Source organism: Spermophilus citellus, assembly GCF_964194105.1.
Source record: "Spermophilus citellus genome assembly, chromosome: 2".
In the NCBI taxonomy this organism is placed as follows: Eukaryota; Metazoa; Chordata; class Mammalia; order Rodentia; family Sciuridae; genus Spermophilus; species Spermophilus citellus.
Window position 1 is genome coordinate 68707228 of NC_138183.1, and position 288358 is coordinate 68995585.

Sequence of the window (288358 nt, forward strand, 5' to 3'; positions counted from 1 at the left end):
GAAAAGAAAAAAGAAAAAAAATGCCAGTAATGTATTTCAGCAAATAGAGGTGACAGGACCCCCAATCTCAAGTCCATCTGTGGTGGAGCTTTTCAAACCCTGCACTAATGGAGAGATGACAGAGGCCAGCTGGTTAGAGTTGGAGCCAGAGAGGGAGGTGGGAGAGGCCTCAGCTCTGCTGATGGCAGTAAGACCAACGTGTTTATTTCTTAATGATGAGCACTTCAACATGAGCAGCCTGTTTTGACACTCGGAGTCTCCCTGAAGTTCAGCTCCATTAAATTGGATAAGATGGCCAGACCTACATAATATGGAACAGGAAGACGGTGGTGGGTGTACGCAGTTGTTTAATGTTTTTTATGTTCTTGAGAGAATTCAGCCAGTCACACAAAATTCCAGGAACGTGTGCTGACACAGCAGTTTCACTGAGCTCAAAGCCTCTTCAAACTGGTCCAAGCATCCTCTCCATTTTATTTCTTAGACATCCCAGTTGCATTGGGCACTATTCTAAAAAAGGACAGCCACTTCCTGTCGTGGTTTAATCAGTATCACATTTTTATAACGTAGATAAATCTGGTATAATCTGCACTGCACTTAAGGTTGGCTCTTGAAACTGGAACACTCTAATAACCAACAACCTCCTGGTAAGGTTGCTAGTACTCATAACAGGTTATCAGCAATGATAACTGTCACTTAAGCCCCAGCCTACTCTTACACAAAGTGTAACCTGTTCTAACTTCCTTCTGAGTTCTCAGAATTGCTCTTCCACCCCTTCTCCTGTTGAGGATGAGGAACTTCTCATACCACTTGCCCAGCTCCTATCCCCTACCTCAAATCCCAACAGATCACAGACTGGAATATTAGCACCTCAGTTTCAAACTGTTTGTACCCTCTACTCGGAAGGCGATTTTTCTGAATTGTTACTGAAATATAAACTTTACCCTCAATCATTATATGTTGGAATGTATGGCAGCTACCTGGCTAATCATGATATATTACTTATTCTGACATGTACAATGTGGGTTCACAGGAACTAAAGGGCCTCTCTGAACACTGTATTAACAGACTGGAGCCTTTTGGGTAGAGTTTAACTCCAGGGCAGTTTCCCAACCTGCATTCTGTACTGTCAGAAAATGTTAACATGACTTCATTATGTAAAGGACACATGGTCTAATAGGTTCGGAAACCACTAAATACCAAAGGTCCCTTTTGGAAATTCTCAATGAAAATTATCATGGTTAAAACCTTAAGAAATCCCAAGTACAGAAAATTTCCTTTTACCCAGAATTTTCTAAACTCATTTGAACCTAGAATAGCTTTTGCTCGGGTACCCCCAGAAAGCACAACTGTGGAGATATAGGAATAAGATATCTCTAATTAAGAAGATGTTGCTAAATTAGGAAGGATGTAAGTACATCCTGTTAAACGAAGTTCAGATGTGGAAAGAGCTAAAGCATCCTGGCCCTGACATTGCTAGTATTTATTGAGCTTGTATGTGTCAGGCACCATGCTAAATCCTTTATCTATGCATAAGTCCTTTATGTTAACCATTATAACAACTCCATAAGGTAGGTCTGACACACACCCAATTTTATATCCAAGGAACAGAGAGATTAAATAACCTGCATAGGATCACACAGTGCTTAATGAGTGCCTTGTCGCTGCTCTGTATCCTTAACCAACAATACTTCTGCTTACTTGTGAAGACTTTGTATCCTCAGCATTGCCTCCAAAGAGACTTAAATGATGACTAGTATGGATCAGAAAGATGGGCAGCTCTAGAATATAGAAGGCAGAGTGTTTTACTACTTCTGCCCTGCCTACTGCACTTATTATGACCTACTTAAGATGAATAACTATTGAAGTGATGGATATGCCTTGGCCAGTATCTCCAAAGACAGGGCCCGAGTGGTCCTTCTTGTGTTCTGTCATGGAGTTTACTACCCTTCCTACTCTACAGAAGCAGAAACTCTACCCTGAGCCTTAGAATGAAGATATTTTTAATTGCTCAGAGCCCTACCCTATGCCAAGGAACTGAACCATCCTCTAGTTCAATGTGACTCCAAGTGTGGTCCCCAGATCACCAGCATCAGCCTCTCTGAGTACTTGACAGAAGGCCAAATTCTTGGGCCCCACCCAGATCTGCTAAATGAGCATCTGTGAGGTGGGAGTCCAAGAAACTATTTTTATTAAGCCCTTCAAAGGATTCTTAGACACTCTAAAATTTGAAAATCCCTGAACTGATTAGCTTAAAGCTCTCATTTTATGGATGAGAAAACTATATCTTAGGTCAAGTGATTTACTCCTGGTCCTAGAGTGAGTACTAGTAAAAACAGATGGAATGACTCACTGTTGGTTTTACCTACCCAGTGTCTATAGCCTTTTCTTTTGATAGCAATATCCAGATTTTTCTTGGAGAATTTCCCTCCTCTCTGTGTTCATGTGGTTTGGATGGGGCTAACGCAGTTTCCAGATTCAAGGGTGGGGACATGAGCCAATCTGGCTATACAGGGTTATAATCCCACTCCAACACCAACCTAGCCTCCATCAGGAATGGACACATAACTAAGGCAAGCCAGTGAGAGTGGTTGTAGGAACTATATTAAAATCCTGGGAAACAGGAACTTGTTTTCCATGGAGATTGATAGCTAATAGGGATTTAAATAGCTGTGTGTCCTGAAGCCCACCCAAATAGAAGTCCCTAATTCCCTACTCTGAACTCCAAAACCTTGGTTTATAGCCCCAGAAGTTCAGGCATCTATTTAAGGGACACCTGAGGAGACACAACTTGTTATTTCATGATGGCACAGCTCTTGATAATGTGGCCTGTCACTCTGGTTTGAGAATCTCATCGAGTTTACTAAACAGGGTGATAATCTTCAAGCACTAAAAGCCCAGTGTGGCTGTGATGGGAATAATTAAATCTTTCTTAAGTCGTGATAATCCTTAACCAATATGGTCAAGATTGTTCTGATCTGGACTCTCTCTCAACAGAAGTATGGATGCAAGATACAGTGGAATTGCCTTAGACACACTATAGAAAGGAAGCAGTAGTTCAAGACCTCTGTGTTCAATATAATGTGATTTATTGAAATACTTCTAAACAACAAAATATCTTCACTTTAAAATACAAATTTTTGATTCTGTTTCCTCCCTGATCAGTTAATAGTCTGAACTTGAGAAAACCATCTCCAAACCTTGCTATAAAACTGTAAGAACACATTCATTGAGCAAAATGTGCTAAGCACCATGGTAAAAATTTGGTAGATATCATCTCATCATCCTAGAAGCATCATTTTGAGGAACCAGTCACAGTAGCATCCTATGAGCTCTCTCTATATACCAGGCATTGTTTTGAGTATTCAATAATGTGCATAAACATATCAACTCATTTTATTCTCCCATCCTACTACAAGTGTGCATAATTAGTAAACAACAGGGAAGCATTTCAAGTACTAGACATCTAACACAGATTATTCTTTTAACCATTGTATGTTAGTACTTATGAGGCGCTGGTACAGGGAAATGGAAATGGCTGGAGAAAAGGCTTGTTATCTTTTATTGTTTTGTTTTTGTTTTATCAATTATTGTAGCAGGTATGAATTACATTTCATTGTGGGTTTGATTTAACTTTTTTTGATTTTGATTAGTGATATTGAGCTTTTTTTTTTCATATGCCTGTTAGCCATTTGGATGTCATCTTTTAAGAAATGTCTTTTCAGGTTCTTAGTTGGATATTTGTTTCTTAGTTGGATTATTGGGATATTAACCTTTTATCACATATATGGTTCATAAATGTTTTCTTCCAATCCATAGGTTGTCTCTTTACACTTTTGATTTTTTCGATTGATGTGCATAAGCTTCTTAGTTGGATGCAATCCCCTTGAGCTCATCTTTGAAACTGTGAACTTTCCCAGACACAGGAGGACAATGGAAGAACTGAGAGAGAAATGCAGCCATCACTGAGATCAATAAAATTTGCAGAGTTCAGCGAAGATAATTTTGTCTTGAGTGGTCATGACACCAGGTTTCACTAGGGCTTTTTACTTTCCTATGTTCCTGTAAAATGGGAAGCTTGACTTGTCCTGTGTCTTGTAGAGAGATGTTAAGATGGACCAGTTATAATATTTTGAACATTCGAGCTATTAATATGTCTTTCAGGGTACTATGAAAAGGCTATATCATCATCTACTTCTGCATAGCCCTTTGAGTTCTTTTAATATGTTTACACATAACAGAGTCTCCCTAGAAAGTTCAGGTTGCAAGGACTCACCCAAAGGGAAGATGGAGTCTTGCTAGTAATCTACAAGGGAACATCCTATGGCTGCACGCCCTAAAAACTGTGACTAGCAACAGTATATTCTAGATCCAGGACTATTAGCACTAAGGTCTTAGTGCATAGGAGTCTACAGGTCTTCATGCTAGTATTCTAACATCAGTATAACCAGCTCTTATCTCATTATCTGCTTCTCTTACCCTGACTTCTCAATTCTCTTGCCTTCATTGTTTTCTTAACTTTCTCTACTTCCATTAGAACTTCTAGTAATTAATGTTTCTCATTCTTCAGAACATCAGGTTATTCAAAACTTTAGTTTATCCATGACCCCACACACACCTTTTTTTTTTTTTTGGGGGGGGGTACTAGGGATCAAACTCAGGGCCTTGCATATGCTAGACAAATGTTCTACCCTTGAGCCACATCCCAGCCCCCCATCCTCTTTCATTTGATGTTGTAGCTTAGACCTTTGCTTCTTCCTTCTTTCCATATTTTAAAATTCAAGTTCATTGTAGAGAATAATTGTCTACCTGGTTCCTGTGTGGGCAGAACTTTTTAACTAGGGTCACCTCATAGCCATTGTCTAGGCTGCACACGCCTTGACTTGGCTCAGTTGACAGCTTCAGGTGCAAACAAATTACTTCAGGTGAGGCATGGGACAGGAGAGAGCTGGCTTCAGAGGGAACAGAATGTATTTTCCAGGCCTTTCTAGAGGCATGAATATAGAGAAGACTTCAGGCCAAGTTGTCTAGTTCCTGTCTGGGTTAGGAAGAATACATATAGAAAATGTAGGGATTGTCCCAGTAGCAGGGGCTTTCCTTGTCATCAGATGTGTGCTGGGAATAAGACTAATAAGATTTGATTTTGCTGTCATTAATTCATAATTCATATAGTTACAGTGGAAGAAGATGACATCTAAAGATGGTGATTCTTTTCTAAAAGTTTGATTATAAAGGGAAGAGTAACTCAAGGTGATGACAGTGTTGGGGAAAAGATTAATTCTGGTGTGTGTGTGAGGATAAGTAGGTCTGACCATATTGACTGATGATAAAGCCATACTGAGGATGAGGGAAATCTAATGACGTCCTTCAGTTGCTTCTCATTGCTGGTTTATCCCATGCTGCTTACCATGCACTAGGCTTGGTGCTAGGCTCTGGAACAAAATAATGCCCTCCCTGAAAGCAAAAACAAACTGAAATCCGTTCTCTACTCTTCTGTTTCATTTTGGATCTAGAACGTCACCCAAAGCCTCAGGTGCTAAAGGCTTGGTTCCCAATGCTGCAATGTTCAGAGGTGGGACTTTGAATCAGGAGGGCTCTGACCTCACCAGCGAACTCATCCATTTATGGATTAAGAATTTGATGGCATTATTGGAAGGTGGTAGATACTGCAGAAGGGGAGGCTGTAGTTGGAGAAAGTAGGTCTTGGGACCATGGCCTGCAAGGATATATTGTGTCCCCACCCTCTTTCTCTGTCCACTTCCTGACTGCATCAGTGGAGTCGCAATCTTCTGCCACACCCTTTGGCCATGGTGTTGAACCTCATCTCAGGCCCAAAGCAACGGAGCCAGCTGACAATGAAACCTCTCAAACCATGGGCCAAAATAAATCTTTTCTTCTTTAAGTTGTTTATGTCAGGTATTTTGGTCATAGCAACCATCAGCTGACTGACACTTCTCCCTTCTTCCCTGAACTCCTTATTCCTAATCACTTTCATATGTGCGGCTCATGCTTACTTTCACTCAGCCCAAGTCTTTCCAACTCCCATCAATTTTTTTGTTGTAAGAAGGATCAGAGAAGCAACACAGTTGTTGCTGCCTTGGGAAAAGTCCACAGGAGCCTGGTGATTTGGCGCCCCCCAGGGGCACCCAGTATGCCCCATTCCTACTCTATGATGGATAAGGAGAACTGAAGGGCAGAGAAAAGCTGGCAATTACTCTGGCCCTCCTGAATGACACTTTATTGATGTGCCCCAGACTTTTCTTAAAAATCAAGGTTCAGGGAAAGGGGAGGTGTAGCCCCTGAAAATTTTCCTTGGTGTAACTGAGAACATGAGACTTAGAGAGTCCTAAGGCACAAATTGGAGCTTAATTCTGCTCTGCCCTACTCCTGTGATGTTGCATATGAGAATTTTCTTAATTTGTAATTTGGGGGTCAAGAATTTATAATTTGAATGCTTCTGTTAAAATGAAGTGAGACAATGATTTAGAGATTAGCTTCAAAATGGACCAAAGAGTATCATAATAACTACATCCTTGACCCTAAGAGTCTAGAGGGGTCCCTGGTATTTCAGAGAGCGAAGAGAGCGAGAAGTGACCAAGCCATTCCCACTACTAGAGAGTCATTTCTCATCCTGAGAACTGGAGTAGCCCCAGAAACATTGAAATGGCTCAGAACAAGGGAACCTTGGGGTGCCAGGTGCCAAGTGGCCTAGGAACGAACTCAGGGATCCCAATGGGTACTGATTGGCTGACTTATCCTCCAGACAGTCAGCCAGTTCCTGTGGATCTCGACCATGCATGATCCAGTCAGGTGAGGTTGTGAAGCTCTCCTTGGCTTGCTTTTCTCTTAGTCTTTAGTCATCAGGTGGGAGTCAGAAACTCATTGCCTTGGCAAGAAATCCCGGGCCTTGTAATTGGTCTGTCCCTGAAAAATCAGGTCATGGTGTTTCAAAAGACAGTTCTTTAAAGAAAGAGATTTTTTAAAAGAAAACACCTAAACTTTCTGGCATTTTCACAGAGATATTATTGATCAACTCTCCTTAAACTCTGTTTGTCGACCTTCTACTATTGTTATTTGCAGTATGTCTTATTGAAGTAGAGGGTCAGGTAAGACTGACCTGTGTAATGAAGAAACCAAACAGAGTTTTAGAAGTGGTAAGATTCCCTTGGTGGAATTAAGTCACCACTGGGACTTAGGCCATCTGTAGAAAGATGAACTGTGTGTTCTTAGGGATTGGTGCCTTCCATAAAAAAAAAAAAAAAAAGAAAGAAAGAAAGAAATTACAGACTACCAGAGCTAAAAGGAGCCCGAGAACTTTTGTCAGTCCAGCCTCTTCGCTTGATAAATGTCGAAACTCAGACTCAGACAGATGAGTGTTTTTCCCAGAGTCACCCAGAAAATGAAAGCATTAGTATTTGACCCCTAAGCACAAAGCCTTTTGTCTCATTAGCTAATTCTGCTAGATGTGTTTAGTTGTGTAGGAAGAAAGGAGATGGATAACCTCTGCCATGTTTATACACCCAGAGACATTCATACAGAGGGGCTGAACCAGCAGAATTCATGAGAAAGTATTGGGGACTTGAATAGTTAGATGTGTCAGTCAGCAGGGAGGAGCTCTCTGAGGTATGGGGCATCTCTGAAGGAAGGAGAAAAACTGTGGCATTGGCACATAAATTCTCAGAGACTTCATGACAAACTTTCAATCAATCACACTCTACAAAACAGAAAAGCATGGCAGTGAGCATAGCCATCCACCTCTGTGGCCTTGGTGTCTGGAATACCCATTCAGTAATTCCCACATTAATGGAGGGTACACAGTGGACCTACCAAGCCTGTGCCAGGTGGTGGGAAGAAAATGTGAAGCAGATATTGCCAATGGCCTGGAGATTATACTTAGTGACAAAGACAGAAAATCAAATACTCACATGATCAAATGTAAAATTACAACATGAAGAAAAAATAGAAATTTCACATGTACAATATCTATGTGTGCTTACATGTAATGAAAAAGGATGAGGCAACCTGCCACATTCACTGTGGGAGGCTTTAGAAACAAAAAATGCACTTATGTGTCAGAAATCAACATGGTGGCCTTTGCTCCTGTGGGTGTGGTCACTGAAAAGGGCTGCTTTTAAGAGGCTGGCATTATCTATTTCTTGATCTGAGTGCTGGTTACATGGTGCACTTTTGTGAAAATTCATGGAGCTAAATTTTCATGTATGAAGTTTCTGTATGTGTTACATTTCCACAAAGAGTTTGCCCAAATTGTATTCATGTAATATTTTGGTATTAATAAATGAAAGTTTGAAAATGTCAACAGCATAGAATTCTCCAAAACAGATACACAGAAATAGCATGTGTCATGGGCTGGCAGTGGAGTCTTACCTTGTCAGGGGAATTGAGGCAAAGCTTTCTGAGAGTGTGAGCTTTGAACCGAGATCTCAAGAATTGGGGAGCTTTTTTGTGGAGAAGGAGCAGCATGTGTGTCAGGTGGTAGGAGGAGACGTGGCACAAGTGAGCAATTGAAACAATGTGTGTCAGACAGGAAAGCAGACACTAAGAGAGAAGATAGAGGAGAAAAGACCTTAGAAGCAGGTGAGGCCAGGTAATTCAGGATCTTGTTGTCCAGTTTAAGAATTTGGGTGTCAGTCCTAAGAACTGTGGTTAGCCATGGCAGTGCTTTTAATGGGGACTGTCATGATGGGGCCTGCTTTTCAAAATGATGGTTTTTGCTTCTGTCTGGAAGATGGATCCAAGGGGGTAGGTGTGAATGGGAGAGAACCATTAAGAGGCTAACACATAGTAGACCAGGCTGTTGGTGGTAGGTGAGGAGGTGAATTGATTTCAAGGGTAGAAATTCAAGAGGTATTACATAGTAATATTAGGACTTAGCAAAGGAGCACAAGTGAGAGGTAGCAGTGATAACCCAATGTAACCATCCCATCCCACCTAAGATGATTGGCACCAAGAAGCACTGGTGAAATTCAGTCCAAAGGCAAAGGATCCTTAGTAGCCTGAGAGCCCATCATAGGACTATCCAGTGCCACAGACACCCTCCACACCACCTCCACCTCCACATCTCACCACCTTGTCACTTGGCAAGCTACTTGCCAGGACTCTTTTATCTATTACATCATATCCAGATGCCCAGGTGAAAACTAAAAGGCGTAATAAAAGGCAAAAGACAGTTTTAAGAGACAGAAGGCATCAGAACTAGCATCAGATTGGCAAGGATGTTGGTGTCAGATCGATGGCAGTGACTTAGGAACAAAGCACTAAACAGCCTGCGATGCGCAAAAGAAACATCAATCAGGCACCTGAGGGAACCTCCTGTCAATCCTCAGGGTCTCCTGGCCAATCCTGGATCTCAGCCCGTTTTCCAGCCCGTTGTCCATTGGGACAAGGGGCCCTTTTTCTGTCCCAAGCCCTTCCCTTCCTACCATAGGCCCCATAAAATTCCAGTCCGGTAGAGCCCCCACTCGGTTGCTCCTCAGACCCGATTCCTGTCCACTCTGTCTGATAGAGTTCTGCCCAGGAGTGAGTCTCAGCAGCCTTTTAAACCTGCCTCCTTATGGTCACTGCTGCTGCCTGACCTTACAATTGGCATTATCAGATTTGGAATTTAAAACAATGGTCACTCTTTTTTTTTTTTTTTGTGATGCTGGGAATTGAACCCAGGGCCTTGTACATGTGAGACAAACACTCTATGGGTTCGATCCTCAGCACCACGTAAAAACAAATAAACAAAATAAAGGTATTGTGTCCATCTACAATTAAAACAAATTTTTTTAAAAAAAAAATGGTCATTAATATGTAAATCTTTCTAATGGGTAAAAGTAGACACATGCAAGAACAGATGGACAATGTAAGCAGAGAAGTGGAAATGCTAAGACTAAAAAAAGAAATACTAGAGATAAGAAATGATAATAGAAATGAAAAATGGGGACCAGACATGGCTGAAGTTCTCTTAACTTGAGGATATCTTAGTAGAAACCTCCAAAACTTAAAGAGAAACAAAGACTGAGGGTGAGGGAGCAAAAAACCCTGAATAGCGAAGAACTGTGAAACAATTCTAAGAGGTATAAGAGAACACCAAGCAGGGTAAGTGGCAAAAAGCCAAAACACATACCACAACAAAACTTCCCCTGGGTATGTTATATTCAAATTGCAGAAAATTAAAGAAAAGCAAATCTTGAAAAAAGCCAGAGGGGAAAGAGTTCATATAGAGGAAAAAGAATTGAATCCAAGTTCTCCTCAGAAACGTTGTAAGCCAAAAAGAGAGTCGAGTGAAATCTTTATTTTAAAAAAGCACTGAGAGGGGGAGAGGGGGGCATCAGTCTAGAATTGTGTGCCCTGTTGCTATGGTTTGGCTGTGGCTTGAGTGTGTCCTCTAAGGGTTTGTGTGTTGGAGACTTGGTCCTCAGTGATGATGTTAAGAGGTGGTAGGACCTTGAACAGGCGGGGACGAGTGGGAAGTTCTAAGGTCATTGGGAATGCTGCCCTCAGACAGAATTAAGATACTGCTGGTGTCTCTTGAGCTGTTTCTCAGGAGACATTGTTATAAAAGAGCAAGCCTGGGCATCCCCAGCCTCCTCGACTTCCTGTCTCACCATGTAATCTCTCCCTCCAACAGGGAAGCCATTCACTGTGAGGTTCTTACCAGAGCCAAGCCAATGCCAGTAGGATGTCCCTCAGGCTCCAGGCTGTGAGATAAACCCTTTTCTATATAAAGTAGCCAGCCTCAGGGATTTCATTATATTAATAGAGAGTAGTCTAATACACCTGGGAAATATCCCTTGCAAAGTAATGAAGAAATAAAGACTTCGTCAAACAAACCAAAATTGAAAGTTTTGTTGTCAGTAGACCTGCCTTACAAGGAATGTTAAAATAAGTTCTTTAGAGAACAGGAAAATTATATAGGCCCAGAAACTCAGGTCTGTATAAAAAAAGGAAACACTGAAGAAGAAATGACTGTAAGTAAAATTAAAACTTCTTATTTTTCTTATTTGATCTGATATAAAACACTTTGTGAAAATCAAAACAGTAATTATTTTATTATGTATGCTAATATATTTTTACATATATGAATTCATATATACATGCTTTGGTATGTTCATGTATAAATGATAGCAATGAAAAGGTAAAAATTAGGATAATTTTGTTATTATAAGATGCTTACATTACCCATGAAGTGCTAGAATGTTATTTGAATGTGACATCAGATTATATGGAGATGTATATTTCAAACTCTATCATTTAGACCTTAAATGATAATGGTCTAAATTCACCAATTAAAAGACAGAGATTGTTGGAATGGATCAAAACACAAGATCCAACTATATGCTGTGTATAAGAATCCACTTTAAATATAAAAATACATAGAAATTAAAACTAAATGGATGGAGATAGATATGCCAAGGTAACACTAATTAACAAATACTGGAATTATCTATATTATTTCAGACAAAGAAGTCTAAAAGACAAGAAAATTTATGAGGGACAAAAATAGACATTACATAATGACAAAAGAATTTATTTTCTAAGAAGACAATAATCTTTAATGTGTATGTACCCAACAAGAAACTGTCAAATTATATGGGGCAAAAACTGATAGAACTACACGAAGAAATAGATGAATCCACTATTATAGTTGAAAATTTCACCATCCCCCTATCAGAAACATACAGATCCAGCAGACAGAAAATCAGTAAGAACCTTATTGAACTTAAAAGTATCATCAATCAAATGGATATAATTGACATCTATTGGCCACTGTATCAAACATCAAAAGAATATACATTCACTTCAAGTTCATATGGAATAGTCATGAGGATAGACCATAATCTGGGTCACAAAACACATCTTAACAATTTTAAAGGAACAGAAATCATACACTGTTTCATCTTAGATCACAGTTAAATTGAACCTGAAAATAACAGAAAGACAACTGAAAATTTTCATAATATTTGGAGATTAAACAACACACTTCTTAGTAACATCTGGGTCAAAGAATAAATTTAAGGGAAGTTTAAAAATGTTTAGAACTAAAAGAAAATGAAAATACAACTTCTCAAAATTGGGAGGATGCAATGAAAGCAATGTTTAGGGGGAATTTGTAGTGTTGAATGCATTTATTAGAAAAGAAAGATAAAAAGTCAATATCAAAGTTTCCACCTTAGATCACTAGAAAGAGAATAAATTTTAAATCCAGAATAAGCAAAAGAAAAGAAATAATAATAATTTGAGTGGAATCAAAGAAATTAAAAATAGGAAGTCTATAGAGAAAATGAACAGAACCAAAAGCTGGTTGTTTGAAAAGATCAATAAAATCATTAAGCCTGTAGCCAAGCTAAGAAGTCAATAGAGAAAATTCAACAAAACTAAAAGCTGGTTGTTTGAAAAGATTAATAAAATCAATAAGACTCTAGCCAAGCTAACTTAGAAGGTGATAAAAATGATTAGTATCAGAAATGAAAGAGAGGACAGGACTCCAGATGCTATTACCAGTAAAAGGCTGCTCCAGGAATGCTACGTACAAATGTAATAAACTAGAGGAGGCTGAACAAGTCCTTAAAAGGCCCAATTTGCCAAAACACACACAGGAAGACAGACAATTCGGACAGTTCTATCTCTATTAAAGAAATTATATGAATAATTAACCTTCCAAAACAAAGAAATATTAGTCCCATCATGGTTCACTGGTGAACTCTATCAAACATTCAAGGAAGAAATTATGCCAATTCTTTATAATCTCTTTCAGAAGATAGAAGCAAAGGAAATACTTCCTAAGTTGAGCTAATACTTTCTTATGAGCTGGCATAACACTGATACCAAAATCAGACATAGATAAGTTCAGGTTGAGTATCCCTAATTCAAAATGTTCTGAAATCAGAAGCTTTTTGAGTGCTGACATGACACTCAAAAAAGTGTTGGATTTTGGGGGGTGGGGTTGTGGCTCAGAGGTATGTGTGAGGCACTGGGTTCAATCCTCAGCACTAGATAAGGGTAAAATTCAGATATTGTATCCACCTATAATTGAAAGATAAATGTCTAAAAAAGTGTTGGATTTTGGAGCATATTGGATTTGTAATTTTCAGATTAAGCAGTGTTTAACTGGTAAAGTCCATACAAGTATTCCAAAACATGTAACACTCTCAAATCTGAAATTTTGATCTCAAAATATTTCAGATAAGGAGTACTCAACTTACATTTTAAAAGGAAGCTATAGGCCAAGATGTCTCAGGATTACAGATGCAAAGCCCTCAACAAAATATTAGCAAATTGAATCCAGCAATGTTAAAAAAAAAAAAAAAAAAAGAATTGTACACCATGATCAAGTGGGATTTATTCCAGGTACAGTAAGGGTTCAATATTAAAAACTCAGTTAAATAACTCATCAAATCCTATGCTAAAGAAGAAAAATCACATGATTATATCAATATATGTAGGAAAAACTGATAAGACACCTATTTATCACACACACACACACACACACACACACACACACACACACAAAATAAGCTCTCAGTAAACTAGGAATAGAAGAGGAACTTTCTCAACTTGAAAAAGTATGCCTGAAAAAAAAAGTTATACCAACATCACACTAATGGTAAAAAAAGCTCAAAGCTTTCTCACTAGGAACATGAAAAAGGCAAAGATGTCTCCTGTCACTGCTGCTTTTCAAATTGTAATGGAAGACCTAAATAATACAGTAAGAACAAAAAAAGAAATAGAAAGGAAAGAAGAAAAAAATGTCTTTTTTCACAGATAACATGATAATCTATGTAGGAAATCTGAAAGAATCAACAAAATTATTCCTGGCTCTAGTTATTCTAGCAAGTTTGTAGGACATAAGATTAATATGTGAAAAGCAATCACTTTCATATATTATGAAAATTAAAATGTGAAATTTAAATTTTGGAGCAGAATACATTTACATTGGTACTCCTGAAAGTAAATATTTAGAAGTAAATCTAACAAAATATGTATGAGATCTATATGAGGAAAGCTATAGAATTCTCATAAAATAAATCAAAGAATAAAGAGAATTCCATGTTTATGAATATGACTCAATATTGTGAAGATATCAGTTCTCCCCAACTTGATCTATACATTCAATGTGTCTCAATCAAAATCCAGGCAAGTTATTTCATAGATACCAACAAATGAATTCTAAAGTTTATAAGGTGGGGGAAAAGGTCCAGAATAGCCAACACAATGTTGACACAGAACAGAGTTAGAAAACTGATACTACCTGATTTCAAGACTTACAATAGAGTTATGGTGATTATGCAGTGTGATGTGAACAAAAGTATAGACAAATGGATCATCGGAATAGAACAGAAAGTTTGAAAATGATCCTGCATAAATATTGACATCTGATCTTTGACACAGAAGCAAAAGCAGTACATTGGAGAAGAGTCTTTTCAACAAATGATGCTGGAACAACTGGGCAACCACATGCAAAAAAGAAAAAGAATCTAGAATTATACTTTAGGCCTTTCACAAAAATCAAGCCAGAATAGATTATGGGCCAAAATGTAAAACCCAATAATATAAATCTCTTAGAAGATAACATAGAAGAAAATCGACACAACCTTAAGTTTAGAGATAACTTTTTAGATATGACATCAAAGGTATAATCCATAAAAGAAATAATTGATGACGTGGACTTTGTTAAAATTAAAAACTTTGGTTGTGACAGACACTGTCAAGAGAATAAGATGACAAGCCACTCAGTGGGAGAAAATATTTGCAAAAGACTGATAAAGAACTTCTCTAAAATATACCAAAAAAAAAAAAAAAAACCTTAAAGCTCAACAATAAGGAAACAGCCCAGTTAAAAATGAGTCAGAGACCTTAACAGAGACTTTATCAAAGAAGGTATACAGATGGCAAATAAAAAGATGCTCTACATCCTGTGTCATCAAGGAAGTATAAATTAAAACATCAGTGAGATCCCACTGCACACCTATTAGAATGCCCAAAACCCAGAACACTAACACCACCAAATGCTGGTGAGAATGTGGAGGAACAGGACCTGTCATCCATCACTTATGGAAATGTAAAGTGGTGCAGCAAATATGGAAGACAGGTTGCAGTTTCTTATACAACTACACATACTTTTACACACTCCAGCAGTCAGGCTCCTTGGTATTTACCCAAAGGAAGTGAAAACTTGTCTATCCCCACCCCCCCAAAAAAAAACCTGCACATGGATGTTTGCAGCAGTTTGTTTATAATTGCCCAAAGTTGGAAGCAACCAAGATGTCCTTCAGTAGGTAAATGGATAAATAAACTCTGGTTTATCCAGATAGTGGAATATTACTCATTGCCAAAAGGGAATCAGCTATTAAGCTAAGAAGAAACATGAAGGAGTCTTAACACATTATTACTAAGTGAAAGAATCTAGTCTGAGAAGGCTACGTACTATCTGATTCCAACTAGTTGATATTCTGGAAAAGGCAAAAGGAGGAAGTAGTAGTGGTTGCCTGGAGTTAGAGGGGAAAGAAAGCCTAACAGTTGATGCATGGAGTACTTCTAGGACAGCAAAATTACTCTGTATGTTACTCTAATGATAGATACATGTCATTATATATTTATCAAAACTCATATCATATATAACATCAAGAAAAACCCCTAATGTAAACTGTAGATTTGGATTGATAATGTCATGCTGATGTAGGTTCATTTATGTAATAAATATGCCACGGGACGGGGGGGACTGTTGTAATGAGGGAGGTGATCATGTGTGGGGGCAGCAGATCATGCAGTATCTCTGTCCCTTCCTCTCAACTTTACAATGAACATAAAACTGCTCTAAAAATAAGTCTATTAAGCAAAAAAGTACAGTAAAGGAAGCATATTTCAGAGTTGCAGTTCCGCCCACAGGCAGGGTTTTCCACTGTGATGCGGAGAGAACAGTTACTCCCTCCCAGTCTCACACAGTACCATGAGAAGGGTTTTTGCTTTTTGAAACTGAAAAGCCCAAAACATCTGCCCCGCCCTTTCTGGTCCCGACCAAAGTCACCTCAGACTCCTCCAGAGAACTCCAAACTCACCTTCTCAAGAGAGAACCTACTTAAAAATTTGAAAATGGTCATTTCTCACCTTTTTCTATCCTACAGACTATGAAATTATGGTTTGTTGACTTCGCTAAAATATCCCTTATTCCAGGGTTTGAGTCCTGAGAATGAAAGGAACCCCAGAAGCTTCTTTTTTTTTTTTTTTGTACTGGGGATTGAACCCAAGGTTGCTTAACCACTGAGCCACGTCCCCAGCACTTTTTTATATTTTATTAGAGACAGGGTCTCACTGAGTTGCCTAGGGCCTTGTAAGTTGCTAAGGCTGGCTTTGAACTCTCAAGATCCCCCTGCCTCAGCTTCCAGAGCTGCTGGTATTACAGTCATGCACCACCATGCCCAGCTCCCAGAAGTTTCTTGCTTTAAGAATTCTTTCTGAAGAAAGAAAGGCTATCAAGATGGTTTCTCATGCCTTATCTTTCTCAGGAGCCTCAGTGCAGATCATTTCATGGAGTAAAACAAGAATCAGAGGGAACATCTTTTAGCTCAGAAGTTTCATAGTCAGTGCTAAACTTTCAAGCACTGCGGCTTTCCATATTTTGATCATTTCTGTAACTCATGATGTCGGATTCTTCTAATCTAGAACGGTGAGGAGGGACGGATTGAATGGCCCATTGCTTAGCATAGTAAATCTAGAAGGATTCAAAGAGCTCAATTAGCACAACAGAGATAGTGATGCATCCAAGATTACTCATATATGTAGAGGTTTATTCTAGAACTCCAAGCCCCTGAATTCTGCCTAGCAGTTTAACTACCCATAGCTTACTGCAATTGAATTGCTTTTCAATTCCTAGACACTTGAGGAATGAATAAGTGAATTAAAATACTGTAATATAATTGATTTCCAAAAGATGTTGCAGAAGACTCCAATTTTAGCATTTTTTTTATCTTTGCCACAACTTTAATTCCTATAAATTGGAATGTTAGCACTTGTTATTCATTTATTAAGTCAACAAACTCATCATTGTGCCGTCAGTTCCAAACACTGGATCAGACAGACCTTGGGACTGAATGATGAGCAACAACATAAAATCTACTAAGCTTAGAGTCTAGTGAATGTAATGCCCTAAAATCTAACATGGAAGGGGAAACTGGGGCGTTTCTTTGGCGAAGGGAACCTTGACATAGAATTTAGTTGGTATTTCTCCCAGGGTCACATGAAGGTAGACTAGCTGAAACCCAGTCATGGAATAGAATAGAGAGAACAACCATGAGTTAGAAGAGATAAATGATCAATTGTTTCTCCTCCTCACTGATAATTCCCAGCCTACCTCCTGAATGTCATCATTCTATAATATTCAAAGTCTATCCCTTGATTCAATAGTTGGATTAACATGCTTTAATAACATGGCAATGTTAAATGACAATGGGAATTCTGATGGCAAGAGTAATGTGATAAAGTATAAAATATTGATGCTTAAGCTTTGCCCTTTTTTAGTCAGTTCCATTTTTCAGCATAGGAAAATAAATATTTTTTTTCACTGACTTTGATCCCTCTTGCCATTTTTTATAGCAAATGTTAAGAGACTTTACATATTGCATATCTACTCATCTCTGTCCAGTCTTGCTTGGTCGTTAATTCTTTGTTTGGGAGATGGATGGCTGTGTAGCAATCCTAATTCATGATACAGGACTGTCACTAGCCTATAAATAATTGATGAAAGGGGACTTTTCTAGTGAAGGAATCTGTCAAGGCCATTAGATTTAAGTCCTATTTCAGTTCCCTTCCTGTAACTTTTTATTGAAATTTTTACAGTATAAAATCAACTTTTGGTAATGCAATAAAATGACACTAATTCAGACAGTGGGGACTGAGAGTGGGAAGGCCAGTTAGAATGAATGAAAAATATGTTTTCTGAAGTGAAGATTGATTCCTTTAAAAGAGAAACATCCATGAATTAAAATTCTGTTATCCAAGGCTTTTCTAGTAGAACTGTTCTATTAAGAGACTATTTGGTTACCAACAGAGACTCACTCTAGCTTAAATGTGAAGGGTCGTAAATGGATGGAGGTCACAGCAGAGGCTTCCAGTGGTTGCCCCATCTCCCCTGTGTTCTCTGATTCGTATCTGCTGAGGACTTCTTCATGAAAATCTACCTGTTTTTCTGTTTCTGTCTCTGGCTCACTGGACAGAACAGAAGTGTTGGAAGTTAACCATCCTGAGAGGAGCCTCAGATGATGGAAGACAGGAGTTAGTGGATAAATACCACTCCCAGTAAGACAACTCTAGTCATGTTCTACAAAGTCTCCTACAGATGCCCCCGTGAAATTGTAATCCAGCGACCTGCAGCAGCAACCTTCTCTCACACACACATTACACTGGCTTCCTTCCTTCCTGGTTTCAATTTCCCATGTCTCTGCCAATGACTCTTGGGATCACCTCCCAAAATCCTTGCACTCAAGTTCTTGTTTCAGATCTACTTCAGGGGAACTCTGCTGAGTCTGTAAGGAAATTAATGAATAACTTCAAGACATAATCTCAAAAAAATATCTAGGGACCACTACCTGGGTATAGCCAGGTAGATAAAGAAATCAACCTATCCATAATAAAATGGCACTCGATGTTAGTAGTTAGTGAAAAAAGGTTTCCAATTTAATGATAGATCTATAATTTTTAATAACAAACATTGCAATATTTTCTAAATAACACATTTAAAGGTGTGATGTATGACTTTAGGCCTGCCTTCCCTATCTCAGTAGAGAAATATAGTTCTCCTGACTTCTACCTGAATGTCTCCAGGATCTCTGTCCCACTGATCATATGGTGGTCTAAGACTAATTCTCTGTTTGGCTAATGCACGTTATATCCATGACATAGTGTTGTTTTTAAATTATGAGTATGAGTTCTTTGTTTCCTCAAACAAGTCACATAGGAACTTAAGCTATGAAGTCAGGAATTCTTGAGTCTGTCCTGAATCTGTTCCTTTCTCTTACTTTTGATTCTCTGCTTTTTTCTTATTATTTTATTGGGTTCTGATGTTGGCCCAAGTCCAGTAATTCCTGTGGTTTCAGTGATTGCAAATATTCAAGGAAAGGAGAATTTGATTGTCTCAACTAAGCCTGTGTTGATGCAATTGGCTAGAGCCACCCATGCTGACCCCACCAGTGAGGGTTGTTAGGTAAAATGTCAGTTCCAAGTGAAGAGGGATGGGCCAGTAAGGTACATGCTATGGAAATTGCAATATTAACATCAAAATATCTATTAACCTGAATGTATATTGCTATGAGTAAATGATACTTCTAAAGTGCTTGATGTTATTTGAAAGTTCTTTTTTTTTTTTTGAGAGAGAGAGAGAGAGAGAGAATTTTAATATTTATTTTTTAGTTTTCGGCGGACACAACATCTTTGTTTGTATGTGGTGCTGAGGATCGAACCCGGGCCGCACGCATGCCAGGCGAGCGCGCTACCGCTTGAGCCACATCCCCAGCCCTTGAAGGTTATTTTCTTAAATAGAATAATCTTCCCCTTCAATCTCTGCATTGGTAAATTTATGCTAAACCTAAATAATTAGTGATATTTATTTTTACTTCAAATGTAACATTAGCTGTAATAATTTTCAAGTGTTTCCTTTTTTCCTGCCATATTTCCTACTTGTTTTCATTCTCTACATGTTGTTAAAAGAATAACTCTAGATACAATATATTTAATAGTTTATTTGAGCAAAGAATGATTCATAAATTGGCACTCACACAAGTTGCAATGAAGTTAGTAATATTATCATTTAGTAAAAAGTAAATGAAAAGCCTAAAAAAAAACTATCAAGTAAATATAGACTGTCCTTTTCATGAGCTTGCATACTGTCAAGAAAGATCATTTTTATACCTTATAGTAAAAACAAAAACCAGAAGGTGTTCAGAGAACTCTGCCCAGCAGTGTGAGCAGCAGGCTTTCAAAGACCACACCAAAAAGCAAAGTAGAGTGTGGGAGACCAACCTTGCATGTGACTGAGTCACACTCCCCAGTTGGGTGCTGAGGCACTCAGTCACAGAAATATGGCAGAGCTTTCCCCACCCTTCTTGGGTTCAAGGGTCCATGTCTCCTGCATGGGCGTGTCTTGCTACAGCCCCATGGGTGAAGCTGTGCTCACCTGTTCCTTTGTAATATAACCCCTTGCCCTGTTTAGGGTCGTAACTTCCATGTGTGTGTCCCCTTCTCTTACTGTGCCCTTGGGTGTGGCCTACCCAGGTGTCAGTCAACCTGCTGACAGTGGACATCATGAAGATAGACTCAGCTCCTTGAAACCTGACCCCTTCCCTCATTTGAATAGCTTCTCCTCAATAAAAGGGGTCAGCGTATGCTCTTGCTCTCTCTCTTTCTGCAGACCCTTAAGGTCAGAGGAGCCATCAGAGTAACCCCGAAAAAAGTATTTGTGTCTCTTGTGTGGTTATTTTGCGCAGCCCAATTAGCCCAGTTCAACTGGAGTGACCCCTGAGCCTTTTAGTTGAGAACAGAAACCTGGCAGTAGAGGAATCACCAGATTGGCTACAGCTAGGACCCTGCCTACCTAGACACATGTGATGAGGCCTTCCCCTATTGTCCATGGTGTGATGAGTTGGTTGCCTGTGATTGGATGAAGTTCAGCTGTTTGCATTTGGCTGCCATCAGGATATTACAAAAACTACACTGTTAAATTAGGTTCTGATTTGTTTGTGTACTAAGTTAGGTTGCAGTTTGTTACATAGGAACTCAAAAGTACAGAAATAGCCTCAGGCAATGGTCTACTGTTTATTTAACATTGTGTCAGCATACTTTAAACAATGCTCTTTTCTCATTAGAACTAAATAATTTTTGTGGGAAAAAATAATAATGATAATATATGACAATATGTGAGTCTGTAAATTGTGGCTTCTTATGAGGATCCATTGTGGAAATTTAAGCATATGTCAGGAAGGGGGAGATGCTAATAGCTACAGGCCAATTAATTAATTGCATTGATAAGGATTTGCAATCACTTTGGTGTGATTCTGTGCCAGGGTTAAGGTTTATCTCTAAGGTTGATAATAAATTAGCTTAAGTTTTGTGCATTGGGGCTGGGGTTGTAGCTCAGTGGTAGAGCACTTGCCTTGCATGTGTGAGGCACTGGGTTCAATTCTCAGCACTGCATATAAATAAATGAATAAAATAAAGGTCCATCAATAACTAAAAAAATTTTTTTAAAAAGCTGTGTGTGTGTGTGTGTGTGTGTGTGTGTGTGTGTGTGTGTTGATGTTAGCCTGGGAGGCAGCCTTGCAGAGGGATTAAAAACAAGGATGGGCTTTGGCACCACACTGTCTGCTTGAATCTTGGCACTGCTACTTATGGGCGACCTTGGACAAGTTGTCTAAATAAACTTGCATGCCTGTCATCCTCATGCAGGAAATAAGAATCAAAATGCTCTGCCTCATAGGCTCATTTTTAAGATGATTTCTGGAATGATACTTGAACTTATATTTAGTACATAGTAAGTCACACTAAAGCTAACAAGAATAATCATTTAGTAAAAAAAGTAGATTAAAAAGCCTAAAAATTGACATATAACTATTTAGTGTTGTAGAAAAGTGTTTACATATTATTAGAAAGATAATTCTTAAACTTTGTGAAAAAATGGAAAATATTTATCAGAAAGGTTTAGCATTAGACAGTGGGGATGGGGATTTGAAAAAAAGAAAATTAACATTCATTGAGCATCAGCTGGATGCCAGAGACTTTATGTACTTGACCTTGTTTACTCACAGTTTATTAGGATTCAATCCAGACCTGTTTGGTTCCAAAATACAATAAAATGCCTGTTCATCCCTCCAAAATAAAATACCTGCTCATCTTATTCAGTGAGCTATGTGATAAGGCAGGACCATGGGTTTGAGTGTACCTTCAGTCATTGTGATGTTAGGTGACCTCTCTGATCCTCTATCTCCTTCTTTTTCCAAACTATCATTCTTTTCTTTCCATGTGAACAAACTCATCCAAGATCATTTCCAGTCCACTCAAGTCCCTCAATGTTCTGATCCTGTTTTCCCACATACATCTCTGGGTCCTGCTTGCTGTTGGGGCTCTACTTGCTGTTGTAGCTCTACTGTCATAGCTGCAGCTGTTTAACCTGCAAACCCAATGTAAAGCAGGTGAAGCAGTGCCTGAGCTTAGATGTACAGGAGCTGAGCTCTTGGGTGTTCCCTGAACTTTTTACTTCCTCTTGCCTTTCCAGGAATCAGAAAGAAGACTGTATTTTTGCCGAAGCCCCAAAGGAAGGACACTGAGGTGTCAGGGCTGCTTTGGGCGCCCTGCTGTCTGGAAATCCTTCCTCTGTTCTCAAATTTCAATGAAGCAACTGACCTTTTTTAAAAAAATCAGATTAATTGGAGGTTTCTTATGTTTTACAGGCTTGTTCTGTGGGAAGTTGTCTGGATGTAAGTCCAGGGAGTGATTCGATCTTTGTCCATGAAGGTCACTGTACATTACCTAGCATAATAGCTAGGTTAAGCAAATATCACTAAGTGCATAGGGCATTCTCATAGGTTTGTACAACTTACCTGCTCCTGACTATTTAATGTCATTTATTTGTGCATAGTTTACAAGCAAATATTCTCACTACTAATGAGTAGTTACAAAGTAAACAAGAAAGTATGCAAATTCTGGTGATGCTCATTAGCAAAGGCTTTTCTTACAATATATTAAATGCCACTCCTCAGGATCTAATAAACTGGAAAACATATATTAGAATATTCTCCTCCTTCATCCCCTGCCCTTTACCTAGTCAGGACTAATGAAATGCCATTTATTTAATGACATATGCATTGCCTATTTCCATTGTATCTGGGAACCTAGTCATGCAGTCTTCTTTCTTTAATTATCTGACTCCAAAGAACATTTCAATAGTCTTTTCAAGACCTTCTGAAGTTATTATTTCACTTTTAAATAAGATTTACTCTTCCCCTTGAGACACATAATCTCTAATCATTTTTCTCAGAATAAAGTTGACAATTCATTTGTCTCCTAAGCAATAAGACATGACTACCTCTGTGCATAATGAAGGATTCCAAAGCCTGAATTTATTGTGAAGCACCTAGCAAAACTAATTGCATTTAGCCACAAAAGTCTAATCAGTGTAAAAAATTAGAATATATACACTAATTTGAATAGTGTATTCAATAGTGTCAGAAAGGAATTTAGAGATCATTTATTATCAGCTCAGTTTACAGATGACAAAACTCAGGTCCAGGAAGATTAAGAAACTTCTGAAGGTCACAAACTAGCATCAGGCAAAGCTGGTTCTAAAAATCCTGCTTTCCAGGGTCTTCAAACAGTGCTCATTTTTCTTAAACTAACTTACTTTCTCATACATAACACTTTATTTAAAAAGAGATTAAAAAGATTTTTAAACATACTTAGAAATTTAACTTCTTGAAGGACATACATATTTTAAATCTTATACCAAGACCAGGTCAAATGCCATCTACACCATCTGGGAGAGCTTTTTCCTCTCTGAGTTCCCATATGACATCCTTACCAGTCACTCGCCTCTTCCTTTCTTATATCACACTTTCATGTATCTAGGTCTTATCTTTTCTATTATCCATTGAGCTCCCTAAGAGCAGATTTTCTATCTTTTACAGCTTCTTGATTCCCTAAGTGCCTAGAACACTGGCTGTGTCAGTGTGGACATGGAATCTTAATTTTTTCCTCTCCTCCCTATCTACCCATCTCCCTTCCACCTGTAAACTTCAAGTGCCAAACTCCAGGAGTCTCTAAACTAGTATGGACTCTTCCATTCTGAGGAAATTTTTGTTTGTTTTAAACCAGTAAAATGATGGTACAATGTGGATGACACATGAGAGTCTGTAACGTGATAATGTAATGGTATTAAACTTCATGTCTTTGTTTCTGGCTTTCAGTAAATGCAAGCAGGGTGCAATAAAGCTCAAGTTAGTGGGACATTTTAAATAATTAAAGAGTTTAAATTTATTTTTGTTTTCACACAGCATTTTTAATGGAAATTAAGGTTTACCACTGGACTTTTTTTTTTTTGTCATTGCTTCTAAAATTAGAAATAAGATTAAGATTGCACTGCCACTTAGAAAAAAAAGTCAAAGATCAGGCAATATAATTTAAATACCATTTTGTCTTCTAGATATTTTGTCTCTTCATCCATTGATTTGGTCAAAAATTCCTTATTGAACACCTGCCATGTGCCAGTCTGATACAGCAGAGCGTAAGAAAGAAATGGTTACATTCCTTTAGATAACTCATAATGCTGGGCAAGACAGGTGAACTAGGGAGACAACAGAGAAGTATGCACATTTTGATGGGTGAAGCACTTGCAGTCATTCATGGGGACAGTAGAGCAGGCTTTCCAGAGACAGTGGCATCTCAGCTGAAGCCAGAGGGGTGAGTGAGAGTTAGCTAGGTTGGAGAGCCAATAATGGTAAGAATGTTCCAGATAGAAAACCACATATACAAAGTCCCAGAGCCAAGAGAAAGCATGATGTATTTCGGTGCTGAGAGGAGTCCAGAAGGTTTGCAATGGCAACTCAATTCCAACAGAAGCCTCTATATTGTAAATAAATGGAGATGGGCCTTTGTAACCTTTCAAGAAGCAGCACCTGTGATTGCATGTGCATGTTATTGCCATGCAGAAATACAGTTCTATATTATTATATTAACAAATTTTCCAACAGAAGTTTGAAGTCTAGATTTTTATGAGAAATCTGCCTATTTTTAAATGTTGGTAATTAATGCAAAAAAAATTAAAACACTGGTCCAATAAAAATAGTCTGCCAGCTGAATCTAACCAACAGTAATCAGTTCATAATCTTTCATGTAGAATAGTTACTCTCAAAGTATGGCTCAGAGGCTGGCCTTAGCATCACTGCTGAGTATATGCACAATGGGAACTCTCAGATGTCACCCCAGAAGTAATGAATGACAAGCTCTGGGGGCTGGAGCCCAGTCATCTGTGATTTCAAAAGTACTTCTAGCAAGTCTGATGCAGCTGATGTTTAAGTGCTCTGGTTTGGACATTTTTTTTGTGAATTGCTTGAAATCTGAACTTTCTAAGGTCGTCCATACAATGAATTTTGGTGAGGGATTTCTTATGTCCTGACCAGATTAAAATTCTACAGTTTGATCTGTCTCATGTCTCCCCTTTCCCCCAGGTCTCAAAACCAACCTCACACCCTCTATAAAACCTTCTAGTACCTCCTTCCCAAATCTATAGATAATCTGTCCCATCTATTTGTCCCCAGGGCATTTGACAATCACCCTACTAATAGCATTTATCATTTTTAGTAATGTTAATAAAACACAGTCTAGAAATAACCAGAATATTCCATCAATATGGAACTCTATATGTTATGATAATGCACTGAAAGACAGGGATTAGAAAGACTGAGCCTAGTCTTTCTTCACTGATCTGAATGGTCTCCAAGATATATTAAGTGAAAAAAGTCAGGTGTAAGAGAATGTGCATTCTATGCTACATAGAGTGGGCATTAAGAAAAAAAACAATATTTTATTGACTCTAAGGTACCCTCTATTGAAACTGTTATTATTTAATCACTACCAAAGAACAAACACTGTTGCCTATTAAAATTATGACATCATTAATTGAAAGACATTAATGTCTTTCAAAGATGTAAAAAAATATGTGGATTTAGTACATTTGCATTTGCTTGTGTGTGCATGTAATATCTCCTATTATCATCATATTTGATATGACAGAGCTGCTCTGACCCAGTAGGCTCCTCACTCTGGGAGGGCAGTGTCGGCTACAGAACTTTGGGTTCACCTCTGAAAGCTGCTGAGAGAAGCCAGAGTGGTATGATCACATACTGATGTATAATCTCTGCGTGGTGTGTTGGTATACTAGCGCCCTTCTCTTGTGGTCAGTTTTTGCACCTCCTGCTTGCTGGTTTGGAGGTCAATAGAAGTGAAACAATTCTGAACCAAATCCAAGCTGTGATTCTCATCCATTCTGGAACAAGAACCAGATGCTGCAATTTGTATCTGCCTTGCCTTTGAAAGCAGGCAAGACAATTTGGCACTCCTTGGGTAATGAGACACCACCACATCAGTCTTAAACTGAGTAGTTACCAGTTCAGATTGTTCTCTTAGAAGAGTCTTTGGCCTTGGAGAAGGCAAGGTGTAATGGAATGCACAGGGAGGTGTTCCTAACATGGGAAATGCTAACAGTTTCTGGAGTTGATTCCCTTTGGTATTTCCCCCAGCAATGAACATAGGTTGCTTTTTAAAGGAAGATCATCAAAGGCGAGAAACAGGCTGAAAACTGGGATCAGACTTTAAAGCATGGAAACTGGAATTTGACTTGAGGGAAACTCTCCCTTTTTAGGCTGTTTATTAAGGATTTGGATTCCCAGGACATACTCCCAGGGAGTGTGTAGAAACTCTGTAAGGTCACATGGGCTGATTTAAGCCACACTGATGGAAAGCATGCTGGGAATTAGACACTGCAATTATGATGCCATCTTAACACTGTAATAAGGCATCGATTGTCCCTGTAGGGTACTCTACTTGGGTAGAATGTTCTAGAAGTTTTCATTTATTTATACATGGTACCCATATTTGAATCTGTATAATATTGAATAATCTTTAAAAAAAATATTTATACAAATTGACCAGCCTAAAGAATGCTGTAATGAGTATGAATTCTCTGGAAATATTTAAATGTGAATGACCACCATTGGGCTGTTTCTCCTTAAGTGAACTGGATCCTTGAGGTCACATTCACTCCAAATATTCCACATGCTGAAACTTCCCAAAAGAGAAATCATGGTGTCTTTATTAAACTTTAGCAAACAACAATCTCATAATTTCAACAGATAATTCAAGCTAGTATCACCTTTATGAGTCAGCTCCCCCAAGAGCTACCAGTCTGTGGAAGGCCAGGGGTGTGGGATAAGCTTGTGCTAAGAGTCCCACCAGCTTGGGGAATGCCAAAAGAGACTTCAAGCTCCTGCTTTTCCCAAATTTTGCCTTTCTGGGACCCTCAGAGCAGCCCTAACCCTATTACAAATTTTGACAGCAGGGAAAATATAGGCACTTTGCTTTCTGAGGAATCCACTTCTACATGCAAGTAAAGTGTGGAACATAAGCTACTGGCAGGCTGAAAACAGGTGTAATTTAGAATCTCTCTAAAACGTAGGGGCTTTGAGGGTAAAAATACAAGGAAAGTAATTTTGCAGAGCCTCATTAATATAAGAGAAAATTGCAGTGTTAAGCAAATAAGACGTGTCTAGAAGCTTTAACTGACCAAAAATAAACATGACTGAAAGAAAAAGCAATTAACTTAAGGTATTTTATTTAAACCCATTGGAAGGAAAATATTTCTTGTAATGACCTAAAGGTAACTTAGCTTATTGTTTTTAAAAATAGTTCAAAAATGTAGTCAAAATTGGTTTAATTTATTGGATAGAATTACAGTAGGGGGAAAAGTTTCAAATAGTATCAAATAAAATATGTGTTAGAAGAGCAAGTATTATCTAAATTATGACATACCTATGCACTGGAATATCATATAGCTACTGAAAAGAATTACTTTCCAAGTACTTAAACCATTTTGTGTTCCTAGAATCACTGCAGGAATTCTAGTTGCCCATGTCTTGTTGTCTGTCCATCTTCTTTACTTTGGTCAATGCAGTGGGTGTGTAGTGGTATTTTGTTGTGGCTTTATTTTGCCTCTAATGATGAGGAATGTTGAGCATCTTTTCATGTGTTTATTCATTCATCTTTTGTGAAGTGTCTATTCACATCTTTTGCCCACTTTGTTATTGGATAGTTTGCCTATTTATTTTAACACCACACACACACACACATACACACACACACACACACACACACACACACACATACACACACGTGCACATCACGTTCTGGGTACAAGTGTTTTGGTAGATGTATGACTGAAAATATTTTCCCCTAGTCTGTGATTTGCCTTGTTTACATAGCTGTGTCTTTCAAAGAGCAAAGGTTTTTAATTTTGAAGAAGTCCATTTTGTCAATATTTTTTTGGTTTCTTGATTTTTGTGAACTATTTACAAAATTTCTTTATAATACAACATCACAAATATATTCTGTTTTCTCCTATAAATGTACCATTTTATCCATTAAATTTAAGATCCATTTTGACTCATGTTAAGTTCATTTTATGTATGGTATGAGGTAATGAATTATGTTCACTTTTTTCCATACAAATATATAATTGCTATTATTTTATATAGTTAAACCCTTATCATACAAAAAAAAACCTCTTATTACATAACCTAGCAATCCCATTCCTCAATATTCAGCTATAAGGATTGAAAATTTCCACACAAAGACCTGCATGTCAGTGTTTAGAGGAGCCATATAGGTAATAACCAAAAACTGTAAATAACCCAGACATCCATCCCCATTGTCCATAAAGGTGAGTTGATAATCAAATTGTGGAATATTAAAACTATGGAATGAATGCTACTCAGCAAGAAAAAGGTACAAAAATAATGTACTCTGAATGAATCTCGAAAACATTGTTAATTGAAAAAAAAATAGATACAGAAGATTATATGAGGTATGATTCTACTTATATGAGATTTTAGAAAAGGCAAAACTATGGTGACAGGAAGCTGACTGAAACTGGGGTCAGGGGAAGAGGCTGACGGCAAAGGCATGTAAGAAAATATTTTAGGATAATAAATTTTTTTTTTTCTTAATGAGGTGTTAGGAACTGAATCCAGGAGCTCTTTACCACTGAGCTATATCCCAGCCTTTTTATTTTTTAAAATTTGAGACAGGGTTTCACTAAGTTACTGAGGCTGGCTTTGAACTTGTGATCCTTCTGCCTCGGCCTCAGGAGTTGCTTCTCACTAAGTTGCTGATGCTGGCCTTGAACTTGTGATCCTCTTGCTTCAGCCTCTTGAGTCATTGGAATTACTGGTTGGTGCGACCACACAGGGCTACCTATCCTTACATGTGTTTCTGCTTTATCCATTAGCATTCTTAGCATATGAATCTTAACTGTTTTAAACTCTGAGTGTGGTAGGTATAATTCTAGTATCTCTGCCATGTGTAAGTCTGACTCTGATGCTTCTTAGTGTACCTTGTCATTTCTTGCTCCAAGCAGGGCACAATATATTGAGCAAAAAGAACTGAGGTAACGAGGTCTTGGCGCGTGGCTGTTGTATATTTATATGGCTGGGGTTAGGCTATGCAAACTAACTACTTGCTATAGGTATCAGACCACACTTTCCTCTGGTATCCTTGTTTTTATCCCCTTGTTGTCTTGTATTTCCCTAAAGCGTTGTAAAATACCACCTTACATGCCCAGCTCTTTTCACTGTACTGCCCTGTTATTATCCAGGGACCCACTACTGGTGGGGTTTCAGGGAGAAGATTCCTAGAGTTCTGATTAGTCTCAGTCTAGTCTTGAGCCTGTGCCCCTGGGCTATGACCTTTACAAGTGCTTCTCAGTTTCATTTTGTCCCTGGCACTAGGAGAAACAGGAAGGCTAGAGGTTACTACAGCTGGGCATTTCTCTTCTGCCAGCTTGGTCAGGTTCTGGAAAAGCCCCTGTAGCTTAGGCTCTGATTGAAGACTTTCTCTTGAGGGCAGGCCACGTGAAGAAGAACAAAATACCTTGAGTGTATTTAAAATGTCTACTTTGCCCCTTCCCCTTAGGAAAGCACAAGATGATGTGTTCCAGATCTTCACTGTGAGAACCCGAAGAGGCTCCTGAAGGTACAGTTCACTCCCTGGAGCTTTTAGCTCTCAAACTGTCTAGCGGAGCCTTTAGCAATTCCTTAATGTTAGAGTAGTTTTCCTATCCTGGTACTGCTTACTGTGAGTTTTCTGCCCCTGGGTGGCTGCTCAGGTAGATTAGGACTCCACATCTGCCTGTTTACTTTCCCGGGCTGTCTTCTGCCCTGTGATCACCCTTCTAGGATAAAGCTAAGAAGAATTGTTAACTTTCAGTTTGTTCTATTTTTCTCTTGTCGTGTGAATGGGAAAGAGATCTTCAAGTCCTTACATGCTGCAAGGAGGCTGCAAGTCTCCCAAACATCTCTACGAGTGATAATATTACACGTGAATTTTTTTCAAAAAAATTTTCCTACTAGATTAGACAGCTTTGTGTTGTTATAGTGAAATACCTGGGGCAGGCTACTTCTGAAGAAAAGAGGCTTATTTAACTCTCATATCTAGAGGTTCATGGTCCCAGGTCAATGGGCCTCATTGGTCTGGCCTCTAATGAGGAAAGTGGATAGCAATGGCAGGAGGTGGTGCCACCCTTTCTCAGGAGATAGTGTTATGTTAAGCCAGAAAAACAGACAGCCACCCGGGGTCCCACAGTTCTCTTTGGAGGTGCACCCTCAATGACCTAAGGACTTCCCAAAGGTTCTATTACTTTCCAGAAGCTGCTTTTCCCTGAGAACCAACCCTTACACATAGCCTTTGAAGGACCCTCAGATCACACACAAGTGTGTGCTTGCACTTCTACCGTCTCTACAATGTGCATGTACTCCTTTTATAATGGAAAAGAGCATAACTAATATTCTTTATAATAAAGAATAAGATTAGTCTCTGTTTCTTGACTTGAAAGAAAATGTTCAATGTATTGTTAAGTGGGAAAGACAAGTTGCAGACAACAGCACGGTATTAAAAAAAAAAAAAAAATAACAAACCCTAAAATATCCTTAAAATACAGCTGAGAACTAACACGATTTATTCTCACAGAGCTTTCAGGCTATGATTCCTTTGTCTTCCTTAGCACAAAGAATCCAGGAGATTCTTGCCCAGGCAAGGAGCTACTGCTTGTACAGGGGCTTCCTGAAAGACACACAAACTCTTTAGTAGGCAGCATCGCCTGAGAGTCATGTCCTAAGATTATTTGACCCATCTTCAAAATTCTCACCGTGCTGTTTCCACCAATCATCAATTATGTCATGACCTATACTGAATCCTAATCATATCCAATATGGAAAGACACACTTGCAATCAAATTTTAATAAAATCTGATCTTGATCTCCCTCAAAGAAACTGTCAAGATGGCAGGCTCCTTACTGAATTCAGCTTCCTCTTGTAAGACAGGTTGCATTGGTGATGGTGGAGGAGCTGAAATTTTACAGCATACCTGCTTGTATGTGATTATATGACCAAGAAGAAAGGTGACCACATCAGGCCTTTAAAGCCGATTGCCTTGTGGGAGGCGAATTCTAAATTAATGTTCTTTCTTTGTACTATTTCACTGGTTGTGGTGGACACATGTCCAATTTTTAATCCTAGAGAAGGGATTTAATTAAAACTTTTACAAGAGAATTAAAAAATACATATTATTTGCTTGAGAGACTATGAGTCTGTTCTCTTTGAGGTTTATAATCCCACAGTGAGCCTTGCTTCACAGTTGCTCCTCGTTTGCAGACGATGAGGCCTCTTTCTTATACATAACAAAAAGCAGTGTTTATAAACAGGAAACTGGCTTCTCTCTAGTCTCCAGACTTGGTGGCCTTGCTTGATTCAACTAGAAAAACTTGAAAAATCCTTACAGAATCTGATGCAGAACACAAACACCTCTTGCATAAAGGGACTCAGTCATCTGGAACATGTCACTTCTGCCCTCCATTAAGACCAGAGTCCTAAACAACACCAGGGACATACACAGCTCACCTGGATCACAGTCAAGCCATTCTACCCAGTCAGTCATGGTTGCTCCCCTAGGGCCTCATCATTTGTCATTACCCCCACCCTCAGGCAAAACAGATTCAGATCCTCAGATTCACAGCTATAAAAACAAGGATAGAAATGGCATTTCATCTAGTTCAGTGCAGAATGCTAAATGGTTAGACTTGCCCATTCCTTCCAGATATCCATGTAGTGAGATTGATTGTTAACATAAAATTCCTGTGGGAATGACATTTATTCCTAAGGGGAGGATGACTTTACCTTTCTGCTAAGCAAGCCAAAGATATTTCCCCCAACTGTTAATCAATCTGAATGAGGTCTAAGTCAAGCGTAAATGAAGATTGCTGCCTTGTAACATGCAAGACAGAAGAGCTGTTTCAGAAAAAAAGACATTCAGCCTTATCAGTTATTCCTGTTTATGTTGATTTATTTTTTTGGGGGAAAGGCAATTGTATGCTTGGTGTTCATACCTGTTCTAGTGATCTCATTCAAGACCAATGTGGCTAGGCATGGTGGCGCACATCTGTAATCCCATCAGATCAGGAGGATGAGGCAGAAGGATCTCTGAGTTCAAAGCCAGTCTCAGCAAAAGTGAGGTACTAAGCACCTCAGTGAGACCCTGTCTCTAAATAAAATACAAAATAGAGCTGGGGGTGTGGTTCAGTGGTTGAGTGTCCCTGAGTTCAATCCCCAGTACCCCATTTCTCTGCCTCCCCCAAAAGACCAAAGTGGCCTCATATTATTTCCAGGAATGAAATAGTAGAGATTAAGAATCAGATGGATTTAGAGCAGCAGTTCTCAAACCTGAGCATGCATCAGAATCGCCTGGAGGCTTGTTAGACTGCTATGCCCCATCCTCAGTTTCTAATTCAGAGGGTTTCACATGAGCAATGAGAATTTGTACTTACAATGTTTCCAAGCGACACTTGTGCTGCAAGTCCAGGGACCACACTTTGAGAAACACTGATTTCCAAACCATCAATGCTTGAAGGGCCCTTAAATAACCTCCAGGCTATTTCTTAATCTTGTGAATCTTTCTGGATGTTTTATGAAATTTACAAGTAACTTTTTTCTAACATAATGGAAACCTTTGGCAATGTAAAGGAGTATGTCCACTGAAAGGCTTACAATTATTGAACAACTCACTTTCCACACTTTGTAGAGGAAACTAAAATTCAAACAAGCCTGGAAAAGCCCAGAATAACACACATATTTGATTTCTAGGTCAGGGCCACACTGTATCTCTCACCTGAAAAATTATAATAAGCTGCTTAAGAAAGGAGGTTGTTGAAAAACTTTACATACCTGCTACACTCCAAGTTCATGCTCCCATGTTTCTGACTACACATATGGTGATTGTTCCCCAATATTATATGGTGACACTTGTAGCCATCTTAGTTTATGTAAGTAATGACACAATGTTTACACAACCTGACAACATACTTGTTAGGATATATCCCATTGTTAAGTGACAATGTGACAATATCCAGTTCCTGTACATTTGGGCTATATAACCTTTTTAATTAGAAATCAAGAGGTTTATTTAAAATATCCCATTCTAGGGCTGAGGGACTTATTTAGCCAAGAGGCCAGGCTGGGCAAGGGGGCAGTCAGGGCTGTTCTGAAGGTGGCTCTGGAGTTGATTCCAGAATTTCCACATGAAAAAGTGAAAAGTGTGTAGGAACTTGAGTCTTCCTGGATGTGGAACTGCAGACATGGCTAATAGATGTACAATACAACCAGAGGTGGTGGCAAATGCCTGAAATCCCAGCAGTTCGGGAGGCTAAGGCAGGAGGATCACAAATTCAAAGCCAGACTCAGCAATGGCGAGGTGCTAAGCAGCTCAGTGAGACCCTGTCTCTAAATAAAATACAAAATAGGGCTGGGGATGTGGCTCAGTGCTCCTGTGGCCCTGAGTTCAATCCCTGGTACCCCTCCAAAAAAAAAAAAAAGATGTACAGTGCTACACCTGAGGATCCCTGTGGATACCTGAAACTACAGACAGTACTGAACCCTATCTTTACTGCTTTTCCCTATATACATATAACTGATAAATTATAACTTACACATTAGGCACACTAACAGTTCAATAATAATAATAATAAAATAGAACAATTATCAAATATATGTGCTTAGCGTGAATCTTAGATGTGACCTAAAAGTCCATGTGTTAAAGGCAAATTATCTCAGGTGGTACTGTTGGGAGTGACTGAGCCTTCAGGAGGTGGAACCTCTTAGGACGACTTTGGAGCACAGGGAACATGCCCCTAATGGTAATTGTGAAAACTCGGGCCCGCTCTCTTCTTCTCTTGCTTTATGGCCAAGAGGTAAGTAAATGGTTTTACTCTGTCCCACACTCCTGCCATGCCATGCTGCTTCACCCAAAGCAACAAGGCAAAGAGATCATGAACTGGAACCTCTAAAACTGTGATCCAAAACAACCCTTTTCTCTAAAAATATTTTTAGTTGTTGATGGAACTTCATTTTATTCATCTATTTATATGCAGTGATGAGAATCGAACCTAGTATCTCACACATGCAAGGCAAGCGCTTTACCACTGAACCACAACCCCAGTCCTACTCTTTTCTCTTTATGAGTTTATTACCTCAGGTACTTGCTATAGCAATGGAAAGTTAACACAATACTGCAATAAATTATGTGAATATGGAGTCTCTTTCTCAAAAAGTACCTTATTGTACTGTGTTCACCCTTGTGATAGTGTGAGATGACACAATGCCTATGTGATAAAAGGAGTAGCAATTGTAGTGTGTAGCTAGCCTAACATCCACCTTCTTCCTTCAACAAGAGCTCTGCAATACTGCACAGTTGATCTGGTAACAAAGACAGCTACTCAACCACTGAGGGGTGAGTAGTGTACACAGAACGAGGATGCAGGACAAAGGAACGATTCATGTGCTGAGTAGGACAGAGTAGGGTGGTGTGAGATCTTGTCACATCACAGCACACCATTTAAAACTTATTTCTGGAATTTTCCATTTAATATTTTCAGATTATACTTGACTCTGGGCAACTGAAACCACGGAGAATAGAAGAGCAGACCTGTCAGGGCCTCTGTAGACCATGAGGCCTAAAGACCTTGGTGCTGTCACTGGGTGGGTCAAATGTGAACTTGGTTTCTATATTCATAGCTGGCCTCCAGTAGCATTTTAAGATCTGCCTATAGCTTGGGCCTCAGGGAATGTCTTGTGGAGAAAGAGCCACAGTAATGGTGCTCAGCCAACAAAATTGTGTTTCAGTGGTAAACTCCATTCTCAGCCAAAAGAGCCAGAAGACTAAAGCAGGACTTGTCTTTATAGCGAGCCCAGCTGTGTCACTGTGTCAGGCATATGGGTACCTGGGGCTTATCAACAAGACCAGTTCTAGGACTCATCACTAGAGAGGCAGGGCAGCAAGGAATATGTGCTCTGAAGTCAGATCAGTTCACCTTCCAAAGGTAGCCTTGGTGCACAGGCCACAGCTATTCAATCTGGTTTGCATTGTCCTCATTTGTAAAATGTGAACAAGAACTATACATTCTTTACAAGGTTCATGCAGCTAAATATAAGAATAGAATTCAAGGACCTGGTGCATGGCCTGATCCTTTTAGCTTCCTCCTTTGTTCCTAGAAAACCTCAGAGCCTGCAAATAACTAGGCCCTCTGAGCCTCAGTAACTGCTCAACAAAATGGCTGCCAAGATGTGGTACACAGATGGACGTACATGCTCAGGGTGATCCACCACTCTGCTGTCGCCTCACCACTGTGGCATCTGAGATCACAGATGCCATGACCCACTTACCAGGTGGGGGTTAGCCATAAATACCAGGTAGTCACCACATTCACATTTGCCCCATCCACTGACAGCTCCCAGAGTTTGCTGAAAAAGTCTTTAGTCCCCATGGTTTGCTCAAGCAGCAGACAGAGTATGCTTACTGTATACTTTTTTTTCCTTGTCATGATATAATGCCTACATGATAAGATGAATGACACAGACACTGTGATGAAGAGTTGAGACAGCTATTTGTGATGACAGGTGTGTAGTGTATATATAGCATGCACATGCCAGGCAAAGGGAGGATTCATGGGCTGGGTAGGAAGGAGCAGGGTGGCGCTCACTTCTATTATGGAGCAACACAGCATCGACAGCTCACTTCTATTATGGAGCAACACAGCATCGACAGGAATAGAAAACACTTCGCACAAGAGATCTTGAACCATAAAGACATTGATAGCTTTAGAACAGCAATACTTCTGAAGTCAAGAGATCACAAAAAGCACATACAATTTAGAAAATGCAGAAATGGAAGTAGGGAAAAGCTGTTATCTTTGAATTGAAACTAAATCATCTCATTAAGAAAACCTCATATGGCTTCTTCTTTCATGGACATCTCCAGACCTCTTCTAGTTGGCAAATCCCACACCTGGAATTCATACATGAGAGATGATGTTTAGGGAGAGGAGTTTCTCAGGGGGGCTCGGCATGGGTCAAATTTTCTTTGAGACTCAAAGTAGGACACAACATTGGCAGTTCCACCTGATTTCTCCTTTGACAATTCTAAAGGAAGTTCCCAGCCACCCACTAGTGAGGAAGGAGAATGTTTTGATCCCATCATCAGTTTTGGGGAAGGACGCACCCATCTTTGGGCTGGGTTTTTGAGAACTTTAAAATAAAAGAGATAAACATGACCCATCAAATGCAAAGTATGTGCCTTGATAAGACTGTAGTCAAAAACATGTACATACTAGGCAATTTTAGGACAAATGTGAATATGTGACTATGACTTATACCTTAGAAATTAGGGAGCTATGGCTACTTCCTTTTGGTATCATCATGTGACTGTGGCTGACCTAATCTCAGGAGATTCATGCTAAAGAATTGGGGTAAAGTGTGATGACTAAATCAACTTTTCAATTGTTTGCTGAAAAGCAGGGAGGGAGAATAAAACGGTAATGATTGTCAGACCTTAGTAGAAAGGTATACAGGTGTGTTCTGAGCCAGTCTTTCAATATATAAATAGCTTTAGAGACTTTCTGGTTAATACATAGAAGCTAAGCCATGAGACAAGGCTGAATGGGACTTAGGGTGGCTTGGTCTGTGGCACCATCTCTGCTATCTAGAGTCAGGGAAGCAATAGTCTCCTGTCCCTTGGAACCCACCTAGATCATTCCAGGAGACGGGCCCTACTGATCTCCCTCCTCCTCCCCCCCCCAAGCCCTGCCCAGTTCTCTGCAGGAAACTGCCACCTCAGGTACAAGGATCTCAATCCCCTAGGACTAAAAAACAAGAGGCAACATTTGTTGAGCTAAATTATTTCTTTATTAGGAAAGCACCAACACCACATTCTTCGAAATTACTGGAATTTTATTTGCCTCAGGCTTATGACTTGCAACCAAAGACATTGTGCAAAGAAAGCAAAGATTAAGTACACTTTAGGGAGAAGGAGACAATACACATTGGTAACAGAGGAGATCAGGTGGACAAAAGAAGCCATCCAGTACACTATATAGATTGCAATATTCAATAGCGTTTTCAAAACTTTTTTAAACCAAGAGAAAAAAAAATTAAGCAATGTTTACAGTAGACATAAATCTTATACAATTCAAAAAGCATTTTTTTCAGATCATAGAGCATAAAATGGAAAAATGTATATGCAGGTGAAATCTAACTACTGTACATTTATCACCTATTAAAGTTGCTTATATGTACCACAGTGTAAAAAAAACAATACCGAATAAATAAAAATCTTGAAAATTGCCTGATGAAAAATAAAATAACCAGTGGCTTTTAATGGCTTCTCCTGGTTATCAGTGCTACAAAAGACAAAAATCTCATCTGAACAGGTGATAAAACCAGGCACAATCAAACCGTTACCAAATTAGACCCACCCATAGAAATATACTATCCACCCACATATTTTCCATCAAAAGCTTGTTTTAATCTTTGAATCTTTGAGGCCCATTTGGTCACAATATGTTACAAATATTTGTGTGAGTTTTTTTACACCATGATATCATATGTTTGTCGGGCACTATCCTAAAGCTAGTTTATAGATGATGAAGAAGACATAGAAACAACCCAGCACCCAAATGACAATGAACTCACTGGGCAGAAATGAGAGAGAGGGGAAAGGAAAGTGTTCAGTTCTACCATGAGAAAAAGGTCCATCGGATGAATCACTCGTCATCGGTCCCACTTGCTTCTGACTGCTCCTATAAGTAAAAAAGATGAGATGAAACAAAACCCCATGTTTAAGGGGTGGGGGAGAGGCAAAGGAGAAACGGAGAAACGAGATGACTTTTAATGCCCCAGATCTCTTTTCTATACCTACATAGCAAGGACAGACTCTAGGTCAAGCAGGGCAGTTCCTCACTGAAAAAGCCAAACAACATCTACAGCCATGCTGCTCCCTGCTGCCTTTCACTACAGCTTCAAAAGTTTATGGCTAATAATTTGTTTTTAGTTCTGTTTCAGAAAACTCACGGGAGAAGAGGAATACCAGGCATTTGAGGCCTGCCCACTGGTAGGTCATCTAAAGACAACAAAATTCTAACTATACTTGAAAACACTTGGGTCAAGGGGTTAGGATAGGGGTCGGGTGGTAGTTCTGAAACTTGCCAGCCAGACCAGAGTGGAAAATCATACTAACAGAGACACTGAGACAGAAATGTATCTTCCCAGAAAGAAAAATACAGAGGGGGTGGACAGCAGGGAACCTGAGTTTCTCACGCAAGTGAACAAGGTGGAAAGCAATTTAGAAGTGTCTGCCATTGTTCTACTAAACAGGTGAGCTTTGTGCACTAGACTGGATCACACCACCCAGGATTGAATCCAACCCCATGACCTGGAGCAAAACACATATGACCTAAGAATTGGCTTATTATAGCATGCAATATCTTGACAGTGACATCTTCCACATGATGCTAATGCAAGCATTAAATATGCACCTATTTCAGGGCTTAGCTCAATAAATGCTGCCTGAATTTTCCAAATATTAAAAATAACAGGTCTGAGTATTTGATTGTATGGCACCTTAGGTAGCAACACAAAATTGACACCAAACTTTTGCTCTTTCTTTAATCATTAGTTCATCTAATCTGCTATACACTAAGCACCATGCTGGGTGTGATGGATATAAAATATTAATCAGCCATGAAGAGAACTGTAAGTGCATACACCGGCAGACACAAGTAAGGGGGGAGGAGGGAAACTGATTCAGAAGCATTTCATTTTTTAATACTATAAGAATATAGAGTTTGGGGCTAACATATCCCTTGTTTTAATCCTGCAGCTCTGTTCAGATCCTTCCTCGAGGAGCCTTTCAGGTGAGAAGGGGTGAGCATGACACTTACATTTTCATCCTGCTCTTCGTCGCTGTCAAAATCGCTCACTACAGGTTTGGCTTTTCCTCGATTTGGCCTTTTCTTGCCCTTTCCTTTGTCTCGGCCTTTCTCCTCTTTTTTATTGAGCTTGATTTTCACCTTAACAGACTTGGCTACAACGAAAAACAAAACAGACGCCCATGAAGATTTTCGAAGAAGTCTTTTTATGAAGAGTAAAATGATCTCACCTGGAGAACAAACCGAATGCCCCAGAGTGCCCAGAACCTCCCAACGCCCTGTTCTCCTTTCAAGTTGCTGCCTGCTTTCACAGGAACGTGCCTCTGTGTGGGGAAATTAGTCACACAAAACAGTGACAGAGAAGCAGATGTCTCAGAGGTGACTGGATCCTCTCCCTTTCTCCTAGTGGCTAAGCAGGGACAATGAGGTGTATGTGCAGTTATTTAATAGAAATTTTGTATTAAAAACTATGTGTAAAAGATAATAAATGAAGCCGATACTTTTACAGTATAGATAACTCTAGTTGATTTAAAAATAGTCAACTAGAGTTGAATAGTATTTTGAATGACACAGGCATAAGATGGAAAGTAAAAATCAAGACATGCCCTTAAAAATTTCTTTCCCCCTTCTCTCTCTCTCCCTACAGTTAGTTCTCTTTCTGGTAATTATTTCAGTGATGGGGAAAGTATAGTCCTATATCCACTTCTCTCTCTGTGTGTAATACTTTATACACTTGAATCCTCATAGTCCATACCTTGCTTTTTACTTACATGTGGGGCATTTTTTATCTAGCACTTAAAAAGTTTCCATCTTATGGTACATGTTATTTAACCAGTCCCACAGTGTTGGGTGCTAAAGCTTCCAGCTTTACTTCGAGGACAAACGAAGTAAATCTGGTTATTAGCTTAGTAGAATTTGCGGGGGGCAAGGCAGACATATCCACATGGTACATTTCTATCAGTGCCCGGTCAAATTAGCCATCAGAATGACTGCACTCGTTTCCATTCTCACTTTGTGAGAATTCAAAGTGCTGTGGTACAGACATAGGTGTGTATCCTGACCCACGAAAGAATCTGTTCCCTGGCTTCCTGGGACAGCCATCCATTGATAACACATTCAGTAAATGTGATGGTGAGGTCACTGGGAACATGGGGCTCTCACTTAAACCAGTTTTCAGCTTTGCTAGAATATCGTGTTTGGTAGATTTTAAGGCACCTGGATATAGATATTGTACAGGGGGGAAATCAAAGCTGTGGAAGGAATCTGAGAATGAGAAATCTTCAAATTTCTTTTGTGAGGTGAATGGACCCATGAAACATTTACACAAAATCTCCTGGGGAAATGTAAGCTATCAAAAGAGGTGAGAGTAGGGTTATTTTGAACTAATGTCATGGCTGCATGGGCCCTTCTTCCATCTCAAACGAGACAAAAGCTACAAATCCTAGTTCACAAAATGGAATTCCTACTCAAGCTTCTATTCCTTATATATCCAGATGACTGCTGTTTAATTTGCTATGAGATGGTGAGCCTTGGGGGTAGCAATTTAGTACAAGATGAGACAAAAAAAAATAGATTAATGGAAATGTATAAAGATATGGGGAGCCCTTAAAAAATTAATGCCATCAGCCAGTCATATAGGGCATTTCCTTTTTTATGGGGGAGGCTCGGGGGTTGAACTCACTCAACCACTAAGTGACATCCCCAGCCCAATTTTGTATTTTATTTAGAGACAGGGTCTCACTAAGTTGCTTAGTGCCTCGCTTTTGCTGAGGCTGATTTTGAACTCGAAATCCTCCTGTCAAGCCTCCCAAGCCACCGGGATTCTAGGCGGATGCACCACTGCATCTGGCCATACAGGGCATTTCTGAGTAATTTGGAAAGGAAACAAACATGAAGTGTCTTCATCTATACGTGGTACATCTTCTGAACCTGAGTGTACCGAAATCCATGCGAGATATAAAAGAACAGAAGATTGGCAGTAAAAGCAAGAAAACACATCTTCAAGAGCATAATCCAGATGAACCATGGGACACTAAAGTTATCATGCCTGTGTGCTAGTGAATTTGTACCTCTGAAAAACCCACCTGACAAGCTGCTGTGGACAAGCAGGCTAATAGAGCAAACCATCAGGTTAGTCCTACCAATAGCTGCCTATGTACATATGTCAACATATGTACACCTGAAACGTTCTCAGTACCAAATTGAGAAAGGTTAAATTTATGACAAAAGGCAAAATCAATAAAAATAATAAGAGCAGGTAAGGGTGTGGAGAGAGGCACTTAGGTACCAAGCAGAGTATTCACCTCTCTTCTCCCCAAAAGATTTCCATGTCCCAATCCCAGAACCTGTTCCCTGATATGGCAAAATGGAGTAAACTGATCCCAAGGTGTAGGGATTATTCTGGATTACCAGGTGGGTCACTGTAACCACCTGATTTTTTTTTAAGGACTTCTACTTTAAAAGAGAGTCTCAAAGTGATGCAACCCAGGAAGGGCTTCACTTGTCACTGCTATGTTTAAAGATGGAGCACTAACCAACAAGAAAATAAACCCTGCTCCTACTACCACAGGGAGCTGAATTCTGCCAACAACCAAGATGAGCAAGAAAAATCTAGGATGCTGCCATCTTGATTTTTAGTCCAGAGAGACCCTAGCTGAACCTGTGACCTACAATATCATGAGATGATACATGTTTGTGGTACTTGGCTATGGCATCAATAGAAAATTAACACCCCAAGTCTCAAGAGATCAGAAACCTAAATTGATATATGGGCAGCTATTTGAAAACAGATTAGAAATGTGGCTCTAAAACAATGAAATAAGAGAGCTTATGTAGATTTACTCATCAAATACTGGGAAAAAAAACATGGGAAACTGAGAAAGATTAAATTCATGACAAAAGGCAAAATCAATAAAAGTAATAAGAGCAGAAAAGGGTGTGGAGAGAGGTACTTAGGTGTGTGGGTGAGAAGGTAAACAACTCTGTGGCAATATGTATGCATCAGGAAATTTTAAAAATGTTTTCATGGCTGGGAATGTGGCTCAGTGGTGAAGCACTTGCTAGCAGGCAAGAGACCTGGGTTCTAATCCCCAGTACAGCTGCCCCTCAAAAAATGTTTCAATGATTAGAAAAGCATTATTTAAAATAAAGGCCCAATTCAAGTGTAAAATTAATATATTTTGGTACACTCATTAATGAATGTTATTAACATATCTTGATGATGAACAACATTCATTGCTGTGGAAAGATACAAACATATACAAAATACTGAGAAGAAATTTCTCAAAATGTTGAATTATATATTGGCTAATGAAATTGTAGAATTTTTTTAAAAAAAATATTCTAAGACAACAGTGCTAAGTATATAATTAGAAACAAGCCTAGAAAGTTTTTTCAAGTATGGCCTGAGTGTACAATAGTATAGACGTAATTCATGAGATGTTTTGAGGGCAGGTATGGGGTAAAAACAATTAGAAGAAATTTTAGAACTTTGAAGGTAGCCTTTGCCTTTGAAATATTAATACTGCCTTGGTATAAAACTCAGAGGGTACCAAATAATATCCTAATTAATATTTTTAAAACAACTAATGCAAAAAACCACGATGAACAAAATTTTAAAGATCAGAACAACAGCCTCTCACAAGCAAAAAAATTCTGACGAATAAAATGGACCATGGTTTCAATTTAGTTTGACACATTCTCAAAAGCGTGGCTTGTGAGCATCAGTTTCCTGTGGGAACTTATTAGAAATGCAGATGTAGATGTGTGAGCTCCACCATAGGTTACCGAATCAGAAACTTGGGTGGAGCCCAGTAATCTACACCCTCGGAGCCCTCTAGGTTTCTGAAGTAGTAGTAGGTGGACTTCACACCAAGTTTGTACTGACCTTCAAAGGCACCACTCCAGGAGTGCTTAGTTCTTCACATGTTTACCTCAATTTTACAGATGAGGAAACCTGAGCAGTACATGGCCTAAGATTGCCAGCGAGGACAAAGCAGACTATGAGCATCTGAAGAAGCACTTTGTACAGGTAGAAAGGGGCAAGGCAGCGCAGGGACCAATGCCCAGCCTTACCCTCAGACTCGGATTCTTCCTCCTCTTCCTCTTCCTCCTCCTCATTGCTTTCCTCCTCGCTCTCTTCCTCTTTGGCAATTTTCTGCCGAGCGCTCTTAAACACTGACTGTAAGACGATGGAATCTTCATAGATCTGAGGGGTCAAAGTGGCATCTGTCAGCTGAGGACCCAAGATGCACAATCTCGGCATGCTCTTCCTTATGCAACACAACAGCTTTGTATTTCATGAATGACAGTGGAAACATCATCAGCTGTTATGCCCACATGAAAACCCAACAGACCCAAATATAGGCACACACATTCCTACAGGACCAAGTCCAAATGCAGTTAAAATCATTTCAAAGTGTGTGTGTGCTTGGCGGAGACAGGTGGCTCTTTATAAAACCATATTTCTTATTTGAATTGTTCTATTAAACACAATGCTAATACCATGGCAAAGCCACCTTCTTTAAAATGCTGTTTCCTGTTACTGAACTTACCAGTGCTGGCCAATATTCATTCAATCAACACTTTATTTTTAGTGTACGTAATGCATACACCTTGAGCACAGCCTTGTGTAGGTGTTGAGAGAGAAAGTTAAAAAAAAATTTAAAACAGAAGTTCTATATGATACAGCAATCCCATTTCTGGGTATTTATCCAAAATAATTTAATAGCAGGGTATTCTCACGTGCTTAAAAGTGCATTCTGCATTCTCACGTGCTTAAAAGTGTTCTTTACAATAGCCAAGAGCTAGAAGCAACCCAAATTTCTATAGATGGATGAAAGGCTAAAATGTATGTACATACAGTGAATTATTATCCCATTGTGAAAAGCAAGGAAATCCTGTCACATGCTCAAACATGTATGAACCTTGAAGACATTATGCTAAGTGAAATAAGCCAATCATCAGAAACAAATACTGAGATTATTCCACTTGTAACAACTCAAGCAAAGTAGAGTGATAGTTAGCAATAATTAAGGTAGGGGAGGAGGAGATTGTTAGAGACATAGAACGTCAGTTCCACAAGGTGGAAAAGGGAAAAGTCCTATGGATCTGTTGAACAACCACACACACACACACACACACACACACACACACACACACACACAAAAGGAACTTTTAATAAAGGAAAAAGAAATGTATTCCTTAAGAAAGTGGCCAGGTAACATGTGGTAAGCAGCAGCAAGCACAGCAGGAAAGTAAAGGACCAAGGGAGACAGAATTTGCCAGAGACATCAGTGTTGATGGATCCTAAGGGTGAGAAAGATACCATCAAGGTGCGAAAGAACAAATGGGAAAGGTGGGGAGTTCAGAGTAAAAATGATGCAGCTTGTACTGAATCAAAGTCAGTTCTCTGGCTATGCTGCTACACTCTGCAGGATCTTACCATCTTGTAAAGATGTAAATGATGCACAGAATCTCTGTATACCTTACAACTACAGGTGAATCTAGAGTAATCTTAAAAATGCTAGTAGAGGTACATGTGAGAAAAGCAGATGTCTAGGGGACCCATCTGATTGGAGCATCAGTGGCAGGAGATGACGCTAGAGAATGAGATTAGGGGTTGACTGTAAAAAGCCCTCCACAGAGGTTATTTAAGTTCACTCTGGATGGTGTGTCACTCAAAACCTGGGGCAGCAAAGGCGTAGGGTAAGAAGGTGGTTGAGAAAGAAACTAGTATCCAGGGCAGATTAGAAGGCAAACCAAGCAAGAGCCATTTGTCACCCCATTTCAGTTGTGAGATGGTGAGAGAATGGACAGATGGTGAACTGGATGCATATCACAATTAATAATGCCGTACTGACATAAAGAATCCAAAGATCTATCTACAGATGAAAATGAATTATTCCCCAAAGGCTCCTTTTGCTGACTCTTCTACTTCCTCTGTCTTGCCTTTCATAACTTTCCTCAGAGGGTATCATGCCATGGTGAAGGTAACAGTACTATTAACCTGGAAATGCAGAATCTGCTCAAGGCACATTCTGATCTGATGAATGGAACTGACATGAAGATAGACGAGTAAGATCAGGAGAGCCGCTGAAGGAATTAGGTGGTGGTGTGACACTGCATTAACTGGCAGCCACCTTGACCTGTCATGTTGTTCTTTCTTCTTCACTGGGCATGAGGACAGAAATACAAAGAGTGAGTTCTTAAGACAGGGGGAGAGTAACTGAGGTGTAATTAAAGTCGAGGTGCCCTTTTCCTCATTATTTTGATAAATTTGGTGTCACTTATATACTCTTAGACTTGCTAAGTGAAGTGAATGTAAAGAGAATTGCAATTGGGCTGACAAAAAGGTTCTTTTTCTTATTAAGAAATTAGAGGCACTTTATGCCTCTGTGTTTAAAATCATGGTATGTTCAACTCCTGATGCAAGGTTATGATAAAATGAAGATAAATATAATCCAATACCTAGTCTCTATAAAAGCAAAAAACAGTACTGCAGGCTTTCAGCATTACCTTAAATGACTGACTTGAATTCCTCCTCTAATTATAAGACAAGCCTCGAAGGGAAATGCAAGGAGACAGCACAGCTATGGCACAAAGGTAATTTGAAAATGCCAAAACCTCAATTGACTTTCACAGGGAGCACAGAATACAGCTTTTTAGTTTTTCACTCTCCTTCTGGTACAGTATGGCAGTGATTCATACGGTAAAAGTTAAAAGATTCGCTTGAAGGAAAGTAGGCACATGCTTAAGGTTAAAAACTTCAACTAGAGACACACCTGTGATCCCTCCAAGTTGAAGGTCTGGGCGTTGTGACAGAGAAGCATGACATCTTTCTCCAGGTCTCCCAGGCTCCGGTACTTATGATTACGAATTCTTTCCTGATGGAAATTTTGGGGAAAAAAAAAAGTTAAGAGGACAAATGCAACAATTATTAGTTGGTTAAGAATGTCAGACTCTCCCTCTGTCTACACAGCATGGGGCCCTGCCAGGGGTGGGGACTTCACAGCCCCAGGGGTAAAGTTCACTGAGACCACCCCCACTAGTGTTCCTTGGTGTGTGTGGGGGCGGGGAGGAAGGAGCATAGGATGGGGGACAAGAGTAGTAATGGGAGGGGAGAGTCTGAAAAGTCTTCAATAAAAGGCAACATAACACAAGCTCCCAACATGAGTAACACACGTGTTACATACATGAGTAAGTAACATGCATGGGAAGGCACAAGGACATCCCCACCTTTCTGGTGGCATGCCCTCTGTAGATCTCAGGTGGTCAGACAGGATACCACTGCTGAGCCCCAACTACACAGTTCAATGAATCCACATGTCTGCTTTACTTAGTTGAAGAATAAAGTTAGTAAACAAAATATCTACCTTTATTTTTTTGAAATCCACTGGCTTCCTAATTAATTCATAGTACTCTGGTAACTCTTTCCTGGAAGGTAACTGAATGAAGACTTCACTGAGCTGTCGCCCTGAACTGCAGGATGGGTGAGACAAACAGAAACAAACCAGATCAAGCACTCCTCGGTAGAGGTTTTATTTCAGAAAACGTCAACAAAGTAAATTACATCCCATGCCTATAGACACGGGTCTTTTTAAGTTGAGGAAAATCCCACAACTATGCTGGAGATTAGTGCCCCTCCCTTGTGCCAACTTCAAATCACATTAGAACACAATTAGATCCCCACTTCTGTAACACATAAGACATGGGAAGTGCACTGGGGATTACTTTCAGACTGAATCTCTCTCATTATGAGAGAAATATTTTAAATAACCTATTCAGCCAAAAATTCCATTTTAAAACGAATAATAGAGTTGGTTAAAAAAATGCATAAGGCATTATTTCTATACTCCTTTGTCTTCAAAATTCACTTTATATTTAGAAAGTAACTCAATATGTTAGAATATACTGTGGAAAGCCAGATGAAAAGCTTTTGCATGCACTATCTTTTTGGTCTTGTTCCTTCTTGAGTATTGTACATACTGAGCTGCGCATACCTTTGTCACTTGCCCCAGGAAACCCTTCATCTTGCCTAATGGCACTTATCTGGGTGGAACAATTTATGCAAAAAAAAAAGAACAAACATACTTGTCAAATGTGGATGCCGCCTGTTTGTGGAATCAGTGCTGTACCCTTCCCCAAATTTGTGGTGGGTTTATTTAAAAGCAGCTTTCAAAGTGACACATTCTTAGCATGATGCAATTTTTAAAAAACAGCCTTCAAAGCATCAGAAGCCTTTCACATCCCTTAATATTGGAAAGTGTCATGGTTAAAGGAACAAAGATATATAATTGAGGTTCAAGATCCTAATAACGGATTTGGCCTATTCAGATCAATAACAGCTTGTGATACACGGTATAGTCATTTTCCACAAAACTCTCACTCTCCCTTTATGATGCCATCTCTAGTTCCTTTGTGCAGCCGGAAACAAAACAAAACAAAATAAAAAAATCATAATCACTGCCATGTAGATTTCAGGTGATTCCATGAGTGTGTGGGAATACGGGAAGGCAGTGGCAAAGCATGAGTGACAATATGCTGTATTAACCCACAGTCCCAGTTGTACAATTAAAAAATAATCATAATGACAGTTATCATAAAAGAGGCATGCGCAGTAACTCAAGTGGTTGCCTAGCAACCAGCGGGGAAAAGCTGAAGTGCAAAAGGGGCCTGCATAAATTAACCGAAAATCCTCTGTCAAAGGGATGGGCCAGTTTTTCTGCTATACTGGGTCACTGTCTTTTTGTTTTGTTTTTTAATGCATATATGGGCCTCATGAATACTAAAATTGGGGGCAAATAAGAGGTTTGTAAAAAGGAGACTAGGGAATTGGATTTTTACATTATTGTGGCAAGAATCAAGGTGTTCTTTCACCCTCCTGCCCCCCTCCCCCGTCCCCCACCGGCTGCAGGTTGAGAAATGCATTTGTATTTCTGTAATTTATGCCATGTAGTATGTGGCCCAAATGATTTTATTTACTATCACCTTCAACACAGGGCCACGATTCCTGATATATTTTTCTACCATTCTGAGATTTATACACACAAACATTTTACCTATTTCAAATAGGTAAATATAGGAAAGGCAATTGGGAAGAATTATAGATAGTCATTTTTCTCGGAGTGGCTTCTTTATAATTAACATTCTTTATAACCTAGCATCAACCCCAAAGTCAGACCTCTTTGTAATCACAGATTTAGCACCTGACCCTCCATGGCATCTTTAGTGTCATTTTCTACATTGCCAACAGATGGTGTCATTTTTCTATTGAGAGATTAGAAGCACATTTTTGCTTTGTACACCTGTGATGGACATACCCTTCATTTCAACTGTGCTACTGGTGAAATTAAAAAGTAAGTGGTATAGACCAAGAGTGCAATAAAACTCTAAGAGAGGCGCAGTGGCAACAGCAATCTTGGTCTGCTGTCTCTGTCCCTGGGCCCTAGAACTCCCAGACCCTATAAGGAGACAAGTCTGGAGTTATCCATGCTCATAAAGGAGAGAGCTGAATGTTCTCAGCCTGTGTGCCAATACTGTAAAATGAGAAATAAACAAATTTATTCTGTTTCAAAAATAAGGTCCCATTGGACTCAATCCTCCTATTCTACTTTTCCCCCCTCCTAAGAACAGAGGACACAGGCAAAAGAAAAACCTAGAAGCCACCCAAGAAAGCTGTCTTGACTACATTGCTTCCTTTATTATTCAAATATCTAAGTGCCCACCAGGACGTGACTCCCCAGTTTGTCTTACTGGCCAACTTCTCTGCTATGGCAGTATGACCAATCCCTTCTTTATGACCCATTCCAGGTCATCAGCATGGACCCATCTCTCATTCCATGGTTGGAAGTTTCTTTATGATTTTTTCCTTCTTCAAATACTTCATGATCTACCCAGGATCAAGAAGCCATTCTCTACAAAAAATATGGAGGAAATTCTCCCAATTATATTTAACTCTTGGTACCTCACCGCTCAGAAATCCATTCTTCTGTGTTTTCTCTCCTTCCCACAGGGTGCAAATATTTTACATGTACGCAAACCCTTCCACACTCTTGCTGGAGCAGTGGCTCCCCTGGTATCTCAGGAAAATCTGGGGTCCTAGGCAGCATATAGCTTTCACATAACCAACAAAATGAACTCAGGTGGCAGAAACATTTGCTAATGGATTGCAACAGTAACTTGCTTTTATTAAAAATTATAGGTTAAATTAAAAAAAAAAAGAGGAAGTAAAGCAGCCTGACAGTTTTGAATTTCCTGGGATTTCTTTCTCAAACTGGAGCTGAGCAAAGGCTTTTCAAACTGTTTTTCAGTGCCAGAAAGTTTTTTTTTTTTTAAATTTAAACTATAAAACAATGGACTAATTGTATAACGGTTTACAGAAGGTGATCTGATTTTGTTGAAACACTATCCTTCCCTCCAGGTATTTTCCATTATGTTATTTTACACAATTTAAGGCCTAAATAAATTGCTACCTTGAAGTACATTGCTACCCATGGTGGGTCCTCGGAAGGTTTGGATTTCAGATTCATTTCATACAATGACCCATTCCAGATTACAAAGTGTGACTCTGCTAAGAAAGGGGTGTGGAGGCAGTACAAATTTATTGGATTTAATAATTTCCAGGTGTGAGTGCCAAGCACCTTGTCTCTCCAGCAAGGTGAACAGGCACAGGGACATGCCAAGATGTCATATGTGTGAGATGGAAAAGCCTATGGACCACTTGCAAATGATGGTTTGCAAGCCCTGCATGCACAGCCCACCCACACACCCTACTAAGATTTAATTTGTTATGCTTCATCTGGAAACCAATTTTTTTCCCATTACCTCCACAAAGCAAAAGGCAATATTTTCATATCTATCCAAAATGACTGTAAAAATGGAGACTGCATATATTATACACTTCACATAATTATCAGCTTTACCACTGATGACATTTTAGGTATAGTTCAGCCATGCTAAAGACCGGCTAAGAAAACCTATTCCTTGAATGTACTGATTGCTATGTCTTTTGATTTTTTTTTTCAAAAGTACAATGCAAGAAATTTGATACTGGATGAGGGTCTTTTATTTTTTTCTCCTCCATTTTATTTATTTATTTTTTACCTGCCCAAGCTGATTGACTGACAATTTCAAATGGATAATTCTGAAAAAGAGTTCTTTAACCAAAGCTGAAATAAGTTTTATCTACAATAACAAGTAAAGGTAAAAATGTAACTCTCTTAACTCCATAAGAAAATGATGTCATGATTTAGAATACTCACTTGGGGTCAAAAGAATTTCACAGAAAAGTTACAGTCCTGAAGGAATCATACATAGAAAATCATATGGGGAGAAAAGTTTAAAAGCTGGGTCAACATTTCAGGGCAGTAGGTGAAAAACAATGCTTTCCAGGATCAGAATCCTACGGAGCTGAGTACAGACTGCTGAAGAACTTCCCCAAGACCACAGTGGCAACCCCTTATCCAGAGAAGACTCGGAAACCTGAGTTGGTTCCAAAATAGGTGTTGCAAACACTCAGTATTCACTACAGACATCTCATCTGATTGAGAATTCATAACAAACTTGGAACCTGACCTCCAAGGCTCTTGAAGCACAGGAGAAGCAACAACAAAACAGCAGGATGGGGATAGATCTGTTTTCGGTTGTGGAATTGGTAGTTGTTAAAATCCCCCTAAGGATCAAGACAGACTCACTACATTATGTTCCTCAGTTACAAAGAAAAAAAATGGTCCATCTAGCTAATGTGAGGCAGAGCTAGAGAGATGTCAGGAGATGTTAAGGCCCCACTAGCCCCAGGATTTTACACACTCTGAAGCATACTTTTACTTCTGTTATTTACTCTAGGCTGCAACAGATAAAAGATGTAGACATGAAGATGTCCATCAGAGGATTATTTAAATTAATTAAATGATTCAAAGCAGCTGGAATGTTTAACAACCAGAGAAAGGAACAGAGAAATGGAATGCTAGGGATTCTACTTTTGAAGAATGGAAAAAATGCTTGTTATGACATTAAAAAAAAAAAAAAAACACCCACAGGCTATAAAATTGTAAGTGAAGGACAACTTCATGGTTTTTAAACAGACATAGAAAAGGACCAGAGGAGATATGCCAAAGCATAAACAAACATCAATAATGGACTCTAACTCAACAAATGAAGATTTATAATCAAATGTAATTTAGAACCATACTATCCATAAAATTGGTCTCAAGACTTATTTGGTTACCTTCTTGAAAAACATGCTCAAGGTAAAGAATCCAGTTTTATTTTTCTTAAATAAATTATCTAAAGGTCATATGACCAACATTTATTGTATCAACAAGAACAGCACATTTTGCCAACTGGCACCATTTTAATGCTACCAGTAGAGCCAAATAAACAAAATAACTACATTAATATTTCACCTAAGATAGTGCAAACCATAAGAACCTATTGTACAAAATTCTTAGCTATTTCTTCAGAATTCTCTTGCTGCATTTACCAGTCACAGGTGCTTGCAAAAGGACATGAGCTTTGGAAAAGGTTTTTTGTTGTTGTTGTTGTTGTTAGTTTTTATCTTTTTTGACAAGCATTTTGAGTAGACAGTTTTGAGATTTACCACCTATCACTTGACTTTTAGAAATATTGACTGAAGATGTCTAGTTTCCTCCCCTTTTTCCCTTAACTTGACATTTCCTAATAGCAGGTAGAAGCTTGGAATTCTCACTGTCCTCTGTCTAAACATGACAGCTAAATGGGCTGCTGCCTCCCTGAGCAGCCAACTGCTCACTTTCGCCACTTCATCTTGGAGACCCTGCTCATGTCTCTTAAGAATGCTTTCCTTCCAAAGTGTCAGGACAGAAAATCCCCCTTCTACTTGAATATTCTCTCCTTTTATCTGTGCTGTGTCTCCATTCCTTAATGGCTAAAATAGTTTGAAGCTTTTGGCTCAGTTGTGACCAAACTCAAAAGCACAAAGCTTTTGCAGACAAAAATCAAATACCTTTCCATCTGTGCCCACCTCCAAAAGACTGCTTTGTTCAAAGGGTGGGCTGTGGCAGGTACCAGAGCACCACTTTTCTACAATGGCCAATTTAGTAAACTCTTAAGACAGACATATGAGTGGTAAATCTAAGTAGGGAAAAAGAGGCTTCCTGTGAAAATATAAGAACACATATACCCAAATAACTGTAACTGCTCTCTCTGAGAGCAATCCATTATTTTAATCAAAATATTTAAGGAATGATTTTGAACATGGTTTATCTGCCCAGTTTAAAAAAAAAAATCCATTCTGGTATTTCTATCCAGGACTCCTTCCCCTCCAAGAAGGATCATTAGTGCGGATGCTGGTCTGGAGCAAGAGAGTCAGAGACCCTGGGAAAAGGGCCTTCAGGGATAGGGTAATGTTGGAAGCTAGGGGAGGCTTTCTATGCCTCTGAAAGCAGACGGACTAAGTGTATTTGTGGGTTACCCACCTGCTGTAAGTGGGTATAATTGGCTGAGCACCATAAATAAGTGTCATGTCACCAGGAGTCACAGCAGCCTGCTCCAGTAAGCAGTTAAAGAATCAGTATTTGAAATGAGGGCAAAATAAAGCACTGAAACCCACATTTCCATGAGTAGATTCTCTCTGGATGAAATGTCATATCTGAGCTCTAATTCAGTACTTCCCAAAGTGTGCTCCACAGCACACCTGCTTAAGAGATGATTAATGGTGTACCTTGAAAGGAAGGTTCACTAGTCAAGATGAGTTTGGGAAACACAGTTAAATAGCTTACTTCCTAGCAAGGCTCCCCAATCTCTGACTGAACTGGGACTCTGCAAGAGGGAGCTGGAAGTGTAACACTGAAAGACCACATTCTGGGAGGCATTATCCCAGCCAAGGGACCAGGCTTTGACCTCACTAGGCTACTACTTCACAGGGCAAACTGTCAAACCTAAGCTGGGTCCAGAGTGTCTGATACACAGAATGAACAAAGAACAGCTCTTCACCTATAGCTGGAATTTCCTAAAAATCCACTTGACTGCACTGCTGTTTCACAGCAATTTCTCTGTAATCTAATTAGAGCTGCTAAAGGCAAAGGTGCTTGGGCATGATAGACTGTCATAGCAGTCTGTCTCCCCCATTTAAAGGAATACAGAATGTTTGGTGCCAAAGATGCTAAAAATAAATTTTGTCTAAAAGACTTCGTTGATTGATCCTGAAGGAGTGGTCAATACTAATGACATAATCACAATGGCAAGGGCTGTTAATAGCCAGCCATGGAGAGAATTTAGGTTTCCTGTTGTGGAATATGTGGGGCTGGGTTACTACATACACATGTGTGCACACATGTATCTACCATACCTCACACAAGTCAACTCTCTTTGCATATACACTCCTGTAAACATTACCACCACTCACTTATCACTCAGAAAAGAAAGCCAAGTTATCTAAACCCTCTGTTCATATTCAGTGTGCCCCAAACCTATCATTCATACCTGGAGTATGTCTTCCTACCCACTGCCACTTCCTTATTTGAAGGAAGTATCCTCTCCCACCTACCATGCCCCTAACTGATGCCTCCTTTACTCCATCTTCCACTATCAAAGTGCTATTTCCAAACATGAGTGCACCCATGTCCCTTGTCTGTCTCCTCAAAACAGAGCTCTTGACAGTCACTGAAGGTTCTCAGAGACCCCAGTCCTAGAAGATAACACCTGCATCCCTCAAATTGGCTCTTCTGCCTCTCCAGCCTTGACCCCTGCTGTTCCCCTGCTACCTTAAACCAGACACCTAGTCATACTGGGCTATCTGTGGTCTCTAGAGGAAGCCTGCTTTCCATACTTCCATGGTTGCCTACACCCATGTACCAAGCACATGGTCTCTGTTCCTCCATCCCTTCAGCTATTCTAATTGGGCAATTCCTGTTCCACCTCAAGGGGACTTGAACTTTTTCCTATTCCTGCCCCATCTTACCCCACGGCTCCTCTTCACACATAAACCTTATTCATACTAGGTCTGCATTATTATTATTATTTTTCTTCTGCAGTACTGGGAATGGAACCTATTGCCTGGTGCCTCCCGGGCAAGCACTCTGCCACTGAGCTACATCCCCAGCCTGCAATACTTATCATATAGCTCTTTCCATCTGAACTTTACAGCACTCCATTTTATTTATTTTTACCATTCTCAAAACTTGAGACTGACACAGAAAATGCTTAGTGATTTGGAACACATGAAAGATTAAAAAAAAAAAAAACTTCTCTGAAGGAAGGGTTAATTCATCATAACAGAGCTTCTGAACATCATGTTGTCAGCTCAGGCCTATGGGGAAAGGAAGCATGTGTGACAATTAGGGACAAGACAGGTTCCAAAAAGCCCTGAGGAGGCAGGCACCAAGCCCCCTGCTCCGCCTCTGGAAATGACAGTTTGAATGTACTTAATGAAAATGGATTTATCTAGGTCCTAAGTACATACAGTTATATTAACTGCCCTCAAAAAGCCCAGGCATGACATTGGGAGCTTGCAATACCCTTTAAAGTTATTAATCCACTTTACATGGTCACATGACCACCGTGCCGGAGGAGTGGAAAAGGGGCAAGTGAAAAAGGATCTGGGGCGGTCCTTGCTCATGGGGATGGGTGTTTAGCCTGTGTCATAGTACTAAGGTCATCAGGCTCCATTCTAGGTGGTGGAGGTGGATGTGCCCACCAATCAATTCCTTTATTTAAGCTGTCCAAACTTACAAAGTCAAGTGTTTGCTGTTTCAATTTCCAAGTGCAAATCCAGTCTGAGTTTTGTTCCCCTCCCCCATAATGGCAAAAATGGGGCCATTTTCTCAGTAGACACTAAGGTTTGTATGTTTAGTTTCTAGCATTAATCATTGTTTACTGAACAGCAATAAAAAAAACTAGAAATTGTCAATCTTGTTCACCAGTTTCATCTCCACACATGCCCTGGTAGGTACAAATCACCCACAGTTCATAACTCTTTATATAAAGAGGAATACCATAAATGGTGGTCAGTATTCATCCTGAAATACAGGATACAGCCTCAGTTCTTTCCTTCTGGCATTAGGGAAGAAAACCAAAGTGGTGTAAATGATATTACGAGAATTGACAAAGCTGGAATATGGATGGTAAAGCAATGTACCAATATTTCCAAAAAGGACAGCCTGATTGAAAAGGGCAAAGAAAAGCTGGTTTCCAATGTGGATAGCAACTTCTCACCCTGGTGTACCAGGCGTGCCCGTCTCTCTCTCTCACCCAACATCACCCAGTTCTCATAACCTCTCAAAGGGGAAAGCATTCCTGCTTCCCATCCAACTGAATCGTAGGTGCACAAAGGTTACACAGACTGGCCTAGAATGCTCAGCTCCCTACTCGACAGGCAGGCCCAGCAGTCACACCCAGAAAGCCAAGCCAGCGCACACACAGGAGGCAACTCAGCAGCGGGGCTGCACACCCCCAGATCCACTCCAGAATGCAGAACAGCGTGACCAGGCACGCCGCTTCCTGTTGCACGGGATCAAGCCACCACAGGTGTTCTGCATTAAGCTTCTAAACCAAGCACAGAGCCAGGAGACCCACGGAACACACACCACAGGATGTGGTGGGAGGGGAGGCAGGGAAAGCCATCTCTGAGCTGCTGCATGGGGGCCGACTTTTAGATGGTTCCCACCACCTTTGAGAGGCATGCACAGACGCTTCCAGATTAAAACACAGCACAAACAACTTCAAAAGCATGACAGATGTCTATGAATATCTGTGCTGGCATTCCCCCCACTCTCCATGTAGGGGCAATTGAGAGGCAACCAGAAAATTTTGCTTCCAAAGGCTGATTCCTTGAATCGGTTCATTCTTGTACCAAGGGATACCTGTATTCAGAGGCATGGGAATACAAGACAGATCCTGACCTGTTTCCTTCTATTTCCAACTGAGAATTACTGGGCACCTTCTCCACGTTACACCTGTGGTAGAGTAGAAAGAACACTAGAGTCAGAAGACCTGGATCCTCCTCCCCACCTGGCTCCTTCCTCCCAGGCTGGGCTGCCTGGAGAACTCATTTCCCTTTCCAAGCCTGTCTCCTCATCTACCTGTTTGGTTGGGAAGATTACACAGGGTGATGTTTGAAACCTCCATCTGAAGAAATACACAATTCTCCAAAACTGAGGGGAAATGTATTTCCTAACCTCTCTGGACTTTTCCCACTTTGTCCTGTTCCCTTAGCCCCAATTCCCTCCACACATATCCCATCCATGGTTCGAGAAGCAATGGAGGACTGGTGACCACTTGCTAGAGGTCTGTGAGATCCTGCAAAGGTGATGTCAGCCCATCTGCATCTGGCACCTCATTTGTATGATGGGGATGATACTTACCTCAGAGAGTGGCTGGTGACATTAAATAGGATAAAGCGGCTTTGGTACAGCAGCCAGCATATAGAGGGTGTTCCAAGCATCAGCCAATTTCAGCCTCCGAACACCAACTAAGCAGGCAGCTCTGCTTCCCAGAACTCTGTTCTTTTTGAAGGGATCACTGAATGAGTGATCTTCAACTGGAAATGAAAATAAGCTGCCACCTGAGGGCTTCGCCCTTCTACAGGCCTCTTCAGATGAGGATTTTTGACACTGTGATGTGAGTGTTCCTTTGTGTGGTGGCAGAGAGCAGCTGTCAGGTTGGACACATCCTAGAAAAACCCCCTGTCCCATCTAGATCTTACTCTAGGCAAAGATGGCACCCTGTGGCAGACATGGCCTACGCCCGCCCTCCACAGAGCTGCTGCCTCACTCTGCCTTTGAGGCCAAGGCCTTCAGAGAGGGACCAGCAAGAACTGTGGAGCGGAGGCGTGAAAGTGCATGCTATATTCCAAATATACAGAATTAATTGGAATGTTGAAGGTACACAGAAGACCAGGAACACGCTGGAAAACAAAGCTGGCAAGGTTAGGTTCAGAAGGTGAAAATGTTTTTCCTATATTAGGGGAAGCTATTTAAAAAAAAAAAAAAAATTCTAATTGTTATTTTTGTGTGTGTGTATGGTACTAGGGATTGAACCCAGGGGACTGAACCCAGGGCTGCTCCACCACTGGGCTATATTTTCTGTCCTTTTTATTCCTTATTTTGAAACAGGGGCTTGCTAGCTTGCTCAGGTTGGCCTCAAATTTGTGATCTTCCTGCCTCAACTTCCCAAGCAACTGGGATTACAAGCACCACACACAGCTGAAAGTTCTTAAGAGGATGACATGATCAGATCATGTGCCTCAGAAAGAAGGCAGGATGAGGAACTGACTGTAGGCAGGACACACAGACAGCAGATGTCCCGGGCCCAGCCAAGGGGGAAACAGCCTAATGAAGATGGCCTGAGTGGAGGCAGAGGAAGGAGCTCCTTGGAGAGGATTCTGAGTATGTCCAAGAGACTTGTTTCTGAGTGTATGTCAGAAATAAGGCCCAGAATTGGGAAAACTTCTGGTTTCACATTTGGGACTTCAGGCTTATGATGATATTGGCTGAGAGGATCTGGAAGCTGAAGCAGACCATGTCATCTAGAAAACGTAATAGTGAAGGAAGACAAACCTGGGAACGACTAACGCTCTTCCAGGCATTTTACAGAATATGTTTAAACAATGCAGAGACAGACAGGACTGATTCTATGATCTGAGTCTGAGATTACAACTCAATGGGGACACCAGGTTCTGAACAAAGGGAATTCTAACAGAATGATTTCAAATCATTCTGGTAAAGAGTACACATAAAGTCAGAAATCTGATTGTACTTCATTTTTTCTTTCTAAGCGAAACAAAAACAACAAAGAATGCTAAGTAATGACAGATTTGGTTCTCACATGTGTGGTACTGTTTTCAGAAAGAGAGTGAACACTGGTATGAACAGTTCATTGGATTGAAGCCTTATGATAATAATCAATGTGAGAAAGTCTTCAACCCAGGAGAGACCTAAATTCGCTTCTAGTGGGATCTTTGGAGAGAAAACCTTGGAGCAAGTTAACATTTTGTTTTAATCAGAGTCTAGCCCTTCTGGAGAATGGGTTGATTATAAGTAGGCCTTCAAAAATAGTAACTTAGTCTTACAATAAGGGAAATACTACAGGTTATTATCCAGTGTGTACAGGAGTTAAACAAGTACTACTAGTACAATTAGATGTATAAAACACCAAATCCTAAAAAAAAAAAAGGTACTAGAATGGAATGAAATTATTGCCTTTATTTTCTCAGAAGAAGGTCATTATAATGGGCTGATATTCCCCCTTCCCCCAAATGACCATAAATTCCACATATGGCCATTATATCCTCATATAATGGGGCTCACATGACCTTGCCTTCCTTGAATTCCCCAGGCCCATTGCAGGACATCAGGACAAGAGTGTTGCCCTCCACTGTGTGGCGAACTTGCAGGGGCACGTGCCTGGAGTGCTGGCTTTGTGGCTGGAAATAACAATGTGGGAAACATTTCCAAGATGAATGAATGATTTCCCCCAATGAAAGGAGAGCTAAATTCAGAACAAGCTGAGGCCTACTATGATTCCTAGAGATACCATCAGCCTTATTACCATCAGAGGCAGGAGGAACATAGGCCCAGCCTGGGAAAGAGTAGAGTCTGAAGAGTGAGAGGGAGGCAGGAACTGCGTGGCTGCCATCCCTGTGGCCCCACTTTGTGCCAGCAGTGATCACTGCATCCCTCTTCAAAGCTGGACCTGAGCTGGGCGTGGTGGCACACACCTGTAATCCCAGCAGCTGGGGAGGCTGAGACAGGAGAATCACGAGTGCAAAGCCAGCCTCAGCAAAAGCCAGGTGCTAAGCAACTCAGTGAGACCCTGTCTCTAAATAAAATGCAAACAGGGCTAGGGATATAGCTCAGTGGTCTAGTGCCCCCGAGTTCAATTTATGCTACCCTCACCCCTCCAAAAAAAAAAAAAAAAAGTTGGACCTGACATCCACACTCTGTGCCAAGAAGAATACACCTGCAAATAACTCATCTTCATATAATTGGGAGAGCTGGGAGGTGAGGACACTCTACTCAGACTCTGCTTCCAGATTCTTCAGTAAGGAGAACAAAGCTTGCACTGGAAAAGCAAGGCTTAATAAATGCAGAACAAAGCTCCTGATAGGAGAGTTGATAAAAAGAGCATATCAAGGCGCTTCAAATGAGTTCAAGTGTCCAGTTGCAAACTAATTACATCCTGAAAGAGTGTGTAGATTGCTTCTGCTAATAATGTGTAGGAAATCACAGAGAATGGAAATGGAATCAGAAGACTGGAGATAAGCAAATGTCCCAATTTCAAAATGAGAAAGAAAACCTGAGACTGTTATACTTGATGTTGACCCTTGGTAAAAACTTAGAAGAAATTATTCAGATACCATGGGGCTATTTAGAAAAGATAAATAACATCATTAGGTACCCGTAGGAGGTCTCTAAGAAAAAGCCAGGGCAGGCTAACCTCATTTCACTTTTTCTGCAGGGTTTCTGGGTTGATAGATCGATTGGAGAGGCTACAAACATGTTGTATCTTGGCTTTAGCCTTTCCTGATAACCTTGAGAAAGGTTAGATAAATGTAGGTGATAAGGAGGCATGACCTTATGAGTTGACTGACGGTTCATCAACTTGCAGGACTACTGATATGTATATTCATGTCAGCCTGCTGTGATTTTCAGGGGCATGTCATAGAGCCCTGTCCTCTGACCTTTAGAAATACCTCAACGATTTATTTTAAATCTTTAGATGACAAAAATTGAGGAAAGCAAGAATACATAATTTTTCAAAAAATGGAATATAAATTTAGAGTTACATGAATAGGCAAGAACAATGAGACCAAAAGCAATAAGGAGGAACAACACATGGATAAGTATAAAATAAGTAGGTCAAAAAACTTAACGCTCAGTTCAAGGCTAACCTTGGCATCTTTTGTTTGAGAAAAGACCTGCATGTGTGTTCGGTGGGGGAGTGGGATTTTCACCAAGTCATGTGTTAAACGTGAATTAACTCTATGTCAAGGCCTCTGGAAAAAATTAAAACACTCCTGCGTCCTGTTAAGCGAATTTTGGTGTCCAGAATAAGCAAGGTAATCACCCCCAGCTGCCCAAGTACCTTTGGAGTTCTGGGTGCCATGTTTCAAATGGGACACTAAGAAAAGAAGTCTGTGCCTGTGGAGTGGACTAGTAGGGCTAAAGTCACACTCAGAGAGCAAAGGGAGGTGTTTCAATCTGAAAAAGGTCCTGCGCTTGAGATGCCCACTTTTAAATATTTTAAACAACATTTCTTGGATGAGACTGAATTCACTCTCTGAAGGCACATGTAGAACAAACAGTTAAGAAGTCAGAGGGCCGATCTATTTTAATGTAGGAAATAACTACTGGGTTCAGAGCTGTCCTTCAGTGTCATGGACTGCCTCCTACAACAGTGAGCGTCCAAGGGAAGGCTGGAGTTCTGACTGTCAGAGGGTGCAGAGGGACACAGAGATTGGACCAAGCAGAGCCAAAGTCCTTTCCAACTTTAAGAATGCCTCTAGGTCTCTCTTTCACCTTTAGCTAACTAGGAATAAGTCACACCTCTGGGTTTGAAATAGTTCCCCTAGAACCTACTCTGCACCATCTTTTTATTTATTTTTTTTTAACTTTATTTTTTTTATGTGGTGCTAAGGTCAAACTCAGTACCTCGCATGTGCTAGGCAAGTGCTCTACCTCTGAGCCACAACCCCAGCCCTACTCTGTACCATCTTGTTCTATATCTCACCCCAGTGGTAATTTTAAATGGCGCGAATGCAATTTGGGATGAATCCCTTTTCAAAGAAATAGAGAGTCACAGGTTAAATATTAGATGAACTGGGAATATGATTCTGTAAAGCCTTCTAACTAAGCAGAAAACAAAGCATGCTAAAATAAGTCAAAACAAAGCCTTCCAGTACTACTGGATATAAAGTTTTCTATTTGGGGAAATTAAATGATGGGAACCAGTAGCAGCAGACGAGCACCACCTCCGGTAGCAGCTCATTTATGAATCACACAAAATCACTGGTTCTTCAGGGTCACATTTTTAAAAAGCACCCTTCTTTTTTTTTTTTTTTTAATGAGACCCAACACTGAATACAAAGCAATAAATAGACAACTGAATTATCTTAGGTCTTTATAAAAAAATCAAGACACATCTGTCCCAGAATCATGTAAGAACTTTTGAACAACTGCCTCATGAGAGCTCTTATGTATCTGTTAAATATAGATGGCAATTCTTATTTAATATACTGCTAATCTACACCACCGTCGGGGCCCTGACATAGGATGGAGGACAGATACGTTGAGTTACTATATTAGTAACTAACTTTAATGGCACAAAAAAATCTCAACAGCGAGATGTACATTTCCCAGTAGCATTTTCTAAAATGAACCAAAAATATGACACTGTATCTAATTAAGGCCCTCCTAATTCGAGTGCCTCCTACTTGAGAACCAAGTTTGGTAAGAGAAATAAAAAATATAAATAGAGTAACTGCTTTTTCTAGAGGATCACTAATATGAAATATACATGAAACATTCAGTGGTGGGAAATTTAGTACATAGTCTAAAGTACCTGAACGTGGGCACTAACAGAAAGAGTCCCAGGAACTTAAGAAAAAAGTAAATAAGCAAATGAGTAAATAAAACCAGGAAAAAGGGAAGAAAAAACTACTTAATACCTGCATGCCAAAATAATTAAATATCCTTTACCTACAATATAACTAAAGACTTGTTCAACAGTCCCAGGGAAACTGCATTTTCTGTTTCTGGAAATAAAACCATGGAAACCAATATCAGCAAGGGCACTTTCTTTTTCTTTCTTTCTTTTTTTTTTTTTAAACATGGTATCATTTTTTAATACCTTTATTTTATTTTTTTTTTATATGTATGTGGTGCTGGGGAGCAAACCCAGTGCCTCACGTGTGCTAGGCAAGCGCTCGCCACTGAGCCACAACCCCAGCCCAAGGACACTTTCTTCACAGTGCTCAGAGGTCTCTTCACCTACCTGATTAACCATTCAGTCTCAAAGGCTGATTATTAATAATTAAACTGTTTAAAGGACCTGGGTGATATTAACTCATCCACGACTACAATTCCAGAGGGAAACTGAGTCTCAAGCAAGTCAGTTAGCCAGGTGTCCCACAGCTAGTGAAAGCCAAAGTCAGCATTCAAAACCAGGCAGGTAGGTGAAGAGAAGAGCTGTGCTCCAAGCCAGGGTACCATGCTTTACTGAGGCTAAAAGGATAGATCTTATACTACCCTGCATTTTGGGAGGGTTTCTAGGAAAGCAGTCAGCTTACAGCCATGTACACCATCAAGTCACAAACTCGAGGGCTATGGAGCTAGAGTTGATATGAATGAGGTAGAAAAGGGACGGTGATGAATGGCAACTCACACTCTATACAGGGGAGATGGTGGGGAGTAATGGGGATGGTGGTAACTGACAGCTTCATGCCCTAAATAAAGAAGATGGCCACTTCTTCACTCCTGTTGATTGCATCTTTAGGGAGTGTGTGGCAGAGTGGGCCCACTCTGCCACACACTCCCTAAGTTTTTAAGTTTTTCAAAAAGGTGGGCTGGGGACACAAGAAATGTACAAATTTTATGGACTGGTTTTTAAATGCATTTGCTCCTCCTATGACCCCCTCAAAAACCTAATAAAACAATCGCTTGGCAGCACATGGTCCACCAGTGACTGACCTCTACTATGTCATTAAAGGAAGACACAGCCATCACTCTGGAATCAGAGGCCCAGCTTTAAGTCTCCAAAGTCATCCTTGGGCCTTCTCAGAATTACAACAGCCCCCAGACTCACTCTGTGAGAATGAACAAAATGCCTGTTAAATATCCAGGCACATCTGGTCAGAGAAACAGATGTTACACTCTCCTGAGACCAAAAAAAAAAAAAAAAAAAAAAAAAGCTAGAAGAATGTGCAGAGTGATACTCTCTCCTCAGTAATAATTTCCTTACACCAGGGGCTGATAAAATAAGGTGTAATAATCCAAGCTTCCCGTCTATGGGAAATCTAGAAGCAGAGCTGGGGGTGAGCAGAAACTTGGCAGACAGAGTTTCTGATTCTTGGTTTACATGAGGAAGTCTTTATGTTCACTCTGGGCAAAGACTGGATTTGTGGGATTGCCATCACTCCCCTTTGTTGGTGAACAGCAGATCCAAACTCACTGTCATGGGGCTGACCCTTGGTGGCAAATTCAGAATTCTTAAAGGGGATTTTGTTTTGTTTTGTTTTTAATTTCAGGAAAATACTAAAAACAGAGCATGAACCCTAAGAGATCTGATGGGCAAAAGGGGCAAGAAATTCTGACCCCTTCACAAAGGTTTTCTCCTACCCATTCCCCTTCACCATTTCTGAGAACTCCTTACAGCCAAGAAAATCTTACCAATAAAACCTCAGGGTGGAAAGTTTATTACTTTTTTGTTCCTGAATTTTTATAACAAGTTCTCCCTTCTTAGTATCATGCAAGTACCAAAACCACAGTGAAAGACTAAAACCACAATTTACTTATTTGTGTTAAACACATCCAGGTGTACAGAGAAACACCTAAGTTAATATCAAAAATCTCTGGTAACTAAAAACTGAATAATACCACTACGAAATTTAGAAACCAAATCATCTGTTTGGTTTCCTATGTTTCAACAGAAATGAGATGCCATCTTCAAATGAAACACTGTCACATGATTATCAAGTGGAAACCAAATCAATTAACCAACATCAGTTAACCAAAATGCAGCCTAACTAATTTGCCTACTGTATAGGGCTGATGGACACCTTAAAATGTCTGTTTTGGTTTTCAAATAATTATTCATTGTTTAAAATGACCCGGGAAGTGTCCAGTGCAGATTCTCACAGCTCAATCCAGAAGTTCCATGAAAAAGAGGCGAATGTGCTAAAATATCAAGCTGACTATGTAGAATTATGAAGATGACAACTCAAAGAAGTGCTCAGAAACCCAAGGGTGAGAAGGACAGAGGGAACAGTACTTCAAGGAAACATCGATATGGGTTTCAACAGCGCCTTAGACTTGACATATTTACTTTAAATACATGAGGATTCTCCTTTCTCTAACAAGTCAACCTCCAAAAGTAATTTCACTCTATCATCCCAACCCCTCTGACAGCAACGGTATCATTTCCGAGGTCCTTAGAGGATCCTTTTTCCAGTTTAAATTTAAGATTCTGTTATCTAAACTCATTTCCTATCTAAACTCATTAATAATACATGGTGAAACATCATACCACATAGCAATAGTGGCCATCCGACATGGCACAAAGTGACTCACACCTTTGGAGAGAAAGCCATGAAACACACAGACAGACCTTTCAACCCACATATGCAGCTTCATGAATCTGGCTTAGGCAGTGTCACCAGTGCTCCTGGCGGATGATGATGGAGGTGAAGGAGTGAAGCACTCACCTGTCTTTGTAGTTTATCACAGTATCAATGATGGCGTTCATCTGCTTTGTCAGTTTGGGGGGGTTTGGGGAGAGTTTCTCAGCTGGAGGGCGGCCTCTTCTCTTCTTAGCCTTTTCTACATCTTCCTTTGCCGGATCTTTTTCCACGTTTCTTCGTCTTTTTCTCTTCTTAAGCCGCACTTCCTCTTCCATTTCTTCCAAATTTCCGTCTTCGATGGCCTATTAATCAGAAACAAAAGGAGAGATACTCAAGACAGGAAAATAATCCAGACCAGTTACATACATTTATTTAAGATATACATATACACATGTGTATATATGTGTGTATATACATATATACACACACACACATGCATACACACTGTGGGTATGTATATCTTGAATAAATAAAATAAGATGAAACTAGCAAAAAAATTGAAGTTTACAGTAATCAATGAAGGAAGAAGAAAAAAACCACCACCACCATATTGGATAAATGCATCTTTAAACCAAGTCTGTTTCATAAGCAAAATATGTTGAAGGCCTGAGACACTCATGGTAAAGATCTGACAAAAAAATTAAAACATCTATACATTCAAGTGCCTGAAGATCACTGAATCCACATGAAATTTTAGCTCAATATGAGAAAAAAGACTCGCATTGTCTCATTACAGTAAGGAGGAAAGGTAAACAAACAAGGAGGGGTGGGTGAGGAAACGAAATTCCCCTAAGAATATACCCATACAATCAGACAAGCTTTGACCTTTTCTTCTGTAAGGTTTTACATCAATTTAGTCATGATTCACAACATAAAATCAAAATTCTATCCAGAGTTTGTTCTAACGTAGCAATTAGTAAACAAGGGAACGGGAAGTACAAAGCCACATTCCTTGGTAAACACACTTAAATCACCAGATAAAGAAAGAACACACACACTCACAAACAACAAACACTTTTTTCCAATTACCTGCAAACGCTTGCTTTAAACCAGAGCCAGCAGCACTAATGCAGAGAGATAATAAAATAGCTATAAAAACAACCAGGTATAAAAGAAACCTGTTCATAAAGGGCTAAAAGATCCATGTGACAAACCCAGAAGTTTAAACTTTTTTTTTTTCCTGGTAAGTCTCAAAACTTAAGAAGAAAAATACAGGGGGAAAAATGGGAGGGGGGAGAAGAACACAAAAACACAGAGATAAAAGAAAATCTGATCATGGAAAAAGAAATTTTCTAAAAAAATCTTCAAATTACATTTTGAGATTGCTTTCTCACACAAAATAACTGATGTTGTTATTTGTTCCTCCTGCCTCTCAATATTGCCTCCAGTATGCAAATGCTAATCAATCCTTTCTCGTAGCTGAAAGAGCTCTAATCATAAGGCAATTACCTTCATTTCTCCACAGCACCAAACATGGCTAATATTTATGATCATGTGAGTATAACAATCAATATAAAGAGTGATTACAGCTCAGACATAATTTCTTTCACTTATGTACAATGCCTCCTGCAAAAAGAAAGGTTTTGTGAAGAAAACCTGGTACAGAACACAAAACAACCTGGCATGTTAAAAATGCCACTGGGATTAAAAAAATGTTTCCTATGCATCCTCCAAATGTGCAAATCCATAGAAGCAACATGCACACAGACAGAATCCTCAGGGACAGCCTGAGCCTAGGCCTTAATAATCAAAAGACAATTTCCATCACGATCCTACAGTGTTCAGATAATCAGTATGAAGGAGGCGAGAGCTGATGAGTTATGAGGAAAAAGAAAAAGAAAGGAGGAGGAAAAAAAAAAAAAAAGCTCCACATTATTTCATTAATATTCATTTGCCTAAAAAGCAGGACACCCACTATACAGCTAAACACACTGCAGCTAAGCAAAGACTGAGAAAAGGAAATTGTCCCGCATATCTTGGAGGCTGAACATGCTAATAATAAATACAGCATGCAAGGCTGTCAACAGTTAATGGTATTGCTCTCCTCAAGCACCCAGTCGCACACAGAAATACGGAGAACACCGGCTTCTGATGTGTTACACACCTACACATGCCTGGGATGTTACTTCTACTGAATCTTCAAGACGGCAACGAAAAAGGATATTTACCTTACCACTATCAGCAGGCCGGCTATCGGAAATCACAGTTAGTGGGGATAAAATTAACAAGCCAGCAAAGCAGCGAGCTGCTAGTCTCTTCATCAGCTGATCAGGAAAAAAAAGAGAGCTGGGAAAGGCTATGTTTTCATATACAAGTAATTTTATTTTACTGAAAATTTAATACTGAAAGGATTGTGGATACTCAAATCTGCTGTTTCATTCTACCTACTACAAGGCCCGAAGCCTTCCTCCTTCAGCCTGTTTTAATATTGACAACTACTTATCATATTTTTCCCCCCTTATTATTCCAGGCAGCAGAATTAGAGATTTTAGCTCAGGTGGTTTCTGATTCTCGCTCGAATTTTAGCAATTAAGCCAATAAGAAAACAAATTAATATTCAAATTTTATTTTAAAAATAGAAACAAGGTATGCTTTATTTTTGTATTTTATACCTCATTCTTGTGCTTTTTTTAAAAAAAAATATGCTGCATGGTTTGGGAGCAGTCAAACAATTTTTAAAACAGAAGACAATTTTTTTTTTCATTAGATGCATGTAAGTAAAAGCAATGTGCATGTTCTCAGGTTCAAATATTTTAAAACAATGTTATTCTTCTCTTTAAAGAAAATCCCGAGCAACTGTGATACTTCACTTTCAGTTTCATGCTGTAAAATTTTTCATTGTTTTTCTTTTCAGTGGGATAAAGGAAGAGGGGCAAGTTGTGAACAGACTATTTTACTCTCACCCCCTTTAATTGTGAAAAAAAAAAAAGGAACAAAGCATAAGCTTGTGATATTTGGACTTTTAAATCTCAAAATCAGTGAGTAGCTAAGAAGCTAAAACAAATTAAATTGCAAACAGAACTAGTGAAAGATGTTTATTACAATTGCTAATACGTGCAGATTGTTATTAAATCTAGATCCTGGAATGACAAGGAAACACACAAAGTACTGACCATTATTCCCCTTAAATTAAGGCTTTATGCAGGAATGCAGAGAGCTACAAAACACCTTCCCTCCTCCCTCCCCAAAGACCCCAACCACATCCATATGCAGTGAGTCAGGCTCTGATGGCTGAGGGTCTCTTTCTAATGGAAATCAATTCACTACATATTTCCCAATGCTTTTCGCACTTAAAGGGTTGAGTAAGATTTCTCCTGCTTGTCAGGAAAATTCTTCATGGAGATAAACTGTTCTTTTGTTTTAAGAGATTATTTATTAAACTAGCTCAACTGACTCAACTCAGCGCTGGGTGGGGGGGCACAAGAGAAAAAAAAAAAACCAAAACAAAACAAAACAAAAAAAAACTTGCTATACAATGCTAAAAGTACTACCCCATAAAAGAATTCCCTTCCAAACCTTTTACCAGCACAATAATGAAATAAATCACAGAAGCAAACCCCCAGTTTCCGACTGGTGACGTGTTGCGCAAGAGTGCGAGCCCTAATTCAACATACAGAAGGCTCCCATGCCGAACTGCCTCTAGATTTAATGAAGTGAATAGGAAGGAAGTCGGGGGAAAAAAAGTGTACAAATAAGAAATTAACACTTTCCTTCCCTACCTAAACGGTGTGCTACAACTACAGCGAAGTTTGGTGAGGCACCTCTTTCCTTAAAGGCACAATGCACCCACTTGGCTCCGGATGTCACGAAAAAAAGCCCCATATGGTGATAAAAAAAAATCCCCAGCCAAGTTAAAAGAGTTAAGCATATTTCAGCCAGCGTTTTCCTGAATGAAGCTGGAAATTACTCCTTCCTCCACTGGATGGCAACCTTTATTCCCCCCCTTTCTTTCTCTCTCTCTCTTCTTTCTTTCAATTTTGCTTAAAAGAAAAAGGCATTTTCATGACACAAGGATGTGCAAGAGCAAGATGCAGACTGGCTCCCTCTTCAATTAGTGCTTAAGAAAGCAGCATGGGGGTTCTGACATGCAGGAGACAGTCGCGCAGGATTAGCTGCTTTCTAGAGGAAGCACTTTGCAGCTTGCAAAGCACATGGCAGACCAGGGGATTCGGCCACACGTGGTTCCAGTCGTGGACCTCTGTCATCATGACACACACCAACTACATCTTTTATGAAATGATGGAAGGTCCAGAAAGTAGGCATTGGGCTTGTTCTCAGCCCGCTGGGGTAATGAGGTGCTATTATATGTGACTTCACAATGCCACAGCAGAAGGGATCCTGATTATGAATAGGTAAACAGGGACAAGCACACAAAAAGCCACAAGCCAACTCTGGCGCATTGTTTCCATCTCTGCATCTCCAAGTCCACCAAGCAGCTCAGCACAGCCTTCACAGCAGAACAAACCACCTTAAAAAACATCTAAAGGAGCCATTCTAAAGATATTCAGACAATACACAGGAAATTCCTTCCATGTTTAATGGGAAGATCAGTATTCCAATTCGGATATTTAAATATCACAATTGTTACTGCCCAATGACAGTGACATTTCTCCCTGGGGGCGGTGGGGGTTCTTCGTCTCTTAGAAATTCTACTGAGGACCCCAAGATGCTGCAGGGGTGGGAGCAGGTTCGAAACCAAGGAAATTGGTTTCTAAAGACAATTACTTCATAGGAGAGCCTTCTGAGGACAAGTGCTGATTGGCAAAAACCTTCCTCAAGTCCTGTTGAGACCTTGCAAGACAGTAAAAGGTAATGACCCTCCAAACTAGAAGAGAAATCATAAACAAAAAAAGGCAGAACTTTAAAGAAAATTTAAACTACCATGTATGAGGAATGTTCTCATAATGGGAATATTAAATAACAACAACAGACACAAAGCTCTTCCTCAAAGATGCCCCACCACCTTCGTCACTTAGGGTGAAACCAACTGTAGACCTTTTGGATGCAGAATTTCATACTTAGGGTTTTGATTAATGATAGGTTTTTTTTTTTTTTTTAGTTTGTTTGTTTCTTAATTATTACCATCTTTGAAAGTAGCCTGTTAGAAATGAATGCATAAAGGAATGTAGTTCAGTGGTAGAGTGCTTGCCTAACATGCAGAAAGTCCTGAGTTGACACCCAGCACCCCACAATACAAAATGTATGCACAAAATTGAATTCCCTGAAATGAAATAAGGCGGAGCCAAAAAACGACAAATACTGTATGATCCCATTCAAAAGAGAAAGGAGAACAGTGATTGGCGGGGTAGAGGGATGGGGAGTTAATGTTCAATGAGTAGAACTTCAGTTTGGGACAATGAAAAAGTCCTTGAAATGGACCACACAACAATATGAATGCATTTAATGTTACTGAAAGATACACATAAAAATGGCTAAAACAGTACATTTTATATTATATGTGTCTTACCAGAAGGAATAAAGTCTCTAAATCAATCAAATTTTCCAAATATTAAGGAAAAAAAAAAAACACAAAACAACCACAGGTTTGTACATGTTCCTACCACCTCAAATGCTTGCACGCAACACTAGTGACATCTGGGTAGCTTTCCCTGGGAATGTAAAACTTTCAGCATTTCAACAGGTGGCATGTTCAATCTTGTCCTGGTTAATGACTAGCAAGCAGTCCATTCAAAATCTCCACTTAATGATGTAAGAAAATACAGGACATACCTATTTACAAATTTTATACTTTAACATGCCTCAAATATTCAGATGAGTTGATATGAAGGCTGTTTTAACATATGACCCCCCACCCACCCACTGCCATGCAAAAAAACTGATGATATATTCATTTAACCAGACCGCCCATTCACTTCTTATTTCACTCATTTGTCAAGTTGAACACCAATCTTACTGCTAGCTCCCTCTCAGTTGGACTGACATGTAGGATGCTGGCCATGGACAAAGCAAACTGAGCCTCAATGAAGTGAATTTCTGGTACAGGAAGTTTTTCAGGATTTTTTAAAATTGTTGTTGTTCAATAACCTCAGATCACTTTAATAGAAAGAAAGAAAGAAAGAAAGAAAGAAAGAAAGAAAGAAAGAAAGAAAGAAAGAAAGAAAGAAAGAACAATATTTCAAGAAAAGCAATTTGGAGTTTAGAAGAAGACAATGAGTTAAGGGAGCATAAAAATTATTATATGCAATGCAATCAACTAAGAACCCATTTGTACCTTTTGAGCGGTACTAAGCTCAGTATTCTGTTCAGGGAATGACTTTTAGATTTAGTAGAGGGTGGCCCCCAACACATCTGGTCTTGAAGACCCTACCAAATACAAACATAAATAAAGGATTGATACTGTTCTTACCAGTTAGGCACATGTTATATCCAGCTCCCTTGGGTGGAAAAAAAAAGAACCTGAGAGAAATCTGCAAGCCTGCAGGAGGCTTAGAGAAACAGCAAAGAATTTCAAGAAACACGTTTCAGCTTTCTCATTCCGAGACCACTTGTCCGGTTACTCTCAATTCACAAGAGCCAGAACTCCACCCACTTGGCTCTTGAGCAGGGCCAATTCTGTACTTCGAGGTTCTCAGTACATTAAAACAATGGAGAAATGCCAAGAGAGGGTTAACAAATTGTGGTATAATTTTAATGTTTACTATGAGCAACTTAATGCTTCTTAAGACAGACAGGTAAAATAAAACACAATGACTAAGATTATGAATTAATTTGGTGATCATGTCCAAAGGCACAGTGGAGCTTGAGTCAAAAAATAGATCTCTTCTAGGCTTCCCTTTCTTAGGCCATCCACGAGGTACTGATCCCTGAACCCAGGTAACATGCTATCACAATAAATTCTTTGGTCTATGTACCCATTATGGTTAAGAGCATTAAATTAATATCAGGGTGGTAAAAGGGGACCCTTGGGCTTGAGGCAGATGCAAAGAATGTTCATGGATAGCCCCCAAAATGAGGGGTAGGATGGGTGCAGGGGGACACACACAATTGAAGCAATACTAGAAATCAAAAGCTCTTTGAGGCTCTTTGATGATACAACCTCAACCACAGTTAAGTCTGGGATTGAACCCAGGGCCTTCACATGGTAGGCAAGTGATTTACCACTGAGCTACATACCCAGAGCTCTTAATAAATCTGCAAATACTCATTATTAATACTTCTGCTTCTACTGCTACGAATGCGACCACCACTGCCATCAGCACCAGTGGTTAAAACATATTGTTTGCCAGGAATGCAGGGCTTTATGCTCTTGTACTCTTTTTGTCCTCACAGCAATTCTATGAAGTAGGCACAATTAATCTCCCTTCACAGAGGAGGAAACCGAGGCACACAGCAGTGCACCATCTTGCTACAGAACATACAAAAGTAGCTGACTTGGCATTTGAACTCTGGGAGTTGGGCTGCATAAACCACACCCTTAACCAGGTGGCTGTTTTACTTTACAGCACACAACAGTTTTGTTTTTCATCAGTCAAAGGCTAAGGTATATTTTGCTAGGTTCAGGTGAATACTGCAAGTAAAAACAACATGGTCCATCCCAGAAAGACTCCTGGCAAAGATCACATGTGTGCACACCCATGCACAATCCTTACTTTGCATGGAGTGTGGCACCATAAAAACAACCAAGCAAGCTGATACTGTCTAAAGCCATTTTAATAATCAATAGGGAAATTATGATTGTTTCACGACCTTTAAACAACTTATGTCAAAATATTAAACACTGACTTATTGTCGGTTACACCTGTATAGGGAAAAACGAACATTTACTTAGTACACTAATTTAATGTATCAAACGCTGAATGGTAAAATGTTTTATATCTGTGTAAAAAAATGATTGAGAGCATTTTGGATAGCTTTTGCCTCCTCCTCTTCAAATAACTTATGACACGAAGCAAATCTTTTCTATGCCTTGGCAAACTGCCATACTTCCAAGTTTACATCGACTTCCAGTATTTCATCCTTTGCCCTTTCAATGCTATGAAATATCTCACAGTTCCTTTAATGTGAAGGAACTTTTGGCCAGTGCCACTTCCTTTGGGACATCTTAAACTTTTTCCGCCAAAATCCCTGGCTAAATATCTAGTCTTCCCCTTATGGCCACTTTGCAATCTTACATCTTCTTCCTTCACATAAGTTCTCAACAGGTTGCTTTCAAAAGATCTATTTCATCAGCCTTAAAAACTGGATGATCATCATAAACCTGCCTGCACTAATCCTCAGACTCTGGGTGCAGATTTCACAGAGGCATCCTTGCTTGAACTAGTGGTGTCACCAGAGAGTCTAACAGTAACCCTTTCATGTTGACACTGAAATAAAGAGGAGAGTCTTTACAGGTAGTAAAAAATTCCTCTATAGTCTCCGTGTAATTATCATTTTCTTTAAAAAAGGCAACTAACTTCCACACTTTTGCCTGAATTCTACCTACACTCACTGGGATTATATTAATATGGTCTTCAATCTAAAGTAGAAGTAAATACTCAATTTCAACCATAAGTGGCTTTCTGTTCCTAGTCAAATTTAATCTAAAATACCCTGAGTTGACTTTACCTTGTTTTTGACATTCAGCAGACTTTTTCCAGGTGCTCTGTATCGAAGCTCCACTCAGGCCCAGGTCCTGTGTTGTCTTTACTTTGCTGCAGCCATTTTCAAATGTCATAATAAAACCAACTGTTTGTCCTGTCCTGCACTATTGCTTCTTGTTTCATTAGTGCACTTCCACCTTTGGTGGCCAATTCCCTCTCCTGATAAGCTATTTTTTAAGATGTCCCTTAGGTTTGTCACTGGAAGACAAGGAGGCAACACAACTACACACTTTGCTGTCTGTGGCTAGACTAACAGATGTTCAGATTAATTACTGGCACATTTTGAAAGAAGTGAAGTGACTGGTCACTGGCCATAATATGCACCTGTTTTATAGTGATTTGTGAACTGAAGAACTAGCAGTAAAGCCTAGATTCTATGTAAAATGAATCATAATTGCTATACCATGTTGTTATGTGCTAAATTGTGTCCCTCCAAAATATTATGTTGAGGTTCCAACCCCTATCAACTCATAATGTGACTGTATTTCCAGCAAGGGAAATTAAGGTATAAAATGAGCTGCCATGACTGTTGATCTTCTAAGAAAAGGAGAATAGGATTCAAGGGCACATGGAATATTGACCATGTTTAAAGGAGGCTATACTGCAAGCAAAGGAGATAGGCCCCAGAGAAAACCATTTCTGCTGACACCCTGATCTCAAGACTTTCAGCCTCCAGATCTGTTGGAAAATAAATTCCTACTGCCTAAGCCACCAGTCTGTGGCATTCTGTCATGGCAACTCTAACTAACAATACATATGGTAATTAAAACTTGTTAGAGAACTGGTGTTTATGTCACAGTAATGGAAATTTGTAGTAGTGGAATGGTGTAAAGCAAGCTGCCTAGATGCAGGTATGCACCTCTCTGAATAAGTGACAGCAGACTTTGTTTTTCATGCCATCCTATAATGCAAGGGAAACTGCTCTACCCACAACACCTGCTGCCTGGGCAGCCATGTTCTAAATCAGGCGACTTCTCCCTGTTCTGTGAGAATGGCTGCGTGCTCTCAGAGTGACCTGACTCTAGACTTGTGTGGGGCCTAGCAGGAGGTCACTCCATAAACAGAGAATGATTGGCTGAGCCAGTCCGTTCACTTCACTTAGGGATCTGAACTATAGGTGTGAAAAAAATATGCCTGGATTGTGTGGGAGTTGAAGCACAATAAAGGTCATGAGCATCTAGGCTAAAGATATCATAGGTAGAATGCATGAATAAACAGAGGACAACAGGGGCAGGTATCAAATACACTACATGAAGGAACAAGAGAGTAGCTGGACCCATGGAAGCTCAAATTGCACCCAAATACATATTTAGCTCAGCTATGTGCAGATACAAGAATACATACAGATATATAAATATATATATGCATGTATGTACATATATACATACTCCTATGTCACTAGGGTGTCAGTAGTAGAGTGCTAACTCCAGTTGAAGATGAGAATACAACTTTAAAATGTACAATAAATTTCTTGTCTAGTTTGCATGCAGTTCTAAATATGTTTAAGATTGTCAAATATGATTATCCTTCCTACTCTACTTAACAAAGCTAAAATTTCAAAACAAAACTGAGACTTACTTAGCTAAGAGCTATATGCACACGGCAAACAAAACTTAACTATGCAATAAATTTTAAAGTGAATCTTTAAAAAAAACAAGAAATTACAGCAGATTTAAATATGACCTTGTTTTACTAATAAACACGGTTCTATTCTGGCTTCACAAGGCTTCCGTAGCTTTTTTGTATCTTAAGTCAGGACTAATAGTTTTGCTGGGAATCCACGGCTAAAGTTGAGAAGGATGGAGTGGCAGAGAATTGATGAAAAGAGACAGAGTTCATTGAAGCCCAGCCAATGATTTGCACAAATAGATGAGCATAGGAACTGGCTAACTGGCAGTTGCAAACATATGTAGAAAACAACCCCTAAAATGCATTGCAGAAAAGGAATAACTAGAAAGAATTTTAAAGACTGTACACTTGTTACTAAATCTGAAGGAAGTCAAGAGGCTCCATCATTGATCTCCCCTGAGGACCCTACCTCTGACAAATACCTGCCTTGTCTGGGCCTTTATGCTTTTTATGGCTTGATTCAAATACCAACAGGTATTTTTGTTCCCAAATGAGTTGATGCATGTGCAACTACATATTTTAATCAAATATCACAATGAAATATAATTGTGAGAAGAGAGAAGGCTCTCATTTCTACAAGCAGTTAGTACGAAGACTAAAAAAGCTGAAGCATGGTAGCACACACCTGTAATCCCAGCCACTCAGGAGGCTGAGACAGGAGGATTCCAAGTTTGATACCAGCAAGATCTTGACTTAAAATTAAAAATAAAAGGACTGGGGATATAGCTCAGGGATACACTGCTTGTCCAGTACGTGTGAATTCTTGGGTTCAACATCTACTACTAAAAACAAACAAACAAGCCAAAAACACTCCAAAAAGTTATGTTTCTTTTTTTTTTTTTTAAGAGAGAGAAGAGAGAGAGAGAGAATTTATTTTTAATATTTATTTTTTAGCTTTCGGTGGACACAACGTCTTTGTTTGTATGTGGTGCTGAGGATCGAACCCGGGCCACACGCATGCCAGCCATGCCAGGCAAGCGGGCTACCGCTTGAGCCACATCCCCAGCCCAAAGGTATGTTTCTTTAAAAAAAAAAAACAAAAAACTCCAACAGCACTGTTGAGTCTGGCAAGAGCTGAGCTGCTATAATTTGGGAAGAGTCTGCACTCAGCGTGCTTTGTTAGTATCAAATTCTCATCAACTCTAAAAACACCCAAACTGGAGATCCTAAGTGACAGTTAAGGCTTTAGTTGTATTTTTTGGAATGGTGAAGGTCACAAGGAAGGTCAACTTTGCTCTTTGGCTCCTGGTCCATTTCCTCCTTTATATTAGCTTGATTCTGTATTTTTCTAACGTTCTATTAGTCAGATCTTAACTACTTCCTACTTCAGGTTACTGCCCTATCCAAATTCCTGTTTTCCACAGTACTTTGATTCCAAGTCTGTCTGACTGTCTGAAATCTAGAGATTGCCGGGACCTGGTCTTACCCAGTATGATTTGCCATTAGCCCACTGCTAGGGTCGGATGTGTGGAACCTCAGAATTCCAGGTTGAAACCCTAACCCTAAGGTAGCAGTGTTAGAAGATGGGACACATGGGAGGTGATTAGATCACCAGGACAGAGATTTCATGAGTGTGATCGGTGTCTTTATAAAATAGGCTCCAGAAGGCTCCCTCGCCCCTACCATGAGAGGGCAGAGCAAGGAGCTCCATATGAACATGTGGCATTACCAGACACCAGACCTGCTGGTGGCTTGATCTGGAATTCCAGCCCCCAGAACTATGAGAAATACATTTCTATCATTTACAGGTTACCCAGTCTAGGGGCTGGGGATACAGCTCAACTGGTAGAGTGCTTGCTTTGCATGCACAAGACTCTGGGTTGAATCCCCAGCAACAGAGACACACACACACACACACACACACACACACACACACACACACACACACACGTTACCCAGTCTAAGGTATTTTGTTACAGCGGCCCAGACTAAGATGTTGGTTGTGTGAATACTCTGCAAGGAACAGGAACACACGTGCAATTGTGCAATGCCCCACCATAAGCCATGTTCATCCCCTCTTTTGTGATCATTCTCCCCTCTCACCTGAACGTCCTTCCCAACCTCTGAACCTGTGCACGTCCTATACATGCTTCAAGATCAGCTCCCATTCCCCACCTCCACCCCCTCTCCCAACACCTTAGAATCCTCCCCAGGTGCACCAGATCATTTTGACAATTTTCTGACAGAGGCCTTCCTTTTTTTTTCTCAGCCCCCCTACAGCAGCACCCAGCAGAGACACGGGGATAGGAGATTAGATACTATAAATACAGTTGAAAACAAATGCAACTTTTACACAGGGCTCCCTGGGAAAACTGCTGTATCTATTTACTGATCACTGAGCATGGATTCAAGTGTATTGGTTCTAGATATTTCTATGTGATTAGTCAAACTCTAGCATCAAACTGTCTTTTCCCTGCATCACCCTTTCTTGCTTTCCCTCTGCTGTCCAGTTACAAATCACCTCCAAGGATGATTCTACTTTCTGGCCACACAGTACAATTCTTGAGCACCCACAAGAGCACTCATTTGTTCAAGTTACCAAAAGCCTCCAGATTCCTGTATCTTAGTCCCATCTAAACCCTATTTTATTTACTTTCTCCTCTGTTGTTCCTTAAAAATCACTTTCCTATTTTGCTACTATTGTGTTTCCCTACTTCATCTAACCTCTTTTGTGATCATTCTCCCCTCTCACCTGAACATTTCTCTCTCCTTAATTGCACATTCCCGAACTTCTCCATCCCACACCCCCATTTTTCATTCTCATGCATTGTAAACAAGCAGGCAAAGGTCTCACAGTCCCCTTCTGAGTCCACAGAAGACATTTGAATGAGGTTGATGCTCTTAGCAGTAACAAGGAGCCTCTGCTGGACCCTGGGAGGACTCACTGCTGCAGCATTTCACAACTGACCTTCCAGAAGGGCTACAAGGCATTCCTAGGAAGGCTGTCAATCCTGGCACTCCTGGCTGGGGACTTCTCTATGCACACTTGGATATTTCTATATCTGGACATAGATCCATGCATGGTTCAATATGGTGAATGTCTTCTTAGCAGCCCCAAACTACTGATGGGAATTACCTGAGATGATCCCAATCTCTCCCCTGAGTATAAACTCTCCCACAGAGATCCCGGCTTCAAAAACTCTCTCTCTCTCCATATTGTACTTCTCTTTGGAGAATCAGGATTTCCCCTCTCCTACTGAATATTCCAAATCAAGGTTATCATTTTTTCCATCAACTGAGAAAATATTCTTCATTATGGATCCTTTTGTCTCATCTAAGGGTAGCATCATTTCCTCCCAATTTTCTAGGCTGGAGACCCTTACAACCACCAATTTCCCTTATCACACTCCACCGTGCTATCAGCCATCCTGTAGTTTACCTCAAAAGTACTTCACAGTCTTTTCCCTCCAGATCTCCTTGCTCTGGGACAGGTCTCTCTCACAAAGTAAAATTAATGGCATCCCTTGGGGGTTTTCAATTCATCCTTTACAGTGCAAATGGTTACCTTTTGTTTAGAAGGATGGACAGATCCATTTGTCCATTCATTCTCCTATTTTAAATATGTTGGGCTCTGAATTTTTGGTATAGACCTAAACAAAGTCCAGATACCTTGGTCATGAGTAGGCTTCAGGGTCTAGCCCCCTCTAGTTCTTCCTCCCTGTTTCTATCTGTATAATAACTATGTGTCCACACACAGAGTCACAGCATGGAAGAGTCCTCACACATTTCCAAGCCTCTGTGTGCTTCTTTTAGCCTGGAATTCTCCTAATCCCCATTGCTTATCCAAATCATGTTCATCTTTTAAGAAAGGGCTAAAATACCATTTATTTTAATATCCTACCTGGTCTGTCCTCTTCCTGGACTTTCATTCAGTTGGTTTAATTCTGCTTGTTGTAAGTTTGTTTTGTTTGAAAATGGGTCTGAGTCTCCTATCAACCTGAAATCTCTTTCGGAAATTTCTTGAAAAGTCATTTTAAAAAAGCTTCCAATGGTACAGAGATTGATGTTTTGTTCACTGGTGGGACCCAAAAATCTTGCTGAAGTAAAATCAAATCTTTGTTGTTTACTCCTCTGCTTTCTCAAAATGACAGGGCTTACCAAGGAAGCACATCCTAACACCTGGCTTAAGTGATTACTATTCAAAGGAAGGCTCCACAATTATACTGTGAATTAAAATAAGCCAGATAAATGGAGCAAGATGAAGGCCTGTTTTTAGTTTATGCTGCTCCAGCTCACTTCTTGAAAACTGCCTTTATTTTAACTGGTAACACTATACAATCTTACGTCTTGCTTTAGTTTTGAGAGTTAAATGGCTTAAAAAAGATGTTCAACCCTACAGGCAAAAAAGGAGCATCCAATGTCACCACTGAGCCCTGAAGCGAGATCAAAGGCAGAGCAAGCTCTGAGACAGAGCCAGGTGAAAAGGAGGGCAGATAAGGGCCCAGCTTCCCTCCAAACCAGGGTGGAGAAACTGACCTGTAGTAAAAGCCCACAATGTGCTACTGGGCCCAAGGAAATTCACAAAGGAGCCCCTCTGCAGGAGGGGCTGAACTGCCCTCAGGGTTAGGTCTTATATCACCTCCAGGTGCCTGTCTTGAAGCTCTCTAGCAAGAGACCTCCCAGGTCATCAAGACCACCTGTTCTCTATCTGGCTGCAGCTCCCCAACCTGTTCAAGAAGCAGATGGGATTCACAAACCAGGAACCCCTTGGCTTGGTGAGCAGAGGGGCTATAAACTGAGATGGGATTTACTTGTCTTTTACCAAACTCCACAGTTCCACAGACTTGCACAGATGTACATTATCAAAATGTAAAAGGCAATAACCTCAACATTCGACTTTTGCTAAACAAATGCACTGTTGTGAACTAAATGCTAAATCCCCAAACCATATTCCATGCCTGTCAGGCTTAATTCCCTCGTCTGTAAAATGGGGACAATAATATCTATTCCAAGTCCTTAAGGGAATCATTGATGTATAGCATCTATCCTAGTCGGACCTGATATAGAGAAAGGAGGAAAGAACACAAGTACTGAGAGACAGCCTGATAAGGCCCAAGAAAAGGGGCTCGTGGCACTTACAGCTTAGTGGCAGAGTGCTTGCTAAGAATGAATTTTGGTAATGAATTCTGGCTAGGAATTTAACCCTGGAGAGGGGATAGGAATGCTGTTTGCCAATTTTCTGGAAGTGAAAAAGCAGCAACTATCTAACACAAGAGAGGTGAAAAGTCGAGAGAGAGAGAGAGAGAGAGAGAGAGAGAGAGAGAGAGAGAGAGAGAGAGAGGGAGGGAGGGAGGGAGGCGGGCGGGGGAGCACACAAACAGCCAAGTTCTGTTAAGGGAAAGGAAGACAATCTCTATGCCAGTGTGGGAGGGCATGCCCCCACAAATCCTTTCATGGCCTTCAAAACAAAAAGGCAGTGCTCTGGCACCAGGTGCCCTGTAAAACAGGGTGTTTGTTCTCCAGGCAGCATGGAAGGACATGCAAATACCACCAACCACGAGGACAGACAGGCTGAGGCTTGATAGACATCAGCGGGTGGGATTTGCTGAAACTACTACAAAAGAGCTGAGCCTCTCAACAGGTTAAAAATACCTCAGAAGGTAATGGCACCAAAATAACCTCTGTTGGTTAGTTTTTGGCTCCTTCTCCAATCTTGTTACGGGAAGGTCAGTAAGATTATAGGTGATTCTATTTTGTTTCCTTCACTATCCTGTATCTTTCACTAGGTTTTTATGACAGGAAAATGTCTCAAAAAAAAAAACCTTTAAATTTCTTATTTAAAAGAAAAACAAAACTCTAGGTATTTTGGATAATGACTTTAGAAACGTAGAGACACAAAATAGTCAAATCATCAAATTCATGTAACCAGATAAAATGGTAACAAAATATTTACCAGTGGACCCTGAAACTAGGTTTATTAATTATGTCAGTGATTCTCCAGGAATGTTGATAGTGTGGTCTGTTGAATTTCATCAAATATCCTTCTCCATGCCTTCCAATGACATACTGTGGGACATCCGCCTGGCATGAGGTGGTATTGGCTCCAGGAGCCCCCGTGGATACCAAAACCCACAAAAGCTCACTCCCTTATATAAAACAGTATAGTATATGCATATAACCTACACAATCCTCCCGTATTCTTTAAATCACCTCTGGATTATTTATAATACCTAATACTATGTGCATGCTATGTAAATGACTATTATATATACTGTTTAGGGAATAATGATATGAGAAAAATACAAATATGTTTAGTATGTACAATTTTTACCCCCAGTATTTTCCATCTGTAGTTGACTGAAAGCATGGATGTGGACCCCACAGATGCAAAAGGATGATTTTACCTTGACATTAATGTGCTGATTTTTTTTTTAAGTTAAAAGGAATACAAATGGATTTGGTCTTGATGATTTTGGGGAAAAATGATTCTTTCAATGAACTACTTGGATCCATTTTGCAGCTGTCATATACTCTGCTAGGTAGTGTGCAAAGGATTTTTAAAAAAGGACCAACTGGAATGCTTCTTGATGACAGGGTGCTAGGCAGTTCTAGGTTTTGGTTTATGCAGAAGAGCTGAAGCCCCCAACCACCTTGTTGGGCTGCCCATCACCAGCTCCATCTCTCTAGCACGCTGGCATGGCATCCATCACGGCCCATCAGTCTTGACTCTTCATCTTGACTCTTCAAATGCTACAGACAACCAGATGGGACCCTGAAATCTGCAACCTGGATTACATACCGAGTCCACGAACCTGTCAGAGAACCCTTTGCCAAGACTGTGTTATCAAGAAAAAGTCTGACTGAGAACACAAAAGAGTCTGAGTTCTACTTTCTGATAACTGAGTCTCACAGAACTGGAGGTGGATAGAGGCAAACCCACACTATTCTTTCTAGTATCATCAAAAGCAAAGCTGCAGAATGACAGGGCAGGAGAAAAGGGCTTGCTCTCCTCCTTGTTTTACACTTTAATCTACAGACATGGAAACTGAGGGCCCGGGAGGTGTAATGACTTATCCAAGAGGTCACATAGCAAAGCTGTAACAGATCTGTAACCAGAGACCCTGATATCCTGATACTTGATCCACTTCCCTTCTACTAAATTATCAGAGGCAGCGGTACAAGAACAGAGCAGAACCACTGGCAATCTTTATAAGGCTCCACTTTTGAAGATGATATAATTTAAAATGGTTTCTACAAGGTCCAAGGGAAAGATATTCTTTAAAAAAAAAAAACACAAATAGCATCATGCTTGTAAGGAATGTGCTTTCTTTGATAGACTATGAGCAGTAACCTTTAATATTATATTTCAGAAGGAGTGGCCACCCAAGAATCCAGCTTTGCCTAAAGCAAAATGTCATGGTCCCATCCACAATTTTTCATGATTCTGATAATTCATTCTTTAATAGAAAATAAGAAAGTATCTAAAAGGCCGTGTGACATTACACTTTAAATCAGCATGCTTATATGGGGGACTCTGTACAAAACTAAAAAACAAAAACCCAATACATTTAGTATTTTATGTCTTTTAACATTGAGTTAAATGAGCTCTATTAATCTAGTTTTTGCTGAAAAAGAAGCTAGAAGACAGCTGCTATAAAATCCATGAGGATTTCTGAGGAATAGCTGGGTTGAAGCAATGGTTGTGCTTTTTTATTCAAATTTAAATAATCTCCATCAATGTGTTCTGAAATTAGAACAGAACCTTCACATTCTTGAAAAGCTCAAAAGCACTTTCATGTCAAAACAGCCCGCCTTCCAAATTCTTTTAAGAAATCTTTCCGTGAAGATGCAGATCGCTGGAATCTAATAGAAGGCCAACAATTGCTACCTTGACCCATATTACTAAAAATAAAACACGTGATTTTATTGACTTTGCCAAAAAAGATACGGACTGCCACCAAATCTTCTGTAGCCCTCATTTCCGCCCAGTGCTTTGGCTTATTCACATGTATTTATTGAGAGCTCACTCTGAGGACACAGCTGCTCCAGGTACTGGGACACAGCAGTGGAGAGGATGGGCAAGGCCTTGGCCTTCCTGGAGCTTAATGCCAGTGGAAAAGGACAAGATTCCCTGTATAGTGGCAATCACTCAGGAAAAATTAATGCATATTAAGTGGCAGTTATTGACAGGTGCTGGATAGTTCAGCAAGGTAGTCAGGAAGGATCCCTTGCAAAGAGTTCATTTGAACAAGAAGAAAAAGTGAAGATCTAAGAGACAGGCTTTGAGAGTGCAAAGGACCAGAAAGACAGTCATGTGGCGCAGTACCCAGAGAGCAAGGGGAGGAGATGACTGTAGCCTCAAAACTCTGTTCAAGGGTTTGGATTCCACTAAACTTATAATGAGAGGCCACTGGGAAGTTTAAACAGGGGTGGTGATCAGAGCTGATATTTGTTCTAGAAAGTTCCTTCTGACTCCCCTGGAAGCCAACTGAGCTGTTGGGAACAAAGAGGACATCTACCCTGTACAACTTTAGGAATCTGCAAGCATCGCATGCTCCAGATCCTTATTACCTTGGCACCTAACCCTGCATCTCTTTTTCCTTTGTTGATGAATGAATGTGCCAAGCTGTACTTCTTTTTCCCTGGGAGCCTTGCTGGGTTATTAGAAACTGCACAAACACAGGTATGGCTGATGGAAAGCTCAAGTGTCCTGGCAGCAACAAGAAGATGAAACCCCTGCCTTCAATGTCCACAGGCTACATGGTTTGGCCAAGGAAGATTCAGTTCCTTCCTCCTCTAGAAGTCTGAGGATGGGAAGGGACACTTGTCACAGAAAGTCTAGCATTAAGTAGAATACATGCTGTTTGAACTCTTGATTTCTTGAACAGTGAAAATCCCTATGAGTTAGAGCATCTCACAATCTGTTTTCATCTCTTAATTCCCATCTCTGTATACTTGGAGACCTGCTCTTGACAAGCTCTTCAAGGTGGCTAACTGTGCAATATTATCTCTAATAGCAACTCTCAAGTCTGGCTCTTAATTGCACTAATAAGACAAGCAGCCATGACTCTGAGGAATAATGCCTTAACAACACCACTTTGCTGTCTAAGCATAGTGTATGGCTCAATGTAATCGATAATCAATACATGAACATTGAACTGAATTTGCTTTTACACAGTTTCCATGTACGCCCTTAGATGTAAGAAGGCAGGAGATGACCATTTTATTAAAAAAAATCACAGAAAAGCAGGACACAGTGGTGCATATCTGTAAACCCAGCAACTCAGGAGGTTGAGGAGGAGGATTGCAAGTTCAAAGCCAGCCTCAGGAACTTAGTGTGACCTTGACTCAAAATAAGAAATAAAAATGGCTGGGGATGTGGCTCAGTGGTAAAGCACCTCTGGGTTCAATTCCCAATCACAAAATAACAAAATAAATAAATAAATAAATGTAAATTAAATAAAACCACAGTACAAAGTAAAAGCAAAAACAGTTTTATGCTTTTTAGAGGTTTCTTTAGATTTGTGGAAGGTCCTCCACAAATCAAAGATTATGCAAATTACCCATGTCTTAGACAGTTTGGGCTGCTATAAAAAAGTACTGATGTGATGGTTATTTTATGTGTCAATTTGAGTTGGCTAAGGGATGCCCAGATAGCTCCTCACACATTATTTTTGGTTGTCTGTGAGGGCGTTTCTAGAAGAGATGAGTATTTGAATCAGTAGACTGAGTAGAAAAGGTCTGCCCTCACCAATGTGGGTAGAGATCATCCAATCCATTGAGCCAGAACAGAACAAAAAGGCAGACGAAGGGTGCATTCTTTCGCTCTTCATGATCTATGACATCCATCTTCTTCTGCCCTTGGATGCCAGGGCTCCTGGTTCTCAGGCCTTTGGAATGCAGTGACCCCTAACGTGGTTCTCAGGACTTCAAATTTGGACTAAATGACATAACTAACTTTCCTGGGTCTCAAGCTTTCAAGATGGCATCTCGTGGGAGACTTCTTAACCTCCACAGTTGCATGGGCTGATTCCAGTAATCAATTTTTCCCCCCTGTACTGGGGATCTGTTTTAGTCAGTTTTTTCATGGTTGCAATCAAAAGACCTGACAAGAACAATTAGTTGTTGGGGGGGGATTAGTGGAAGAAAAGTTTATTTGGGGCTTACAAGTTCTCAGTCCATAGATAGCCAACTCCATAACTCTGGGCCCAAGTGAGTCAGAACAGCATGGCAGAAAGGCTTGACAGAGGAAAACAGCTCAGGATATGGGTGCACAGGAAGCAGAGAGCTCTGTTCACCAAGGACAAAATATAAACCCCAAGGCATACCCCCAGTGACTGATGTCCTCCAGCTATACCCTGTCGGCCTTCGGTTACCCAGTTAATCCCAGTGGATTCATCCACTGACTGAGTTTCAGCTCTCATAATCTAGTTATCTTACTTCTGCTCCATCTTGCATTGTCTCACACATGGACTTTTGGGAACACCTCATATCTAAACCAGATCAGGAGCAAACCCAGGGTCTCACACACTCTAGGTGAGTGCTCTATCATAAGTCCCAATCTTCTCTTAAATATCTCCGCATATCCGATTGATTCTGTTTCTCTGGAGAACTCAGAGCTTATAAACATAAATTTGTCTCTCACAGTTCTGGAGGCTAGAAGTCATAGAACAGAGTGCAGGATGGTCAAGTTCTGTGAGGATCCTCTTTTGGCTTGTAAGTGGCTGATTTCTTGTATCCTTACATGGCAGAAGATGACTAGAGAGCTCTCTGGTGTCCCTTTTGTAATGGCACTAGTCCTATTTATGCGGGCTTAACTCCTGTGACCTATAAAAGCCTTCCAAAGGCCCCACCTCCTAAGACCATCACACTGGGGTTAGGATTTCAACAAAGAGATTGTGGGGGGATATACACATTCAGTCTACAACAATCAACAGAACTGTCCAAGATCCATACTCCAAGTTCCTGGTAGCTAACCCCCATGTTCTTTCCCCATATTCTTCCTGCAGGCATGGAGGCTCAAGTAGAAAAACAGAGAAAAAGATGGTTAACGGCTGAGAGAGTATAGGTTGGCATGCAGTTTGGTACAAAACCAGAGAAAAGATGGTTAACAGATGAGTATGTATAGCTTAACTTGCTTGAGGTGGATAAGCCTGTGGCCAAGTCCCATAACATATCATCGTGGTGTGTGTACATGTGTATGTAAGGAGGTACTGAGGATTAAGCCCAGGAGTACTTTACCACTGAGGTATATCCCCAGTTGTTTCTATTTTTATATTTTTGAGTCAGGGTCTCTCTAAATTGCTGAGGTGGGCCTTGAACTTATGATCCTCCTGAGTCACTGGGATTACAAGTGTGCACCCAGTTCATGGTATCTACTTTTAATTCCAGTAAAAGGGGTTTCTTTATCCCCCATTTTAACCTTTATCCAGTCACCTCAATCCTTGCCTTCAAGACATAACAGTTTTTTTTTCTTTTTCTCCTACTATCTATTAGGTTTTTCTTTGAAATAATATTTTTCTTCATAGCTAATATATGTATTTTGGGACCTTTTTATATGCCAGATGCTATGTACAACCTATACTCACATTTGAACATGTACAGAAGAGGGCAACAAAGCTAGGAGAAGGGATCAGGGCACTCAAGAGTCCAGTGCTAACGAGGTCAGTTGGAATTACATTTTTCCTTGGTTCATCAGATTCCAAGGCTATGCTCTCAATTCAATACCCTCAGCTCTTCAGACAGACAGCCATCAGAAGTGACAGTTCCTTTTCTGATACTCTCCTAGACAGGGACAGTGAAGTCACCTGCTCTACCTTCCTATAGCGTACTCCACCCATGGATGATGACTTCGTGTCGCCTTATTGATTCACACCCTCCCCAATAAGGTGAAAAAGTGCAGAAAACCAAATCTTAATTTATTTGTCTGCATAAATAAAGAAAATTTGCTTGATCTAAAGATCATGTGAACTTGTTGGGCCTCCTTTGTATCTGTAAACCAGATTTAAATTTCTGTGATGATTTCAATGACTGAGTTTGATTTCTGAGGTGAATCCTGATTTTGAAGGAAAAAAAACAAGATCAGAAATTCCAGGCATTAGGTTAAAAAAAAAAAAAAAGATCAAAATAAGCCTCTCTCCTTCTCAACCTTTAATATTTATTTAGTTGGCCCTCTGAGGACTGTTTCTTCTGTTGGATTTACCCTACTGAACGCTGACAAAGGGAACATGCTAAGGTCCAGCTGCTGTTAAAACAGTCTAGTCAACGGATATGAAAATAAAATAAAAACTGTAGAAAGTTATTAATTTCTTTTTTTACTACTGTCAAATAGTTCCCCAAACAATTCGCAACTCTTAGCACCATTAATAAGTTCCCTACTTCCATCCTGAAGTACTGAAGAATCTGGAATTCGGCAAAACCCAAATCTATTTTCTAGGGCCTTAGCTCTCCCTTGTGTATAAAGACGGAAATGCAGCTTGCAAGAAAATTTTGCCCCAGTAAATCTGATGACCCAATTTTTAAAGCTAAAATGCCACTTGATTAAAAAAAAAAGGAAAAGAAAAGTCTATTCTAGGAAGTTTTATACCTTATAACAAAATTCAAGGACAGATTATTTAAAGTGACAAAACAAAAGCAGGAAAATATTAAAAGTATTACGTGCATTATGTTTTAGATACAGGAGCCAAAAAACCTTGCCAGTGTAAAATAAAGTATTTTTAGAAAAAAAAAAGTGCATCTCCAGAATAACTAATGCTCCATGCTGAAACCCAGCAGAGAGATTTCAGCCCATCTCTGATTTCAGGTTGGATCACACTTAATCCAGCCCAAATAGCAGAGTCAGGATTTCAAAGATTCCTAGACAGAGAAAAATCCACAGTCTACCTGTTCATACATGTGGGGAAATTTTTTATTTCTCACAGGGTGTTTCAGCAGAATTTCAAATATTTTGTTTGAAACCCCAATTTCTTTAACCTCTCCTCATACTTTTTCCTGTTCTTTGTGATTAAGTCTCCAAGAACTTGTCTGCCTTTTCCTATGTCAATTTAACACTTTGGTTGTCTATGATACAAGCTCACCTAAAGGGGTTCATAATTCTATGTGCACACAGGCACTAACTATCTAGCTTTTTAAGACACCAAAGTAAGCAGAAAGGAGCCATATTCTATTACCAAGAACGCCTTCTACTATATATTTCAATACTATTTTATTTTGTATTCTCATACTTTAAGCTTTAGGAAGAAGAAACACCCAAATCTTTTCACTGGGCAGCAGATATGATTATGGGGAGCTCACTCAGGCACATAAATCACAGGAAACTCGAGCTCACATCTGGTGACATCAATCAAGGAAAAGGGTGTCCCGTCTCTTCTTTCCCTCAAGGTTCCTCTATGGCTGCTGGAACTAGCTGTAGCTATCACCAGATTTAAAGATCTGGGGAAGTGGGCCCCAGATCCATCAGTCACAAAGTATTTATTGAGGCCTAAATACACAAGGTGTTTCAAAACAAGAAGATGTTCTTTCCTAAATGCCAGAAGCCTATGCAATATAGCAAAAATCAGGGTCCACACACTCACATCCACGAAGATCCCACAGAAGACAGATGAGGCCCTAAAAAAGGTAACAAGATACACCAGCAAATAAGAGGGACTGTAAATCAGTTTTAAGATATCAGATGCACTGTGTGACAAAGGCATACTCTCCAAAATCAGTTCTCTCCACCCGGCTGGCAATTACATATTATACAGAGCACATAATCTAGATTGCATTCCAATTATCTTCAAGTGCTGTGGGGCAAAAATCACTCACTCAGCAATTAAATAAATTCAGGGTTATCACTAAGTGTTTTAAGGAAGGGAAGGATTCTGAAGTTGGCAGAGGGACCAAAGGAGCAGGAAAGATGATAAATCAAGGCATTCCAGAAATTACCTTCCACCCCACTTTCTAACTCGAAGTCACTCCAATTTTACAAAGCCCCTACCCTCAAGAATGATGGCCACCTTAAAATGCCAGAAATATCACAGCCAGCGCATGGTGAGGCTCAAATTAAATTGAAAAAGCCTGGCCCACCAGGCTCATCAGAAGTCTGCCTTTTTGGTAGCTGGATGCTTGCTCTCACACAAAAAGAACAGTGATACTCTTCCCAGAAATTATTAAGACAAGTCAATTATCACATGTCCTCAAATACATAGAAGTGTAATATGTAATATGCGCACACCACACTATGGCAAAGTTACAAACAGGAATGAGCAGAATAGTTTAAAAATCACATTAATGTGCCACACCTTCTAGGTGGGCCATCCCCTGCTCAGAAGACACCTGTCGCTTTGAAGAGGGTCAGGACACAGTGGGTATGCAAAGACAAGTAACATCTTTGATTTCCAAAATAGTATCAGGAGACCACAGTCCCATTGCAATCTCAACCAGTCTCTACCCACAGAAGACGTTAGGTGCTGGGCAGGGAAGCAAGCACTTCTAGGCGCAGACTCCTATACTTACAGGGGGAAATGCTGCTGCCCTTTTAAAAGACTAGGAAGGCACCTTCAAAGTTGTTTTTCTTATTTTGTTTAAGGCTCTTTGAAGAAACTTAAAAGAAACCAGCCCTAAATTACCAAGTCATTGTGGCTCATTGTTTTTAGGTAAATGGAGAAAACTTTGCTCTTTTTTTTTTAATGTGGTGCCAGGGATTGAACCCAGGACTTTAGCACTCTACTGACTGAACTATATCCCCAGCCCTACTTCGCTCTTTATAATTCTAAATTCTAATTCACCTGAGCCCACCATCTTCTCTTTTAAACATGGGAATGTGACCAAAATTGAGTACGCTCAGGAATGCACTTGCCATCTTTCTTTTTTAACACATGGTTATGATCTAGAACTGAGCACACTAAGGGATGTGCCTACCTCTACATGTGATGATGAGCCTTTCCCATACGAACAATTCTCCAGTAAAAGTCCTGCCTTCTTTGTTCAAGGAGAAAACTACTTTGCAAATTAACTCCAGGGCTCTCCTTACTTTTGCAAGTCATAAATCTCTTCACACTCAGTCATCTCCTGGTTGTGCATCTCAGTGCTTTGTACTCACCAAGAAGCAAATGTATTGTGTTCTATCCAAAGAGTTCCCTCAGTTCCACAGGCCCTTGGCAATCAAGATCCAAGTCTGGTGGACAGGGATCTTCAGAAAGGCACTAGAAGCCACAATTACAGAACACTATGCCCAAGACACACAGTATACAGGAAGCTGCTTTGTGACAGCAAAGCAAGAGAAACAGCCTTCTTCCATGGAGAGAAAAGGAGCAAAGAGGCAGAGAGGTACAAAGGTCAGTCCTGAAGACAGTGACCTACTGCACAATAATGAATTTGTCTGGTCTTTTCCTGGATTCCCAGCATGGACTTTCTACAATCTTGGAATTTCTGAGTGACAGGAATATCTTTGCTATGTGAATGAAATGACTCTTGTTGGACCACCCTCCAAGTGGCTTCCCATTGGGACTGATCACCAGAATGACCAATTAAGTGATTAGAGGTTTGGGACTCTCCACCAGCATGATTTCCAGGGAAGCTGGAGACCAAGTTCACGCATGTGACCAATGATTTAATCTAGCATGCCTACATAATCAAGTCCCAATAAAAACTCTGGACACTGAAGCTCAGTGGACTTCCTGGTAAAGAGAATACACTATGAGAGTGATGTGCCTGGATTCTATGCACAGAGGCCAGGGGAGCTGGGATTCACTCGTAGGCCTTGCCTTCTGCCTCTCTTCATTTGACTGCTTTGCTTGATTCATATGCTTTATAATGAAACTGTGGCTGTGAGAAGCATTTTCCTAAGCTTTATGAATCATTTTAGCAAATTATGGAATCTAAAGGATTCATGAGAACCCCTGCATTTATAGCCAGTCAGATGTATTCGAGGCCAGGGGATCCCCAAAGTGTGGCTAGTGTCTGAAGTCAGGGCAGTCTTGTTGAGGACAGTGCCCTTTATCTTGTGGGGTCTGTGCTTAGTAGTGAGTGCCACTATGGGACTACAGTTGAGGTTGAATGAAAAAATGTCCTTCAAGGTCCAATCTGAGATGGTGGGGAGGGTAGAGTGAGGAGCATGAAAATGAGGCACTACAATTGCTCACAGGTGGATTTAGCAGGAAGTTAACAAAAAGTTTGAGTTTCAGGCCTCTCACAAGCTTTTTCCAAGGCTCTGGAATGATCCCTCAAGGGTGTTCATATGGTCTCAAACTTTTACAAAATCTGTAAACATAAGACATGTTGTATTGCTTCAATGACCAGATTCTAGAAGCTTTGGGCTAGATAAACCCTGGCAGTGACTTAACCACAGGTGAGGAAAAGGCCAGCTCCACTGCATCCCACATGTTCTAGCCCAGTGTGGAGGAAGCAGTCAAGAGTTTGCAGATCCCCAAACAGGACACAAAAGAGATGACAGTATTACATGACCAATGAGGCCAGGGGTCTTAATGAGATGTCCGAATGTGGGATAGCTTCTGGCTGGAGACTGTGGCCAAGTCACATGTCAAGCCCTCCTGGGACAGCAGTCCTGTAGAGAGACCTGTCGGAACCACAGGATGGGAAGAGAACCAGGTCACCATCCCCAAGGACATGTTGAAACCCAGCTTCTGCCTTTATCCAGATGCCATTTGGGGAAGGAAATTAGGATGGGAGCTCCCAGGAAACAGCCCACTGAGTAAGTGAATACTGAACTACCTAGCCCCCCAAATTGGCTACCACCCAAGAAATTAAAGTTTCAATAAAAACAGGGATTTCAAAGCAACTTAAAATATTCTCTTTTAAAAAAAACTGAATTGTTTAAAACATTATGAATGCAGAAAAAATATTCTTTAAAGTCCTCCACCTAAATAGACTCTCTCTAGGACATGGCAGAAATTTTTAGCATACTATGATTATAGGGTAAAACCTGTTCATAATGAAACTATAACACATTTTTAAAGTAAACAGAAGGATCACTTAAATTTGCCATACATGTGCTAAGGCAGAGACTGAGGCAAGACCAGAATCTTGCCTTCTTGGACTTGGAGCCAGACCACATTTCCTAGTGTCTTTTGCAACTGGACTGGCCACCTGACCAAGTTCACAGTGGAAATGTGGGCAGACATGATGTGCAACCATTTAGGCACAACCCACCAGAGCTCCACATTGAGGGTGCCATGCTGTTTTCACCATTTCCATTCATGAAGACAGAATGACCAAGCTGGCAGAAGCTATATCAGCCTGCATCCCTGAATGACCCGCTAGAGAAAAAGTGCCTAACCAACCAGGAATACTTACCAAGAACTTTAATCTGAGTGAAAAATAAACTTTGATTTTTTTTTGATAGGTCCCTATATAGGTGTATCCGTTGTAGCCCAAGTAGTGAACATCATATTCTTATACATCATCTACATTCTTACATATCGATCCAGAGCTATTTCAATGTAGTGATCAATGAGCACTTATTATTTGCACATGAAAACTCCAAATTCTAACAACATATAGATCCAGCTGACCAACTAATAAAGAAATCAGGCAGGTTGGCAATGACCAGGAATACTAGGAAATTGGAACTGAACCGTGATAGGACAAGCAAAGGAGTGTGAGTGCACAGTAGAAAGGAAAGCTAGCATTTACCTGTAAAGGCACCACATCAGAGGCGGCCGTTGAGTTAGGCCTTGAAGGATAAGCAAAGATCAAAAGAAAGAGGAGGGTAGGGAAATTCATTCCAGAAGGAACATAAGTCCTGAAACATTTTATCCATGGGGCTGTGATGCTAAAGACAGACAACATATTGTTCTATTCAGTCCAGGGAATAGAATCAAGGCCAGTGAGAAGCAGCTAGAGGGAGAGAAGCTTCCACCCAAAGGGGAGAAAGAACTAACAATCTGGGCTGACCTTGAACCAGAGGGACTATGCAGACAAAAAGGTAGTGTGCTTCCTTTGAGGGCTGGCCAGCCTCTTGGCATGGGCACTGCGCAGGCTGCAATTTAAGCACGAGATGGTAGCTGCACCATTCCGCTGCTTTCCAACTCTGGGATTCTGTGTATCTCTGATGCCTCAGCCAAGCAGCCTTTGTGCAACATTGCCAGGAAAACAGAAGAATTATTTTAGCCCTGTTAGAGCATTTCTTATACGACAGTCCTTGCCAATTTCCCTTTCAAGGCTGTGTTGGCCGGCTTTGTGCAACGTGTTCAATCATCAGCCAGTAGAGAACATCTCTTCACATCCAGGCCCTTAAGAACCCCTGGAATTTCATTTCATTAGAACAAAAACTTAATAGGCTGACATTAAACAGGATCACTACTGGTGAACAAGAAAACCAATGATACTAGGCATCTATGCTGAGTGCTGTGTTAATCATATATCCTGCTTAACAGCAAGTTGCCAACTCACACAAAATATAGACAGTTTTCAAATGACTCATTTATAAGAAGATATATTCCAGTAAAGCTCTACTGGGAACAGCTTCCGCCTTCTTCGATGACTTGATATGTTGTGAGGCACCTTAGGGTTAAAATTGCAAATATCAATTTCTGTAGCATAGTTTCATGAAAGAAACTAGTTTTTCATTTTTAAGATATGACTATTATGGATAAAAAAGGGAGTCTACTAGACACTAAAAAGAGAAATTCTACCCCCAAATTACTGGTAAGTTAGTCACTTTCCATTTTGCTGAGATCATACTTTCATTTTCACAAGCATTCATTGGGTCTCTAAGACAAGTTAGGCATAGGATTACCATCAGTAATACAAGCTGTATGAAAAAGAAAAAAAAAAAGGTGACTTGCACTTGAAAACTTCCTAAGATTCATAATGTTATCTTTCTTAAGAGCAATTGTCAAGACTTGTTTTGTTATGTTTGAAAGAGGTAAGTTGGGCTGCATTCTTGACCAACAAACAGGGCTATTTTTCCTGTAATATCTGGAAATTATTCACATTAAAAATTTGATTTTAAAATAATGGTTTAGATTATGGTTGTTTCATCTGTAACAAAATTCCAGGTACTTCATTTACTGCTTAAATAAAAGAAAGGAAATAGAATTTTCCTGAGCTCAGAAATAAGTATTAAAAAAAGCCCCACATTGAAGAATGAATCTTCATCATACAAGTACAAACCCAACAGTGAAACAAAGGAAATTCACAGAACCATATTCTGAAGCTACTGGACTATCTGAAGGTCTATGATAGTGAAATAATCACACAAGAGTTACATTTTATATGCAATTGTTCAGCCATAAACATGAGTGATGCCTCTGTTAGTCTCTTTTCAGAATCCCACAGACTCCAATCTTTTCAGAATCCAGGTCACATCCCTCTCATCATACGACACTCTGAACAAATCACATCTCAAGGGCTACCAAGCCCTGTCTGCCTCTGATAGCCAGTCTCAAGATTGTTTCCTTGCCTTTCTACCCACCTACCAACTTATGCTCTGGGTCCTAAAATCCTCATCTTGCAAAGCTTGAAAACTGTAATCCCCTTTGAGAAAATAAATAAATTCCCAATGACTGCTTCTATTTGATTTGGTTTTTACCCAACTGTGCTTACTATTTCCAGCGTGCATTTACTGGCCCTGTCTGGAATATATGCCCTAGGTTGCTCTCTCTGTCAAGGTACTAAGCCTGCTCCCAGTAATTAAAAGTAGAGCTAAACCTTCAAATGAGACAACTGCTTTGAACGATATTCACACATGTGGCTCCCATGATCATTTTGATATTTCTATGCTCCCCAAGGAAAATTGAGGGATTTAACTCCCCAATCAAAACAAGGAATCGCCATTTTTCCAAAGGGGAAAAAATACAAACAAACCCTAAATAACATTTCGAACCATCAGTGAGCCAAGTTCCAGGCTCCAGTCTGTACTTGCAATAGACAGATGAGATCAAGCCAAAATCGAGCACGCAATCCATCAGTACCCACTGATTCTGTGATTTCCAACTCTATGCTGACCTCTCTGGCCTTCAGCTTTGTTGTCAAACCAAGATACCTTCCAGATCTGAATTTGCTTTGGGCCTCTGAAATAACACAGAAAACAATGCTATCCCTAAACTATCTCTGTAGGCCTTGATCAAAGACCATGAAATGAGGGGGAACAATTAAAAAGATCTCTAAGGTCCCCTTCCTCATTCTGATTCTCAGTTTGAGACAGTAAGGCATGACTAGGCAATTGGTCATAAAACATTAGTGGGTCTCAAAGCTCTAATAACTCTGTGCATCCAATGACCAATTCTGCTCTAGCAAAAAAAAAAAAAAAAAAAAATGCTTCATTACAGGTTTTTCCAAGCACTGCCCAAAACCATAGAATGACTCTACTACACCAGCACAGCTCATCCACCGTCTATGTTCAAGAGCTCCTCTCATTTTACCAGCAACTCACCTGCTCAGAGAATACCAACTCTGCGCTCCTGATCTCTCCAAGCCACCAGACACACTCTGAGCACCAAGGACAGGTTAAAAAAGCCACACCTACCCTGAGCCACTGCTTCTCTGTAAGGGCATCGCTGTAGTCCACGTCACGACGCTGGCGAGACCCCCTACCAAATATTTTCTCCTCCTCTTCTTCACATGTCAGCCTTTCTACTTCGGCGTCATCCTTAATAATCCAGGAGGGCAGCTCGTCTTCCTCCATTAAGCGAGGCTTGCGTTTTGGATTCCGGGCATCTTCCCTCCGCCGGTCCATGTCCATACGCTGGAGATACAAATAAAAGAGTCACCAAAGGTAAGGGGCTTCTGGGGGCTTCTGTTTGGTAAGTATAAACTTCACAGGACCTACAACTTTCATAAGGCGTGTATATGGCTGCAGGGTCCCTTTCAGTCTCTTTTATCCTGATTGACTTGTTCTGCCCATCCCTAAAGCACAGTATCTAGGGAGAATTTTTACCAAGTCAAATAAATCCCTTCCCTTCCTCTGAACCCATGTTTTGAATTTAGTTATGCATTTAAAAAATACTCTTTAAGAATTCCTTTTCTTAGTCTTCATGCGTGCAAAGCTTCCCATTAAGTAATTGTGAGAAAATTCAAGGTAAGGGGATGCATCTTAAAAATATGAGCCCTGACTGTACAATTAATTATTTTCCTGAAAGAATTCTTTGAGCATATAAAAGAGAAAGTTCATTAAGAACATTTCCTTTTATTTGAGAGGGCTCATGCTTTTAATTAAATAATTGGCAGGGAGAAAAAGTAACCCAAGATATCACTGCAGAATAGCCACCCATAATTGGACATGTGGAGGGGATATAAGAGGTTTGATTAGTCAGTTGTCATGAATGCACTGAATTTTCATTACACCATGGGCACTATCAGAGGGATACTCTTCAATTTTTACTTTTTAAAAGTTTAGCTTATATAAAAATATTATACCAGAGAGAGAGAGAGAGAGAGAGAGAGAGAGAGAGAGAGAGACATCTCAGAGATAACCTCAACTCCACTGACCATGTTCTATGTGAAACGGCTTCCTTTTATAGCCTTCAAAACGCCAACATCCCCACCTCCTGCTCTTTTTAAAAATCCAATTCACTTTTAAATAAATTGTCACATACTTGGCTTTGAACTAAACAATCTGATAAAAAAAGAGCAAATAAAACTGTCATCTGAGTTACTATATACGTTAGTTATATTTATATATCACTCGCTAATATTATTTCCACAATCAAAGAGACCATTAATCATTAAGTTATTTACCTTTCCCTTTCTTCGGTTCTATCATACTGAAACAGGGATTCAATATAAGATTTTTCCTTAAAAACTAAAACTGATAAAATGTAAATGAAGTATCTACTACTCAAACCCAAATGTGACCTGTAGAACCTATTTATAATTAAAGGTCAAAGCTCCTTAAACTATGCTTTAACATTTTTGGAAATCATTATATTTCCAGAATGGGGTAGGCTTGGGGACATGGTGAAGTCTCATTGGTAGATAAAAGTGGCCAACCTGCTCTGTCATGTGCTATACTTAGATTGCAATGCTCTGCTTAATCCTGCCTTCTAATGCTTTGGTATCAGAAATGGGAGCCACCAAACCTTCAAAATTAGCTCATGGAGGATGCTTCGTTTATAGAATGATCTAAAGAGGGGTTGCATGGGGCAACCTTCTAATGGTTGTTAGATAACTAATAAGAAAAAAAAAAAAACAACTTTTGTTAATATCCTATACTGAGAAGACCAAATATGGCCACTCCAATTTTTAGTCATACTGCTACTATTACCTATGTGTTTTTCCACAACGGAGAGTACAAATATTTGAGTACAAATATTTTCTGGTCTAGAAGCAAATCATGTAGTGTGCTTATTTAACATGTATAAGGACCTAGGCTCTCTCTACTCCCAGCACCTACACACACACATACATACATACATACATACATACACACATACACACGCACACACAGAGCAAATTGCATAATTTGCTTCATTTTTAGGAAAGGTAGATGCAATTAGAGATTCTATTTGGAAAATACCAGTACAAAATCTTAAGTCAACATTTAAGAAAAAGACTAATTTCTTATTTAGTTACACATGAATATTTGTCTTAAGACTTGATGATAAACCTGTATATACCAGTACAATTATTTTTAAAAGTATTTCTTGCCTTTGTAGAGAATGTAGCTTGTGAAAGCAGAGTAAAATGTTTCAGATATATATCTTGGACTGTCAAATTACTTTTTTGGGGGGCGGGGTAGGTAACTGAGGATTGAACACGGGAGCATTCTACCAGAGAGTTATATCCCCAGCCTCTCCTTACTCCTGCTTTTTTCTAAATTCAAGAAAGGGTCTCACTAAGTTTCTGAGGCTGGCCTTGAACTTAAAATCCTCCTGCCTCAGCCTCCTGAATAACTGGGATTAAAGACGTGTGCCACTGAGTCTGGTACAAAGAACTTTTTAAGGTAAATTCACACAGAATATAAGGTAACTTTTTCTGAAGTCAATTTTTAGAAGTGATATAAATGTTTAAAAGAATGTTTCTAAAGAAATGGCTTATTATGTGTTGTTTAGTGTCCATGATATAAAACCAAATGATAAATTTATATTAATTTTAGAAAGAACTTATTTCTCTATAATAATGGATACAGTGTTTAAATATTTGAAACCTGGAGACTTTTTTTTTTATTGGTTGTTCACAACATTACAAAGCTCTTGACATATCATATTTCATACATTAGATTGAAGTGGGTTATGAACCCCCAATTTTACCCCAAATGCAGATTGCAGAATCACGTCGGTTACACATCCACAATTTTACATAATGCCCTATTAGTAACTGTTGTATTCTGCTACCTTTCCTATCCCCTACTATCCCCCTCCCCTCCCCTCCCATCTTCTCTCTCTACCCAATCTACTGTAATTCATTTCTCTCCTAAACCTGGAGACTTATTCTAGCTCACATTCCATTCTTGTTTCTCACTAAACTTTTTAATCAAGAGTAGCTGGCAAGGATTCAAATTTTATTTCCTGCCCCCTGGTGGAGGTGCTAATGAACAGTGAATCGGACAAAGACAGCCAGCAGATTAGGTTTTTAAAAAAACAAAGAAAATTCTGCACAGTCCTCAAAATAGAAGCCAACCTTTAAGAAACAGGCATGAAAATTCACAAATTCAAAGCATCTAAAAAAATGTGTTCCCTACCAGTCTCACCTATTATAAGACTGTTCTTCATGTACCATATTCCCAAGTGAAAAGAAACTGTATCTTGCACAGACATATACATTTTTTCCTGAGATTTTCCTTTTTTTTTTTTTTTTTTTTTTTTTTTGGTACTGGGGATTGAACCCAGAGGCTCTTAACCACTGAGCCACATCCCCAGCCTTTTTTTATTTTGAGACACGGTCTTGCTAAGTTGTATAGGGCCTTGTTAAATTGCTGAGGCTAGCCTCAAACTTGTGATCCTCCTTACTCAGCCTCCCAAGTCTCTGGGATTACAGGCATGCACCACTGTGCCCAGCTCTGAGGCTTTTAATTTCTATAAATCCCATCCCAAAAGTAAGGAAGGAGAAGTTTCTCTTTCCCTTATTTCAGGGCAGCTAATGAACTCTCCATTTCTGGGCCTAACTTCATTTCTATACTGGCAGGCAGTTTATCCTCTCCACATCACAAGAGAACTTGGACCCACAATCATGCTAAAGTATTGCCAATCAGCAATCAGCTGGGAAATTGAGGACCTCTCACCTGGGCGTTCTCCAGTCACCTATATTTTAATAAGTTCCTTAAAGAGAGAGGAGGTATCTCTTTCTGATGTGTACCCCTCATCTCCTGAAATAGAGAATAATCCATATATGTGGTGAATAAAAGGAATGAAGGAATTCAGGTTTTACAAAGGTCTTACCAACACCCCATGTTGGTCAGTAAGTGTTCTTACCGCTCTCTCTCTCTCCTGGGTAGGGTGGCTTACTTAGGGGAGAGCAGAGTAAGCATACACCCCAGGTGAAGAGTTTAGGAATTATAGCTACCTGAATTTTCCTGAGAAAGAGTTAATTGCCAATTATTGTAAATCATTATGTGTGGACACAATCAGTGGTCCCTAGACAAAAATCACACACACACATGCATGCACACACACACAAAACCCCACAAAAACAACGTAAGCATCTACACAGCTGCAGCTCCATTCTCAAAGACTGTCTAGGTTGGAACAGCAGAAATTGCAAACCCTCTGGGTCATATTTGGCTGCAGTTGTATTTTGTTTGGCCTGCACTGTTATACAATAACAATAATAAAAGCTCTGAATTTAGTTGCAAACATTCTGAAATCCAGACATTGCATATTAAAAACATTGATTTCCACCTTTTCTGGAAAATTTGTACTTTCTGGCTACGTAGGTCTCACATTTCTACCTGGTCATTCTGTTCTCAAACATAGCACCTCCAGTACCTACTCTAGTTGCTTTCCTCACACTCGAGTAGATCTAGCTTATCTGAGTCCTGAGGGCATCTCTGATTCCTGGGTTCTGCAGCCTTAGACTATCAAAGCTATGGTGAACATGTATTCACTCTCTCCACAATCAGGCTAAATGTCTTTGATGAAAATAAAAATGAAGGTACTGGAGGAAACTTTATATATCCAGATCTATCTTATCTTCATAAAGCCTAACATTCTGCAAGTATCACCATTCATTCAATAATACCTAAAGCAACTAATACACGCAAAGGGCTGTTGTGGTCACTGAATATAGAGAGTGAACAAAACAGCTACAGCAAAAGCTTTAAGAAGGCAGCAAACACCACTCTAATGAGCCACTGCACAGGTTCCCCCAATAGCTTGCTCCCCACAAACACAGCTTGTACCAGGCTTCACATGTAAACCAAATTCAGATCTCAGGAAAATTACAGAAGCTATACATTATGGAATTTCAAAGTTAAAAACACGGACATGAAATTCTTAGATGCCAAGGTTCTTTTATACCTACTTTGTACCAGTGAAATCCAGGCAGTTCTGTTCTTTATATGAAGGCTAGACCTCCCTTTATACACACCTGCAAGATTCCTATGTGCTTAAGCAGGTTCTCTTGCAACAGTGAGAAGACGCGCACCTGTGTCGTTTTAGTGGCTGTTCCCTGCTCTGACGGGAGCCTGTTTTTGCTTTGTTCTAGTAGGGATACAGTGAGGGCACAGTTGTAAACTCAAATGTCTACAGGAGCCAGGCAGGTTTCCTGAATGACGCTGGCCTGAGATTAGAAGCAATCTAGGTGTGGGGGTCTATGGTAAGCTGGAGACCACATGGCCTGTCCAGAGGGTGCAGCTGCTACTCAGCTCTGGCCAACCATTTCCACACAGAGCTGTGGGCCTGATACTGCCCAATCTCATTTTTCAAGAGAAGCCAGAAATCAGGATTCTTTTTATGTTGGCAACAAATGAGAAATTTTTTAAAAAGGCTGCGTGGGCCAAACAAAATACGTCTGCAGGCTAAATCCAGCCAGTTTGCAGACTCTGAACTAAAGGAAAGGCACAGGCTTCGCAGATGAAGTTCTGCCAGGGCACACAGGCTCCAGGCGGCTTGCTTGGCTAAGAGAAAAAGGGGGCAGAGAAGGCAGGCATGGGTTGTCATGATTTTCTGCAACATTACCATAAAAAGGTCAAATTCTTCTTCTCGCCGAGCAATCATTTGGTTCAGAGTCTCATCGTCCGGTACTTCATCTTCTTCCTGGGGTTAAAAACAGAATGATTGAACAGGCTTTAGGAGAAAAGCTGGACAGCTGGGGCAAGGTACAAACAAGTGAGGGGAATCTGTCTTCCACGCCAGGGGGGCCCGTTTCTGAAGCCAGAAAGAAAAGAAAAGGGCCCCTGCATGTAGTACTTGCCATTCGTATTTTGTAAGCTATTCATATCATCTTCCCAGAGCAAAATCTGTCTAGGGAGGAAATGTGCTGCACTCTAAGAAACACTGCTTCTCCTGGGTGTGTATCTTGATTCTGTTACTTTTAAAACAAGTTACTTAATGTCTCCCCGCCTCAATGACCTCATCTATAAGATGGGCGTGACATCTACTTCACAGGGGCTTGTAAGATTTAAATAAGGAAATCCACATGTAAAATTACTTAATATTAATTTTTTAAATTACATGGTCTTAAAGATTGCAAATGTTAATGCTTCTTTTCAAAGCCTCACAAAAAACTTGAGTAAATGAAATTTTGTGACTCAGCACACAGCAAGACCAAAGAAATAATAGATATGTACCAAATATATAAACTTTTTTGTGTGTGTGGTTCTGGAAATTGAACCCATCGCCTATGTACATTCAAGGCAAGCACTCTACCAACTGAGCTATGTCCCCCACCCCCAAGTATATAACCTTTAAGACATGTTCAATCAATGATCAATGAATTTAAGTAAGCAGTATTATTGATCATGGTTACAGCTGTGGTTGGAACAATTCAAAAGCTATCATTAACAAACCCTCCAAAAGAAACAATTAAAAAAAGTTACATGAAGTACAGAAAGCAATTACATATGGGCTAAAGCTTTTTACTTTATATTATGTTAAACTGGGGCTTATTATCTATCTGCTAATTCCTCAGAAACCAACAGTTCTCAAGTGTTCCAGAAATGTTATGCTATGACTTCCACACTTTTAACAAATGATTCTAAAAACTGGGCATATACTATAGAACTTATTTTCCAAAATTATTTCCATCATATGCTGAGTGGGCTTGTTAAAAATCAAATGGGGAATTTCAGTATATCAGCAGAGGGAAGAAAGAGGAAAACACAGAACTTCAAACATCCAATTACACAAATCATATGTTTAAAATGAGGCAACTGTTTCACAAAAAGAATATGAGTGAACTAGCAGCTTAAATCAGATGACAACGTCAGTTCCCAAGATAACATCTTATGCACTGTAGGAACTTAATAAGTGTTAGAAATGAGTGCAATTCAATAATGAAAAACCTACGATTTGAAATAATAATTACTGCTGAAAAAAACCTGCTATTCTAGTTCACCTCCAGATTGATTAAAGTCAATCTGTCTAAATATTACATTTCATCTGATGAAGACACAGATTAGGTGGAGAGTGGGCTCAGACCTCCCAGTACAAAATATCTGGTGAATGCTTCCTCCAAAAGCAGATGTCCTCCTTTGCCTACTGCCTTCTAGATAGAACTCTCACATCCTACACAATGAGGCTTTGTTGCCCCAGGCCAAAGATGAAAAGATTCTCCTGTGAACTGGTAGGAAAGCTGCCCCCAGTGACCTGAGTTCCTGGAGAACTGAACGGCTGGGAAGTTGGTAATGCATTTTCCTGGGCTCTCTGTGCCCTAGTACTTCCTGGTGCACCAACTGAAGTGGTGCCAATCCATGCTGCCTTGGATAATCAGGACCAGGGACTTTGACTGTGGTCTATCTGTATCCCCCCTGACTTAACATCAGGACACAGGCTATCCTGAATGTGATAACATTTGTCCAACACACTGGTGGCCTGGAAGGGATGTGGAGCCCCAGCGGGGCTGCTTACAGCTAGAAGCAGCTGGCAGGGATTCACTGAAGGCCCCTCCTGGCTAGCCTAGTGCCTGGGAGAGATCAACATCTCCTTTTGGCTCAGGAAAGCTGGAAAACTCCACCCAAGTCAGGGACTATTTTTCACAAGGCCTACAAAAAACAAATGAGCAAAAATGCAGTTGAGATCTCTGGCTGAGTACCACCTCTGCTCACAGGAGCCCTGTGACAGTATACGTCACTCATCATTGTGGTTTTTTGAAATGGCCAAATGTGTAAACGACAAAAATTCACCTGACAAACTGACTCCAAGTCTGCCTCGAATATTCAAATTCAAGAATCAGAAACGGTGAATGATTTGAGACAAAAATCCTAGACCTATCGAGAGTACACATGTATGTATTTTTCATCATTTTTATGAAACTCAATAAATTAATTAATCAAATATATAAGGCCAACAAATTTAGGAGGCATAATAGCAAAGTGCTTTCCAATTTGCAAAGAATTCATTTCAGGATTCTTTGAGATATAAAGATCTACTTCACATTTGAATTCATTTCAGAAACAAAAAAGTATGTGAGCCTTTTAAAAGAATTTGGTTTTTAATTTATAGAAGACTTCAAAAATACATATCCTACTTAAGGCAAAATGAGATTATATCTAAATATATGTGTTGAAGATGGTGTTCCATGTGAATATATAAGGTAAACTATGCTTCTGTTTTTAAGTGTGGGCACACAAAACCAAATTTGTCCATCCCCAGCCAATTTTAGAGTAAGGACTCGTAGTGGTATTTTATAATCTTCTAGACCTTATAAATATATTTTTAAATCTATTTCAGATTCATATTAGATTTTTTTTTCTTTTTGTGGTGCTGGGAATTGAACCCAGGGCCTTATAAATGGTAGGCAAGCCTTGTACTGCTGAGCTACATCCCCAGCACCAGAATGAATATTCAGTAAAAAATGACTAAAATTGGCAATCTGTAAAATATACAAATACCCACCAAAAGATTCCTTAAAAGAAATGTAATCACCACATTCTTTGTGCAATCTTGGCAAATAAAAAAGATTTTTTAAACCGATATTTTTCTCAGCCTTGGGTCAGCTCTTAGGAAAAATTTTAAGGGAAGGTTAAGATCATTCTCTCCTAGTAAAGTTGAGCTAAATGAGTTAGTCTAGATGTCTGTGAAGATTTGTCCTACAAACATGTTGAAGTGCTGTCATCACAGACCAAAAGGCCACAGAGACCAAAGGCTCTGGAGAGCAAAAGAAGAAAAAGCAAGGTAGGACACTTCCAGGTTTCATCTGGCTGAGTTTATACCTGCGAAGAGCCCTACCTGCAGTTTGGCATTTGCCCTACAGGAGGCAGCATTTAGTACACAAGACTGTGCTTGATGGTGGCCTTTTGGGCCCTCTGGCAATAGCTTGTAAGACACTCATTTGGATAACTTTCAGAGGTTTACTGTGCTTGGGATATAAGATAGCAGCTAATTTATTCATTTTAATTAAGTCCAGCTTGAGAAATTCTTTAAAGAACAAAGGGGTTATTCTTAGTCCTTCAGAGACAAAAGGTCACTGATTTCATAAACTTGGCTTCTTCTAATACCTCATTTTCCTCTTCATGCTCCAATATGGCCTGCAGGAACGCCCTCCGCTCGTGGCTCGAAGACTTTTGATCAAACATGCCCGCCTGGATAACTTTCTGATCCACATTCAATTTGTATTTTGCAGCTGCAAGAATCTTCTCCTCCACACTGTTCACTGTACAGAGTCTCAGCACTCGGACCTCATTTTGTTGACCAATGCGGTGAGCTCGGTCTTGAGCCTGCAGATCCTGTTTGCAAGAACAATACACTGTGAGGACAGAGGTGCCTGGATTAGCCCTGCTAACAAGCCCCCATATAAGAGGGAAATAAGTGGGCACTATTTAATCCACCTTTTCTAGGGTAAGGTTTTGCTTACATTTTAAAAATACACAAGCTACTTTCTTCAGAAAAAACTGAGGTCATTCCTAGTTGAGGAAGTTTGATTTAAATCAACCAACCCAACCAGAAAATAACACCTCAGGTTTTGAAACCCATGTGTTTTTTTTCCCGCCATTTATTATTTACATGCATGCATATGTACATTATACATAATGATTGCTCAGCTAGCCAACTTCCTGGGACCTAACTTTATTGAAGGCTCAGTCTTTAGTTTAGAAAATGAGAAGGACTGCTAGAGACTCAGTAAACTGATGAGCTTTTGGAGATGGAAATTTGGCACAATGTACCAAGATGTTAAAATTGAGAATGGCTTGGATTCAGAAATTTCATTCCTGAAAATTTGTCCTAAAGAAATCACCATGAATACGCATAAAGATTTATAAATAAAAATGTATCTTCTCAGCATTAATTATTATTTATCATGCTTTTTAAAAGTAGAAGTAAACATTCTACAATAACGTATTGATTAAAGAAATTATGGTATTCTACTGTGCATATATAACAACATAGTAACCTAAAAAATTATCCTGTAGAAAATTTAACTACACAAAGTTATCAGTGAAAATTGTAAGTTATAAGTGAGTTTGTACATTATGATCTCATATATGCATATTTATCTAAACAAGAAAAAGGACAAAAACCAACATGCCAACAATGTTCCTATTGCCGGATATTAAAATCATAGCTGTTTAATTTTGTTAATTTTGCTTACACATGGTTTAACATTTTTTTTTTACTTGAAGCATGTTAACCTTATAAGAAAAAGGCATTATTGAAATCTTTAAATAAAAACCTTTATAAGCCTATGAGGTAATTACCTAATTTTACAGCTACTAAATAAAAACATGTCCTATTTATTCACTGTGGTCCAGGTGATGGTCTCTGGGCTGATATTAGTTAGTTGTAGACACTTTTCCCTCATCAGATTGTATATATGCTTTTAGGGCAAAGGTTATTCCCCATTTTCCACTTTCTTGCACCGTACTTTGCAGAGCTAACACGTCACAGCTGTAAGCCTGTCCTCTTGACCAGCTGAGCTTCTTGGTCATCTGTGCAGCCTAAGGAAGCAGCAGAATAAAGTCTGCCTGGGAGATTTGTTTTCGTTTCAGGGACCTTTGAAATTAAATGACTAATAGACAAATATCTTCTAAGGAAAAATTTTTGCCTTTAGTTAATGCAACTATCATAGTGCTGAACCATGAACCTAACCGAAATCCATCCCAATTATTTTCTAAAAAGGAGAATGAGGTTGGGAATTAAAACACAAAGGTGAGGGTGGTGGGCAGGGGGACCCTGAACACCCTTCTCCAATTGTCCCCGTCTCAACACATCTTCAGCACAAACAGTTAAGCAGCAGCCAAATGGCAAGCTCTGTGTCATCAACCCTTTCACCACTGCCTAGAACAAGGGTCAGCAAACATTTTTGTAATGAGCCGAAGACTAAAGATTCTAGGCTATCTGGGCTAGGAGCAAAAAATGGTGCAACTGTTCTTGCCAAAGGCTACTGTCCCTGCCCAACCATTTTACATTGATACCTAAAAATGTGAAAAAACCATTCTCCAATTTGGGATTGCACAAAAACAGGTGGCAGGCCAGACTTTGACCTTGAGTCATAATTTGCTGATCCCTGATCTTAAAGATGTTCATTAAAACCACAAAAGAACTAACATGCAAGTGAGCCTGTGAGTTCCTTGGCCAAAAATGGGGTGGAGGATATTGTAACAAAGAATTGAGTGCTGTAATTATTGAATGGATTGTTCAATACTTCTGCATCTGAATCAGTGGTCTGAAAATTCATCACCGTGATGCAGAATGATGATACTTGAACACAAAAGCACAGTTCAGAAGAGGGCCTCAAGGAAGCTGAGTGGCTAACTTTTCTGAAGCAGCCACATTATTCCAGCTCCATGGGTTAAAAATCAACCTGTTTCTAATCAATAGTGTGAAAATGAGCAACTCTGAGCAGTTTTATTGCTAATTCCACATTCATGAGTTCTACCTTTGCTTCTAGGTAGGCCTCTTTATCTTCAATTTGTTAAACCCCATTTCCTCTCTTTGCCTTAATTTTGATTCAATGCAATAGAGAAAACTTACAGAAATGTCATGCATGCTGAAACCAGGGTGGTTAAAAAAAAAAAAAAACTCTACTGTGTTCATTTTGGGGCTGTGAAACATGTATTAGCATAGATGCAGGGGGGCTCGGGGGCTCTGTGCTCTTGAGCAATCTAGTTTCTTTAGGTGCAAAGTATTACCTGGAGGAAGGTGTGTAGAGTGCCTAGCAGTTTCTGGAAGAGTTGTAGCTTAATAAAAAGTTAGTTCCTTTATATTTTCAGTGAAAGCTCAGTACTCATCCAGATCACTCTGAGATCACTCATTTCTGAAAACAAAAGTTTGCCCAACCTAATGGCCATGTTTGAATGACAAACAGGCAAAATTGGGTCAGCCTAGATTACTGAATCAGGTGGAAGTGAATCCACCTACGGTAGATGCAAAAACTGGCAGAGGTACACAGCTCAGTTCGAGGAACTCATGGTCAATTAGGGCAGAGAAAATTTGGGGTCTTTTTTTTTTGCTGCCAAAATTTTAGCTCACATATAGTTACAAGAGAACACTTCAAGTCCCCAGGCAATTTAACTTTGGTTCTGGAGGTCTCCCTTTAGCTACTGGTCAGAAAAGTTGTGCCCTCAAAGTTTGCAACAGAGAAGGAAAGATGTGAGGAGGGAGGGAGCAGAAGAGGGCACAGATGTCTCAGCATTCTTTTCCATGGGAAATCAGCATTTCCAGAAAGAGAGATTTCCTTTGGCCCTTAGATTTGACACTGTGCCAGTGAAGATGAACATCTGAGAAAATCAGATCAAAGACAAAAGACAGCAAATTCTCCATTCATCTTCAGATGGTCAGCAATAAAGGCAAAGGTACCAGCAAATGGAGTAATCTAAATGTCCAAGCAGAATGAAACTCCTGGAGCAAAGGGATCACAAATTCCTTTTCCCTGGGGACCACATGACAGGAACTGCACCTGTGCTTACAGAACAAATACTGAATGCAAAATTGTAAAGAGGGAAACTGCAGATCTCTCACATGAATGTGAATTCTCTCTGCGCTCTGGGATGCAACGTGGAATATCAAAATACATATGTTTCCTGAAGACTTGGAACAGACTGCTGGTGGCTCCCCATGCTTTTCAAGGTCAGAACATTGCAATGGTCATTCTATGTGAATTTTTTCATCTACAGAGAATGACTGCGGAGCATGTACAGTGCCCAACTCAAGAAGGTGTGTGAGCCTCTCAGCATCTCCCAGGAGCTTTACAAGGAAGCACCTAGAGCACTGAATAGGAAACTTGGGGGTGGGGTAGTAGGAAACAGGAAGTAGGCATATTCTTAAAATGCATCCTGAACTCTACTTCTTGCCCAAAACAAATGCTCTAAGTCTTTTTGCTCAACCTTCAGAGAAGCCAGTGAGATGGTCAGTGTTACTGGAGAGGAGGCACAGCTCAGTGAGGAACCTGGGTGAGGTCAATGTAGAAGTTGTAGAATTCCTATGCGAGGGCTGCATTTCATTATGTCCATGATCTTACATACAGATAATCGCCTCCCATGGCAATGTCGGACTCCAGCATCACAAAGGATGCATTCAATATGTATTTTTAAAAATCCATTTAAATACTTCTTTAAAAGGATAACTCCAAACTTACCTGGTAAAAAAAACTTCACAATGACAGATGTTCCATAGAATATGAAAATATATATTCACATATACACACATTATATATACACACATATATATATACACACACTATATATACTACACACACACACACACACACACACACACACACACACTCACACATATAGATATTTGGTATTGATACTAAATTCAGGGGTGCTTAACTACATCCCCAGTCTTTTTGTCTTTTATTTGGAGACAGGTATAAGTTTCCCAGGCTGGCCTTGAACTTGTGATCCTTCTTCCTCAGCCTCCTGAATCACTGGGATTAAGGGCATGCACCACCACACTTCGCTCATAGGATATTTTTTCCATGATGATATTTTAAACAAAATACACAAAATAGAAGATTAATTATCATATACTAATTGGCCTTGAGGAAGTTACTTAACTTGCCTGGAACTCAGCTTCCTTGACTGTAAAAGATGCAAATACTAATGTTAACTATATTGTAGGGTAGTTTAGAAAACTGAGCAAGGCAATGCACATGAAGGGGGGTTGGCACAGAGTAAATCTAGTGTCAGTTGCTATTATTGAGTTTTCTTTCTTTCTTTTTTTTTTTTTTTTTTTGGTGCTGGAAAGCAAAATCAGGACCAAGAATCTTGCATGCTAAGCTCACATTCTACTACTGAGTATAGTGGAACATTTTTGATTTATCCTTCACCAGATGTAATTTGCTCAAATGGCAATCCCGGGAGATGGGATTAAAATTTAGCAGGAACTCAGTTTTTCCAACCCAATCTTGAGCTCTTCAAAGGCCTGTGTATGACAACCCAATATCTATGCTTCGGGGGAGATAAGGAAAGAGCCATAATAATTGGCTGGGCTATTTCTCCTTTGGAGAAATGGCCTAGTCGTTTAGAAATTTGTTCTGTCCCATAAATGTGAATGATGAAACTGATAATCTTTCAGCTTCTCTCCAGAGAGAGGCCTGGGCTCCTGAGTCAGATCTGCCCACCTGATGAGGATTCCAGTCGCTGTCAAAGATGACCACCGTATCAGCTGCCTGAAGATTTAAGCCCAGGCCTCCAGCGCGTGTGCTCAGCAAGAAAATGAAATACTGGGACCCAGGTTCATTGAATTTCTTCAGCAAAGCAGCACGATCTTCAGACTTGGTGGTGCCTGAGGGGATAAGAAAAATAAATTTGCCAATTAACTCCTGTCTGAAAATGGCAGAGAACTAGACAAAAAGGCCTGTTTCCTTGAGACATTCATCCAGACTTCTACAAGTTGGTGAGGTAATCACCAGGGTTTTTGTCCTTTTGAAAGGAACTCTGAACATTTTGCAATTAAAAAAATTAAAAAAGGAAAGATTGTTTAAACATTTCTGACTGGGCATCCTTGCAGCTTAACAAATTCTACAACATTCTTACTCTAATCTAAGACTTAATGGAAACATTTCCTGGATTTATTTATGGGTTGTAAAATACCAAATAATAATAATAGAAAAACCCACCCACAAACACACATGTGCCTAAAATGGTTATTACAATGGCTTACAGCAACTCTGCTCACAGGCATTAAAGCAAGGACACTTAGTTATGCCAAGAGAATAAAAACAAAAGGAAAGTTGATTTCTACTACTTTGCTGTTTGGCTCGCTATTAAGTATGCTATGGGAAAGACATAAAATATGAATGAAATGTTTGTATCTGAAGCCACAATAACATTGATATTTTTAAAAATGTAAGCCCTAGTCTGTATGTCAGGTTAACATTCTGCTCTATTAGGTACAAAGGATGCCACGCTAAAACCAATCAAACATGGTACACCTTTGCGGTGGTTCACACCATGGAGTGTGGATAGTGAATGAGCAGAGAACCCCAATCTCAGGATGTGGAGCTCACTTCAGGGCACATTTGTGTTCCAAACTGACCATTCATTCACATACTATCCATTTGTAATGTATTTATCCAGTCTTATTATGAAATACATTGTGGAAGGGAAAATGAAAACAAAAATACCAAGCAACCAGCACTCCATCTGAATGCATTTCACCAGGGAGTGCAGAGGCTGGATTCTGAAAGGGGCTTTAGGCTGATGGGAAATACATATGCATGTTATATGTTATATGATACTCGCTGACTGGCTGCTATACAAATATTATTTCTACATGTTGTTCTTTTTTTTTTTTAAGGGTGAAAACATACCAGCAATTTATTTTGGAGGTTTAAAACATTTAAGTGACTAGCTAAAGGAATCAAGTTACTTATGAGGGTCAAGTTCCCAAACGTGGGAGATCTGTTTTTCACATCCAGTAAAAATAATAAGTACCCTCCTGAGAAGGGAAGAAAATCAATTCCCCACACACAGCAAATGGGGATTAGAAAGGAGGAGTTTGGGGTTGCTTTCCATTTAATGAAGCAAAGTTCTTTAGACTCAGTGTACTTCCTAAATTAGATCTCTTGCTTGGTGAAGCTGGTCAAATCCTCTAGGATGAATGGTAGGAATTTAGATTTGGGGGAGGAGCATTAACCTGCTCTGCTGAGTGAGGTTTTGAACATGTGGAACCCTTTTATTTTCAGAATTGGCTGTCTGAGACCACGGGAACCATTTGTTGGTGATGCTGGAGGAAGACATGTTCTGTTTTGCCGTGCAAGCTTCTCTCTAAGGTCTTTCCAGTTACAATAATTTTTTTAATTACATGGATTAATGGTTCCCATATTTACTCTCGGCCTTAAACTGAAGAAAAAGCCAAAGAAACCAAAAGTAAAAAAAGGGGAAAGAATGGGGCTCCCAGAGGTAATGACATCTGTTTTCTGACAGCAGGATATAAAAACTGTGCATCTATCTACTCTGAGGGTAGAAGTTCAACAGTTTTAATCAACTGAAAAATATCTGTTAATGTATTAACCCATTATGTCCCGCCATCCTATCTATGGAACACTTAAAAAACTTAAATTGAGCAACAAATATCACTTATGGTAACTCTGAAATAAATATTTGTTTTTAGAGTCATAGTCTTTTGAGAAAAGTAATAAGTGAATAGTGATAATATGCATTAATATCAATGATATATTATTAATGATAATAAATCACATCATAAGTTCTAGATTATGATTTCTAATCTATTTTAATGAAGCTGTGTCAATCTCATTGAGATATTTGCAGAATATAAACTTGGGACCTAGTAAGTTAAGAAGATATAAATAAAACTAATTGGGGAATAGGCCTATTTGGGACAAAATGATTTTTTAAATGCAAAACAAAGCACTGAAAAACAAAAAGAATGTCAAAATTACTTAGTCACGGAGTTCTCAGGCTCTATGCCAGATACCTCAGGCAAACAGATTCACTATATATCTGGTGTGTATTTAAACTGTGTAAATAGCTGGAAACTTGACAAGTTATAAAAACAAACAAGAAAAGATTCAAACGCTTTTCATGCAAAGCTATAGCATTTCTTATTACAAGGTTCAGAATCAGGTGGGCTTTATCATTAAGTCACATTCTTGGTCTTGTTTTTTTTTTTTCTTTTTTCAGACAGGGTCTCACTAAATTGCTGAGGATGGCCTCAAACTTTTGATCCTCCTGCCTCAACCTTCTAAGTAGCTGGGATCATAGGTGTGCACCACTGTGTCCTGCTAGATTTTCATTTCTATTAAAGATCCTCAAGTCAAGATCTTTACTGATCATCTGCAATCTTTTCAATATTGTTCAGAAAGATTCAAAGGCAAATGCTCCTTGCAGGTGCACAGAATTTAGCCTGCTCAGCACTAGCATCAGTTTCATGGTCTTTTAGACTGATGTAGAACATATCCAATTATAAGAATATGATTAATAGCAAGGGCAACTGTTTAGAAAATTACGGAATTTGCCAGAAGGAACACACTAAGAGACTTTCACGATTACTAATTTTAACGAGTTTCAGCTGCTCTTGGAAAATTTCATCTTCTGGGATAAAACTGTATCACTACCTCTCACTCAAAAATCATTTCCAATGAAAACCAAAACAGGAATGGAATAGTAGCTAAGCCTATTCATACAACCGTAATCTTTGCAGAAAATCCTTGCTGAGCTGTCAACAAGTGATTTTTTTTCCTGAAGTCACAATCTGAGATATCAAATTCAGCAAAGAAAATCTGAAGACATTTTACTAATTGGTGATGGAGTATGTGTGTGGGTGTGTGCAGTTGGAAGGGTGTATAATAATTTATCTGTGTGTATTGATTGATTCTCCAACAACCCTCTGCTCCCAAAATGAATGGCTGCTGTTTCTAGTGGAAGAGGCCTGTGCAACCGTCTCTATCCATCTGTAGCACACTATGCAACTTGCTTGTCTCTTTCAACTCAATGAATGATAAGAGCTCTGATGTCTGAACAGCGAGTGGCTCATTTATCTTATGTCTCCAATTCCTAGTCATTTTCAATTAGTCAAATTAATAATTTTAAACAAGTTCATAATCATTCTTAAAATGCTATCAATTCAGTAAGCCAATACTATTTCCAAGGTGGGGTTTATCTCACTGGGAATGCTAAAACTGAGCTCATTTGGAATCAGAAAGATGCAAATTAAACCCTGTTTTCACCATCTGACCTTTGTTTTCTCATCTGTTAAATGGGAATCATAAGAATAGTGATAAATAAGGATCCACTACTCATTGTGGAGAAAATCAATGATGAAGAAAAATCAATCAATGAAGCAGAGCATGCATCTGCTATTACCTATGTGTCATCGATGCTCCATAAACATCAGCTGTCAGGATAGTTATTACTAACAACAACAAGGACTGCAACCAATAGCCTATCAGAATTTTTCACACTGGCAAGAAAACATTAGAATAAATTGTTTCAAGGAAATCACTTCTTACCAGTTTGATAGATTCAATTATTCCCAGGTTGCTGGCCTCTGAGAGGTGAGGTTCGAATGAAGGGCCACAAGTGGCAAACATATTTATATAGGATATCTGGCTATAAATCCAGGGGGACATCAAGCCCTCCCCTGAGCACAGCAAAAGGTGGAAAGAAAGAGTGCCACACTTTGCCACACTGGGACAGAGGCTGGTGGGGAGCAACCAGTCAAAGAGAAAACAATCAGGAGTCTTGCCAAAAGAGACAGACTGTGGATAATACGTCTGAATGTATAAATTCAAAATTAATGTTTACTTAACCATCCGTCAGCTTTCAGTGACTTTGGAGGGGAGAGGTAAAAGGGCTTTTAAATCATTAAGTCTGCCAGATGGTTAGATTAGTAATACTCCAAAAGGTAGGCCAGACAGAGAATTCACCTAAAAACTCAAATGAGAAAATGTATGAGAAGTCTCAGTTTGGTGTATTTCCAATTATATTTAATTAATGGCAAAAGGGAGACAAAATATTGGATTGAAAATAAAATAATACCTTCTAATCAAATAGAAACTTTAAATTTCCTGTTCACTTAACCATAACATTAATACTGCATTAGATTTTCAAAAAAACAGGTATTAGCAGTTCTGTGATCTTTGTACCCAGGGATTAAACGCATCCTGGCTGTAAATTAGCTCTGTTTCCTCCTCACCACTCTTTGAACACATTCTCACCTGCCACAGTATGAAAACTGTAACATCTTTAATCTCTAAAATGTTATAGCCAGTATTAAATTCATAAAAGTAACTTAGGGAACATTACTAATTTCATCTTTTCTTCCCATTCGTATTTGCTTACTAATGTTTATGATGTGGTATTTCAATTTTACTTTTTAAATCAGACTAAATGCTGATTTCGTTTGCAAAATGCAGGGAACAATGAAGTCAAATCTCCTAACAATGTGACACGTAGGTATGTTCTCTTGAGAAAAAGAGAATTTACTGACATATATAACTGGAGATGAACATTATACTGCTAAACTAGAGAAAGGAGACATAGCTTTTATTCCCTTAAAATATATCTTCTCAGGAAAGGTAAAGGATTTTCAGCATTTTCAACATGATGCATAAGCAACATTTGATCCTAAGAGCAAGGAAAATTTTTTAAAATTTAGTGTAACTGTAATACTCATAAGTGACTCTGAATTCATTTGTGTTGGCTTGAATGTAGAACAACTGCATAATGATGTAAGCTTATTGAAAGGTAGAGAATGTAAAAACTGCCACCTAGAAAACTTGTATCTGGGCTCAGGATATAGCCTACCATGTGCAAGGACATGGGTTCAATCCTAGTATCATAAAAAATAAACAAACAAACAAAAAAAGACAAACTTTGATTCTCCTCCTGCATTTTGACCAAGGCTGGACCTAAGTGCCTCCTCCCTTCATTTTCAGAAAGCAGGGATGCTGAGCCTACTGCCTCACACACTCACCATCAAGACGCAGGTAAAGGAAGTTCCGAAAAGCAAAGTAATCCTCCATGATGGTCATGAGGGACGTCATCTGGCAGAAAAGCAGCACGCGGTGATTAGTCGCTCTCAATTTGGGCAGAATACGATCAAGTAGCTCAAACTTTCCTGAGGCCCGATACAGCTCAGCCCTGAACCCAAAAATGCAAAACAAGAAGACAGTATTACTGCTGTCTTCTTGAAGGATCGAGTAGCTTTTTGCTGTTCTCCCAGTGTCTTGTATGTAATAAACACTCAGTAAGGAAATGTGGAACGAATGAATGAATACCAGTTCTAAAACAAAGTACTCAGTGGAGAAAGAAAGTATACTATTCACAGGAAACCCATAAAGGGTACATTGTACCTGCTAAGTATGACGGCAGATTCTAGAAAGAAAAGGAAGCTCTTTCATGTTCCTAGCCTTTTTTACTTTTTCCCTCTCAATTCTAAGTCTTTATGTATTACATGCATAAAAAGGTTAATTTAGGGCACCCAGTGATCAATTCAAATATGTATTGAGTACCTAGTATATACCAAGTACAATGTTGGGCATGGGTACAGAGATAAACAAAATGGGTGATTATTAACTATGATTAGTCCAATGAAGAAAAGTAGTGGGTCATGATAAGAGGGCTCATCCCAATGGGAAGAGTTTGGCAGACCAGGGTGGGCCCTAGCCTGCTGCCTCTTTTTATAAAGTTTTATCAGAACACATAGCCACGCTCACTCATTTATTTTGTCTGGCTGCTTTCGTGCTACACTGGCTGAGCTGAGTAAGGGTGACAGAGACTTCATAGCCCACAAAGCTGGAAATCTTTTCAATCTGATCCTTTACAGAAAAGTCTGCAAATCACTGTGACCTCCCTGAAGAGAGAACATTTTAGCTGAAAGTTGAATGATGGTAAAAGGCATGCAGGTGACCAATGGGGACCGGAGGCTTAGAGGAGGAGATTCCAGGGAGAGGTGAGACACATGTAAAGGCCCTAAGCAGAAAAGCAGCCGGAGAAACTGGAAAAAGTAATGGTGAGTAAAACAAATAATGGCTTAAACCTAAGTTAGGGGAAAGTGCTGAGACAGGACAAAGAAGGGAGGTGGGCACAGGGACTGGCCACGGGGCTCTGCGCACTCCACCGATGTGCTTTAAACAAGGGAGTGTGAGGTTGGTCTAACTTTTAGCAAGGTCACCATGGACAGTGCATAAGAGTGGCCTGGGAAAGGGACAGGAGTGCTGGCTCACGGCTGCAGAGCAAGTAAAAAATATGAAGGGACAGTGACAAGAGAGGTTGACATGAAATGGAGGAAAGCTAAAGTAGGGCCTTTTTGCTCCACAGTAAACAACTTTTTTTTTTTTAAGCAACAGGGCTGTATTATATGCTATTAAAATTTAATTTTAGGGTTAATAGTCCTTGGAAAGCTCACCAGTGCACATGCAGTCTACAATACTATCAATGGGTATGCTGCCTTTTGTTTTGGGGGGTTTAAAAATTTATTTTATTTATTTACGTTTTTGGTTCTTTTTAGTTCTACAACACAGTAGAGGATAATTTGATGTATTTATACAAACATGAAGTACATCTTATTCTAATCAGGATCCCCAGCCCCTGGGTATGCTGCTTTTAATAGTCATATTTTCAAACCTTTGTCTTCCTGCTTTCATCCCTCACAGACCACTGCCCCTCAGAGCCGCACACCCTTAGCCGTGTTTCCACCCTGCAACCCTGTCCAAGCTGCAGGAGTGGAAGTGGCCACAAGTTTCAGGGGAAAGCGGCAAGAACAGGGAGGAGAGCCCAGTGTTGTCACTCTGCCTGGGTTTCAGTTCCAAATTCTCCCAGTGGCCCTGTCTGTTCTTGGAATCCAGCAAGGACCCCTCTATCCTAATACATTATCTCTGGAGCAAACCCAACAAAACAGGCTGTCCATTAGTGTAGCCTTCATCTGTCAGTCGCTGCAAGGATGATTCCCTTCAATGTCCACTGCTAATGAAAAATCTCTTATACAGATATTCTAGAATGAATGACTGCAAAATCGTACACGTTTATAGCAGATGAGACATTTCCTTTCATGCACATGAATGTTAAATATCAACGTGAAATTTAATAAGATAAATTTTCTTCTAAGCCCAAGCCACACTTTCAGTTAGAAGTGACAACCCTTGGAGGCTCCAGCAACGTTTTAGAACACTAGGAGACTATTAAGTCTATTAAATGAGATCTATGTCCTTTGAATAGCCACTTGCTCAAGGCAAGTAGTAATTTATGCCAGTAAAGTAAAAGAGAATGCTGATATCATTTTGGTTAACAACTTCTGCCCCTCCATGGTGGAGCAAGGAGGACCAAGGACACTGGTAGTATGTATTTGCATAATAGGAAAAAAAACACTATAGAAAATGGTAGTGTAGGTAGGACCAATAACACTATATTTTCAAAGGAAAAAAATGTAAGATTTACCCATTGATGACCCCGTTTGAATAGCCCAGGTGTTCAGCAAAGGATTCCTTTAAAAGAGAGAAAAGAAGAAAATGACTTTAAAATCTAAATATATTGTTGTTGTTGTTGTTGTTATTATTGTTATTATTTTGCAGTGCAAGGGATCAAACCCAGGCCTCACATGTGCTAGACAAGTGCTGTTCCATGGAACTAATATTATTGACCTAATGGTTTCTCTTTTAGTGAATACGCCCTATGGGCTCCTATAGTCAAAGGCAACAAAATAATCAATGAACAAGCAAATACTCAGTGTAGGCTGAACTGGAAACTCAGTGTCTTTGAGGTCAGATTTTCGTTCTGCTCTATCTAAATGGACTCCCAGAGGAGAACGTGAGCTCGTCAATGCAACAGGCACTGCGCATCAACCAGCCCAGCATGGAGCAGGCAGTTGTTTCTGGGGACCCACCCACAAGGAGCTCAGATCAGAGTCTAGGTTGGAGGAAGAGCACAACACAAGCAAGTCAGGATTAATAGGGAAACATAAATGTAATGTGAAAACAGTTACCAATAAAAATAATGGCTATTATGTAATGCAGTTCTTAACTGAGTGAAATCCTAACATCTCTCCCATACGGTGCTTTTGTTTTTACAATGAAAGCCCTAATTGTACTCTACCCTCAGTGTTCAGCTTCCACTTTTAGAAGACAGAACTTAGTTACTGAACTCCCTCCAGATTCAGAGGAAGAAATATTTGACTCTGCTCTGGGCTCTCTCTATTCCTGCTTTATGGAAACAGAGACCATCTAGGGGTAAATACATCACACCTCTACATTAGCCACCAGCTTTTCCTCCAAGGGGACCATATCTTTCCCTTTGGTTTCTAGTCTCAAATATGCTCATTATTCCTGGCAGGCTCCAGCCACTCAGGGCACTGCCCTGTGGCAAAGCCAACACAGATGACAATATCAAAATCCCTTCCCCCCTTCTAGATTCACACTTTCACTTCCAGATCTGGCCATTCCTTTCTAGATTCTTAGGCTCCATCCCTGTCTCGTAGCAGGATGGGAAAACCAAAGTGATGGTATGTGTCCCTGGACCATGATAAGATTGGGTAATCCTTATCTTTTAAAAAATGCTGCTTTCATGTCTCCATTTCAAAGTTTCCCAGAGAGGCAGTGAGACCAATCTCGAGACAGGGCTTCTGAAATAATGTGGCATCAACAAAGGACTGTGTGGCAACAAAACAAAGGCAAATGCACAGGATACTTCAGACCTGTAACTGCCAATAGATCAGCCAATGACTGCGGGTCTCTTATTTCTAAAGATCAGCTCTTCAAAGTTGTTTTTTTTTTAATGTTAAAAACACTGCAAGTCAAAATCTGTTTACTGACAGCTACTTATAAACAGGTAGGCCCTGGAGCTCATTGCTCCAAGCTCGGTCTCCTTTATGACCCTTCGTCCTTCCCAATACTCCAGACAGAAGCTTGAAGACAGAAGACGTCATCTGCCTTCCTTCCCCACATGGCCCAGCACATTTTGAAGGTTCATTTTTTTATGGTAACTGAAATGAAGTAAGACACTTAATTTTCATAATTTCTAAGTCCCCAAAGCCCTCTATAGATCAGAGTAAATGCCTTAAAATTGTTCTCAGGAAAAAATGGGACAGTAGGTGACAGGTCAACCTGACACGACCCTCATCATTTTCATCATTAAGACTTTCCCCACACCCCCAACCACATATCTACCCAGCGCTAATTCACTGACACCTTATGCCTGATTAACACATTAGTTTCCAAGATGTTTCCTGTGTTCTCATTTAAAAGTTCACCTACCTGCTGGCTCTACAATCTATTGTTCCCTTCTTATTACAAATCAAGCAGGCTTGAGTGACTTTCTCTACCAAGTTACAGGGACACGGTGGCCTGGGACATGAACTCACTAATGCCCACTGAATTCTCCTTCATCTATATCTAAATATACGGCTGGTTGGTAAGATTTTTTTAAAAACTGTTATTCCCATTGTCACTTCCCTTCAATCTATAAATATGCCCCCTCCCTTTTATGTTAGAGTCCGGTCGCAACTGTGCTGGGTAATCCTCTATGAATCTAAGCGCTCCACAAGAATCCTATGTCCATGATTCTCTCCCCTGTGTCCGTGGAAGCCTCCCTATCCAAGGACACTCTCCTCTATGTGTGGGTCCTCTTCCCTGTGTCTATGGATCCTCTCTCGTACATCTCAGACAATCTCTCCTAAGGACTTGAAGGCCACAGCAGGGTAAGAAGTTCTCCTAATTTCCCTGCACAGTTGAGACAGGACTGTAGCACAGGGAGGAGTAGGGAATAAATACTCTGACCTAACAGATGAGCCAAAAATAAAGGAGTAAAAATGAATATTCAAAATTAAAAGTACTTCAACACTTTTTTAAAATCCTGTGATTAAAGTTTTGATTTTCTAGAAGCTTTTATTTATTGCTTTTAAATGAACCGCTGTAGACACTGGAGTCGTGAAGTGATTTTTCTCCTCTCTTGCCCAATTTGCAGTGGAAGCTAGGCCCTAGACTGGCAAACAATGGCCCCAGGAGCATGTGCTTCCTCAGCAACACTGAAAAAAATGGACATGGCAATGGCAGCTCCTCTTGTGCTACAGCCAATTGTCCCTGCTAGAGTGAAACATTACCAGTGTTGGAAGCATGTTCACATGTAGAGAAGAGGGCAGACAATGTCCTCTTCCCTAAAAACAGCTGAGCATCAGAATAAAGGCATCAATTTACATCATCATCACAGTAGAAAGAAGACAGAAAAAAAAATATCAATCTAAGTAACAAACTACAGCCAGTCTCTTTCACAAAGAAAATAACGAAAGAACACCTTTATCTTTAATATTTACAAATACATCATTTGAATATTTTTGACGACATCCTTTGGAAGAAACTGGATGTGGCTGTCATTAATTTCAGAGCTCCCACTGGAACACGGCAATTCACTCAAACCCACACATGAGCCATTGCTTACACCACTCCTCGCTACTTTAAACTCTTGGTTATAAAACTCCAGATGCTCAGGTGCCAATGAGAATCCATAACCAGGAAATTCACATTTATTAATTCTGCCTGAAGAACTATTAGATCATCCCTTTTTGAATTCTATACATAGAGTCTTTAGACTTTTTTTTTTAAATTTTTTTATCTCCAGGTCTTTTTAAAATTATACTTTGAGACGGGGTCTTGTGAGGTTACCCAGGCTGGCCTCCAACTAGCCATTCTTCTGCCTCAGGCTCCTCAACAGCTGGGATTGTAAGAATGCACCACCACATCTGGCTTGATTTTATTTTTTTAACTAGCACTAGTAGGATTAGCACAAACAGAATCAAAACACAGGACTCAAACTTACCTCAATGTGCTGAAACATATATGGGTGATTGCAGATTTTTCTCAACTGCATGATAGTGTTCATAAGTGTCTTTGCACCTCCTTTCCCCTGAGAACAAATGGAAAGAATAGAACTAATTATTAATTGATCAGATATTTCCAATTTTTAGAAGCTAGGCTTCAGGGTTAGGAGTGTAAGTCAGTGGTAGAGCACTTGCCTAGAATGTGTCAAAATCCCAGTTTAGGTCCAAAATCTCTCTCTCTCACACACACACACCAAAACAATAAAAGCTAGGCTTCTTATAGAAAGGACAAAAGACCATAGGTTTTCTCAATAACATACACACCTTGCGATCCACAGTTCCTGTTGTTACATGGCTGCTTCTGAGTTAGATATAATGTCTATCTTATGATTAGCTTATCCTATAGGCAAAGTAAATCTTAGAGCATTACATTAAGTTAATGGCTGAATGACTATCTACTCTCTAGGATTTTGGAAGTCAGAGCACAGAACAGATGCCCAGGGAGTAAATCTGGATTTCAAAACCTTTTCAGATGCCACCCAACACTGAGACAGAAGGTGTTTTCTGCAGAATTGACATGAGTAGAGATAACTCTTTTGGTAACAAGAACATATTCCTTTCTTCCTGCCCCAACATAGTTCAGAGGTTAGAAGATTTCTCTTGGCAGCAACAATAGCTACAAAAAATGCCCAGCAATTTTTTTTAACAAATCAGCATGAGCAGAGATGCTTCTCAGAAATACTCCACAGCCATGAGAAGACACTGCCCAGCACCTGAAGCTACGCCAGGTTCTTTCCTCAACGTACCTTCTTATCTTTCTCAGAACCATCTGTGAGGAGGATCCCCTTCGCTTGCATGTGGCGATACAGAATCTTCTGCAGAGCTGACATGTCACACTTGATCACATATTCAACCTAAAGAAAGAAGAGCAAGCAGGTAAGAGCAATAGGGAGAAGGTGCCATTCCAAGATGATTGTTGAGACCAGATCTGGGTGCCACTCCTAAAGCACCAGGACACCTTTCCCCCCTTTCTTGGATTCACAGGGTAGGGCTGGGATGGGGTACTGGAGGAGACCGTGGTCCTCACTGTTAAAGGTACCAATATGACAGTGCAAACCCTGAAAGGTTATATATAGCAGAAGCTATGCTGTTTTCTAAACTATCTGGACTTAGTTTCGTATCTGAGAGAGGGAATGGTTTCCCAACTGTTCATACTCAAAATGTTTCAGTATATGGTATCTCTAGTATTTCTTCTGACTCCCAACCACACCTCCTTTCATATGAACAATTTAGGAAAAACAGCAGCTGACCAACAACCTCTGGTTTTCTTTGTAAAACATTTTAATTTGGTCCTATGTGACTATCCCTAATGCTAGCCTTAAATAAGCTGAGATTTCACAGCAGGCCCAGGTTGACTGTCACTAACCGCTACTCTTGAGAAATGAAAGGACACAACATAAGACAATAGGTGGAGGAGAAGAATTAATAGACAATTGGACACAACTCTATGGCCAACAAAAGGCCATTTCCTGTTGAAACAGGACAAAATCCAATTTAAAACAGTTAAAGGAAATTCGTATGTCCATGTTTTATCACACAACTGTATTACTTTATCATGCTCCTAATGCATAAAATCTGCCTTGCTTATTTCCTATTATTATTTTTCTTTATTAAAAAATTCCAAGAATACAAATGTGCAATTTTCATTAAAAAAGTCAGATTAATGCCTAGAAATCTGCAGAATGTGATTAAAAGTAATCAGCAAGCTGCCTAATGTTTAATAAACCGATTAAAAATGATTGGAGTATTTTCAGCTCTGAGGGCCAGAAAGAAGAGGTCACAAATGAAGAGAAGTAGAATATATTCATTTCACTGTTGCTTCAGAAGGAACCTGTCAGACTGGGGGGGGACCAGGGTTGATAGTCTTATGCTTCTCACTTTGATGCATCAAGTCAGGTTATAGAAAGGCTTGCTGTTTTGCATAACAGTTAAGAAAAGCAAATAAAATACCCCAAACATGCTTGGTCAGGAAAAAAAACCCAAATCCCCAAGTTTAATAAATAAGTATGAACTTAATACAGGCTTTGTGTTTTTCATACTTGATCACGCAATATGCTTAAGTATCTCAGCATCTCTCCTTTTTCTTTTTAAATATCTTTATTTTTTCAGTCTTATTGAATTATAACTGACAAATAAAAACTGTATATATCTAAGGTGTACAGTGTGATGTTTTGATATACATATACATTGTGAAATGATTACCACTAACCTACTTTTTCCAGAGTTCTTGATCACCATGAAATTTGATCATGATGAAAAAAAACTGTTAAACAAATTCAGACTTTAACAAGGACAAAGATATAAATGACATGAAGGGCCAATATTATGGAGCTCTTTCCATGTGCCAGGTCCTGTGCAAAATGCTTCATGTGCCTTTTCTCACTGAAATCATAAAGAGCCACGCCTGATGGTGCATACCTATAATCCCGTGGCTTCGGAGGCCGAGGCAAGAGGATCACAAGTTCAAAACCAGCCTCAGCAACTCAGCGAGTCCCTAAGCAACTTAGCAAGACCCTGTCTCAAAATAAAGTATAAAAAGGGCCAGGAATGTGGCTCAGTGGTTAAGCACCCCTGAGTTCAACCCCAGGTACCATCCTCCCCAAAAAAATACAAGAGCTCTATGGTATAATCACCTTTAGTGTACTTTTTATAGCCAGGAAATATGAGCATCACAGAGGTTAAACTACAGGTCCAAAGTGATCCAGATATGCAATGGTGCAGTTAGGATTTGAAACAGACATCATTCTTTAAGCGCTACACTATGGAATACCAAGGAGATTTTCAGGCTTCCCAGCTCTGCCTGGTGTTCACTTTCCGCTAGGCCACTCAGCTGGCTTGTTCACATCCTCCTGAACGTGGGGAGGCTGCCAAATCCTGTTTCAAGGTGCGGAGGGCTGAGGCATGGCATATCCAAAACTAGGGGATGAACCCTTAACCCCCTACCCATCAGTCAGCTACTGCTAAGGGCTAGAGGGTAAGAGCTTGGGAAGCAGCAGACTTGTGGGACTATGCTGTGGACACAGGGATCCAAGTGTCCTGCAAGAGTCCTGTCTGTGAGAACTGAACTCTTCCTTAGGATCTAATGGCTACTCTCGGAAGAAGAAGGTACCCAAGCCTCCTCCCTCATATGATTAGAGGGCAACTGTTTGATACACATGATCAAATAACTATAAGTTTCACAACTGCATTTTTTATTTGCTTCTGGAAACTTCCAAACAGCTCTGAGCTTTTTTTTTTTTTTTTTTTTTTTTTTTTTTTTTTTTTTGCTTTTGTACTTTTTTCTAAGCCTGGGATGTCCTTGGCCTTAAAGCTTCTTTCTAAATTCTGTTGTACCTTGAGGGCTTTTTTTGAGATTTTCCCCAATCACCCTATCAGTCTATCACCAAAACTAATTTTTCTCTTTAATTCCCTCAAAGAAGATGGCCATAAACTTATCTGATGACATTTTCTCCTCATGAAGCCCATCTTCCCAATATGTTCTAAATATTTATTTATAAAATTCCCCTTCTCAGTCTATTCCCTAAAGACCTAAAAAGAGCATGCTACAGGGACACTGCTACATCGATGTTCATAGCAGCACAATTCACAATAGCAAGACTGTGGAACCAACCTAGATGCCCTTCAATAGATGAATGGATAAAAAAAAATGTGGCATCTATACACAATGGAGTATTACTCTGCATTAAAAAAGACAAAATCATAGAATTTGGAGGGAAATGGATGGCATTAGAGCAGATTATGCTAAGTGAAGCCAGCCAATCCCTAAAAAAACAAATGCCAAATGTCTTCTTTGATATAAGGAGAGTAACTAAGAACAGAGTAGGGACTAAGAGCATGAGAAGAAGATTAACATTAAACAGGGATGAGAGGTGGAAGGGAAAGCGAGAGGGAAGGGAAATTGCATGGAAATGGAAGGAGACCCTCATGGTTATACAAAATTACATACAAGAGGAAGTGAGGGGAAAGGGAAAAATAATACAAGGGGGAGAAATGAATTACAGTAGAGGGGGTAGAGAGAGAAGAGGGGAGGGGAGGGGAGGGGAGGGGGGATAGTAGAGGATAGGAAAGGCAGCAGAATACAACCGACACTAGTATGGCAATATGTAAATCAATGGAAGTGTAACTGATGTGATTCTGCAATCTGTATATGGGGTAAAAATGGGAGTTCATAACCCACTTGAATCAAAATGTGAAATATGATATGTCAAGAACTATGTAATGTTTTGAACAACCAACAATAAAAAAAAATGAACTTGAACTTAGGCACAGGCTAAATGCATAGCATTTGATATGTTTAAAATCCCATGTTCATAAATAATACCAGTAAGCTGCGAATTTCCAGAAAGGAACAGAAACATTTCCTTGTTATGATAAAATAGGCCAACTGCCAGATGTCTGACACATCTGCACCTGCTGTGTAGGTGATGCGTGGCTGAGGCAGGTGTCTGCAACACGTGCAGGAAGGAGGTCCATAGTCTAGTGTCTGATGCGACAACAACACACTTCCACATTTCCAGTACTCCAGGGACAAGAACCACTGGCCAGGGCTGGGGATGTGGCTCAAACAGTAGCGCGCTCGCCTGGCATGCGTGCGGCCCGGGTTCGATCCTCAGCACCACATACCAACAGAGATGTTGTGTCCGCCGAGAACTAAAAAATAAATATTAAAAATTCTCTCTCTCTCACTCTCTCTCCTCTCTCACTCTCTCTTTAAAAAATAAAAAAAATAAAAAAGAACCACTGGCCCAACAGCACCACAAATACATAGTCTATGTGACCTGTGTACACTTACTCTCCTTTCCTTGGGTTTTCCCCTTCTCTATAATTTCCAAATCACATCCCCTTACCTTTTCCATCCAATGTCCCCCACCCTTTCCAATTACTCCCTTCTCACCACCTCATCTCACCAGGTGGTAATTACCAATAAAAAAAGGAAAATGAAAAAAAAATTACATGCATGCATTAATATTAATATCTCAAAATATGATGAGTTACTTTTAGGGCATGGGACAATGTTAGAGACAGATGATTTATATCCATATTTCAAGATGCTAATTTGATGATACATAATATTCTTGAAAAATTCCTGCCTTATTACCCTACAATGCAGCTGAAAACCCACTCTAAGATACACAAAGAACTCAAAAAACTTCACAAATACCCCCCAAAAAATAACCCAATCAATAAATGAGTAAAGGAACTAAACAGGCACTTCACAGAAGAAATATAATCAACCAACAAATATGTGAAAAAAATATTTAACATCTCTAACAATTAGAGAAATGCAAATTGAAACTACACTGAGATTCCATCTCACTCCAGTCAGTATAGCAATTATCAAGAATACAAGTAAACAGCTCAGGAGGCTGAGGCATGAGGATAGAGAGTTCAAAGCCAGCCTCAGCAAAAGCCAGGTGCCAAGCAACTCAGTGAGACCCTGTCTCTAAATAAAATACAGAATAGGGCTGGGAATGTGGATCAATGGTTGATTGTCCTAAATTCATTCCCTGGTAAATCCCCCCACAAAAAAAGAATACAAGTAACAATAAATGTTGGCGAGGATGTGGGAAAAAAGATTCATTCATATGTTGCTGGTAGGACTACAAATGGATACAACTACTTTGGAAAGCATTATGGAGATTCCTTAGAAAGCATGGAATGGAACCACCATTTGACCCAGTTATCCCATTTCTCAACTTATGCCCAAAGGACTTAAAATCAGCAAACTACAGTGATGCAGCAGCATCAATGTTTATAGCAGCTCAATTCACAATAGCCAAGCTATAGAACCAACCTAGGTGCCCTTCAACAGATGAATGGATAAAGAAAATGTGATACACACACACACACACACACACACACACACACACACAATGGACTAGTAATCAGCCACAAAGAAGAATAAAATTATGGCATTTGCTGGTAAATGGATGGAACTGGAGAATATTGTACTAAGTAAATAAACCAGTCCAAAAAACCAAAGGTCAAATTTTCTCTCTGACATATGGATGCTAACCCATAACAAGGGAAGGTAGGGAGGGGAAGTACAGATGTACATTGGATTAGACAAAGGGGAATGAAGGGAAGAGAGAGGAGATGGGAATAGGAAAGACAGTAGAAAGAATCAGACATTACTCCTCTATGTTTATATATGAATACACCACCTGTGAAACTCCACACCATGTACAACCACAAGAATAGGATCCTAATTAGGGTATGTTACACTCCACATATGTATAACATATCAAAATGCACTCTCTACTGTCATGTGTATTTTAAAACAACAAACAAAAATATTTTTAAAAAAGAATCAGAGAAGATACAGGATGATATTCTTTCCACTGTTTACCTCTATTTACATTTTTTTATTTCAAACTTTATTCCTTTGTAGAATCTTTTAAGCCCTTCTGGGGACTAGAGTTATTAGTTTAGTAAAAAATCAGATAAGGGGCTGGGATGCAGGTATAGCGCTTGCCTAGCATGGAAAAGGCACTGGGTTCAATGCCCAGCACTGCAAGGAAAAAAAACAAAACAAAACAAAAAAACATCAGATCATATCAAATCTGCTGATCTGGTAAAATATATGGTTTCCACAATATGTAGAAAACGAATGAGCAGGCAGTAAGGATGAATGGGCGACAGGTGCTATACTGGTGGAGGTTCCTGCTGGGATAACCTAGGCATGTCAGACCCTCTGATATACACACATGGTATGGTGTCAATCTGAATATTAAATAACAATATAGCTTAATGTTTTTATTTTTTAAGAAAAAATAAACGTGTGGAGTTTCTAATATCATTCTACATCTGAAGGGATCACTAGTGTGCACCCTCCCTCACACACATCCCCCTACGTGTGCACCAGAGTCTCCTGACCTAAAGCACCTGAATGCCTGGACCATTCACCCTGCTAGGCTGGGTGATGTCGCCTTCCACTGCTACACCAGCACCTGGTGTAAGTAGATCTCATCTTCCAAGGCCAAGTATGTAGACCCCTCATCCCAGGCCTCCCATTTCTGGGGTAGCCCCTATGCCTGCCATGAGGTCTGAGTGCAGGACAATGTGCAGAATAGGCATCTAATAGCTATGAATCGGGAAAAGGGACAGAAAGAGTGATACCATGTAGACACACAGACCCAAAAGGAAAGGGCAAAACAGGTTTCTCTAACAGTGGTACCAACTTCAACTTGGTGGGGTCTGGCTTCACCCTCCACAAACACAATGGCACCTGAGTATACAGCACGCATGGGAAAGTCCCTCAAAATACACTGGTGCTACAAAAGTGAAATTTGTGATTTCTGGGGGCTAACTCCCCCCATAAGTTAGCCTCGTAAGAGTTAGTCCTAGAAATGGGCTACTTTTGTTCAAACTGTATGAAAACTTAAGATGCTGATCTCATGTACATGATAATTATATCCTAAGAATTTTATGCTAACAAATGGTCAAATTGGTCCTACAAGTAGGAAAATCTGTTGATTATACTGATGAACAATCTCTTCCCAAATAACCCTGTAGAAGAATTTAGCTTTATTCTTAATTTATGCCTGAATTCTGTCCTTCATTTACAATTTCCATTCCAAAAGTATGGATTATTAGATAAATGAACCCAGAGGACTATGTGTGATATATTAGGACTTTATGAACTGAGAGGATTTTTTTTTTTTTTTTGGTATTGGGAACTGGACTGGTGATGTAGTTCAGTGGTATTTTACCACTGAACTACATCACCAGACCTTCTTATTTTTTTTTTTTTAATTTTGAGACAGGTTCTCACTAAGTTGCTAAGGTGGCCTTGAACTTGTGATCATTCTACCTCAGCCTCTCAGTTATAGGCATGTGTCACCATGCTTGGCTGAACTGAGATTTCTAAACAACACGATTCAATTTATGAAAGCTTGGGGTTCTAGAATCCATATCATGAGCAAGGAATGGTAATGAGCAAGGATGGTAATGATTAACTAGAATAAGTATTTTAAGCTTTTATATGATGAATGTACAAGTTGTCCATCTAAACAAAGCTTTTTCAAGTGTTTGACACAAATTATATCAAAGTCAGGATTGATTTCAGTTAGGCCAACCTCTCTCTGATTAACCTCAGACATCATATACATATTTTAATATATTTAGACATCAATATATACATAGCCAGCTGTGTAGCTGATTTTTGATGACATGAATTAACAAAGGAGAGAGTCAGCACAGACAACCTCAAATAAGAGTTAAATCAAAAAATCAATTTTCATTTAGCTTAAGTTGTTTTATATAGTCCTTTTTCTATGAATTGGACTCTTTCCTGAGAACAGGAACGCTGCTGGCAGATTGGTGGTAGTGGCACAGTGTACTCCCTTGCTTATTAAAGGTTTCACTAGCCTTATAGTAAAGCTAACTTTTTATACAGCAGAGATGTAGTCATCAAATGGTGGCCCTTCTATACCTGCTTTAGTTTGACCAAGGAAGTACATGTAAACATGCTCAATACTATTAGACATTAGAGAAATACAAGTTAAAGTTAAAACATACCACTACAACGTGTTGAAATGGGCTAAAGATGTTTTTGAAAACTGACAGTTCCAAGTACTGATGAGAGTGTAGAGGAACTGGAATGTGCACACTTTAAGAGTAGGTCTATAATGTGGTTCAGACAGAGTAGAAGCCTCTGACAGAATGACGTATACAATGACCCCATGGTCAAGCAGTCACAGTCCTAGGTGTTGACCTAAGTACAATGAAAACCCATGTCCACACAAAACCCTATACATGAGTGTTTATAGCAGCTCTATCTTTAATTGTCCAAAACTAGAAATAATCCAGATGTCCCCTCAACTAAATGGTTAAACAAACTGGGGTGTCCATATAGCAGAATTATACAAAATATCATTAATGGTAAAAAGTGAACCAGCTGTTGATAGGAGTAACAACAGATGACTCAAACACATTAGGTGGACTGCAAAAAAGCAGATGCAAAAGGTTACTGATAGCGTAAATCCACTCAATGTGGAAAGACAGCCGATTATGGGTCACCTGAGGCTAAGAGCAGACAGAGAGGCTGATTAAAATGATGGCACCAGAGATCTTTATTTGGAGAGGAGTGATGGAATAGTTCTATAGTTTGGGTGTAGACATGCTTAATGTAACTATGCATTTAAAAACCCATTGAACTATATACATAAAAAGGAGTGAATTTTACTATCTGTAGATTTTAAAAACACTTTCTTGATTCTTTTCATAAATACCTTTGAGTACGACTGCTATGAACATATTTAGCCTTTTCCTGCCATCAGCCATGATTCCTCCATAGGTTCTTACATGGGCCAAGAAACACACATGTTGCTTGTGGTTATAAGCAGGTGGTAGCAGAAGAACCCCCTCAACCTCAAGAAGGATACTTAAATTTCCAATTTTCCCCAGGTTAAAAAAAAAATCCTAACAAGGCACAAAATGTGGAGGCTGAATGTCGGCCAAACAAGATCAAGACAGCCACAATCACATGCAATGTGACTGGTCCCCGCAGACACTGAATAGTTTATGGGGACAGAGATGTGGAAGGGCCACCGAAAGCACAGCAAAGAAGAGGTAACAGTGATAAAGAACTTGAAGTGGGAAAGAAAATGGATCTCTCCTTAGTGACAGAGGCAGCAACATTAGTGGAAGATAAGGACCATGGTATCAGCCGTTGTCACTAGCTGGATAGTGTCATAACTACTATACCCACTTAATCCTCATGACGATTCTGCAAGGCAGATATGTATATGTTCCAGTTCACTGATGAGAATACTAAGACCCCTTTGGGTAAAATGACTTGCCTAAGTCCACACAGTTAATAAGGAGCAGAGAAGGCAGTGGGGACTCATGCCCACTGATGGGCAGAGCCCATGATTCCCATTCCACAAACAGCCTCCAGGGAAAAGGTAACATGGTTAATTTTAAATCATGCATACCTATCAAGGTATCCATAAACAATATCACCCACAGAGTATTTTACATACCTTCAATATTATACCCCAGTTATTGAAGAGTATAGTATATTTATGCAGGAGACTTACTCATGACAATCTGAGAGGAAACACTTTTTTTTAAGTTTATCATCCTTTAAGGGTACTCAGGAAACTCTCTTGTAGAAAGAACTACAAAGTAAACATTTAGTAAAGCAAAGAATTCCTTTGTGGTATACCTGATCCCCCCATAATCTTTATGCTGCAAATGTCTGAATTTTTTCTGGACTGGTTTTTCTTAAAGCAGGACATATACTTTTAATTTGTAATGTGTTTCTAAAGGTCTACCTACATTAGCGAGTCCTGGAAGTAAATAAACAAGACGATTTATGGAATAAAGGACTTCAGTCAACTACCTTTTATTTTATACCTCTTCTAAAGAAAAAAAAATGAAGTCCAGGACATACTAAAATCATTAGCAATCCATCAATAACTTGCAGGACCACAGTAACAGCAAGACAGGAAGTACAGCAAGACAGCCAACTTGACCACAGCACTCCCTTGCCAGCTTATCTATTCAGCAACTCAACTCCATCTTGAACAGAAACCCAAAGAGGCCAAGACCACAGGAAGTCACAGTGAGTATCAATAGCACTCAATCCATAAGATGCATACACTAGCAAAATAAGATACTTCAATGCTTAGACTTTTACTAGGACAAGCATGACATAATTGTTTAAAATTTTTTTCTATTAATGAATAGGAGATATTTCAGGGAATAAAAGTTTCCCTTGGCAAAATGATCACTTTTGTAAAGCATCTTGCCAACTCCAACTTTAAAATGAAGAGGATGAACCAATCTGTCCAAAGATAGTTGTTACCCAGAAAGACCACAAACATATAAAAATAAGACATTTCAGAATTAGCTGATGTAAAGAAATGCAAATAACAATATCTCATGCAACAAATAATATGCAATGTTAAACAATCTATCTTTAAAACTTACACTTCTAATGTGTAGGGTTTCCAAAATAAGATCAGAGAAATATTAAAGTAATACTCAAATTCAAGCCAAAACTGTAAAGCTAAGAAAAAAAATTCTGAAACACTGAAAACTCAGTTTCCAAATCTTAAATTTTAGGTATAGGACAAAAACCAGGTCCCAGATGGGCTGGGGTTGTGGCTCCGTGGTAAAGCACTTGCCTCGCACATTTGGGGTGCTGGGTTGGATCCTCAACACCACATAAAAATAAAATAAAGATATTGTGTTCAACTACAACTAAAAAAACAAAATATTAAAAAAAAACAGGTCCCAGAATAATTAGATGATGTGTCTGTAGTCTGCAGGATGGTGACATCACAAATATCAAACACTGAATAAAGTTCCAGGAAATTAGGCAGATGCTTCCTATGTCCTTTGATGATAACAACACAAGTCCCAAACCATATATTCTTATTGGATTACAAGCAGAACAAGTGTAGTTCCTGCAACAGTGAACTCAATGAGGTCAGTCACTTTAAAAAAACAAAAACAAAAAAACCTTAGGTTAAAATGTGTTGAGACTCAATGAATTTGATAATTTCATAAAACCTAGCCAAAATCTTTTAGAAACCAGGCTGAGAATGCTATAATTTCCTTTCTCTCTCTTGCTCTATTTTGATAGAGCACTTTTAGGATATTTCGGATATTTTCAAGACACCTGTAACTAAAATATAAACTTGTTATTTTAGAAACATGATTTCAGGGGCAGGTACTCAAACATATTTGCAGGGGGTAAAAAACTCACAACTTTTGATTTTGCAACATACTTTTTCTGGGAGCTGAGATTCAACTTCTTTCTTCAGTCTCCTCAATAAAAATGGTCTCAACACCTTATGTAGACGCCTGATGATCAATATAGTTTCTTCTTCATTTAAATCCACCTACAAGGGAATCTTGGATGAACTTGATTTTTTTAAAAAAAGGATATTTCATATAATAAAACCTTATGTTACATGTATTACATGTGTCAATACATGATTAAGATGTTTACATGCATTAAAACCAGGTTATGCTGGTCACATATGCCACTAAATTCTCTTCTACCTGCCCATCAGGTGGCAACAAAGTGACCTCCGGATATATGTTTTTGTCTAAATACTTACTTCTGTGGAAAAAGACCCAGAAAACGAGTTTTAGATCAGTGTGTTAACAGCCCAACATTTTCTGGATTGACTGGCAATAAAGACTGACTGCAGATTGAGACAGAACGGGAAGAAAAAGATTGCTAGTAAATGTGTTCCTACTTCAAGCTTCAGCCTTCAGTTACCCTGACCTGTGGTTGTTGCAGATGTAGAAACTCACTGGGATACACGGACTTGAACATGACAAGAGGAAGAACACGAGTAGATCCAGCTTATGCTGGTGGGTCTCTAAGACCCTCCACCCGCCCTCTCTGCTCTGATGTTGTTCAAGTTCTATTTTATAAAATCCCCATATTATTTCATTCACCTTCCTCTGTTAACCTCTAGGGGGCAGAGTAGATCGAAACTACTTTCCACAAATGGACCAATTACCAACCAGCCGACAAATGGCAGCTGTGCCTACAAGGAACCTCAAGATTAGAGGGCCAGAGTTCAAACATAAATATTCCTATCCTAAAACATTCTTAGTGGCTTTTCATTCCTGTAGTTAAGGAACCACTAATCAAAATGGCATGCATCCATTTCGTTTCTTCCTTTCATAAGTGAATTCTAAGAGAAGATAGCTGAAGGAATGATAATAATGAAATGGAAATAGTCTGCTCTAGTTCTGATGAGAATTTATGTGCATTCAAAATGGAGGCTCACGCTGAAACCTAAAAAACATGGTGCAGGAAATGAATGTAAACTAGTTTAGTTTTACACAGAAACTCTACATGGAAATACTTCAAAGAGTAATCTATGTTTATAACATGGAAAGATTCATTGTAGGGTTTGTATTTAGATGATTGAGTTGACCTGGTTAAATTAATTTGGTAAATATCTCCAGGTCCACCTTTTTTTCTGTGGCTATAGCAGTCAAGCCTTCCTCCAAGTCAGGAACATTCTCTAGTGGCCTGGGACACAGGCTGGCAAAAGGCAAAGGGGTCAGAATACCCCACACACCTCTGAATTTGGAAGGGAAAATAATCCTAGAATAAGGCTATATCCACCCACTGATTGGAACCATAAAGCTAGTCACATGGTAAGCCACCCTGTGGGAGTTTTGTGGCTCTACTATTCTCAAATTTAGGCCCCTTGATTTCATATCATTGTCATGCATTAGGGAAAAAAAAAAAATCAACGAGTACCCTTTCACCAGTCATGGCAAATGGAGCATTAAACCACTGTTCAAATGTGCTGCAGCTCTTGAAAATTGTGGGGAGGAGGAAGTTCAGGAGGGCCCAGAGTTCAGGGAGCTTATTTTGCAGCGGGGTCCCAGTCAAGAGGATTCTCCTGGGGGCCACGTAGTGAGTGTTCAGGACCTGAGTCAGCTTGCAATGATGATTCTTCATTCTGTGGCCTTCGTCCACTATCATGTATTTCCACCGAATCTGCAACACAAAAGGAAAGGCCAACAACATACACTGAGCAAGAGAAAATATAATTTCCAACAGGCAGGTGAGGGTGAGAAAAAACCTAAGAATCCATCCTTGGTACATAATGTGGCATAATAAGCAGAAAAAACGATCTCAACACACTATTTCCCAGGCCTGATAGAGCATATAAAATATCTTGTGGTAATGGAATGTTAAAGCAACATTCTTCTGCAGAGGATGCATGACTCCAAGTCACCCTTTATGAGGAAGGAAACTTGGGCCCAAAATGAAATGGTTGATCCTGCATCTCCCCTCCAGTTCTCCTTCTATCCATACTGTCTTATGTCAGCTATTCCAGACTTCATGGCCATGGCCCTGCTCACATGCTGAGGGCCATTGCCAAGTAGGAATGATGCATCGATATTTCCTTGCCAGCGTACCCCATGTTAAATGGACTTGCCTTGGAAATTTGCTGTGACCTTGCATGTGTGTTTGAGAAAAGTGACCCTGCTCAATGACCAGGGTGGATCCAGGATTAGGGTGTGTCCTGCAGTTTGAGGAAGTATCCCGCTCCTTGAGTTAAGGGCGTTCCCAGTTTAAGACCTTGGGTTTTAGGGAAGTTCGATGTTGAGGATTATTGCTGCTGGAAATAGGGCATTCCTGCTACCTGAGCTCCTTTTGAGATTCAGAGAGTATTTTGGGAAGGAAGCCTCGTGGAGTAGGTGAATTGGGTGGCAGCAGAACTGGGATTGCCCGAGAACGTGTGTGGAGGCCGGTGTGAGTTCGGGAATAAAGAATTGCTGTTTGAATCTACAAAAGTGTGTGGTGGCTCGTGATTCTGTGCCCAGCCAAGACTGTGGCACTCACATAAGCACAGATTATATAGGTACCCACTTGAAGCCAAAGTTCATGTCTGATGTTTCCAAGATAGTACCAGCAGGTATCTATAGCTGAGATACTCTTAGCTTTGCACCTTCTTTTTTTGGGGTGGGGGCAGCACCGGGGATTGCACTCAGGGGCACTTAACCACTGAACCATCTCTCCAGTCCTTTTTTATGTTTTTATTTTGAGACAGGGTCTTGCCAAGTTGTTTAGGACCTTGCTCAGTTGCTGAGGCTGTCTTTGAAATCATGATCCTCCTGTCTCAGCCTCCCAAGCTGCTGGGGTACAGGCATGCACCACCAAGCCCGGCTTGCACCTTCTTTTCTCTTAATATAAGCTAGCTACTATCTTTAGGGCTTGGCACAGTGTTGGTTTTTATGTTGTACCCTTTTGTTTTGTTTGAGTTGATTGCTAACAGTAAAAAGTTAAGACTTTTCACATAAAAATCTGAACGTTCAACTTCTTCTCAAGCATCTGGGTTCCCCCAGTTCATGCATATTTCTTACCTGCGAGATCCAGAACCTGTTTTATCAAAAATAAAAATATACTCACTGGCAAAGAGGCAATGCAAAAACCTCATTCCTCTGGTTATGCCAAAACTGCAAAATTCAACAGGACAAATTCCCCCACATGACTATCACAAAGTCAATAATGGGAATGCATGATCCTCCTTCCTCGGTCTATTCCTTTTCTCTTTTATATCTTACCCTCAGCCCTCTTCTGACTGATGGTGAGGGATGTTCCACTAAGCCTTTCCATTCCCTGCACAACAGTGGCAATGGCCAAGAAAAGCATCTGCTGCTCAGATGTCCCTGGACCCTGCTGCAAAGCTCTTAGTGAGAGGAAGCTGACAAGCAATGTATTTACAGTCCTCACCTTCCTCATTAGAAGCACCAGTACACTGGGGAAAAGGAATAAAATCACCAGTTTGGCTGGAATATACAGGTAAAAGAAACTACCAGAATTTTTGTCACTTTCTCTAGAGTGTTTAAGAATGACTACAGTTGAACAGTCAACTCTCCCAGACCTACCAAAGCATAAACAGAGGCCTGCAGACCAAAAATATACTAAAATAAATACTCTTAATCTACATTCCTGCCTAATTTAGCTTATGAAATAATAAACAAGGAAGCAGAGGCCTTTGATTTTGCTATTGGGTCTACTACTAATTAGGTCTTCCACTTGGAAAAAATTACTACCCCTTTCTGGAGCTCCAACTCTCCAGCAACAAATAAAAGCAATGTATCTCATTACCAGGCGTCTCCAATGAATTTTGAAATACATATGCAGAAGATACGATGTGAATTGTTTTAAAAAGGATCTCAAATGTACAAACACATTCCCTTAGTAATAATGGAAACACGTCATTTTTGACATTGTCAAATTCATCTCTGACTGTGAGGAATGGGAACACAGCACTGTTGTCAGTGCCATCTCAATTATTAAACCTCCCCTGGGAACACGTTTCCTTTATGCTATTTCCTATGATGCCATGAAAGGAACTCTCAGTTCCCAGAGCAAAGGTTTAATGCAGAGATAGAACAAACCCCCAGAAACAGAGATTCTCTTCAATTCTGGCCATAACTCAGTTTCAGATTATAGTGGTTTCAAAACCCCACAGGGTAAAAGAAATTACCAAGGGGGAAAAAAATAAGTTTTCATGATTTGTTCCATGAAAAACCCTACTTCCATCTTTCCACATGAACATATTCAGAGATAAGATGCTATAAATGGAAAAGAAAAACCCTTCTCTGTTGTGCTAAAGGACAACATAGCACATACAAATGAGGAGACATACAGGTCACAGAAACAACTCTTTTTCAGCTTCAGATAAATAGTCACAGAACAACCCTGAGTAATCTGAGCAATGATCGCCCATCCTTTTACCAGGAAAAAACCAGAAAACAGATACAGCACAGGAGACTCAGCTTGAATAAGTGCTCATACGGAAAGGGACCATATGGAGAGGTACCTACTCATCTTTGGAGAGAGAGAGAGGCACCAGAGGAATGAAGTTATGCTGACAATAACCCAGGGCGACAAAAACAATTATTTCTTCCCAAGCACATTCAGGGTTATTGGAGAGAGAAGCTGCCAAAGGAACCAAAGAAACCCAGGTGAATTTTTTTAAAAGATGTCAACTCGTTAGCTATGAGAAGATGGGGGAAATCCCAGCATCAATCACACTCACTCCAAAAAAAAAGAAAGACAAAGAGAAATCCATGGCCAAAATATATCACACTCATTAAGAGAGAGAGAGAGAGAGAGAGAGAGAGAGAGAGAGACACCAGCCATCCAATGATCAAATTATACCATTGAGTATAATTTGAGGGATACTTTACACTCTGCAGAGATGGTCCATAATTAGAGATAAAAGAATTTCTTTAAAAACATACCTTTGCAAGAATGTGCTTGTCTTTTATAATGTACTCGTAAGTAGTCAAGAGGACATTGAATTTGCCACTCCGTAGCTGGGGGACAAGGGAGCGGCGCATGGCAGGGGTACCCTGAATGGAAAGAAAAATATATAGATTACCTGATGGAAAGTACGTGGGTGCTATTTCTCACTATTCATAGCCTAATGGAGCCTAGACGTGACATTCCCACATGTGTGCATTATCATATCCTGATCCATTATCCGTGAAGAAAGTCTTGGCTAAATCACGCACATCTTGACACTTTCTAGGCCCTTATAGGAAGGTTTTCCTACTTAAGACAGAGGGAGGGAAAAAGAAGAGGAAATTGCAGCAAGCTTGCAGTAGTAGGGAACCCGCTGATCGGCTGAAAGGCTCCATTTCTGTGGGAGCATGCAGCAGGCAGCCCCGGCGCCCTGGTAATTGCCTGGCTTTGCAGGAACATTCGGCACTGTAGCAGCCCACAGTGAGCCAGTCAGCAGCACGCAGAATGTGCGATATTTGTCATTTGTATTACTCTCATCAGAAACTTCGCAATATGATAATTAACAATTTTCTTCTGCATTTCACTATCTGAAAGTAATTATGGTTTATTACAGTAATCTTCTTGGGATGATTAACTCTCACTGTTTAGTACATGATGTACATGACAAAACTTTACAACCAAATACAGTTCACAGATGTGCATATGGAATGAAGAAAATAGGGTCTATTTTTTGCTTTTCCACATTTATATATAAATACAGCATTCCAAACCTTGTAAGAAATTTTCACCACAGAAGGAGCCCATTTGTCAAATTCATATGTCCAGTTAGAAAGAGTCCTATAGAACAATGACAAAGAAAAATACAGTAAAAAAGACATTTGTATAAAAGTCAATGTCTAAAAAGATGTTCTTATTTATTTTCAGGCCTTGCCTTAAAAGGGGCTAGAGAATATAAACTATCTCAACTACATACTGATTTTTTTAAACTTATAGATGGACACAATACCTTTGTTTTATTTATTTTTATGTGATGCTGAGGATCAAACCCAGAGCTTCATATGGGCTAGAAAAGCACCCTACCACTGAGCTACAACCTCAGCCCCTACATATTGATTTTTAAACCTGTAGAAATAAGAGACAAGATAAAAATAAGCTGCCACAAATGGTAACAACTTTGTGTTTCATAAAAAAGAAAAAAACTTAAGAAAAAAAATGTAAAAGTACATGAATACAGAAAAACTAAATTTTAATATGATCATGAGAAACAGCAACTGCCACAGCGAGGTGGGGAATCTTTAGAACTAGTCATATAAGTTCAGAGAAAACTTGATTGAGGGGGGAAAAATCATACATATGAAAATATTAGATAAATCAGGGAAAGAAATACTGTATGACTCTTTTGAGTCAGAACCTGCAGAACAGATAAAATGCAAAGGATGCCCACATATAGGGGAAACAGACAATTCATAAAGCTGCCACTTCACGCCCTCGTCAGATCCACGCACTCCCAGGGAGGGTGGCTGTGAAGAGTTATTCCTTCACATAGGAGCCTCCACTGAAGACTCGGGAGGAAACACCTAGTGGGTGAGGCAGTGGGAATGTAATGGTAATAGCAAAAATTAGTCTTTCTGAAGCAGCAAAGCCACTGAAACACAAAGTGCGCACACTGAAGTTAGCTTAATGCAAAATTCAGTTATAATTTTGATTTCCGTTCTGCTTTAAAAGATTAAGGAAAACTTCTATAGATAATCTTTTGTGTATGTCAAGAAAAAAAAATTTTAATCTTTAAAAAAAAAACCACCTATATCTTTCTCTTTTGTGAGCCACTTGAGAGATGATTGACAAGACCCACTAATAAATACAGTGATACAGTGTGCAGGCTGTGTAGACAGTGATGCTAATTGCTGATAAACTCACTTGGTCCCATACTTAATTAGCCAATCAAAAAGGCTGGGGGAGTAGGAAATTAAAACCTAAATTCAGATTACATGCACTTGGTAATCCTACTACATGATACAATTCTGTCTTCCGTGAGAAACAAGGACAAGCTACTAATAGGGCAATCTACAATGTACAGAACAGTGACTGTGGAATAAATGACTTGACTTACGAAAGGGGAACAATGATGAGATAGGGGCCATTGAGTCTTTTGTGCTCCATCAGATAAGTGATGAGTGCAATGGTCTGTATGGTCTTGCCTAGGCCCATTTCATCAGCTAAGATTCCGTTCAAATTGTTATTATACAGGGAAACCATCCATTCCAGGCCCTGGAGCTGAAATGAAGAGTAATTGCTTCAATTATCCAAGATCTGCACAGGTAATTAATACTAATACAACTCAAGTGAGGCTGTGACTTCTTACCTTCCCCGTGCTGTATGCCGGGTTTCCCACAGTAGAAAACTGGGGGAAGCACCAACACAAAAAGAATTTAAAATATGAGCCTGTAATCTTCCCTGCTGCTTGGCAGGTGTTGAGTGTTAATCATATTTAGAAATGATGGGCTACAGCAAACTGGTGGGATTTTAAGCAGTTCTGCTGCTCATCCCTACTTAGCATTTCACAGTATATGACATTCTAGAATTATTACAAACGAAGAAAACCCAAACCCAAATCTATTCCAAACACTCCAAGAACAAAAAGCCAACAAGAGGATTAAAGAGGAACAAACCAGAAGGCAGGTTTGGCACACAGACCATTAATCATTAGAAACATGCTTCTTGGTGATGCCCCCAGGGTGCATCCCCTCAGTGAAGAGGCACTGACCAGGGAGCCAGGGCTACTCTGCTGGGCCCATGGGAGGGCATTTCTTTTCTTGGCAGAGAGAATGTTCCCAGGCAGCACATGGAGACTCTGCCATGTGGGTTCTCCAGAAAGGCGGCACACTGGGAGCTGATCGCCTGGAAACCTGTTCGACATATCTTAAAGCACAGAAGCCCTGCGCTTTGGATTCTTCATGTTAAGTACAAAAGGAAGGTAATAATGCAAAGTTGTTAAAACTCCCTCCCCAATAACCAACTCCCTTGCACTATGATATCAAAGATGCTGCGTTTAAAATGGCAGAATCAACCACCCACCCCCACACAACGTACAATGCATACATCCAGAAGTCAATTTGGCTTACCAATGAAGTTATGCTCAGTGAATGGTTAATATCAATTCATTGTATGTAAGAACAAAGTGAGTTATTTGTGTATTTAAAATATTTATTAAATGACTATTCTTTGCAAAGGATCACCAAGGAGCTATAGCAGATGGATACCAAGGTGTGTAAGATGCAAGTCTCCCTTTGCAGTCAAAGAGGAAACAATAAACACCTATACCCATGTACCGAGAAGTAGCCAACAGTGACAATGTTATGTGCTAAAAACTGTATTAGCCAGAATTTTTCTTAGGTAGATTCTACAATGGTTTGAAAAAAATATTTTCATGAGCTGCATGGAGTACCTGGTGAAAAAAAACAAGTCATCCTAAAGGTTTCTGCACAACTACAGCAAAACCAAGAGATACAGAGAGAAACAGAAAGAGCCTCAAAGAGAATGGGCAAAAAGAGAGGGAAGAAGGGGAAATAAACGGAACCCACAAGGTGCTGGGCAAGAAAGGCTGTCTGCCTGCAACATGACCCTGATGCCACCAGACTTTTAGGAAAGTCAGCTAAATGCCAGGAGCCCTGGATACTTAGTGAGGATAATTTTTTTTTAATGAAACTGAAAAAGGGACTGAATTTTGTATCTGTGTTAATTCTGGATAAAACAAATGCAGAAACTTGCAGTAGAAAGGACTAGAAATTCACAGTAACTATAGACAGTGATGGGGACTTTCCTAGGCTGTGGGATTGAGACAGGGGCAGGTGTGGCTCTCCAGGAAGTAGCAGGAAGGCCACAGCTATGTGTGTCAAGGTTAAATAAATAGTAAATGTACAAAATCCTGTCAGGAGCAAGACAGAAAGCTTACTCATAGAGAGGATGACCATGCAAAGCTGTGAGCCATAATTCGAATTGATTAGTGAAAAAACAGAGAACTCATCAGGCAGATAAAGGTGCAGATTTCCAAGAAGAAGAAACTTCACCAGGCAAATATCCAGAGGGAGACTGTACAACCCACATCCAGGGAATCTTCCAGAGGAGGGGAGAGGGACAGGACTCACATTTGGAAACCAGAGGAGGGAGGTTTGAAACGGGAGTGATGAGGAGTGCTTACAGAGGTGCTGGAGGGCAGGAGGGAATCACATGGCATTAAAAAAAGTTACTGATGAATAATCCAAAAATGAATCTCTTATACAGGTACACGACAGTTCGTTAGACTACACCATGAGTTAATATCCATGTCAGGGAGAGACAGCAATGGTCCTCCAAGTGTGCTCCAGGGACTCTGGGGTCACCCAAGATCTTTGTAGAACATCCAGAACATCCTAAGGTCGAAACAATTTTCATCATAATATCAAGGCATTATTGGTCATTTTTACTGCACTGACATCAGCACTAATGGTGCAAAATAAATTGTGGGCACAACTTCTGGCACTTTAGCACCAATCCAGGCAGCATGGTACAACCAGTTGAGGCATGCCCCCCTCTCATGTGACAGCAGCAAACAGTGCCAACTTTTAAGAATGGATAGGACCTGGTGCCAAGAAGCTTAAGAACCACTGATCTAAAGCATGCACTTCTTCATGCATTTTCTACAAGATACACATTTTATAGGACCTTCATAAGTGATATAAAAGAATGGCTTTGGTGATAAAAGAAGCTTAATAAATACAAACTTAAGCAATATAAATAAAGATATTTTACTGCACGATGCGGATGTGCAGCATGGATTTCCGAGAGAGGCAAATGCCAAGGGGACCATGTCTGGTTGGCTTGGGGCAGACCAGAGTTATGCCTATGGCCAACAGTAAGAGCCCCTACACAACCACACACGTATCCAAATTTAGAATAGAAAATTACATGATGGTCCCAGTTACAGTTGAAAGTATTTCCCCCAAACCATTATTATTATATATAAATATATTTTAATAAAAACTCATGGAACCAATGCTTCCAATGAACGCACTTTGAGAAAACACTACAGGAAGTAAAAGGTGAAAGAACGGGCCTCAATCCAGGCAGATCAAATGAAAATCTGTTGTTGATAGCCTAGTTTTTATTCAAAGCACAGGTGCTTACAACTATATGGTGCCTTTCAAAAGAAAAAGCATAAATGTAGTAGATTATACTAGCTGGTAAGATCCATAGCATGAAACTCTAGCTAAAATTAAAACTTTTAAAGAAATATTTCATTTACTTCAGGTACGGAGGTTTTCTATGCTAAAAGGATGTGGCTAGATTTTCCATTTTGAAGAGATCCACACACAGTGAAACTTTCCAAATGTTAAGTCAGTATTCCTTATAACAAAATTCATCCCCAAAACTATAAGAGAAAACCGGTATGGTGTGTCCTGCAAAAGAAGACAACACGTGTAGAAAGACGCTGAAAGAAGGATTACAGACTTGATGGAGGGACTCTCAATATAAGTGACATGACCTAAAATGTGTCACCGTCTTCAAGCCATCAAAAGCTGCATGACACACTCCAATTGACCTCAGGTAACACACAATGGCTTGCCAAGGACACACGGACATGCTGATCACCTGGTAATGCTTCAGAGTCCCATTGATGAGGAGGGCAGACTGCTTCTCCACCCGTTCCGAGATGGCATGAGCCACAGTGTAGTAGGACTGGGACCCCCTGGCACTGTACTGCATGCTGTATTCATCATCTACATCTTGCTTCGCGGTCCTGAGGACAACAAAACGGAGACTCACACATGGTCACTTGAGTGTGGTGCTATTTCACCCCAAAAAAGAACGGAGAGTCTAAAAAAGCTGCAGTACAGATAGTTTAGCAACGACTACATGCCTTGTACTTAAAACACATTTGCTATAATCGTCACAGAAACGAAGCAAGGTAAGCATTATCCCGATTCTAGGCATATAAGGAACTTGAGGCTCAGAGAGGTTACTTCCTCTGCCCAGGCCACAACAGGTGTCCTTGATCTCCAAAGACTGAGAGGGGCTTGAACCCTACAGATACAGATTAATCTTCTGCCAATGAATTTGTTCTTTTCACAGAACATTGGCTAAAGACTGGAGGACATATGGGAGAGGATCAAAGAGGACATTACAGGGTTAAGAAGGAAGGAAGGTAGTCTCTGATCTTTTATGCCTTGTTAATGAGGCCATATTTTACTCCATGGGCAATAAAGAGCCACGGAGGTGTTCCAAACGCCTTCAGCAAAGGAACAGGAGTGCATTGGGAAAACAAAGGTTTTTGAAATGGGGCAGCTAGCTATGGAAAAGGAGGGGGGAGAATATTAGGATGTTTATGGTTTTCAGAAAACAATTCAACTTTTAAAATTTTCCTTTTTGCATACTGTTTCACAACAATTTTCTTACAATAATACAACTTTCCTTATAATAATGAGCTATCCAAGCAGAGAGATGTGTAGATCACTGATAGGATGGTAAGACCTGGTACCCAGAAGGGTGGAGTGGGTATTGAGGAGCTGGGTGGAGCCCAGGGCTGACTCAGCTATGGCAGCCAGGGTGAGACATGGAATGGCATTGCAAACTCGGGTTTCTGGGTGAGGGTCCCATTAAGGGAGGCAGAAAAAGCAGGGAAGCAGCTTCACCAGATAGGGGTAAATCTGATTATTCCCACTTGGGACAGAAGTGCCAATGACCAGTGTGAACAGGCCACAATGGAGGAGGGAATAAGGAAGGAGAAGAGTGGGGAGGAAGGGAGGGTGGGAGGAAGGCGAGGAGGAAGGGAAGAGGAACAAAGGGAGGAGATGAGCAACATGGAGCCTGTGGACCTGGGGGCCTGGAGCTCAGTGACCTCTGAGAGGCTTCGGGGACAGTGCCAATCAACTACAGGCATGAAGATGGCTCCCTCCCTTAAACAATAGTTTCTAAAGGAAAAACCACACAGTATGATCCTCATGCAGTATATCTCCAAGGGAGAAAACAGAGACACATACTCAATGATCTGCTTCGCATCTTTCTCGGAAACTTCTTCACTGTTTGGATCCAGGAGGATTTTCTCTTCGGTTTCCTGCCTACTAGACTCTTCTTCTTCATCCTGGGAAAGGAGCAAAGATATGGGGAAAACTACCTTTTAACGAGGGAATTTTATGATTGGCATTTCCTGAAAAGAGAAGTTGCATCCAACTTCATGAATGAAGCCATAAATACAGTGAAGAGAGGAAGTAAATTTAACATCTACTTACCAGGCAACTCACCACTCCATTTTTGTTTAGAGCATTCAATGGGAGAATGAAAGGGACCCTCTGGGGACACTAGACCCTTGCTCCCAAGAGTAAATATGTAAAAATCATGCCATGAATTTGCATATTTGTCATCATGTGGTTATCAGAGAGCCCGGTACACCATATCTGCTACATCCCTCTCTCCAAAGGCAGGCTTCAGACATCTTAACATACTCCTTCTCCTAAATACGTTCCCTATGAATATGCCTGCAGAACTCCAAGGATCCCCCAAGTGCTCCGTGCAGAGGAACACTGCTTTCTGCTGCTGGTTCACATCACACATTTCTGAGTATTTAAACTTCTTTTAATCCTTCTATTTGTAATTATTAAAATTTTACAACTGACCTAACAAATACCGTAATTATTTCCTAGTTTCTATTCAAAGTATCCAAGATTCCCAATTTATGTTCTAGACATTAAGAATTCCTTCCAAGAGACTGAGAAGTGTGCTTCTCTTTAGGTAACAAGTATATCTAAGGATTCAAACAAAAATCACATTTAGAGAGAAATCCAGAGGATCGATAAACTCATTAAGCCAAGACCATGGTACTCTTTTTATCTAAGTTCTCAGGTTTGCACCTTCAAATGGACTCTAAGGCTCATGGACTTCGAAATTTTTAGGCAATTAACTCTCACTGTGAACCACTCGGAGGCATGGGACTGCCCTTCCCAATGAAATCCATCGTCAATTTTCCCCTAAAGACCTTTTCACCATCTCCAATTTAATGCCCACTTCTCTTCTCTTGGTCCCAAATGAGTTTAGAATTCACTGAGCTTCCCCATCAGCCGGGAGCCCCAGGAGATCAGTGTGGCACTAGGCATGTATCATCAGAGCTCTTGCACATGCTTAGCTCCAACCTTCACCTGAAAGCCAACCCTAGAGGAAGAAGGGACAGAAGGACTCTGGGTCTGGGACTCCATTAAGAAAAAACTTTCCTTCCTTTTGAACTTAAATAGTAAACCCCAAACACAGATGTATACATACCTCCTCCTCATAGTCAGAATCACTCTCTTCACTGTCAGATCTAGGGGCAACTTCATAACTAAGGAAAGGAATAGAGAAAAAGAAGGGGGTTTAGTTCTTTAAATGGTGAAACAATAGACACGCAGGACTTAAGGAGCATGTTCTGTGTACAGATGACAGACGCAGAAAAGCACTTCCACCGTCTCAGCACGCCCACACTGTTTTAGTCTCAAGGACTTTACAAGGATCATCAAAACCTTAGAAGCCCGAAGAACACCAGTAATGGTGCTTTCATGCCATACCCAGGATTCATTTCCAACCAGGCGTCCAGCTGACTTGCTTTGGGTGCTTCTGGTCCAAAGAGGACTTTGCCAGTTTCTGTGTGAGTCACTTTGACAGGCAGGTCACTCATCTGACTGCTCTCATCTATTGGCTAGAAGGGGGGGAAAAGTCATGTCACTGCTGGATCTTAAGACACCCTCTCGGTCGGCACTAGACATTTCTCAGCCATTTGGCTGCCCAGCATCTGAAACCTTTCCTTGTGCTTTGAAGTTTCACTACCTAATGTGTCTGGGGGGGGGAAGTGAGAGGCCACCTCCCACTAAAGAACTGAAAATGCCAGCCTCCCTGGCAGCTAAGGTGCAGGTTCGAGACCTTAGCTGCTCCAACTGTATGCATTCACCAACACTCTGATTTAAGAGCTAAAAGTTCAAGGCAGTGGGGACCAACCAGTGCACCAGAAGGCGGCAGATCACAGTGGCAGCCATGTCAGTGAAATGCCATGGGCTCAGTCAAGCTCCCACTCCCAACAGCAGCCAAGTAAGTCTTCAACAGATTAGTTGCACAGTACCATACTGGTCAGAGTTCTGGGTCTGATTCTCCAGTATTCCTGGAGATCTGATGAGTTACCAATATCCTCCTACAGGGTGAGCAGCCCTAATCCAAAAATAATCAAACAACTCCAAAGCTTTTTGAGTCTGACATGACACATACAAGTAGAAAACTCCACAACTCATAGAACGGGTCACAGTCAAAACACAGGTGGACTAAAAATATGGTGTAAAATTACTTTCAGGCTATGTGTGTAAGGTTTATGTGAAACATAAATGAAATGCATGTTCAGAGTTGGGTCCCATCCCCAAGACAATCTCATTATGTATATGCAAATTATTCCCAAATCCAAAAACATCTAAAATCTTAAACATTTCTGGTCCCAAGCACTTAGGATAAGGGATACTCAATCTGTACTACATTCCCTTTTTTTACCTAAGGCAGGCAGAGTTGATCTTGGTTTTCTGGAACTAACAACCACCACCTCAACTAACAGTCTTAGGTAACTATAGCAAAGCCTTGGTTTCAAAGAATCAGGAAAGAAAAGGTACTATAGTCCATGCTATCTCATTAGTGGCTGGACTGGCTTCTGCAGAACCAGTGTTCTTTATCCAAAATCAAACTACCAGGTATCTAACTCAACCACTGTCCTGTATGATAAAGAAAAGGGCCTGATTATTTATAACCTGGTGGATTGATCAAGGCTAAGCTGAAGTTCATTACTAAGTTCTAAAAAATGTCTTGCTCAGAAAATTAAAAGAATAAATGAAATTGCAGAGGTTGTATTTAACCTACTCGAGAACAAATTGTCTCAAAAGGCCCCCAAATGGAGCAATCCTAGGCAAATGAATGCTACTGATGGGATACCAACTTCTAGGAGCACATTCCCAGGTAAGATGCTTGGAAATGCTTGGAAATGCTTGATTTGTGATTGCTTCAAGTTTACCTACTTCCTCAAGAGCAATAAAATGGATTAGGCAATTCATTATTTCAAAGAATTTTTCCAAAGTTATTCTTAATTGGTTTTGTGGTCAAATAAATAAAGGAAACACTATCAGCTGTAATTAGGATTACTGTATAATTTACTATTCCAATTAAGCAAACTGACAGGGAAAACAGCATGCTGAAGGCTATCTACTATATCATATAGGCTATGACCAAAAAAAAAAAAAATACTTCTTTACTCCCTCAACAAAGCACTGTCAGAATAAAAAATATATAAATATACTAGTGATTGTTCACAAAAATAACCTTAAAAGAAGAAAAAGCTTACTCCAGTTTATTCTTTTCCCTTTCATGCAGTCTAACAGAGTGGTTTCAACTACCAATAAATTGCGTGGCAATATGACGTTTCTTCCTCATTAATGCAAAAGGTCATCCATACACTCACAAGCTAAAGAAGGAAATCGACCACTTGCTATCATTTCTCTTGGGAAAAAAGTCATATCTGGAACTATTTTAATAGAGCTTGCTTTATTGCTAATGTCATGCCTCAAAGAAAATTGGAAATCACTGTGGCTGGAATTAGAACTTTGGCAAAAAGCACTGAAGGAACACAGAAGATTAATAAGAGCATTATTTCACAACAAACTGAGCAAGATGTCCACTTTGCAAACTTCAGCAATCAGAATTCACATGTGTTAAAAATGAAAGTAGGGGGAAAAGGTATATGTCACAGGTCCAAGATCAGTGACTAATACTCCCAAGAGATAATAAGAGAAAGAGCACAATGACAGTAACATATTAAATCTCTTCTTGCATGCTTGCTAATTACAAATAGACATGCGACATGCTTAGGTAAGGCAAGCTGGAATCATGTCTAAGTGCTCTGATAGATAGTATTATTCCCTCATAACAGCCCACTGAGAGTTTCTTCACTTAGACATTTATCCTGATCCTTTCTTCCCTTGTGATGAATTACAGTAGTTAGACAACATGTATTTTCAAGGTTTCTGCATAGAAGGACCTTTTTTTTTTTTCTGCATCCAGACTGTGTGAGCACACAACAGGACTCGTGTGCACAGTGATTCGAGAATGAGAAGGGGCATCCCATGCCCAACCCTCCAAACAGGCTGATCAAGGTGTGAGGGAAGAGGTAGTTTCAAACAAACTTTCTTCCTGCTCTGCTTGGGGGATGTGCCTCCTCACTGTGAATCACTGGCAACAGATCCTTGAGTTTTTCAGAAAAAAAAAAAAATCCAATAAATAAATAAATAACTGTATCCTACTGATCCAAGAGAATATTGGAAATACCAGGAAATAAAATTGAGGACTGTGTTCATGTATTTACGTACATGAGCTCTACTCTAAGCCTTGAGAGTTGTCAAAAAATAAGTTAACCAAATACTTGAACTGTTCAATTTATATTTGTGTGTGTGGTACTGGGATCAAACCCAGGGCCTTGTGCATGCGAGGCAAGCACTTTACCCTCTGAGCTATATCCCCAACCTCTCAATTTATATATTTTTGTAGTTTCAAATTAATAAACAACTAGGGAAGCTGGGTCATACTTAATGCTTCTGTATTACTTACTGAGCAAATGTAGTTACAGAATCATGTAGGATTCACATACATTCCATATATTTATCAATAGGTCTATCTGTGCACAGAAAATTTTGGAAAGGTCCACAGAAACCTTATCAGTCTGAAATGGAAGCAGATTGCTTTTCTTTGTATCCCTTTTACAGCATTCTGATTTTCTACTATGTACTACTGTTTTTAAAATGATTAGCTGAGTAAAAATAAAATTAGTATACACACAGAATGGTACTGCACTGTATATGAGAGGGACTCCGTTCAGCAGAGCGTGGCTGCGATGGGGGCAACTTCCCTTACCTCTCCATCTGGTCCCAGGGCAGACTCCCCACCCTCTGCATTCTCTTCAGCCTTCTGCAAAACAACGTCAAATGTTATGTGTTAATCAAGAGGATGGGACAGGACTTCATGACAATTCTTTGGTACATATCCTTATTTCATTATGGCCCATAATCATCTAACAAAGCTTAAGTGTGAATGTCTTTTTATTTCTCTTTGCTATCTGAGACAAAGCACAAAGCATGCATTGTATTAGCAACTGGCAGAGAGTCATTTAAATCCAGATGTGATTCAAGGCCAGCACACTAGAGATTTGTGGATTGCATCTTTAGAGACCCAAAGAGTGTAAGACATGGCAGCACTGAGACAGCAGTGAGGACAAGAAACTTCCTTCTTGCGTTTGGCACCATGGAGACAAATCCTGACATAATTAGTTCAACTTGCCTATTCCCTAAGCAAGTTTTCATCAGCAATAAAGAAGAGCATTCTAAAAATGTCCATCAAGAATCAGCTCTGAGCTGCTCCTGGGTCATAAAAAATATAAAATAATACAAATTTCCATGAGTTTCCTGGGTGTTTTTCATTCTACCTAATTAGCTTTCGTAATATAAAGCATTTCCACAGTGTGTACATAAGGAAACTGGATACAAATACCATGATCTCATGAAAAATTCTGTCATCTACCTTTTCTTAAATATTTCAATATCTTAGTCCATTAACCTCTATCTGCCTCAAAGACAACTAAATCAGTAGCTAAGATTATGTCACCTTTTATACAGAACCAAGAGAGCTCATCTGTAATATATACAAAATAGTCTGAAACTTCTTCCACTCATAATAACCTCTCTGACAAGTGAAAATATTTCATATCACCTTTACAGAATCTTTATTTTATAGTTATTACTGAAAAGCTATATTATTTCTATGTAATACAATGAGAGGGAAAAAAAAAACTTCAGTCATTTCCTTTGTCAAGACATTGAAGAAAATGAGCATTCCTCCCTTGGGCTCTTTAGTTAATTAAAAAATATATACAATGATATGGAATCAATATTAACTCAACTTCACTTACTTAAGACATTGATTCTATTAATATATCTTTGCCTTCCATGAAAATAATTCAATAGTTTCTTGACAAAACAACTTTTATTTAAAATGTTCAATGTTTAAAATCCAACCTTTTGTTCATACTGAAAAAGGGCAGTTTTATAAATGTTTAAAATTTTTGAAGATCCTTTTATAAAATAACTGTCTTGCCAAATATCCACATGTGTATGCATGCCAAGGCACAGGCATACAACAATGTAGCTCCTATCAAAGCATTTGGTTATGACAGTCCAAGAACTTAGTTTTCTGTCTATGCCACCCTGAAACAAAAATATTTACAAGCTCAAAAGGAATGATGGGCTTCCCAGTGCACCAGGCCCTACAATTTAAGGCTAGGGAGGCAGCGAACAATGGCAGAGCCCCTCCCTTAGCAAAGAAACCATCCCTGCCTCCAGCCACTGAAGGACCCGTTTTTGGAAGTCTCAGGCACTGCACTCAAGGGATAGTTTTAATTAATGGGAGAAAGTCAATTAATCCCACCATTCTTTCCATGCAAACCAGAAATAAGCTACAAATTTGGCCAACAAAGAAAATCTAATGAGACAATGAAAAAGTCAATTTCAAATATCTAGCAAGTGAAACTGGATCACCATTTCAATGAATAGAACATTTAAAAGCTTGAAACACCATAAATGAATAGAAGCGAAACTATTCTGAAGGATACTTTCCTATGAATATACTACGGACTAGCCAGCGTTATCTAAAAACTGCTTCATAATCAGGCCCTTTCAGTATATAGAGTCCCCCCTAAACTATATTTAAAAATTCTATTAGGTATCAAATGCAAAGGCAAAGCACTATTAGATTTAAGCCTCCTGGTTCTGAAATTAGGCAACCTAAGTGTGAATCCCAGCCCTGGACTAAGTACAAGAAACCTTCACTGTGATCCTGAGAAATTTGCTTCTCTGTGTGTCTTGGTTCCCTCTTGTGTGAAACAGGGATGGTTAAGAGTCTCAGGGTTGCTGCAGGGCCAGATCACTGTTTCAACATGCACAATCCAACGTTCTACATAAAATATGCCAGAAGTATCCACCTCTACAACATAACCAAGCCAGAGCAGTGCGAGGCTATTCTTTCATGTCCCTAATTAAGAGTGTCTCTAGCATTGTCTAAAACCTGTCTCACAGGACTACAGGTTTGGGGCTTCTATTTGTTTTGCTTACTGAGGGATTCTCACACCTTGAAGAGCTGCGCTTAGCACCTAAAAGCCATTAAATAAATAGTGGGGGAATGCAGGAATGAACAAAAGCACCAAGAACATCACCTTTCGCTTTGCTTATACTCACTCAATGATTATTATTATAATCAGTCACCAATATATTTGCAAGTCACAAAATAGTTAAGAATACACACACACACAATTTGTCACTGGAGTTCTGTGTGACCTCTCTCATATATGCCCTGTCCTTAGACCCACTTTTGCCACATTGTTTTAAGAGACAGAAGCCAAGTAGTGGTCTACTCCATGATGCCCTTTCTCTCATGATGCTTTGGGTTCTTCCAGCTTGGTAAGGGTCTCTGGTTGGTGTGCTTTCATAAATCCATGTTTTCACATTAAACCAAATTTTCATCTCAAAATAAAATAAAATAAAAAACAAGCAAAACTAAGCCAAAATCCTCCCCTATTTAAATTTCAATCCAAGAGATTGTGACTGGTGCGACTATGTGAGCTACCTTTGGATACTCTCCAAGCCCTTGGTGAAGTGGCCTAACACTACCGCAGCAGCAGCTATAGCATCTCCTGCCACCTGACGGATTTTCAGAGTTATCTGCAGCATGAAATCATAAACACAGGCTCTTAATATTGCTGGCTGACACCCGGGCTTACATTCATTGACTAAAAAACACCAAAACAAAATACTGTAATTCATTCATTAATCAAGCTTGCACTGGCTTCTTCCTGTCTACAAAAAGTTGAGAACTAATTATGCTTCTGTAGGGAGGGAAGAGTCTATTTAACCTAGTCATACCAAGAGATAGAATGATACAAATTACTCCTAACTGAAGATAACTTGTTAGTAAAAATCATTCAAACTAAAGACGATTTGAGTTCTCAACTTCCAAGGTCAGTATCAATTCCCATCCTCCACTTAGGAATGTTGGCAAACAAAGCTACTGGCCAGCTACTCATCTTCTACACAGAAGGTGTATAAAATAATGAGCAACGGGACTGCAGAGGGAAAGAAATCCCTAACTATGAAAATCCTGTGTAAGCTGAACTCAAGAAGAGGACTTCGGTGGGGCACTTGATTTAGTTTACCACAGCACAGGGGCTACAAAGAGCCTCATTTTGTAAAGAAACAGTTTTATGTCGAATATTTTACAATCTATTATAAAGTGAACGCATTTTATCCCCCAGCAGGTATTGTTACAATATGCTGAAACAACACTCCAACGTGCTGGCATCTTAAGGACTCATTCTGCTTCGCTGGAAACCTAAGCTTTAGGAACCACTTGGGTTACTTTTACTGTCATTTAAGCAGTGCTGTGAGCATTAAGATAGGTTATCAGGCAATAAAAAATGCCCAGGAATATCAAATTAACAGGCATTTGCACATTACCTGGGTTGTATCTTAAAGACAAAACCAATTGGAACATTCTGATTCCACTAACTGGTTGATCCAGTTAAACAGGACTTTGATCCAAACTTCTGGTTTCACCTATTTGACATTAAACTAATCACATAAATCTAATCATTGTAGCACTGTGTCCACCTACTCTCTTACTAGTCCTTATACCCAAATGGGCAGAACTGCTTACAACCTTTCTTTCACTTAGGAGAATTTTACAGGTAAAAGCTGCAATAAACTGTACACAGTCTTTGGGGAAATGGAAGATAAATTTAAGAATTCAGAAGAATCAGGAAATAACTTAAATTTAAAACAAAAGTCTCACCAACATCACTATTTTTTGTATTTGATGCTTTTTTTCACTGTAAATTATGCTAACAGGCTTTTCTGATTTTTTTTAACCTATCTACAAAGGTTGCGAAAAGATATTTCCTATCACTACATTGAACAGTACGGCATGTCAGGACAGTTCTCCCTCCAAGGAAACAGTTCTGAGTGTTACTTATAATAGCAATCAATGAGAGAGAGAGGGGGGGGGGGAGGGAGGGAGGGAGGAACAAAACAACTTAGAAAAAAAATTAATGTAAGAGAAAAAAAATATAAGAGATCTGCGGCACAGTGAAACCCCATGGGTTCTCTGAGCACATGCCAATTTGTATCTCAGGTTTTCAAGAAATGTTACAAATAAATAACAAAAACATAGTTCTGCTAGTATACATCCCATTGAAAGATGTGGAAAGTAGAATTTCATATTTATATTTGGCTTGATGTCAAATAGCTCTGGAAGCAAAACCTCTGAAAAGGCTAGACTGCTAAGCAGTAACAGGGGTGCCCTCTAGCATAAGCATTTGACCAGGTTAGGCAAAAACATATCCTAAGGCACTGCGAGAAATATCTCATTACCACCAGGAGCCATTCTAAATTAGAGCCTATGTAATTAGAAAATTCTCTTTGTAGAATTTCAGGAGCCCAGCAGTAAGCAGAGTCCACCAAAAATAACAAATCCTCATTTTTCTTCTGCATGCACCAAGAGTCAAAGAATCTATCACTGTCCTAAAAGACATCCTTACATTAATAACCAATTGATCCTCAAGTACAAAAATATGATGACCATTTATATAGACAACATTACAAAAAATATGCAGTCAATGGACAAAAAAGTATTTCATTTTCAAAAACCTACAACCACATTTCAACTACATGATCACTCTTTTATATCACAGAATTCTTGGTACAACAACTAATATTTACTGAGCACTTAATATGTACCAGGAAGTATTCTAAATGCTTTAGATAAACTTTCCCATGTAAACCTCACAACAAATATGTGGGGTAGATAACTTCCTATCACCCTCTTAACAGACCAAGAGATTGAAGTACTGTGTAATACATACTTTAATAAAATATTCTAAAAGGGAAAATTAATATGCATATTTTTCTTATGAAGTTATGAATTTACATGATTCAGGGAATACTCATCCAATTTACTCATAAGGCCATGTTCAGTCCTATTTCCATATACCTGGTGGCTTTATCTAGCTCCTTCTTTCTTATCCTGTCATCACCCTGTGGATATTAGAGAATAACGATGACAGAGATCAGAGACCTTAAGGTCATATTAAATGCACATAACAGCACCTTCTTCCTAAAACACTGCAGAGACTGGTTCCACATAATTTTATATTTTAATACTTAAAAATTCTTCTTCTTCTGACCCTTACGTAGATGCATATAGTTGACTTCTTTTTCTTCCATTTCAAAGGAAATAATGAAAGACCAGGCTGAGAATGAGAAGTTTCAAAAATGATTTATAAATATATACTACACATAAAGGCCCCTAATGGTGAGAAGAGAAAATTAAACAAGGTCGTGAGAGGTTAAAGAAAACCCATCCCTTTATTCAAGAGTGACAGTAAACAGAAAGACAAAGGCCTTCTGTTACGCTGAGCTTTTTTATTTTCTCTTATTTTAAAGAAAAACCACATACTAGTTTACCACTGAAGGTAAAAAATAATCCTTTTCCAATTAAATTTCAAGGACAACCGTATTCATCTTCAATGGCACAGTTTTTATAGTTGGCTATCTTTGGGGTCCTTCAAGTATTGTGACCAGCGCAGGGCTATTACTTCTCTGAGTAATGTAGATTTTCTCAAAACAAGGGTGTACTGATACCTTTTTAATTTTAAAAAACATGATCAGCAGAGCATAATATTAAATGCTCTGGGAAAAGGCTGAAAGGGAGAGCTCAGAATTTCTAAGCTTATGGATGCAAAAGTTTCCTCCATCAGAGGAGCTGGAACAAGCAGCTCTCAATCATTCCCTCTATTGGAGGGTAGAAGAACTATAGATAATCCAAAGTGCTAAATAATGTGCTTTTGAAAGCACCCTTTTCCTTTCTTTTTTATTTATTTATTTATTTATTTATTTATTTATTTATTTATTTAATTTTTAGTTGTAGATGGACACAATACCTTTATTTTATTTGTTTATTTTTATGTGGTTCCAAGGATCAAACTCCATGCCTCACGCATGCTAGGCAAGTGTTCTACCACTGCGCCACAACCCCAGTCCCCCTTTTTCTTTTTTTTGCACTTGAATAAAGGTGCATCTGGAATTGGTAACACACTTTGAACTAAGTCGTAAACCCCTGTCAAAGAGACAGAGTACTGGACGGGCTAGGAGGAATCTGGTTCTTTCCTTCCTTTTTTTATCCCATTTCTGGCAAGATAGTCCAGGAGGGAAACAAAGCCCCTTCTCTCCATGGTCCTGCTAAGGGCCTAGCGCTGATATGCTAGGTGTCCTGAGCACATGATGGGGAAGAGGCTGATGTCAAAGTAAAATTCCTCCACATTGACCATGTGAAATGACCAACAGGAGAAGCTCAGAGATCTCCACAAGGCAGGCTATCATTACTTTGATACCTATTATTTATTTGTCTGCTAGAAGAGCAGGGCCTACCTCTAATTTGACTCTGAGTTTCCCTTCACAGCATTTAACCACAGTTTATAATTATATATTTGGGTGAAAGCTTGATTAGTGTCTGTCTGCACTGCTTTTCTCTTTAGCATACAACCTAAGCTCATAGCAAGTATTCAGTTAATAGTTGTTGAGTGAAAACATAACACGGAAAGAACAAGTGATATTAATAAACTTGAGGGCAAGAATTTGGAAGGAGAGAGTGCCAAGCTACAAATTCTGTAGAGTAAGCTGTGCTATAAGAAATATTGTAACAAATCCCCACTCTGCACAGATCAAGACAAAAACATCAGCAGCATCAATGACAGTCAACTATCTTTCTTTCTTTGTCCATGATGATAAGACTACCAAATACCATGGCAGGAAACTGTTACTTATAAACCAGGAGCTCAAATCCAGGCCATTAGCTTTCATTTCTTCACCAGAAATATAGGATATGAACTTGAACACCCAAAACACCAATGATAGTGACAACCTCAGCAAGACACACCCCTAGATTAGGAAAAAACAAAAACGGGGTCCACTCATAGAATTATATCTGGTTTGCCTGTGTTCCTTTCACCAACTCTGACATTGTCTTTTTAAGTCAGAAATTTGGGAGCTAGAATTCTGCAAAGTCTATGATGCTGCATTGACAAGAAAATGAGGTATTCCTCTCTAACAAAATGTCTAAATCCAAGCCCTGAGTCATCCCTCGTTCATCTTCACAATAAGGTAAGCTATCTTACACTAAGGAAATCAGGGTCGAGAAGGCACCTTCTCAATCATTTATTCCTCCTCCTTAATTATGAAACAGGTATGAGAATTCAGGAGCCATGAAATTAATTATTTTTTGAAAAACATTTTGTTCAATTATTCAGTGTAGAGAATAAATGATTAAGTGCTACCAACCCTCAATCTTCACAATTCTGATGAAGACTTTCTGTTGATGTTTGTACTTGGTATAATCAGAATTTATCAGGAAAACAAAATACAGTCGTCCCTCGGTATCCATGGGGGATCTGTTCCCAGACTCCTGTGGACATCAACCTCTGAGGATGCTCAAGTTTCTTGTATAAAATGAAAAAGCACTTGCATGTAACCTAAACACATCCTCCTGCATACTTTAAATCTTTTCTGGATCACAGATGCCTACACAATGTGTTACGTAAGTCACTGTTAAACTGTATTGTTTATGAAATAGTGACAAGAAAAAAGTCTCTTTACTTTCAATACACACAAAATTTTTAAGAATATTTTTTATCCTAAGCTGTGCACGGAGGTGCACACCTGTAATCCCAGTGGCTTCAGAGGCTGAGGCAGGAAGATCACGAGTTCAAAGCCAGCCTCAATTAAATCGAGGCACAAAGCAACTCAGTGAGACCCGGTCTCTAAATAAAATACAAAATAAGGCTGGGGATGTAGCTCAGTGGTCGAGTGCCCCTGAGTACAGTCCCTGGTACCCCCTTCCCCACAAAAAATATTTTTGACCCTAGATTGGTCAAGTTAGTGGATGTATGTTCACAGACACAGAAGGCTGATCATCAGCCAAGAACTAGCTAGATTACTGGACTATCTGAATTTTAAAGAAATCTGCATTCACAGGCCTACACTCAGCAAGTCACTTCTGAATTGAGATGTAATAGCTGAAGAACAGAGATACGAAATATTACCCTTCATTTCTCATCATAATTAGGTTATATTTTACATAGGACTATTTTTTTTCCTCTAACTACCTAAAACCCTTATCTGCACACTTATCTCACTGCAGCATCAGGGCAGCAGAACTGAATGAGCAATTTTGTCATCACTATCTGTCCAAATAGGCTGAAATTTGTTCCAAAAAAAAAAAAAAATCCTAAAAGCTACCTCGTACATCTTCCTTTGGCTTATTTCAATCTGTATATTGCATTATTCTTAATTTTCATTCCAGTTTCTTAACTCAGCAGTCTCCTGCCACACTGCCATTAAACTTAAGCAAACACTTATCTGTATGTTTTTATTCTTCCTGCCAGTTGTGTGGTACTCAATTTAAAATATTATACTGTATTAAACAATGAAAATAGAGACTATTACTTTGGTGGAGTACATCCTGTCCTTCATACCCTTATCTCCAATACCTTGTCTGTTCCCATACCAATTTATGCAGTTGTTGGCGTTCAATAATCCAAACCTTCCATTAGTGTAGGAAGTGGTGCTTAATAAAGAGCAATACTCAAGCTCATCCCTGCCGGAAGAGCAGAGGCTCAGCCATCAACTCTAAAACACCTACCTTCTTCTTCCTCCTCCTCTTCTTCTTCTCTTTGGCTGCTTGTGCTTGTTTATGCTCCCAAACCAGGTTGGTCAGATTGGCCACATATTCATCTGTCTGCTGCAAAAGGTAAGCTAAACGCCGGTCTTTCTTTTGATCAATCAGTTTCCTATAGCCCTCTTCATCTTCAGCCTATAAGCAAAGGAGAGAGTGATGACAGCACGGGACACATTTTCTGACAACTGCATTTTATGTTCTTCTCGCTACTGACCCTCTGAACTTTGGTGGCGAGTGGAACAAACCGGATGAGCCAGGTTTCACAAGCCATCACAAGGGGCCTGGGACCAGGCAAACATACAGATGTACAACACCTGTGTCTGAGGACCCTAGGGTTCACAGCAAAGTCAGGGCACAAAGCCCCACTGTGTGTGTGTGTGGTGCTATCAGCACTTTTGAGTCGGTGTTTTGTTCTTCTGTTTCTTTAACTGCACAAAAATAATTAAAATTTGACAATTCCCTTCTGAAGTCTATTTTTACTTCATATTTCAGAAAATCTTAAGTATAATAAAAACTGGATAGAATGGTACAATCTCTTATATAACTAACAGCAAGCAACAAAAATTAATTTGTGGCAACTCCTGTTCGATTGCTACCCTTCCTTCCTTTTACCCCAAACTGATTGTTTTGAAGCCAATTCCAGACATAAGATCCTTTCATTCATAAATATTTCAGTAAGTTAAGCAATCAAATAGGCTTTTAACAAATAATTTCTTATACTTAGAAACAACTAAGTATAAGAAACATTGTGGATAATAGGAAAGGTCAAATTTTGAGATTTCTTTTTTTGTCAGAGACCTGCACTGCTGAGGTGACTGGAGACAAGTCATTTAGCACCTGAAGTCTGATACTGCTGAGTGATAAAACAGATACAATGATTTCCACTTCCACCTCCCATTAAGCAACATTATGAGGTTAAACAGGATAAAACTCTGATGTACTCTGAGCCACTTAGAGAGAAATCTTTTTTATACAACCCAATTAAAGGACACTCCAAAATATTTTCCTCATGTGATGCCTAAATAAAAGAAGCAAGCTGCAAAATCTTTAAGAGGCAACTGCATCACAGAAAAACTCAGGTCTTCAGTGCGAGGATGTCACTCCAGCGTTTGCCCCAGTGACAGCAGCTTCATCACTCAGTCTGGCGGCTGTCTGCCCCATGAATGAGCGTGAACCTCAAATGCTATTATAACTCTAATTGCTTTTGGTTATGGTTGATCTCACTTGAAGAAAGAGTGATAAAAACTTCAGTTTCTCTATTATCTGTATATTCCATCATTTAATTGCAAAAATTAATGATTTGCAAATGCCTAATCATTAGTGTCAAACCAATCTGTTACTGAAGTTCTAATATAGTTTCACTTCAGTTGAATCAGACAAATTTGACTGCTGACTGCTCCAATTACTATAAAATGGACTCCCTAGCTAGTGAGAAATCTCTTGGACAGTCCCCTCCCTCCCAAAAACAGAGAGGGAGGCAGTATAAGACAGTAAGATTCATGAACACCTGGAACTTTTTGAAAACATAGTGTCTACTTTATGGAATCCAAGAACAATTAATGAAAATAAAACACAGACTGTAATACCAGCAAGGAAGACAGTGTCACTCAGAATTTCCCAGGTACATAACTGTGGGCTGAAAGTTTCTCTTCACCCACTCAGGCATTATGTCCCAGACAGTTCTGCAGTCTCCTATCATCAGGACAGACTGCTTACACTTTTCTAAAATCCAGAGTATGCTTTGTCCAATTTCAGAAATAAATAGCCAATAAAACCAAATACTCCAACAATATAAAGCTATCCCTTCTGTGTTTATAGATCCACTAAAAACTAACAGTGCAAATGTAATGATCCATGAATAGCTCTTGAGAATAACACAGCTGCCACAAAAAAGCAACATCTCAAAATTAACTTAAAAATCACTTTTTACACTGTTATCAGAATAATTTCTGATTAGCACCAAGAGGCTCTAAAACCAGGACCTTCTTAGATTCAAAGATAAGACCTAATAAGTTATTCATTAAAAAAAAAAACTCAATCATTCATACAGGTAACTTAGTGGTAGAGTGCTTGCCTAGCATGCACAACCTGGGTTTGATCCTCCAATAGCGTGCACGTGTACACACACACACACACACACACACACACACACACACGGACACAGACAAAAGAACTTGGCCGTTCATCTCAGAGAAGTCATGTTTTTAGAAGAAATTCATTTATAATTCTTCCAGATCTAATTATCAAACTCCAGTAAAACACCGTCTCTGTCTTTATGTAAGTGAGAAGCTACAGTCTGTACTGCAATGGTACAACACCACATTCATCAGGTTTGGCCCTAGATCTATGGCATAGATCTTTGTATAAGAAAGAGAAGACACTCATAGTCCATCCTCCAGAAATTCAAAGAAACTTTTTAACATGTTTGATAAGCAGCTTTCATTTCTCCTGCCTTATTTCATATTCTCAGGGCAGAGAGACGTAAACTGAGCATCCTGCTGGGCTCCTGCAGGGGGCCCCCTTACCATCAGTCTCCGCATTCTCTCCTTTTCGATCCGCTCTGTCTCCTTCTTCTGCTCCCTTTCAGTGTTGGCATGCCAAGTTGCCACTGCTTTGGAAAGCTTCTGGATCTTCCCAGCCACAGATCGATGGTATTCCTTAAAATCTTTTGCATGTTGCAAAATACTGTTCAGGTATTCCTAAAAGATTCACAAAGGGGAGAAAAGGATGCTTAAGATCCACTTCCCAACATCAAGGTATCAACTTAGTCCAAGACTCTCAATGTACACATAACACAACTCAGACTAGAATCTATTTTGGGACAGGTACCCTGGCCTCTGCAAGTGAGGGACAGGCTATGGGCCAGTGGGAAAACACACCTCTCTTCGGCTGTGTTATTGCATATCTGTAGAAGAAAAGCCAGCTCCATCTCTGGAGTGTGGCTGCTTCAACATGGGAAGATCTAGGACTAAAGAGACTGGCAATGACAAATTTAAAGCATGTCGCTCCTGCACTCTAAAATAAACCTGAGGGACCTGGTATTTCCAGTGAAACATCACATTACAAAAGTAATGTTTCCTCTGCTCTAACTTAAATACCTTAGAACGGTGATACAAAATATGTTTATATAAAGTGAAAATGGCACAAATTTGTAGTCATTTTTTAAATAGAGGAGGGGAAATGTATACCCTATTTATACTAAAATTCAATATTTTTTTCAAAAAGAAACTAAGTCACTTAATTAAGCACAAGAAAAAAAAACAAAATGTAAAAGATTATAAAAACAAAATTAAATCCTATATCAAACTATTTCAAAATATTCCCTACAAAGGAATATTTTTAAATATCTGCCCCCGTGAAACCTTCTACTGGGCCATCAAAAAGCCCAGGATCCTATATTTATACTTGTAATAAAAATAACTTTTTGCTCAGTTCTTTCCTTTTCCAAGTTGCTTTTTCCCAGGATTTTGTTCTGGGAAACCCACCTATGCCCACCTGTTAGACAGCTTTCCATGAAACCATGACTATGATACCTGTTATCGACTAAATGTATGATATGTTTGCGGGGCCCCACCCCACAACTCATATGTTGGAATCTTGCAATGATGGTATTAGAAGTGGGGCCCCCATGAATGGAATTAGTGCCTTTATAAAGGAATCCCGGAGAGCTTGCTTGCTCTCTTCCTTCCATATGAGGACACGTGAAGTCTTCACTTTGCAAACCAGATGAGGGTCCTCACCAGAAACTGACCCCGCTGGCATGCTGAACTTGGCCTTCCAGCATCCAGAACTTTGAGTAGTAAATTCCTGTTGTTTCTAATCTACCCGGTTTCTGTTATTTTACTTGACTGCAATTCAAGAAAGCTAGGCCCTAAACCTCATTCTGCTGCTGACCAAGTATGTGATCTCTGGCAGGTCACCCATTTATCTCTTGGCCTAAGTGTTCTGATGTATAAAAATGATGTCGCTGAACTATGTAAACTCCAAGAGGCCTTTCTATTTTTGTGATTCTCCCACCACCTGAAAGGGACATGTCTGCAGTCATTTTGACCCTGTCCAATGACCCCATCAGACACCTCTATACAGGTAAAGCCCAGTTCTAAGGACCTGGTGTTTCTGCCGGCGCTTCCTCTCCTGCTCGATCTTCTGCTGCTTCTCCAGCTTCTCAGTCATGCGGGCTTCTCGCAGAGTCTGGCGCTTGCTCCGTTTGTATGCTTTGGAGTTGAGAGCCGTCTCCAGAGTGGTGTCCCTGCGCATGCAGGCCACCACCTCCTGTCTCAGCTGTCAAGAGGAGAGTTGTTAGATAGTCTCGGGAACAGAAGCTGGATTCCTAAGCCCTGACCTTCTCTCTTTTCCATTTAATGGAACAGAACTACTTAGAGTTTCTCAGTCACGGTTAGCCTAAACTAAATGAAGGAACTAAAAACATGCAGATTCACATGGTATTTTCCAGGATGGTATGAATTTTCTTTCCAAATAATTCAGATAAAAAACAATTATAGTAATGTAATAGTAAAAAGGAAAAAATATGGATGTTGTCCCGACTTTAAATTAATTCATTCTCTTTAATTACTCTGATGATGTTATTTAGTTTATAAGCTTTAAATTTTTTTACTTTGTTTTAAATGTCATACTAAGATTCTTGTGTGTTTAAAGATTACCCTTAATGATGATTTGCAAAAAGAATAAAAGAGGTGCTTTCTATTCATGTCATAAGGTAGCAGTAGGTACTCAAATAATATGAATTCATAACCTCAAATAAATGATGCAAATACCTGTTTTGCTTTCCTCACACTCAAAAATAATATTCTTTGCAAGATATTTAAATTTTACATCATGAGCTTACAGTAGGTGTTCATATTGCATGCTATATGGCAGCAGGAGAAGGGGACTTGGGAGCACACATTACAATACTCATTCAATTGAATCTTGAAATCAGCATCAATTACAGTTAATGTAATTGGGAAACTTTATAGGTGACAGATTTTTCAATACTATCAAACAAAACTCAGATACCAGTAAGAGTCCAGCACCGTGAAGCTCTTTTGAATTTAAGCTTATTCCTGAAAATAAATTTAGCTAATATTCATTTAACAAAATTTCATCACTTTCATTAGTTCATATTGTGAAGTTACCTATAATAAAGAAATAAATGGAACTTGGAAGATTTCCTTTTTTAAAAAATATAAACTAAATTCAAATCTATTGCCAAGTAGCATCCAGCCATTGATGTCTTTCTGTAATGACAACCTATAAGTCAAATGTATATCCAAGTTCACATGATAACAGCACAGGAAGTAGCCTAAGGATTTTAGTCACATCCTCCAACAGACTAACATCATGCAATTCAATATTTTCAAACTACATTTATTTATTAATAATTCATTTTTCACGCCCTGGCCTTCAATAAAACAAACCCATCTGACTAGTAATGAAAAGCTCTTTATCCCCTTTGACTTTATCTGGCAATCTGTAGATGGGGAGACCTGCACCTTTAGGGGTCAACATGGCAAAACTCATCAAAGTAAAAATTAGTTCCACCTCATTTCACAAGTCTCCTACTGATTTGGAAATCAGAAAATAGATCATTATGCTAGTTTTTAAGAAGTGACTACTTAAAACTCTAACAAGACCAGATAACAACCCATTGATTAGTCAATGTGGGATCAAGTGCCCCAAAGTTAGGTTTTGAAAAGAGTAATCAAGTTACAAGACATTGTTTCATGTACTTCTATGAGTAATGAGCTACAAAGTAGAAAGGCTATCACATTTTTAAAAATTATTTTCAAGGGCTAATGTTTTACCTTTGTGCTTACCAAGAAACTCTGACCAACCACCTCCTCAATTTTCCTTGGCACCATAAAGGCAAATATGAGCTATCCCTAATTGTTCTCCAGGTTTTTCATTCACAGTAACAAATGCCCAAACCCTGATTCTGTAAACCAGAGTCCAGGGGAAGAAATGTTTCTGATGTGCAGAAGAAGAAAACCATAATAAGCAATTCATCTATACTATTAGCTATACTCAGTTGGTCTAAAAGATATGCTAATTTGCTAAGTTTATGTCTTTATAACAACATTGAAGAGACTAAAGGAAACACTCAGATCACCCTTTAGGAACAATTACATTTATTTCCTACATCTCAGATTCACTGGGGAAAAGGTATTACCTGACGTTGAAAATTGAGCAACCGGAGTGCTTTCAGTTCCACGGTTGCTTTGGTTCGTAAATCAGGTGGCAAAGAGCCAGGCAGATTTTCCAGTTCTTGTATCCTATGAGCTATGCGAGCCTGAAGTCTGAAAGGAAATAATAAAATGGGGGGGAGGGGGGAGATGAAAATATACATTACGATTTAGTCTTCAATGATCGACAATAACCTCAGTTCAAGTTCATGGCAAAACATACCAGTTACTGACAGTCGATTTCTGACACCCAGCTACATTGTTTGATGTTAAGCTGAGAAAAGCTACCTTTGAATTAATATAGACAGGTGCTATATGTTACCTAACACTCTGACTTTCTCCATAACTTCTCTCTAACACCCGGAAAGAAAGCTCATGCTACATCTAGGGGGAATAAAATCAAATGTTCTTGCTCATTCTTAACAAACAGAAAATGAGAGACGAAAATCTGACTTGTTCCCTAATTCCCAGCCAGCCAGAGTGCACAGCTGAGACCAGAATTTTCTTTTTAACCTCCAGTTCTGTCCTAAGGCAACCAGGCCATTTGTACTCCTTGCCAAGACTCTGAGGACAACAGCAGCTAAAGCAGAGCAGGCAAGAGCAGAAGGAACTGAGGCCACAGAAACCAGCCAACCCCAAACATTCAGACAGCCCTGCCAGCCACAACCACTTCCTCTGTGCAGAGTGCTTGCTTGAGAAAAGAAGACAAATTAGGCATTTTTCAAAAATCAGGGGCATCAGTACATAGAAGTCAAAAATCTAAGAGTTTCCAGAGAAGGATGCTGGGAATTCTGATTTTAGACTCCATCAAAAATATAACTGCAGGTACTTCCCCATAATGAAGGCAGAACAGAAATACAAGACATCTCTCTTCATTCCTTTGGAATACCATTATTGTCACAAATACACACTTGAAATAGGTTTTAAATGCTATTCTTATACATAATTATGTGTCATTTAAATGTATTTGCCTCCTAAATTGAGGGCAAAACTGTGTTGGAATAAAGTTCATAAAAATAGTAATAAAAGAAGTAGTGAGTTAACCTAGTAAATACTAACTATACTAAATTAAGTGCATTTAATGGATGATTTTATTTAATTATCTCTCACAAACACAAGTGCATGTGCACATGCACACACTCATCTCACAAGGTGAATACTACAATGGTCCCATTTTACTGATGATGAAAATAAAAGAACTTTTGGACATCATAGGACCAAAGTTGAAACCCTCATTTACCTGATACCAAAACCATTGTGATAATAAAGTTAATCATTAAAATACACTTTCTGAGAACTTTCCTGGCCTCCACTACAAAAGTTGGAAATTAAGGATTCTGTCAAAAATGACTATTACATTATTTTTCAACCTTTATGATGTTCCATAGTAATTTGAAAGAGTAAACCCTTCTGAGACTTAGGTGCTGCAAAGGATCTTCATACTTCCTATGGCCCAAATATCAAGATGAGTGCGTGCCTAAAAATTTCAGATGTTTGATTTGGGAGGGAAATAAAATACCATCTTTTTCAAACATTTAAAGATGATTAAAATAAAAATGACTTATTTTCCACTGGCTTCACTATAAATAATATAGATGATAGATTCCTATTTTATTTGGTACGCTTGCCATTGATTCTGATTTGCTAAATGATTTATCGCCATTGTGTTCATATTATCATCATCACCTAGCTATTACTTTACAGTAAGCACACCATTTCATACAATAGCACTTTTAAATGATCTAAACATCCAACAGACTAAAATTGTGTTAGTTCATACACACAGCCATACACATAGCCCCAATTCTCCAAATACAGCAGCAGATGATGTATCTTGAACATCAGGCCATTAGGAGGAAAATCCACTAGGGTAAAAAAGTAAAATACAAACAATTTTACCTTTGAAACTACTTTACTTTATGGCCTTATGATTATGCCCATAAGAAAAGAAAATCAAATATTGTAGTAGAGTGAGATGGCTGCCAACAAATTGGCTATCCTGGTTCTAGATTTGTGACAGACCTTCCGTATTTGAATGACCTAGAACTCAAACTACCCCTTTATATTCTGGTTTACTCTTGTACAAAGTGAGCTAGATGCTAAATCAGAGGGAATAGCTGCCTTCTCCTTAATCTTCCAAAGGACTATGGAACTAGGAAATAAATAACCTCATTGCAGGACATGTGGCTGATGATGCTGAGATTAAACCTCACTGAACTACAAGGGGAGGGTAAAGGAAGGGTAAAGGGGGAAGGGTAAAGGAAGAGGTGGGGAGTGGGAGCTTGCAACAAGGGGTGTGGGTGCCTGAGGCACTAGAGCAGGTAGGAACTGGGGGTACACTTCTTTCTCCCTGTGATGACTGCTTCTCCTAAGGGCCTTACCTTTTGTTAATGAATCTCAGTCCCCAACACAAAAACATCTCTCTTTTATGAAAGGGAAGCAAGAAGTACAAAGTAAAAACTCTGGAAGAGGCAAGGAAACCTTCACAGTGAAATGATATGCATTCATATCTGCATGTGGTGGGTAGATAGCAAAGGTACAAGAGGGGCTTCTTTAACAAAGAAAATTATATCTTTGTTGTTGTTGTGCTTAATAGAAATGTTCATTTTAAATAATGCTCCTCTCCAGACAATTTCATCTTCCTATCAGTGGGATTCGGCAGGTAGTCTGATAAAGAGATTCAGGATTCAGAACTTCCTGAAACAACAGCAAGATGTAATACTGCATGACTGCAGGAGACTCATTTAGTGTCCTCACGAGTACAGAAAATTGAAGCAGAATTAGGTCACTCAGGTTTTTCATACAGATGAACAGTAAATCAAGAGGGGTTACTGTTCTGGCAAGAGAAAGAGTTCCATTAAAGGCAACAGATATTTGTTCAGGTCCAGAGGAGAAGTTTATGATTCCTGTAGGAGAGTTATTTGAACAGAAAATGACACTGGTACATTTTGTTCCTTCAAGGAGCTGAGTGACACTTTAAAAAGACAGAGAGAAAGCATGTGTATGACTTTTTGTAACTTTGCTGGTAAAGCGGCTATTGGTAATTTTTGAGACGAAATTTTCAGGGTTGCAATGGAGACAAGGGAAAGACCAAAAATACCACCGGTAGGGAGCCCCTGCTTGCTCCCGAAACAAGCAGACTGTTTTCACGCTGAATTCTGACTTCATTGCAGATAGGGCTGATATATTCAAAGATACCCTTCCCAAATAAACCCCTTCAACTGTGAAATACATTTCCCGTGCAAACATTCGTGGAATTAGTTTACACGCCAATGCGACAATTCCTGAAGTACTTTTGTTCAGACATCTAACTCTAAATGGAAGGAAACAAACTTGGGTGTAATGAGATGGCAAAGGAAGTGTGCCAAAGGGGGGTGGGAGCAGCGGGTAGAAATCTCTCCCTGACATTAACTACAGAGAGAAGCAATAAAGTTCCATCAAAAAAGAAAGGATCCAATTTAAATAGGGAAAAATGTCTTAACTAGAGAGCTTGTACAGATCTGAGGCAAAGTGTTCACATGCAGAAACTTATTTATGCTACGACGGAATAAAGAAGGTCAATTTGTCAAAATTCTGATTTTATGATGAACAAGGAAAAGCCAGCCAACTGACTTAAAAGTTAAAAAAAAAAAAAGTAAGTTCTCATAATTTCCTTGCAGTTTTCACAGACAAGGTAAGTGATATTATAAGGGCCAAAGATATTAACATCTGTTAAAGAATTTCTGACAGATGATTTTTGCTCAAAGTTTATCAAAGTTTTAAAAGAGGTTTTTCAAGACATTGTTCAAATCTTTAGCCAGATGATAAAAATGCAATGGATCCTTCTCGTAACCAGGCTAAAGACTAGTAAGCCATTCTACTACAGAGAATCAAAAGAAAAGAGGTTTGTGACTGTCTTGAAAAAGTATCTAAAGGCCTTAATCTAAACTTTTTTTAATAGATAAATTTAGTCTCTGCAGATGAACAATTTACCTTCATATAAGCAAAAAGCAACTATTACTCTATAAATAACAGAGATATGGTCCTGCAATACTCCAATAGAAACCTATGCTTCTTATCTAGAAGGCCATAAAAAAATTCAGACCCAAGGTTGTTGAGATCAATGATTTCTAAAGCCACACAGTTTTACAAAAGATATTAAGTAATAATAACAACATGAAAATAGCCATTCCACCACATTTTACAATGTGTATAATTTAAAAGGAACTGATACAAATTTTTTATTAATATGAAGTTGGAGAATAAAAGATTTTCATAACCATCCATTAAGGTCACACTTCCAAAAAAGTTACAAATATGAGCTCATTACAAGATAGCCCTGCAATTAAAATTCTGGTGAAAATAATATAGAAAGTTTAGGAGTCAGCAAAATAAACAGTTAAAACACACACACACACACACACACACACACACACACACACACACAAAACAGGCTAAGGAGAAAAAGCCAGATATTACACAAAATTTCTTGGTAGAGAATGTCTTAAGGGCAATTCATATGATTTAACAAAGGTACCAGCAGCTTTGCACCTTCAGAGTAGGAAAAAACAATGTTAGTTCTTAGGGAATCCAAAATTTAGAGTAACTCACAATGCCTCTTTACCCTATTGCCGACTTTTCAATATCTATATTAACATAAAGAAAGTATTATACATGAAGACAGTTCTCCTGCCTTGGCTGGGCTAGTACTTGACAGTGTACCACAAAACTATTCACCCAATTGAATCCACATATCAATTTTGAAATATTGTTTGATGATAAGTATCTAGCATTCTAAGTTTATGTGAAATATTGAAAACTACAATTTAAAGGCTCTTAGCTGAGGATAGTAATGAAAGAGTAAAGTTATACTTCTCTGCCAAAAAACTATACACATCTAATGCCAGTTACTATGAATCTTTCCAAGTAACCCTCAAAATTGACTAATTTTAGTCTAATAACAAGTCATGTGCTTGTCAATAAAGATTAAGGTAATGTTTTAAAGGGGAATTCAAACAATGTATACTAACATTAATTAAAATTTTAAATGCTGATTTCCTTTAAAATTAAGTAATATTGGGGAAATAATAATAACTAATATTTACTGAATGTTTCTATGCCATTATGTCTTCCCAATTCTATGAGAAACACCATAATACCTTCTTTTAACAATGAGTACACTGAATCACAGAAAATAAATGTAACCAAGGTTATATAGCTAGTTGACCATAGCATACTTTCTGAAAAAATCTAGGATCCACAGTCTTAGCTTGGCTTTATCTTGGCTCAATACTAAGTGAAATCCCTTTTGAGTTGACATTCACCATTTACATAAGGGGTCTGCAATACAGTGTGCAGGTCAAATCCTGTCTACAGTCTGTTTTTATAAATAAAGTTTTATACTGGAATGAAGCCAAGCAATTATTGCCTGGGTATTTTACACAAAACAGGCAGAGCTGAGTATTTGTGCCTGAGAGGTACAACTCTGCAAAGCATAAATTTTCTTCTGTCTGGTCTTTTACAGAAAAAGTCTGCCAAACCCCAATTTTGGATAAAAATGCCAAATCCAGTGAAAATTAAGTTTCTGAAATAACATTTTAAATAAGGACCCCATTTGAAGATACTTACATAGGATTTGCCAAGCAATAGACCAAAACATGTGTGACTTAAAACAAAGAAAATATTATACCAAGCTACCAAAGCAAACTTTAGTATCATGAGAAGTGCTACCAATCTGAAGGTTACCCCGACACAGCATACTCAACATCTGATCATCTCATAGACCGTCAAGGGCATAAACTGGCAAACAAGGAAAACATACTGCATAACCCGAGAGTGAGATGCCCATATCCTTGGGCTTTTGATGTCTGGATCCCAGCACCTGTCATGCATGGGGGGGATAAAGTTTTCTTGACTGCATGACCAAAACCACAGTTGGCCACCACAAAGTCCCAGCAATGGCACACAAACTCTTCTCTACAATTTTGTTCTGAAACCATTTTCATGGCATGAGTTTCTGCCTCCAGAGTTTCCTTTTGGCTCTTCCCTGTCCCATAACAGAATGACCACAGCCTGAGGAGGCACCTCAACCCTTGTGCATGACAGCCCTTGCCAGTCCCATGGCTTGACCCTTCCCAGGCAGGGCAGTACCTGTATTCCCGCTCCTGCAGGATCTCCACGGGGTCCAAGCCTTGTGGCTTCTGGATGGGGCTGATGCGGCTCTGCTTCTGTTGCAGCTGCAGGATGGGCGAGGGCTGCCCAGGGGTCGGTTGTGGCACGGAGGGCCCGGGCACTGCGGCTGCAGGCTGCTGTGTGGCTGTTGGGGGAGCAGGTGAGGGCCTGCCGCTGGGCGCAGGCACCGGCAGCTTCTGCGGGGTACTGGGGCCACTCAGCAGCTCGGGCCCCGGGCCTGCAGGAATAAAAGTGACATGGGCAGGGGCGGCAGGGCAGGCAGGATGGTGCCCACTGGCCACACACCTGTCCCTGGGGACCAGAGATGAGACCACCAAGTGTCTTAAAATACATAAAGGCAAGAGGACAAAAGGAGGGCAGGAAGGAGGGAGGGGAGAGGAGAAAAGAGAAAGGGAAAAAGAAAAAAAGGATCTGGCATCTATCCCAATAGGGAAATGGTATTAACATTGGTGAACAGGTCCAAAAATGATTCATAGGTAATAAATTAAGGATATAGTGGGATAGCTTTTAATGCAGGGCTATGATGGGCTTTTAAAAAAGAATTACAGGTGCATTCAAATTTCAGAGGCATAAGGGAGTCACATAACAAGGGTATGCAATTTCAGTGGGGTCCACAGCAGCCCCTTTTACTGCAAACCTCAGACCCAACCTAGGGGCAAGGAGTCTGCTGGTCTTCTGATGTGAGCTAAAAAGGGCTTACATTTTTCCTTAGTGGCATTTAGAACATATTTCAGGCTTCATCAGTAAATCTCAGGAACTTATTTTTTTTTTTACTATATATTAGAAAATATTTCTAAAAACAAGTCAGCGGGGAAATAAGCTTATTTCACCTGATAAAAATTTGCAAATAATTAAGATTCAAGAGAGCATTTTTCTCATGTTATCACAAGCAAATAACATACAATCTTTAAGCTTATCCAAATACATTTAAGAAGTTTAAAGTAATTTTCCACATTAAATTTCATAACTTTAATTGCTAGGTATAGATCTAAATAAGAAGTGCTACATCTCTACTCCTGGATGAATTTTTAGTGATCTTAAAATTATAAATAAGATTAGTGATGCTACCAGATGAGTTAGTAAATACAAAAAAATTTAGTAAGCATATGTTAAAGCTACTAACAGGCATTCTTCCAACTATTTCCTATATCCCTTCTAAGAAAAAAAGTTATTAAGTGGTAACAAACAATAGTCTACAGACTTCAGAATGGCTTAATAATTAACCATACAAAGACATACATTATGAAAAATGGAACACATTTATTCAATTTCCAACAACACCATTCAGAAATGGGCTCAAATGACAATGCAAAGAAAGCAATAAGCAAACATTTTGACAGGAAGAATGTGAAGAATTAGAACAAACTACTTAGGAAACCACCTTCTGTGTCATCTGTGCTCGTGTGTGTGTGTGTGTGTGTGTGTGTGTGTGCGCGCGCGCGCGCTCGCGCATTATTAGTCTTTCTTCCCCTCCTTCTGAAATTAAGCAAAACTTGCCAAAAGATATAAAGCCAGATAAGATTTCTTCTCAAGGTAATTTGCAGCCCTGGTTCTAGGAACAGATGGAAAAAATCTTGGGAGGGAGGGTGCATTTTCTATTTTTATTTTTTATTTCAAGTATTTTAAGTTTCAGGTATGTACTATCATAATGAAATTTTTTTCCCCCAGCTAAGTATTTTCTTTTTTTCTGAATGGGAGGTCTTTTACATAATGCATAGCTCTTCCTAATTTTTTATTTAGAGTTCCTTTCATCCATATATTAGAAACCAATTTCTAAACATTAAATCTCAGGGTTGTTAAAGTACTGGAATGAGTTATAGAGGGGAGTTTTAGAATATTTTTCCCCTAGAGGTCTTTAAAGTAGGGTACATTTTTCATTTGGGTTGCTTTAGGTAGGATTTGGTCAAATGAGAGTAGATACAGATTTCTAACATTTATTTTAATTCCCTGTGATCCTATGAATCTCTTTAATAAGCTCAAGAAGTTAATACATTTAAATATATTGGAAGCCATAGTATAAGTATACTAAATAGTGAACTTAATATATTTAAATCCTCTAAAAACCATTGCCTTCAATGTAAAGAAAATTTGGGTTTCACTGATAACATCACAATAATTACTTTAAATTCAGTTTTCAAAGTGTTTTTTCTCCTTTCAAAGTTCAAATAATTCACAAAGTCCTAACAGTACAACAGGGTTACACAAGTCACTCACTCTGGGCACTCATCTTTTGCACTGCTGTCTATACGACTGATGCAGAATCCTAGAAGGACTCCTTGAGGTATTTTCAAGTCACCATTTTTAAAACTGTATTTAATAAAAGAAAGGTATCCAGTTATTTTTGTCTGTGTCTCCAAACTAAATCTGATAAATATAAGGTTAGCCTTCTTCAATTGCTAAATATAAAGACATTCTAATCTGATTGACCCTCCCTTAATATCGAGAAACAGAGAAATCTAAACATAAACTTACATCAAATCTCTAATTTAAAAGTTCTACAACTTGACATGCACTAAGTAGGTACATTTAAAGCATGTATTTCTTCCCCCGAAAAGAAATGATAAGTTTTGTCTGAGCTCCAGCACCAAATGGTTGCATAACCCTGAGCAAGTAACTTAACCACTCTATGCCTCAATTTCCTCATCTATAGAATGGGAAAAATAATAATGCACCCCTCACAGGGCAGTGGTGTGATCCACGTTTCCATATATTCAGCCCTCATCTTTATTACCACCAAGGAAAGGGAGATAAAGGAGCCTAATTTAATTACTACATATTATATTCTGCTTTACAAAAAAAAAAATCCTTGGCAAAGGAAACTTTGGGACTACTCTTTTCCATAGCACAGTTCAGAATGTCTCTACAGTTTAATACAACTTAGCACAAAAACTTGGACAAGTCCGCTTCATGTATGCTTCCTGCTAATCTGCCATCAGTGCCACTTATAAGCAAACTCCATTTCCTAACTAAACACTACAAGTTCAATTACTGTGTCTATTTTCTCCTCCTACCAAAAGATTATATAAATACTTATATTTACAGTGGCTAGGGACCCAAACACAATTTGCTGCCCATTTGTTATGTTTGGTGCCTGTCCCTCAGGTGGCTTACAGTTCATTTGCGTGGTGGAGGGTCTGCTCTCTATCCACAGAAATCACCTCTACTCCACACATTGGTGGTCTACCACCTACATACACAGGAACTTTCCCTGACATCTTCAAATGGAAGACAAATTACATTCTTTAGCTTATCTCTTAGCCTCTCTTCAATATAAACATTTTAAGCTTAATTGTCAGAGGTACAAAATGCTATCTACTTCTTCAGTCCTCACCTTAGAAGACAAAGTAGAAACATGCCCTGGACCTCCAAAAGGGGTCCCAACACTGCTTAAGAGGGGTCCTGAGTGGATGCATGCCACCTAATCATGCCTGATTTTTAATAGGGCAACAAACTTAGTAAAATACCCAAGTCTCACATGCACAGAAATTCTATGCATTCTGAACTCCGCTTGGCACAAAGGATATTGATGCAAATAACCATTCTTTGCCTTACATAGGAATTCAAGTGGTTTCCACAGGTTGGAAAAATAAATGTAATGAAGAGTATGGGGCATGCCATGAAATATTTCAGAAACAACAACAACAACAACAAAAGTGTGAGGAGAGACAAGCACTGAAAAAAAAAAAAACTGAACAAAAACTTTCATTTTCTAACATAAGTTCCCTCCCTTCACCTTCCCCAAACCAAAACTTTTTCAGTTCCCTTTTTTATTTGCTTTAATCTACAAAAAGAAAATTGAATCAAAATGAAAAGAAAAGGCTGGGTCAGACTGGAGTGGTGCCCACAGCAGGTAGGGTGTGTTCCAGGGCAAGAGTGGCCCACAATTCTGATGGGAAACCACCAGAGTTAGGCCTTCAGAGTTGGGCCTTCGGTACACAGTGCCTTGGGTGAGCCATAATTCCCTGGGGGTGGCCAATGTGACCACACTTTTGGTGAATTCTAACTTTGGAGCTGGTTGGAGGCAGACCATCCCAGCCCAAAGCCTTCTCTTCACCCACAGGTAACAGTAGAAAGTGAAAGGAAAGAAAATTAAAATGCAACTGTCTCCAGGTAAGTGGACCTACTAACCTTTATTGTTTCCTGAAATATTAACCAGGATGGTTATAAGCAATTATATTTACTTTACTTTTAGAAGGGAGACAAACAATAAATAGTTTAATGTTAACTTTTAAAAATTTGGCCTTATTTTGACTCACCCTTATTGCCAATCTAAAACATGCCTTTGGCAAGAAAGTTTATCTTACTAAGTTTAGAGGATTTAAAAATAGTGACTTGAAAATACCTTTCTGTCTTACTAAGTAAGATAGTAAGGTCTCCCTAGGCAATCAGATTTGTGGACAAGTTCTGCAAAGGTGGTGGATGAAAGCTCCTAACATTAACAGGATCTTCTTTTCTTCTTTCACTCATGGCCTCCTTGTCCCCTCTGCCATAAAATCCTATCTTCCCAAATATGTTCATTTCTAATGAAGCCCTACTGTTCGAAAACACAAAAGATATGAACAGTGGGTAATAAAATGAAGTTCCTCCAATGGCAAAAATCTGATAAGGGAAGACATAGGTATTGGAGGTGGGTATTAAAAAAAAGAAGAAGAAGAAGATCCCTCGTTTCTGGAAATGATCCAGAAAATGCATGCATAGTTGGGTTTATGAGAACATGAAGTATTGATTAAGTACATGTGCCCAGATAACTGAAAACTTCATCCTTTAAATTTTACTACTTCATTCAGTCCCATTATTTTAACCTTGGATGAAAATGTTTCTCAAGTGAGTAATTCAGCTTCCTACATTCTTAACACTTGGAATTTCTTCCTGCTGAGTCTAGGTCATTTTTACAATGCCAGTGCTTGCAGAGCCTGTGACAAGGTGACACCCCAGGACAAGCTGCACATATAGAGGTTATGCCCATGAGACAAGGTCCCAGACCACCATCTTTGGGGAAGTTTAGGCTTTGCTCCCTTCTCTCCATCAAGTCATCAGCTATCTGGTCATGACTAGCTGGCCTCTGCTCAAAACTTGTTATTTAAGACTGTCATAATACCAAGGTGAGAAGATAAAGATGACCAATTTTGTTGACACTGAAGCAAGAGTAAAAAGGCTCTACAAAAGAAGCTGAGATGCTACATTCTTTACATACAGGAGCAAAATGCACTTGCAATCTGGTACTCATACTCTGAGACAGATTCTTTCCCTTGTCCTAATAAGTTTGCCAGGGAGGATACTATATAGGAAAGGGCCAAGATGAACCCTTAATTAAGTCAGACTGCTGGGATCTGGATCTCAACTCTCCCTCCAAAGGGAGTGTAATACTGCAAAGTGCACCTTTCCATGGGTAAGCTAGCAGGCATGCAGTGGGTGCAAGCTATGCACACATATACATATTATTTTCCTCCTATATATCTGGATGCATTCTTGAGAGCTGAGATTTTACAGTTTTAAGGCCTGTAGAGGGTTTAAATTGCCTTTTTCAGCATGATTTTTCTTGTATAACCTTTCCAGTCACTACTGTTAAGTCTTATGTGATCCTCTACCTAACAAATGGCTCAGCTCCATAGTAGCTACCCAGAAACCTTGGTGCAATCAATACTTTTTTTTCTCTTTAAAAATCAGTTGCCTTAAATATTCATCCATGCATCCAGCATAATTTGGTCAACTTCATTCCTCAGTTCTTCCGTTTTCTCTCCCCTCCTCCCTCCTGCTTGGACCCGTGCTTCTACTCTACTTATCTCCCTTCTATTTTCACAAGATCTCCTTTTTCATTCCTAATTTTCTCTCTAGTTTCTGCATATAAGGAAAATTACTTGACCCTTGACTTTCTGGGTCTGACTTATTTCACTTAGCATGATGTTCTCCACTTCCATACATTCACCAGCAAATGCTATAATTTCATTATTCTTCATAGTTAAGAGGAATTCCACTGTGTGTGTGTGTGTGTGTGTGTGTGTGTGTGTGTGTGTATAACATTTTCTCTATCCATCCGTCTATTGATGGGTACTTAAGCTAATTCTATAATTTTACTAGTAATGGACTGTGCTGCTATAAACATTGGTATGTAAATATTACTATAGTAGGCTGATTTTAGTTCTTCTGAATAAATACCAAGAAGAGGGATAGCTGGGTCATATGGTGGTTCCATTCCTAGTCTTTGAAGAACCTCTACACTGCTTTCTAAAGTGTTTTTACTATATCTGCAGTCCTACCAACAATGTATAATAGTACCTGTTTCCCCTATACTCTTGCCAGCAATTATCATTATTTCAATTCTTGATGATTGCCATTCTGACTGGGGTGAGATAAAATCTCAGTGTTGTTTTGATTTGTATCTCCCTAATTGTTAAGGACTTTGAACATTCTTTCAGAAATTTCTTGACAATGCATTCCAATTTTGTATGTAACTATAATGCATCAATTAAAAATTAATAAACAGAAGGAAGACGAGCAGAATAGAGGACTGGGATGAGGGGGAGAGAAGAGAGTAGACTGGGGATCAAAATGGAGAAAGCCATGTATATGCATTTATAAACATGTCAAAAGGAACCCCACTATTTTATATATATATATATATATATATATATATATATATATATATATATAATACATGTATATATATATATATAAAATACATGTATATATATATATAAAATATATGTATATATATATAAAATATATGTATATATATATATAGAGAGAGAGAGAGAGAGAGACATTATCTTTATTTTATTTATTTATTTTTATGTGGTGCTGAGGATCCAACCCAGTACCTCACATGTGCAATGCAAGCTCTCTACCACTGAGCCACAACCCCAGCCACTGAAACTTTTTTTTTAATTGCCATGATCTGAATGTTTGCCATCCCCCCACCCAGTTTTTATGTTGAAATCCTAATCCCCAAAGAAATAGTGTTAGAAGGTGGGGCCTCTGGGTGGTAATTTAGCTAGGGTGTCAGAGATCTCATGAATGGGTTTAGTGCCCTTAAACAAGAGGCCCAAGAGATTTCCCTCACCCCTTCCCTTCCACCATATAAGGACACAATAAGAAAGTGCCATCTATAAATACAAGAGAAAGTCCTCAGCAGACTCCAAATCTACCAGCACTTTGGTGCTGTACTTCTCAGCCTTCAGAACAGTGAGAAATAAATTTCTGTTCTTCTTGGGCCACCTAGCTTACCCTATATTGTTATAGCAGCCTAAACAGACTAACACAACCACTTTTTTCTCTGTTTTGCAGTGCTAGGGACCAAACCCAAGACCTTGTGCATTCTAGTCAAGTTCTCTGCCACTGAGCTACACACCCACAGGCCCTGAGACACCCATTCTTAATGCTATATCTACAGTTAACAAGACGAGTTTATCATTCAGGTAAGGCAACTCTTAGAGCTGACTCTACCAGAAAAAAACTCACAAACTCAAAAGATAAAATATTTAAAAACAAAAAGATTCTGATCTGAATTCTTTCCCATGTTCAAGTCACAAAACTTAAGAAGAGCGCTAACATAGCAAACTAATTGTTCCTTAATGACCAGCATCTCAGGACTTGCCCAAATGAGTAGAAATCATTCACAAAAAATGTTATCGATGACCAGGGAGCATCCCATTCCCCACAATCCCAAGCTCTCATCAGAGCTGAACTATAAACTCTGCTTGTCCATTTCTTAACAACCACCACCCTAGAAGAAACAACCTTCATAGAACATCATTCTACAGCCCTTTGTATTCCTCTGTGTTCTACAACCAGGATCAAGTTAGACCACAAGAAGGCCATGCAAAGGACTCTGTCATCTCTACCTATTACATAATATCATAACTTCTAATTTTATCCCACAGAGACTAAGACATTGGTCATGTGGAATCTGTTACTCTATTACAAATAAATTTTATTGAAGTTTTTAATCATGCAAAGCCTCTTGTAATAATAAAGATGAGGATAACAGTATAGTCAGGCTTCCATATCTACCAGTTCCACATCTGTGAATTCAACCAACCACAGATAGAAAATAGTCAGAAAAAAATAACTGCCTATATGCTGAACATGGACAGAGTTCTTTTTCTTATCATTATTCCCTAAAAAATATGGTATAACAGCTATTCACATAGCACTCAATTATATTAGATATTTCAAATGATCTAGAGATGATTTAAAGCACAAGGAAGGATATGCACAGGTTATATGCAAATACTATAGCATTTTATATAAGGGACAGGAGCACTGTGGATTTTGATATCTCTTAGGAGTCCTAGAACAATCACCCTCAAATACTGAGGAACGACTGTAATTTAAACAATAATCTTACCCAGGAAATCTACTTTATATTTTCAATCTACAAGTGGCTTTGTGTGAGAAATTGGTAAGCAACTTCCTTCCAAATGATGAGAATTGTTAGATGTATGATCCCATTTCCTTATGGCTGTCAGGAAACTCAAGTGGCCTTTGAAGCTTGACCACAGCAACTAGGAGGGCTCTTGCGGTCCCCACATCCCTGACCTCAATTTCTTCTTTTAATACTCTTTCTTGTTTCTGATTTTCTATTAATTATTTTACTACAGGTATAATTCTGGTAGACCTCCTTAAATGCTTTTCCGACAAAAAGGAGAAAAAAAAAACAAATATAAAAATGGCTCAGGTGGGACCTATTCAAGGAGGGAGTTGTGTTGATATGTCACAGTGGGTACAAGTGTCCCTAACCTGAAGTGTGTGGATAGGCTTCTGAGAAAACATGAAGATTTTGCAAGAGAATGCAAAATTATGGGTGATTGTGCTTTCTTTCTAGGTCAGCAGTTCACATGAGTCTCCAAAGGTTAAGAAACACTGCTCTAGGACTCTATAGCAGTGGGAGACCAAGAATCTTGGCCAATCTAAGTGGAACAAGAAAAGAGAGTAGGCAAGTTATAACAAAGGACTGAGTCAGCCCTGGGCTTATTCCAACCCAGCACTGTGTGTGTGATCAGTCTTTCTTATCCGAGCTGGACCATGGCATTATTCGTTTGGTTGCATATTAACCTACCAGATGGTCTGTTGTAGTTAACAAGGGTTGGCTGCTGCTGCTGCTGCTGTGGTGCCTGCTGCTGCTGCTGTTGCTGTGGTGCCTGCTGCTGCTGCTGCTGCTGCTGCTGTTGCTGCTGCTGCTGTTGCTGCTGCTGCTGCTGTTGCTGTTGCTGCATGCCAGGCAAGGTCCTTTTTCCCTGCACTGCAAGCTGCAGTGTTTCGGGGAGGGGCTGGCCCCGGGCCAGCATTTTGTAAGCCAAAATCTGTGCTCTAAGCTGATGCAGCTGGACAGGACTGAAAGGCGAGGGTCCTCTGTTGGGCTGGTTCATGGCCTGTGGATCGCCCGGGATGAGGGGCCCTGGCTGGCTCGGTGGCATCTGGGGTGGTGTTGGGCCTCCTCCAGATATAGGGCTGGAGACATGCTCTGGGGCTCCCAATGGAGATGGGTGTGGTGACATATAACCTAAAATAAATCACAAGGAGATCATGACCCTGAAAGAGAGGTATTCCTGAATATACTAATAGTACTCTACAACAACACTATATGGTAAAAATTTTCTCTAACTTATCAGTTATATATAGTATATTTACTATGTAATGGCATATTATATATGCCATTAAAATTTTTCTAGTAGTCACATTAAAAAAGGAAAACAGGTAAAATTCATTTTTTTCACATTTTTTAGCAGAGCATTATAGGTATACATAATGATGGGATTTGTTTTTACATATTTGTACATGCACACAATATAACCATATGATTTGACCAGTATCACTCCCCAGCACTTTCTCCCTCCCTACCTCCCAGCAGAGTTCATTTTCATGACATAGTTTATTTCAAATAACAAATCCAAAATATCCACATTTCGTAATATAAAAATTATCGATGAAGTCTTTTGTGTTATTTTTTTCATACTAAGTCTTTGAAATCCAGTTAAGTATTTTACACTCACAGCACATCTTAGTTCCGACTAGCCACAGTTCAAGTGATCAATAGCCACTTGTATCCTAGAAGGCAAACTGTTAGCGGCTGTTGTACACCTAAAGCAAAGGCACCAGAGGACAGTGCTATACATTAAAAGTACCTCCAACTTAGGGAATAAAACCTAAAGGCATCTAACATATCTCAATGGGGAATGAAGGGTATCTTACAGGGAAAGCAAATATCATCTGGCCTATTATTATGCAAGTTACCACTAATTTCCAGTTATTGAGGACAAGGGATTCTACACAATGTCCCAAATGAGTTCCACCCAGAAGCAGAGAGTGATCCAAGGACCAAGTGCAGGAGATTTATCCGGGAAGTGCAGGGACACTGGTAGGGATTTAGGAAGGTGATATAAAAAGGGAAGGCAGCCAATAAGAAGTGTATTATCAAGCAGTTGTTGCAGTGGGTCATGAAGATTAATCCAGTGCAAAGCTCTGGGATAGGAAATAAATAAATTGCTTCCAATTATCCCAAAGAAGGGATGAAGAAGCTGGGGTACTTAGACACTTACAATCATCAGTCACTGGTTATAACACAGGCTACTACTACCACTCAGGGAGACTAATCACCAGTCTCCTTGGACTGCTCTGTTGTGGGTAAGGTGGTTGTTGGTGGAAGTAAACCAAAGTGGTGATTCCAGCCAGTGGCAATCAGGCAGGTAGGGGTACAGGAATGGCAAGGAGGACCCAAAGGTATGGGGGAAAGCATGCACTGTTACATCAGTCCTCCAATAACCCCAGAAGATGTGCACTATTAACTCATTTTTAAAGTGAGGAAACTGAGGCTCAGAGAAATAAGTAGGTTCAGAGAATAAATCCTGGCAGCTCCAAGATTTAAACCAATATCTGTCTGGTTCTAGTGTATACACTCTCTTTCCATGGTCTAATGTGTTTTGCTATGCAAAAATAAGTTAAGGACTTAAAAGTTTCTCTTAGCACCACTTAGCACCATTTAGGATATAATACAAAAACGAGAGTAACCTGTTAGGTTATAAGAGATATAAGTGGGAAATTTAAGAATATTTTACTTGAGGAATGAAAATTAAAATGGACAAAAATTCCCAGGCATTTAGTTCAGGAGACAACCTGTATAGCCAGGCCAAAAAATTTCTACAATGACTGAGGGCTGTTGGAGGAGATCCAATATGGAAGAGAAAATGAAGTAACCTACAATAATCCGAGACTCTCAAGTTCGAACAAAGTGCTAATTAAATCAAAAGTGTCACAAAACACAGTAACACACATAGAGGAAATGTCTTTGCCCTATTAAATGTTATGTGTCAAATTATAACACAGATCATCATACAGGTATTCATTAGGTGAGGACTGTATATATAAATCTGTGTCAAGTTTGACCTGACAAAGCTCTGTGCATCTATGTACAGTCACAGAGGCCCATGAAGGTGGGACCACCACTGAGCAGGCACTCACAAACACATTCACAAGATCAGAGAAAATAAAGGATACAATTTCTTTTCTTTCTAATTGCCACTTGGAGACGGCAGTAAATGTAGCATGATCCCCTGAGACAAAACAGGGTTCTGTTCTATGGATTGGTAAGAAGAGGAAGTCCATTCAGGGAACTCCTACTCTGAAGAGAAAAGGAAGAACTGCTAAGTCTCACTACCCAAACCCCTACTACTCCAAGAGGGAGGACAAAAACCAATCAGCAATTAGGGCTCTAATTAGTTGGTTTTATAAGAAAGCCAAGAAGATTTCCCTCCAATTAGTCTGAAAGACTAGCAGAAACTCAAGTCCCAACATATTGGTATTTATAATAAACACTTAGAGGACATCAACAACATATTCTTAACTTCTATCATTAATATTCTTCCTTTTTGATGAGCATTATGGTTTAGATCTAGAATGAGCCCCAAAGGCTCCAATAATTGAAGGTGTGGGCTCCAATGTAGTGGGGCTTATAGGAAATGATTGGATCATGAGGGTTCTCATCTCCTTTATGGAATAATCCACTGATGGAGTCATGATTTGATGGCATTATTGGTAGGTGGTAGAAACTGTTGGAGATGGGACCTAGCTGAAGGGAGTGAGTCCATGAGGAAGTATCCTTGAGAACTACATCTAGTCCCAGGCCCCTTTCTCACTCTCTCTTTGCTTCCCGGCCACCACAAGGTGAATAACTTTGCTTTTCCATACCCTTCCACCATGATGTGCTGCCTTATCATAGGCCCAGAAAGGAATTGAGACAGCTGACCATGGACTGAAAACCTCTGAGATCTTGAGCGAAAATAATTACTTCCTTCATTAAGTTATTTTTTCAGGTATTTTGTCACAGCAATGGAAAGCTAACTAATACAATGAGGCTTACATTCATCCCTTAATTGTAATGCTGGTATAAAATGATATTTTGCTCATTATGGCATCTTTTGGACAACCCTACATCTACTGCAGTAAAATGGGACATGTGTCTTCTGCTTTCTGGTCATTTCCATTTCCTAAGGTTGACAAGGCATAGGATGCCTGATACAATGGGCCAAAATACTAAACAATGAAATTTTTACTCAACTACCTAGCGATGCTTATCAAGTCTATGAACAAGGCATCATTACGAGGGTGAGACATGGCAAAGCAATGTTGTAATGGTGAGATGGTTCCATTAAGCACAAGAATGCAAACTCTGAGAACATGATCACTGGAAAGTTAATGCCAAGAAATTTTACCTGAAATTTGATAAGAAACTAGGGGTGGGAGGAATTTTATCCCAGAATTCATAGAAGATGTTAATAGAATCATTCTGTCACAGTGTGACATTAACAATGTGACAGGGTCCCAGCTACAGAGATTTTTTTCCCCCTATATGAAGAGCATTTCATAAAACCTGAGGAAAAACAGAATCTAAATGATGTAACAACATAACATATTTTGGTAATTATCCTTAGTTGAGAAAACAGGGTGAAGAAATTGCCTGGGAGTGAATATACATTTGTCTGAGGATGACAATGTTGATGCAGATTCTGCTCTTTCTGAAATCTTATTTGATTGGCTCATTCAAAAGTAGTTAAAAAGTGGCAGTTTCCCCTCCCTGGTATTCAAGGGCCATTATCTCCCCAGTTTCACCTTGCCTCTGAGAGAGAAGCACTAACCTCTCTCCTATTCATAATCCTGAATTTGTAAGTGCCAGATTTAGATGAACTTTCTCTACACACACATGCCCATTAAATATTGTATACCTGCCTATGATGGCTTTTTCTGTCCAATGCACTAAAAATAAACAATGTTATCATTTGGACCATAAGGTACACCATCCAGTATTTATTGAAGGAAATGGTTTTGCTTCCCAACCAATACCTTAAAATAACCTAGTAGGTTGCTAGGTAGTTAAAGCTAGCAGCCTTTTGATCAATACCACACCTCTCTGTACCTGTGTGTTTATAAATGGCTTTCTACAATGGAGTTTTTAAAGATACATGCTATTAGCAAGTCTAAATTCTTCTAGATCATTATAAAGAATAGGACTACATTATACCAACACTCCTTTATTCAAAAATATACCTTTAATTTATTCCCTAGCCCACAATGCACTTTACTATTTTAGAGAATAACATTACACGTTAATTTTGATTCCACTGACTGCAGACCTCTGCATTTCAAAGTAATTATAACTTACAGAACTTATATAAAAATTGAGATCTACTTATAATTGTTGACTTTTGAATGCATGCGTTTCTTTCTATACCTTAACTGAACAAAACTTACAGTGTCCTTCCAGTCATGTGCTAGACATCTTGCCTAGTGTTGGAGACTCCAAGATAAATAAGAAGATAATTCTTCAGTTGAAGAAGGGAGCCAAGCCATTGGAGAAATTTTAAAAGAAATAAAAGCAAAACTGCTATCAATTCTGACTTGTGCATTTTCAGTATTTTTGTTGTTGTTGTTTGTTTTGTTTTGAGGTTTTCCTGTAACTTCACTACTAGAGTCAGGAGCAGAGAAAGCCACCACCTGGATTTGAGAATCACTGCATATAATTCATCTACACCACTCAGGAATTAAAAATGTGATCTTTATTAGCTCTACAAACACATCTGGGCCTTTAGAATTTAAAATATAAACCTAGAAATGCTGTTTTAATCCATTCTTAGCACTAAATGGGTCAATTTTTTTCTTCTTGTACTGTAAAATGCCAGAATGCTTCAGACTGCCTTTCTGACAATGGTCAAGATTCTATAAGTTAGGTGTAACCATCATACCTGCCTGCCACCAAAATTCAGATCAGAGTTGGGGATGTTAAAAAGGCCCATTTAGATATTAGTGGAGAAGCACTCTGACGCCTCCATAACTTGTCTATTTTTATTTCAAAAAAAAAACAGCAATTCTATTTTATAATTACTATTAGAACTAAAAATATACTTCTCTAAATGCTCCCAGCCAAATATTTTCTTTCAGTGGATGGATATCTGGTCATGGATGAAGGAAAAACTCAAGCACACTTAATTACATAGGAGTATATACAGCAATGTGTAAACCATAGTAGTCTTAAATTAGAATATTTACATATCTATGTCAATTAGTGGTACAATAATGCATGCCTCTCCCATGCTGAATTAACCACACTATCATTCTGAAATCAGGCTACAATGTATTTAAAAGACTTTAAAGGCTATGGTGCATGCCTATAGTCCCAGTGACTTGGGAGGCTGAGGCTGGAAGATCTCAAGTCCAAGGCCAGCCTCAGGAACTTAGTGAGATCCTGTCTCAAAATAAAAAAATAAAAACGAGTGGAGACGTAGTTCAGTGGTAAAGTGTCCCTGGGTTCAATCCCTAGCATCAAAATTTTGTAAAAAAAATGCTTTGAAGTGTTTTAATATGTCTTCAATAGTGACAGAAGGAAAGAGAACATGTAAGGCTCCAAGGAGAAAAGAAATCTACCCTATATCCATCCGGTCATTGTTGTGAGTTTCTGTGTTCCTCTCCATGCCAAAACATGTGACTATGACCTTATCTGGGAACAAGATCTATATAGATGTAGTCAACTTAAGATGAGGTCATACTGGGATTAGGGGAGGCCCTAATCCAATGACTAACATCCTTATAAAGAGAGGGAACTCTGAATACAGAGATAGACACAGGGAAAATGTCAAGTGAAGAAAGAGACAGAACTGAGTGATTCATCCATAGGACAAGGAATGTCAAGAATTACTGGCAGCCAGAAAAAGCTAACAGGAAGCAAGGAAGGCTTCTTCCCTAAAGCCTTCAGAGAGAGCATCACCCTAGTGCCACCTTGATTTTGAACTTCTGGCCTCTAGAACTGTAAGAGAATAAATTTGTGTTGTTTCAAGCCTCTCAGTTTGTGGTCATTTGTTATGATAACCCTAGGAAAATAATACATCTACCCACCAGTGATAACAACTAATTTCACTGCCAGAAAACACCACCTTACACACAATGCAGGGACTCCCATGACCTTCACATCTACACTGTTGTTGGCAGGCAGATCTGATTCTCTTTCTGGCCCTGTCACTTACTAGATGTATAAACTTAGGAAAACAAAGTAAATTTGCTGAGCTATAGCTTTCCTATCTATGAAACAGTGGTAACATTATTTACCTTACAAGATCATGGTAAAAATCTTGGGTAAAGTACATAAAGCACTTTGCAGCATGCTTGGACACATGGTGGCTAGTAAAATTGCTAGGACTTTGGAAATAAAATTGTCCAAATAAATCATAAAGTTATGTTGGTAAGGATAGGGGTAGTTTTCTACAGGGAAAAGAATCTTTGAATTTGACCCTCCTTAGAAACATTTTTTGGAAGTTATATAAAACATATAGAACCACAATCAGGTGTCCAGCAGACACAAACCTTGGTTGTGTTGATCCATTGGACTCTGGGGGGGACCCATTCCTGGGTGAGGTGGTCGCATACCGGTGCCCTTCATGGATCCACAATGGATATCTTCCACAATGCCCTTGTCATGCATCCCATCGATGGGCTGAAACATTTAAAGGGCATCAGTTAGACAATTCTTTAAGGTATAATATCTCTAACTGTAGTTTTAAGAACTCTCTCAGAAGTCTTCAAAAGTGGGACATAGTCATCCATTACCCACTCTATAGTCACATATTTTACAACTCACAGGTGAGAGGGGAAAAAAACTTATACCAATAAGATCAGTTAAATCATCTGGAAGTCAAAAGTTAAGGCTTTTAAAAAAAAAACACTGAACTTTTTTACTCAGCCATGTCACAACCTGCCAATAAAAATGAAGTCCTGTTCACAAGTACACAAATATAAGTTATTTTTCCATACCCTTTTGAAGGAGTCTTGAAGACTATTGTAAGATGAAGTGAGTCTGGCGTCTGAGGAAGACTATCCGAAGGATCTGCGATGATCTATTTTGTTGTTGTTGTTGTTGTTGTAAATTTTTTTCATTGGAGAGGAAGGAACTAGGAAAGTTAAAAAGCTGGAAACCAGAAAGTTCCATGGCAGTTGGGAAGAGAGGAACAGACAAGGCAGAGAAGGGAATGGGGGTGAATACAGAAAAGGCACAAGTGTGAAACAGACAGCTAAGCTCCAGGGAGAGGAGGACTGGAAGAGGTTAAAGGCATAGTTTGGAAATAAATATGACTGTGGGGGCTGGACCCCGGATTGAGGCCCAGTACATGACAGACACACAATAAATAGCTATTGAATCGACATTAATCCAATCCAGAATTTGGGCAATGGAGCCGGTGTTTGAAAAAGGAAAAGTCTATTCCTCCCCAAACTGTAATGGCCATGTTCAAAACAGCCTGAAAGGAATATTTCCACGAGTTTATAGAAACCAAATGACTTCAAGCAGGAAAGTATGAGTGTTTGCAGTTTTGGAGAAAAGAAAGTTAATTTCTGCAGAGTCAAAAGCATGCACTTGAAAAGAGGAAAAATTTACCATAAAGAGGATGTTCAGAAGAAAAATGGGAAAAATCTGGTATAAAGAGTGTCACTGAGCCTGTTAAATAGTAATAATAGGGAGGAAATCAAAGCAACACAGCAGATGTATTTAGGCTACTTGTTTATTTATTTCCAGTAATGTTGAAAAGCAAAAAGCTGAAGCTCAGGGGGAGAAGGAGGGGTAAGACAAGGAAGAAAGCAGCCTATAAAAAGCACATAGAAAGTGAGGCATCTGGCCAGCAGGTGTGAGCCCCATGCTGCCTCTGGGTCCAATCCTCACTGGGAACAGGCCAGGGCTACAAGGAGCTAAAGGAGGACGGCAAAGACCATAAGAATCACAACATCAGAGTCACACGAAACAGAGAAGAGCATGAGGGTGAGAATATGAGAGTGTGTGAGAAAGATGGCAGGTAACCCAAACAAAGAGACCAGAAGAGAAAAAAAAATCAATAAAACCACCACATACAAAAACAGAACATGGCCCCAACCCTCACTTACATGCTTCATTTTTAAATGACTAAATAATAAATAAAGGTTAGCTAAATATTATTTCCTTCTCATTTTCTCTTTCATTTTGAAGGTGAGACATCCATCCCCAGGTCTTTCTAAAATTCTGTAATTCACTTAGGCGAGTGTTTACTAGCAATAGATCGGAGCTAGAACACAGCTTTAAATTAACCTAAACACAAGATAATTTAATGATTGTAGTGTATCAATAGGTTCCCACAAAATATGTACAGAAAACAAGCAGTTTTATTTCTCTAGATGTCTGACAAGGTGAAAATGGATTTAAAGGGAAAAAAAAGGAGGGAGGGAACTTGGGGACACTGCAGAAATATCCATGATTTACTACTAAATCAAAAGAGGAAGTAACGAATAATGACAACATGATTCGAGACAATATGATTCTATTACGGCAAAAGAAAAGCAGAAAACAAAAAACAAAAACCCTCCCACCTATATATGCACATCTGTGCTAATAGGTCGTTTTTACTGAACATGAAGGAAGATAAGGTCAGAAATGCACTACAACAGGCTGTTACCTGGGATGAAAACCAGGATAACGGTTTTCTTATTTATTTCAGTATTGTTTCTCTTTTCAAAATAAGCACATACTACTTTCCTGATTTGAAAATCACCAAATAACATTTTTTTTAAAAAATGGTTCTTCCATATCCTCCCTTAAAACTGACCTAAAGTCCTACACAATTAGAGGTCACTTTTTTCTGTGGTGATCTTTTTGTGTCAAGTCAGCATCTACTGCTTGTCTTCTCTGATGGTTAACTTTCTCTGTCAACTTGACTAGGCCCTGGGGTGCCGAGATATTTGGTTAAACATTCTTTCTGAGAATGTCTGTGAAGGTGTTTGGCGAGGAGATTAGTCTCTGAACTGACCTGAGGAAAGCAGGTTGCCCTCCCCAGTGGGTAGGCATCATTCAACCCACAGAGGGCCAAAACACACACAAAGGTAGACGTGAGGAGATGTTGTGCATTGGATCTCTCTCCCTCCCTCCCTCCCTCCCTCTCTCTCTCTCTCCTCCTTCTCTCTGACTGCTTAACTGGGATGTTGCCCTTCTCCTGCCCTCAGACTAGGGACTTACACCTTTGACTCTTCTAGTTTTCAGGACTTTAGACTCCAACTGGACCTATACTAACAGCTTTTCTGGATTTCCAGCTTACTGACTGCAGATGTGGGACTTCTCAGCCTCCATAACTGCATGAGTCAATGCTATTTTATAAATCTCTTTATATCTTCCATTGGTTTTGTTTCTTTAGAGAACCCTATAGATCTGCTGAATATCAAGCAGCAGCCCCCCCACTTGTGATGTCATGCAAAGGGGTATGAAAACCTCTACATGTCATATGAGACAAAACTTTCAAATATTGTACAATGTCCTCACAGATTCTCTTTAGCTTACTGCTAACTTGAAGCAAATTGTTGCAGGGGACCTTGTTGAGCCTCAAAAGTCTCTTCTCTTGCTGGGCATGGTGATGTACAGGAGGCCGAGTTAGGAGGATCTTACGATTCAAGGCCAGACACAGCAACTTAGCAAGACGCTCAACTCAAAATAAAAATTATAAAGGGCTGAGGATGTAGCTCAGTGGTCAAGCATCACTGGGTTCAGAACTCACGATAGAAAAGAAAGATGTCTTTTCCCTCTTCTTCATATTTCCTGTGAGGGCATAATGCTAAACTATAGCAATCCAATCATCTTCACAGCAAAAATCTAAGTCTCATAAATAGAGAGGATCATTATAATCTTAGTCCAGAAATAAACAGCTGGACCTGAGATCTGCAAAATCAGTCTTCTTCCAAAACCAGAATAAGACTACTTCACAGAAAGACAGCAAAGTGCATTTTAAGGATTCCCTAAAAACGATTTAATTTCAATAAAATGTTTTTAAAAATCTGTAGAAAAGAAGAAAAGGACTCCTTCCTTCTACTCTTAGAATTTTTTTTTTTTTTTGTACTAGGAATTGAACCCCAAGGGCACTTTGCAACTGAGCCATGTACCCAAGTCCTTTAAGACAGGGTCTCACTAAGCTGTGGAGGGCTTTACTAAGTTGCTGAGGCTGTCCTCAAACTTTCAATCCTCTTGCCTCAGCCTTCTGAATTGCTGGAATTAGAAGCATGCACTACCATGCCCAAAGACTTTTAGTGATCTAATTTTTAAAAGTAAGTATCAGAATTTTTAGGGAAGAATAATCCTCAATACATTCATTTGTACATGATATAAGTTACTTAACACAGACAGGAAAAGACAAGACTTATTCACTAATAAACTCATTCACCAAGCCAAAATAGCTTCAACCCAAAAGTCACAGAATCTGTCAGAAATGCACAGTCTAACTCAGTATTTTAAAAAGCCAACATCTGATTTTCATGACTGGTACATCTGTAGCAATAAAAGTGCCTCAAAATGTGTGTTTTTAATAATATACAAGATAAGTCAAAGATCTGGCTTGATTCTCCTGTTAACCATAGTAGGAAAAAAAGTTGTGGGTTACCAGGAATATTAGCCATCCACGACTCAGAAGACAGATCAAAGGGGAGAGTAAACTCTAACCTTATGCAGCTGATGCACGCCTTCCTGTTGGAAGTCAGAAGAGCCCATGGTTGGCATAGGATGTGAGACGCTGGGGGGTCCAGGACTTGGTCCCATCATACTGTGGACAGAACCCGGGGATGGTCCTGGGCCTGGACTAGGTCCGAGGATTGGTCCAGGAGAGGGCCCAGGCCCTGGCGAGGGCCCTGGGTGGGGCATCGCAGCAGGGTCTGTGGGTGTGGACATTTACTTCTCCTGTCTCTGTCAGGCAGTAGAGTGACACTAAGTTGGAAAGCAGAGAAAAAGAAAGGAATGTTTTAAACATGATGTTAAGATCAGAATAAAACAGTCGTTAGCATTTGATGGTGCCATTTCTATAACAAACATCAAACAGAACTGCCCTGTCTCGTCCAGATGTTTGAGTGAGTGTGACATATATCTCCCTGCCCCAGTCTTTATGAAGACCACTTGTTTAAAAACACACACTCTAAATGATTCCCCAGAAAGATATAAATCATCCAAGATACAAAAAGACTCAGTGGAGAAACTGAAATTTAACACATAAGCAGAATCTAAACAAGTTTGAAATTTATTACTGAAGCCAACTAATGCTCTCCATTAAATACTGTCTTGGACACCTTATAAGACATTAGCCGTCCCCGCAAAGCCATTAGAATAGAAACCCCTTTAAAATGTATCCAAGAAAGACCCATTTTCATGAGTCAAAAAGCATTCAAAACTTCACAGAGAATCCAGAGAGTTAAAAGGAGAAAAAAAATAGAATTTCATATGGAGAATGAAAGACAAGCTCCAATCATGGAAAAAAACAGAAGCTGTGAAGATCAGACAAATAGATGTTCCAATACCCACATCTGTGATTACTAGCTAAGTTATGTAATCTTTAAATTATTTAAATGCAATGGAATGTGTAAGAAACAGAGCTGGTACCTGACACAACAAACGGCCACTCTTATTCAGGGTTATTCCCTCGGCTATCTCCACTGGACCTTCAGTGATCAGAAAAGATATAGTAAGATGTGGTCCTCCTGCCAGAGAACTAATTGAAACTGAGACACCTGGACAGTGAAGGCCAGTGATTTGTCCCAGGGCTTGCTCTGGTCAAGCATCCCTGGGAGATGTGGTCCATAACTACTGGACCAGGGTGTAGGTGCAAACATTCTGGTTCTCCAATTTCAGCAGAGCAAGGTTAATTCTATCACCCATACTCCAGGGCTTCTGGACATCCCTACTGGGGACTTGCCTCACACACTGTGTACAATGGCACCTTGGATATGAGCCGAAATGAGGAAACAAGATGTCATCCAAATTCAACAATCCCAGCAAGAGCTGAATACGCTAATAACTGTTCAATATTCTAACGTTACCTTAGAGGCACACATCTGTACATGCAAAAGGTTTTTTTTTCCCAACCATTAACCCCCAGAAATACAGAATGAGATACCTTAGGTAACTTGCTTACCTACATTTAGCAGCAGAGATGGAATTAGACTGCAGCCATCTAGTCACCCAGAACAGGGCTCTTTCCATAGTGAAACCAGGGGTGAGAGGAAGCACCAAACAAAAACATTAGATCCATTCCTCCTTACCCACTGTCATTTCTGGCTGTGTGTCTAGAATGTGAGGGACACAAAGGCACAGTCTGGCTCTTCTCCACTCCTCTCTCCCCAGCACCTCCCACCAGCACACAGCAAGTACTCAAAGGACAGCTGATGAATAAACTGCAGGTGAAATTTCAAGGGCAAACTTGATGGAGTCAACTAATTTTATGAAAACTAAAGAGTAATCAGTGTTCGAGGTGTGTCTGCTTACAACAAAAAAAATATAAAGGGTAGGTAAAAATTCAGGCCCTTCCAGTAAGTAAACTAGGGCTAAAATGGGAAGTAGGAAAAGGCTACTTCATAAGGATTATAAAAGCAGGGCTACGACATGGACGTAAGAGAACCCAGTACAACTGGTTTCTAAAACAGGGGAGTATCAAGAGTATCAAGGGTGAATTATAATCCTGAATTCACCAGAAAGCCAAATATTATTATTTATTCTTTGTTACTAACAAAGCAGGCAGAAGTAACTTTTTTTTTTCCTTCCACCCCCACTCTCACACAAACACACACATGTTCAGTCAGCACTTTAAATTTAGGAAGCTGACGTCAATTCAGGGGTACTAGAAGTTATAACGTTCTTTCATGTATATCAGCAAACTAATCCACCCTTTTATTTTTTAGTGAATAAAAGGAAATTGCTTAGTTCCTGTTATGGTTTACCTTGAAATCAGCTTCAAGAGGTATTCTGATAATATACAACGAGTTTTGAACAATGAAGATACAAAATACTAAAAAGATAGGCTGATTCCGACTTCTCAAGTTGTACATTTTAATATACATCATTATCAATTTCATCTGAGAATCTTAAGAGTGTGTTGTAACTGCTCACACAGAGTCCCATAAAAATGCTCCTTGTTTTTTGTCAAAGGAAACTATTAAAAACTTCTTAGAGGGAAAAGCATATTGAAGGGAAATGGAAAATCATAAGCACATAAGTGGAATGTTAATATAGGAACATGTTACATTGGAAAACCATTTAATAAGAAGAGAACCCTCACATTCATGGATGTAATGAACGGGTATGGCTCACAAAAATAGTATAGTTTAATCTCATGCCAAACAGGTAGTGAATGGCAGGAATCTGAACTCTCACAGAAATTGAGTGTGGTATTCTGACTTCCAAGCCAAGCAGAAGTCCAAAGATCTGGGTCCAAATCTTAAGACCACCCTACTGGAGCCCTGGGGAAAGTGCTTGGGTTTCCTCTAGCATCTGTAGGCTTCCTGTAGACTCCCATAGGATTATCTCAAAGATACCTGCCTTGTGAATCCATGAGTCTATGCCCGCTGCCCCAGAAGCATCTCAAAGACTCCATCCAACCCTGTATGTGGTAGAGTTCACTAATGAATCTCCATGTCAAAACCAGGACTATTCCAGGATCTGCTCCTGGCTACCATGACCCAAGGGTACCCAACAGGAGGACCTTACAAAGATGAGGCCAGTAGTTCTGACCTCTTATTCTTGCTCTACATTTCTGGTGGCAACTTTCCTGCAGAATAAACCTGGGGGCATAAACTGCCAAGAGGTACAAGTCTCAAACCTCAAGCAGAGGCACATGTTATTACAAGTTAGTATGGTTGAGGTTTGAAGTCTAGTATTGGCTAACTCAGCTTCTCCCTATGGTATCCATAGGAATCCTGACCCCTTTTCTATTCTCCAAAGCACAAAAGAGAATATGGAGATGAGGTGGCCAGGGTGGGAATGGGCACAGGAGGGTAAGAGGAAAGGAAGGGGCTCAGATGACCTTGATAGGTGCAGGCAGGTCTGTCCACTTGATAAAACCCACAACCTATTTTCTTTTGTGTTCAGGAAGGTGATGTACATTGTCACAGAAAAGGAGGACCTGTTCCACATTATGTGACTAATACAATGAGGAAAATGTGCCTAAGGGAGGGTACAGTTACCTCCCATAGGCATGCACTGTGGGTTTCCTCCTCTTCCCCATAATGCTTTCCTCTCTCCCAGAACAGGACTCCCTGAGGGCCAGGCCACTGTGTTCCTAGGCAAGAATTTTCCAACAGTACAACGTGTCTTCTTTTGGTTCTGACATTCCCGCCTTTACAACTGGGGAGTGTGTGTTTTTAGAAAATAAAAGGCGCTGGCGCCTCACACTACGCCAAACACTACTGTCAGTCATCTTCGGCCCAACTGTCCTTCCCCTCCTTAGCTGAAAGGCTCAGCACATCCATCTGCATATTAAAAGGAGTTCAACCCCATGGAATTTTAAGGGTCACCACTCCAACTATGACAACCCTGACAAAACTTACGCAATACTGTCTAATCACGACTCACAGAAAAATCTAAGACCCTCACACACATAGCAATATTTAAACATACATGTGCTTCATAATAATTTTAGTGACCTCAATTGAGGAGACATATTGTCATGACCCCCATTAAAAAGATGAAGCCAGGAAGGCAGGGAGAGACAGCATGGCCTAACCAAAGTCACATCTGTTAACAGGAATGAAACCCCAAGTCAAAACTTTTTTATGACTTGACTCTCAGCCCAAGGATGAGCTGTTGTTGCAAAGACCAGGCCAGCCATCTGCCAGGACAGACAGTTTTCACTAGGGCCAGAACAATGTGCAGGGGTGGAAAATGGAGGACAAAGAAACAAAGATGCAAACAATGAGGGAGGTATTTTGCAAAGATCAGGATTTGGCTGTGATCATGCATTAAAATATCAAGGGAGAGAAGAGTAAAGGAGAGCTCTAGAGAGAATATGAGGTGAAGGCCATGTCACAATCTGAAGAGGTTGGTGACGTTGAATCAAACACCCAAAGGATGTATTTTCCGCCTCTCTTCTTTCCTCTACGGAGTGTCCACCAGGCACAAGGTATGTAGTGCACACAAATATGATCAGATCAGAAGGCTTTCCCCAGGACTCTGAAAGTCTGCTAGGGAAGCAAGACTAAACGCAAAAATGGCAACAAGATGGAAGACCCCCCAAGACAAGGAGACATACACAGTTAGAATGTCCACATGGTGGCAGGGTAGGAGGGACTGCTTTCAGCTTGGAAGGTGGAGGAAGGAAGGGGAATCAGGGAGAGGCCAGACCTTCAGTTAAAGAAAACAAAAGTTTCTAAATCAGTCGGGGGAAGGTCACCAACCTAGACAATACCTCTTAAACTGCTCTTTACCAAAGCTCATAAGGAAGCACAGGGAGGTTTGCATCTCCAGAATATCTTCCCACTGTTCACTCTACAGACAGACTTTGAGAGCCAGGCTAAAGGTAAAATATCAGAAATAAGAATTGAGCCCAGTTCATATCCCTAACAATAACTCAGTCTTTTTAAAGTTTTCTGGTTGCCACTGGAGAATGATAAGGCTCCAGAGATAGTTAAGATAAGAGTTCTTTTTATGTCTGTTTGCTGATTCAGAACATCTCTGACCTGACGCCCTGATTCTTGTTTTCTATGTAGCTTTCTCTATAAATGAATTGCTAATTCCTCCACAGAAGTAGCAACATTGCTAGAACTGGGACACAGCACTGTTATTCTTGATGGGAGAGCAGGCAGTGGGTAAGGAGAACAGCAAAGAAGATAAAGGAAATAAATCTACCAGGAGTCTTGTTTAGAGGCCAAGGTTGTCTGCAGAGATGGTAAAACATTACCAAGGCCCACACTGCTTCTTGGTCCGAAACATACAACTTTAAACAGTGTACGATATGATCTGTGCCATAGACACACACAAACACACACACACACACACACACACACACACAAATCACACTGGCATTAAAGCTAAGGTTATGAATCATTCCATCAAAACCCTAGAAAGGCATTGAAAACACATCCTCATGGTTATTCATGTCAGCTAGCCCTCCCTTTCAAAGTCAAGTATGTTTTTAAAAGTTGTTGGATTAAAACTTTGCTCTGTTTGTTGTGCATCTGTGAACTCTCCTTCATCCTTCAATCAGGGAAACAAATTAGGACGGGATGTGTGGAACTGCTGCCTTCACTCTAAATAAACTGCCTTGGGACCACCCTTGCCCAGAGTCAGACCTGGCAAAGGCTGGAGGAGGCTCTGCACAACAGAAGATAACAACAAACTGCAGCACTAATTAGTCCCCCATGAGCCCCAGGCATTGCCTGTGCTGGATTTTGGCTCTTCACATCATCATCCCCACAGATACCTTGAGTTACCATCACACAGAGTTTACCTGTGACTCAATCTGATGGCCTCCTTAGTGAGGACTGATGATGTGCCCACATAGGAAAAATTGTTTTAAAAAATGTGACTACCAGATGACCCAAAGTGTTGGAGACCCCTCCACAAAGAAGCACTGCAGCAAGGTATCCCTGTAATCTAGGACTCATGTCCACTGGTAGCTAGAGCCCTAATCACAGATAACTTATCACTCCAAAAACTCAGGTGAACCAAATTTCTAGGCAATTTGTCATAACAAAAGCCAACAAACTAAACCATTGAAAGCTAGTTTCAAAGCATGACACCCCCCAATACAATCACTCATATACATTTACATGTATGCCTGCTCTTCCCAGGTCATGTTAGGTCCTTTGCAAGGCAAACCCATTTTGGATACTGATAAGAATCAATAATAGCCACTTCCTTTTCTTTTTGCTAAGATAGTTTTATTTATATATCAAACATACAAAAGAAGAATTTGAAATGCAGACTTTAAAACTCCTAGTTGAGATGGCACACTTTTACTTAGCAGTGCCATTCAACCATTATATGCCAAATGAACCAAGGTTATATACATGAAGGATTATTTTTAATATGCCCAACTTGCCATGACTTTCACAGCAGCAACAAAACTTCAACAATGAACCCTTCAAGTCCACTGCAATTAAAATGGATAACTGCCATTTATGACCTTCTTCAGGTTTCAAATTCCTTACCTACAAAATAGACATAATAGAAACCAGCTACAACCTCAATTGCAAGAAGAACCAAATAAAATATTAGATAGATAAGAAGACATTTTGTAAGCTATTGGATACAAATGTGCACTACTGCCAGAATTCTTCTAAAGGCTCCAATTCTCATCTTAAACTTGAATCTACAACTCTCCAGATTAATCTAAAATATTACTTTGTTCATGCATCCTTTTGACTCAAACTTTTTGAGAGACAAGCCTTCAACACACATTGGATAAAATATTCATGCTATAGCCTGGAAGTCAAGTCTTTCTAGAATCTCTGACTTTATCTTCTGAAAACTCTTCCCAACTGGAACCTCTTGCCCCAGGCAGCCAGGTCAAAACAGGTTCAATGGTCCTCCCACAGCTTGTTTGGGCTTGATGCCTGTGATCTCAGGGTTTTCTTCTGATCTGGTATGATTGGCACTCACCACCTTCCCCAACCATACACCATCTCTAAGACCTTATCTGCCCTATCAACTCAAGAGAGCTTGCCCTGATCTCTCTGTACCACAAAGCCTGAGCAGTTTACATTTCTACTTCTATGTTTAAATGTTCAGGTACATTCTGTAAAATACATAAAATCTCAATTACAGACCATTGATTTTCTAACAGAATTTTAGACTCTGCTTAATAGCATTTCAGAACAGCACAACAGCAAACCACAAAATAGTTGCAAATATTTGCAAAGCTATTATATGCCCCGTTCTACAAAGCACTGGTTGAAGATGGGACAGGGTTTACCTTACAGACATTCAGTTTCCAGGGTAACGACTCATCTCCCATAGGACTGGCAAAAACTAGAATACACCACATCAAATAGGTAAAGAAATGTACAACCACTCAGAAGAAAAAAAAAAAAAAAACGTAACTGATGTGTAAACTGATAGAGGGTCCCCTTGGAGAATTTGTATGACAATCCTTTTCTTGTTAAGAGATTGTTTCTTTCATTTTTAAGTAATTTTAACTCACAAATTCTGAATTCAGTTTTAAAAGGGAGGAGATTTTGGCTACATTTAATGGTTTTGAAATTTTAAATTTTATTTCAACTTGTGTGGATCCTACACATCAATTTATAAAATGGTCAGTTCATATTTAAATTAGGTCAGATTGTAAAAAGTTTCTAAGATATCAGTACTTCCACAGATGTAGATCACATATTAGTGTAGGAATGAGGCTTACATTGATGTTTGTCCACCTAATAGAATATTTTATATTTCAAAATCCATTAAATTATACAAGCATTTGGCCTGATTATACCTGTCTAAATGTCCTGCAAATCTTATATATCTAGTAAAGTATCACTTCCATACTAGGTTTCCATTGCATAATAATATATTTTGAACCCAGAAGCCCAGAAGTTACCATTTATGTCAAAATCAAATATTTTATATTCTATATCAAAAGTATCATTTTGAGTGAATTAAAAAGATGTTTATAGACAACATTCAAAAGACCTAGCCATTTAGCTACTGGCTTTCATCCGCTTCATTGTATGTTTTGCTAAGGCATAATTATTTAAACACCTTTAACTATACCTTTAAAACTTTTATTACTTAAAAGTTATATTCTGAACACTTGCAAGGAAAAGTATTACATTAACATGAAAAATAATAAAGTTATAATAAACAGTAATAAAGCTTTAAAGTTTTCCAAACCCAGGTTGCAAGATCCTGGTGATAAATACCTTAGGCAAATAAATATGCTGTCTTGAATAATGAGTCTGACAGACTGTAGTTTTAGAATCCTATATTCCCTTCCAAGTATTAAAAGTCACAACTTTCTTGGGTTTGGGTTTGTGCCTCAGTGGTAGAGCACTCACCTAGCATGCATGAGGCACTGGGTTTGATCCTCAGCACCACATAAATATAAAATAAAGATATTATGTCCACCTAAAACTAAAGAATAAATATTAAAAAAAAGAAAGTCACAACTTTCCTTATGGAAAACATAAACACCTTAGGCCTTCCTAAATACTCTACCAAATAAATTACCACAATCTGTAGTTTTTGTTCCTAACTACTTATGGAATGACCCATGAGTTTATTAACTGGCTAGATATTAAAGTTTCACAATAAGAACTCTTTCAAAGGTGACAGAAAATTTAGCATCCCTCTATTGGCCAAAAACAATCTCTGAAATACCACATTTAAAGAAAAGGAATTATTTAGAAGGTAATTTTTTTAATATTAAAAAAAGTGAAAAGAAATCAGCAGTAGCCCCCAAGTGTAACTTTTCACATTATGGAAAAAGTCTGATCTGATCACCAGAAATCATGTAGAAGGGAAATGTGACTTATGTATAGGTTCTTCTAAGGCCACTCATGTTAACAACTAACTCTCCCTTTCTTCCTTTAAAATCACATTGACCAGAAACAGTCAAAACTTCTGGTGGTTAAAATTAGGCCTTACTAGCAGTCCCTCAACTTGCTAGAACTGGGAAATAGTCCTTAGCATTTTATTTGTGATAATTCAGTTGTCCTCATGGCAGCATGTCAAGATGTCATAAATAGTGATTTATTATTTCTCTGGGGTATCAAAAAGCTGCTGATCTAGGAGAATTTGACAAAGGCCTTGTTTACAAAGTAAGACTTCTAAAGGAGAAAAAAAAAACATGACAACACTGGAGGACAGTGTCACTTTTATAATTTATGAGAGTTTTCTGTTTATGGTCCTGCTCTAATACATAATAAGTCTTTAAAATAAAAATGTCAAAATATTACAGTATTATAAAGGATCCCAATTACCTTCTAGAAAAGAATGACATGAGCTTTTACAATGACCTGTAGAATGACTTATCTTAAACTTAATCAAAGAAAACCAGTCTTAAATAATTATCTACAAAGAATTACTTTCTAGTTATACTCTGTTAGGAATACTTGAAACAGAATCCAAGCATTAACAATATAATACAAGCAGAGGCATTTTTTTTTTTTTTGGTCAATTCTAAGCCTCAGGTGTTGGTCAAAGCACTTTTCAAGAAACTTGATGAGAAATGCTCAAAAACCACTTTAAAAACGAACAAAAGAAAAGATCTAAGGCTGCTTTGAACATGCTCTTGCGGTGAATATTTTCTGTGAAACACCACAGTGCAGCTAGTGCCAATGCTGGGATGTAACTGATATAACTCATAAGAGAAAGGCTCCATTGAAGAAAGCCCTCCCTCTCTTGCCCCAATCCCTAATTTATTTTAAAATGTTCTTTACCAATATAGTATCTCTCTTTAATGCCATCAACAAGGTAGATGGACCTCTGATCTACAGAGGAAGTTTTTTTTTTCCCTCAGTCTACTTTAATAAATATCTTTTGAACCTAACAGGAGTCTCTAAATCCCCTTTTCCAATAGTAAACATCTGAGTTAAAAAGGAACATTAAAAAAGAAAATCTGGGCTAATGAAAGGGCAATTATATTTCTAAAAGAAAAAGTGTGCTCCAATTTGCATAACAATGCACCAACTAGGATTCAAACCCGCCACACCTCTTAACACTTCACCTGGGTGCTACTAAAGCCTAACAACTGCAGTGAGGCCAACAGGCTTCAGGTAGTGACCGTCCAAGTAACTGGTAGAAAATACTACTGAAAACATCTGCTTGTGCATATACAAATATATAAACACACACACAGCATCAGGCATGGTTTTTTTGTTTTTGTTTTTGTTTTGTTTTTTTGAGTAGAGTTTTACGGGATTTCTGAGTCCTACCTGGGTAGGTGGGCAGGAATTTTCTGCTACTCAACCCCCAAACAACAACCCAAGCAATCTCACCATTCACAGGAGCATTGTGTTCATATAAGCAAAGAACACAACCAGGTGTAAATTCAAAAAGTCCTTTGAAATGGAAGTTTAAGATTTAACTCTGCTATTAGGAACGCAGGGATGTTAAAAATAACAACTCAATGCAGTAAACAAATGTGTGTCCTTAACGTCTTCCTTATGCTTCAACGTTACACATACAAAGGAATACAGGTCTACATACTGACCAGAAAGGAGACAATGATGACAGCTCTCCAAAAAATCACGAACCCGGCTAGATTTGCTTTATCAAAAGCACCAGCCTCCATGACATTAGGGAAGAGGAAAATGAGGAGACAACCTAGCAAAACTCTCCCAAAAGTTATATAAACAAAGGAGGGAGAAGCCCAGTGTGGGCTTTGCACCCATGTGCTACTAAAATTACATAACACTCGGTGCAGACACTGAATAAGGAATGGATTCTGCACAACACCCCCACTCCCTCGACTCCAAGCCTTCGTCCTTGCCTTAAAACATCCAAATGCTTGCTTGGCAAGAGCGAATGGACAACTTGGAATATTTATTTTATTGCTAGAGTAAATCCTGCGAGAGTTGGAGACACATTTAGGCCCGAAGTTTGAATGTGCAACAGCCGCAGGGAGCCGCGACTCACACTCTCCGGACCTGGAGGAGAAAGAACTGACAAGCGACAGCAGTCGGCAAGGCCTCCTTCTTCTCCCTCGCGGTGCCTCCCGCTGGAAAGTTTTCCACGCAATCAATCGAAGGACAAGGAGCCCATTTCCCCCGCCTGCCTGACTTTGCAGGAAAGGCGAACCGAGAGACCGGAGGGGGCCGGCAGGGAAAGAGCTAGAAAGCTCCGCACGCAGCGGGCGGCGGCAGCGCAAGCTCCTTACCTGAGGGACGCGGAACAAAAAGGGGCGCGGGGCTCGCGCAGCCAGGGCGGCGGCGCAGGCGGCAGCAGGCAGCGGGTCTCAACGCTGCAGCCCTAGGCCGGCGCCCGCGGCCCGGCCCCCGCGGCGGCCGCTTCCTCCCTCGCGCGCGTCATGTCACGGCGATCAAACATGTCTGTGTGCGCTTCGCTGCTGTGACTTCCTGATTCTCCGCGGCTCGCGCGCGCACACACACACTTACACAGCCACACGCACACGCCACCCCCACCAGCCCTTGCCACCAAACCTCGCCTAGTCACCCCCCCGGCTCCCAGGGAGGGCGCGGGCGGGAGCCGCTATCAGCGCGCTGCTCCCGAAGCACTGGTCCCGGCGCGCACAACACACACTCACGCTCACGCGCAGACACACTCGCGCCTGCCCTGAGGGCGCGGAGACGCGAGCCGCGGGATCTCACCGCCCCCTCCCACCCCTCCACTCTACTTAGCTGCCCTGCCAAACTTTTTTTTCCTGCCTGATCCACGTCCAACTTCCCTCCACCCCACCCCACCCCCCACGCAGCCCGACCAGCCCCGTGCTCACCACCATCCCCTGCAAACTGCAACCCGGATAAAAATAATGCAATCCAGGCGGCGGAGGCGGGGGCGAGCGCGCAGACACTCGCAGGAGGCGATTTCCCCGCGTGTACCGGAAACCGGCCCGAGTGCCCTGGCCAGGACGCGGGTGTCCGCTGGAGTCCGCACCGCTGCGCCCCGCCCCGCGCGGTGCAACTGCTTGCAGGCTGCGAGGCCTGGTGCGGGGCACCCGGTGGCACTGTGCTCAGAGTGCGCCCTGTGGCCGGAGGGCGCCTAGGGGGTGGCGCGCTGGACCGGTTATTTGGGGAAGTGCATCGCGACACCTTTGCAGATGGCATGGCCGTGTTTTGCAACGCAAACGGGAAGGGGGAAGACGGCCGGGTGGAGGAGGGAGAGCAGAGGAAGGGGTAAACCAGGTTGGGATGGGAATAAAGCAAACTCGCAAGCAGGGAGCGAGAAGGAAGGGGTGCGTGTCATCGTTGGGAGGAGGCTTCCACCCAGACTCCCCGCCTCTCGCCCTCGCCACCCCTTATTCCCTCCCCACCGCAGCCCTTCCCCTTCCCGGGAGAACGCCACCGCAGCTGCCCGGGTGCGCGCGGGTCCTGTTTGTGACAGTCAGGCAGAGAAGATTATCCGGATCATGGCCTCCCTGGCCCGCAGCCGCCGCGGCTCTCCCGGGTCCCAGAGCTCCCCTAGCACCCAAACGATCGCAGGCGCCCCGTGTGCCCGCGGCGGTAGCCAGGGGAAGACACGAAGCAAAAGAAAACAAACCCGGGGAAGGGAAGGGGAGGGCAGGGTAACGGAGCCCGGGTGGCACCTCCGACCTTCTTCTTTGGGGCCTCCTTGCTCCACACACCTCCGGCCCTGAGCACTGTGGCCGGGGCCAGACACACCGAACTTCAATACCCAAACCCACACTGCTGCCAGTACCAGAAATAGAGACTCCGCTGCGCCCCGGGCACAGATCCCAGGGCAGCCCCCTTTCCTAAAGGCCTATCAGTCAGAGCCCCCTTGCCCGCCCAAGGGAACGCAGAGAGTGGAGGCTGACACCTCGGATCCAGCATGCACCGACCCTGCGATAGTGGCCGCCGCCGCCTCCTCGGCGCGCCGGCTCCGGCTCTCCCGCGGCGATCTACTCGCCTATCCGCAGCCGGAGCCCTTTAAACAAGTACCCGGGAAGCGGGTGGCAGCCGCGTTCATTGGCAACCTGCCGCCAGCCCGGGCTCCTCGCCCTCCTTTCCCGTTCCAACTCTTCCGGGGAGGATTGCTTGGGATGAACTGTCGCGTTTCCATTCTCCTCCTTAGTCCCCCCAGCCCTTCTCCTCCTGCCACCAGCCCTCTCCATCTCAGCTTTTAAGGGGATGGGGGGATTGCAACCTGGCCGAGCGTGTGTTGCAACGTTGAGTTGGCATCGCATCACTGCCTACCCTGAGTCAGGGCTGTGGTTTGTTGGGATTTCTCCCCTCTTGCCCCCGTGAAGTAGTAATTATTACTGTTATTATTAGAGCAGCGAGGTTCGGTTGAAACTTTCTCGTTTCTTCCACCGCCGCCCGGGAGCTGTCGTTAGAGCATTCCACCTGAGGCCCGCGGGGAGGAGGCGGGCTTTTTTGTTGTGGCGGTTGGCCCGCCTGTTTGTTTTGGTCTCCGTGCATGCACAATAAATAATAATTAGGATAATAATGAATAATCCCAGGCGAAGGCGGCGCAGTGCCGGAGGGGTTTGCCCGGTGGCTGCAGCGGAGAGGCCAGAGGGAGGGAAAAGAGGAGAAAGGAGTTGTAAGTTATATTTACCTTGCTCGCGAGGAGTGTGCTGGCTGAATCTCTTCCCTCTCTGAGTCACCCAGAGTACAGAAACAGAGAGAGAGGACTAGATTATGAATATGACTTCATTGATGACAGCCATCCCCTCCTCTTCCTAAACTCCGGCTCCGCCCCGCGTCCCACCCTCGCCGCCTCCACGGGCGCCGGAAGACGTGCCGCAGTTGGCCCCGCGCGCCGCTCCTCCCTGCCCGCCCGGGCGCGGGTTGGCGGGACGAGCCTGTCACTCGCCCAGCTCAGCGACTCCGGGAGCGCGGGGGGGGGGGAGGGGGGTATGCAAGAATGTGGATTGAGACAGCTCTACTGTATGCGTGGATCCGTGTGTGTCTGCAAGGCGCCGGCTCTCGGGCAGTGTTTGTGCCTGGAGCAGGGAAACTGCGCAGGACGCGAGAGACCTAAGCCCTGCTGGACTTGGGCGCCCCTTGTATCTTTCCTGGGAGTCCTCTTCCAGGGCCGCTGCGGGGCTCCTCCAGGGAGGCTGGGGAGGAGGAGAACGCCTAGCGAAAGGGAGGGCAATCATAGTAATAGCGCGTAGTAGTTTGGGGGTATGTGGAGAAGGTGCTGGAATTTAACTGTGCCTCCGCCTGTCAGTGCGAGCCTGCATAGAGAAAGGGAGGGGACAAGGAAGGGCTCCGAGTGACACCAAAGCTGTTTGTGGCACAGTGTTGGCTGTGGAAAAAACGGGCATTATCATGCCAGCTGAAACTTTTTCTGTCTCCCTCCCCTCAAGGCTGTCATTATAAATCTGCCTCCTTCCCCCTACCCAGTAAAACGGGAGGCGGGCACAAAGAACACTCGTGCCAAATCTGTCTCTGTTCTAAAGGACTGCAAGCTTTCAAATGCCAATGAAGGAGAAACAGCTGAGAGGCCAAACGCCTTATAAATAAATAAACCCGCCCTAAACCCTCTGTTTACTTCGTGAACTAGAAGCAGCCCTTTAACCTTCCCTCACCTGTCATCTTCCCGGGAAACAAACAAAAATATGGGAAAACAACCCCTGGGGGCGGGGCGGGCAGGTTGGGGGGCCGTTGAAGCCTGAGATCTGCTTCTGACTTAAGAAGAGGAATTAATCTCTTATTCTCTACAGACCATAGTCTCTTCTCTCTCACCCTACATTTAAGACCAATTAAGGCTACAAACTGTAATCTCTGGCACGTCGTGGTTTTGAGACTTCTTGCTTCAATTTTCCTTGAAATGCAGTATATTGGCCGGCCCTATAGGTCAGTGTTTGGTGAGACAATTTTATTTTTAGTTTTATGAAGTGTGAAAGAATGTTAGGAGATTTTAAATCAGGTAAATCAGGGACCCATTATTTTAGACTCAGATTAATGTAGGTGCTTGACTCTTAAAATTAAAACTGTTCCTATGAAGTAGCATTATGAAAGTATGATTTATCCCTTATTTTGTAATGTAATGACTTAAATTAGTCATTCAAAGGGCGCTGTGACTATTTGGCTGAGGATCCCCCCCCCCCCCAGAGGAAAATTCTGTTTTAAGACCATTTATACTGTTGCAAAATTGGCTCTATTTGAGCAACCTGGTCTGAAATGCAGTTCTAGGATGCTGGATAAGTTGAAGACAAGAAGCAATGCAAAGTACTGCCAAATACTGCATGTGGTCATTAAGTGCAAGAATTGTTTACATCCCTGGGCCACTGCTGAAAGAAGTAGAGCTTGAAAGGGCACCATTTTCACTGTGGCTGGGAGAGTTTAGTGATAACCCACCCTATAGTTTGCTGAGGTCTTCCCACTTGCTTGTTAACTTTAGCTTCTACATTTTCTGTCTATTCCAAAGTGAACCTCAAGACTACAAAAGATAATACATCTAAGGAAATAGAACATAGTATGCCCTGAAGAATCCATTGTAAGAACTTGGTTTTCTGCCTGAGGGTATGCTGGTATAACTTTAACTGGAAAACATATAGTGAGAAATTTTAAACAAGATGAGTAGTGTAGTACATATATATCATAAATACTAACTTTTAAATCCCTATTAAATTGCAATTAATAATGTAGCCAGAAACAGTCATCTACTGTAAAGTGATTTAACTTGATGACAATGCTTATTTCATTGAGAAGTCTTAGGTTTTAACTTTTGGGGGCCTAATTTGTTTCTCTCACATGCCAACCTCACATGGCAGGTTTTAAAAAGTGAAGACTTCACCTCTATTTCCTTATAAGTAAGTCCTTTATCCCCTTGTGATTCTACCTTCACCTGCCATGCCAAATTTCAGTAAGAACAATCATTTTATTAAGACACTGGAAGAGACTAGGCATTCCTTCTGTTTTGTTTTTCTGGTTTTTGTTTTTTTCTGTCAGAGAAAAAGTGAAGAAGAAAACACTCCTTTTTATACATGTATATTCTTCAGATCATATAAAATTTTGATGCAGTACTTGAATGGGTTGGTATCTACATACATGCACAAGTATGGGAATGGAAAAATACCATCTATCATTGGGAGCAAAGATGAAATATATTGCAATTCCTTTTCCCCTCACATTGGTCTAAGAATGCTTCATCTTCTCCCTTCAGGTCTTGCTTCTGAAGATTCATCTTGTTTGTAGCTTGCACTGCTGCAGATAGGAATTTTTAAAAATAAGGCCTAAACTTAGGAGAAATGAAAAAGCAGTATCACTTGTTCAGTCTAAAAAGAAGAGTGTAGAACATACAGTATGATCTCCATCTCTGAGGTCAAGCATAATTTAACAATGCTAAGGAAGAAAATGATGGGGGTTTGGGGGGAGGCTGTTTATTTGGTTTGGTTTGGTTTTGCAGAAAATCACACAAAGACAAATATGGTTGGAGGCTAAAAGGACTCTAGGAAGCTGCACAGGATGTTATATTCATGTGAAGCTTTTCCTTTTAATAGTATCATGGGGTATAAGTCCCTTTTTCATTCCTGTGTGGTCATTATCAATTGTAACATAGTCTGTGTTGGTTGACATTCTGTATAGAGTAGATGTTGGGTTTGAAAACTTATATCTGTTACAAAACCTTCATAAAAAAATATCCCATTCATAAAGTTAGGAAGCTTCTAGTCCTAACAAACTGTTAACGTGAACTGAAATGTTGTCTGACTTCAAACAGGAGCAGGTAAAACCATTTAAGAAATGAATATTTCATCTTTAGTAATGCAAACTAAACTTTGACGAATTGAATCAGATGTTGTTTAATTTAGTGAAAAGTTTAGAATTAGTAAAATAAAATTATTACAGAAATAAGCACTCATCTCTTTTTTCCAATGAGCATTCTCAATAGATTTTTGTCTCTCCACAATCATTCCTCCAAAATAGAACCATAGTTTTCATTGTGATCATATCACTCTTTAGTTTTAAAATCTTTGTTTATTCCCCATACTTGTTGTGATAAATTTCAAACTTCTTAGCATGTCACCCAATGCTGTACATGGATGGGTCTCTACCAGCCTTTTTGATTGCCCCAAAATGCCTGCACTCTGGGAAACCTGCTCTATCTTCTAGCTCCTGAGAGGTTGCATTGGTCACACTTCCCTCTGACAAAAATGCATGACTCACCTGTGAACCAGCATCCTTATAGTGGTCCTCCCTGCCCTCCCCCCAGCAGAGGAAGCTTGTCCTACTCTGCTCCCATAGCAACCAATGTGTACCTCCATTAGAGCACTTATCACTTTGATGTGATTATTTGTTTGGTATCCTCCACTAGATGGTTAGTGCCTGGAGGGTGTAGAACAAGTTCAATTCATCTTTGAAACCTCAGCAATTAGCTGGATGCTTAGCACATTGTATGTGTGTGTGGTTTTTTCTTAACCACTTTGTTGAATGAAAAGATGAGAGATAATAAAATTATCTGACATAGAGAATTTAGCAGGTCTTCACTATTAATAATTATCATGTTAATTAAAACATTACTAAATGCTCAGAATCTTTATTTTGTAAACTGAAAGGGCTTGGAAAATGTTTTAGGGCTTTATTTGGCTTTGTTTGGAGGAGGAGAGGTGAGAAGAAACTATAGCTCTTGTGGTCATGTAAAGAGCATTGACAAGAGGTTTTATTTGTGTTTTTAAATCAGGCCTAGAAGTAACAAGAATGCATACATGGCAATTATGTAATAGAGTAGTTACCATTCTAAGTGCAAGTTCTTCTTATTTCTATTTTAAATTAAATGCCAGAAGTTGTGCAAAAACCTGTATACATGTCATTTCATCTACTTAACCTGATGAGATATGTATCATTGTCCCCATTCACAGATGAGGAAAACTAGAGTCAGTAAGCAATTCACCTAAGGCGGGGAGGGGTCTCCAAAGTGGAGTGAGCAAGCAATTCATTGTGATATTGGAAGATTAGAAATTTTATTTATTTTTTCTTTAATGTCTGAAAATGTATTGATGCAATAACCAAAAAAATGAGCATTTATAATAATGTTTATTATACTTACCCACCCTAGTGTCTTTACATGATCCCCAAGTAAACTGGTCATGTGCGGTGTATTGTATCTGAAGAATGAGAGAGAAGGAGCCCCACAAAGGAAACACTGATTCCACTGCTCTTTCATGGACATTAATATCTCTTTAGGCATTGACATTGCCTCAGGTTTACAGTTTCAACCTTAAACACATTCAAAAGATTATATTACCATATCTAGTTTTAACCAATCAACGTTCTTATTTGTAAAGCTGGTGGTTTAAAAAGACTTCTGAAAAGAAATCAAAGATTGAGATAATACTGATAATGCAAGCACAGGTGAAAATTGGGATCAAAATTACCACTTTAACCTCTAAGAATTCTTTGCCAGCCATATTAAGAAGTAAAACAATGACAGTCTAATTAGAGCTAACAAATAAGTGGAAAATACCACAATTATACAAGCCTACTTGAGGTATGGATTTATATTAATTACCATGAATGATGAATTCTGACCTATGCATATATTTGCCTTGAGATATTCACTATTGATAATATAATCTCATCATAATTAGCAAGATAATAAAAATTTTTCTATCATCTTCATCTCATTTTTCATCACTTGTATTTTGTGTATGTTTTACAATGCACTCTCTATATAAATACTGAATGTGTATTATCAATAAATACACATAAATCATGCTTGGTTTTGTTTTGTTGGGGTTTTTTGTTGTTTTTATTTTGCTTTTTATGTGCAAGGGGAATGATCAAACAATTCAAAGATGACTAAATGATGAAGTCAGAATTTTTAATTCGACTTTGTAGAACTCCAGACTCAGGTTGTTATGTGTTGCTCATATAAAAACAGCTCAATAATTTGTCATGGGTACAAGGTTTTAAATCCATAATGGAGATTCTGTGGGGGTGGAATATAAAAGATCTTCAGGGTATTTTAGAATTCCCTGAAACTGTTCAAAATTCCACGATCATGTTAATATGCACTTTTGGCAATGACTCCATACATTTCACCATTCTCAAGAGGTTCTTCCCCTAAAGAGGTAAGAAATACTAACAAAGAGGCATCGGTAATGTCAATGACCTAGGATAATTTTCTGATAAGAAATCAGCCCTCTCCATGACTTATACAAACGTATAAAACTCAATATTTCTCTAAATAGTTCAAATGCACTTTTTAAATTTTTTTAAACTTTTTTCTGGGAGGAGGGTGTTCATGGATTGAACCCAGAGGCACTTTACTATGGAGCTATGTCCCAAGTGCTTTTTAAAAATTATTATTATTTTTTATTTTGAGACAAGGTCTTGCTAAGTTGCTTAGGCCTCACTAAGGTGTTGAGGCTGATTTTGAAATTGTGATCCTCTTGCCTCAGCTCCGAAGTTGCTGGGACTGACTACAGGCATGCATCACCATACCTGGCAGTTCAAATGCATTCTAGCTGCTCAAAGGAAGTCTTCATTTACCTCCAGACAGGGCTTTCTGAGGATGATTTGGTTCTTAAGGATTTCTCAATAATACTCCATTATATATTATTGGCTAGACAAGGAAAGTTTGGGAAAGTGTTATTATCATCATCATGTCTTGGAGGCTTTGAAATGTCTTGGGGCAGTTTTACAGTAAGAATCAGAACATGACTTCATTTTTTGTCATACAGTGTTCAAATATGTTAACTTTTGTTTGGTAGGCCATTGTAACTACTACCCTTTGACTTGCTTTGTCATTTCTGAATGATAATGTGCTTCTGTACCAATGTGACACTGTGGTTGACCTCTGAGCCCCTCAACCCAATATGTGTACATGTCTCCCATGCTATTATGTGAAATTGCATTGTACTGTTTAACTTTGTATTACCTTCAGCTATCCTGGATTTATCTTTTCAGTTACTATTTATTGGCATTTATTTGTGTGTACCCCTTTTCTAGCTTGGCTTGTGTTACGTCACCCACAGGATTCTTACTTTACTTTAAGTTCAGTACACAAATGCAAACCACAGTGATCATTTCAGTCCCTTTTCTATACTTGAAATTCTCTGTAAATTCAAGAGAGAAATAGAAAATAAGTCATAAATATATAAAAACAGAAGTAACCATTGAAAATACCTTAGATGACACTTTAAAGAAATTGAGATAAATAATCTGTTTTGGGTGAAAAAAAAAAAAGAAGTTAGCCTTCACATAGGTAGTGATAAAATACATTCCACAACAATATGGCTTTATTTTAATTTTCAATAGTGTTACTAGCCAGAAAGTGATACACATAAATAAAGAAAAAGTATAAGAAGTTTGGGAAAGAGTTGAAAGCATCTGGATTCTGCATGGGGCAAGTTTTAATGCTGGGCAGGAAGCTTTTATCTCCCTTTCAGATAAACTCAGCTGAACAGTTATCGACTTCAATAAGTGTTGGGCATAAAGAAAATGCTCAGATTTGTTCTGGAATTCTGCATATTCAATTGTTTATCTTACCACAAACATTGTGATATCTGTTGGAATTTTGCTATTATGAAGACTATCTGGGGCCTTTTGGTAATAGACTTCTTTAAATAGAGGAAAAAAACAGGACTTGCTGATAAGAGAATTATACACTTTGCCATTGTTATTAAACAATGTTTAAGGTTTAGGGGTATGTTTAAATTTTTAAGATGTTTACACTTTACATTTTATTTACATTTTATTAAAATATGTTAAAATATAACCACCTACCAGAGCATTTGTCTTTTTTGATATCTTAAGTTTATAGTATAAGAAATACTAACAAAGAGGCAATTGACATTACTAATTGTATCTACCATAACCTGATGTTCCACAATTCACATGGCCAATGTTTCTTTTTTTACTTTCCCAAGAACTTAGTTGCTAATGCTAGCATTGTTATCATCGTTGTCATCACCATCAACTACTGATAAATTGAGGAAAATAGTAAAAGAATAATGATCTAGATAAATGACTATGCCTACAAACAGCTTTCAATGCTAATATTGCTGATACTTGAGCTATCACAGACCATCTATCAATCTCTTACTATGAGTAGTAATACTGAGACTTCTTACAATAGTCACTGCTTTAAAAACTAAACCCCAATCTCAGGACCTCTGGTTCCATGCACAAAATAAGCACAGTATACTAGAACACATGGTTGCATAGACTGTCCACAGCCACCCCCAGGTTTAGAATCTTCGTCTCCTCAGTTCCAGTCAGTACACCCTCCACTATCCCACACTGTTTCTCTTAAAAGAAGAAAAAGCAATTCTCTGGGATCCTGTTCCGCAGCTCAGTGACAGCCATCAGTGCCCAACTGATGAAGTGGGCCGAGCACCACCCGCCGCAGGCTATCAAATGTATTTTTATAGACTGTGGTTTTCCAACTATTTTAACAACTATTCACAGTAAGAAATGTATTGTATATCATGATCCAGGATACACATACTTACTTAGATAGTGAATTGTTATCAGTTAGGGTTCAATGAGGAAAACAGAAGGAATTTAATTCAGGGAATTGGTTACGCTGATGATGGAAAGAGTTTAGAAATCAAATTGGGAGTTGAGTAGCAACAGTGAGAAGTCATGGTCTCCCCTAGGCTGGGGAAACCAAGGGACAAGGAAGAACTAACAAATCCCAGAGCCCAGGGTCTCCTTTTAAATCTGAAACCATGTGATTCTCAGAGTGATGATGAGTAGAATTGTTGCTTGAGTGGAAGAAAGGGAAAAGGGAAATACCTTGTCATTTCTTTACTTAAAATTTAAAACTGACACATAAAAATTATACATATTTATGAGATAACACATGATGTTTTGATACATGTGTCCACTGTGTAGCATTCAAATCAGGGTAAGTATATTTATTGCCTCAATCATTTATCATTTCTTCCTGGTTAAAATATTCAGAATCCTTTCTCATGGCTTTGTTGAAATCCATGCTGTACTATCATTATCTGTGGTCACCCTACTGTGCCATAGCACATCAGAACTGACTTGTCTTATCTAACTAACTCAGTGCCTGTTGACCAGAAACTCTTCCCAACTCCTCCCCCTCTATTCTCCTCAGACTCTGGTAAGTACTATTTTATTCTCAGCTTCAATGAAATTGTTGAGATTCCACATTTGAATGAGATCATGCAGGGAATAATTTGTCTTCCTCCTCTCCTCCTGCAGGCCAGTCTCTTGCTTGCATCTCTTACCAGTCAGGGTCCTGTGGGCTGCCTAGAGCTGACAGAAGGGGCCAGGCAGTGCGGCCTGCCAGGGTCACTGTTCACTTGCCTCAGAGAGCTGAGCACAAGATGAAGGATGGATTTGAGAACCAATGGACCCCGTATCTGAAATGAAGTTTCCTAAAACAGGATTTACCCTAAGTACATGCCCTCGAAGTTAATATTTTCTTTTCTGTTTCTTTTTAATTTAACATAGATACACCTTATTATGATGCATAATTTGCAGTGAGTACACAGGCCCTATTTGGACCAACAGGGAATAAATACATTTCATGAATTTGTTGCCTGGATCTAAATATTCTGATTTTAGGATAGGTTATTAAAACATAGGTCTCATAATCAGGAGTTGATGGATTCTATTGTATGAACCTTAAATAAAACATTTTTACTGGGTTCCTATAATTAGACTATTTTTTCAGATAAATGAATACAAAATAAATAGTGATGGATGACAATGAAGTACACAAATCAATCTCAGTTCTTCTTTTTCCACAATCAGCAAATAGGCAGATATTATATTTATCAATTTTTCTATTTTTCTGCATAGATCTCATAATCAAGCAATAGTAGTTATGACATAAAAGAATCATTCTCTGTAAGTCATTTTTACAAAGACACTGATAATACTCAAACAAGGATAAGAATTTGTGAGCACACCCCAACAATTGTGGAAAGATATTAAATGGAAAATTTAACTAAAATTTAGGGACAACTAATAGCATATAAATATACCTATAATTGCACATGTAAAGTTTTATACTTTTGGAAATCCAGTAAAGTGGACACATCTTAATTTTGTTTAACAAGAAATTGTTAGTTCATGATTATATTTTTGTGTAAGCATGATGTCACATAGCAAGTTAATGAAAAAATCTATAAAATCCCCCCACCTTGGTGAGAGTTTAAACTATTAAATTTGCCAGTAACACTTCTAGAATCAATGGTTTAGTAGGCTCATGGTGGATTTGTTGCTTGCTGGCCATGGTCAAGAACACAGTATCTGGTCTCTGCTAATATGTAACATTCAGGACACTTTTTGAAAACTGGATGAAATACTTAGAAAAGGTCTTCTTCTAAGTTCATCCATTCACATAAACTTTGAAACTTAAAGCATTAGGCTACATATAACCTAAATATGTTCTTTTGTAGAGTTGAATCAGTTTTAGGTTCATGGCAGAATTGAAGAGAAGGTACAGAAATTTCTCATATCCTCCCTGCAGCTGCACCTGTATGGCCTCCCCCACTCTTCCATATCCCCCTCCAGAGTGGCACACTTGTTGTCAAATGAGAACTAACACTGACACATCCTAATACCCAAAGTCCAGGGTTTAATCCAGGGTGTTTACACCGTTGGGAGTTTTACATTCTAAGGGCTTGGAAAAATGTATCATGACATGTAGTCACCATCACACTATCATACAGAGTATTTTCACTGCTTTAATAATCCTCTGTGTTTTGCCTATTCATTCCTCCCCAGTTTTCAACTCCTCTGAATAAGTACTGTTATGATTTAGATATTAGGTGTCCCCCAAAAGCTCATCTGTGGGACAATACAAGAAGGTTTAGAGGTGAAATGATTGGGAGAGCTTTAACCCAATTAGTGTGTTAATCCCCTGATAGGGATTAACTGTTTAACTGTAGGCAGGTAGGGTGTGGCTGGAGGAGGAACATCCCTGGGGAATCTGCCTTTGGAGTGGGTACCTGTTTTGTCCTTATGGTGCAGAGCTTACTCTCTGTTTCTTGGTGCCATGTCCTGAACTGCTTTCCTCCACCACACCCTGCTGTCATGACTTTCTGCCTCATAATGATCCCCAAAGAATAAAGTAAACCACCTATGGACTGAGATCTCTGAAACTGTGAGCCCCCAAATAAAATTTTCCTCCTTCAATGGTTCTTGTCAGTGAAAAAGCTAACTAAAGCAAGTACACACCAATCTCAGGACCTCTGATTTCAGGCATAAAATAAGCATAACATTCTAGAACACATTTGTAAGAGTACGTTTAGATTTGTGAGAAACCATCAAGTTATCTTTCAAAGGGGCTGTACCATTTTGGGTGTTCACCAGCAATGAATGAGAGTTCCTGTTGCTCCACATCCTGAACAACATTTGTGGTTTTCAGTGTTCTGGATTTTGGCCATTTTAATGGTTATGTAATGATATTTCATTATTGTTTCAATTTTCATTTTACTAATAACAAGATGTGGAGTATGTTTTCATGTGTTTGTCACCTATATATCTTCTTTGGGAAGATATCTCTTAAGGTCTACCCATTTTCAATGAAGTTGTGCTCTAGTTTGGATGCTGTTTCGCGCATTGGAGCATTGATCCTCAGTGTAGTGAAGTCAGGAGGTGGGATCTTTAAAAAGTAGGGCCAGTGGAAGTTCCTTAGGTCACTGAGGGCAGCCCTTGGAAGGGAATACTGGTCTCCTTGAGTGAGTTGAGAGAGTGAGTTGAGAGTTCAGAGTTCTCTTGAGAATGAGCTGTTGTAAATGTCTGAGTCTGACCCCTGAGCCTCTCTCTTGCCTTCTGTCAACATGATTGCTTCTTTCTGTGTACACACACACACCATTGCCATCCACTATGATGTGATGCAGATAAGAGGGCCCTCAGTAGAACTGAGTTGACACCTGTATTAGATTGTTTAACCTCCAAAACTGTGAGCTTAATAAATCTCTTTTCTTTATAAGTTTGTCTACCTCATGTATTTAGTTATAGCAATGTAATATGGACTAATACAGGTTGATTGTCATGCTTTTTTATTTTGAAAAACAGTCCTTTATCAGATGTGTCTTTTGCAAATATTTTCTCTGAGCTTGTAGGTTGTTCTCTTATTCTCTTGACAGACATTGTCTTTGTAGGCCAAAACCTTTTTAATTTTAATCCAGCCTATCACTTATTTCTTTCATGAACTGTACTTTTGGTTCTGTATCTAAAAAGTCATCATCAAACCCAAGGTCATCTAGATTTTCTCCTATGTTATCTTTCAGAAGTTTTATAGTTTCATATTTTATATTTAAGTCCATCTAGTTTTGTACATTCCATTTTGAATTAAGTTTTATAAAGGGCATAAGTCTATCTCTAGAGGTTGTTTTTTTTTTTCTCGTATAGGTGTCCAGTTGCTCACCACCATTTGTTGACCATCTTTAATTCATTATATTGCCTTTGCTCCTTTTGTCAAAGGTTAGTTAATTATATTTATGTGATTCCATATCTGGGCTTTCTATCCTCTTTCTTTGATCGACTTGCCTATTATTTTGCCAATACCACACTGTGTTGATTATTATTGCTTTATACTAGCTCTTGAGGTCAGATGACGTCACCCTCCCAACTTTGCTCTCTTTCTTCCATATTATATTGGTTATTCTGGGTCTTTTGCTCTCTATATAAACTTTAGTATCAGTTTGTTATTATCTATAAAATAGCTTTGTAAGATCTTGACTGGGATTTCACTGAATCTGTTGGTAAGGACTGACATCTTGAAAACATTGAGACTTTCTACCTATTGAACATAGAATATTTTTACATTTATTTAATTATTCTTTAATTTCTCTAAAAGTGTACAAATTTTCCTCATGTAAACCTTGTATGAATTTTATTGGATTTATACCTGATTCCATCTTTTGGAGTACTAATGCAAATTATATTGTGTTTTTAATTTCAAATTCCACTTATTCTTTGTGACATATAGGAAACAGATCAATTTTTGTTTATTAACCTTGTATCCTACAACCTTGCTTTAACTACTTTATAGTTCCAGAAGTATTTTTGTTCATTCTTTCAGATATTCTACATAGATAGATGATCATGTCACCTGCAAATAAAGACAATTTTTTTTCTTCCTTTATAATCTGTCTACATTTTATTTCCTTTTCTTACTGTATTATCTAGGCCTTGGTTAAGCTTTTAATCAGTGTTCTTCTGAATCATCACAATTTTTCTTCCTTCCTGGACAACATCCCCCATGTCCCCCTTCCATAAAAAAAAAAAAAAAATCCACTTTAGTGACAGATGCATTGCCAGGCATAAAAAAGCTTTGCTGTATATGAAAACTGATGTAATACTGCCAAGAATGAAATGGGAAAACTTCTAGGAAAAGCTAAATAATACTGAATGACATAGGCATCAATATTTGCACGTTTAGTCAATTTACCTATTGAGAAAATGTGGAAAGTAAATGTGAGGAAATAACACTAACCTCCATTCCAGATCCATTTTGGAAATCCATAACCATCTATAACATCCTTGCTGAAGGCAGGGCTCTGCAAGGCAACGAGATGGGATTGCCATCCCCAAGGGAGAATTTCGGTGTATAACCTCCAAAAACTCAAAAACTAATTGTTTTTGGAGCTACTCCAACATGAGCTACTCTTATTCAAATGAAGTTCTTACCTGGACAAGTCATGTGACCTTGGACAAGTGAAATCACCAGTGGGCCCTTTTATCCTCACGTATAAAATAAGAGGACTTAGGCCAAATAATCTCTAAAGTTCCTATCATGTCAAAGTCTGTTTCCTCCTCTGTAGATTGGTGACAGTATTATTATAATGGTACCCAACATAAGGCATTATTATGAAGATTATAAAAGGAAATAGATGAATGCATATACCTTGCTAACACAGAGGAAACACTTGCTAAATGAAACTACTATTAGTTTAGGAGTTTTGTTTTTTTAGTTACATCAGAACAAAAAGTTAGAAAGAATGACTTTTTCCTCAGTTTTAATTGTTTTCAACCTCTTATAGGTCAGCTACTTGATAAGCTACTGGTTTGCTTTGGTGTCTTTGTTCTAGTGGTGCTAGGGACTGAACCCAGGGCCTTGTGCATAAAAGCAAGCACTCTACCAACTGAGTTATATCCCCAGCCCCTCCTAACAGGTTTTAATACTTTCTTTTTCTTAAGCAAATTATATTCAGTCTCTTCCACGGACTTCACTGTTTCCTCCTTTTCCATACCTTCTTGGACAATCCCCCGCTCAGTCCTTCTTGTTGAGCTCTTCTTGCTTTGAATACCCTTTCAGAATTCTCGGCCACTTCTATGACTTACAAAACAGAGTGTCAAATCTTTACTACACTCCAAGATTTTAGTGTTGTCTCCAGCTGCTCCAAGCCATCCATATTTGAATGGTTTTTCTTCACTTTTTTTTAAACCAGGTCTAAAACATAATTCATTGTTTTATCTAAAATTAACTTTCCAAGCATCTTTTTTGCTGTCAATAATTTTTATTATTTGCACAAACTTTTTTTGAACTGATGTACTAACCACGTTACGAAAAGTTTGATTAAAGAAAAACGTCACCTATAGTACTACCAGCCCAACCCAATCATTGTGATCATTTATTTGTAGTTCTTTCCCTTGGTTCTCATTGTATATGTTTGGTACCATTATAATCACAGTTTAAAATTCTAATTGTATCTTACTTATAATTGCAAGTATTCCATAAGGATTTTCTACATTGAAAACCCTTTAGAATAGATTATTGTTTTACTGTTCCCTCTGTTTCCAGTAACTCTGACCTCCAGTTCAGTCACCATGCATGGCTAACTTCAGTCTCATTCACAGCACTGTTTAATGCATCTTCCATGTGGTCAAGAATCTGGACTGATTCATCACTGCTCAGAAAATAAAGTCCAGGTTTCTTGTCAAGCACTGAAACCTCTCCTCAAACTGGAGTCCACTCTTTCCAGCCTCATCTTCGATTTCAGAAACTTATCTTAAGCCAAATTGTACTACTGATTATTTCACACCCCAAATGATAATTACCTCAGCCACTTCTTCAAGCCATTCAGCCTGACTGTGATGCCTACTTCCCCCAAGATATGTCCTTTAGCTCAGTAGCAATCCCCCTGAAGCCTTCTCCAGCTGCACCACAAACTGTGGTTACTCTGCTCTTTTTAACAATTTCTACTTGTTCCCTGAACCCCTTTCTTGACGAACTCTGGGACGCTATCTCCTAAGTCACTGTGTCCTTCGAGCTCAACACAAAGGGCACGCTCAACAAATATTTATTAATGATGATGATGATGCCCACAGTCACCACAGCTGTTCTGCTTTCTGTGATAATGGTGAAAGCAATGTGGGGACATTTTGGAGAAAATTCACTATAGTCCTCCTTAAATGTGCCCCCAAAGCCCAAGAGATTTACATATATTCTACTCCAATAGCACTGAATCACTGTTGGAAGGAAGGAAGAAGGGAGGAGGGAGGGGAGAAAAACATTGAACTGAGGGAGGAGGGAGGACAAGAAAGAAGGAAGAAAAGGAAGGAGACTCATTTTGCATTTTCACATAATTTATTTCACTTATGACATAACAGAGATAAAGGAATAGCTTTCTTAGATTTTTAACATCTATATTACAAAATGCCTCTAGATTCAGTTTAAACAGAAATAGACAGTCCAAACGAGGACTCCTGGCTTTATAACTACAACCAATACCTTTTAGTTGCATTATGAGTAGTAGAACATGATAACAAAGCCTTGGGCTCCCAAGCGCTGTTGCCTAGGGTGAAACTCTACTTGTCAACTTGCTCAAATGTGGTCCAGTGACTCAACTTTTCTAGGACTCAGTTTACCAACCTGTGGAAAGGGAGGCTAGCACTGGTGTTCTAGAAGAGTTTAACAACCTGCTCTCCTCCACAAGATCCCTGATTTGGGGCATGTGTTGATTTCCACAAGTATTCCCACAACTACTGACTTCAAACTACCAACAAGCTTACAAAATTCCAAAAATTTGGCAACCAACTCCCACAGGGTACCCTGCCTACAGGGTTATTATGAAGATGAAATGAGCTAATACATGGCAAAGCAGTTAGAATTGGCCCTGGCACTTCATGATCTTTATTTGGTGGATATTAGTTATTTTTATTAAACCATTTTATTTTGATTTCTTCTATAGAGATGGAGGCTAGAAATAGTATATTGGAGAAAGCAGTTGCCTTGACTTTAGTTCATTTCAACTTATTCCTAATCACATGTTTCATGTTCTCTATGGCCAAGTAGCCCCATTGATTTATTTGAATTTCCTTTACTTTTTCTTAATTCATCTCTTCTGGAGCATTCTAAGAATAAGGAGTCTGGCTTAAAGCCACATACCAGGAAAGAAAAGGGGTTGTAAAAGGTGAGGATAATCCCCATTGAATAACTTTCCCTGAAAAATCATTTTAAGAATGGCTTACGTACTAACTCAACTAGATATGAAAGTTTGTTCAGATATGATTATTTATTGCCCATCTTGGGGAGAATGTGAATTTTGCTCCACCTAGCCTCCTTTCAAAATAATTTTATTCTCTGGTATTCTTCCTGACACAAAATAAATAAGAATTTTTATTAAAAATAATCTCAAAATATATTACTGTAAACAGTGCGACTTTTTGCTTTTTTATTTCTGTGGGTATTTTCATGACTTCTAGTAAAATATATGCTTATGAATATTATAATTTGCTGAGTGTTTCATCAGAACTAATGCTTATGCAATAAATATTTGCTACTTACAGAAAACATGGCATTTTTAAATATTTAAACCAAAAGTCAGCTAGCCATCAGTTCCATTCATCATTGGAACCCCCAGATCCTGTCATTTTTCTATAGAGTACTTTCTATTTCTTGCTTTGCTCTTTTTATCTTGCCTTTCTTTTACAACTTCTGGATTTCTCATTTGCTTATTCCACTCATGAAATTATTTCTAATTTTGTTTTGTGAATTTTATTCACTTCTCAATTTCCAGGTTGCTCCTTTCCTCCTCTTGCTATTATGTAACTTTTTACTTCTTTCCTGAATAGGTGCCTAATGGTTATGTTCAAATATTAGGGAGTCTTCAGGTTTATAAGGATTGCTGTTGGAGGAATGCAGGAGACAGTGAAAAGCTGAGGCTACCATCCCATGCAAGTGCATGCTTGAGATCTCCCTATGTAGGGAAGAGTGTGATCTCTCCCAACTTGTTCCTACTACCATTTCTTCCCATAGTTCCCAGCATCTGGCAACCACTTGTCTATTTTCTGTTTGTGAATTTGACTTCTCTAGATATGTCTTATAAGTAGAATCACATAATATTTGTCTTTTGGTCACTGGCTTATTTCATTTGGCATGATGCTTCCAAGTTTTTTTTGCATGTTGTAGCGTGTGACAGTATTATTTTCCCTTTTATGCCTGAATAATATTCCCCAAAATTTATATACCACATTTTGCTTATCCATTTATCTGTTAATGGACATATGGGTTGCTTCCAGCTCTTGGTTATTGTTAATAATGCTGTTATGGACATGAGTATACAAATCTCTGTTCTAGAACCTGCTTTCAATTATTATTTTATTTAGTTGTAATTGGACACAATACCTTTATTTTATTTATTTATTTTTATGTGGTGCTTAGGATCAAACCCAGTACCTCTCATGTGCCAGGCAAGTGCTCTACCACCGAGCCACAACCCAGCCCCATCTGCTTTCAATTCTTTTGGGTACATACCAAAAAGAGGAATTGCTAGCTTGCATGGCAAATTCTACTTTTAATCTTTTAAGAAGCTGCTCCTAATATTTTCCCTAAGGGTTGCACCATTTTACAGTCCACAAGGGTTCTTATCCTCATCAGCACTTCTTTGCTTCCTTTTATTTATTTAGAAATGAGGTAGTATTACCATTGTTATACTACTGATCTTTGTTTAAACATGTATTTCTATCATTCATCAACACAATTCCATGTCCTTATTTTTTCAAAGTCCCTTGAATTCTGGATTACCACTGTTCTCATTTTTGTGCCAAAGTACAGTACTTTATTTCTAACCAACCAGAAAATGCAGAATCTATTTAAATTCCACAACACGCTTGTTGCTATGGTTTAGATATGAGGTGTCCACCAAAAGTTCATGTGTGAGACAATGCAGGAGAGTTTAGAGGTGAAATGACTGGGTTATGAAAGCCTTAAAACTAATCAATACATTTAGTCCACTTGAATTGATTAACTGGGTGGTGACAGTAGGAAGATAACTGGAGAAGGCAGGTCACTGGGAACATGTCTTTGAGATTTATATTTTGTTCCTGGTGAGCGAAGCACCAGGAACAGGGTGCTCACCATGCTTCCTGATGACCATGTCCTGCACTGCTTTCCTCCATCACATTCTCACTCCATGATGTGATGCTTCACCTTGGGCCCCAAAGCAATGGAACTGGCAATCTATGAACTGAGACCTCTGAAACTGCAGGCACCAAATAAACTTTAACTACTTGAAAATTGTTCTTGTCAGATCTTTTGGTCACAGTGGCAAAAAAGCTGACTAAAACACTTGCTAATGAGGTCTCTCTCTCTCTCTCTCTCTCTCTCTCTCTCTCTCTCTCTCTCTCTCTCTCTCTGCTTTTTTCCAGGGCAAAAGCTACTCTGCAGGACCATCCAGGTTAGGAAAAATACCTCTTCCTAGCTGGAGGGCAGTAAGCCACTTCTGCCTGCACTCCAATTAACCTGCTTATGACTTGCCTTTCTGCTTCCTTTTGGTCACCTTTATTAAAGTATAGTTTATATGTGAGTATAAAATTTAATGCATTTTGACAAATCTGTGTGGTATTTAAATCACCAATACAATCATGATGTAGAACATTTTAAGAGATTGCTATTTGACCTCAGTCTTAACAAAACAAAACTGCAGTATTTATTCATACACTACTGTTAACAGGAGCACAGCTAGGTGTGATGGAACACACCTGTAATCCCAGCTACTCAGGAATCTGAAGTGGAAAGCTCATTTAAGTTCAAGAGTTTGAGACCAGCCTGGACAACATAGTAAATCTTCATTTCAAAAAAAAACAAAGAAAACAAACACATAAAAAGCAATAGCATAAACTACTGTTCATCACTCCCATATGCGTAGCCTTGCTTACAATTTCTTCTGGGACTTTTCTCTTCTTGCTGAAAGATACCTTAGACTACAAAGGAGAGATGGGAAAACTGTGGAGAGGAGCTGAGAGGAGAGGAGAGGAGAGAGGAGGAAAGAGTATGTTTATTCTAAATTAACATATTTAAATACAAGTAATACTGGACTACTACCATATGTTTGTTTGGGTTTCCTCCATCTAGAGTGAATGGTGATATTCCTGTAGTCTGAATAAATGATCTTTCATTGGATGATTTTCCCTCCTTTATTGTGCCTACAAATTTACAAGTGGGTTAGCATCCTTTTCCTTTTCTGTTCTGTTTCTTCTCCAAGATGGTCTTCTCTGAAATATAGTTACTTACTTCTTCCTGATCAGTCACCTACTTTGAAATGTCCTTTCTCAGTTGAGATACATTTATATAGGTCACATAAAATTTACTTATTTTCTGGAAGTTTTGTTTTCCACTTAACAAACATATTATTGAGTATTATGTGCAGGGTAATTAATCATTGTTCTTCCAGGAATTTGTTTCATATCTAACAAACCTGAACTGCACATTTATTAGTTTTAGGGAAAGTTTTCATTTTACCTTGCTTAGAATTCAACTAGAAACCAAGTATTTTCTTTTCCTGCATTATCTAGGATGGTTTTTACTACAGACACTCCACAACTATATGTAGCATTTGTTAACATTTTGCCTCTTCACAAATACCATTGTGTTCTGCAGTTCAAGCACTGTTTGGTATTTGTCAGATTTCTTTTTTTAACTTCCCTGGGAGCATATTATTAGCCTTTATATATTTTTCAATGTTTCTTTAACTGCTTTAATTGACATCCTTTTAAGTTACCTCGAAATATATATTTAAAGATTTCTGCCCTATCCCTGTCTATATGCAACTTAATTCCATCTTGGCACTTCTGAAACTTCAATGTTGTAAATGAATTCTAACACTAAGAAGATGCTGTATGTATAAAGTCCGTTCTAGACAGTGGGTCTAGAACTCAGTTTCTCTGAAATCTCAATAGCTCTTTGCATCTAAAAGGTGCCCAATAACATTTAAAATTTTAGAATTTTAGAACTCAAAAAAAGCATGCATGCAATAAAAGAAAGAATAGATAAGTTGAATTTCATTACAATTAAAAACTTTTATGCCTCAAAAGACACTATCAAGAATATGAAAAGACAGGCCACAGAATGGAAGAAAATATTTGCCAACCATATATCTGGCAAATATATATATAATGTTTATATAAAAGTTCTTCCAATGCAACAAAAAAATGCAGACAACTCAATTTAAAATGAGTGAAGGAACTGAATAAACATTTCTCCAAAGAAGATATATTAAACGACCAACAAGTACATGAAAAGATTTTAACATCATTAGTCATTTTATTTATTTATTTATTTATTTATTTATTTATTTATTTATTTATTTATTGATGGTGTGGGGGATAGAACCCAGGGCCTTGTGCATGGTAGGTAAATACTCAAGTACTGAGCTACATTTCTAGCCCAATAATATCTAATAAAATATAACATAATCATATGTATTTAGTGAAGAATAAGTGTTTGTGAAGATGTGAAGAAACAATCAGAACCCTCATATATTGCTGGTGAGAATGTAAAATGGTGCAATCACAGTGGAAAACAGTTTGATGGTGGTTTCTCAATCATCTAAGAATAGAGTTACCATATGATTCAGCAATTCCATTCCTAGGTGTATACCTAAGAGAATCAAAACAAGTGCTCATACATAAACTTGTACATGAGTTTTTATGGACACAATATTCATAGTAGCCAAAAACTGCATGCAACTTAAATACTCATCAACAGAAGAACTGATAAGCAGAAAGTGATATGTCCATATAATGGAATACCATTCAGCTATAATCATGAACAGAGATGTGCTACCACGTGGATAGTCCTGTAAAATGTTATGATGAGGACTGGGGATGCAGTGTAGTGGTACATGTGCCTAGTGTGTTGAAGCCCTGGGATCTATATAGTACTGCAAAAACAAACCAACTTATGAAAACTGAAAGAAGCCAGATATTTAAGGTCACATATTGTATGATTCCATTTATATGAAATATCTAGTATAGGGAAATCTATGAATACAGAAAGCAAATTAGTGGCTGCTAGTTGGAAGAGTGGGAGTGACTGCTTACTGAGTATGAGGCTTCCTTTGGGGCTGATGAAATGATAAAAATGTTCTGAAACTAGATAGCAGTGACCGTTGTATAATATTGTGAATATGCTAAATATTATTGAATTACAAACGTCAAATAAATAGTTAAAATAGTGAATTCTAAGTTACATGACTTCCTCAAACTTTAAAAACTTATGGATGAATATATAACTCATGTAAAGCAGAAAGGGGCGCCGGAGATCTGGAACCATGGAACAAGAATGAGGCACCCAAAGAAGGTTACTGCGGGGCGCTCCCAGGAGAGGTTCACTGGTCCCCAAAAGGGTGTTAGAATTCATTTACAACTTCCGGGGGAAGTTGCTGGCAGGAAAGGCAAGAACAATACTAATAAGGGAAACTGGAGGTAGGAGGGCCTAGGCCATCTAAATTGCAATTACCAACAGCAGGTTGGCCGATTGGAGTTTAGGGGGATCATGTCAGGGTTGGTCAGATGTGAGATGCAGGGTGATTGCTTCCCCCAGCGAGAACTGTGGTGGTTGGGTCTATTACCATGTCAGCTTCTGATTCGTCATTTTGGGTCTCTTCAGCCATGTGGAAAGTTCCCGCCCACTGCCCCCCATGAAAGGGGAGAGGGAAGGGAAGCCTGTCCACCTAACAACTCACGGTCTGTGTGTTATATCGAGAGGATGTGAAGTCCATTAAGATATTGCTTCTTAGTGGGCATGGTGGTTTACGCTTGTAATCCCAACAACTCAGGAAGCTAAGGCAGGAGAATCACAAGTTCAAGGTCAGCCTGATATAGGCTTAGTAAGACTCTGTCCCAAAAAAGAAAAAAAAATTAGATGGGGGACTGGTGATGTGGTTCAGTGGTTAAGCACCCCTGGATTCAATTCCTTGTACCAAAAAAAAAAAAAAAATGCTTCTCTCTCTGGAATTTGAGGTTGAGGTCCTCAAGAGATTAACAAGAAAAATAATACAGAATGAAGGTACATTGTCTTAACATACAGACAGGCTGCTAGGGGACTAACCCTACCTGGCATTACATTGTGGATTATGGTATTAAGCCTTTTCAAATAAGACCAGCAACCAAAAAAGAGTCTTGGGAGATGGGCTGAATGGTTGGCTAACTCAACATTTTTTGATGTTCCGCTTGTGATAGGTACTATGCTACTACAGGGATTCATTGGCAGACAAAAACAGATGTCATTACTCTTGAAGCTTGCTTCCGGGATAGAAACAGACAGTACTTATCAACCACAGACAGACTAGGTGAATGCTATGAGGAAAAGCAACACTCTGGTTTGGAAGTACAGAATAAAGAAACTTGACCTAGATTGGGGGAAAAAGAAGCTTTCTTCTGGGAGTAATTCTGGACCTGAAATCAGTAAAATGGGTAGAAAAAGTAGGGAAACAGTCCAAGAAGAGAGACTAGTATGTGTAAAATCTACAGTAGGAGGAAACGTGACTTTCAAGGACATGAAAATTTATCATGGTTTGACCAAACTGTATAAAGAGGAGATGAGGGTGGAGAGACAAGTGGGGCCCCATCTGTCCTTCTATACAGGCCCTGGCAAGGACTTCATTCTTCATTCTATGGGAGACAAGACAGGCTGCAGGTAGAGTAGGTGTGGGTGATGGTTATGTTCATCCCACAGTTAAGAATGGATTGATGGGGAAAGAGTCGGGTGGAGTGGAGTGGACCTTAACTGGAAAGCTATTGTAGTGAGCCAGGGAATAGATGATGATGCTTGAGGGGTGGAGGAGAAAAAGAATGGAACAAGACCTATAGAACAAGAGTGGAGTTGGGAAAGGCCCGGGGAAGACTGGCTCAGACTGCCACCGTGCACACGGTGTGGAGGCATTAAAGCATATCGCCGAAGTTGGTATGGTGTGCTGTAGGGTCACCACAACAGAATCCATGACAAGGCTGTGGGAAGGTGTCCGAGAGGTCTACAGGAATCAGATCACTGTGGAGCTCATTGGTGAGTTTGGATCTTATCTAAGCAGACATGAAAAACTGTCAATTGATTTAAGAAAGGAACTATGACTACTTCTTTCAGGTTGTACAAGAACCATTCCAGGGTGGCTGAGAATTGATTTGGGAACAATAAAGGAAAGACACCCTTGAATACACAATATATAATATACAAGGGAGGCAGACAACTACTCAACCTGAGAGCTAGTAACCACCTGGGCCACCCATGTCATGAAGATGGGGAATCACAATCATCATTTGTTGATCCTGTGGCACATGCACAACTTCACTATCTTCTCCCCTACTGCCTGGTAGGTCCTGGTCTAATGGCTTCACACTAAGTAAATGAAAAGATGCCTTGGAACAGAATCTCTGACACTTTGCTTTCAGAAGCTGCCCTTCCGCATTTTGATGTGATGTTGTCACCCATATAAACTATTTCATGTGCCACTCCTAATGTCACTCTTGGCTCAAAGAAGGGGCTTAATAAATACTTGAATCAATGAGTGCATATATTAAAAGGTCTATTTCTCAGTGTACCTGCCACACTAGTAACATTAAGGAGAAAAATATACACACATTAGAGAATTATGGAACTCTGAAGACCTCACTGCCAAACTTGCTGATGTCTGAGTTCCCTTTTAAGACAGAATGTTGCCCTTACTCTGCTCATGCTATGTATGAATCTGTCATCTTTATCACCAATGTATTCTGGTTTTGATTGGTGTTCTACTCTCAAACTTGTTGTATGTGTACAGTGGGTAAACTAATATGTGATTTATATGATTTAAAGAAAAAAAACTATCTCTTGTTCAAAAATGTCAATGAAGAGACTAAAATGAGTGCAAACATTTCCTTGAACTTGTGTTTCAAGGTGTGTCGACTCTATCTTGAGAGTTTCATAATAAAATTAATAATTCCTTTTCTCAACCAAGCATGAAGGTGCATAGCAGTAATCCCTGTGACTTGGGAGGCTGAGAAGATTAGGAGGATTTTAAATTTGAGGTCAGCCTCAGCAACTTAGAAATATCCTCAGAAACTTAGTGAGATTCTGTCTCAAAATAAAAATGAAAACTACTGGGGATGTCATTCAATGGTGAAGTGTCTGTGGGTTCCCCATGTTAAATTTTTTTTTTTTTTTTGCTTTTTTCCCCCTAATTTGTGTAGCTTGTCTAAAATGATTTCTGTTCACCAGAAATGTTATGTTCAATAACATAAACAGTGTCAAGGACACAATTTCTGAGAGGCAAGTCTTCAAACATTATGGTGATAGGGATAAAACATTCAGACTAGAAATTGAGAAATTAGAACTTACATGTTTAGAGTTTAACAAAGAATAGTTAAAGTCTCAGGAATCAGGAAGAAAGAAACATGTGTATTTGATGTGGAAACCCTAATACCCTCCAAATATGTGAGTATGTGTGTGGGGGAGTGTGGGTGTGTGTATGTATGTGTAAAATTTATGCATATATTTCTTGGCTGGCTTGGTCTACTAATTATGAGGCAGAAATATGGAAGAAAGGTTTGTTTGTTTGTTTAGAGTTAATTTGTATAGTTGAAGAGCTAACTTTTTTTCATGAAAAAAAATCTGGTGGCGCTATAGGATTATCATTTCTCTCCACGACCAGAGGCTACTTTGAAACTAGATGGTCTTCCTGTTGGTGTTTTAGTTGGTGGAAATGGGAGAATATGGTTGGGATAGATAAGTAGCAAGAAGGGTGTAATGCGGAAGAAACAAAACTCAGGTAAGGTTGGAGAGGCAAGGAATATTGTGCAGCTAGAATTCTCCTGCATTTCCAGATCTCCTCTCTAGTCTTTTGTGCCTTGCTGTGTCGGAAGGAAACTGGCCCTCTTGTACTGCATTAGTAAGCAACTTTCTTTCTTCTAATTGGTACCAATGAGAACTCAGCCACCTTTAGGAACTTCAGTGGGACAGTGAGGAAGAGGTACTCATGGATGAACCTCCATTGACAGCATGCCTCCACCTCAGGCCATACTTTTACTGGAGTGGGGGGCATCCTCCTCTGTGACAAGTTGTCCAATGTGACACAACTTGGACATGAAAGAGTCAGGATTCAGCTACTTCCTCTCACCCTACAGACACCAACAGTTCTCCCTTCTGGCTGACCTTGGGATGCTTCACCACACTCAGATGACTTCTTTGTGGCCTGCCCCTACCTTTGTAAATGCCCCTTCATTAGCATGACTCTAATCCCTTTTGAATGCCCCATCTGCTTTTTCTAGGAACTCTGAGGGATGGCATTGTCTTCTACCAAATGGAGCACTAAACTCCAACCAGGTAATCTGGAAAAACCCCAGGGTTTTTAGGGGATAGGACAATGTTTTTGTTTTTTTTTATTGATTATTTAAAGCATTACATAGCTCATGATATATCATCTTTAGGACAATGTTTTTACTGACCTCTTTCTTCAGTCTTAGTAATGAAAAATTGGATGCTTAAACTGTAATCTGTGTTTAATTATTGATGGAGTAATGTTACCTTCATTAGTGCTCAACCTCCTCTGGAAACCCAGCTCCCCAATTAACTATAAACAAATTTATGAAATTCCTTTATAAATTAAGTTTTGAACATGTAAAATTGGAGAGGCCTGAGGAATAGCCTAGGGGTAATGTGTTCTAAGTGTTCCAACATCAAGTTGTTTGTTTCAGAAGGCAGTGAGTTCTGCATCACAGGAGGTATTCAAGCAGAAACTGGAAAAGCAAGGGTGAGTCGCAGAGTGTGCTGATTTTAAGGTCTTTTGCGATGTCTAAGAATTCTAAGCTTTGTGCTCTAACGTTTCACCACCATCATATTTATTATGAAAATGATGGCTATTCGGTTGAATATTCTAATAAAATGGTACATGAACAATTTGCACCCAGACTTTTAAGCATAAAAATCTTAAAGAAAATCATCTTCGTTATGACATGGTAGATGAACTGGTTTCTGGAGACAGCTTTCATGGAAATGGCCCAATATCATTCTCTTGGTTTTCTTACATTTTTTTCCATAGTGCAATGGCAGGAATTCAATGCGAAAAGATCTGGTACAAATATAGGTACTCAATACATGCTTCACATTCATCTTTAAGATGTTCTTCCTGCTACACCGAGTTATGGTGTCTAGGTAAATAAGAATGTGTTTAAGATTTTTTTTTAAATTAAAAAACTTGAAGTAATGATCAAGTAATGATCACTTTAGCATCTCACATTTTACGTGGTATGGTAACTACATTGTATAAGAAAGAGTCTTCCCTGAGACAACTAGTATTTTAAAATATTAGTAAACAAATTCTATTTATATGATGTTATTTACTTTGTAGCCATTTTGTACCATGAGCATCAGCCAGGCACTATTACCTTCATTTATAAAGGGAAAAGAATTTTTTTTTTTTTCCTGGAACCAGAGTGTTGAGAGCCACAGTTTAGTCAGAATGACGCCTGGCATTTTTGCCAGAGGGAATGGTTGAAAGGTGACCCTGCTCCGGGATTAGGGCAGCTCCAGGATTAGGGCAGATCCTGCTGGGAATAGGGCGGCCCCTGCTGGGATTAGAGTGGATCCTGCTGCCTGGGCGCCTCTACTTTGGAGTTCCCGTTGAGTTCTCAGGGGTTCTGAGAGAATTGGCGCGCAGAGCCCGGTGGAGGCAGTGTGTTCCCGGGAAGTGTGTGTAGAGTGCCGGTGAGAGTTCAGGAATAAAGGTTGCTATTTGAATCTACAAGGCTGTGTGGCGGCTCGGTTATTTTGTGCCCAGTCAGACTGTGGCGCCAGAGATTGAACCCAGGGCACTTAACCACTGAGCTAATCCTAAACCCTTTTTTGTATTTTATGTTGAGACAGGGTCTTATTGTATGGCTTAGGGCCTCACTAAGTGTATGAGGCTGGTTTTAAACTTGCAATCCTCCTGCCTCAGCCTTCCAAGCTGCTGGGACTACAGATGTGAGACACTGTGCCCAGTGAAAAAAAGGAATTTATAAAGGGCCAAAGCTTCATGTATTATCCTGTAAGAAGTTACATTTCTATTGACTCATTCAGACATTTTACTCAGGTTGGGGGAGATAATATTAAAAGAGTAAAACATCAAAACAAACACAGCTGCATAGATGTGCTACCTAAATTCAGCCAAATCGTCTTCAAGAACAATCATACATTAATAGAGCAGGAAGACATTCCTGGATTGGGATACCCAAACAGAGAACCATGCAACCTAGATTCAGAAAACAGGCTCAGGAGACTTGATCAAATCCTGGTTCTTTCGTGGCTCAAGTTGTGCAACTTTGGACAAGCTTTCAGCCTTTGTATGCCTCAGTTTCCCCATGTGAAGGAAAAGTATGATTGAACTTCCACTTGTAAAGGTATGATTGAACTTCCACTTATAAAGTTTAGACGAGATAATCTAGTTAAAGTGCTGGGCACAGCTCCTCCTGCAGAGTGTGTTTTAATAAATAGTTGTTATGACACCAGGGAACACCAGCAGGAAGCTAGTTTGCTTGGAGCCATAGAACTGTCTAGTGGCAAAGAAGAAAAGGGGGTCTAATTCCTGTTCAGTGTATTTTGTTGTAAATGAGTAAAACTTAATCAGGTTTTGAAACATGAGAGCTAAGAAAGTCAGCTACAGAGGGAACAAGGACTACATATTCGCTATCTACACTCTCTATGCTGCTTTTCCACGAGGTACAACATCTCCAGTTCCTAAGCAGAAAGCATAAGCAAATTCAATTCCTCCAGGATGCTTTCTTGTCTTCCTCCTGCGTATGACCCTGCTCACATCTAAACACCTGGTAACATGGCTCATTTGTGATTTGAGTGACCAAATCCCCTTGGACAGGTATAATGAAACAGGCTTACAAGTTTGACTCTTGCCCTGATTAATACCACATGAGGCCCCAGTGTAGAGGGTTCTGGCAGGACAGAACTGGATGTTGAGATTAAAGAACCAACGTAAAGCCATCATTGTTGAGACTAGCTGTGCCTGGTTTTATATATGCTCCTCAGCTATTTTGAGTCACTGGGGACTTATCATTCTCAGCCTCAATTCAGAAAGCATTCTTCTGGTCACACGATGTAAGCAGGAATGCAGACGCCTCACAACCAGCTACCATGACGTTCTTGCTGATAGGACAGGCTTTACCACCATGCATTAAGCCTCGATGAGTTTGGGCAATCAAGATGTAAATAGTAGTGAAACTTTAACCAAGATTTGCTTGACATGATTCTTAAGCCTTTTCTTTGCTTAGATCTGTTCTGTTAATAATATTTGTTGTTCCTTGTCTTTTAAAGCCATTGCACATTGACCCCAGTCAATTCCAGTGAGCACAGGTTGACCTAAATCTTTATTGGGCTCTTGAGAGCCCATCTTCCTGACCTTTCTTGGGATAGAAGTAGAGCCTCCCTGGGTTTAGAAGCTGCTTTTCTCATTACTGACGACTGTTTTGTATTGTTTTTCTGGTACTGGGAATTTGTTTTTCTGGTACTGGGACACTTTACCACTGAGATACATCCCTAGCGCTCCCTCCCTTTTTCTGAGACAAGGTCTTGCTAAGTTGTTGAGGCTGGCCTCAAACTTGTAATCCTCCTATCCCAGTCTCCTGTGTCACTGGGATTTCAGGTGTGTGCCCGCATTCCTGCCAGGACTGTACAGTTTTAATTCTAATTATGAAGTCCCTTTTACAATGATATGTTTCTGGAAGAGATTGGGAAGTGTGTACCCTCAAATGCTAAGCCAGCAAAACAGTTGTAGCATATGTTAAATTCTGAGTAATTATAGTATTTACTTACTTCTTTGCCAAGTAAAGAGAGACTTTGACATGAACTGTCCTCAGAGAGTAACATAGGAGGACATTCCAGCCCAGGGATTATGGGATGTGGCTTTGCCTAGGAAGCTGTGGTTTCCAGAACTTGTGTATCAACTCAAATCATGTGGCGTGTCTAGGAGATGCCTTTCTCAGGCCGGCCACCTTGAGATATCTATTCATCCCTCTCCTTTCTTAAAGACTAAGGTGACCTTTTCCTGTTTTTTGTTAAACATGAAGAATTTAAAACACACCACTTTAGAGGGCTTTGCTTAGATTATGTGTCTTGATTTTAGCCAGTTTATATGGTGTTGATGTGGATTTTTCATAATATATTATCCAGCAACACTACTCTGCTGACTTTTGAATCCTTTTGGGGAGATTCTGCATATTCAACTTGTGCTCCCCTCTTTTGATTTAATTTCAGTTACTTAACTGTACTTTTTTTTTTTTTTTTAAACTAGGGATTGAACCCAGGGGCACTTAACTACTTGAGCCACAACCTCAGCCCCCACTTTTTTTTAATCTTATATTTTGTAACAGGGTCTCAGTTGCTTAGGGCCTCACTAAATTGCTGAGGCCATCCTCAGACTTGTGATTCTCCTGCCTCAGCCTCTTGAGCTGCTGGGATTATAGGCATGCGCCACAGTGTCCGGTTTAACTTTACTCTTAAAACAGGGAGGAGTTTGGTAACCAGTTTTCTCTTAGGAAAATATGATAAATAGTCCCCAGCCTAATGTCAATGGTGATACAAGCCAAAAGGTAATGTTATACCCTTCCATACCAGGGGTCACCTTCCATGCTAATTCAGGCAATATTTATTTCTAGGAAGGCACCAGCATGGTCTGACAGGATCTTGGTTGATTCCCAGCCTTGTCACATGTACCACCTTTGACTCTCATCTTCCACACCTGCAAAATGGGGTGTTAGAACCAATCCTTTAGTCTAAAGAAGCTGAGATAATACAAAGCACTGAGCTTGGTGTCCAGGAAGTGATTTTTACTGTTAGTGGCCTTTCCCTTTCCTTTCAAAATGTTCAGATAGATCACTTAAGAGCCTGGATAGGGAAGAAGATTTGTAATTCCTTTGTTCCCTTTCCCTTCCTCTTCTGTTCCTCTCTTTCTCTCTCCCTCTCTCTCATATTTTTCAGTGCTGGGAGTCAAACTCAGGATCTCATCCAGCTCAGTATCTCTTAAGGAGCATCTGCACAGGAATTATAAACTGATATTTTCCCCTAGTGTTAAATAGGCAAATGGTAAACACCTGCTTGACCATATATTTCTCATGGAGGAAAGAGGTAATAGATTGGTTTATATCAGACTTAAAAAGAGGTGTTAGTTTCTTTCAAAAACATCCAGTTCTTTAGTAAAATTAATATTGGTGTATTATTCCAATTCCCATTACCTATTAGCTGATTGAGCATCTCTGAAATCCAGCTTCATTTTTAAATGACAATTTCTTTTCTTTAATTTTAATTTTTTTTAATTTTTAATTTTTTTTATTAGTTGCTCAAGACAATACAATGATCTTGACATATCATAAATTTGATTCAAATGGGGTATGAATTCTCATTTTTCCACATGTACAGATTGCAGGATCACACTGGTTATACAGCCACATTTATACATACAGCAATACTAGTGTCTAATTTTTAGTTTTTATTGGCTGTTTTTAGATACACATGACAGTAATCTGTAATTTGATATATTATACATACATGGGGTACAACCCATTACAATTTTGATCCCATTCTTGTGGTTGAGCATGATGTGTAGTTACACTGGTCATGTATTCATATAGGAACATAGGAAAGTTCTATCTGCTTCATTCTACTGTCATTCCTATTCCCATCCTCCCCTTCCCTTCATTCCCCTTGTCTAATGCGATGAACTTCTATACTTCCCCTTCCTACCCTCCCTTGTTATGGGTTAGCATCCACATATCAGAGAGAACGTTTGACCTTTGGTTTTTTGGGGACTGGCTTATTTCACTTCTCATGGTAGTCTCCAGCTCCATCCATTTATTGGCAAATGTCAATAATTTTATTCTTTTTTGGCTGAGTACTATTCCATTGTGTATATGTACCCATTTCCATATCTGTTGAAGAGCACTTAGGTTGGTTCCATAGTTTGGCTATTGTGAATTGAGCTGCTGTAACACTGATGCTGCTACATCACTGTAGTATGCTGATTTTAAGTTCTTTGGGTGGGTAACTGGGTCAAATGGTGGTTACATTCCAAGTTTTCTAAGGAATCTCCATTCTGCTTTCCAAAGTGGTTGCACCAATTTGTAGTCCCACCAGCAATGTATGAGTGAACCTTTTCTCTTACATCCTCACCAATATTTATTGTTACTTGTATTATTGATAATTGCCATTCTGTCTGGAGTGAGATGGAATCTCAGTATAGTTTTAATTTGCATTTTTCTGATTGCTAGAGATATTTAATACTTTTTCATATGTTTTTTGGCTATTAAGTGACAATTTCTAATTACCTCACAGAACAATTTAAAGTGGAGAGTCTCAAACTTCAACATGTGTACAAAGTACCTGAAGATTTTTGTGAAAATTAAAATCAGCAAACTTGGGAGTGGGTCCTGGGATCTGCATTTCAGGCTACACTCAGGAAATACCAATTGCTGGTTTGAGGACTTCATTTTGAGAAGCAAGAATTTGGAGGATTGTGCATAATGTTATGCATGTAAAAAAAAAAAAACTTGCAAACTCCTGGGTAAACAGGTAGGAGGTTCTACCCTCAGTGGCAACAGTATTGGTATATTCTACTTGGTCATTTTCTCTAATACAAAACACTACTGATTTTTGCATCCTTTCATTTTACATTGTTCTTTTCAGGGCTTTTAACAGTATCTGTATCAACAATACATTTTTTTTAGTGTGGTTAATATGAGGTCTGTGGAATGGACCTTGACTTCCATGATATAGATAATAGAAGGAAGAAAAGGAGGAAAATCAAAGGAGGGAGAAAGGGAGAAAGGATGGAAATACATCCAGGTTTTTGGACAGAAATAAATGTCTCTTTTCAGAGATAAGAAGATGTGATAGAGGGCTGGGGTTGTAAGCTCAGTGGTAGAGTAATTGCCTAGCACGTGTGAGCCATTGGGTTCAATCCTCCATAGCACCACATAAAAATAAATAAATAAAATAAAAGGTACTGTGTCCATCTGCAATTTAAAAAAAAATTTAAAAAGATGTGATAGAAAGAAGGCAGAGGTCCATAGGCATATTTCATTGAGGGAGGGCAATAGTAAGTGGAGACAGACTAGTTAAAGGTATTTATGTTGATGGCCAAATTAGGGATGCTACTGTGAATAGCTATGCTTGATAAATTTCCAGAAACTATTTGTGATGTTTCATCTGTCTGTATGGCTGTAACTACTCACAGGCCCTCTGGAAGTGAGACAAAAACACAGAGAAGTTATTTTTGTCAAAAACATTTTTTTAGATCCAATCCAAGACCATGGATCTTATCTGTAAGTGAACAGCGCTTATTGGGCACTGGCTGTGTGCACAACACCATGCCAGATGCAGTTCCCTCTTCCAGGGCTTTGTGGTGGCCCCATGGCACAGCCAAATTGATGCAAGCACCTGAGGACAGGGCTGCTTTGCCTCATTATTTTTGGCAAGTCAGACATTCCTTCAAAGTTTTGAAAAGACTTCAGAGACAATTCTGAATTAGTTGCTTTCTACCAACATTTAGACTAATAACAACAAAAAAGATAAGCACTTAAAAGCCAAGGTCCCTCAGGATTCTTTATTCAAATGCCACGTGGGATTTCACCCAGTCTCAGATTGTATCCCTTTCTACCCTGTCACTCCTTTCTCCTCACTCCTGCTCATTTCATGATAATCAGGCACACTAGAGGTGCTTCCCCCCCCCCTTCTTATTTTATTACTGTCTCACCCAGTCTGATACAGGGATTTTTGTTGCTTTGTCCACTGCTGTATCCCAGCAACTAGAATTGCATCTGCACATAGCAAGTGCTCAGTAAGTATTTGTTGAAGGAATAAATACCTAGTGAAGATTTATAGCAGATAAATGTTTAGCAATGTTTTCTTAAATAGCAAAGGGACTATGAGAAGGGACTATATGGTTTCATACTTGTAGAAGCTATTCCTGGATTTATGCAAATTGCATCTGATTTCTCATAATTCAACTTCTTTTCTCTTCAATACATAGCTTTCTGTTTCCTACTAAAGATGGGGTACGATGTAACCCACTGCCCAAGAATTAGTGAGTATTTATTAAGCAGTACATGAATAGGATGCCTCCTTTTTCTGTACCTTTCCAAAAGCAAGGTGCTGATGAGGTCAAGGAGCAGATTCCCTGGAGAATTAACTCTCTGAGTGAGAAGTCTCAGTGTTTGAGGGCTGAAGAATCTCTTCCTCCTTGTCTTAGTGATAAAGGGGCCACAGAAACAGAATTGGGGAAAATGGGTAATCTGTCTTCAGGCTGTTGAGGAGAAAACCTCTGAAGGGTCCTGTAGATCTCCCACAAATATCCTCCATCAAGGGGGAGCCTACAGCATCTCCTGAGGCAGACGCAGTGGTCAGCAATGCCAGGCCCTAACTGGAGGTTTCCCAGGTGGGGCCAGTTGATTCCCAGTCAAGCCTCAGTTGGGACAGTACTTCTCTCCTTCAGTAGACCACCAATTTTTGGAAGCCCTGGCCTTCAGTTTAACTCCGGGATCATTTGGAAGCTACTGGGATCACCATGGTTTATCATCTTAACCCTTTAAGGGTGGTATTGCTCTAATAAAGCAGAGTGTCATAGTGACCTGACCTTGGAAATGACTGGGTGAGATCTGAGCTCCAGCTTGTGAATCCTATTTTCAGTCTTCATGCAGTTTGAAGATTTAGCCCAATTTCCAGACCATCCCCTACCCAGGCTTGAAAATGGCTTTATTTCACATTTTGCGGCAGGAGGTAAGTGGGTTTCTATGTGAAAGTGATGGTGCCAAAGACATTTATGAACATTAAAAAATGTCTGAACGTGGCTTAAAACCACTCAGCCTATTTCTCATCCTGTGCTGTGCCTTGTGGAGCGTATGCAAGTTCAGAGCTCTCTTTGAAATCAGTAGCAGTTATGAGCTTGGAGCAACTCTGTGGGGCACTGAGCAATATAATAAATGAGCCCCTTTGAAGACCAACCATTGTAGCTGGGCTCTTTTTGTGTGATTTGACACTGATTTCTCAGGGGTACTCTGTGGGATGGGAGTGGCCCTTCAACACAACACCCTCTGGTTTTCAATTTTGGAGAGTTGGGAGGGGCAAAGGAAAGTGAGTCTTCCCCTTTCCTCAGAGAAGTGGGCCTAAACCCTTTGCTATGCTTTTGATAGCAACACCTGGGATACACCATCCCCATTCCCAGCTAAAACTAAACCAAACCAAACCAAACCTGCCTTTCATCAATGTGTGCTACCTGGCCAAGGTAGCAATAAAAGCATCAGAAACGAGGAAAAATAAAATAAAACAAAAACAAAGCTATTGTCTGTCAGAAGATAAAGCAGATTTATTTGTATATGGGGGATTTTTTCAGATCATTTATTTTGTTAAAATCAGAGAGTTCGATCTGGAATATTTTTCATGTTCATCCTGTGACACAGCGAGGCAAGTTGATATTTTGAAACGGAGATAAAATTTCTTAAGTATGGTATTCTTAAAAGGGAGTTAAAGCTTTTTGATTTCATTTCTGACTAAATATTCCTAAGTGGCTTGTATATATGTGTCTAATAACTAAGCTTAATAAGATAAGTATGTTCAGGATGGTTACCTTTAAACATATAAGAAGACTGAATTATTTGGCCTGATTTTTTAAGTACCAGTTGGAGTGACTACTTGAATGCTACCTCCTGCACTGGATGCAGGTCCAACTTAATTCTTACTGAAGTCCTTTATTTCTCACTTTGACATCAATATTGTTAACACTACATAGAAGATAAAAGAACGGAGGCCAGAGAGTTCCAGTGGCAGAACTGGTGTCTAAACCCAGACCCTGTGACCCCACAAACAAGCCCTCATTCCAGCCTTCTCTCTCTGCAATTAAAGTAACATATTATTTATTTACAACAAGAGCTACATAAGCAAATACTGATTCAAGGTTAAATCCTGGTAGGAGCCCATCAAGAAGGATTATAAGAAAAGTCAGTAGAAGGTGAAAAGGATCTCAAGGAAGCTTGCGTTTCTAATACACATGTGGGATAAGAAAGTTCCAAGTCCTCTCCACCATCTTTGAAACTCTTCCTAAAGGAGAGTTTAATTTACTTTCTTATAGTCTACCCTCATTCCAAAATGAAGCTAGGTGGGTATTACATTAAATAAAAAATAAATGAAGTGTGGATAAAGAACAAAATGGCAGAATAATATTAAGTGGAGAGCAGAGGAAGATTAGCACATGCCAAGGCAGGCCCTGCTGAGAATGAAGGCGAAACACAAAACCAAAAAGATCAGTTGTAAGATAACAATAAAACAACAGCCAATCTGTACTGAGGGCTTATTAGGATTTGGCAGAAACATTACGAAATACTTCTATGTTGATTGTCTCATTGAATTCTCACTGGAGCCCTATGAAGTAATGGTTATTATTTTTGCTCTGTTATAGGTGAGGAATTGAGACACAGAAGTTAACAGGCCCAAGGTCAACAAGCTAATAGGTGAAGGATGCTGGATTTGAACCCAAGCATTCCAGCTTCAGATCATGAGTCTGATGACCCCTGACTCTGCACCAGGTAAACACATAGACACATTGTCTCCTGGTACTGAGGTCTAAGGGAAATGGCTCTTAATTTCCTCATGAGAGGAACAGGAATCGACACAGAGGAATGTCCTTTACAATACAAACCATGCTGGGAGGCCCATGGCTGTTTCTCACTGGGTCCCTCAGTGCAAGCCAAGGCCCAATGCCAAGATGTAATTCAGTAAAAGTGAGTAAGAGTAAAAAGGGCCAAAACAATATGGCTCAAGTATTTAGCGTGGATGGTTTACCTTGATTCTGAGATGTAATCTAAACTATCTGAAGAGATGGATGGACTCCGTGTCCTTCAGGCAATCCTCTAAGGAGCCTCCTTAGCTGTAAACATTCCTTGAGCACTGCTGTGCTGGAGGAAGAAGAAAAATCACGACCATACAGAACGGAGACCATAAATCTGGAGTGAAACTAATCTCAGTTGTGCCTTTAATGTTACTCGGCAGTCCTATTACATGTGCTTCTCCCTTCTCCCTCTGCTACTATTCCAAACCTTCACCACTCTTCAAAACGTTCAATCTTCTCTCTTTGGGATGACCTTTCTTCTAATTTACAGACTAGCAGCAATCAGCAGTGGCTTCTTTCATTTCTCCACCCCTTCACCCATAAGCTCAGCTCTATTGGCATCTGCTCCTTCCTCATCCTCATCTCCAGCAAAAGACAATTTTCCTGTTAAAGGCAACCCCAAGCACAGGGACTATGGATATTATTCCACTTTGTTTCCTTAGGAAATTTCATTTAGCAATGCCTTTTTCTTAACTTCAGTTTAAGAATATGTTGGTTGTTCAGTTTGAGAATAGTTGATCACTTTCCTTTAAAGGACAAACAGCAAACAAACAAAAGCCCCTTAATGACCCTCATGTTTCTTCCTTTGATAACTGTCCTTTTAGAAAGTGCAGCCCCAATATACCATCTATGATTTCACATTCCCCATTCCTACCTTGGCCCATTCTAACCTGGTTCTACCCATATCACTGCACTGACTGACTGGCTTTGCCTCCTAACTCAAAACTATTCTTCATTCTTGAAGCTCCAGGTTTGGCTTCCATGACATTGCTCTTCTCTCTGTCCTGGATGACTTCCTTCTATATGACTGCTCCTTCTCCAGGGCCTTCGTTGGTATCTATTCCTCTATACTCCTCTTAAATACCCATGTCTTTTCCCCCCACTTTATACACACTTTTTTTTGGGGGGGGGGTTCTTGCCCCTGTCGATGTTTTGTATCTAAATATCTATCCTAAGCTCAGGTTCCGTGTCTCCAAATGTTTTCTAAGTAGTTCCACCCCGTGTCCTCCAAGCACTGCGAACTCCTCACATCCAGAATCAAGCATATTCATCTCTGCTCTGGAGCCCATCCTCAGCTATTCCACAAAACCTGCTCTTCCACTGATATTCTTTATATTAGTGAATGTTTAGATCCTTCATCTAGTTTTCCAAGTCACAGTCTGGGATCTTTCAATTCCTTCCTGTTAGGGTTTGGAAGTGAAGTGTCCCCCCGCCCCCAAAGCTCACCTGTGAGATAATGCAAGAAGGTTCACAGGAGAAATGATTGTGAGAATCTTAACCCAATCAGTGAATTAATCCCCTAACAGGGATTAACTGAGTGGTAACTGAAGTGGTAGGGTGTGGCTGGAGGAGGTGGGAATTGGGCAGGGCAGTGAGGTATAGATTTGTATTTGGCGAGTGGAGACTTCTCTGCTTCCTGATCATCACATGAATTGTTTCCCTCTGTCACACTCTTCCACCATGATGTCCTGCCTCACCTCGAGCCCTGAGGAATGGAGTCAGCCTTCTATAGACTAAGGTCTCTGAAACTGTGAGCCCCTAAATAAACCTTTCCTCCTTTACAGTTGTGGTCTGGTCCTTCAGTCACAACAGCAAAAAAGGCTGACTAAGACACTTCCTCACTTTCTAGTCATCATATTCTATTCTTTCTTCTCCTTGCATGTGCCCATATTGAACAGGGCCATGAGCACACTTGAGTAGGTCCTCCCACTCTTTTAACTACTGCAATATAATCCTTGACATTTGCCTGGCCGCCAGGAATTCCTATCTCTTATCTCCCTTTCACTGTGGTTCTAGAGTTCAAATACAAATTTTGATTTTGTTACCCCTTTGCTTACAATTGATCATTGGCATCTCATGACTCAGAGCATACAATTTAAAATCCTTTGTCTGCCCAGAAAACACCTATTCATATTTCATCTTCTTCTGGGAATTTTTCCAGGACAGATTTAGATGTGCTATCCTCATCTGCCATTCAACTTTGTGGATCATCCAATTTAGTAATTCTCATTGTATTCACATGTTTGCAAGTCTCATTCTTTACTTGTTTAGATGCCTTAAGAACAGGTCCTTGCCCTCTTAACTTTGTATCCATAGCATGCAGTATACTAATAGACACTCAATAAACATGTAGTGAATGAAGTAAATTGTGTGTGTGTGTGTGTGTATGTGTGTGTGTGAATGCATGTGTGTAGGCAATGAGTGGGAAAACATTTACCTGAGGAATTTCAATGCCTTCATTGCCAAAATTAAACTCAGGAATACCTACTTGATTGCATATATAATCCTTGAGACACATATATTCTAATTATAATTTATATTGCTCAAAGAGTGTATTTTTTGAACCACTACTGGTACATGCATACATTTTTAAGAGTTCTAGATCATGATGGTAATTGTGTTTAATGTCCTTGACCAATAGGATCCAGTGATTCTCATTAACTAACCGAAGAAGATGTTGGGAAGGGATGAGTGAGGTCTGTCTACATATACTGTTGAGGCACCCTTCTTCAAGCACACAGGTTTCAGTATTTCTACTCAGCCCCCATCAGGTAAGTTTCAGACATCCATCAGACCATTGTATGTCAAGGCAGGGATACAGAGTTCCTCTAAACTATTGCATGCATCTCCCCTGTGGAGTTCTACTTTCAGTGTAATTTTGTACACTTCTTGTTCTATGAACTTTCTCTTTAATTTCTCTCAGCCAACAACAGACCAATGTTTAATTGCTTTCTCATAGAAACTCTCCCTCCCTCTCTAGGGAATTATTAGATACAGAATTGAAACATTATACATTGCATAATAAAAAACATTAAGATTTACTGGAAAACTAGAGCTAAGAGATAACTGGTTTGTGTACCACACCTTAGAGGCAGGCACTTGCCCTGGACAGCCATTTACACATTGGATGACCAAAGGTAAGTCTCTTACCTTTTTTCTCTCATCGTTTGTTTTCTGTTTTGCTCTGAGATTTGTATTTCAGGCAAAATGAACCTCTAACTTAGCCTGGCTCTTTGGGGTCTTTTGGTCTAGTCTCTAAGAACATTCAACCCCCATATCATGTATTACTTTAGCTATTATACAACAACTAACACACTATTAGAGGTTTACTGCCTGACATTTTCATCTTTGCCACATTCTTTGAAATGATGTAATGATGGATAAAGCGAAGCCTGGAGCATGCTTCATTCATTGGACGTTTGACAGAATTTGAATTTTAATGGCCAAACTAAATTTTACCTATGAAGCTACTTTAACTTCCCCTTCCTCTTTTTAACCCTTGAAAGAAAACCAGATTATTCATTTTGAATCAAATGAGAATCATACAAAAATGAGAGTCACAGAGGCAAATAGTGGGAAAAGAAGGGGAAGATTATTAATGACTTTCGAAGTGAGAAATGTGCATTCTGGCAAGTGGTGCTCATTGGTCAAGTCCAAAAAACTTTTTTTTAAGTTTTTTTTTTTTTAAATGCTCATCCTTCTGCCTAATTAGGGCTATAAAGAGTCAGTCCTACAATTGGCAGGGCTAACTAAGGTATGTCTTTTGTCTCTGCTTCATAAGGTTGTTATAAGAATTAAAAGTGGCAACATATAGGAGGGCAACTTGCCAATTATAAAGCTCTTCATAAGCATGTAGCATCGCCAGAGCAGCCATTTCTTACAGACAAGTGGCTTTTTGGTCACTAATTTCCATTGTGGCTCCATGGGCTATCATCCAATAAGTTTCAGGAAGCATTAAGCCTTGATGGGCACTGCAGAATTTGCCCCAATAAGTATACCAAATATACCACCTGCAGAGATTTTATTTGCTTTAAAGGCCAAGGATCTTTTTCTCATTTTAAAAATGCAAAAGACTTTCTGTTTTTGAAATAATAAGTGGCACTGACATCTCTCAAGACTGAAAGCACTATTGTCTCATTTTAAGCACCACCTTATTATTAGGTGAGGATGTTGTTGGCAGGAATGAATAATTAGGTAACTCTTTGTGGGCACGTTTTATTCAGGTCCCAAGGGGAATATACAATTGTAACATCTCCTTGGATTATTTCACAAACATATGGCAAATGAAGCACCTGAGCCAGATGTACAAGCATATTATAGTATGTCTGTTTTAACTTAAAACTGTGAAATACATCAGATGGTGAAGTTATTTTGGTTGTGAACATCCATCATGGAAATAGTATGGAAGCAACTTTTCTTTATTGTCCATTTTACTTGGACTGGAAATAATCAAGAACAAAATATCTTGGAAATCATCACTTGCAGAATAAGATTCCAGGTAAAGTTCAAGACCTAATGAAGGATATGGCCTGGATTTACATGGGTTTCAGCCATCTCCACATAGTTTATTAATGTCTAGTTTCAATATTCACTGCTGGCAGGTCTGGAATCTCAACTTACCCATGATTATTTTCAGTCCTCCTTTCTTTATCTCATGTACTCACTCCTCTGGAGATGCATATGGGTGATTTAATATGGAATTTTTTAATAATGAGAATACATTCTCTACTGATTCAGTAGGGAGTTTTTGTTGTTTTTCTAAGTTTATTTTATTGTTACAACATTGAGGCTTATTTTACTAAAGAGTCCTCATCTGATAGTCACTTCTTGGAATCATAGTAATCTAAGCAGAAATGCCCATCTCACTGGCTAGTGGGAACACTATATTTCAGAATGGATGGCATAATTTTTAATCTGAGTTTCTCATGTTTCAGAATTAAGAGATATTGATGCCATTGAACTCCCTAGTGTATAGAATTGCTCTTGGTCTAATAAGAAAATAAAGAATACATAGGCATGGGCAACTATATTTTTCCTTCAATATATAGTGCAAATTCCATTAGCATTAATGAGTGTTCTGCCCATGTGCTGAGGAGAATGTGAACCAAGTCACAATGGTATCTATTATTCTACCCAGTTTTTTAAAAAAAAAAAGATCAGTGGGCTTGCATCCCATTCCTGAGCTTCATCTGAGAATTAGAAGTACATAGTGCTGAACTTCCACGGATTCCACCTCTTGGGTCCCCTTCTTCCTCTGGGAGAAGTCTTTTCTGCTGTCCTTTAATAAACCTCTAATTTCTACTCTGAAAAAAAAAAAGAAGTACATAGTGCTGAGAGTATGCAGACGGCATGGTGGCAGTGTTCTGGAGAGAAGGCACTCACTTTTTACAGCCACTATGGCAATAGAGTGGAGGTTTGGGGCTTGAATTTCTGTGGTTGGCAAATTAAGTTGACAATAGAGGCACACAGAGTCTTGGATATTTTGGCTTTGTGTTGCATTAAAATAAGGAAACAAAATATTTATGAACTTAATTCTGCTTCTCAATTTGTTTCTCCTTTGAAATGGCAGTTCTCTGCATGATGATATGTCTAGATGAGCAGTTCAGATGCATTCCTAGCCAAGGCAGTATTCCATAAATGTGGTGCACCTGTGTTTTCTTGGTCACCCTGCTGTCACTGGGGTACCTTAAAAAACGCTCTCTCTGAAATAAATGAGTAGGGCTGGGGAGAAAAGGGCAGGATCTTTCCACTCCCCTCTCTCCTCAGCTTTTCTTTAATTTCTCCTCATTTGAAAAGCCTCGGAACACTGATTTAATTTCAGGTGAAGATGTCAGGTTAATCCTGTCCAAAGATGTGAAAAAATCCCAATATGGGACTGCAGTGGACCTGTATGCCCTCCTACTCTACCTATCTCACAGGGATATAGCTATATTTATAAAACACACATCTAATATTGCAGAACTGCTAAGGTCAGGGCATTCTGAGCCACATGGTATCAGGCAAAACAACCACACAAAACTGCACCATGCAGAGCCCCCCCTCCCTTGGTAAAGCTGCTAACCCAACAACCTTTCTCCTGGACCCGTAGGGCCCCTAGTGTCTTAATGACCCCTGACCTCAGCAAGCACAGCACTCTGATGAGTCTGAGAAACGGACTTTCAGCATTGGGAGAAATCACTTAAAGCCAAACCAAACGACTAACAACAGAGGCAGACAACAAAACGGGAATACTGATTCTAAGCCCTTGCCTTCGTTTCCCCCGTGAAGATTTAAACTTCTGACAGTAAAAGCAATAATATTCTGACCTTAAAGGCCAGAGGTTCTGTTGCTGGTGGTTGTTTAAAGAATCATTTCTCAGCAGCACTAGTACCACCGGCCCCAGCAGTGGCGGCCCTGGTGGCGGCAACCACAAAAACTGGAGTTCAGTCATATTGGCATCAGATTCTGGAAAGGGGAGGGCAGGAGGGAGGGAGTCTATTGGCCTAAAAAGCTGAAACATCTGCTGGAGTTATTAACAGCTTTTTGGCTGAGTTCAGCAGCAGGGCACCTTGTGGTTGATAGATTCTTCTCTCAGCAATTCAAAACAATGCAGTTAAAGCAAATTTCTCATTTTCAGAGCACAGCTTAATGAGGCATACAGTATTTTAAAAATAGTCACACTTAAAATGGTCAATAGCAGTGACTGCAATCAGTGGTTACCTTCGGTACTCTATTGCGTGGTTAACTTAGCCAGGGTGATTGCATAACATGGATTTTTCAAAAGACCATGTAGCTCACAGTTAACTCACTTTGTAGGAATTTACATTATTTATGAAGTTTATGCAGATTATCCTAGGGTGTAAATATTGGCAAACTTGATCAAAACCACTTAGAGACCTCGTGGTCTCCCTTCCCAAAAGTGTGCATTAAGCCACTTTAGGCTCAGAAGTCCAATTCCAGGAAAGGTTCCAAGGGGGCAAATTTTGAAGATGAAATGACACTGAACATGCAGAGACAGCCTGAGCTGGAAAAGCACTGGGCTGGAAATCAGGGTCAAGGGTTCTAGCCCTAGTCCACATACTAACTGGCTGTGTGAGTCCATGGGGGAGTCACTTAATCTTTCTGCTTCAATTTCTTCTATAAAATTATGGGGCCAATTAAGGGGTATGTCTCCAAATGTTTCCAGCCAGCTCTGCCATCCTGGGACTGGTGGAGTTCAAATCCAATTTTAAAGTAATCCTCCTTATGAAGTCTATGAATTGTAACCAAGTCGAGACTGCTCACCAATGCGTGACAGTATGTTTGGTATTTGGGTGGGGGCATCAGACAAACACACTGCGAAGTGCAAGAGTCCTGTCAGTCACTTCAAGCAAAGGCACCATATGCTGTAACAGACGTGGGCAAAGTACAACTAGTCCCAGCTGGATTTGCTAGCCTGTTAGTTTATCTGGCCAGATGACAGTGTCCAGCCCAAGGAAGGGTCACGCACAGCCTTGTGCACTACTGATCCCACATGCTAACTTTGGCAGAAGGAAGGGGTGGCGAGGGAGAGAGAGGGCAGACCTGCGGTAGGCCAACATCTGTGGCGGAGTTCAAGTCAGCCCCACTCCTATTTCATTTCTTGCCCCAGTGCCCAGCACATGGTGGGAGAGAAGAGAGAAGTTTGCCAAGTCATTGTTTCCCCCAGGCAAATAGATGATCTGATCCTCAACTGCAGAGGGAAATCAGATGAGGACAGCCCCTCCCTTTTTGTATTCTGATCCAGGAATCTTTACAGAGAGATGAGATATTCCACCTATTCAAAATTATTCTGCTTGATTCTAAGATAGCTGCACATCCTAATAGGCAAGGGTCTCGTGAATGCAGGGGTGCTTATTATGTCTAGAACCAAACAGTTTCTACCACTAAGGCCGAAAGCTTGTGGTCCAAAGTCAAATCACTTTGTTTGATCCTGCACTTGAGTAAGACTCTCTGGTTTCACTCAAAACTGCTGGGAGCAATGTACAAGTTAAATGAATAAGAACAAATCAAAGCCTTTCCACCTTGCCTGAGGGGTTTATGTGGTGTGGCCCATTGATTCCAGAAAGAACTTAAACAGAAACCTTCCCAATGTCCAAAGCCTTTGTGCAGGCAGATAGAGGAGAAGGGTGCCCCTAACTGCTTTGTTGCAGCAGCCACTTGGGTGCCTCTAGGATTGGTTTTAGATGGAACCGGATATCTATGAAGGGAAAGTTCACCCTTCTCTAAGAAGCTGCGAGATGCTTCTGAGGACAGCTTGGGCCTTTGCTGCCACTGCAAACAGAGCTGATGTCCTGACTTGTTCTCCAGGAACACCAACCAACATGCAATTCTGAGGGTTGCTCTTACCACAAGGGGCTCACCTACTTCTGAGTCATTGAATCCTGGGACCCTACATCATCAGGTTTAAGTAGCTCTTAGAGAGCCTTGATTTGGGTGAATATTAATCCCAGGGACTGGCCTCTTACAGGGGCACCTTAGGTGTATCTGTGGCCTAGTGGCATAGATATTCCTCTTTGTTCCTGTGTTATAAGGAGACTGCAGTCTTGTGCAACAGTAAGGGGGCCACCAGAGGGTTTGAGGTAGGGCAGGACCAGCCCAGGCAGAGCCACATGAGCAGAGTTTCTTGTGGGAAGCTATACCTGAACTACACTTCTGCAGAAATACAGGAAACATGGGAAGGGAGGCTCCAATCTCTGCTGAAGACAGTGACTAGGGTTTGGGAGAAATGATGTTCAGTTCCTGAATTCACTGATACTAATCTTAGGGCTGCAGACTCTTGTGCTATTGTTTGGTAAGTTTCTTACTGAAGCCTGGAGATTGTGACCAGAGCCGCTCTGCAGTTCCCACTCCATGGCACTCTGAATGGTAGACACAGTCACAGCCACAGAATTACCTCAAGCTGGCCTTTTACAGGTTTCTAAAGAGAACACTGAAGTAAGGTCGATAGGAAAAAACATCAATTTAGTCACACACACACACACACACACACACACACACCAACAATCTATGGCTAAAGACAAGTGTCGACATGCTTTTGCATCTTGTGTCATCTTGAGCATGGCTGTTGATTTGCTGTGTGTGTGTGTGTGTGTGTGTGTGTGTTTTAAACACCACATCACCTGTCAAGTCAGGGCATGCATGAGATCCAATAGCAAACAATTTTGTATTACTGACTAAAAAGTGGTAGTGTCCTATTTGAACTTTGCCATACTTGACAATTGCCATACTAAAAAATAATTCTAATTTAATGCCTCAAAGGGCTTGTGTAGTATTGAGTAAAATTGAGAAGTAGAAATTAGGAAACTTATAGGCTATCTTCATTTTGCCCAGCAAGCTAATAGTTAATTTTGAGTAAATTGTTCTCCTTGTATATGATAATTTGACTTTTTTTCAAAGTAAACTAAAAATTGTTATCATGTACTATTATACTGTATATTGTTATACATTTTTCAGATTTAATATGATTTTTGGGGGGTTTAGTCATAACCGAATTACAACCTGATATCTTACAATTGGTAGAATTAGTCTTTTATAATCTGAAATGACTCTGGTACTTATTTATTACTTAGAGGAAGGATATTTCTTAGGGCTACTATATAGGTGAAAGACAATGAGATAATATATTCTTGGAATTCTACTACAAAGTAACTACATCCCTGTAGCATTCCAGACTGCAACACAGATCATCTGGTCTTATTTCATTGTTAATGGGGAGACAGATTCAGAGAGGCTAAGCCACTTGTCCAAGGTTACACAGTGAGGTTTTTTTTTAGAATATATTCCACTTTTCAGTACAGTTTTAATGTTAAAACTACACGCCCTCACAACTGCACTCCCTCACGAGACACATTATTAAAGATACAGTAACTTAGCTAGCACTTTCTCTTTTATATACTCCCCTCAACACTTAAAAAATTTTTTTTTAAATTAATTAATTAATTAATTAATTAGTTATTTTTGTGGCGATAGGTATTGAACCCAGGACTTTGTGCATACAAGGCAAGTACTCTACCAACTGAGTTATATCCTCAGCCCTTCAATACTTTTTTTTTTTAAGGGAAGAGTGTCTTCTCTCTGTTCTAAAAGGAACAGAAAATTCTCCTTTAAAATTCTTTAGTGAAAACTCTATATTGCTATCCAACATTAACATTCATCCGTTCACCAATGAATAAATGGAATATTTTGATCTATTGAAATATGAAACTGGCTGCAACCATAACAAGGGGCTATGGGAAAAAGATGTCTATATTACTGAGCATTCTCTAGGCTCAAGAGCCCTGCTGGGAAGAACTCAGGGGTGCTTAGCCCCTGAGTCACATCCCCAGTTGTTTTATATTTTATTTAGAGACAAGGTCTTGCTAAGTTGTTGAGGTTGACTTTGAAATAGCAATCTTCCTGCCTCAGTTTCCTGAGCCGCTGGCATTACCGGTGTGCACCACCATGTTCAGCTGCTGTGAAACTTTTTAAAGTATGTGATTTAATTATATCAACCCCGCAAGGTAGGTACTTGTTATGGTGTGGATATGAGGTGTCCCTCAAAAGTTCCTGTGTTAATGCAGGAATGTTCAGAGGTGAAATGATGATATTGAGAGGTGTGAACTCATCAGTTCATCCTAGTTTGTGACTGGGTGGTAACTGTAGGCAGGTGGGGTGTGGCTGGAGGAGGCAGGTCACTGGGGGAGAGCCCAGGGAAGTGTTCATCTTTCCTGAGGTTCCTTCCACTTTTCTCTTCTCACTCTCTGCTTCCTGACGGCCACGAATGGAGCAGGGGTCCTCCACCACGCCCTTGCACGATGATGTTCTGCCTTACTTGGGCCCAGAGCGATGGAGTCGACCCATAATGGACTAGACCCATAATGGACTAAACCTCTGAAACCATGAACTCAAATACTCTTTTTCTCCTCTGTGTTGTCTTTGTCAGGTATTTTGGTCACAGTGACAAAAATGTTAACTAACACAATTCGTTTTTATAGATAAAGAAGCTGAGATTCAGAAAGGGGAGGTACATTGCCCAACATCACATCACTACTCTGTGAAAGAGAAAGACTTTAATTCTAGGTTTGTCTGACTTGACCACTTCATTTGCCTGTATGTGCAATAGATATGCTGAATAACGTATGTTTAAAGGAATTTTAAAAGTATTATAGGTAACTCCTGCCATGAGAGTTCCAAGGGAATAACCCTAGATATCCCAGGGAATGTTCTAAGGGTGCATCATGTTAGTTATGATGGTCCAGTACCATGTTTCATGGGAAAAGTGGGAGGCACCAAGTCTTGAGAATGTGGTGGGTAGAACAGGGCATTTTACTTTGGAGAAATAGATTCTGGTAGGGGATGCATGGTAAATAATCATGAGTAGATCATCCTGGCTAAAAACAAAGATTCCTTTTGGGAAGTCATGAAACACTTTCCACCAGAAGTTTGAGTTTGGACTCTGAGAGCTGAATACCAGAGTAAATGGTCCAGATTAATACTTTGGGTAATGGTGGAGTATAACAGATTACTTAGTAATGAATTAGAGAAGCAGCTAAAGGAGACAGGGAGAGTATCTCAGATTTTACTATGGTAGTTCAGGCATGAGATGGTTTTGGTGGTGTGGGTGACAAAATGAAAATAGATTTTAGGAAAAACCCAGGGAAAGAAGTACTATGCCCAAAAGATGTGTCAATTACTTTGGAATTGGTGGAAGGACCTGAAATAATAAAGGCTGACCAATTTTTTTGCTTAGACTAAATTGTTGAAGGTTTAATTGTTTAACACCTACTTCAACCTACTTCCATATTCCCTGGAGAGACAGCAAGTGGCCCAGGCAGCTCACTCTGGGCCAGGTGATCTGGGAGCCAGGCTTGGGTTGACAGGAATGAGGATATCATGAGAAGAACTAGGTTTACCCAAAAGACAAGAAATTGGAGGAGAGATTAGAGTAGCTCGGGTTAAAACATAAGTTAGGCAGGTGATGACAAAAAATAATATCTTTGTAGGGATCGGAATTGGGAAGAGAAATTAGCAGTTTCTTCTCTTTACAGGAGAAGTAAACCAGACTGTCAAGCAATTCCAAGTTATGGACGGCAGTCTGGGTGCCCCGTGCCTCTCCCATTCCCCTCCTCCTAGTGCCTGAGCACACATTTCTGGTGTGTACATTCCAGTGCCCTTTCTGGTGTCACTAAATTTCTATCAAGGAAACATAACATTTGAATAATTCTATTTGTTTGTCTCACAGGAAGATATCCAACTATGTCTGATTGCTTCAGGTGAGTTATGAAATATTTCCATTTTATGAAAGTCTGTAGGGCAGTGCTTCTCAGAATTTAATGTGCATACAAATCATGCGAGGATCATGTTGAAATGCAGCTTCTGATTCACTATATCTTCTGATTTGATATATTTGGGATATAGTAAATCACTATCGATTCTGAATTTCTAAGCTCTCAGGGGCGGCGGCTGCTGGTCTTGGATCTAACTTTGATACTTGGACATCCTTATGTTATTAAATCTCCTATGGCCTTCTGTCACTGATTAGTATTAAAACACAGCCTCATAGGAATAGACATATTTAATCATGGGAACTTAAACTCCGTGGAAGGAGAGTCATATAACCATTCTCTTATATGGCCAAAGGCATGGAGTAAACAGCCCAAAAGAAGAGCCAATGTATTATGGATGTGACTCCCAGAGTGGGTGGTCTCAGAAAGTGTCACAAAAAAGGAAGATTGTGAGCACATAAGAATTACAGAGGGTGAAGAAGAGGAGGAAATAATTCAAGCTTAGGAGGTGGTGTCAGCGTCACATTATTCAGATTGCTACAGATTTGTAGCACATTTTAATATCTTATTGCAAAGGTCCTCTATTACTCTGATATCTCACATTTTTTTTGTGATTCTTTGCATTTTTTGGTTTTGTTTTGATTTGATGGAATCTTAGATCAACAATAAGTTTTTATTTTATTTTATTTTGGTATTGGGAATGGAACCCCGGGGTATTCAACCACTGAGCCAGCCCCTACCATTATTTTAAAATTTAATTTAGAGACAGGGTCTTGCTAAGTTGGTGAGGCTTGCTTTGAGCTTGCAATCCTCCTGCCTCAGCCTCCCATGCCACTGGGAACAATAAGTTTTAAGGGAAAAGATGTGTTATGATAAACCTAATTAGATTTCATTACGTTTAGGGATTGTTTGAAAAAGCATTGAGATTTCTCTATTGTAAAGTCTTCCTGTTATTTTGTCTCTCCATTTATCAGAATCATTATGCTTCTCAGTAAAAGTTTACAGTTTTCTGGAAAAAAAAATCTTTTTTAGTGGTTTTTCTCCCATCCCTGCTATTACACATGTATACATGTGCATGTGTGTGTGTATGTGTGTGTGTTTTCACTAATGATTTTTCAGTGACTCCTACTTTTGTATGCTTAGTGTTACTTTTGCTTTTGGGGAAACTATCCTTTTGTTAGAAATTATCTTTCACCTATTTTATACCCCAAAGTATTGCAGTTTATTTCCTCTTTATATTTTCTAATCAATTTTAAAACTTAAGTATTGTTATTGCTAATACATAGGAGAAACTCCTGAAGTTTACATACTTAAAATACACATTCATTTCACTTATAATAAGTTTATTAAACCTCATTAGATTCATTCGATGAATTCTTTTTTTCACACAAATAATCAAATCATCCCAAGATAACAGAAATCATCTCATTTGTACCTCATTTATTTTTCTCATCATACTCAATTAGCACAAACTTTAAAAAATGTTTAATCACAAGATTGAAAATGAATATCTTTGACTTTTATTTTGTCTTCTGTGGTTTTATGTCTGTGGTTATTAAATCATTGTTTCATATATCTTTTATATGAAAATTTATTTTTTAAAAATATGTTTTTAGTTGTTGATAGAACCTTATTTTATTTATTTATATGCAGTGCTGAGAATTGAACCCAGTACCTCACACATGCCAGGCAAGTACACTACTGCTGAGTCACAGGCCCAGCCCCTGAAAACTGATTTTTGTGTTTAATTATGATATCAAATGATAATTCTGGATTACCTTTAGTTCTTCACAAATCTTGTGCTTTTCTGGGTTTGCTCCTCTCTTGATTTTTTTTAGGACTAACAAATAAATAACATTTTAATTTTAGTTTTTATATTTCTAAGGTTCTTACACATTTTTAAAACCAGTGTTTAGGTATAAAATTACTAAGTCAGAACTTTTTCTTTTAAAAATTTTTAAATATTTGCTCCATTGACTTCTGTCCTTACCAAGTCAGACAGGGCTAATTTTCCACACCTGCCTCCACCCAGAAGCCAGTGTGGAGGAGATTCAGTACCAGCTCTCTCTGGTCCCACAGGGATACATCAGCTCAGCTGCGGAGAAGCCCTTGGGACTTGGGCATACCTGCAGAGCTATGGCTGGGGTGCACTGCATTACCCCTGTAGCTTCTGCCTTTCCCATGTCTGCATTGATGGAGACATGCTAATAGAGACAGACAGGGAGCTGAAAGTCTTCATGGTGGTGGGGAAGTTCAGGGGAAGAGATGGTACAGCCTAAGCTGTGCCTTGAGGCGTGAAGAGGTTGCCAGGTCAAGGAATGACAGATGGGACAATTCACTGTAAGAAACACCATGGATGCACAACAGAGAGAGGAGAAAGCAGGCAGTTTCTTGCAGGTGAGCCACAGGGTGCTTGGAGGGAATGGCGGGAGATGGAGGTGGCAGTAGGATGGGACCAGACCAAACATACTGTGAGGAACACCATAGGGAATATTGGTATCATTCTGAAGGCAATAACTACCCAAACCAATGGGGAGCCATCCAAGTGAATGTGCAAAAGCAGTGTCAGACTTATGTGGGTAGTCAGCAAGGAATCTGAGGGTGAACCTTTTGGAGCCTAGATGAGAATGAAGATCTGGAGTTGGGCAGTGGAAATGGAGTGGGGACAAATGTAGGAAAGGCTTTCAGGCTGAACTGACAGGAGATGTAGCAGATGCAGAGGTGGCATGAGCGTCATTCTTCCTGTGTGGGAAACCGAGAAAGGAACAACAGGGGAAGTAGATTTTTAGGGCAAAAATACCAAATTCAGTTTGGGACATTGGTCAACTATGGAATATACAGAAGCTGGCTGGAAGAGAGTTAGAAACGGGAGTCTGGAGATGAGGAAAGGGCTCTGGGCTGACAAAATAAAACTGATGTGCATAAGTCAAGGGTAGTGAGGTTGATCAGTGAGGGGGATGGAGAGAGGAGATGGAGAATAGAAAATAGGACAAGAAGTGGAGGCTGAGGCCAAATGCTATGAAGAATGAATAAGTCAAAGACTGATAACAATCTGTAGATTTGCAATGTAAGAAGTCTTAAGGCTTCTGCTTGAGGAGTCCCACTAGGGTTGAGGAACAGAAGTCCATGGACAATGATTTTGAGACAAATCAGGAAGCAGGCATTTTTAGTTTCTTCTACAAGCTGGAGGTAAAAAAAAAAACACACACACAGAAATAGGTAGGTGGTTGATAGAGAGGCTAGGAATTTTGTTTGAAAGCAAGCCCCCAAATTAAGTTGGCCTTTCTTGAAGTCTCAAGTTATTTTTAGCCTTATTTCCTTGACTGGGCCATAGGATATGTCTAAAATTCTGCAAATTAATCTTCCTTCAGATTCTACATATTTACATTTTCCTCCAGAAGGTTGTTAAATTGTATTTTAATGCTTCTTATCTTAATGATCCTACTTGACAGGAAACAAACACAATTTCACGGAAGTTAGCAACCTAGAATTAAAAGACACCTTGGATCATTTTGCCTGTCCTACTCCCCCTCAATCCTTTTTATGGCATTCCTGACATATTTTAGTGATAGTAAATTGTACTTCAGAGGGAAATCAATTACTTGTTGAACATACCATTCCTAAAAATATGTCTGTGTTTGCTCATCTGGGATGTGTTTAGCTGCAAGTAATAGAAGCCTCCAATCAAAAACTGTTTAAACAAAGATGAAAATATATTATCTAATCTACAATATATTGGCTCATCTGAGAAATGCTGAGGTAGGCAAAATTTGTAAAAATCAGTGCTTTAATACAATATCGAAGACCCAGAATCTTCCATCTTTTCACTCAGCTATCCTCAGCGAATGAACTTGGTGTCCCTCATGTCACAATATGCCTGACATTATTGCAGTTATCACACACAATCCTCAGATGTCCAGAAAAAGAAATATCCTATATGACTCAGGCCATATACTATATGGCTCCTTTTTTCCCCCTTTGTCAGTGAAAAGATTTTCCCCAGAACCTGCAGGAGATTTCCCCTCAGTGTTGAGTTCTGGTGATGAGCATGGGCTTTGAAGCTCTACTTCCTGGGTTTGTATTCTGACTCCACTTAGTTTCCTGCTATTCTAGAGGTTGAGGCAGGGAAGTTCAAGGCCAGGCTGGAAAATAGTGAGACCCTGTCTCTGCAACTGTTTTCATCTCTTAGTTCTCAATTTCCTCAGCTATAACTTAGTCATAGAATCTGCCTTGGAGAGTTGTTGTCAGAATTAGCAATAATAAATACAAGCATTGGAAACATGCCTGACATATATATTAAATGCTTAGTAAGTGTACATTACCACATGATGTTAATAGTTCTAATTTTATTACACATGCATCTCTTTCGGTCACTGAAAAAAACGGATGGAGTCAGTCCGATTTGCTATGAAGAACTAATATTCATCATTTAAATGGGGTGTAGAGAAATAGATCTGTGTATGGATATATGAATAAAAAGTGGGCATTATTAACTGGGGGGGGGGAGAAGGACAGGCAGTCTGGGGGAGGTAACCAAGAGTGTCACACAGTGTACAAGTTGCTATTTGCTTTCATTCGGTTCATTATCAGTTTGCAGAGTAATGCTGGGAAAAAACTTGACACAAAATATAATGTGCTCCCCATATACTATTGACATGCCGATAACGTACACATACTCAGCAATTCATGCTTAGATCCTATTAAGTGAAACAGGAAAATACCTCACAATTAGTTATAACATCAACTCAAATGCTGCTTCAAAAGCTCTTTTGTTTCTCTGTCAACTTGCAAAACTTTTTCTGCCTACCTTTTCTCACTCACTTCTCACAGCAACCTGGTGACATAAGGACAGACATTATTATCATGGTGCAGATGATGAAATGGAGTCTTTTAGAATCTAGTTAGAACCCTGGGTGCAGAAGGAAAAAGTGGCTGAATTCAAGTTCCAATCTAAATCACCCATTTCCTAGTGAAGAAGTTGTTTATGCATATCATAGTGCCTTTCATATAGAATAAAAGCATCCTGAATTATTTTCTTCAGCCACCTTTAGCAGTGGCTAACTCCAACCCATGGCCAAATTCAAATATAGATGCTGAGTGTATGCACTCAGCTAACCCTGGCTCTTTGCACTGGTCAGTCTCAGGGAAGCGAACATGCGCACTTACAGGTCAGTATTTCAGGAAGGGTTATCTGGAAGACTTTGGTATTGTGAACATTGTTTCTTCAAGTACCCAACTGCTGATTTCTAATTTTTGTTTTTAGCCAAAGGCGGCAATAAGGTTTTTAAAAATGTGATTGCAGAAAACATGCTGTATGAGAAACCCGTTCACAAAAAAAAACTGATCACTTAAGAAAATAGTTTCATCCTCGAAAGGTAAAATTTGGATAAATCTTCATTAAAACCATGTAAAATTGCCAGTGATGTACATTTCTTACCTTTTTTTAAAAAAACTTCATATTCAAGAGAATAGTGACCTTTTAAAAACTTTAGTTAACATTTTGAGAGAAAGTATTTGGTGGGCTTTGTAAGACTGCTACAATCAGCATTATTTATCATGATAAGTTCAGTGTTTCTGCTAGAAGCTCCAGCCAGGGCCTTTGCCCTCTGGACATCTGGCTAAGTGCTTCTACATCCCATTTCCATTTGTGACAGCCCAGGGGCCTCCCTGCAGTTTCTAGGTGTTGTTAGGGCTTATGTCTTGGATTTTCTTTGCCTCTGTCTCTAAGATCCTGGCATGAAACTTAAGAGTCTGGTCCAAGTGAGGGATGAGGCCCTAGTCTCTTCACTAGAGAAAACATACCAAAAACCCCTAAAAAGCAAAACCAAACCAAACAAAAAACAAAAATCCAAGAAACCCTAAAACTCACTGTACGCATTTCATGAGTTAATTAGCCACGCTGAGGAGGATCGGGCAGTTCACAGGCAGGGTACACTGAGAAGCGTGGAGCCTCTCTTTGTCTTTTAATTCCCAAACGGAACTGAAATGGACTAAATGGATAAATATTAGTGCTTCTCTCTCAACTACAACGTATCTTCTGAGGCCAAGGCAACACATTCTTGCTGTCTGCTCCAGGCACGATGCAGGACATCTTTTCTCAACAATATTCTCTTCTTTGGAGCAGTCTGGTATCACCTGTTGGCATCAATCTGCATGTTCCTACTGCTTTGCCTCTGCCATTCACCCTGTCTGGTGTCTGAACCACAGCAAAGTAAAAATAAAAATTATTGTTCAGGGTTTACTTGTGAGCCGGGGGTGTGTAGCTCAACAGCTTCATACTTGCCTAGCATGCACAAGGCCCTGGTTTGAATCCCCAGCACCACAGGGAAAAAAATTAAAAGTAAATTATAAAAAGGAATAAAGAAAAGAAAAAAAAAAGAGAAAAAGAGTTTACTTATTTTAATTTTTTTTACAATTCTTTTCCCTAATGAAATCATGACTTTACCAGAGGATTAGCAAATGGCCAAATCCACCCTTTCGACACCACTGTGTCTGTGACTCCTTTGCTTTCCCTACAATTGTGTGATTGAGTAGCTTTGACAGAGACCATATGGCTCACAAAGCTGAAAATATTTATGATCTGATCCTTTACAAAAGTTAAGTATGCCAACCCCGGATTTCAAAACTTTCTTGAAAATACTTTACTTGTACATAGGGCTTTACTGTTCACAACATTTACCCACATCTTGCTTATCTTGATCCCTTAGCACTTTGAAATACCCATTCTCTTCATTTTATAGATGAGAACATTTGAAAGTGACTAGCCCAGGATAGCAGAGGCAATAAGTGACAGAGTCAGGATTAATAAAATTGTATGTATGCTTCATATGATGTCCTTTGGAGAGGAGGATTAGCCTTCATTTGAAAGAGGAGAGACCTACAAGTAAACTTGCCAGCTCATGTGTTTCAGAAGGGGCCACTTTTGCCCATGACTCTTTGGCTCTTCCTACAATTGGCAGGCTGGTCCTACATTGGTGGGCCTATTCTGTTCACTCCTAAATTTGGGGGGTAAATTTGCCTCCACTAATCTTGCAAGAGCTGGGAGATGCCAAAATAAAGATGAAATACCTGTAGATTAGTTCTTCTTAATGGTGTACTCATCTGGGGAAGGATGGGAAGGCATGGGAGTAACCAGGCACAGATATGTGGGCACCTCAGAGCCCAGCTGCTGCCTTGACTTGGCTTTGCCCCTGGTAGAGACTCTCAGCCTGGCTCTCTCACTCTCAATTTGGTGATCTTTGCACTGTAGACTATTGAAAAATGTTAGCACAAGTCAATCTTATGATGTAATTAGGAAAAGATAAAAGAAGAGCGGGAAATTTGGTTGGTTTCCACATCCTCAGTTCCTTCCTTCTCTGTAGGTACATGCTGCTCCTTGCATCAAGTGGTTGGGAGAGTCTGTCTCCTCTTTCCGTGAATCTGGCTGATGTTAGAGATAGGTTTGGGGTGCAGGTGCTATCCGGACCTTCTGAGACTAGGTAATAAGTTGGCAGCTTCTACCTGGGTCCCTTGGGAGGCTTACTCTGAAACATTCCCTCTCAGAACCTCCCTGCCATGCTGCAGGAAATAAAAGCTGCAGAGAGAGGTTACACGCTGTTGCTCTAGTCATCTGTCTTAGATTACCACCTAGCCAACAGCCAGCATCCAAGTCCAGTGGCTTGAGAGCGCCATCTTGGATGATCAGTCCAATGGAGCCTCTGATGACTGAGAAATTACAGCATCCAGACAACCCATAAAACCATGAAAGTTAAGACACTGTTTCAAGCCACAATATTTTGGCATAAATGTATTAATCTAAAGATAACCAAATAAAATCTAATAATTAAAAATAATTTAGTTATAGATAAGAAGAATGAACATACTTTATGAAACCAGTTTGACCAATTGAGGAATTCACTGTCCAATCACGACCAGAAAACAGATCTCCCTAAGGTTTGTGAGGCTAAACAAGATTTCATGCTCTTTTACCTCCTCTACTCCTTTCACAGGGAAGGGGTGTAGGTTGCAGTACGGATGAGGGGTGAGATGTAGACAGGAAGAAAGTTTTTGTTTTTCAGCGTAATAATGTCTCAAAGTTATGTTTATTGTTAGTTAGAGGAAGTTTCCTCATGCAGTTGCTTCAGGCATAAGAATCCTATCTTACTCATGGGGAAAACAAAAATTGAACATAAGGGAAAATTTGAAACACCTTCTCAAGATAGAGCCATGAATGAAGGTGTGTTAGTCGGATTCTCATCATGACCAAAATACCTGACGTGAACAATTTAGAGGATGAAGAGTTTATTTCAGGCTCACAGTTTCAAAGGTTCAGTCTATGGCCAATTTCATTGCTCTGGGCCTAAGATGAGGCAGAACATCATGATAGATGGCAGGAGAAAGCTGCTGAGCTCATGGCAGCCAGAAAGCGGGATGGGGGGTAGGGGATAGATATAGGCCAAGTCTACGGGTCCAGTGACCTACTTTCTCTAGACATCCTCTACCTGCTTACGGTGACCACCAGGTGATCCATTCAAATTATGAATCAGTCAAATGGATTAATCCCCTGCTGAGGTTACAGCTCTCATCATCTAATCATTTCACCTGTGAACATTCCTGTATTGCCAAATGTAAGCTTTTCAGGGGCTACCTTATCTCCAAACCATAACAGAAGTTTTCCAAAGCTTTGACCTAAAGATGTGAGGTCTTGGTTGGGGGAAGGGTAAAGGAGTGAAAAATAGAAGAAGGGTGTTGGAGAGACTCCAGAAGTCCATGGATTTCCATCTGAGGCCGACTTTGCATGGCCTGAAGGCAATATGATGGGGAGAAGGAAGAAATGCTTTGCTCCACCTGCAGCTCTTCAAGTATACTCCAATGGACTAATATGACAAGACTTGACATCTCCCCATGTTTTAAGATGTCATTAGGGTCTGAATTTCAATAAGCCAGGTTTTTTTTTTTTCACAAAAAAAGAGGTTGGCCATCTTGTGCAATTAGGGGTGCCTGAAAACGTCTTCCTTCAACTTTAGAGGGAGAACAGGTAGCCCACCATTATGTTGCTTAGTTTTGCGTGTGCGTGTCTGTGTGCGTCTCCAAGAACAAGGTCAATTCTTTGGAACACAAGTATAACGGTAAGCTTTAGTCTTCCTTTCTTCAGCATCTTCTACTCCCATCCTAACCTTAGCACTTTTACTTTCTCCTTCCTTCTTGGTTCTGAATCTGTCCTTTTGCTATCCAGATCTATTCTGCACTCGTTTCTGCTTGGCTCTGCCTAGGGAAGGGAGACAACTTACAGGGATTCCATAAATGGGCTTTGTTGGAGTTTGGATATGAGATATCCCCCCAAAGCTCCTGTGTACATGGTCACAGGTGAAATAATAAGCGTATGAGAGCTAAAACATAAACCATCCCTTCTGGTTTGAATGAACTAACTGGGTAGTAACTGTAGACAGGTGGGGTGTGGCTGGAGGAGGTGGGTCACTGGTTGCATGTCCTAGAAGGGATTTATTTCTCTGTCGTTCTTTCCTCTCTCTGTTTCCTTGGCTGCCTCCTTTCTTCTCTCTCTCTGCTTCCTTGGCTGCCGTGAATGGAGTAGTCCTCCTCCACCAAGCCCTTCTGCCATGATGTTCTTTCTGCCTCACCTCAGGCCAGAGCATTGGAGTTGGCCCACCATGGACCAAACCTCTGAGCCATGAGCTGAGCCAAACTCAACTTTTCCTTCTCTAAGTTGTTCTTGTCAGGTATTTTGTTCACGGCTAACTAACACAGGTTCCTTTGCCCTCCATCTCTGGTTGAGTTTTGCCAATGGGGAGCCCTGGAGAGAGACTGAGGGAAGGTTAAAGTTGAGATAAGGGTATGTGCTCCCCTGGTTGTGTCCCTGCAGGGTCACCTTGGGTCAGTGGTGTACACAGGGCTCAGCTCTTCTCAGGGCAATTCTCTCTGTGTGACTCACATTTTGGGTTCCAGTAACTGCTTCCGTCTCTCCTGTCTTGGTCCTCAGACTGGTAACTCTGTGTGTTTATTAGCCCAGGATGCTGCATTAACCCTGTGGCTTCCCTACAACTCTGTAAATAGTCTCTTTATTAAATTCTTCTGGATGGATCCTAATTTAAGAAGGCCAGCTATTTCCTGCTGGGAACCTGACTGATATAGTATTTACATAACTGGTCATTTACATCTCAATATAAATTCAAAGTTTTCCTCTTCCTGGGCTATTAAAAATTTTACTTCAACTATGGCAATAAAAAAAAATTGGTCCCCAGAAATCTTATGGATAAATAATTAGGTATAGTTTGCATTGGTCAGGGAGGAAAGGTCAAGGAAATGAAAACCTGTCCCTCGTGGACCACATCCAAAGGGAGTTGTTCATTTATTTTAACATCAATTTAACATAATACCCTTCACTTTACCTTTATAAAAGTGTTAGTCATGTAATTAATGGTGAGTTGAGAGTGGAGAGCTAGTTTCCCTCTCCCTGGTAAGATTGACACAGCCGGAGAAGGAGGATCAAGGGGAGGAGAAGACCCACCAGAGGTGAACCTTTCCTACTCTAAGATTGTGATAAGACTCTCACAAAATTGGGATGCAGTTGGCAATGCTCTTAAATGTCTTCTAAATAATTCCTGAGCTTTTAAACGGAAGATCACCTCAGAAGTAAAGAGTGATGTTGGACTGTGCTGTGTGCTTGTGGACTTTCTGCTGCTTAGGAAGAGATGCCTAAACCTTAGGCTGCCATTCAGAGTCCCCTAGCTTAGATCAAGTCTTACTTTTCAGCCTCACTTTTATTTCTAGCCCATTGCTCTCTTTCTATTATTTCTTTTTTTTTTCTATTTTTTTTATTTTTATTGTTGGTTGTTCAAAACATTACATAGTTCTTGATATATCATATTTCACACTTTGATTCAAGTGGGTTATGAACTCCCATTTTTACCCCGTATACAGATTGCAGAATCACATCAGTTACACTTCCATTGATTTACATATTGCCATATCTGTCTATTATTTCTCCATGCAGCTTAATCTTCAGCTAAATCAATCAACTTCTTGATTTCCAATCATGTGTACAATTTCTCACCTCAGGGCCTTTGCACAGCCTACTTACCAGCTGGAATTCCTCCCTTTGCCCGCTCAGCCCTCCCACTGGGTAGCCAGCTCCTGCAGGAAAAGACAACTTCATTTCTTCCTTTTGCAGATCCCTCCATGTTCATGGAACAGTACCTTGCATATTCTAAGTATCCCCAAAAGAATTTGTGAAGTAAAGTAACTGATCCAAATGGCAACTTTTCAGGAACTGTTTCTAATTTTCTTTGCTTGAGAAAAACAGACAAAGTTAAGACTCAGAAATAAGAGAGGTAGACCACAAGGATTCCATAGTATCCTAATCCTTAACTCTTTCATTTCAAAGTAACATCTGTTTGTCTATCTATCCATCTATCTCTCTATTAGAGTACATTCAGCATAGTTATAAGAACATGGATACAGTCTAGATTAAAAAGAAATCTTCAGTATTGCCATTTGCAGGAAATAAGTTCTACACAAATCCAGAATCCATCAAGGATTGAAAATGTGTGCATTTTGGGGGGTGACTTGGAAGAGACAATATCTTTGATGATTTTTCCTACATATATTTGATCCAAAAAAAAAAAAAAAAAGATCAGTGGATCCAGGAAAAAAACAAATATTTGGGATGCAGAGTTAAAAGTTAAAGCATTTTTTTTTTCAGATTGGAAAAAAAAATCTACTTTTCTCATGTTTGATGTTTCAAAGAAAGTCCTTCAGCAAGGAGTTAAGGTTGGATGTGGCCCAGTGCCTAGGGAGGTCTCGGGGGAGGCCGAGGGAAGGCAATGGATGAAGCAGCTCGGAAAATGTTGCTTCCAAATTTCAGAGTTATTCCCCAAAGATGGGCCCCAGCTCTAACATTTACCCTGTACCTTTTAATAGCATCTGGGGAGTCATTAAAAGCTTTTGGTGTCACTATTTTAATTAAGAGTGAAAGTTCTACACGGGCCAGACATGCTGAGGCTCTGTCAGTAGTGGTCACTGGGGAGAAATGGAATGTCAAATAAATGTGGGCTCTTAGCTTCTTACCATGGGGACCCAGAACCCCTTATTTAAAGCATATTTTGAAGAAAAATCCTCAACTAGCAAGGAAAGAGAAGCTGGCACACTAAAATGGAATATTAGCTGTTTTTCTCTAAATCTGTATCTTTACGTATACCTAAACTTGCACCACTTATGTCCACTGAAATTCTAGAATACATAGTAAAACAATTAAAGAATTTACATTTTTATAAACATTGCAAAAGTGTGCTGAAGTTGAATATATAAACTAAACTTAAATCTTAATATACGATTTATGACAGCATCTGTAATATTGGGAATCTTGACTTTTAAGCTGCATCCTGGGATACCTTGCCCATATGATTTATGTGATTTTGCAATCATTGAGGTAATAAAATGTGCATATAGTATACCTTATTTCAAGATTGCACAACACATTGCTTTTCGGCAAACTATGAAAGTACTTTGATAGTCTATTTTCTTCAGGTTACTCTTTACCTCTCCCACCTTTTGTGATAAACAAAGCAACCCTCTTTTCAAAACCCTAATTTATTATAAGACACAAATGCTGAATGAGCAGATTCTGGAACCCAACTACATTCTTTCAGCTTTGGAGGGGATCCAGGGATATTTACTTTAAGTACAGTGCAATCTCACTATAATAAAATACTGTATGCGAAACATTTCCCAATAACTGCTTACATTAGGATGTTATGTAGTTAGCCATTACTACTCTACCCAGGGTACACTATATCAGAAAAAACACTAAACTTTAACTGTTTCCTCCTTTGGGATCTGAGAAATCACTTTGCACAGATTAATGGGTGATATATTCTATGCTCTGTAAAAATGGCACTTAGATGCAGATTTTAGTGTGTTGCCCTTTGTAGACAGCTATGTCCATACAAACGTGGATCTCTGAGCACAAACACGATGAGCTCACATATATGTAGAGAACTCTTCAGCATGCTGAAACCAAACCAAACCAAACCCAAATCCCCAAACCAGGGAAAAAAAAAGTAATTTACATATAACTTTGCATGGTCTAGCAGTACCACATGCAGGAAATACCTCCAGAGCTGCAGACACTAGTGTGTTAATGTCTTTGATTACTTTCATATGGTACACTTGGAATTGTTAAAACACAGCTGCCACACATCAGAAGGTACTAGAAACAATCTGTTGGACAATACAGCAAAATGGCAGTAAATGAACTTCAGAAATACCCCATGCTGGTTACCAAGAGAGGATTTACATAAAAAGGAGAAAACCAGCAAAAATTCTAAAAGTGCCAAACAGATCAGTAAATACCTCCAAAGTCACTGACCTTTTGTGGTCTTAAATGTCCCTTTGATATTAAAGTTACTCTGCTGTATTCTGATGGAAAAAAAATAATAGAAACTTTTAATATTGATTAATATAGTTTTTCTTTTCCTTCAAGATAATTTTGTTTGCTAAGAGCAGAACTTGACAGTTTTGGAGGACTAATTACAATCCAAAAAGCGAAATCACCTACCTAGAGAAATCTCAAGAGGCGAGTTGGTTTACATCCTAGCTTTTAAGGTCAGTGACACCTCATCTGGCACAGGCAGTACCTGTTCTATTCTTAAAACTTTCCAATGAGGATGATTCAGCAGTGCGTCTTAGAAGCACATTTGGTGTCAAAGTAGCCACCTAAAAGGATTTGGAAAACATTAGCCCCAATCCCAGTGGGTATGCGGAGTCACTGAGATACACCAGAGGGACCTGAACCCTGTCTGAAACAGTGTCCTGTTACACACATTCCTTAAGCAGGCACAATTTTGAGGATCAGAGTTTCCATACAGTATGCAGATGATTTTAGGGTTGCTAATGCAGTGAAAACTGATCATCTGTATTGCTGATAGGTCACAAATTCTCATTAGTGATGTGCTGTTTTTAACAGTACTGGGTTAAAAAAGGCCAATTCAGAACTGTCAAGACATCTGATACCCCAGCAAAATGTATGTTAAAGTATTGATATGGGAAAGGTGTTAGCGTACAAAGGTGCTAGAGATACGAATTTGAAAATGACCTGTCAACACATGTAAACAAATCAAGGTTACTAACTTTGAGGTGCGAGTTCTCTGGGCTCTTGTTTACCTGGAAAATGAATAGGAAAAATGGTACAGAGACATTTTTTTTTTTGATGTTGACCTATAGTGAGTAATTCTTCCAATTGCAAAGAAATTGACAATGAATGTTTGAATTAATCAATTCACCAATTCTTAAGTGCACGCCCCATGTATCAGACAGCAATATGCTAGGGAATATGGCTGAGGATATTGACAGCAAAATGCCCTGGTTTCTTTGTTGCTCTTATGTTGCTGGTTGTATTAAGGCCACAGACAAGCAACTAAAAAGAATCTAAGATAATTAGAACTAATGATAAGTGTCATTAAGAGCATGCAATTGCCTATGCGAGAAGAGAGTGGTTGTGGGTGAAGTGATGAGAGAAAAAAAAAAACTGCCTAGTCAGCAAAAAAGCATTTAAGTTGAGGGCTGAATGACAGAAAGGAAGCACCTTTGCAAAGTTTTGAAGGAGAACATTCCTAGGTAAGAGTAACTTGGCATGTTCAGGGACCGAATAGCCCATTCAGACCTGAGCCTAAGGGGAAAGGCCTGCTGCATTTTTATTTAAGCAGTTTGTACATTTTTAGATTCTAGGCTTTAGGCTAAAAAATTGATGCAGTTTGATGATACTGAAAAACATATTTGATATGGATATAATTTTAGTTTTTACCTATTGTCCCAACTCTCAGAGAAAACATGTTTTCTCAAAAGGAAGACTATATTGTCACTCATTTTTTTTCTGGTTCTTGTCACGGCATGCAGATATTGGATCCTAGCCCTGTTCAGAGTCCTCAGCTCTACCCCAGGCATCTCTGGAGGTCCCAGGGGTAGTTCCCATATGTTCACAAATGAATACATCATTTGCCCTGTGGCTCTGTGATTTCTCTTCTCCTTCAGACCCAGGCTGTTATGTGGGAACTGCCCCATCTATTGATCCCACTGTGTCCCCACCACGGGGACTGGGGCCACCTCTTCTGGGTGTAGCTCACTTCATTGCCTCTCAGAATAACCCTAGAACCTTAAAAGTCTTCTTATGAAGACTTGTACCTCTAAAAATCCCTGAGGTGCCTAAACTGCAGGATTTCTATAAAGTAGGGGAGAAAGACCCTTTTGTGACACTGTCTTGTGGAAGGACTCCAAACATGTGGCTACTTGTGACCACTCCTCACAGTCCAGTGACAGTCCTAGCAGGGCTGACAAACCTCTTCCCAGGTCCCTGCCATCTAGTGGTTAGGACATACACAAGTGTGTGGAATTCTAGCCAGGAGACAAAGTGCTATGGGGATCATGAATGACCCTGCTCTCCAATCCATTCATTTCCTCCAACAAGTACAGTGCTCAGTGTCCAGCTCTTTGTTCTCCTAAATAGATCTCTGTCTTGGGAATCATGCAAATATAAATTTGGCAAGAACATTCTTTACAGTTCCTCCCTATGCCCACACATGGCCGATTTCCAGAAGTGGACACAGCTTTCTCTTGATTTACAACCACATGGGGATCTACGTCCACCCTCTGAAACTCTCCATCTCCTTCTGCTTTCACCTGTTAGGGTCACTGTTGTAGACATGTGGAACCCAGCAATGAATGAGGCTGCCCCTGGCTTCTGTCCCTGAGCAGCTCTGGCAACTAAACACAAATGGATTTCTTAGTCTCCCTCATGAGAAGTTGACCTTCACCAATGCCAGGATCTCTTTCAAGCCTGCAATGACTCCCCCCACCCCCACTCCCATCTTCCCAGGACATGACACTCTCTGATTCTAAAAGTTTTTTTTTTTTCCTGAGCTTTTTCCTCCTTGATGACTGGCAGTTGTTAGGAGTTGCAAAGCAATACTCTGCATACACCGTCTAGACAGATGGAAGGGCTAATTCCCCAGGCTGCTGATCCAGCCTCACATTCTTAATGTTGCAGTTGAAGCCAAGCCTCTGGTTCATACTTCCAAGATCACACTCTCCCTGGTTTATCCCTGATTCATAACATGGGTACATTTGATGAACTACCTCCTTTGTAGCATGCTAAACCATGGTGACTAACCCTCAGAGCTCTGCATTTTGTGAAATGCACAAAAACACTAAAGGATCAAGGGTCTTTCTTTGCTTGCCAGACTGTGTCCCTAGTAAGGGGTTGTCAGCCTGAGAAAGATACGTCTCCTTGTAACTTGGTCATCTGGAGGGGTTACATGTTTTGTGATTTGCATAATGACAGTTCGTGCTGCCCTGACAGGTGTTAGTCAGAGTGGTTCATTTCTCCATTCTAATTATCCCCTGGGAGCTCGCCTAGAATCTTCATTTTCTTTGTCTTCCCACCAGTCTCACTGATTCAAAGGGAGAAGACAGACCAGTTCCATATTCCCCCCACACTTATGTCTCTTAATCGAGCTTATCAACCATAGTAGCTGATAATAGAACTACCCTAGATGTTACCAAAAAATCCTGCAATGAAAGGGATCTTCATGCTGATACCTCAGCTCCCAAACTGGGCACTGTCACAGCACCACAGCTAGAGTGGTGAGCATCTTAACATGCCTCCTGAGGCCCTACTGAAGTTGTAAAATATTTTCCTCTTCTTTACAGAAGTAACCCAAAGTCCAGCACAACTCTTGAATGTCAATGGGGGCCTCCATGCCAGCAATTGACAAGGAATTTGGGAGTTGGGGTGAAAACATGCTCTTTGTTCTGGCATCTGCACCAGGAGTGCTCCAATAGGAGAAAAAAAAATTAACCCTTTTACATATGTTGTTTTCAGCTAGTACTAATAGAAAATTCTAGTCCTCTTTAAGTTATTCCTCTTTGCCCAAGTTCCTCAGAATTCTTAGGTAGAATAGCCAATGAATTCAGAACTAATTCAGGTCCATAACCATGCCTTGTCTTTGTCTTTGTTATTATACAGGTCTCTGTGCTTGGTGTCTGGAACCATGTCTGATGCCTACTTCTACCTCTCCCACTAGATAATGACACATCATCCCAACTGTCTTCCTAGGGAGGCCACAACCTCTGATGGACCCAGCTGCTGCTTTGGCAGGCTTCTACCCTCACAGCTCCTGTGCCACCAATGCCCAAGTACCCGTGAGATGCCACGGCTGTTCATAATCCCATTGTAAAATGGCAAGCATGCTTTTCTTCTCTTTATCCCTTTATTATACCAGAGGGTTTCCAAATCAATACTGCATGGGCTCTGAAATCATAGAATGGACCTCCTGAGCAGCCATATCCATTTTTACTTGCAGGACCCAACTCTACTCAGAACTCAGATGTTGGGTCAGGGACTAGGCTAGGAGCTAATCCAAGTGACAGATGCTCTGATGTATTAATAATCACCCCTCACTGGCTCTGTTCCTGAGTGAGCTTGTGCTTGGTTCTCTTTTCCATTAGGATGATATCTGCCCAAGAAACTCCTTAGCTCATCATACAGATAGACCTATGGCAGACCCATCCTGCCAGTTGGCCAGATGCATGAAGCTTTCAGCTCCCCCATCCCATACATGAGCTTTCCAAGAGTGATTAGGTCATCATCTTTTTTTCTACTTACTATCACTCTGTCCAGTTGTTGTATAAGAGAATTTGAAATATTCAACTACTTTGGCAATGTTTTAAGTGACAAAATACATTAATGAGAGATTCAGTCGGTAATTCTCTTCCACACCCTATTAATGCAGTAATGTTTCAAAAGGTTATAACTTGGATTAATTTGTTTGGTGGTTAATGAAGTCATTATGAATCAAAAATGTGGAGTAAAAAGTTAGTACACTTCCCCATTTCTATTCAAGAATATGTATAGTTGATGAGAGAGTAAAACATCTGAATTTAAATGGAATTAATAATTGTTTCAAGAATCTTAAACTCTATCATTAGAACAATGAGCCACTATTCTTGGTTGGGCACTCCATACAGATACGTATGTGGGGTTATGTGTATAACCTCCTTAGAGACTAACGTCTTCAGGAACCTCCTTTTCTACTTCCAAAAATGCATACTGAGATTTTCTAGAAGGTTGTTGATAAGACTTTTAAATAAAGGTGATGAGATGGAAAGGTTTCAATGCTGGTCCTATTGGTGAGCAAATTCAGTGACTTGCTAGAGGTATCTCAGCACTAAAGCAATGATTCCCAACTTGTTTCAAAAAGCATCCTTTATCCAAACCCTATATTGTTGCAAATTGGAGCAAGTTTTAAATGAATGAATTTAAAACTTTCAAGTTGTATAACATGTGCCTAGGGGTGTGTTGTGATTGGTTAACGACTGGCTCCACAGGAGAGGGGGAGGGGGAAAGATTTGAAGGGTAGCATTTGCACATTTATGTGGTGTAAATATTCCTATCATCTGGCATTTGAAGTTATGAACACATATAGCTTACTGTTACTGCACATGGAATTGGGACAAAATGTACAGTGGCAAACCATTATATAGTATTTAAACCATACCACTACAGTAGATTAAGGAACCTCAAAAGCAGAGATAAGAGTAAGATGCAGTAGACTAATAAGAAAGTGATGAGTCTTATTTATTACCTTTGTTGCTAATATATGTTGTTCAATTATGTACTGATGTAATTTAAGCATTTTTGGAGGGCAGGGGGCAGTTGCCAGAGATTGAACTCAGGGACACTCCACCACTGAGCCACATCTCCAGCCCCATTTTATATTTTATTTAGAGACATGTTCTCACTGAGCTGCTTAGCACCTCACTTTTGCTGAGGCTGGCTTTGAACTGGCAATCCTTCTGCCTTAGCCTACTGAGCCTCTGGGATCACAGCCATGCACTACTGCACTCAGATAATTTAGTTTTAATGATGGCTGTGTTTAACAAGCAGCTCACAAAGTTCCTGCAAGTTTAACAATCAACTTTCAGAGCTGGTATGAGCTGACTCTAGTACAGAATTGAATAGGCCCAATCTCAGGACAGGTAAGATTATGCTTTGGAATCTAAGTAAGACATGCATCATGTATCATGCACCTTCTCAACTTTATTTTTTATTTTATTTTATTTTTTTTTATTGGTTGTTCACAACATTACAAAGCTCTTGACATATTATATTTCATACATTAGATTGAAGTGGGTTATGAACCCCCAATTTTACCCCAAATGCAGATTGCAGAATCACGTCAGTTACACATCCACAATTTTACATAATGCCCTAATAGTAATTTTTGTATTCTGCTACCTTTCCTATCCCCTACTATCCCCCCTCCCCTTCTCAACTTTAATACTAAGGACTTCAGATACTCCACCATTTGTGGATTATGTTGGAGTGGCTTTTTTAATAGTAAAATCTTTATTTTTAATATCTTTATTTTATTTACTTATTTTTATGTGGTGCTTAAAATCAAACCCAGTGTGCGTGTGAGGCAAGTGCTCTACCACTGAGCTACCATCCCTATAGTAAAATCTTAATTAGAATTCATCTGCCTAGATTTGTTTTTTTTATTTTAAAAAAGGAGTAACTTTCTTCAAAAATTATTTTTAGTTGTTGATGGGCCTTTATTTTATTCCTTTATTTATATGCAGTGCTGAGAATCGAACCCAGTGCCTTACACATGCAAGGCAAGCGCTCTACCACTGAACCATGATCCTAGCCCAGAAGGAGTAACTTTTTTCTACCACTGATTTTATGTTTACCCCAAAAGATTCTAAGTTGATATATTCATTTATTTTAAAAAATTCTTTTATACTAAAAATGGTTTAAAGATAAACATTATAAATTTTCTATTATTCAACCCTAGGCCTACGAAATCCTCAGTGCACTATTTCCTGATTCCAGTGAAAGTGCTTGGAGGTTTCAATGGAGAGTTTTGGACATACTCACTTGCTCCTCAGTGGTGCCAAACCGGGATGCAACTGGGGGGCTGCATCTTTCCTACAAGCAAGGGGCACATATAGGACTGGTTGCATGCCTACTGGGCAGATGGATTTCTTCAGATGTTTTATGAGTGCATTCTTTTATTTTACAGTGAAGATCATTTTGCTTTGATCCCTGCTAAAGAGTCAAGACAATGGAAGTAGCCGAGTTCCCCTCTCCATTTCCTTCCTTACCACATTTAAAAAAAATATTTATTTTTTAGTTATAGGTGGACACAATGTCTTTATTTTACTTTATAAAAAACTGGTTTGTGCTGAGGCTCGAACCCAGAGCCTCACTCATGCTAGGCGAGTACTCTACCTCTGAGTCGCAACCCCAGCCCCTTACCACATTCTTTGGAGTCCTTTTTGTCTAAGCATCAGGCACAACAAGCTTTCCTAGGCACTGTCTAGTGTTTACCTCAACACCTATGTATCATAAAAAGGCTAACAAAGAAAAAAAAAAAAGAAAGAAAGTTCAATTGAAAGTAAAAGAGCAAGCTGGAGAAAGGGGAAAATGCCCTGACAGCATGTTCTAGATCAACAGCTCCATCCTGTCTTGGCTGATCTGAGGCTGGTCCCCTACTTCCAGATGGTCCATCTGGACTTTTCCAGCAGACACGATGGGCCTGACATGACGGCTCTGCACAAACAGATGTGCAAGTGCTCAGCTCTGGCAATCACATCGCTTCCCTCAGGAATTTGGAGTGCAGGAAAGAAATAATTTGATGGGAGTTGAGGCTGAAACAAGGTCATGAGGCAGCACCTGGGCCATGTAACTTGTAAGTTGAAATCACGAGCAAGCAGAGGACAAGAGTGATGTGCAAAGCCAAGACACTCCTATGTTATAAGAACAAAAAATGAGTAACTGGTCCCCAGCTGACCCACATCCTGTAAGCTGACCAATTCCAGACCATGGATAATTCTTTTAATGAACCCACGTAGAAATTAAGAAAGTCAGGGAGTATGTTACATAATGTACATTGCATCATAGGTAAAATCATAATGTTATGTAAAGAGGAAATGAATTTAGTCCCGACGTTAGGAAGTTTGTGTGTTTTTTTTTTAATTGTTTTTTGTCATACAGATTCTTATAAACATTGAGCAGAAGAAAGGACAAATGTTTTCAATGGGAATTTTATAAATGAAGCAGAACATGCTTCACATGACCATTGTTAAATTAATCCTTAACTCTAATATCTCTGCATTATTAAATAATTCAAAGAAGACATTTTACTGGGAGTTAAGTATTCATGGTTCAGGTGTGCAGTTTTTAAGAATTTAACTTGAAATAAAAGTTAGAGAATCTTTGAGTAACCTTCAAATATTAGTTATCAAAGGCAGCTGTGTGACAAAATTATAAGTCAGATTTCCAATTTCTTCCATCTGTATCCCAGCTAACATTCCACGCAACTATTGTTGATTCTCCTGATAATATACAGGAAAGGCACTACCTTCAAAGAAAACTAAAAAAAAAAAATCAACATTTCCATAAATTCCTGTAACATGCAAATACTTTTGTTTAATGTTTCTTATTAGAACTAAACTAACCTTTGAGAGATAGGCTGACATTATAATCCTCACTTTTCAAATGAGAAAAGAGAGTCAAAGAGAGTAAGTGCCCAGCCATTTATTACACAGCTAGAGAAGATGGGAACTCGGATTTAAGCCTCAGTAATAATAAGGATGTTGACTTAGATCTACTGGGCTCTAATCATATGTCAGGTACTATCATAGCATGTACTATTCCCATGTTATGGGAGAGAAAACAGAATTCTACAATCCTAAGTTACAACTGAGTGATGAGCTAAAGTTACCAAAATGATGATTTTTAAATGTACAGGTCTTTGGGGAGTTTTGAGTGAGAGAGTGCTGACAGTAGAGGCAGGGTGGGGGAGCAAAGGAGGCTATCTCTAGGGCGCTTGGGAGGAAGATCAAGGGGAGTTGTCTCAGGTAGGGACAAACACATTATCACCCAGAGGCAGGCCAGTTGGGAAAGTCTTGAGAATGGGAAAGAGCCATAAGAGGAAATTTCTCCAGAATGAGAAAATAATTCAGAAATAGAAGAATTGCTGAAGAGGTTCTGGTTGGAACCCCAGGCTAAAAGTTGCAACAATCTGGATTTCAGGAAGCTATGTAGATGAAGAAGCTTTGCTTAAAAGTGGAGAGGACATATCTTGGTTTTCCAGAAAGCATAGGCTCTCCCATGGGGCCATGAAGAAGTGAACCAGAGCTCAGGCCAATGGAGTACAATGAGGAAGAATCAGTTACAGAATTAGACTGAGATATATTGGGGATCAATGAACACTCATTTTCATTATCAAGTTATCCATTTGTTTACAGCTCACATCTCCAAGACTTCTTACACTCTAGCGTCTTAGCCCCAGTCCCTCAATGACTGTATGTTGCAGAAAATTCCCTTGCATAATGCAGAGTTACTAGCAGTGTATTCTGTTTTGAGACACCTGAATTGCCTTCATCATCCTCTAAATAGAAAACACAACAATAAGATTACTTTCTAAAGTACTTGGGTCAACCAAGCATTTATTGTAATGAAGACATCCTGGGGCTTCACAAATGGAGAGTTTGGAATCACCTCTATAATGTCTCTGAATCCCACTCACATCTTTTCACCTCCCACTGCTATGATCTTTTAGCTCATTAGCCCAGCATAATCTTCTGCTTGAATTACTGCATGGAGTCGTTACACATGGAGTTCCTCAGGATTACTACCTACACCTTTTTCTCTTTGGTTCTAGTGTATATCCTCTTTTCCCAGGACCCCAGGCATGGGGAAGACTTCTTATACCTCCAACCCCACCCCAGATCTCTCACCTGACCTCTACAATTACTTCATTCCTGTCAACTGACCATACTTGCCTGTGGTTCTATTGGCACCTCAAACTCATGAGAACTAAAACAGGTCCACCATCATCCTACTCCCATCACCAAAATCAGATGCTAGTATGTCTGGGGTTTTGTGCCGCCACCTTGCTCATTGCATGAGCTAGAGGCTTGGGCATTTGCTTCCACTCTTTTTTCTCCCTCACTGGTGCGACAATTTCTTGTAACTCGACTTTATAGAGCCCTGCCTGCCTCTTCAGACTAATGCACTTTCTAAAAGGCAACCAAAATGAGCTTTCTAAAATGTAGATCAGAGGATGCCATTCCTCTAGTGTAAAAATCTCTTAATGGCTTTCTATGCTCTGGGGATAGAATGAAAACTCTTTAAAGTGATCCAAGAGATCCTTGCTCATTTGGTACCTTCTACCACTCCCCCACTTCCTCCCTCCCATAACTTTCTGTAACACAGCCATATCTTCAGTTCCTTCTTGTGTGCTGCTCTGTTGTTGTTGTTTTGTTCTTCTGTTTTTTTCTTAATTATTGGAAATTGAACATAGAGGTACTTTACCATGGAGCTACATCTCCAGTCCTTTTAAAAATTATTATTATTTTTTATTTTGAGACAGGGTCTTGCTAAGTTGCTTAGGGACTCACTAAGTTTCTGAGGCTGGCTTAGAACTTGAGATCCTCTTGCCTCAGCCTCCTAAACTGCTGGAATTACAGGTGTGCAACACCACGCCTGGCTCTGTTCTGGTACTGAGCCTTTGCTCAGTACCAGTTTCAGTTCCCTGTGCCAGCACCTATCATGCATCACCTTTGATTTCTTTAACCCTTGCTATCTTTCAGGTCGCAGTTTAGATATTGACACATCCTGAAAGTTTTCCTTGGTTAGAGAATCTGGGTTTGGCATACATCCTAAGGGGAAATACCTGTGGAGACTAAACCTTTTTCCTTCTCCTTCCCTGGGCTGTAAACTCTTTAAGGGCAGGAACCTGTTTATTCTCAACTATATCACAGTGCTCCATACAGTACCTGACACGGGATTGATGTTCGAACTGTTTACACTATGCACACCATGTATCCAAAATACCTACCAATCGACTGAATAATAATGACATCAATATAAATTCAGTGAGTAAATGAAGCCTTATTTTAGGTTTCCCAAATGCATTACACTAATATGATGGCAGTTGAGAATTGTTGCATATCTTCTTGTAATCTTTTGTCCCAGAGGTATTTTAATGGAAATTTGAGTCATTCTTTTCAAGCTTGCTTCCATTTACTTTACAAAACGACTTCAGCACCTGTCTCACTCTCTCTTTCCATACCATTTTTAGGGGCTGTAACGTTTATCCTAATAATTTCATTTCTACCCCATCTCAACCACACCAGCTGGTCACATCAGGACCATCACAATTACACAAAATTACTACAAGTTTGAGAACTGAGACTCTGACCTTCCTCTTGGAAATTCTACCTCCCTTTCTTCTCTTCTCTCATCACCAGAGTTAGCATGTCAACTGCCTCTGGCTCCTCGGAGCTTTCCCATGTGGGGGATGCAAGTCACCTGTTGTGTTTCTTTGCCACTCTCTCATGGACCTCATGGTTAGCCATTTCTTCTTACATTACCCACTTATCAATTATGGATGACTTCCAAGAGGACTTTCTTCTCTTACATTCTTCCAGTAGAATAATGAGAACAGGCTGATTTGGTCAGTTAGGTCTTGTGTAATGCCATCAGCTGAAACCTAGCAGAACCAAGTACGATAAGACTTCTTCTATTCATCTGCTTGTTTATACCCTGTAATACCCTCCACATACACTTATTCCAAACATTCTCCCCTCCTTAAGCCCCAGCAAGGGACTGGCTTAGTTCATTAAAAAACTTTTTCTATACCACCAATGAACCATTGAGCTAGATCTTCACTAATTCACTTCGTGTTCTAAAATCCTGCTAATGGAAGAAGCAAAGCTCTGGTAAGAGAGGTTCAAGGGAACAGGTAGAAGTTGGCCCCAACAGAGAGAGAGGATAATGAGGGCAAAGGGCAGGAATGAAGAGGGAAACCAAGGAAAATACAGAGAGAATTGTGAGTTAGAAAAAGTTGAGTTCAAAAGTAGATGTCAAATGCCCTCTGTTTTTCTAAAGAAATGTGATGAATAGAAAGATCTGTGGGGTGTACATTGGGAGACCGGTCACTTCTGGCCTCAGTTTCCTCCTCACCCAAAAGAAACAGCTGAATTCCATGACCTCTAAGGTGTCCTCAACATGAGTATCTTAAGATGAAGCATTCTGGATTTCACAAGGGTTCTCAAAAGTGTATATGGGTGGGTTATACAGAAGACACTGGAAAGTATATAGGGGTATTTTGTGGTTGATTCCATGTCAGGAGAACTTCCTTGGCACCTACTGAATGGGGACTGAGAATGTGCAGGTCTGCATCCATGAGAAAGCGTCATGCCACCCAGAATGTAGGCACTTCTGCTTTATGCAGCACCACAGCATCTACACTTCAGAAATCCCAAAGGCAGGGACCATTAATTCTACTTTTTGAGACACTTTGGCCATGACTCTCAGGACCATCTTAGTTTGTAGTAGGTGCTTACTAAGGGTTTGGAAAGTCAATTCTCTGCCCCACAAAGTTGTGTATAATGTGAATTTTTGTAACTCTACTGATGATTTTCCATCGACATACATTTTAATTTCAGAGGCGCTTTATCTTTGCTTCTGATTGACTTTTAATTGGCAGTGACTCCTAACACTGAGAGAGCTCAGTTATTAAAATGGAACCCTGCAGGGAATCCATTTGTAAAGCGATAAATCCTTTTATAGTGTGAATAATCACCCATTAATTGATCTGGTTTGTAAATTTGAATTTTCATATGCTGCAATTTTTTTCTTAAATCTGGGCACAAGTATGGTCTCTTCTTTATAATCTTAAAATTCAAGAAGGTCTAACACATGACAGCTTTTAAAAAAATTCTACAATTAAGTTCTTTTTTTGTGGCTTCTAGGTTTTCCCTCCTATTAATTCAGATTATAGGACATTTTGAATAATTCCATTTACATGATGATTTGTTGCTTGAAACAGTATTGGTCTGTGCACTCAGTTTAAAAATACAACGACAAAACTATTTGTCTCTGGGGATATCTGGGTTGCTTACCAGTTTTTAAAATCATATTCATTCCTAGAGAGTTCCCTTTCTATGTTCCACCTTTTACCATTTATGATACTGAGCCTCAGTGGTCAGTTGAACACTGCCACGTAGGTGTCTGTGGCTGGGATGCCAACAGAATCCAGATCACTTCGACTTTCATTAAAGATCTGCCTCTTGACTAAAGAACATTTTCTCAGTTTTATGGGACTGTATTCAGGATGCTTCTGGTGACTGACATGAAACCGTTTTGAGAAATGGTCACTTGAGTGAGTCGCCTCGGAGAGTGTTACAGGTGTCTGTCGGTATGGCTGATCCCAACAAATTTCATCCCCAGCCTATTTTCTGGAAATGAACTCAGTTACATTAGGCTTTCCATCGGTAAACCCATGCTTGATAATATTCCATCCTGCTGCTTTGGGTATTATAACAGTTCATGCAGAAAGTACTGGATTAGCCTCATCGCAGATGATGATGGGGGATATAAATGTGCACGGAATATTATTACCAATAATTATAGAGGGAACATTTAGCCTGGTGTTCAATCCATGATGCCCACAGTGTGGGTTATAACAAAAAGAATCTCAAATGGTCTGGAGATACCTGCTTTTGAAGTAATAGTACCATAGGGGTCTTGGGTAACATTAATTAATGTTTAGCATAACTACAGGAGTTTTTTTTTTTTTAAGGTTGCTATGGTACTACCCCCCCCCCATTTCCATTTCAGCTTTCCCCCACCCCTTTCAGATTGACATGGGTCTCATTCTCTATATTTCCCTTCTATTATTCTGTCCTTGGACTTATTAATCCATCATTTTATTTGGCCCTGCTTTTCAAATGTTAGATGTGAGCTGTGATATTTGTCTTGGCTAGCAAAATAAACGGGATGTGAAGATTCAGTCAGAATGCATCTTTCTTATGTTCTTTTATGTCTCCACAAGAAACCTTGGAGACATGCTTCCTCCACTCCCCTCTGACAAACCCCCTCCCAACCCATGTTTCCCCTTTATCTATAGATAACATGGCATGGTCCTGAAAGCTGGTTAATTATTTCCCTGTCCAGATGGGTGGGGGAAGCCAGGAAGGGAACATAGGGGTTTATCAGAAAAACATAAGCGATGCTGTCTCAGCACAGAAGCCTCTCCACCTAAAGAGAGTGGGTTACAAGCTAGAAAGAGACAATAACATTAAAAGCAATATTTCTGTCATGAGGCCTTCTCAGAGCTGTGAAACTAACCTGCTTGTATTTTTTTTCCACAGCCCATAAAAGGGCTCACAGCCAGAAAATACAAATCCCATAGGCTGCTATTATGCTGATGACAGTGAAGAAAGGAGGAAAATTGTTTCATTGCTGAATTGCAGATATAATTATGACATTTTATATATTTTGCAGCCTGTACCAAAGAGTTGTATGAATATCTACTATGTCCTATGGCAGGAGAGAAGTTAGCACCTTAATGTCAGTACTTGGTTTCTGATTTTACTAAGGTCGAATCCCCCTAGCTATTTACTAATAGGAATTTTGTGGTTCAAGGGAAAATTGAAAGCAGGTGATAATGGCTGCATCTTTTTGCAGGACCAGCTGATTCATACAAATCATTTGTACCAGCACAGGGAGTGAAGCTAATTGCACTGGCACAATGTGCCTTTCATTGCCAAGATCTGCAGCGAAAGTCTAACTGCTTACTTCAGCCAAAGAAGGATACAATGGGGCGTTGAGAAAAATCTGAATACGTAGCTGTACTTCACAGGAGAAATGTTGGGGAGTTGATATGTGGGGCTTGAAAATCAATGCAATTATGATGGAGAAGCTGAGGCTCCTATTGGTGGAGTAACCTGGCAGACAACTATTTGTGGATTGAAAAAGGATAAAAAAAAAAGAACAGGGTGGGGGGGGTACCCATTTATCATTACTTTCAAATACAGCTCAGGCCTCAGGCTGGGGTTGGTGATCTAGTCCACACCTAAGATTAAGAATTAAGTATTCCTGGTGAACAGTGAGCCAATAAATAAACAAACAACATTTTGGGAGATGCAGAATAGACAGGGAAATAAAATGTAGAGTAATGAAATATTCATAACCTTGCATTTTATGGACCTCAAACACTAGTTCCATGATTTACACTATTTCTGTATGCAGTAGTATGGGATCTGCCGAACAATAATAAAGATGGCATTAGAAGGCTACTGCCTCAGTGTCATGGAGAAGGGAGGATTAATCAGTACTGTACGAGAGCTGTAAACCTCAGTAAATAGAAGCACATATGGGGACTTGCTTTCCTGCACACTTTATGTTTGGCCCATGGAAATGGGAGAAATGAGAAATACAGTAATTACGAGAATGATGAGTGTCGGCACCCAGCTTCATATAAATATCCGCATTATTCTCTGAGGTCCTGGTCGCTCTGGGGTACTGACACACACCAGCTGCTCCTAAGAAAATGCAGTGGTTATTATGTTATATCAAGTCACCTTCGCAAAATTCTTGGCCCACCTGAAACCCAAACTTAGAATGCTGTAGTTTGACCGTGGGAGTTTACTTACATAGGAAGTAGTGGCCCAGGTTTCTGTCTGGGTTTTGCCCTTCCTTGCTTCATAAAGGTCTAGTCAGGAGAAACACAGAGCTGCAGATTAAAATCTGGGAGGAAGAACAGACAGTCATACTGTCTTGCTTCAGAGAATATCCTGATCATCCCTACTATATACCTGTGCCTCAAACTCTTTTACTATTTTCTTGGATTTCATAGGTACAGTTGGCCTTTAGCACAGTCAGAACTTGTGTTCCATTGTCCTCCTCCTCTGCAGAGTCCAGTTTTATTCCATTTTTACTGAGGGATTATATAACACACTTGCTTGGTGCTGACAGTGCCATTGCTGAGACGAAACTATAGTAACATGGTAATGCTCCATGAAAACGACCGAGTTCTCTTTGCATTTCTCTCCTGCCTTTCAGACTCCAAGCACTCAACCAGCCACCAGAGTCCTGGTTACCACACTCCCTCCTTATATAAGCGAATAAAATTAACTCACCACCAATATGTTTCTAATGTATGAGCTCAACACTCAGAATTTATCCGTTAACTTTCCTATTGGACAACTTTGATTTTCATTAAAATTTTAACATTTCTCTTTTAATATCACCTTGCTATGGTAAGTCACCATCTTTTCCATTTTCGTGAGTGAGACAACACAGCAAGCCAAACTTCCTTTAGCTATATGTTAGGATTTTGATGAAAATGACTTTGGACGTCTCTATTTCTTCATTAGGCTTATGAAATATACTTATAGCTTCGGGTCTGAGAGCACAGTTACAAAATTTTCAAATGAATAAATTATCCATTCCAGAGAGAGTCAGTACTTACACCCATATTGATAACAAACATGCATCATCGATAAATTGACTATAAAACATGGGGAATAAATTGTTTCTACCCTTTATTGATCCTTTACCACACAAAATTGGGAGTACAGTGGTGAGCACTGTGTAACACAGTAGGTTCTCAGTGAAAGTTGAAGAAATGGATGAATGAATGCCATGATCTTGGAGAATTTTTCTTGCCCCCACATGTGATAGAGTTGGCTGTCATGTTGTTACAGAGATATCAATTCAAGATGAGATATATTGCTGTCAAGAGTGAACTTAACTAAAACATAGTAACTTGTTGGATCTTTCAGACATTTGCTTTCTTCCAGAATATCCTTCTTCTTCTTCTCTCTCTCTCTCTCTCTCTCTTTTTTTTTTTTTTTTGCTCTTGTGTCTTCTTCCTCTTTTAAGTGCTGAAGATCCTTTTATTTGGAGTTCTCAAGCATATTCTCCTTTATCATCTACCATGGGACATGTGGGTGCAGGTAGAACTCAGGCAGCCCTTGCTCACTTCCAGTTTCAGAATTTTCCTATCGTGTGTGTGTGTGTGTGTGTGTGTGTGTATGTGTGTATGTGTATCACATCTATTTTACACACACACATACATATGGCATGGTACAAAAGAATAAACAAAGTAATAAACTAAAGTTCTGGGATGCTATTGTCTGGTTCAGAGAAGCTTTAAAGAAGAAAAGCTTAGACTGTTTTGGGCCAAGTGATTTCAATGTGTTTTATGGGTATTGACAGCGTTCAAAGATTAAAAACGATGAAGGGTAAATAAATCATTAGGAGTAATGCTAGAAAATGTTGCCACCTTGGGAAGTAAATGATATTGAGTTATCTAGTTACTTAAGAAAAGCAAGCCGTCAGTGAATCATGAGCTACATCTGGGACCCGAGTCTCCATCTGAGCTGCAGAATTGGTTCTGAACCCATCAAGTTATGCGGACATTCCCAGCCATACCATCCTGCTAACCTCCATTCAGAGTCTTTATGTTCCCTGTAAATACTCCCTAAATCAGTCTTCAAAAGAGATGTACTCTATTTCCAGAAAGGTAATGATAGTAGGTCCCCAAATGAAGTTTTTTAGAGATAATAAGTTGTAAACTCTACCTTTTTCGTTTCTTTCACCTCCTGCTGGTGTCCTTATAAATGTCTCACTCTACAACATTTTGGTCTAAGCTGGATAAAACATACCTTCCTAGGGTTCTCTATTTGCTAATAGAAAAAGAGCCAAAGTGTCGCTGCTGAACTTGCTGTGAAGTGCTTTGACTTCGAGTGAACTCACAATCAGCTTATCACTGTAGTGCTGTGATTTGGGTCATAATTAAAAGATTTTACTGTAGAAAATGACTGTGCTGTTTGCACATTCTTTTCATGTCCTTGAGGAAGAACATCAATCACTTATTTTCCTTTTATATGATTTTTTTTTAAGGTGGCATGGTGAAATAGAGAAAGCCAAGGCCACAAAAGATAGACCTAGTTTCAAATCCTGGCTCTGGCTATAGGAACTTCATGAGCTTATTGCTGTTGGGCTTTAGCTTCTTTAACTGTATAATGGACCAATCATTCAGGATTCCTACATGGATCATCTTAAATAGGTCTATGTGAATCATTTTGTAGACGCTTATTAAATGCTACATATCATCATTGTATCCCCTCTTTCTATGTTTTATCTCTTTCTATGTTTCTGTTTCCTTTAATATTCTTCTTCTCTACGCAATGGAATGATTCAGCCACGCTCTCACCTATTTGCTAGGAGCTCATGAGGATTAATGAGCTCAGTGAGCTCATTGTCCTTTCAATCACCAAATGCTGAAAGGACTCCCCATCTATGAAGTAATTCTTTTCTCCATGAGCTTTTCCTCCACATGACCCATTCTAGTTCTTTGCCTCTATCCTTTTTTAGCCATAATTTAAGTATGTGTTGTATCGAAGTTGATGGATCACATGCCTCTGGTAAAGCTGAAGCTCCTTGAGGAAAGGTCCGATTTTGTTTCTGCCATAAACAATAGAACCGTGTTTGAGGGTCCTCCAAATATTTGTTGATTTGGGTAGAGAATGCAATGGGATACTCTTATGATCGATCCATCCTATTTAACCCACCAGATCTACTCTTCAGTGGTTACATAGTTCAGTTTGGAGAACTGATCCAAAGAGAGTGGCCCCATCTTTCTTCTTATATCAAGAGACATTACCTGGTTGTCCCTAGTTACTCATCTCCCCAAGGATGTTAGAAGGAATGCCCTTTCCAATTACTCCCTTCCTACCCTAAATATCTCCTTCAGTACAACTGAAAAAAGAAAGCCAAACAGGTGTTCTGTGTCTAACCATAACTTTTCTAAGATTCATATATGGTCTTTGAAGGGATGGTTACAAGCAATGGCTGCCACAAACGGTGATGAAGATACGATGCAGACATTCTTCCTTTCTTTCTTTCTTTCCTTTTTTTTTTGGTATTGGGAATTAATTAAACCCAGGGGTGCTCTACCACTGAGCAACATCCTCAGGCTTTTTAATTTTTTTATTCTAAGACAAGGTTTCACTAAGTTGCTCAGATCAGCCTCAAACTTTCGATCCTTGTGCCCCAACCTCCTACCTTGGGGAATCACAAGTATGTAACACAACACACAGCTTGCCTTCTTTTCAAGATATTTATGAGAGACAATGGAAATATTATCATATGGAAATGCTCTTTTTGTAGAGGAAAAAGATGGACTGCAGCCTTTTCTGGGAATCTACACTCTCTTACTATTAAGTTTCCCTAATCTCCATCCTTTTAAGCATAGAGTTAAATTTAGCCAAATTCTGATCCTGTGAGAGCTTTTTGGTTTATTCATCATTTAACACATCTCTAACCAAGACAGCATGGGCACCGTGGAACAGCTATGGAGAACACAGGCTCTGGATCCCTGGTGCCTGGTCTAGGTTTTGTTTCTGCTTCTTGCTAGCCAGGTTACCTGAGCCCAGTCTCCTCATTTGTAGAGTGGAGAAGAAGACAAAACCTACCTCATAGGGCTGTTGTGAGAACTGAGTGTTATTATTCACAAAGCATTTTGATAAATGTCCTGCTACATGGAACACTCAACACATTTAGCCGAAAAGCAATGAGAAAACCCATTTGGGGGCACCTCCTATGTACTAGATCCATGCAGCTAGGTGAGGAGTATTAAAACGAATGGGATGATTGCTGCTCTTAAAACCTGTTCATTCTACTAGGGAGGAGGCTATGTAAGTATACAATTATGGAATAGTATCTCTGTATTTACAAAATGTAGAGCAAACATTTTGGTGAACAGAAGTTTGGGGCAAATTTTCAGAGGTTAATCATAGTACTGAGCTCTGAAAGAATCACTGGAACAGGACAAGGGATCAGCCTGAATGGAGGCACAAGGTATGTTTTGCAGTGGCAGCTGCTCTGACATGGTATGAGTGGAAAGGGTTTTGTCTGAGCAATGGTGAAGGAAGGAGCTGGTAAGGCGGGGGAGGCAGGCAGACTCTGAAGCCCACGTTGATCATTCTGGGGAGTTTCTTCTTTACTCCAAAAATGGTAGGATTTCCTAAGAGACTTCCTGAGTGTCATGATCTCATTACTGAGCACTTGTTTCTTTCAGTGCCCATGGTGCACGTGAGCATAATGGAACAATACAAATAACACTGACGTGGTGAATTTATAGTCAAATTCCCTTTGTACTATGGAAACTACTCTGTTGTTTTACACCTGTCCTTAAAAGTCTTTGAACCTCATCTTTATCTGAATGTTGGGAGGTTTGTGAAAGGTAAAGGAAAACGGAAGCATGCTGTAGTACTTGGTAAGTCCCCTTTATAGATTTTCAGAACAAAGAAGGCATATATTAAATGGAATGCCGTGGCCCCTCTCCCTAGCCCAACAACAGAGGGCAGCATCCTTCAAAAGAAGTGGGGCCAGTCCTGAATACTTCCAACTATTGTATCACATCAATCAAAATAGCTAGAAGAAAGGATTTCGAATGTTCTCATCACAAAGAAATGATAAGTGTTTGAAATGATGGATAACCTAAATATCCTGAATTGATCATTACACAATATACACATGTAATGAAATATCACATATCCCATAAATATATACAGTTATGACCAGCCAAGAAAAATAAATATGTTTAAAAATTTAAAAAGAAAAGAATAAAAGGAAATGGGGCCAGAACATGGAAAATGTTAAAGGATTATAAAACTGAATGGTTCTGGCCTTCTTCGTATATGAAAGTTTTTCTAACAGGAGTTCTTTCATCTTAATTTGGAGATGAAAGCCCCCTATAGGTCCCTGTTTCAGGGACTGGAGATGATCTACATAGGACACAGTGAAGGACAATGGTCAACAGGGAGTCTTTAAAGTCAAACCACATAAGTTTAACCCCTAGTGTACTCATTGATTATTCTTAGCCAATTTAGCTCACTGAAGTCTCAATTTGCTCATCTGTAAAATGGAGACTATAATAGGTATTTCATAGGATTGTTATCAAAACTAAATGTAATACGATAGTAAACTGTTCAGTGATGGTTCAAAATAAACATCCAGAAATTCATTTGTCATCTCTATTCATGAGTTTCTACAACTATGATTGATTACAATTGCTTTTTAATTATGTACCCCCACATCCCACTAGCAAAAGACATGTTTGGCTTTTAGCTTAAATATATGAAGCTCCAACATACCCATTTTTTCATCTATATCCTACATATCCTGCATCAGACATATCATCTCCTGATATGTCATAGACCCCAACAAAAAGCTCAGCCCTGGTATAAAAATAAGGAATTGAAAGTGAGTAGAGATGATATTTCCAGATTGCCTGTCAAGTTAAGCAAAATGTGTAAAAGTAAACAAGCAGTACTAAGACCTGAAGGTGAGTTGCATATTTAATATTCTTCCTTTTAAATAATCTGAGTGTATTAGCAGCAGATAAGAAAGTACTAATTTTAAAAAATACTGTATATGATTTTTTTCCCTGATGCAATTTTTTTACTTCTAGAAGTAAAAAAATCAAGTAAAACTTGATTACATTACGTATAAATAAGTAATGTAATCAAGTTTATCTTTGGAAGAAAAAGTTGATAATACTACTGGAGAGTTGGAAATAAATGGTGCTCTTATTGCATTTATTACAAATCACGCAAATCAAACTACTCTAACCCCAAACCATGTATTGTTTGAATGTGTTGAGTCCTTATGTGACTCTCCCTACCTTCTCTTTTGCCTCTGCAGCCACACATAGTACCTGATTCAGAGAAGCTGCAAGGGTGGTCCAAGAGCCAGCAGAAACCTCCATGTCTACTCTGTGACATCTAAACACACCAGATCCCAGGCATCTATGGACTGTCAGGGAACTGGAGATCCCAAGTAGCTGCTTTTCACTTCCAGGGGCCTAGAATGGATTGTGCCACACAGGACAGAAGTGATAAATTGTTGACAAAACAGATCCTTTCTTCTCAGCCTTTAAACACATACAAGTCTCACCAAGAAAAATAAGACAAACAAAACCCAAAGTACCCTCCTTCAAGACTACTCCACATATCCTCACATAGCCACCATTCCTTTGAGAAGTCTCACATTTTCCTTCTCTCCTGGAGACTGTCCTTTCCTCCTGTGAAGTCAAGGGTCCATCCTTGTGTCCCCAGAATTCTGTGCATCCTTCTACCATAGGACTTTTACATGTTGTTATCGTGGGTCGTCTTCTTCCCTCAGCAGCCCTTGAAGAACTTCAGGAATGAAGATGTATCTTTCATCTCTATTCCTCGCCTTGTCATTGAGCTTAGGAGATGGCCAGTGTGCTAAAAGTTTTATTGTAGACTTATTGTATTAGTCAGGACTTTCCAGAGAAACAGAACTAATAGAGAGGTAAGAAAGTAGATGGAGGTAAGAAGGGAGAGTGGGAAAGGGAAAAAAAATTGTTATAGAGAACTGGCTCACACAATTATGGAAGCTTAGAAATTTCAAGATCTGGGGTTGACAACCTGGAAATCCAATGGTGTTATTCCAGTTCAAGTCCAGCTCCAAAGCCTGGAGAGGACCTATGTCTCAGCTTTAAGATAGTCAGGTAGAGAGAATTCTTTCTTAATCAGCTTCTTTGTCCTCTTCAGGCCTCCAATGGATGTTGGATGAGCCCCACACACACCAAGAGGGAAATCTACTTAGCCTTCTGATTCAAACACTAACTTCAGGCAGAAACACCCTCATGAACACACCAAGAATATCATTTAGCTAAATATCTGGATACACTGTGGCCCAGTTGAATAGACACAGAATTACCCACCATACCTGTATATCATGTGTTTCAATTCCCACTGCAGATTCTATCCTCAGTAAAACATCAACACAACTCTGAAGTCCTTCTCTTCTCCAATGTCCTCTGGTCCTTATCGTCTGCACTACATATGTGACCCACTAGAGCTCTCTTAGTCTGTGTTCTCCGAACAAGCAGAGTTCTTTACTAGAAATGTAAGCTCCTGGGGTATTTAATTACTCCACATCACTTTTTAGCGTTTTCATTCCCAGTTCTTGGTATGAAGGTGGAGCAGTGCTATACCCCAAAATTATAGTGGTTCTATTGCTCATGAAAAAGAAGAGAACAGATATATTATATAGATATCATTAATATCTGACACAATATCATTCATACTTGATGACTCATTCATCATATATATTTCAATTTGATACAAATAAATAAATATTTTGAAGTGCCTTCTCTGTACCAGCTCCAAAACAAGAATGATGAAGGGTGTGACAAAATAAGGCACATTGTAACAAATTACCCTCAGTGAACTTACAATTTTAGTGAAAGACTCTGCTCCTGGAACACAGGACAATAGAGGGGAGCTATAATTGATCATGTATGGCAGATAATCAGCTAACTGGAGGAAATTGGAGAAGTAAGGGGCCTCTATAAACTGGTGTTTGGTGTGGCTATAACAAAATACATGAGGCTGGTAACTTTATTTTCAAAAAGTTTTGTTTAGTTTACTGTTTTGGAGGATTAAAGTCCAAGATCAGATGACCTTATCTGACTGGTCTCTGGCGGGGGCCATCTGGGTATATTACAATATAGTAGATGGCATCATATGGTGGAAATGCATGCAAAGGAGCAAAGTGGGCTAGAGAGGAGAGGACAGGAGATTTAAAGAGAGAGAGAGAAAAAATGACCAGGTTTCTTTTGTAAAAGGCTGCTCTATGGAAACAAATCCATTCCTGTGAGATCTAACTCACTTCATGAGGCCAGCATTAATCCGCTTTGAGGATGGTGCCCTATGACCCAATATCTTCCACTGGGCCACACTTCCTAAACGTCCCACCCACCTCCACACCACCACACTGAGGACCCAGCCTCCAGCACAAGAACCAGTAAAGGACACACTCATTCCATACCCAAGTCATAGCAGGTATTAGTATGTTTCTTGCTTCTTCTGCAGTTAGAGGTCTTGCGACTAGATTCTGGCCACTGAGATATAAGCAAAACCATGATAAGGAATTTCCAGGGAACACTTAAAAGAGCCGACTCAGCAGGATGCTATGTGGGTTTTCCTTCCCCTTTCCCTCTTCTGGTTGCCGGGATCCCAGACAAGATGCTGGAGCACCAGCCACCAGCACCAGGATGGAAACTGGATGGTAAAGCAGAAAGTTGGAAGCTGTCTCCATTCTTGACATCTTTGTAATGCTGCCCCACCAGCCCTGGACCACTCATTGCTGGATGCCTTTTACATGAAAGAATAGAGCGTTGTGGCTTTAAGCCTCTTAA

At 39.7% G+C, this 288358-nt stretch overlaps 1 protein-coding gene across 8 annotated transcripts; it reads right to left on the reverse strand.

The window, feature by feature from the left end:
• Positions 1-37062: 37062 nt before the first annotated feature.
• Positions 37063-203917, reverse strand: SMARCA2 (SWI/SNF related BAF chromatin remodeling complex subunit ATPase 2). 8 transcript variants are annotated; one of them, XM_081282449.1, is made up of 34 exons: positions 203784-203917; positions 190293-190553; positions 186158-186287; positions 179370-179813; positions 170270-170528; positions 164128-164254; positions 162066-162239; positions 160484-160657; positions 157923-158093; positions 149040-149093; positions 145676-145806; positions 145395-145452; positions 144122-144222; positions 142734-142881; positions 139216-139379; positions 137876-137942; positions 137102-137212; positions 133596-133838; positions 132094-132207; positions 121099-121206; positions 120292-120378; positions 116923-116969; positions 114461-114627; positions 109143-109306; positions 104077-104304; positions 100598-100675; positions 95011-95229; positions 64456-64673; positions 55937-55990; positions 46433-46538; positions 45842-45943; positions 43134-43266; positions 39072-39214; positions 37063-37931 (listed from the first exon to the last, which is right to left on the reverse strand). In XM_081282449.1, the coding sequence occupies exons 2-34, from the start codon at positions 190515-190517 to the stop codon at positions 37896-37898; spliced, it is 4785 nt and encodes a 1594-aa protein (XP_081138575.1). In that variant the 5' UTR covers positions 190518-190553; positions 203784-203917; the 3' UTR covers positions 37063-37895. The 8 variants fall into 8 exon arrangements, with proteins under 8 accessions (XP_081138575.1, XP_081138574.1, XP_081138576.1 ...); XM_081282448.1 differs by lacking the exon at positions 203784-203917 and adding an exon at positions 203065-203222; XM_081282450.1 differs by lacking the exon at positions 203784-203917 and adding an exon at positions 202000-202703.
• Between the last annotated feature and the right edge of the window lie 84441 nt (positions 203918-288358).

Excerpts from the sequence above, each read along its gene's own strand:
- SMARCA2 (XM_081282449.1), bottom strand. The coding sequence starts at position 190,517 with ATGTCCACACCCACAGACCCTGCTGCGATGCCCCACCCAGGGCCCTCG. Across the intron at positions 145,807-149,039 it reads CCCTGGGACCAGATGGAGAG|CCAATAGATGAGAGCAGTCA; the intron begins GTAAGGGAAGTT and ends CCCCCCTTCTAG. Across the intron at positions 116,970-120,291 it reads ATATGTTTCAGCACATTGAG|GAATCCTTTGCTGAACACCT; the intron begins GTAAGTTTGAGT and ends TCTCTTTTAAAG.